Genomic DNA, 262766 nt, shown 5'->3' with positions numbered 1-262766 from the left:
AATGGCAGATTCTGGAAGAATGTGAGGAGGAATGGGATGAAACACTGGAGCAAAAGGTGCTGGATCCCCCCCCTAAAAAAAATTCAACTGGTTTTGATAGTGAGGTAGGAGTCCCTGCTTTTCTCTCCCTTCCAGTAGTGTGGTAATTTTGTCAGAGTCTGGGGATGCAGAGCAACTGCAGCCTGCGGTAGCTGAACAGAATTTGGAGGAGGTGAGCTCAGCCTTGTCTTCCAGGACAAGATGACACCTCTGAAGAAGGGATGCATTGTGCCCACCTAGATGCAGACAAGATATTCCTACAGGACTAGCAAGCAAGCATGCCTACCTCAGCCTTAAAGCTTGGCAGGTGGGCATGAAATTTATTAGAATAACTTATCAGTTCCCATCTTGAACATCTTGTCCCTGATCATGGGTTCTTCAGCCTTGGCCTTGTAGAGTCAACATGAAAAGAAAACATGCTAATGTTTGTTTATTTAATTGACATCTTTTCCTTCTTCCAAAAAGGAACCCAGGAAAAGAACCATCCTTGACAACCAAACAAACCCAAAAAGAATTCTGGTTGTTAGGTGGAATGCACGGAGCAGTGAAACAGAGAAAGCCCTTTCTTTAATGAATACATGGCCCAGAATTTGACATGTTACATGCCTACTTGTAGCCCTAGGTGCCACCTGGGTCTCCATTAACATGGATAGTTTAAACTAGAGTAACCACAAACTACAAAGTTCTTCCTTAAAGAAGACTTCAACCCCATTGAGAACAGGCCCTCCCCACTGCCCATACAAGAGAACAGCCTACCCACAAAGTCTCCTTCTCATCTGGATTCTTAACAAGATTCAATTTATTAGCTCTCATCCCATCTCATGATAGTTTACTGGTAGGGTTACCAAGTCAGAAGCATCATAAACCCTGAGATTTCAGGAGCAGGTCCTAATGATGTCATGGGGGCAGACCCTAGTGACATCATAGGGGCATACCCTAGTGACGGGCTCCACTTGAACCAGAATGGAACCAGACTGCTGGCACTTAAAATTAAAAAGGTAGCAGAGCAGCTTTTAAACTGACTGAGGGGGGAAACCCGACAGGAGCTGAGAAAGGTCCGGTTCGGAATAAACCTCCCCCCTGGGATAAAAACCAAAGAAATGATGAAATTTTAAAAGGGGTAGGCCTAGAAGTAGGCATTGTGAGAGCAGGGGCACAGGATATAAATTCAGAAGAGCAAAATTACCACAGGCCTAACCACAAGTGCCAAAGACACTTGAAGAGAGACACTGCTTACAAGTGCCTGTACGCTAATGCTAGGAGCCTCCGAACCAAGATGGGAGAACTGGAGTGCTTGGTCTTAGAGGAGAGCATTGATATAGTGAGCATAACCGAGACCTGGTGGAATGGAGAAAACCAGTGGGATACGGTTATCCCTGGATATAAACTATATCGGAAGGACAGGGAAGGACGTATTGGTGGCGGAGTCGCTCTATACGTGAAAGAAGGCATTGAATCCAGCAAGCTCGAAACCCCAAAAGAGGCAGACTCCTCCACAGAATCGTTGTGGGTGGTGATACCGTGCCCCAGGAGGGACTTAATACTGGGAACGATCTATCGTCCCCCTGATCAAAATGCTCAGGGAGACCTTGAGATGAGATATGAAATTGAGGAAGCATCCAAACTAGGAAATGTGGTAGTAATGGGTGACTTCAACTATCCGGACATAGACTGGCTGCATATGTGTTCCAGTCATGACAAAGAAGCAAAGTTTCTAGATATTCTAAATGACTATTCCCTAGATCAGTTGGTCATGGAACCGACCAGAGGGACGGCAACCCTGGACTTAATCCTCAGTGGGGACCGGGACCTGGTGCGAGATGTAAGTGTTGTTGAACCGATTGGGAGCAGTGACCACAGTGCTATTAAATTAAACATACATGTAACTGGCCAATTGCCAAGAAAATCCAACACGGTCACATTTGACTTCAAAAGAGGAAACTTCACAAAAATGAGGGGATTGGTAAAAAGAAAGCTGAAAAACAAAGTCCAGAGGGTCACATCACTCGAAAATGCTTGGAAGTTGTTTAAAAACACTATATTAGAAGCTCAACTGGAGTGCATACCGCAGATCAGAAAAGGTACCGCCAGGGCCAAGAAGATGCCAGCATGGTTAACAAGCAAAGTCAAGGAAGCTCTTAGAGGCAAAAAGTCTTCCTTCAGAAAATGGAAGTCTTGTCCAAATGAAGAAAATAAAAAAGAACACAAACTCTGGCAAAAGAAATGCAAGACAATAAGGGATGCTAAAAAAGAATTTGAGGAGCACATTGCTAAGAACATAAAAACCAACAACAAAAAATTCTATAAATACATTCAAAGCAGGTGACCATCTAGGGAGACAATTGGACCCTTGGATGATAACGGAGTCAAAGGTGTACTAAAGAACGATAAGGAGATTGCAGAGAAGCTAAATGAATTCTTTGCATCTGTCTTCACAGTGGAAGATATAGGGCAGATCCCTGAACCTGAACTAACATTTGCAGGAAGGGATTCTGAGGAACTAAGACAAATAGTGGTAACGAGAGAGGAAGTTCTAAGCTTAATGGACAATATAAAAACTGACAAATCACCGGGCCCGGATGGCATCCACCCGAGAGTTCTCAAAGAACTCAAAGGTGAAATTGCTGATCTGCTAACTAAAATATGTAACTTGTCCCTTGGGTCCTCCTCCGTGCCTGAGGACTGGAAAGTGGCAAATGTAACGCCAATCTTCAAAAAGGGATCCAGAGGGGATCCCGGAAATTACAGGCCAGTTAGCTTAACTTCTGTCCCTGGAAAACTGGTAGAAAGTATTATTAAAGCTAGATTAACTAAGCACATAGAAGAACAAGCCTTGCTGGAGCAGAGCCAGCATGGCTTCTGCAAGGGAAAGTCCTGTCTCAGTAACCTATTAGAATTCTTTGAGAGTGTCAACAAGCATGTAGATAGAGGTGATCCAGTGGACATAGTGTACTTAGACTTTCAAAAAGCGTTTGACAAGGTACCTCACCAAAGGCTTCTGAGGAAGCTTAGCAGTCATGGAATAAGAGGACAGGTCCTCTTGTGGATAAGGAATTGGTTAAGAAGCAGAAAGCAGAGAGTAGGAATAAACGGACAGTTCTCCCAATGGAGGGCTGTAGAAAGTGGAGTCCCTCAAGGATCGGTATTGGGACCTGTACTTTTCAACTTGTTCATTAATGACCTAGAATTAGGAGTGAGCAGTGAAGTGGCCAAGTTTGCTGACGACACTAAATTGTTCAGGGTTGTTAAAACAAAAAGGGATTGCGAAGAGCTCCAAAAAGATCTCTCCAAACTGAGTGAATGGGCAGAAAAATGGCAAATGCAATTCAATATAAACAAGTGTAAAATTATGCATATTGGAGCAAAAGATCTTAATTTCACATATACGCTCATGGGGTCTGAACTGGCGGTGACCGACCAGGAGAGAGACCTCGGGGTTGTGGCGGACAGCACGATGAAAATGTCGACCCAGTGTGCGGCAGCTGTGAAAAAGGCAAATTCCATGCTAGCAATAATTAGGAAAGGTATTGAAAATAAAACAGCCGATATCATAATGCCGTTGTATAAATCTATGGTGCGGCCGCATTTGGAATACTGTGTACAGTTCTGGTCGCCTCATCTCAGAAAGGATATTATAGAGTTGGAAAAGGTTCAGAAGAGGGCAACCAGAATGATCAAGGGGATGGAGCGACTCCCTTACGAGGAAAGGTTGCAGCATTTGGGGCTTTTTAGTTTAGAGAAAAGGCGGGTCAGAGGAGACATGATAGAAGTGTATAAAATGATGCATGGCATTGAGAAAGTGGATAGAGAAAAGTTCTTCTCCCTCTCTCATAATACTAGAACTCATGGACATTCAAAGAAGCTGAATGTTGGAAGATTCAGGACAGACAAAAGGAAGTACTTCTTTACTCAGCGCATAGTTAAACTATGGAATTTGCTCCCACAAGATGCAGTAATGGCCACCAGCTTGGATGGCTTTAAAAGAAGATTAGACAAATTCATGGAGGACAGGGCTATCAATGGCTACTAGCCATGATGGCTGTGCTCTGCCACCCTAGTCAGAGGCAGCATGCTTCTGAAAACCAGTTGCCGGAAGCCTCAGGAGGGGAGAGTGTTCTTGCACTCGGGTCCTGCTTGCGGGCTTCCCCCAGGCACCTGGTTGGCCACTGTGAGAACAGGATGCTGGACTAGATGGGCCACTGGCCTGATCCAGCAGGCTCTTCTTATGTTCTTATGTTCTTATGATGATACAGGGGTATGCCTTAGTGATGTTATTAAGCATGATAAATTAAGCATCAACCACAGTTGCTTGGAGCATACCACTCAAACAAAAATGTTTTTTTCTGATTGGAAATTAAGATAGAAATCCTAGCTAAATGAGGGTATTTCTAGGTCCCGCTGATGTGATGGGATCATTCCTTCTCATCTGCTTAGAGAGCTTGGGTAAGAAACATTTAATCTAACCTACTTGCTTCTGGCAGGACGGGTTTAAGTGCCCTTGGGCTAGGGCAGTCACCAGAATCCATTGTAGGAAGAAGGAAGCCTTCTTATTGTGGAGATATTAGATGGGAGCACTCAGGAGTAAAGATGGATGCCACTGAAGTTTGTAATTCTATACACACTAAGGGACTAAGCCCCATAGAACTCAACAGGACTTACTTCTGAGTAGATGTGGTTAGGATTGTGCTCTTGGTAAAGCTTGACTAGGGATCCTCTGCAACAATATCCGTATCAAAGCAGGGTTGGCAACCCTCTGCCTGGAATGCCCTGCCTGCCTTTTAACGGCTGCTCCAAACTTCTTTACAGACTTGACCCTTCACTGCAGAGACAGGTTTGAGAAATGAGTGAGAGTTAAGATGATTCTCTACTCTTTCCTGCCTACTCTGTGGGCTGCTATAAACTCACTTTGACAGACAACCCAATTCCAGTGAGTAATAACTGACAGAGAAAACAAACATGGTTTGGTCTACCTTCACAAGCCGTAGATTGGGAATAACAGCAATTGAAGCCACACTTCCCAGTATGAGAATTCTCTTTTACCACTACTGGGCAAGAAACAAACCATCATGCAAATAATAAGGAATGACAACAGAAGATTTATTTAACTTTACAGTTGACAATGAGGTCATTGAACTTGTCAAGGATTATCAATACCTCGGCACAGTCATTAACCAAAATGGAAGCAATAGTCAAGAAATCAGAAGAAGGCTAGGATTGGGTAGGGTAGCTGTGAGAGAACTAGAAAAGGTCCTCAAATGCAACGATGTATCACTGAACACCAGAGCTTGGAAAAATTACTTTTTTGAACTACAACTCCCATCAGCCCCAGCCAGCATGACCACTGGATTGGGCTGATGAGAGTTGTAGTTCAAAAAAGTAACTTTTCCAAGCTCTGCTGAACACCAAAGTCAGGATCATTCAGACCATGATATTCCCGATCTCTATGTCTGGATGTGAAAGTTGGACAGTGAAAAAGGCAGATAAGAAAAAAATCAACTCATTTGAAATGTGGTGTTGGAGGAGAGCTTTGTGCACACCATGGACTGCGAGAAAGACCAATAATTGGGTGTTAGAACAAATTAAACCAGAACTGCCACTAGAAGCTAAAATGATGAAACTGAGGTTATCATACTTTGGACACATCATGAGAAGACATGATTCACTAGAAAAGACAATAATGCTGGGAAAAACAGAAGGGAGTAGAAAAAGAGGAAGACCAAACAAGAGATGGATTGATTCCATAAAGGAAGTCACAGACCTGAATTTACAAGATCTGAACAGGGTGGTTCATGACAGATGCTCTTGGAGGTCGCTGATTCATAGGGTCGCCATAAGTCATGATCGACTTGAAGGCACATACCAACAACAACATTTGAGATGCCATTTATTATTATTATTATTATTATTATTATAGTTTATTTATACCCTGCCTTATGTCCGAAAGGCCCTGAGGGCGGCTTACAAGAAAAACACAAATGATCACATAATGATCTCACTATACAGATTAAAAAAGAGATAGTAAGAATAGTGGATGAAGGATTACTGGAAGGGTACATTGATAAGCCAATTCATTTTTTTGTTGGAATCACAGCAAAGAATACCACAATTTTACCTTCTTCCAAAAATACATAAAAAATGTTTTTCCTCTACCAGGGAAACCTATCATTTCTGGATGTGGATCCATTTTAGAACCGTTATCTACATATGTTGATTCATTTTTAAACTGTTCATGGACTCCATGGAGTCCTATATAAAGGACACTGCACAGTTTTTTAATTTATTAGATAATCTGAATGTGGTTGCAGTTGAGGGGTGAAATAAAACACAGAGATGTCAGCTTGGGTTGAACAAGGGCCACTTTATTTAAATTATGGTAAACAAAAACCCAATTTAAAGTGACCTGCAGAGGGAAACCTAGGTGCAGGAACTGTCTATAAGCAAGTAGCTTGCCACACAGCTCTCGGGCTACCAGCCCCTGCTGGGGCAAGGGCAAGCCCATCTGCTTACCCTTTACCCCGGCCACACCTTGCAGGTGAGTAGGGAGGCCTTCCCACATCATACCCACCCAGGGCCGTATAACCCCTGGATAGATGAGGATAAGTTGGCCCCAGAAGCAGCCCATATCCTGCCCTCGAGCCGTAAAGCCCTGAGAGACAGGCCTCCGGAACCGCCAATCACTCCAAAGGTGCCTAAGGGGGCCACCTAGCTGTCCTTACCTATTTCCCTTCCCGCACTTTCCCATTTTATTTTATTTATTTTTTATTTATTTATTTATTTATTTAATTTATATACCGCCCTAAGCCCAAGGGCTCTCTGGGCGGTGTACATAATAATAAAACAATCAGAGAATATATAAATACAATAATACAATGGAATCAAACAAAAATAATCAAAATAGCAGCAAAATACATCAATAAATATTAATAGTACACATTAAAATGTACTATTTAAATGTAAAATGAAGAATGAGTGGCGACTCTCACCAACCCAGCCCAGCCCTCATCACCCAGTAGTAAACCAGGTGCATGTGTGCAGGGGGTGGTGGCTCACCTTGATCTGGTACATGCTCTCTGCTTCAGCCCGGCTCTTGGCAGCAATGTCTTCATACTGTGCTTTGACCTCGGCAATGATGCCATCCAAGTCCAGGCTGCGGTTGTTATCCATGGACAAGACCACAGAAGTGTCATTGATCTGAGACTGCATTACACGCAGCTCCTCATCATACAGCTGCCTCAGGAAGTTGATCTCGTCAGTCAGGCATTCCAGACGGGACTCCAGCTCAATCTTGTTCATGTAGGCCTCATCCACATCCTTCTTCAAAAGGACAAAATCATTCTCCTTCTCAGTACGATGGTTGATTTCATCTTCATACTTAGTCTTGAATTCTTCTACAAGGCCTTGCATGTTGGCCAACTCAGCATCCAGCCTTGCTCTCTCCTGCCCCAAGCCGTCCAGCTGCCGGCGCAGGTTGTTGATGTAGGCCTCAAACATACTGTCCATGTTGCTTCGGGTGGTTTTCTGATTCTGCAGGAGACTCCATTTGGTATCCAGCATTTTATTCTGCTGCTCTAGGAAGCGAACCTTGTCAATCAAGTTGGCGAACTTGTTGTTGAGAGTCTTGATCTCCTTTTTCTTTGGTCCTCACTTGCTGGATGGTGGGGTCGATCTCCAAGTTGAGCGGCGCCAGCAGGCTCTTGTTCACACTGACGGCCGTGATACCCCCCATGCCGCCGCCGACGGAGGACCCTCGGAAGCTGCTGGCGCTGCCTCCGCCTCCAAACCTGCTGCCCCCATAGCCGGAGGAGGCGTAAGAGGTGCTGACTCGAGAGGCGGTGACGGGGCCCGCCGTATAGGAGCGGCTGCTGAAGGTGCAGACGGGGCCTGAAGAAGTGGTTCGGAAGGAGGATTTCTTCATCATGTTACTTTAGGGGGTTTTTTTCGCCCTCTCTACAGGAGACAAGGCCGGTCGGACACTGCAGAAAGTGCTAAATACATTGTCCTGTGAGGCATGACCTTTCAAATACTTCAATTAGCCAAATAAGCCAAATCTGCCTATTGAACACAACACCGCCTAACCCGATTCCCTCCCAGTCCTATAGTGCAGAGCAGGCAAAAAACCTGCTCTCCAACGAGCGTGGGCAGGATAAAAATTCCTACTTGGCCCCGAAGCAACCCCATAGGTACGCCATAAAAGAGGGAGGGTGGGGTGGGCATTGCACAGCAAAAGAGTAAGGTAGGAGGGGTGGCTGGACTTAAATAGTCCTATAGTCCTTCCCCTCACGCTGCGTGTCATGCTTACGTCACAAGCGCGCTGGGAAATACTTAAGTTTATTACGGTCATAGACCCATACAGCAAGTAGCAATAGATACTACAGTACACATTGTACATAGATAAAATATAAATGGATAAAATTGAAGGAAGCTTAGTTATAAAACGTAAAAGAATAGAGCATAAAATTAGAGAACTCTCAGTAAGGTGTCAGACTAGTTTTAAACGTTTATATTGAACAGCATAAATAAATTTGGCAACCCTCTCAGTTTGAGATCTGTTTGAACCATTCAGGAGGTGGGGTATCATGCGTTCATAAGGTAGATTAGGGTAATTTGTTACAAATGGGGTGATGTATTTAAATCGTTCCTGTTGATATATTGGGCAGTCAAAAAGGAGATGGGAGAGAGTTTCCAGTGCCCTCGTTTTGCATGGGTAGAAACGCACAAGCGCGCTGCGCGACGCTGCCCCATTAAAATATGGAGGCAGCGTCTTCACCCCCACCTGCAACCATGCCCCGCTCATCAGCTGCGCGGCGAGTGGGGCATCATATTCGGAAAACTCCTGGTTGATTACCATGGATGTGAAATCACTGTAATTAACATTCCTCAACAGGAAGCCATGGAGGTGATTGAATATACTTTGGACAACAGAGTAGGTGAAAGTGGTTCTCCAACATCCTTTCTGTGTTCTTTAACTGAGGTGGCCCTCCAGAATAATTTTTTCCAATTTCAGGAAGAATTTTTTTGGCAGACCTCAGGAACAGCAATAGGATGCAGGTTTGCCCCTGAACTTGCCAATCTGTTTATGGACAAATTGGAACAAACTCACATACTACAAGAAGACATTAGATTTAGACAACATACTATGTACAAGAGATATCTGGACAATATATTTATGGTATGGAAGGGTCCAGAGAATACCATTAAAGAGTTCCTTCTGGACATCAATACCAGACATGACACCATTAAATCTGACATAAGCTATCATAAATTTAGATTACATTTCTTGGATGCAGAGGTCAGCATGTCCAATGAGCTCCTTAATACCAATTTGTATAAAAAAAGATGTTAATTCATTTTTGAAATTTGATTGTTTTCATCCTTTACATATGAAATACAATTTATCATACTCACAAATATTGAGGTTACACAGAAATTGTAGTAACGTAATTGTAGCAAGCAGGCTGCTATACTTACATAACAGCTACATATAAGGGGATACCCCCCAAAATTGTAAAATGAACTATGTATAAGGCATTACATAGAGACAGGAAAGAACTCTTGCAATCTAAGAATTCCTCAACAAAAACAGACAGAATGGTGATTCCTTTAACGTTTGATAGTTATACGAATAAAATAAGATATGTGATCAATAAATATTGGCATCTGCTGATGGACATTCCTGAATGTTCTGTGAGCCCTTTGTAAGAATATAGGTGAGAAAAAAACCTTAGAGACATGCTGGTACACAGCACATGCAGATCTCACATTAGATAAGACCCACCCTATCAGGTAATATGATTAGAGGCAATTTTAAATGTGGACATTGTGCAGTGTGTAAACATCTTTTAGTGGGAAAGCAGTTTGTAAACCCAAGTCATAACAAACAGTATATCTGTAAATAGTTTTGCAATTGTAAATGTTGCTTTATGCCCATGCAAGAAAGAACTGTACCGGATATAAACATTAAATGCAGTGTCAGCACATGGACTTAATGAAGAGATAAACTGGACAGTGATGCAATAAATTATTCAGCAACTACATACCTGATATCTAAGAATATATTAACATGGGATGCAATATTTTTTAATAATAAATAATAAATAATAATTTAATTTTTGTGCCGCCTATCTGGCCGAAGTCACTCTAGGCGACGTACACAATTAAATTCCAGTAAAATTACAATTTAAAATACAGAGCAAATACAATACAGCATCATAAAACAGTGTATAAACAACGGGCATTCAGTAATATTGATAAAGATTAGCCCACCCCGGAGGTCCCGAAGGCCTGTTCAAAAAGCCAAGTTTTTAATGCTCAGCGAAATGCATCCAGGGAGGGGGCATGTCGAAGATCGAACGGGAGGGAGTTCCAGAGAGTGGGGGCCGCCACTGAGAATGCCCTCTCCCTAGTTCCCACCAACCTAGCTGTTTTTGTTGGTGGTACTGAGAGAAGGCCCTGCGTGGCTGATCTGGTAAGGCGGCTTAATTGGTGGTACTGGAGGTGTTCCTTCAGGTAAACTGGGCCGAGACCGTATAGGGATTTAAAGGTTAATACCAACACCTTGGCCTATGTAATGAATGAATTATGATTTACATATAAGTTATATCAGGTTGTATGTATATACATGTAGTATCTGCAGGATATAGTCCTTTAAGCATGACAGGGCAAAATTTAGTTTAACACCTGGGTTGGGCTCTATATTAAGTAAATCTTGAGCCGTACAAACTGTTTGCTGGCTGACCTGTGAGAGAATTTGGAAAAGGCCCTATAAGTAGGAGTGGTGAGTGTCCTCTGGTAAGATATTTGGAGATATCACCTCACATTAAATTTGGACAAGTTTGAACCAGCTAATACCTATTTTTCAGATTGGGCAAAATACATGTTTAATCCAGATCCATCAAACAATATAAATATATTCTCAAGAATAGATAGGTGAGTAGATAAAAACAAGTTTGAACAGATTTAAGTCCCCCCCCTCCCAGTTCTTGTGGGTTGATTGAGTTGTTTATCTTTTTCTCTCTATAGGTCATTATATTATGTCTGGTTACAACGGCAAACTCTGCATGTAGTGACAAAATTGAATTATATACTGTATGTAAACTGACTACTGAAGACGACCCATTTAGGGTAGAAACAAGTTTGATCCACTATCAAAGTATGTGTATGCTACATTTGGTTTGTCACAACACTGATGGCTGTATTAGTTAACATCATGATATACAGGCATACCCCGCTTAACATCACTTCACTTAACGTCGCCTCGCTATAACGTACATGCTCCATATGCCTGTATTTCTCTAGAAATGCAGCGCAGCAGCAGAGGCTTTAGCTTGCGGGGGTGGAAATAGATTCGCGCCACCGCAAATCAGCTGGGAGGCGTGATCACGATCAGCTGGGAGGCACGGCAGCGCAGTAGCAGAGGCTTTAGAGCGGGGTTTGAGGTTCCGCGTGAAGGAGAGGTAAAAAAAGTTTTAAAATGTAGTGCTTCACTTTAAGGATATTTTCAGTTTACATACTCGCTCTGGGCCCATCGAGTACGTTAATGTGAGGTATTACTGTATTAGTTTTTAGACATTTAGCTTTATTTGTCGGCATTTTCCCTGTATTGTTTTTATATGTTCAGTGTATACTAATTGTTTGAGATTAAAATTGGACATATTTATACATTTATTTTATTAGACTTGGTATCCATATTTTCCATATCCAGAAAGCCTAACCCAATTTGTATTACTATTCAGAATTATGAGGTTGCCAGTATTGAACTTGTATATATTGAACTACTTGCAGTTATATCTCACCTGATTAAAGATCTGATGCCACACAATTTGTTCATCATGAATGGTTAACTCTTTGCCTGCAGAAGCCCAAGGTTCCAATTTTCCAACTTTGACTCTAACCACTGAGCCATTGGGGAACATTATCCAGTTTGTAACATCAAAACCTACAACTAATTCTCCATTTTCATCAAAGTGCACAGTGTCTCCAGCACTGTTGTTAACTACGATGCTCTTTAGAAATTGATGGACCTAGATTGAAAAAGAACATGAAGAAATGGACACCTACATTCTAAAATTATTTCAATGAGCTACACACACATGAACACAATTTTAGTAGAATTGTATGATGGAAGATTGTCGTTACTTTTGTCTCTGGACCAAAAGTTAGTCTCCTTTTTAAAATGGGGGGGCTATTAGTAATTACCTGCCATGGTTGCACATCCTGAAATGCTAATCTGTCTACTTCCAATTTTCTATGTTTGGAGCTGGATTTGTATATGGCATGCAAAGCATGTGCCACAGCATAGATGGCATTGTAGACATTGTAGCTGTGGCCAGTCATGTCCATTTCAAACAGAATCCCTGGAAGGCTTTCCAGCTTCTCCTCCCCACTGCAGAGTTTCTCCTCCTTCTGTCCTTTAGACATTTTTAATGCACAGCTGAATGCCTGTTCCCAGAAGTCCTGCATAAAAACATCTGCTTTGTCCCAGGAAGGATTTAACATCTGAATGAATTTGTGGAAACCTAATGGCTGATTTGAATGAACTGTGAAGGATATAGAACCATGGAAGGCTTGTATATCCCAATTCTTCTGAATAGTCAGTGATGCAAAATCCCAGTGAGATGTAACAATCCACACTTTACCCAGAGGTGGCCATCCCATTATGGGTGCTACAAACATGATCATTCTCAAAACCTGAAAGGACGGAGGCTCTCCATAAACTAAGAATACATTGGCTTTTCTCTCAAAGACAATTGCATAACTTTCCCAGTTCTCTAAAGCCAAGCGTATCATCTCATCTAGATAATTCCATTTTGCTAGTCTTAATATGAAGTCATAACAGATACCATTCTCAGAAAGTATTGGTAACATTGTCTCTAAAAATCTGTCACCTTTGTCATCATCTACAACACAAAGTGCAATCCATATCCATCTGAAATGCTGAAGTAACCGCACAACTCCCATATGCTGTTTGGCTTCATTTGGGACCATCTGGTACAAAAATGGGAATAGCAATTTAGCACCTTGTACTGCCAAAAATGATCCATATGTGAGCTGAAATTAAATGTATAAGTATTTTTCAGATTATTTATTTATTAACAAAATTTATATACCACTTGATTGTAAAAAGACCCTGTAAGTGATTTACAGAAGGCATTAAAATTATCGATAAAACAGTTGAAAATAAGTAATTAAAACATTTTTAAACAATTAAAATAGCAACAGACTAAAAAGATTAAAACACACCAACATCTAGGTGTCTGGATATGCTTGCCTAAACAAAATATGAGAGAATGCTAAATTATAAAACTTACAGGAACTTCAGAGTTAGACCTTTCCCAAGCAATGTCTGTCTAGGATCTGTCTGAAGACCTCCAGTAATGGAGAATGCCCTAAGTAAATTGTTCCATTGCAGCTGCAGTCAGGAAATGAAGAGACATGACAAGGTGAAGTATGGGTAAAACAAGGGCCACATTTATTCAGATAAAGCCAATTAAGGGAATTATTTTGCAAAAATGATGTGTAAAATGATTGGACAAGACCCAACTCATATCCAATTGGGTGAGGACACTCTGCCGTGTGAAAAGGGGTGGTCCCAGCCCACTCCCATTCCACCAGCCCCAATTCTACAGGCTGGTTAGGGAGGTCTTCCTAATCCACCCCCTCCCAGGGCCTCACAACTGTGGGTGTTGCAAGGTAGCCCCAAAGGAGAACCTCCCCTTGCCAACAGGCCTCACCAACTCGGAAGGCAAGTCTCAAATCCAACCTTTCACCTTAACGGATGCCTAAGGGTGCTTACTCAGCCCCACTCTCAAATTCCTGCACATATCCGCACAACATGACCAATTACCCTAACTACAGTATTAAACTACTTGGCAAGGGGCAACCAAACAGCCAAATTCAAATTAACAAATTAGCTGAATTAAAAAAAGCCAAACAACTGAATTGAAAGAGCAGTACAGGGTGAGCAGAAAACCTGTCAGCAAACAAAAGCCAATGAGCTAAAAATTCCTACCCGGCTCCACATGGCAACCAGAATAACTTGTACTGCCCTGAGGAAGGAAGGATGGGTGGATGCCACACAAGGCTGGAAAGAGGTCAAGGAGGAACAAAGCAGGGCTTAAACAGCTGCATCCTGCCCTGCCCCAGCATGGCTGCATGCATGACCATGCAATAGGGGCTTTGAAGCCACGCCAGGACTTCCCTGATGCAGCTGCAAAGCCCTGCCAAAACCCTGCAGGCTTGCCAGCAAGGTGGGAATTGTTGAGCATTCCTTACCACAAAGTATCCTCTAATGTTCAATAAAAATCTAGCTCTACCTTCTGCAGCAGTAGAGACCATGTCTTTGCCCTTTTCTATGGGACAGCCATTGAGGTATTTGAAGAGTGCCATATTAATGCCATCTTGTCCCATCTCCTCTAGGCTCCTCTAGGATGTGTTTTGCATAGCCCTGGAATATTCATTCTCCTGGACATTTGGAAACCACATGTGGTTGGGCCTTGGGTGTCTCCTGGCATTCATGCTGTATGGAGGGGTGGATATTTTGTGATGTTTTTGATGACTTCTTATTCCATTGGGATGACCACTTTCAGTATTTTATGGTGGCATTATTTGATTTTTATTTTATGCATGTTATTATTTTAAATTTTGTTGGGATGTATCTGAATGTGTGAAGCAATACATAAATATCACGAATAAGGCTAAATTAATTTCCTTCTTCCTCTGAATCCATTCTAACATGACTGTACTTCCTAAAGTGTGGCACTGAAAAATGAACACAGTACTCCAGATGATGTCATAGTAGTGCAATAAACCTCCAACTATTGTTTTCTGTGACTTGAAAACTATGGTTCCATTAATGCTAGGGTTGCCATATTGCCCAGTTAGCCAGGTTTTACCCGGATTCTTTGCATGCGACCTGGCACCTGGCTAGCCCCTTAGGTGGCCCGGATTCTCAGCTTTAATTTTTTTTTAAAAAAATTAAGTTTCTAGGTGGTCTTGTTCTCAAGATATACATAAAAACGTCAGCCGTCCCCCTGACTGTTAAACCTTTCTTTAAACAGTACTGTATACTATATGTAGCTTTAACCTCGCCCGTTTAGGATTGCAGCCAATCAGTGAAGCTAGGGTTGTGTTTCAGTTTCATTGACCTGAGCCAGTGTCTAGAAAACAAAATTGTGGTTTCCCCCCATTTATCTGAAAATCTCATAAATTGGGTAAGTATATACATTTCAGTTTTTTTTCCCTCTTGTGTGCAGGAGTCAGATCCTGGGCAGTGTTTTGAAAACCTTCCCAATACTTGCTTTTGTAAAAACTATGCTAATCCCATATGCCCAGAGTAAATCCCATTGAATTCAATAGGATTTACTTTTGAGTAGACATGGTTATGAATGTGCTGAAAATCAATGGGACTTTGGAGTGAATGTAAAAAAGAATTGTGTTTGTGTTCTAACTCTTTCTGTCTCTCCTCCAGTCCTATTTTAAAGCAAGTAGGCAGGGCTTACTTAGGTATTACAGTTTTTATTCTGTAGGAAACTAATACTGATTTTTTCAAAAACTAATACTGATTTTTCTGCAATGACCAACTGGTTTGACAATAAACTATTATATGGGCTGTATGTATTTATACATCTGCAGTGTGTATGTGTGTGTGTGTGTGTGTGTGTGTGTATGGAGTGTTTCCAACAACCCTATGAGGTAGGGTTGGAAACCAAGGCAGCTCACAACAAGAAATAAAGCCATTTAAAATCCAATAACCATAAAAACAAGTATAAACAGTTGCAAAACAGCGTAAAGTGGCATGATTCGGAATTTTGGGTTGTGTGAATGAAGTTGCTTATCACTTGAGGTTGCATTTCTGTCCCTGTTTGAGTAAGCCCCACTGAATACACTGGGACTTGCTTCTGAATAGATAAACCTAACATTGCACTATAAGTATCTTTACAGTTTGTGTGAACAATAAATATATTTGATAGTCATGCTTATATAAATATTTTTCATTTATCATATTTTTGGTTTTTGGTTAGGAATCCTGACTGGTTGTGAGATGCTTAGTTTTCTGCCTTACTCATAGGAATCTTGTTGTGGTTGGTATGGTGTTGCATTTAAGAAATCATGGTACGAAATGGCCTGAATCAGTATAAGGCAGATTCCTTGGTTCCTAAAAGTGAGAAGAGACTAAAGGGCCACAGTGACTCCAACATTTATTTATGTATTTTTATTTACAACATTTATATACCGCTTTATTGTAAAAAATCTCAAAGCGGTTTACAGAAAGAATTAAAACAATAAAATTATTGGCAAAAGCGTTAAGGACAGATACTTAAAAACATTCAAAATAATAAAACCAACAATGAGTTAAAAACAGATTTAAAAACACAATAGCTTCCACATGCCTGGAGAGGCTTGCCTCAAGAAAACTGATTTTAGCAGGTGCTGAAAAGAGGCGTCTGCCTAATGTCAGTAGGCAAGGAGTTCCAAAGCGTAGGTGCTGACACTTTACAGGACTGATTTCTTACAAGAGCAGAACAAGTTCTGTACTATGTGGCACCCATAACGTGGAAAGCACAGCTTGAACTTGGCCTGGTAGCAAATCAGCAACCAATATAGATTTCAGAGCAGAGGTATTATGTGCTGATAGGATCTCACTCATGTCAGCAATTGTGCTGCAGCATTCTGCATTAACTGCAGTCCCCAGGTCAGGTTGTGCTGCATAGGGATTTCTGTGACCTTGGCTGGCTGACTGCTAGGATTTTTTAGTTTGGGTTTTTGCTTATGAATCCTGACTGGTTGTGGGATGCTGAGTTTTCTGCCTTACTCATAGGAATCTTGTTGTGGTTGGTATGGTATTACATTTAGGAAAGTATTACTGCCTTTTGTGTTGTTTTTTTCCTATTTGAATTTCACTTATCTTTAACCTCTCTCGGTTACAGCCATAGAAGCAACAGCGGCATATGCAAGGTAATTAATTCCCTTTAGTGATAAGAGCAAGAATTTATAATTATTATTTTAATTAAAACAAGAGGCTTATGAGTACTTTGAAGAGGACCAGATATTTATTTTGGGGGGGGGGAGCAGGAGAGTAGTCGATAAGACAGTCATCCTGGTATTGGTAATCTAATTAGCAAGGTATGTGTGGGGTTGTTGCACACTTCCAGGCCCAGTTTCGTTTTGAGTATGGAGGTAGAACCTGTGTAGATGTGGTTGATCAAAGGGAGAAGAAATTTTGAGTTGAGCAAAGCTCTACTTTTATAAAACCTAAGAAACATACAGATACTTTGAATGTCTGAGTGCCTGCACCAGTGGAATACTGGAGGAACTTGCTGCTACAGTATTTAGAACTGAGCATGTGGTGTGAAAGACTCCTTTTCCTAACATTTTGGCTTCTTGTTTTTCTCCACCCACCACATCTTTGAAATATATCGTATATGGTTAACCTTACTGCTGCCCTGACTTACTTTATGTTTGTTGCTCTTTTGTGTTTTTATTATGTTTTTATATTGATTGTGTATTTTTATTGTTTTTATTATATTTGTAAGCTGTGCTGAGGTCTGTTTTTAACAGCAGAAGGGCAGGATATAAATCCTCTTAATCAATCATTAAATACTCCATAGTGTTGGAAACTAGAGTCTAGGCATTTAAGGCTGAAAATGTTGCTTTTTAAAAAAAGATTTCTCACATCTTTCCCCAGTTTTTGGTGGTAATTCCTAAGCACAAAAACAAAACAACTGGACAATCCAAATATTAACATGCAAATAATTTTCATAATACGCACATAATATGCAAATGATTTGCATAATATGCAAATTAGCCTGGCCAGATTTGTGGAACTGGAATATGGCAACCCTAATTAATGCAGCCTGATATTGTTTTGCTTCTTTTCTTTCTTTCTCTCTCTTTTGTTTCAGCTGCATCACATGGCTGACTCATGTTTAGTTTTCATCAACTGTAATACTGCGATAGATCCCTTTTACATGTACTACTACCAAGTCATGTGCCTTATATACAGATGGCAAATATATGGATGGACAGTTTGGTTCTCATTTTTCCAGCCTAAGGTTCAGTTGATCACACTTCCACATCAGTCTGTGAATTTTGCAAAATGAACATTGATTTTTAAAAAACTGAATAGTCAAAAGACTGTATCATGTCCCAGTACAGAGCATTTTGGCATTCCAGTCTACACCTCATTCAACTTTAATGAGGAGCCACTGATTTCCTTGAGTACAGTTTTGTAATGAGTTGTATTGTATTTTCTTCTAACATGCTTAAAACCCATTTCCTTGGCAAAGTTTTGTTGAAATAAAGGTGGTGTGCCATCGTTTCAAAATCCCCATACCCAATGCCCAAATCTTACCTGCGGAGTTTTGTGGATTGCTGAAATGACAGCCATATTGACAGAAATTTCAGAGATGCATCCTCCAATGAGAGCTATAAGGTTACTCTTTTTGTGACACTTGAAGTTGGTGACAAATCTATGTTGTGCAGAAAGCAGGCTCAGGGTGGCCTTATAGGTCATCCTTGCAGTGTAGTAGCTATTGAGGATGTGGAAGCCCAGAGAGATGTTTGATAAGATGTTGGGATTCTCATTGATCTCTTTGACAGCAAATACTAAGGCCAGGATGTGCTGGTAGTTCTTTGGCACTGAACTGTAATATGATTTACAACTGTTTAATAAAGCAAGATCAGCAAGAATAACACATGCTATTGGTAATCACTAATCTGTAAATTTCCAAGATTGAGGTGTAGGTTAAAACTTTACAAGACAATAGACTGAGGTATAAAAAAAGAAACATCTGAAATAATTATTCCTCCCATGAACTAATAAGCTAAGTGTTCAAAATGGTTTGGTACTATTCTGCTTTGTACACTTAATGGAGTCACTCTGTGCTTAAAGAAATAGCCAGCTCATAGTAAATAGGCTCAGGCTAGCCATGGTTCCTCTAAACACACACACACACACACACACACACACACACACACACTTTTCTTAATCGTAAGGTGTTGAGCTTGTTACATCACCCCACTGAAAAGTTCATAAAACTGAAGGATGAAGTTGAAAACACAACCAGAAATAGATCGTTTACATTGTCAGAGATTCATTAATACAGTTGAAGAGCATTTCCCTTTGGTTAGGAAATTAAAGAAGATACTGCAAGTGGAAAGTACTCAGGGAATACTTTCATGTTTTCACAAACTCACCCACATTGGAAAACAATCCCCCAACTGTCATACCAGTGTGTAGCACATATTATAAATCTGTAATATTTTACATGTGCCCATTTACATTTAAAAATATGACCAAAAATAGGTCACAAGGTTTTGTTTGATAATGCATATGTAACACACATATTTCCAATATAATCAGATTTGGCTGTGGGTAATTCTCATGTTTGCTTCAAGTTACAGATATACTCTTGAATTTGTCTGTGAGTGAGGTGGAAATAAGCTGTGTGAGTTGTAGTGAAACATGGTGGTATCTCTAAAATGTAGCAACAGGAAATGAAATATTCCCAAACTTCTGTTTGAAGGGACAGAGATGGGGGTTAAAGATGAGAAGAAACAAAGTGTGGACAGGACAGAAATAGAAGTAGAGGGACAAATAAATAAGGACATAATCCATCATGAGGTTATCCTGCAGAAAACTTTTTTAAAAATGCACAGGACATTTCAGTTCAATGGGATTTGCGGAGGAAAAGTTAGTAGCAGTACTAATTATTATATTGAAATTAATATCAATCTTATATACCCACCCACCTTCAAAAAAACCCTGGGACATCACTTTCCTCACATCAAATAATAAATAAACCAGAGTTTTGCTTTATGATGTGTTCTACGGTCTGAACATATTACAGAAAAAGAGAGAGAAGAAATAATGCCTTACATAGGTTCATCAATCAATATCCGTGCAGGCTGCTCAGTGAAAGAGAGGATATTATAGAGGTATAAGACTTGAGAAACAATCTGACCGATGACAAGGTCTCCTGGCTGGTAAAATTCATGAGGAATAGGGAGGGGATCATCATATATGCTGCAGTTAATGAAAGTAGTCATGCATACAGTTTGACATAGCATTACAAACAACAAGAACAACACTAGTACGATCCTGTTGACAAAACTTCCTGTCCCAATGCAGATCCCTATGTTTCTTTCTACAGGGTTATGCATGCCCCTTATTAATATTGTTAGTGCTTCACTTGAATGATGGACAATACTGCAGCTACTCTGGTTAATAGCTTTGACTTTTGGGGAATTTATACACCAGTACCCTGGTCTTCTGTTGTTGTTTTTTATCTATCAGTGTCCCTGTCCAGCATAATTACTTTTTCTCCACACATTATCTTTTAATGTTAATTGACATTTCTGTTTGTTTTTAAAATTCTCTATGGTGAGGCATATACATTTAGGCAGTGTACATGCCTCTCTGTGTTGCATTGTAACTAGCCAATAGAGTTCATTATTTCACAGCAAGAATCTGGAAAACAGATGAACTGGCAAAGGAGAAATTATGAAGAACAGGGATATTCACAGTATGTATTTATATATTTGTTAAATATCATGACTCAGGAGAAACATATCCCAACATATGAAAGGGGAATGATCCTACAAATAAATGTCAGACTCCTGCCTATGTCAAGACAACATGAAGGTTTTATAGCTATTTTAAGCTGCTGTTTTGTTTGGTTTTTTGATTTACTAACAGGCTGTGGATGTCCATTGTGTAAGAGGATGGAAATCAGTAATTTAATAATGATAGGGATGATTCCCCAGTGTGTTGTTGGCTTTTGAAGTTGCATCATACCTGATAAACTGCTAGGAGCTTCCTATCCCCTGAGTTGTACTATTTCTTTCCTTTAGAGATAATAAGTAGGCAGTGCCATTTAATCTTCAAGGTTCAGGCTGCTTCTGTCCAAATTTAGAGTGAAATTCACCCACAGATTATTTGGTAGAATCAAAGCCTAGGTAATCTGAGATTCAGGTTTTGTTTCTTTTCATGATGATGGTTACATCTCCTCCAACAGATCACTTCCCAGTATTAGTTGCCCCTCCCATTATTGCTATAAATTTTAATTTGTTGTTATTAAAAACATTTACTTACACTGGAAAGGTTGTGACTTAAGCAGCTTACAGTCAGAATTTGACTCTGTGCATGTGTCTGGGAGCAGGGTGAGTGACAGGATTTTCTGAGGCCACTGAAAATACACATTGAGGACCTTAGTAACAGTACTGTCAATGGCAGTGGTTCTGTTAAGTTTTCAAAGTATGCCCGTTCCCAGCTTTGGGGAGATTCTGGGCCTTGGTGCACAGAGCCTCCATAAGGTGTCAGGCAACTCCTAAAAAGTTTATTTTTGTTTTCACAATATTGACAATAACAATAATGAATATAAATATCCATGGAGATATCGAATAAACATGTTTGCTTGTGGCTGAGCAGAATGTCTATTAGGAAGCAAAGTTCCTGGTGCATTGGAGAGGAAAATTACTCAGATCCATGCTGAACTTGATGCCACAATTGGCTCAGACTTGTTGGAGGTCCCTGAGCACTGTCAAATTATAGCATGTGGGATCAGTTTTGGTTGTTGCAGCCCAAGGATGTCAACAGGACACTTGCATCAGTGAGGCTAACTACATGAGTTCCAGTTTGGAAAAAGGGCAGGGTATAAATAAAGATAATAATAATAATAATAATAATAATAATAATAATAATAATAATAATAATAATAATAATAATAATAATAATAATAATAATAATACATGGCCTCTGGATCCTTGCCTATCATGACATAAAATTTAGCAGGAGGGGATTGACTGGCTGGGTCTAGGGAGTGGTCAATGCATCTTTACAGGAGGGAGCTATGCCAACCACATTAAAAGAGGGGGCAATATGGCCCCTCTTGAAGAGGTCTTCCCTAGATTCAGAAGTTTTAGAACACTACTGTCCAGCCTCCAGTATTCCCTTCCTGGGCAAAGTGACTGAGAGGATTGTGGCCAACCAGCTGTAGGTATCCCTGTCATGACACCACAGAACAGGCATGGCCAGCAAGAAAAAAGAGGAGGAGTAGGACTTTGAGAGGTAAGGAGACACCGGTGATGTGTCTTCAGGCACATAGGAGTCTGCGAACTCTCACTCTGTAGCCAGTGACAGTTCCTACCCTGTAGATCCAGTTACCAGTGAGGATGCCCATCCCAGTTAGGAAGATGTTTCTCCACCTTCCTTTCACCCCCTTCATTTGTCCACACTATGTCACGACTGCACAGTCCCTCTCCTCCTGTTGGGAAGGACCTTACTGAGGCAGTCCAGCCGCCCTCTCCCCAGACTCATAGGATGTGGTGCTGGCAATCTCAGTGGGCTCTGACAACCCCTCTGAGGAGGTGTGCTCATCTGCATGCACACTCTGCAGTGACACTCAATAGGGTGTCTACCCATCCTTACTTAAGGTCAGGGAGGAGGTGTGTCTAGTTGCTGCAACAACATCTTAGTGCTGTGTAATCATGCCTAGTTTTTCCTGTAATCTGTAAACTGATTCATGAAGTGAATCATGTGTCTAGTTGCTGCAACAACGTCTTAGTGCAGTGTAATCATGCCTAGTTTTTCCTGTAATCTGTAAGCTGATTCATGAAGTGCTCTAAACGGAAACTTTTCATTAACTCTACTAAAGAAAAACACACCTCTGCATTAGTGTCCGACTTCAGCAGGTTCGGGCAGGACTATCCCTGGAGGAAGCAGATTTTCTATATCCATTCCAGTGTGGTTTCATGCCCAGTTTTGGTACTGAAACAGTCTTGGACATCCTACTTGATTACTTTTATTCACAGAGGGACAGGAGGAATGCAACCCTATAAATGGTTCACCTTGACCTGTCAGTGGCTTTGATAACATTGACTATGGTGTTCTTCTGGAGTGAATGTAGGAGTTAGGGGTACTCTATTGCAGTGGTTCTGTTCCTACATGCAGGGTTACTACCAGAAAATATTACTAGGAGATTGTTGCTCAGCTCCACGGCGTTTATTATTTATTTATTTAAATAATGAATTAATTTCTGTCCTGCCCTTCCTTCCAGAAGGAGCCCAGGACAGCACACAAAAACACTAAAAGCACTCTAAAACATCTTAAAAATAAAAGATTTTAAAACACATTAAAACAAAACACCTTTAAAAACATATTAAAACAAAACATTTTAAAAGCATCTTTAAAAACATCTTTAAAAACATCTTAAAAAGCAATTTCATCACAGATGCAGACTGAGATAAGGTTTCTACTTAAAAGACTTGTTGAAAGAGAAAGGTCTTCAGTAGGTGCTGAAAAGATAACACAGATGGTGCCTGTCTACTATTTAACTGGAGGAAATCCCAAAGTGTCAGTGCTACAGCATGAAAGGTCCACTTCCTATGTTGTGTGGAATGGACCTCCTGATAAGATGATATCTGCAGGAGGCCCTCACCTGCAGAGCACAGTGATTGACTGGGTAGGTATGGCTTTGGGGCTGTGGGTTCCCACAAGGGTCCATTCTGTCTCCTGTGCTATTTAATGTCTACATGAAACAGTTGGGAGTTGTCATCTGATGATTTGGAGCATGGTGTTATCAGTATGCTGATGACACACAGCTCTATCTATCCATTCTATTGGAATCAGGAGAGGCTGTGAAAGTGTTGGACAGGTGTCTGAAAGCAGTGATGAACTGGATGGGGAGGCAATATACTGAGGATAGTTTCCATGTTCAGTTGTGAGGTGTTGCACTCCCTCTAAAGGAACAGGTTTCTGGTCTGGGAGTACTCCTGGATTCCATCTTGTCACTGGAGTCTCAAATAGCTTTGTTGGCTGTGAGTGCTTATGCCGAGCTGAGGCTGATTCACCAGCTATGGCCATTTCTGGACTGGGATAACCTAGCCTTATAGGTTGTCCATGCTCTGTGACTTCCCAACTGGACTATTGTAATGTGTTGTATAAGAGACTGCCCTTATCCAAAGTCCAAAGATTACAGTTTGTACAGAATGTGGCTGCTAGGTTGGTAGGTGGGACAGCCTGATGGGACCATGTGTTGTCAATCCTGAAAGCACTGCAGTGGCTGCTAGTGAGCTTGGGCCCAATTCAAGGTGTTAGTATTAGCATACAAAAACCTAAATAGCTAGGTACCCATGTACCTAAAAGACTGCCTTTTTCAGTATCAACCTTCTTGGACCCTACAATAGGCAGGTGAGGCTTTGGTGGTGGTGGTGACACTGGTGGCTGCCCAGTTGGCATTGACTTGTGACAGGGCCTTTTTCAGTGGTGATTCACCATTTGTGGTATGCCTTCCCTGGTGAGTTAAGTCTGTCTCCATCATTATTGACTTTCAGGAGGAATTTGAAAACATTCCTGCTTACCCAGCATTTGATGGCTGAAAGATCATTGGATGAAATAATTTTAACTGTTTTTCAAACTGTTTTAGCTGTGTTTAGAAGACTAATTTAAAAATGGTTTTGTTGTGGATGTGTCTGTCCTAGTGCTTGTAAAAGTAGCTGTCTCTCTGAGGTACACACAGGTGATAGACAGCTATGTTTACAAGCACTAGGACAGGCAGGACCTATTACATCAAACAGAACATCACCTGCAGGTCCTGCAATATAATTGATGTCATCGAGTGCAAAAGACCAGGATGTCATATCCAATATGTAAGTGAAACCACAACTGACCTACGCACACGCTTCAGAAACTACAAATCAGCAATTTTAACAAAAAAAGTGGAGCAACCAGTTGCAAAGCATTTTAACATTGAGGGTCACAGCCTGTTGGACTTTTCCATTACAGCGATAGAGATGCCAGCAGATCCAGCAGCATTGACCAAAAGGGAGAACATTTGGATTTACTCTCTGGACACATTGGCACCACATGGCCTGAACCTGGAGGACAGTACCACCACTACTTAGCTTCTGCAAGTGAAGCCCCTCTGAGCATTCCATCCTCAAAGCTCTATAACTGCCGCCTTAGTAACAGCATTTGTATGTTAGCAGCTGATGAAGGCAGAAGCTGAAACTTTTTGTTAATACAATAAAGACCTCTGTTTTGTTAATCACAATGACGTTCATATATATTTTTAGGTGATTAACAGAATCCTTATAGGGATCCAGAGCAAGCTTGAGTGAAGTTCTGTATACACACACTACAATTCTTCCAAGAAGCTCAAAGACACACACAGCACCTTGCAGGTTGGGCCCCATCTGAACTATACATTTAAAGCAGTATCATGCTACTTTAAATCATTGTGGCTTCCCCGAAAGAATGCTGGGAACTGTAGTTTGTTAAGGTTGCTGTGAGTTGTTATGAGACCCCAACTGCCCTCACAGAGATACAATTCACAATTCCCTGGGAAATTAAACCACTTTGAGAATTGAAGCTCTGTGAGGGTAATAGGGGTCTCCTGACAGTTCTCAGCACCCTCAACAAACTACAGTTCCCAGAATTGTTTGGGGGAAACCATAATAGTTTAAAGAGGCATGACACTGCTTTAAATGCATAGTGCAGAAGGGGCTTTGTTTAGGCTGAACAATTGTGATTGGTCTAATGTCACCCAGTTCCGCTCTCTTTTAAACTAGTTTTTTTTTAAGGTTATTTTAATCCCCTTTGTATTGTGAATTACATTCTCCAAACAATTACAATAAACATCCTACACTATAGGATTTTTTGACATAATAAATCAGCCAAGTTTTGCAAATTTCTTGATATCTCTGTGCATAAATGGCTCTTACCCAGGACCACCAACAGATGGATAACAAGACTCTGTTTCTTCCTGGTCCACAGCTTTCAGGCCTCCCCAGACTCTTAGCTTGCTTGCTTGCTTTCTCTTGGGTGCAGGAGTCAAACAAGTTTAAATTTTCCTGGGCTGTAGAAGAGGGCAGTGTTTTGAAAACCTTCCCAATATGCAGCTTTAATTGTAATGGCTTTTAGTCAAGTACAATAAAATGAAGATGATGATGATAAAGAAGTTTTAATCCTACACTCACTTTTCTGGGAGTAAAACTGCAATGCTAATCACACATACCCGGAGTAAATCCCATTGAATTCAATAGGACTTACTTTTGAGTAGACATAGTTAGGATTGTGCTGTAAATTAAAGATACTTTTGAGTGAACATAGCAAAGAATTGTGTTTGTGCTGTAAATCTTTCTCTCCCCTCCAATTCTATTTTTAAACCAATTAGGCAGGGCTTACTTAGGTATCACTGCTTATATTTTGTAGGAAACTAATACAGATTTTATTTTTTTAAGAAAATGTTCTACAATGAATGTATTTTTACATCTGCAGTGTGTGTGTATGTATGGAGTCTTTCCAATAACCCTTTGAGGTAGGGTTGCCGACTGGAAACCAGGACAGCTCACAATAAGAAACAAATCCCTTTAAAATTCAATAACCATAAAAACAAGTATAAACAGCTGCAAAACAGCTTAAAGAGGCATGATTCTGAATTTTATGTTGAGTGAATGATGTTCCTTATTTGAATCCTGTGCATGCTTCCTTATTTGTGTAAGCCCCATTGAATACATTGGGACTTGCTTCTAACATGCAGAGGATTGTACTATAAATATCTTTACAGGTTGTGTAAATGATGCATTTCTTTGACAGCCATGCTTATATAAATATTTCTTCATACTATGTCCCAATAAGCATCTGATTTCACACTAAGGTTGTACATGATTATTTCCTCTACATGTTAAGTGTGCCCTTCTTCCCTGGAACAGTCATGGTTCCCCTCTGTTGTTTTCACCCTGAGGGGCAGATAGGCTGAAAGATGGTGAGTAGCCCTTGGTCACCCAGTAAATTTTATAGCTCATTTTCATTTTAAAAAATTAATTAAAATGAGTTACATGCAGACAAAGTTTATTAAGTGCGCCTGGCACCAACACTGTTATCTTGTCGGCGCCAGGTCAAGACCTTCCTCTTCTCCCAGGCATTTTAGCATGTCTTTTATACTGTTTAAATTTTTAAATTGTGTTTTTAATTGTTTTTATAAGATCTGTTTTAAATTATATTTGTTTTAATGTTTTTAGTTACTGTAAACCGCCCAGAAAGCTTCGGCTATGGGACGGTATACAAGTATAATAAAATAAACAAATAAACAAACAAATAAATAAATACAATTAAGTAGATCCACATAATATACTGAGCTAGATGGCACCAAATGGCCTGAATCAGTATAAGGCAGATTCCTTTTTTCCTAAAAATGGAAAGGGATGCAAGGGCCACAGTGAATTTATTTATGAATTTTATTTACAACATTTGTATACCACTTTATTGCAAAAAATCTCAAAGCGGTTTACAGAGAGAATTAAAACAATAAAATTATTGGCAAAAACCGGTATTTAAAAACATTCAAAATAATAAATCCAGCAATGAGTTAAAAACAGACAACAAACACAATAGCTTCTACATGCCTGGGTAGGCTAAACAAACATGTTTTTAGCAGATGCTGAAAAGAGTACAATGAAGGTGTCTGCCTAATGTAATAGGCAGGGAGTTCCAAAGTGTAGCTACCACACCAAAGGACTGATTACTTACAAGAGCAGAACAAGTACTATGTACACCTGTAACATGAAAAGCACACCTTGAACTTGGCCTGATAGAAAATCAGCAACCACTGCATATTTCAGAGCAGAGGTATTATGTGCTGATAGGGTCTCACTCAGATTCAGCAATTGTGCCACAGCATTCTGCACTAACTGCAGCCCACAGGTCAGGTTGTGCTGCATAGGGATTTCTGTGACCTTGGCTGACTGACTGCCAGGATTTTTGTTCAGTTTTGGTATTTGGTCAAGAATCCTGACTGGTTGTGAGATACTTCATTTTCTGCCTTATAGGAAGTTTTCTGCCTTATTAAATTGGTCCGCCCCCAGAGACTAATGAATCCTGAGGGTTTTCAAAGGGCTCTGGGGGATTTTCCAGCTGATAGGACCGGCGCTCCTGTCGAGGACCTGGTTAATCTGTGGAATGCGGAGATGGCCCGGGCTGTCGACACAATCGCTCCTGCGCGCCCTCTCCTTTGCAGAGCTCATTCAGCTCCTTGGTATACTCCAGAGTTGAGGGCGATGAAGCAAGATAGGAGGCGGCTTGAGCAGAGATGGAGACGAACTCCCGATGAATGCAACTATACGCTGGTCTGTGCTTTTACCAAGCGATATGTAGGAGCGGTGAGGGCCGCGAAAAAAATATATTTTGCCGCCACTATTAAGGCATCTCTCTCCCGCCCAGCGGAGCTGTTTAGAGTTGTCCGAGGGCTACTTCATCTAGGCCCTCAGGACACTGTAGACATCTCGGTGGCCCGCTGCAATGAGTTCGCTGAGCACTTCCAGCATAAGATCTTACGCATTCGTCGGGACCTAGACTCTCATTTTATAGCAGTCAACCCTAGTGAGGTGTTTGGTGCACAGTCTTATCATGTTTTGTGGGATGAGTTTCAGTCGGTTCAGTTCGAGCATGTGGACAAGGTGCTTGGACAGGTACGTGCAACCACTTCGGTACTAGATCCTTGCCCCTCCTGGCTAATAAAAACTGGCAAGGAGGGAACAGTTGGCTGGGCCAGGGAAGTGATAAATGCTTCCTTGCGAGAGGGAGTGGTCCCTGGTTGTCTGAAGGAGGCAGCAGTGAGACCACTCCTGAAAAAGCCTTCCCTGGACCCAGAGGATTTCAGCAGCTACAGACCAGTGGCTAATGTTCCATATTTGGGCAAGATCTTGGAACGAGTGGTTGCTGACCAGCTCCAGGCACTATTGGATGAAACCGATTATCTAGATCCATTTCAATTGGGTTTCAGGCCTGGTTTCGGCACTGAGACGGCCTTGGTCACCCTGTTTGATGATCTTTGTCGAGAGAGAGACAGAGGGAGTGTAACTCTGTTGATCCTCCTTGATCTCTCAGAGGCTTTTGATACCATCGACCATGGTATCCTTCTGGAGAGGCTTGCGGAGTTGGGAGTTGGAGGCACTGCGTGGCAGTGGTTCCACTCCTTCTTGGCGGGCCGTCTCCAGAAGATAGTGCTTGGGGAACATTGCTCAACACCGTGGGTACTCCAATGTGGGGTCCCGCAGGGTTCGGTTTTGTCTCCCATGCTTTTTAACATCTATATGAAGCCGTTGGGTGCGGTCATCAGGAGTTTTGGAGTGCGTTGTCACCAGTACGCTGATGACACGCAACTCTACTTCTCCTTTTCATCTTCCTCAGGTGAGGCGGTCAATGTGCTGAACCGCTGCCTGGACGCGACAATGGACTGGATGAGAACTAACAAACTGAGACTCAATCCTGATAAGACTGAGATGCTGTTGGTGGATGGTTTTTCCAGTCAGATGGTGGATACATATCCTGTCCTGGATGGGGTTACACTCCCCCTAAAGGAACAGGTTCGTAGTTTGGGAGTCGTGTTAGACTCTTCCCTGTCACTCAAGGCTCATGTAGCCTCAGTGGCACAGAATGCGTTCTACCAACTTCGATTGGTAGCCCAGCTACGTCCCTACCTGAGTAAGGGGGATCTTACATCAGTAGTACATGCTCTGATAACCTCACATTTGGATTACTGTAATGCGCTCTACGTAGGGCTACCTCTGAAGACGGTTCGGAAGCTACAGCTGGTGCAAAATGCGGCGGCCAGACTGCTAACAAGAACGAAGCGGTCGGATCATATAACACCTGTTTTGGCCCGCTTGCACTGGCTTCCAATACGCTTCCGGGCCAAATTCAAAGTGTTGGTACTAACCTATAAAGCCTTATACGGCACGGGACCTCGATACCTGTCGGAACGCCTCTCCCGCTATGAACCGGCTCGTACACTACGGTCTGCTATGAAGGCCCTCCTCCGGATCCCGACTCATAGGGAGGCCTGGAGGGTGGTGACAAGATCAAGGGCCTTCTCAGTGGTGGCCCCCGAACTATGGAATAGTCTCCCCGAGGAGGTCCGCCTGGCACCGACACTATCATCCTTTCGGCGCCAGGTCAAAACCTTTCTCTACTCCGAGGCATTTTAATTTTTGTTAATGGACTGTAATGTTTGTTTGTAATTTTGATTTTGCATTTGCTGTTTTTAGATTGTGTAATTTGATTTTAGACTGTGTTGTTTTATGTACTATACTGTATTTTATTGTATCTATGTTCACCGCCCAGAGAGCTATTGCTAGTCAGGCGGTATATAAGTTTTAAAAATAAATAAATAAAAATACATTTTTGCTGTGGTTGGTATGGTATTGCATTAAGGAAATCATCACTGTCTTTTTATTTTTCTGTTTGCATTTCATTTACCTTTAACCTTACTCCCTTACATCCATAGAAGCAACAACAGTAGTTCCATGCGCTCCGCTCAACCCCTTTAACCCCACTGATGATGCACTTTGTTGTTTGCAAGAAACAGGTTGTTTCTTGCCCAATAGTGGTAAAAGAGAATTCACATACTGGGCAGCGTTGCTTCAATTGTTGTTCCCAAGCTACTGCCTATGAAGGTAAACCAAACTATGTTTGTTTTCTCGCTGTCAATTATTATTCATTGGAATTGGGATGACTGTCAAAGTGAGTTTATAGCAGCCCACAGGGTAGACAGAAAAGACTATAGAATCTCTTACTCATTTCTTAGACCTCTTTCTGAAATGAAGGGTTAAATCTGTAAAGAAATTTGGAGCAGTCATGTTAAAAGGTAAGGGCAGGGCATTTCAGGCAGGGGGTTGCCAACCCTACTTGGATATGGAAGTCTTTGTAGAGGATCCCTAGTCAAGCTTTACCAACAGCACAATCCAAACTATTTCTACTCAGAAGTAAGTCTTGTTGAGATCTATGGGGCTTAGTCCCTTAGTAAGTGTGTTCAGAATTGCAGCCTTCTGGAACATTCATCTTTATTCCTGAGTGTTCCCATTTAACATCTCCATAACAATAGGTTCCTTTCTTCCTGTAATGGCCTTCTGGTGACAGGTCTAGCCTGAGGGCACTTAAACCCTTTTTGCCAGAACCAGGTTGGCTAAATTAAATGTTCCCTACCCAGGATCCATCTTTTAGCTAAGATTTCTATCTTAATTTCCAATCAGAGAAATCTTTTTGTTTGAATTGTATGCGCCAAGCAACTGTGGTTGATGCTTAATGTATCATGCTTTATGACACCACTTGGGCCCTCCCCATGACATCACTCGGGCCCACCCCATGACATCATTTAGGCCTGCCCCCATGACATCACTCAGGCTCACCCTGAAATCTTGGGTTTTAGGATGGTTCTGACTTGGCAACCTTAACTGACACAACTGTTTTGCAAAGTGAACTATCTGTGATATCCCCAGACATTAGAGGCTGAAACCAGCTCAATCCAATATGGGGGACAGTGTTGATAAATTTCTAGCATAGTTCTCATACATTCTGTCTAAAGAAATAGATAGGTCCTCTGGACCAAAACACTAGCCCTATATGTTTCAATTTCCTATTTTGAAACCATAATGAGCAATTTGATTCTGCTGTGTTTCATTTGAATTATCCATAGAAAACTAGTTAGCTGTAGCTTTAAGCTTTGAATCAATTCAATACCATAAAATCTGCTCCTCCATCCAGCTTAAACATGTTTTTTTAAAAAAAACAAAAAAACATTTTTGCTGACCTTGTGGTTTTCCTCTCTCAGTTATTTCCCCTATACTTTGGGTAATGCTGTGCAGTGTAATCTCATGTGGGGTGCCTGGACCACAGTCCTTTTGCACATTTCCGTAGAAGATGGAAAAGGTTTTCTGAGTAAAGTACTGAGGAGATTCAAAGGAGAGCTATGTGGCTGTTTTATTCCAATGATTTCTTAATTGCTAATTTGTGCATTTTATCTGATTTTGCACAACATATGTGCAACATAGGAAACAGACTTTTAGTGTGGCGGCACCTACCCTATGGAACTCCCTATTCCTAAATATTAGACAGGCGCCATCTCTGTTATCTTTTTGGCACCTATTGAAGACCTTCCTTTTTCAACAAGCCTTTTAAGTTGAGGCCTATCCCAGTCTGTGTCTGGGTTGGAATTGCTTTTTAATATGTTTTAAAACCTTTTTTTAAAAAAAAACCCAATGTTTTTAACCTTTTTTTAAAGATGTCTTGAAAGCTTTAAAAAATGTTTTAAAAGATGTTTAGTTTTAATTAATTTTTAAATCTGTTTTTATGATGTTTTAAAATGTTTTTAGTGCTTTTGTTTGCTGCCCTGGACTCCTGCTGGGCGGAATGGCGGGATATAAATCAAATAATAAATAAATATCTTGGAGGTCAAAACAACGTAACCATTCTTCCTTCTCTAGTCACTTCTTGTAAAGCAGTGAAGGTACTTAAAGTAGAGTTAATTCCCTCAGAACAGTTAACATGCCAGAGATGAAAGGCTAGGACTAGGGAGTCAACTACTTTCTGACTCTGAGCCAAGATACCTCATCCAAAATTTGAGGCGTAGCTATAATGTTCCTACAGGATCAAGCATTGTTGGGAATGAATTTACTCATCTGTAGAGCCTTTAATTTAATTGAAAAAATATGTTGCTCATTTAAAACTGCAAAAATGTTATTGCATTATTTATTAAATTTATATCCTGCCCTTCCTCCCGAAGGAGTCCAGAGCAACAAACATATCAACAAAATAATTTAACAACAAAAAAAGCATTCTAAAATCAGTTTCAAACATTCTAAAACACAGTTACAGTTAAAAACATTCTTCCATCCAATGAGCTCTGGGTTGTTGGGAACAGTTCCCTTCAGCCATCAAATGCCAGGGTAAACAAGAATGTTTTCAAATCCCTTCCCAAAGTCAGTAGTGATAGAGACAGGTGCACCTTACTGGGGAAAGCATTCCACACATGGGGAACCACAACAGAAATTGCCTAGTTGAAGTGTCAACTAGGCAGCCCTCGTCACATTTCATTCTTTGTGGAGGTCAAGGGACTATTAAGGTACAGAACAAACCTAACTGAGTGTTTGGTCAATTCAGCTCACTAGTATTTAAATATATAAGAGCAAAATAAAGAGATTGACTTAGAATTTCATTTTTTCCTCCTCATTAGTTGATCCCTGTTGTTCAGGTCAGGTCTCATAACAATGTAACATTTTGGGAAAAAGATACAACCAAGTAATCCAGCAGTAGAACATAAGATGGAGAAGATCTCCACAGCCACCATGTATTTCCCTTTGGTGCTCAGGTAGGTTGGTACAAAGGACAACCAAACACTGCAAAACACCAACATGCTGAAAGTGATAAATTTGGCCTCGTTGAAACTGTCAGGCAATTTTCTGGCTAAGAAAGCTACAATGAAACTGACAATAGCCAGGGAGCCCATATAACCCAAGACACAGTAAAACATGGTAGCTGAACCCTCATTACATACCAGTATGATTTCACCATTCATCGAGTGCATATCTGTACCTGGGAATGGAGGGGACGTACTTAACCAAAGAGTACAAATTCCAGCTTGAACAAAGGAGAAGGAGAGGACAACATAATTTGCCAGTCCTTTTCCCACCCATTTCCTTAGACTGGAACCTGGTTTGGTTGCCATGAATGCCAGAACCACAGTGATGGTTTTTGCCAACACAGAGGAAAGGGCCACAGAGAAGATGATGCCAAAAGCTGTTTGCCGGAAAAGGCAGATCACCTTTCCAGGCTGCCCAATAAAAAGCAAGGCACAGAGGAAACAAAGGAGGAGGGAGATGAGAAGGATGTAGGTGAGGGTCCGGTTATTGGCTTTGACGATGGGAGTGTCCTTGTACTTCATGAAAATTCCAAGTATTAATGTTGTGAGCAATGAGAGAGAAATTGCCAAAATAGCTAAAACAATCCCTAAAGTTACTTTGTAAGAGAGGTAGCTTAGAGCCTTGGGAATGCATTGGGTTTGGTCTTTGTTAGGATACTGGTCTTCCGGACATTTGACACAGACATCCATATCTGAAAAAAAAGGAAGACCTGTTTAGATATTTATATAAACTGACTATCTGTATAAACTAGTCATTTATAACAATGAGAGTGCTTTTCATGTTCTTGGAACCAGGAGAAATTAGTCTTAAGAAATGTATCTTTTCATTTATTTATTTAAAACATTTATATACTACTTAATCATTTGCATTTCTAAGTGGTGCACATAGAAACAAGCAATACATAAAATAAACTACAATAAAATTATAATAAAACCAAGCACTATCTTAAAATGATTGCTAGAATAAGAATGTTTTAATCATGCACCTGAAGTTCAACAAGGAAAGTGTCTGTCTAAACTCAGTTGGGAGGGAGTTCCACAGGCCACTACACTGAAATCAGTTTTCTTAAGGACATAAGAAGAAGAGTCTGATGGATCAGGCCAGTGGCCCATCTAATCCAACATCCTGTCCTCATAGTGGTCAACCAGATGCCAGCCAACAGGATCTGAGAACGACAACATTCTCCCCACATGTAATGCTCAATAGCTGGTACTCAGAGGCTTTTTACCTACAACTGTGGAGGTATAACATAGCTGGCATGATTAGCAACCATTGATTGTCCATGCATTTGTATAATTTTTTTTATAGCCATCCACTTTGGTGGCCATCACTATGTTGTCTGTCTTGAATCTGCCTTGGATCAGCTTCACTGAATGTCCCAGAGATCTAGTATTATAAGAACTTTTCACTATCCAGTTTCCCCATGCCATGCATAATTTTATATGCTTCTTTCACATCACCTTACTCATATTTTTGTCAAAAATAGGGAGCCCCAAATGTTTCAGCCTTTCCTCACAGGGGAGTTGCTCTATCCAATTGACCATTTTGGCAGCCCTTTTCTGAAACTTTTCCTGTTCTACAAAATTCTTTTTCAAGGGAGACAATCAGAATGTATGTATATACCAAGTGAGGTCACACCACTGACTGGCACAATGGCACTATGATACTGGCAGTTTTATTTTCAATCCCTTTCCTAATTATTTTTCACCTTTTTTCACAGCTGCCACAAATTGGTTCATTGGCTATACACTACAACCCCAAGATTTTGTTCCTGGTCAGTCACATCACTTTAGACTCTATTAGCATATATGAGAATATATATTTTTGCCCCAACATGCATCAGTTTACATTTGTTTATACTGAATTGCATTTGCCATTTTATTGCCCATTCACCCAGTTTGAAGAGATCCTTTTGTAACCCTTCACAATCCCTTTTTGTTTTAAACACCTTGAACAATTTGGTATCATCAGCAAACTTGGCCACTTCATTCCTCACCCCTGTCTCCAGCTCATTTACAAACAGCTTAAAAAAAATAGATCCCAATACCAAATCTTGGGGGATTCTACTTTCTACATCCCTCCATTGGGAGAACTATACATTTGTTCCAAATCTCAACTTCCTGTTTCTTAACCAGTTACTGTTCTACAAGAAGACCTCTCCTTTTATTCCACTACTGCTAAACTAGGTGTTTTTTTTTTAGTGTTTTTAATGCTGTATTTTAAAATTGTTGGAACCTTCCCTGGGACCTTTGGGTGAAGGACAGGTAAACACCACCACCACCACCAACAACAACAACAACAACACCCTCTGTTTTGGGAACTGCAATCTCAAAAAAAAGAAGATAATAAATAAGCTATTTTATGGGAATTGCTTGTTATCTCTGTATGTTATCTCTCTGCTGCCTTGGGCTCCTAATGGGAGGAAGGGTGGTATATATATATAATAAGTGAATAATAAATAAATAATACATTATGCTTCTTACCTTTCTTGCCAGAGATCATCCCTTCTGGACATGAAGCACAATCATAGCAGCAAAATTTCTCTCCCTCCTTCTTTTTCCTGCTGTAGCCAGGATAGCAGTTGTCATTGCAAACAGAAAGGGGCAGAACCTACAAAGGATCTTAAAGGAGACTTAAGCAATAACAGATTAGCCCCTTTCAGTCATTCACCTTTCATGTGATTAGAACCATGTGCGAAGGAAAATAAGTGAAAATGAACAGGTTTGCCCAGATCTGTCCATCATACTCTCATACTCCCATCACTCATTCCCTGAGTGAATACAGATGGGTCCCCCCTTTGGGCATTCAACCTGCAAAACATGCCAACAATGTTCGCAACAATGGTGGTAGAGATGGCTAATTAAGGCACAATGAAGGAAGTGCAGCCATCAGGATCTTCCCACTCTCTCCACCACTCAATTCTAATTCCATAGTACATGAACAACTGAAGAGGGTTAGAATATCTGCAGAATGGCTGGTTTACAAATAGTGGGAGGTTGATATTGACTGATAACCTTAAAAAGTCCAGCTGGATTCAAAAGGGAGCTGAGCAGGGTTTGGAAGGGAACTTTGGAGGCTCATTATAAATTGTCTCAAAGAAGTGTCAAGATTTACAAACCCTGGGATTCTCTTCCGTCTAAAACTAACATGAGAGACCCAGCAAAATTGTCAGATTCCTTATTGACAAATGCTTTGCACAGACCTACGAAAGATAATTAATAGAGGAATATTTTTTCATCCAGGAATACTTCATTCATATATTGCCAAAGAATAGCAAGTGGCATTTTTGGAGAGGCAGCAGACTTTTAAAAAAAATAAAAAACCACGAATTAATGAGGTCAAAAATCTACTGTGAGCACCCACAGATTATAGAGACTATGAATAAGTAGACAGATTTGATATAATTTTTATTGCAAGTTTAAAAAGAAGGAACAGTTGTCACTTATTCTTATGCTACCTAACCTAATTCAGCACCTGAAGATCAAGCAGAATGATGAACATGCCAACATTGAACTTTTCTCTATTATACATTGATTTATTTATTTCCTACTATGTTTCACCTGGTTAAAGCTTTGGTGCCACACAATTTGGTCATGAATGGTTAACTCTTTGCCTGGAGGGGCCTGAGGTTCCAGTCTTCCAACTTTGACCCTAACCACTGAGCCATTGGGGAAAATCATCCAGTTTGTAAGATCAAAACCTGCCACTAATTCTCCATTGTCATCAAAGTGGACAGTGTCTCCAGCACTGTTGTTGAATAAGATGCTCCTTAAAATGTGATGGACCTACATTGAAAGAAACTATCAGCAAAGGGACAACAAAAACATCATATATATTTACATTGAGCAGCACAAAGGCTGCCTTACTCTATTTCCAACCCTCACTCACCCACCCACCAGTTTATGTGGAGACATCATGCTTCTCGCTGTCATTTTCCTCCAAATGGTCTATGTAGGTGGCAAACTAATGTATGAACAATTTTATTGGAATTTCATTATGTAGGTTTAGATTTTCCTTTACTTCTGGTTCAAAATCCACTCCCATTTCTTCAAAAAGTTTTGAGTTGTTATTACCTGCCATGGCTGCACTTTCTGAAAACCCAGTCTCTCTACCACGTTTCTCTGCTTGGAACTGGATTTGTATAGGGCATGCAAAGTATGTGCCACGGCATGGACAGCATTGTAGACATTGTAGCTGTGGCCAGTCATGCTCATTTCAAACAAAATTCCAGGAAGGCTCTCCAGCTTTTCCTCCCCAGTGCAGGTTTTCTTTTCCTCATCCTGCCCCTTAGACATTTTCAATGAGCAGCTGAATGCCTGTTCCCAGAAATCCTGGATAAATCCATCTCCTTTTGCCCAGGAAGGTCTGATCTTCTGAATGAATTTTTGGAATCCCAATGGCTGTTTTGAATGAACTGTGAATGATATGGAGCCATGAAAGGTCTGTATATCCCAGATCTTCTGAACAGAAAGTGATGCAAAATCCCAGTGGGAGGTAATAATCCACATTTTACCCAGAGGTGGCAATTCCAAGAAGGGTGCTAGAAACAACAGCATTCTCAAAACCTGAAAGGATGGAGGTTCTCCATAAACCAAAAATACATTGGCTTTTCTCTCAAAGACAATAGTATAACTTCCCAAGTGCTTTAAAACCAAATCTATCATTTCATCTACATAATTCCATTTTGGTATTTTTATTATGAAGTCATAACAGATACCATTCTGGGAAAGCATTGGTACAATTGTCTGTAAAAACCTTTCCCCTTTATCATCATCCACAGCCGAGAGCCCAATCCATGTCCATCTGAAATGCTGGAGTAACCGCACAATTCCTATATGCTGTTGGGCTTCATTTGGGACCATCTGGTACAAAAATGGAAATAGCATTTTCACACCTTTTAGTGGCAAAAATGATCCATAAACAAGCTGAAATTAAATATTGAAGTATGTTTCAGATGGATTATAAGACAATTTTGCAGTGGTACAGATAAATTTATATCAATAAATTTAAATAGTATAACACTGCAGAATTATGCACATAGGTGGTGGTGGTAGAATAGGGTGGGGGATGCTACCTCAACATTTAGTACAGTTACCTAATGATGCAATGAGAATGGTTCCATGGGTGAGATTCAATTGATAAAGTTTTGAAGGAAATTTCACTTCTGATACCTATTTGAACATCTCATCAAATTAAATTGCCAAATGGGTCCTATAGGCCTAACATCCAGTAGTAATCCAAAGTTAGAAGATTTAGAACATATGGCTACCCAGTCTCTGTTTGAGGACTTCCATTGAGGATATCCATGGTAATTTGTTCCACTATGAGTGACTTATCTCAAGTCTTGCAAATGTGCTCCCTCCCACTGTGTTTCACCAATATGCCATCTAGACCTTAGCTGTGCATTCAAAACAAGCCAGCTCCCACCAGGTGATGCTGCTTGAGATCCTGCTGCTGATAGCTGCCTGGATGGGCACTTCATCAGCAGCCTATTGATTAAAAAGAAAAAAAATCTGCTGCAACACAGAACACTGAAGCACTATATTTAAAACCTTCCTCAAATCTGATGAGGAGCCATTGAGTACAGTTTTTCAATATGCTGTGAATTCTCCCAATGGCATTACCCACACTTAACCCATTTGCTAACCAAACATCATGGGCAAGTTGGTCAAATATTTTCTTTAAAATTAGGATAGCGTACTACTGAATTTAAACATACCCTCCAGGGAACAGCCATATGTTCAAGGGTTAGAACATATGCCTTGTATGCAGAAGGTCCCAGGTTCAATCTCTGGCATCTCCAGGTATCTCTGGGAGAGAGACTCTTGCCTGAAACCCTGGAGAGCCACTGCTAGTTAATGTAGACAATACCGAGCTAAATGGAACAATAGTTTGACTCAATATAAGGCAGATTCCTATGCTTCTATATTCCATACCCTCTGCTTACCTGCGGAATCTTGTGGATTGCTGAAATGATGGCCATATTAGCAGAGATTTCAGAGATGCATCCGCCAATGAGAGCTATCAGATTGTTCTGTTTATGACACTTGAAGTTTGGGACAAACCTATGTTGCGTGGAAAGCAAGCTCAGGGTGGCCTTATAGGTCATCCTTGCAGTGTAGTAGCTATTAAGGATATGGAACCCCAGAGAGATATTTGATAAGATCTTAGGATTTTCATTGATCTCTTTTATAGCAAATATTAAGGACAAGATGTGTTGATAAATCTTTGGTACTGAACTGTAATAAAAATTCCAGTTATTTAATAAAACAACAGGAATAGCAGAAACAAAAATAAAATTGAATGCTTCATCATCATTCGTCGGTAAGCTTCCAGGAACGAGATGTAGCTGATTATTATACAAGATAATAAGGTGAAGTACAACAAATATGATATCTAAAATAAATATTCCCTACATGAACTGAAGATCTAAATGCTCAAAATATTTTCAGATCATTTTAGTGCTAAACTGGTACTTTCAGTTACAGGAGTAACTCCATTTGCCTATAAAAACAACCAGTACAAAGTAGATTGGCCATATGTAAGCTATTATGTGTTTCCAATCATTTAAAAAGCAAACTCAAAGAACAGACATTTAAAGTGAGTCCTTTGTCATCTCTCCACTTATTTCACTGAATACGTGTACATCACTGAGAATCCCTCAACCAACAAGTTCAAAGACATATACATTAAGATGAAGACGGTTCAAGTAACTGGTAATGGACCATTTAAATTATCTGAAGTCTAGAAGCATTAATGCAATTGGAATGCTTGTCCCAGAAGGTGATGAAATGGGAGAAGACAGTGCAAATGGAAAATACAAAGAGGAGACTTAGCCCTTGATATGTCAGACCACAGCATAGTACCTGATGGAATAGTCACAAATCACCTTTCAAAAAAAGTATACCGCATTAATATTTTACCTGTGCACTGTTAAATTTAGAAGTATGAACAGCAATGAGATACACAATTCTATTTGCAAATGAATGTATCATACATCTACTCTTAGTATAGACTCAGATTTGATTTGTGGGTCCCTCTCAAGCCAGCTTTATGTTGTACCAACAAACCCTGTGCAAAGTGAGAGAGCAACATGTGCAACTCAGATGGGGGAAAAAGAGGAAGAAAGAAACATGGTGTAATGGCTAAAAAAGATAAAGATTCAAAAGATGAGAAGACTAGAGATGTGAGGGCAGAGAAGGAGGCACAGGATAAGAGGGAACAAAGCATAGAAAGAACAGAAGGGGTGTGATAAAAACTAATCAAGGGTACTTTCCAGAAGCAAAACAGTGTTATTATTTTCTGCAAAAGCAAAATAGAAATGCCCAGGAGCCATTCATTTGTATGGGGCTTTGGCAAAAGCAACAAAACAACAACACCTTACTACCATTTTGTGTTCAACAGTATATTGTAGAAGGCAATGTGAATTTTAAGAATCCCAATGCCATTTTTCTTATTTGTTAATGCTGTTTCTCAGTAATGATGGTGTGCACATATTTTAAAAAAATGAAAGAGAAGAAGAAATGCCTTACATAGGTTCATCAATCAATATCTGTGAAGGCTGGTCTGTGAAATTGAGGTTATTATAGAGGAAGAGGACTTGAGAAACAATCTCACCGATGAGAAGGTCTCCTGGCTGGTAAAATTCATGAGGAATAGGAAGGGGGTCATCAAATATGCTGCAATTAATAGAATGTGTCTTACATACAGTATGACACAGCAGTGTAAGTATCAACACTAACACCAGCATGATGCTGTTGACAAAACCTTCCCTCCAAGCACAGATTGCTGTGTTTTCATCTACATTATATGTGGCTGCTAACAGTTTTGCTACAGTCTTCCTTGAATGATGATCCTGTTGCTACACCGATTTACAGCCTGACCTATTAGGGTGTCTGTGTGTCTAACATTTATTAATCTATCAATTGTACATCAGCTTCCCTCCTTACACTTTACTTTATCCTCTAAAAGTGAATGAGAAATACATATTTTATTTTATTTTTAAAAATCATTATATGTAACTTCAACTACAGGTATCAATAAACTTTGCCTTGGTGTGCAAAGGGGGGGGGAAGTAAATTCTTCATCATTCTTGATCAATCTGTCCAGAATTGATGCCTGGGTGTATGCAATAATTAATACCTAGGCAATGAAGTCCAGTTTTTCACACTAAGAATCTGGGAAGCAGAATATGAATTATGGAAGGAGAAAGGGTGAGGAATTCACAGTAAACTTTTGTGTGTGTTACAGATCATGCAGAATCATCTCATGGAAAGATACTGCAACATAAGAAGGTAGAATGATCCTACAGAAGAATGATAGAGCCCTGTCTACGCATAGATCCAATTCTGAAGAACATTTTTAAGATGCTGATTGTTGATCTTGCTAACAGCCTGTAGTTGTCCATTGTGTAAGAGGATGAAAGCCAGTAATTTTGACAATTGAGTTAATTATTTCCCTAGTGTGTGATTGGCCTTTGAAATTGCACCATGCACAACAAAACTGCTAGGAGTACATTTCCTGAACTTTAAAGTATTGCTTTCTTCTTTGAGAGATAATAATTAATAAGTGGCACTTAAGTCAGTAGGTCCAAGATGCCTCTGTCCAGAACGTGAGTTAAGTTCACCCACAAATCGTTCATATTTGGCACAGTGTGAACACCCTGGTTTTAATGTAGTCACACACTGGAGAATGTGATGTTTTGTTTTACTATGAAGACAAGTGCTTCTCCTTCAACAGATCACTTCCTAGCATTGATTGTCCCACCTATTGTTTTAATATCAATTTCCTATTCTTAAAAATCCTTATTCATGCAATACTACTAATCTATATGGCATAACTTATGGAAGGGGGGAAGAAGAAATGTCCTGATTGAAGTGGCTTATAGTCAAGTTTTGACTGTGTGTATGTATCTGGAAGTATACTTAAGGAAGTTTAACTGCCTTAAAAAGTAGCCATGGAGTGGACTGAAATCCCAGTACTAGGGAAATATATTCAAAACTGAAGTGATGGAATCTTTTTGGACCAAAGCTATCCTTCACTCGCTGCCCCTCAAATCTTGCTTGGTTCTGCACTTGATTATCTGGAACACAGGAGAAGGCCTTCTCAGTGGCTCTAGAACCCTTTCGCAAAGATGACCCACTCCCTTTTCATTTTGATAGCCATGTGCCCTATCAAATTATTGTTGTCTTACGACCCCTTAGTCTTTTTTTTTTTCATTTTGCTGCTTTAAGGTTTTAGATTTTTGTATGTCTGAATTTTGCTGGTTAGTTATATATTTAATATTTTTCTTGCCTTTGAATATTTCAGATGTGAACCACTTAAGCGAGTTGTAAATATAGACTCAACTATATAAATATATATACTTTGAAACTGCCATTTTAAAAAAAGGCAGTTGCTTGATACTTTTTCAGAGTCTGTACGGCAAACCACCTTCGCATGCATTCAAAGAAATAAGTAGTGAGTGTGTCATGCTATGAAGATTTTTTGATATCTCTTTACATTATATCTCCTACTCTTCTGATGAGAGATCATCCTTTCTGGACATGGAGCACAATCATAGAAGCAAAATTTCTCTCCCTCCTTCTTTTTCTTGCTGCAGCCAGATTGGAAGTAGTCATTGCATACAGAAAGGGGCAGCACCTGTACAGAAATGTAAGAGAGATTAGCAATATGAGATCAGCCCTCTTCAGTCATCGTTGTTGTTATGTGCCTTCAAGTCGATTATGACTTATGCTGACCCTATGAATCAGCAACCTCCAAGAGCATCTGTTGTAAACCACCCTGTTCAGATTTTGTAAGTTCAGGTCTGCGGCTTCCTTTATGGAATCAATCCATCTCTTGTTTGGCATTCCTCTTTTTCTACTCCCTTCTGTTTTTCCCAGCATTATTGTCTTTTCTAGTGAATCATGTCTTCTCATTATGCGTCCAAAGTATGACAACCTTAGTTTCATTATTTTAGCTTCTAGTGATAGTTCTGGTTTAATTTGTTCTAACACCCAATTATTTGCCTTTTTTTGCAGTCCATGGTGTGCACAAAGCTCTCCTCCAACACCACATTTCAAATGAGTTGATTTTTCTCTTATCCACCTTTTTCACTGTCCAACTTTCACATCCATACATAGATAATGGGAATACCATGGTCTGAATGATCCTGACTTTAGAGTTCAGTGATACATCTTTGCATCTGAGGACCTTTTCTAGTTCTCTCATAGCTGCCCTCCCCAGTCCTAGCCTTCTTCTGATTTCTTTATTGTCTGCATTTTTGTTAATGACTGTGCCGAGGTATTGATAATCCTTGACAAGTTCAATGTCCTCATTGTTAACTTTAAAGTTACATAAATCTTCTGTTGTTATCACTTTAGTCTTCTTGACGTTCAGCTGTAGTCCTGCTTTTGTGCTTTCCTCTTTAACTTGCATCAGCAAGTTTGTTTCAAATCCTTACTGGTTTCTGCTAGTAGTATGGTATCATCTGCATATCTTAAATTATTGATATTTCTCCCTCCAGTTTTCACACCTTCTTCATCTTGATTTCCACACCAGTTAGCTTTTATTTTTTTTTAAAAAAAAAGTTGTTGTGAAAATACATTAGGATTTTCGAGCTATTTTTTCCTTTTTTTTTTCAATTAATTTTTACTCAAATTTTCAAAACCAAAACAATACAAAAAGAAAAAACACAAATCAATAACTAATACAATAAAAAAGAAAAAATATATAAAAATATTGACTTCCGATTTGTCGTAGTTCAGCAATAAATCTATAATATATAACAAGCCTGTCTCTTAATAGATTATAAAATCACCTTCCTCCAGCGGTTATCTTAATTGGTTTCAAATCTCATTAACATCATATCATTTTATTCTTCCACAAAAGGTCAAAGAGAAGTTTCCAATCCTTGAGATATATGTCCATCAATTTTTTTTCTAGATAAACATGTCAATTAATCCAACTCATCAAGTCTACTAAGTCCAGTAATTTCAAATTGCTCTTCTTCCATTATCCGTATTGGTTCCATCTTCCATCTTCCATCTTTACGCACCCAATAATCTTGCTGTCATAGTCATATAATAAGAGTCTGATAGGAATTTCCTTTATCACAGATATTTTCTTGCCATCAATTCCAAACGTATCACTGAAGTATTGTTGCAAAGCCGCATCTCTGTTCCTCTTTTTTACATGATACACTAGCACATCTCTTGAAGATTTTTCCATTGACACAAAACAGGGATTAATTCTGTTAACTTTCTCCATTTCAAGTTCCATCAAATCCTTCCAGTCCAGGAATTTTTTTGAACCGATAATATCTTTATTTCCAATCTCTTCAATTCCTTCAGGGACAGCGCTGAGTTCCAAACCGTAATATTTGTCTCCAGGATCCATCACAGCCAGGAAATCCAAATCTTTTTCCATGTCCATATTTAATCCAATCTCCATAGTTTGAACCTTGTTTTTAATTTCTCTTTCATCCTTTTTTGGTTTTCCAGATCTATCTTTATTCTCCTTTCTCATAGAATCCTGAATTTCTTTCAGCTCCTGTCTCATTTCGTCAAATTCAATTCTCAACGCTTGACTATTATTTCTCAGTTCTTGTTTTATTGACTTAATCCCATTCATTATTTTCTGAAACATGTCTAAAGATAAAGCCCCTTCTTGTACATCCATGATCTTCTTAATTGTCATTCTTAAAGCCAAAGGAACAAAACTCCTTCAATTTTCAGTGTCCCAAGCAAAGAGCAGTTTATTTCTTTATCCAGTTACAAAGGAGTTAATCTTTCAAACCAACTGGCGTCACACTCTAGACAGCCCTTATTTCTTATATGCCCAGAAGTGCAAAAACAACTTTAGTTCGCAGCATCCAAATAACTAGTAGCAGAGAGAATGAGCAGATTCGTCAAAAAAAAAAATAGATCAGAAAAAATAGTGCCAGACATATATTACACAAAAGTCTTATAAATCAAAAAGATTTTTCTTTTCTCTTCCAATCAGAAACCCCTCATCCGTTGTAATCTTTATAATGCTATATTCCATGTCAGCTTTTTGCAATAAAAAAAAGATAGGCTATTTTTATTTTCTTCCCCCTTAGTTCCGTGAGTAAAAGAGAAGGAAAGTTTTGACTCACCCAGGTTTTCTTAATTGCTGATTCTTTGACAAATCTCTTTAGCTGTATAGATAAGAAAGTAATAAGCGTAGACAGGAGAATGCTTCCTGTGGCGCCCTTCCCTGGCTCTCCCTGTCAGGTTCCTACCTGCGTGTGGCTACTGCCTGTCACTAGGCACCACCAGGGACTCCACCACACACTCTTTGCCAGTCACTCTCACAAGTAATCTTGTTTTGTTATTTCTGTTTGCCACACCACTGGTAGGGATTCTCTAGTATTCGTATCTCACTGCTACAGCCAACACCTGTGACGTAGTCTCCTCTGTTACCACATGTGTTTGGGACTCTCTTTGGTTCGTATCTGGATTCTCTGTTGTTCGTATCCCACCGCTACTGCCACCACCTGTGACGCCCTTCCCTGGCTCTCCCTGTCAGGTTCCTACCTGCGCGTGGCTACTGCCTGTCACTAGGCACCACCAGGGACTCCACCAGTCCGGACTTTCCTTTTTTATTTGTTTCTCTCCCCGCTCTAGCACAGATCTCAACAGATCCCCCTGCTAGGCAACCACCAGTCAAGTCCTAATACTAGTATTCCTAGAGACTCTGAATACTGGTATTGTTATTCTCTTCACCGCTGCCACCATTTGTTACAGTTCCCCTTCAGCCTTGGTCATTACCTTACCCTCCCTTCTGGTCTGTGAAACCCCAGCCAAGGATCAGGCCTTTGGTAAACCAAATTAAGTATTTATTAAAGATAACAAAGCTAACAAGATTAACAAGATTTCTTCTTAAGGCACATAAGCATATGGTTTTACTCAATACTAATCCGAACTCAACACTCTCCTGGTAAACCACTCTCTCAAACCCACCAAACAACCCACTCTTTCTCTTCTCCCCCCAGATTCCAGTCTCACTCTTCCTTTTATACGTTCAGCCATTTTAAACACTCAGCCAATCATCTAGCATTCTACTGCCCATTCACTCCCCCTCCTCTTTCACTCCACTTACCATGTATCTTCTAAACAACCAACACTTACCATATATACATTAATATAGGAACATCACATTTCCCCCCCCTTAAACAACGGCAGAGTATTATTCCTGTTCCAGGATTTATACGTCACGTTAACAAATAAAAGTCTCTATGGGGAAAATGTCTTTCTTTGTTCCTCCGTCTGGTCACGTCACTGCAGTCCCAGCCACTTGCCTGGAAAGTCCATCGGCCAGTACATTGTCCTTGCCTTTGATGAACTGGAAGTCCACTTGATAGTCCTGTAGGGCCCAGGACCACCTCTGCAGCATCGTGTTATGGTTTTTCATAGGCTGCAACCATAACAAGGCCCGATGATCCGTAGTCACTGTGAATCTTCATCCCCACACGTATGGGCGCAACTTGTTCAGTCCCCACACGACTGCTAGGCACTCCTTCTGGACCGATGAATAGTTTTTCTCCCTCGGTGTCAGCTTGCGACTCAGATTTGCCACTGGATGTCTGGTGCCTTCTCTCTCCTGTAGCAAGACGACTCCCAGCGCCAGGTCCGACGCATCTGTAGCCACGATGAATGGTTGCTCATAGTCTGGTGCTATTAATATGGGTCCTTGACACAAGGCTTGCTTCAGCAGATCAAAAGCCTTCTGACATTCATCCGTCCATACCACACGCTCAGAACACTTCTTCTTCGTTAATTCATGCAAGGGGGTTGCTATTTCCCCAAAATTTCTCACAAACTTCCTATAAAATCCAGCCACACCTAGAAATGCCCTTACTTGTTTTTTGGTTAAGGGGATCGGCCACGCTTGTATTGCCTCCATCTTGCTCCATAAGGGGGTGATTTTCCCACTTCCCACCTTATGTCCTAAATAGATTACTTCCTTTAGTCCAAACTGGCATTTCTTAGCTTTTATTGTGAGGCCTGCTTTTCTTAAGGCCTCCAATACTGTTGTCAGGTGTTGAACATGCTCAGGCACCGACTTGCTAAAAATGGCCACATCATCGATATAGGCCACTGCAAAATCTGACATGCCGCGCAACACAGTATTGATTAGCCTCTGAAATGAACTTGGTGAGTTCCTTAGTCCCATGGGTAAGGTCACAAACTCATATAACCCATCTGGTGTACTGAAGGCAGTTTTGGCTCTGGATTGCTCGTCTAGTTCCATTTGCCAAAATCCTTTACAGAGATCTAGTGTAGAGATAATGGTTGCTGCCCCCAATAACTCTAACATTGCGTCTACCCTAGGCATAGGATATGCATCTGGGACAGTAATTTTACTGATTAGCCGATAATCAATGCAAAACCTTGTCGTTCCATCTTTTTTCAGAACCAGGACAATACTTGAGGCCCAGGGACTGATGGATTCCCTGATCACTCCTAATTCCAGCATATCTTCCACCTCCTTTTTGATCTCATTCACACGGTACGGAACAGATCTGACTGGGGCATGATCTCCAGTATCAATGGAATGTATAACTATACTGGTTCGGCCAGGTTTGTTGCTAAAGAGATTCCTATAGGTTTTCAAAACTCTCAGAATCTCTTCTTTTACTTCCTCCTTCACCTCCTCTGACCATTCCACTTGATCTACCCCTTCTTTGTCTTTGCTTTCCTGTACCAAATCTGGAAGTTCAGGCCCACTTCCCTCAGGGAATAAGGTAACTTGCAACACCTGGGCATCCCTGGTATGGTAAGGCTTCAACATATTTACATGAACCACTTTGCTTTTGTTTAATTGGTCTGTGGTGATTACATACGTCACTGTGTCAAGCCTTTCTCTGATGGTATATGGTCCTTCACAGTTAGCCTGTAATTTGTCATGTTTCCTGGGTATGAACGCCATAACCATATCTCCCACATCATACACACGTTCCCTGGCTGTTCTGTCATACCAGTAATGTTGCTTCTCCTGTGCTTGACTCAAATTCTTTTCCACCACCTCCATCATTGATGTTAATTTAATGCGGAATTCCAATACAAAATCTACTACAGATGTTTTGTACTCACCCAGGGTTCTGTATTTGCTAGGTACTATCAATTGCTTCACTGGTTCACATTCATCCTTTCTCTCAGCGGGCATCCACAGTCTATATAACATCCCATTCTCACACACAACTTGATTCCTCAGTTTGTCAGTGAAAGGAATCTGTTGGGTCAGAGCTTGTTCCTTTATCTGCTTCAAACTTATATCTTTATGCAGCTCTTCCCTGAATTGCTCTGCTTCTTTCTTATCAGAGACCACTTGATACAGTTGGTCTCCTTCAGCAGGCCTGCTAGTGGTTGCTATGGTGACCTGAGGCTGGCTAACAGATTCCACCCTGTTTGTTTCAGCCCCCCTTAATATGGCTTCTTTTTCTCTGTCAATTTGCTGTCACTACATAGATCTTTCCTTGGGCGCCCATTACATCTCTTCCCAGTATTACTGGTTCTTGTTGCTGGGCATTAATGCCTACTTTATATTGGCCCTCTCGGCCTCTCCAAGTCATTTCCACCAGGGCCACAGGCAAACTTTCTGGTTGACCCCTCACTCCTTGGATAGTCACAGTTTCCTGAGGTAATATTACCTCAGATTTTATTAAATCTGGCCTCAGTAATGTCTGAGCGGCACCAGTATCAAGCAATGCCCAATAATTTGCCCCTTGTACACTCACTTCCTCTCTCAGACTTGAATCAAGGTCTGTTACTTCTGTCCAGTTTATCTGGCAGAACTGAACCTTTTTTGCTGTTTCTAAAGCCTTGGGCTTTGTTTTGCACTGCTCTTGTCTGAGCAGGATTACTAACGGGGTTGGCAACCTCACATTGAAAACGTAGGTGCCCCGGTCTACCACATTTGTAGCATAATTTCTCCTCACTTTTAGGGTACACAGATCCACTCTGGGGTGTCCTGTGCCCTTCAGATTTTACTGGAGGACTCACTCTCTGTGGTACCACATCCCTTCTGCCAGCGTTATATGGTCTGGGTTTAAACTCTCTTGATGTTTTCCCCACCCAGCCAGTTCTGTTGGAGGTGAAGTGATCCGCCATCTCTGTGGCCTCCTGCACCGATGTAGGGGAACGGTCTTTGACCAGGAGCCTTATTTCTGGTGGTAACTGATGGTATAATTGATCCAATATCATGAGGTTTTTCACCTCCTCCACAGACTGAGCTTTTGCACTTGTCAGCCATTTCCCAAATATGTCCATCAGTTTTGCCCCCAGCTCCACGAAAGACCTCCCTGTCTGTATCTGGCAGTTTCTGAAAAGCTTTCTAAAATAATCAGCCCCCAGTCTGAATCTTTTAAACACTGCTTCTTTGAATTCAGCATAGGTGACGGGCTTGTCTGAGGGGAAATATTGGTATACCTCAGCCAATTCCCCTTTAATCAGGTTTGATAAATACTGCATGTATTTATCTTCAGGTAGCCCCCACAACTGAGCTGCTTTTTCAAAGGTGCTGAGGTAAATTTGAGGATCTTGACCAGGCTCATAGACAGCAAAGTCCTTTGGAGTAATTTTTATTTTTGCTCCATCTCTGTCCTTTCTTGTTTCATCAGAATGAAACTTCTCTCTTTCAAATTTTAACTTTTCTACTTGTAATTCGGCATCCACTGCTCGTTGCTTCTCCCTCTCCTCAAACCCCATTCTCATTCTCTCAGTTTCCATCTTCAACTTCTCAGTTTCCAACTCCCTCTGTTTATCTTTTTCCTCAGCCTCAAAGACCCGCTGCTTTTCTTTCTCCTCAGCCTCCCTCCTCAATCTCTCAGTTTCCAATTCATGCTCCCATCTTAACTTCTCTCTCAAGTACTCTATATAAGCGGGATTGGTTGAGTATCCTTCTGGGGTCTCTTCTCTGACAGGTTGTTTTTGCTGGGCAGTTGCAAATCCTATAAGTGCTACCCTCAATTCATCTACCCCTTTACCCTCGTGAGGTAAATTGAATGTTATGCACTTCTCCACCAGCTCCTCTCTTTTCATTTTTATATATTCAGCCATAGTCACTCACTCTTTGCCACACACTCTTTGCCAGTCACTCTCACAAGTAATCTTGTTTTGTTATTTCTGTTTGCCACACCACTGGTAGGGATTCTCTAGTATTCGTATCTCACTGCTACAGCCAACACCTGTGACGTAGTCTCCTCTGTTACCACATGTGTTTGGGACTCTCTTTGGTTCGTATCTGGATTCTCTGTTGTTCGTATCCCACCGCTACTGCCACCACCTGTGACGCCCTTCCCTGGCTCTCCCTGTCAGGTTCCTACCTGCGCGTGGCTACTGCCTGTCACTAGGCACCACCAGGGACTCCACCAGTCCGGACTTTCCTTTTTTATTTGTTTCTCTCCCCGCTCTAGCACAGATCTCAACAGATCCCCCTGCTAGGCAACCACCAGTCAAGTCCTAATACTAGTATTCCTAGAGACTCTGAATACTGGTATTGTTATTCTCTTCACCGCTGCCACCATTTGTTACAGTTCCCCTTCAGCCTTGGTCATTACCTTACCCTCCCTTCTGGTCTGTGAAACCCCAGCCAAGGATCAGGCCTTTGGTAAACCAAATTAAGTATTTATTAAAGATAACAAAGCTAACAAGATTAACAAGATTTCTTCTTAAGGTACATAAGCATATGGTTTTACTCAATACTAATCTGAACTCAACCCCCCTCCTTCTCCACACTCTCCTGGTAAACCACTCTCTCAAACCCACCAAACAACCCACCCTTTCTCTTCTCCCCCCAGATTCCACTCTCACTCTTCCTTTTATACGTTCAGCCATTTTAAACACTCAGCCAATCATCTAGCATTCTACTGCCCATTCACTCCCCCTCCTTTCACTCCACTTACCATGTATCTTCTAAACAACCAACACTTACCATATATACATTAATATAGGAACATCACACTTGCCTGTTAGTCCATTTTCTTTAAAGAAAAAAAAACGGGTCACTTATTCAGCTGAGCTAGCTAGAAATCCTCGCTCCGTCTGAGCTGCTGGAAGACCTTCTTTCACAGACAATTCTGATGAATTCCAGTCTCCAACAATCACAACAAAGCTGTGTGGGAAATCTCACGTTTCTTCCTTATCCGGAAGAAATTATTCCCAGTCAAAAAAGACCCTTCTGACTGGATTTAAAACTGAAAAAGTTTCATCCAAGACGGGAGCCCGTCTCAGAGGCTGCACAGGCAGAGGGATCCTCCTGGGAAGTCTCGAGCTATTTTTTCCTGATATGCACACTCCCAATGCAATTTTGCCTAATATACATAATTTTGCAAAAATATTTCCCCTAATATAATGCATTTATTGTGTTATATTCACTACTAATATATGAATTTTAATGCATACTTTATACTTGTATATACATTTTTGTACAAATTATTTGGCTGGAGAGTTGCATTGTAACATTTGGAGAAGTGCGGATTTCAAAGGATGTGTTACAGTTTGTGTATTGTTTTGGGAAGTGTGAATTGGGTAGGTCCACCTTGAAATGCAAACTGAATCTAATTTCTCCCTTATCCCTATTTAGTCCTTCACCTCCCCACATGACTAGAAGGTGATTAGAATCTTATGAAAGGAGAACAGGGATGACCCAGTTGACCCAAGCCTTCTGTTACACACACTATGCCTGTTCCTGCTACTGCATGTTGAGGGCTAAAGGTCTGCAGTGGTGAGCTTTCTGCTGTCAGCCTTATGCATGGCTTAGAACCCTGCATGAGAAGAGAAGTCTCCCTCTTGCAGCCATTCAGTTTCCAGCAAGAGCAGAATGTCATACACCTGTCTATGCTCTTTCTGTCGCACATTTCTGATCATGTGGATGCAACTAACTGAATGGCAAATAATGATGACATTGGTAGTGACAGCCTGGTTCAGAAGAAAGCTGAGCTTGGTTTAGAAGAAACAAAGCTTATTATGATGTGACTTAAAGTTAAGACAAGATTTACAAACCTGAGAATTTTCTTCCAATTCTACTCTTTTTCTTCAAACTTTACCCCGTACCCTTCAGATCCCCCTCCCCAGTTTGATCGTCCAGTTTGCTAATAAATTGCCACAGCCACAGTTTAACTTTTTAATAAAACCATCACAATCTCATCTCATCTCTTGCCAATGTCCTTCAATGACCTTTAAAAATGTGGTGTGGTTCAAATGAATAAATATATTAGTAGTGTTGCTGTCATTTCAGATTTAGGAGAAGGGGGCCAAACATATACCAAGGTTCAATAAATTCAGTGTTAAGGCTGCAATCAAATAATTTATTCGGCTGAAAGCCCCAAAGAGATTTCTGCTGAGTAGATAGGTATAAGATTGCACTGTTATATGGCTACCCTGACACAATGCTTTTTCACCCCACAGGATGTTAGAAGTGAGTATCTTTCCTTTAAGGAAAGACATGCTTGTGCAATTCTCATCTGCTTATCATTCCTTATCAAAGTACACAAGTGCTAGAGTCACAAAAAGCAAGCTAGGCATGTGGATCCATAAAGGGGAGTGGAGCTTCCAAGTCCACAGTTAGGCAATACATTGTTCTGAACAAATCAAAATGTCCCCAATGTGTCATAAACTTTTGAATTCTTCTCAACTCTTCAGAAGATAAAACAGACAAACAAAGAAAGTTCAAAAAATTAGTCTGATGTAGCTATAAGATCACTTTGTAGACTCAGTTCTAAGATGAAGATTGCTGGCCAAATATGTCCCTTCTAAGTACTGCTGTTATCAGGTTACATACATCCAGTTCTGAAATGAAGCAAAGCTTGACACTCATCTTTGAGAAATTGAAGCATGGCTTGTATCCTTAAACAAAACACAGAAGTTCCTGGGATAGGTAGGGGCAATCTTCTACCTAAAAACCTTTGAAGACACAGAATAAAATGAACAAAGGGGTCATAGAATGGGCTCTTACCTGAAAAGTGGGAGAAATAATGAAAGATGGTGATGAAAATTAAATTCAGGATGAAAGAGAAAATGAAAGGGTAGAATAGAGGAAAAGAAGAGGAAATGAAGAAGGGTAAATGGAAATGGAAAGGGGGGAGAATACCCCAAATGGTGGATCTGGGGATGCACAAGAGCTTCAGATAAATGTATGGATGTGTGAATGATGATATGATGATGATGATATTTCCAATTATAAACAGCTCACTATCTGAAAGATCTCAAAGCATACAATAGAATACACAAGGTACAATAAAAACCATATCAAATTAATTTACAGAGCAAAATACGTGAACAATATATATGTACATAAACACAATATAAAAGTCAGTCTATTATAGTGTAATATAAATAACAACCAACATAGCACAATATACCCACCATCTATTCCATGCAACCACTAGACACAAGGCTACATAAAGAATACAATGTTCAGATAACCAAGAGATTAACGTAACCATTTAGGATACTGGAAAATCTATAGCCTGATCCCATGCAGAGGCTTAAGCATGCCCAGCTCTGCATAGAATTGCCTGGAGAGTTCTCGTTTTTTGTGTGAGTCTTCTTAGGGATAATAATGTTTCATGAGGAGCTGAAGTGGATTCTTCTTTCAAAAATTATTTATTTATTTATTTATTTGTTAGATTTTTATACCGCCCCACTAGCATAGCTCTCTGGGCAGTGTACAACAAAGAATACAAATACATACAATAAAATTCCATAATATGATACAACAGAAACATATAAAAGAATAAGAAATCTAAAATCAGTTACAGCAGACTTAAAACAAATTTAAAGTTAGATTAAAATGCCATAGAAAAGAGGAAGGTTTTAACTTGGCGCCGAAAAGATAGCAATGTCGGCGCCAAGCGCACCTCATCGGGAAGACTATTCCACAGTTCGGGGGCCACCACTGAGAAGGCCCTAGTTCTTGTTACCACCCTCCGAGCCTCTCTATGAGTCGGAACTCGGAGAAGGGCCTTCGATGTAGAATGCAGTGTACAGGCAGATTCGTATCAGGAGAGGCGATCCAGCAGGTATTGTGGTCCCACGCCGTATAAGGCTTTATAGGTTAAAACCAACACTTTGACTCTGGCCCGGAAGCGTATTGGTAGCCAGTGCAAGCGAGCCAGAACAGGTGTTATGTGTTCAGACCGCTTGGTCCTCGTTATCAATCTGGCCACTGTGTTTTGCATGAGCTGTAGCTTCTGAACTGTCTTCAAAGGCAACCCTACATAGAGTGCATTGCAGTAATCCAAACGCGAGGTTACCAGAGCATGTACAACTGATGTGAGGTCCTCCCTGCTCAGATAGGGGCATAGCTGGGCTACCAACCGAAGTTGTAGAACGCATTCCGTGCCACCAAGGCTACTTGAGCCTCGAGTGACAGGGAAGGATCTAAAAAAACTCCCAGACTATGAACCCGCTCCTTTAGGGGGAGTGTAACCCCATCCAGGACAGGGTATATATCCACCGTCTGATCAGAGAAACCGCGTACCAACAGCATCTCAGTCTTGTCTGGATTGAGCCTCAGTTTGTTAGCTCTCATCCAGTCCATTATCGTGGCCAGGCAACAGTTCAGCACATTGACAGCCTCACCTGAAGAAGATGAAAAGGAGAAGTAGAGCTGTGTGTCATCAGCATACTGATGACAACGCACTCCAAAACTCCTGATGACCGCACCCAACGGCTTCATGTAGATGTTGAAAAGCATGGGGGACAGAACTGACCCCTGTGGGACTCCACATTGAAGAACCCATGGTGTTGAGCAACGTTCCCCAAGCACTACCTTCTGGAGACGACCCGCCAAGTAGGAACAGAACCACTGCCAAGCAGTACCTCCAACTCCCAACTCCACGAGCCTCTCCAGAAGGATACCATGGTCGATGGTATCAAAAGCCGCAGAGAGATCAAGGAGAATCAACAGAGTTACACTCCCTCTGTCCCTCTCCTGACACAGGTCATCATACAGGGCGACCAAGGCTGTCTCGGTGCCGAAACCGGGCCTAAAACCCAATTGAAATGGATCTAGATAATCGGTTTCATCCAATAGCACCTGGAGCTGGCCAGCAACCACTCGTTCCAAGATCTTGCCCAGGAATGGAACATTCGCTACTGATCTGTAGCTGTTGAGATTTTCTGGGTCCAGGGAAGGTTTTTTCAGAAGTGGTCTCACTGCCGCCTCTTTCAGACAGCCAGGGACCACTCCCTCCCATAAAGAGGCATTTATCACTTCCCTGGCCCAACTAGCTGTTCCATCCCTGCTAGTTTTTATTAGCCAAGAGGGGCAAGGATAGAGTACCGAAGTGGTTGCACGTACCTGTCCAAGCACCTTGTCCATGTCCTCGAGCTGAACCAGCTGAAACTCATCCAATAAAACATGACAAGACTGTGCTCCGGACACCTCAATAGGATCAACTGCTGTAAACTGGGAGTCTAAGTTTCGGCGGATGCATAAGATCTTATTCTGGAAGTGTCCAGCAAACTCATTACAGCGGGCCACTGAAGACCCTACCATGTCCTGAGGGCCAGAGTGAAGTAGCCCTCGGACAACTCTAAAAAGCTCCGCTGGGCGGGAAAGAGATGACTTAATAGTGGCAGCAAAATGTTTTTTTGCCGCCCTCACCGCTCCTAAGTACAGCTTAGTAGAAGCACTTACCAGCGCATAATTGCATCCGTCGGGAGTTCGCCTCCACCTCCGCTCAAGCCGCCTCCTATCTTGTTTCATTGCTCTCAGCTCTGGAGTATACCACGGAGCTGCATGAGCTCTACACAGGAGAGGGTGCGCAGCAGCAATCGTGTCAACAGCCCGAGTCATCTCCGCATTCCACAGTTCGACCAGGGCTTCGACAGGAGCGCCAGTCTTATCAGCCGGAAAATCCCCCAGAGCCCTTTGAAAACCTTCAGGATTCAGTAGTCTCCGGGGGCGGACCAATTTAGTAGGTCCCCCACCCTTGCAGAGGGGAAAAGCCACTGTAAGTCTAAACTTCAGCAAGCGGTGATCTGTCCATGACAAAGGGAGAGATGTAAAACTCCCCACATCCAGATCACCATCTCCATGGCCAGTAGCAAAAATAAGATCTAGAGTATGCCCCGACACATGTGTTGGGCCACTAACATATTGGAACAGCCCCATGGCTGTCATGGAAGCCATGAAGTCCTGAGCTGCCCCAGATAAAGTAGCCTCGGCATGGATGTTGACATCCCCCAGTACCAGAAGTCTGGGGGATCTCAGCAGTACCTCCGAGACCACTTCCGTCAGCTCAGTTAGGGAGGCCATTGGGCGGCAAGGTGGGCGGTACACCAACAGGATTCCCAGTCTGTCCCTCTGACCCAACACAAGGTGCAAACACTGCAGACCAGTAACTACATGGACATGGTGCTTGATGAGTGAGATGGAACTCTTATAGATCACAGCGACCCCCCCTCCCCGACCCTCGGATCTACCATGATGCTGAACCAAGTACCCCGGTGGGCAAAGCTGGGAAAGACTAATTCCTCCCTGCTCACCCACCCAGGTCTCGGTTATACATGCCAGATCGGCTGCCTCATCCACAATCAAATCATGGACAAGGGAGGTTTTATTATGTATTATTTATTTATTTAATTTAATTTATATACCACCCTAAGCCCGGAGGCTCTCTGGGCGGTGTACAAAAAGATAAAACAGCATAGTGAATAAATACAATAAATCAAGAAACAAAAACGAACAAACAATAAAGAACCAAACAACGTCAAAATACAAAATAATAGTGAGATACTGTTAAAATACACTTTAAAATGCCTGGGAGTATAAAAAGGTTTTCATCTGGCGCCGGAAAGATAGTAGCGTCAGCGCCAGGTGCACCTCGTCGGGGAGACTGTTCCACAGTTCGGGGGCCACCACTGAAAAGGCCCTATTTCTAGTCACCACCCTCCGAGCTTCTCGATGGGATGGCACTCGGAGGAGGGCCTTAGATGTTGAGCGCAGTGTACGGGTAGGTTCATATTGGGAGAGGCGTTCCACCAGGTATTGCGGTCCCATGCCGTGTAGGGCTTTATAGGTCAAAACCAGCACTTTGAATCTAGCCCGGAAACAAATAGGAAGCCAGTGCAGACGGGCCAGAACAGGTGTTATATGAGCGGACCTTTTGGTCCGCGTCAGCAGTCTGGCCGCCGCATTGTACCGATGTACCGATGTACCGATCTAGCATTTAAAAGCAGCAGCTGGAGATCCGAGAGTTGGCTGAGAGGACAACCAACAACCCTGCGGGTGTGAGAAAGACCGGAATTAGAAGCATTATGAACAGTATGTAGCATTCCTTGGCCTTTGGGGTCCTCCAGATGTTCTGGACCACAGCTCCCACCAGCCCCAGCCAGGATGGCATCAGGTTGGGGAATGCTGCACTATTATATCACCATCTGTACAAAATGTTTTCCTTGAATCGCAGGGTGACTACTTTCTTAAACAAGAATATGGGGTTCTTGTTTAAACATGGGGTGTTACTATTACAAGACTGGCAATGCTGAGGCTGGGTGGTTGGGAGCTTCACAACTGACGTTATAATGTGTGATTTCCTACCTCTAATCTGTCTGTCCTCATTCGCTTTTGTGCTGCTGCTGCTGCTGCTGCTGCAACAGCAAGAACTGGCACACCTGGATTCCCCGCAACCAGCACTGGCCCTGTTGGCAGGATCTCTGCTGGGACTAAACCAGGCGAGACAGGCACCAAGTAGGGATTAAAAGCTATTGAAGCATTGGTGGCTAAGCTTGGAGCAACTGAAAACATTGGCTTTAGTGCTTGGTATTGATAAATGGAATCAGTGTCGATGAAATATGAAGATCCCTTTCCCCCTTTTTTTGGAATGTTTGAGGCATATGGTTTGCTGGATGGAATGGGGCACCAGGCATCATGGCATTGGCTAGTTGCATCATGGCATTGGCTAGTAGTCTATCTCTTGGCCTCAGAACCTGCAGGCAATTGAATGCAAAGATTTAAGATTGGGCTTGCGGCCAAGAAAAACACTTGGACATTTTACTCAATAAAAAAGAATCTTTGGCTACGCTTCTTGAGATCCCTTCAGAAAAAAGTTATTTTTTTCCTTCGGTATGTGAGTACAATGTATGATGTTTGTTCCTATGCTATGTGATAAAAAAATGTATGTTTCAAATTAACAAGATTTTAATACTGATAACATGTTTGTATGTTTTAATCTCCAGCCCCTGTGGAAGGCCAAAATATAACGTGGCCGAAACACGTTGGGCTTGTCATTTTAATAAACTGTTTTGGAAACATTTTACAAATATCCTCTTTGGCGTCTTTGGGGTTTCTCCCCCCCTTTCCCCCCCTCTCCTGATGCATCAGATGCCATCCGCTTTCTCTGGACTTAGTCTGGGACCATCTTGCATAAAAATTGGAGCAGCATTTTCTCATCCTGTGCTGGCAAAAATGATCCATATGTTAACTGAAATAAAATGCATAGGCATTTTTCAGATGGATTACAAAACAACATTATAACAAAGAATCACAGAGCTGCAGTGTATCATGTAGGGCAGCTAATCCAATACTTTGTGTCATGCAGGAAATCAGTCCTTTGTAGATGCTCATCCATGCTTGAACCCCTGAGGTTTAAACCACCCAGAGAGCTTCGGCTATGGGGCATTATATAAATGCAATACTACTACTACTACCACTAATAATAATAATAATAATCTTCTCATTAGTGGGTCCAGTTTTATAGTGGGCTCCTCTACATTGCTCTTGTATTTGCTGTATTAAACCTCAGTTTGCCTGTATGTTATCTGGGAGCATATAGTGACAAACAGTTTAAGTGCAGCATCAAAATTAATACAAAAAATGGGCATGTTTGTATTTCAAAAATATAATAAGATGGAATAAGAATGAAAATATCTCAAGAATGGCAGTTCATGGAAGGGGTAAGAGAAGGAGGCCAAGGACAAAAGGGAACAAATTACTGAAAGACAGGAGTGGTCTGGCAAAAATTAAATATGGAAATAATCCTCCATTTGGTTAATCTGTTCAAGACTAATTGAGATGCTCAGGATCCATACATTTCAATAATACTTGTGCTGGAAAGTTTACTAGTGCTTTGTCCCCAAAGATCTAATGTAGAAAGGAAACTATATGCTAACAAGCCAAAATGATGCTGGCATGACTATTTTTCTCACCAAACATAATTATGCTTGAGAAACTATCTCACCAGTGAGAAGGTCTCCTGGCCAGTAAAATTAATGAGGAATATTGAGGGGATTATCATATATGCTGCAGTTGATTGAATGTGTCTTGCATACAGCATGACACAGCAGTACAAGTAGCAACACAATTACCAGCATGATGCTGTTGGCAGAATATCTCCTCCAAATATAAATTCCCATGTTTCCCTCTACAGCATTAGACATAGCATTTATTGGGATTACGACAATCTAGCTTGAATGCTGATGATTCTGTTGCTACACAGATTTACAATTTGTCCTTTTAGGTAACTTGAGAACCCCTGCAAGTAGTTAATAATGGCTCATTTTCCATCAGTGTCTCTGAAGAATGCATTCTCTTTTGATGCAGGCTAAATGAGTGGAACTTAGTTTCCACTTACATCAATGGGACTTCATTTATTATAAATTTCCTAAATTCACCACATACTGGATTGAATCATTTCTCTCTTCACTTTATCCTCTAATGGGGAAAAATGAAAATGTAGCAATGCCTTAATGTGCAAAGGGGGCGAGGGGTGAGGGATTGCAATGTGCAAACCAGTCGTTCCAAAATAATATAAGGTAAATTATGGAGAAGCAGTTTGAGTCTGTGTGCATCAATTAATACAGTACCGACTTCCGGGAAGGGTGACTTCGCTTGTGCCTGCTTTTGAGACGGGCTCCCACCTCAAAAGAAGCTTATTCAGATATAAATCAGTCAGAACATTTTTTTTTTGACTGATGAAATTTCTCCCGGGCAGGGAGAAACGTAGAGATCAACCTCAAAAGCCTGTTTTTGTTGGGAGGACTGGATTTCATTAATTTATGAGAAAAGTTCCAGCCAGCAATGCCGGACAGACTTCCGAACAAGCTCTATCTGATTAATGCGATACGTTTATCTTTTCTTTAAAGAGAAAACGGACTAACAGGCAAGCACCCTTCTTTCTATTATTTTTTTTAGTTGGTTTAAATTGTTGCAGCAAAAAGAGATTTGTCAAATGAATCAGCTTTAAAGAACTTCTGGGTGAGCTATAACTCTTCTCTGTTATTCACGAAATTAACAGCTTATCTCTGTTTCTATTGCAAAAAGCTGTCCTGGAAGTGCATTCTAAAGATATAAACAGAAGAGGGATTTCTATTCCGAGGAACATTATATTGTCTGGAACTATTCTCTTTTTGGTCTATTTTATTTTGACGAATCTGCTTCTTCACAACGCCACTAACTGTTTTGATGCTGGGAACTAAATTTGTTTTATATTTTTGAACATAGAGAGATAAGGCAGGCTGCTCTGTTTATACTGTGATGTCATCAAGCCTGGAATATTAACCCAATTGTTGCTGAAATAAGAAGTGGTTCTCTTTATTTTTGTTTTGTTTTGTTTTTGTGGTTTTACAAATGGCAATCAAGAAAGTGGCTGAGAATCTGGAAGTAATTATGTTTCAGAAAATAATGGATGAGATTGAGATAACGAAACAAACCCTGCGACAGGGCAGTAAGGAGCTGAAAATTGAACTGAGCAAAATGACGCAGGAGCTTAAAGAAATAGGGGATCCTGTGAGAGAGGAGAATGAGATCAGAGATGAGAAAAGAAAAAATAAAGGGAAGATACAAGCCCTGGAGATTGGAACAAATGTGGAATTGGAAAAAGATCTGGAGTTTATGGATATTAGAAATAAAATCTACTGTTTGGAATTTAACGTTATCTCTGAAGAAATTAATGAAGATATTAGAGATAAAGTTATCAATGGCTTGGATAATCTTCTGGACTGGAATGACGTGATGGAGCTTGATATAGAGAAAATATATGGAATTAACTGCAGCCATGTGACAATGGAAAAACTCTCAAGAGATGAGCCAGTGCATTTTGAAAAAAGAAGAACAGAGATATGACTTTACAACAATATTTCAGCAACTTACTCAGAATTGATGGCAAGAAAATATTTGGGATAGAGGAAATTCCCATCAGACTCTTATTATATGACTATGGCTATGACAGCAAGATTATTATGGAATACTGATAATGGAAGATTGGACACTGAAATTACTGGACTTAACAGGACTATTGAAGATGGAAGATGGAATTAATATGGATAATGGAATAATGGCTATTGAAATTATTGGACCTAACAGATTTTGATGAGATGGATTAATCGATATGTTTATTTGGACTATGGTTATGACAATAAGATTATTATTATTATTAACGAGATGGATTAATCGACATGTTTATTAGGAGAAAAATTGATAGATATATTTCTTAAAGAATTGAAACCTCTCTTTGACTTTTTGTGGAAAGAATAAAGTAATGTTTATGAGATTTGATGATTAATTAAGATAACTACTGGAGGAAAGTGATTTTATAATATAATTTAAGAGACAGGATTGTTATATATTGTAGACCTATAACTGATTTGATCTGTGACAAATGGGAAGTCAACATTTTATTTTTTTGTTTAATCATTTTTGTTTTGTTTTGTTTTTTGTCTTTGAATGTTTTATGATTTTATTTTGTATGTTTTATGAAAATTTGAATAAAATTATTGTAAAAAAATAATTAATACAGTACCAAGTCTCTGAGGTCCTACTATTAAGAGTCAGAATCTGGGAATTGAAAGATTCACTGGACAAAAAGAAAGTCTGAGGAACAGGGATAGTCATGATACATTTATTTGTTTGGGTTAAAAATCATGGCAGAATCAACTTTTGATACTATATACTTCAAGATATAAAGGGGGAATAACCATACAAAAGACTGACGGAGCCCTGTCTCAGAGCTTGGAAAAGTTACTTTTTTGAATTACAGCTCCCATCAGCCCCAGCCAGCAAGGCCACTAGATTGGGCTGATGGGAGCTGTAGTTCAAAAAATTAACTTTTCCAAGCTCTGCCCTGTCTATTCCTAGATCCGATTCTGAAGAACAGGAGGGTTTTATAGCTCTCTTTTAGAGGCTGATAGCTGGTCTTGCTAACTGGCTCTAGATGTCTATTGTGCAATAGCTTGGAAACCAGTGAAAATGATAGGGATGATTATCAAGTCCCCAGTGTGCTGTTGATATTTGAAGTTGATCATGCATGAGAAAACTGCTAGGAATTCCCCCTCTTGGAATCCCACAATTATCATTTCTCCTTTAAGGGATCATTGGGAGTATGTGGCCCTAACCGTAACCCTTAGTCAAGTAGAGCCAAGCTGTCCCTCTGAACCAGAGTTAAGCTTATCTAAACAGCACTCATATTTGGCATAAACTCACAATCATTCATTTTTGCTATAATATGAAGACCCAAAATTAAAAGTATAACAACAACCTGGAAGGATTTGAAGTCCAATTTCATCATGCCAATGGGTCCATCTCTTTCAACTGATACCTTCCAAATATTTTGCCCAATTGATTATTATTAATATATTGTGTTAACAAAGATGTTGATGTAATGCAATCAATATGCATGACATAAGGTGAATAAGAAGTCTATGGCCCAAGCAGCTTACACCTAACATTTTAATTGTATTTTATTTGTATGATCATGGGGGTTAGACACAAAGCCCCACAATTCTGGATGGAAAAGGACTCATCTGCTTGGTTTCTTACTATACATTGTCTCGAGATTCTTATGCATCATCATCATCACCATAATCTTCATGATGCTGGAAGCATCTATATTTCAATAGAGGAAAGACACATCACCCTCTCCTATTTTTGTCCTCCCATTCATGTCCCTCGAAGGAGGATTTGGGTCTCAGCTGAAGTAAGATGGGATATATGTTAGGAAACCAAAGTTAGGGCCAAATTGAAATGGGATGTTTCCAGCCAGACCCTGCTTACAGGAATTTGAGTAGGGAAATTTGTATAAGCAAGTATGATTGAATTCTTATTCTTAGTCAGATTTAGCTGAATATAAGACATATTCTTTCATAGTTTTCTGCTGATTAGTTGCTCCCTGTTGTTAACCTCAGGTCTAAGGATGAAAAAGGAAAATATGTCACTCTCAATTTTCCATTAAATTGTGCTTGTGATGAAGGGGCTCTGACAACATGGAATGGGACATATTTCATGTGGGAAAACATCATATAAATGGTTACCTGCAGGATGGAAGGGTTCATAATGCCAGCAATGTTATATACATCCACATTACCACAAGAAAGGAAGATAAGAAATTCCAGAAGTTTAAGCTGGAGGGTTATCATGGAATCATTTTTTGGGTTTCCATTATCTATATCTGGAAATGGAGGGGACATACAGTACATAACAAAATTACACAACCCAGCTTGAATAAAAAAAGCAGGAAAACAGAATTGAATATGCCAGCCTTTTCCCCACCCATCTTCATCCTGGATCGGTCACCATGAATGCCAGAACCATGGTTATGGTTTTTGCCAAATCCTGGAAAATGTCACACAGAAAACAATGTCTAAAGTCATTTGTTGGAAAAGGCATGCCACCTTGTCAGGCAGCCCAATGAAGAGGAAGGAGTAGAGGAACCAAAAAAGGAGAAAGATGAGGATATAGGTGAAGGTCTGGTTGTTGTCTTTGACTATGGGAATGTCTTTGTGCTTCATAAAAGTTCTAAGTACTAAAGTTGTGTCCAAAGAAAATGAAATAGAAACGGCATGTAATGTTCCTCCCCTGGCACCACTTGTCAGGCTCCCACCCGTGGCTCCCACCAGGGAGAAACATCATTTTTATTATTTTTTCTTTAGCTCACCCTAGCACAGATCTCACAAGATCCCACTGCTAGGCAGCACCACCAGTCACTCTCTGTAAACAATACAGCTAGAGACTTTGCCTTATTCTCCCTTCTAGCTTATTGTTACTTTGTGTCTGGGTGCACTTGCAGGCCACAACCCCCCTGTATCTTTGTGCCAATACAGCATACAGCCCTGGGTTGCCCTGGATACTTGATGATACACTCTCTCTTCACCGCTGCCACCATTTGATACTGTTTCTCCACTTTGGTAAATACCCTGCCCTCCCTTCCAGTCTGTGAATCCCCAGCCAAGGATCTGGCTTTAGGTAAACCAATAAAAGTATTTATTTGATAACACAAGGAAATAACAAGATTACTTTAGGAATGTTCAACAAGCGTATGGTACCATATAGTGTCACTCTTTATGTTTCCAGCCTTATATATTCTGTTTAAATACCAGCCATATATAATCCAATCCACAACCAACTCCAATCCACACTCCACAACCAACCGCCAACAACTCCCCCACAAAACAGAACCCTGAACCTGAACTGTCATCCTTTCATTTATACCTTCAGCCACTCAAACACTCAGCCAATCATCATACAGCATTCTCCAGCATTCCAGCTCATGTACTCCCCCCTCACTCAGTCACTTACCATATATCACTTAATAAACCCACACTTACCATATTTACAGATATTAAAATACAGGGACATCACACACACATATTTGGCATAACCTCACAATCATTCATATTTTCCATAATATGAAGACCAAAGTATAACAGTATAACAACAGTATAACAAGTGTTAAAGTATAAAAGTATAATAACAACCTGGAAGGATTTGAGGTTCACTTTCAACATGCTGATGGGTCCCTATCTTCCAACTGATACCTTTGAAATATTTTGCCCCATTTATTTGCATTAATATATTGTGTTAACAAAGGTGTTCATGCAATACAATCAATATGCTTGACATAAGGGGAAAATTTATGGCTGAAGCAGCTTACAGCTGACATTTTAATTGTATTTTAATTGTATGATCATGAGAGTTAGACAACAAACCCCACAATTCTGGATGGAAAGGACACATCTGCTCAGTTTCTTATTATACATCGTCTAGAGATGCTTATGCATAATAATAACAACAATGGCATGATGTTGTCTGAAAGAATCTCTATTTCAGTAGGGGGAAAACACATCACCCTCTCCCATTTTTGAGGGTGTTCATTCATGCTCCCCAAAGGAGGAGTTGGATCTCAACTGAAGTAAGATGGGATGTATGTTAGCAAACCAAAGGAAGGGCCAAATTGAAATGAGATGTTTACAGCTAAACCCTGCTTACAAGAATTTGAGTAGGGACATTTGCATAAGCGAGTATGATTGAATTCTTATCCTCAGTAAGGTTTGGTTGAATATAAGACTTATGTTCTTTCATTGTTTCCTGCTGATTAGTTGCTCCCTGTTGTTAAGCTCAGGCCTAAGCACAATGATGTAGCATTTAGGGAAAAAGATGCAACCCAGTAATCCAGCACTGGATGACAAAATGGCAAAGATCTCCACAGCTACCATGTATTTTCCTTTGGTGCTTAGATAGGTGGGAACAAAGGTGAACCAAACGCTACAAAACACCAACATGCTGAAAGTGATAAATCTGGCCTCATTGAAACTGTTGGGTAACTTCCTGGCAAGGAAAGCCACAATGAAACTCACAATGGCCAAAGAACCCATATAGACTAAGACAAAGTAAAACATCACAGCTGAACCCTCATTACATTCTAGTATGATTTCCCCATTCAGTGAGAACAAATCCCTGTCTGGGAATGGAGGGGATGTACTTAACCAAAGGGTACAAATGCCAGCTTGCATAAAGGAGCAGGAAAGGACAATACAATTTGCCATTCCTTTCCCCACCCATTTCCTCATCCTGGACCCTGGTTTGGTTGCCATGAATGCTAGAACCACAATGATGGTTTTTGCCAAAATGCTGGAAAGGGCCACAGAGAAAACAATGCTGAAAGCCATTTGCCGGAATAGGCAAGTCACCTTTCCAGGCTGCCCAATGAAGAGGAAGGAGCAGAGGAAGCAAAGGAGGAGGGAGATGAGGAGGATGTAGGTGAGGGTCCGGTTGTTGGCTTTGACGATGGGAGTGTCCTTGTATTTCATAAAAGTTGCAAGTACTAAAGTTGTGATGAAAGAGAATGAAATTGCCAAGACAGCTAAGAAGATCCCCAAATTTTCTTTGTAAGAGAGGTAGCTTGGAACCTTGGGAATGCATCTGGTTTGGTCTTTGTTGGGATACTGGTCTTCTGGACATTTGACACAGGCATCCATGTCTGGGGAAAAAAGCAAGAGGTGTTTAAATATTTCCAGATGTTGACCAACATCTTTTTAGAGAATCAGTTAAAGAGGCAAGTGAACATGACATTTTTTGTGTGGATTGTATTGAACCTTTCTATATTAGTGTGCTAGCTGCCTTTTTGTAAGCCAGTAAATCAGTAGGTTTTTGTGCTGTGTTGAAAAATTCTTTTGTTCTGTGTTTTAACTGCCTGCCCAGATGTCTTATCACTTTATATTTTTCTCTGCTCTTATTTGGAAAACTACTGCTTTACTCAGAAGGTAGGGCCAAGAAGCCAATTTTTAAAAAGTAACCTTTTAAACTCTTTGCACTTTGCAAGATACACACATTGAAACAAGCCAACTATATTACCTATTTCAGGAATTCTGAAAAAATATTTATGCCCAATATTGGGGCTGGCCCAAGTGTATTTAACTTAAACTGCAATCCAATACAAAGCTTCACTGGGTTCAATGGGATTTATTCCCATGTACGTGTGTATTGGATTTCAGCCTTTGTGTGGATCTAATCCAACAACAGACTTAAAGAGAAAATGAAAGACCACCACTTGCTGTCATGTACAGCTCCCAGTTAAAACCAGTGAAATGCATAATCATTGATCTAGAGGTTATAATAGACAACGAAACCTCCCTCTTACAGGCCTTGGGTGGCAGGTCTGTGCTGGCTTTCAAACAGCCCCCATCCCCACCCTAAAGCAGCTATTCGCCAACAACAACAGGCCACATAATTGACAAAACAAACACAGGGACCAAACGCTATGGGATCTCAGATGACAAGTCTGTCCCCATGTTACTCTGACAACACTAATACAGGACCTAATAATGTCATCCTCATCATCAGAGGTTCATTCACCTGTTTATCATCCAGCATGTGTGTTTTTATACACACATACACACACGCCTACGTATGCCCACAATGCCTCTCTGCCTTCCACATAGGACAAAAAGGCAAGTCTCTATGTAAAAGAATGAATGAACACAAATCTGTAATCCAAAACAATAATATTGGAAATATCAGTAAGACACTCTGCAATTGATTTTAACATGGTCATACTGAAACAGAGGAACTTCAAGGGGAGACAGTCACAGGAACTGCTGAATTACAATTCATCAGGAGATTCGATGTTATCGCTTCTGGACAAAATCAACACTAGAAGTGTCAGAGGCATCTGTTGAAAATTGACTATCAAGCATATTCCACTCAATGCCCACTGCAGCATGGACTCCTGCTGTGAAACCTATTTGTCTTAGTTATCTACAAGGAACCTTTTTTTTTAAACACAACAAACAACACATAAGAAACAAGAAAAGCCAAAAGCACCTATAAACATCAATGAATAACAGAGCTACCCCTCTGCAAATTAATTAAATTTCAAGGGAAAAAACCCGGAAAAGTAATTGATTTGTAAATGTATGTTGATGGCTGATATGTGTGCACCTTATTGTGCTTTAATGTATGCTACATTTAAAAGACATTAATAAATGTAACAGTGGACGACAAAATGGAACACAAATTTATGCAAGATAAACTAATTGCAGAGCAATGGAAAATACCAGATGAAAGTGCAAATTAATATCAGAATGGACTAAGGCATGATCATACATCCCTGAATTAAACAATTTTTAAAATAACATTACATATGTAAACTGGCTTCCCAGTACCAGCATAAGTTTTACTGAGGTTTTTTTTTTAAGGCTTGTTGTTAATAATGTAATTATTAGTGTCATTGCCTTCTGACCTCGCAATTCTTTCAGTGTCAATAAGTATTTAAATAAAGATAACTTGGTAAATGTTGTGTACTTGGAGTCTCAAAAATATTTTGATAAATCTCTCACCAGAGACTTCTGAGTAAGCCTAGCAGTAATGGGATAAGAGGAGACACCAACTTGGAATCAGTAACTGATTAATGAGCAGGCAGTAGAGAATAGGAAGAAACTGACAGTTCTCACCACGAAGGGATGTAAGAAGTGGGGCACACAAGCCATCCATCCATCCATCCATCCATTCATTTAATTTATTACTTGCTTTTCTTCACAAAAAGTGAACCCAAATTGACTTAGTGTGAGTTCATTGTTGAGACCCGTGTTTTTTTCAATTGTTCATACATTATCTCTACAAATAGTTTAGAGTAATCAATATAAGGGATTCCAGTAAGTTCCAACTGGGTGAATGGGCAATAAAATGGCAAATGTGGTTCACTATAAGCAAGTGTAAAGTGATGTACAAAAATCCTAATCAGTTATGCAATACTGGTGTCTGAACTGGTGACGACTGACACAAATAAATGTTGGGGTCATAGTGCATAGCTCAATGCAAACGTAGAGGCAACATGCAGCAGCTGTGAAAAAGTTGAATTCCATGTTAGGGATCATTAGGAACAGAGTTGAAAATAAATACTATTATCCCAATGCCATTATACAAATCTATGGTTCAGCCACACTTGGTGAGCTGTCGGGCTGTGGAAAACATACTGTAAGGCTGAGAGGGCATCACTACAGGCTTCAGTGCCCTTGAGGAACAAATTTTCCAAACTGAGTTATGTCTAGTGCTGGACATATAGAAAGTGCAAATACTTCCTGACAGCCCTTTATTATTTATTTAAATTATTTATAATCTGATCTTCATTGCTAACACAATGCCAGAGCAAAGAAACAATATTAAAATAAGGTAATATATCATTTAAATGCAACTTTAATATTAAAAACAGACAATATATTTTAAATTCCAGATGGTCCACCAGATGATCTACCCAAAGCTACCTGTGCATTGAGTTCTCATAGGGATTCCAAATTTAGAGTTTGGCAATTATAGGAAAAAGCTTCTCAGTGACTGTGAAAGCTTCCTGGTAAGGGATCCTTACATAAAACCTGCTAGGTTAGTTAGCTTGAGAAATAGTGATGGACATAAGGTTACCCAATCCCACAATCTTTGGAACTTTTTTAAAAAAAAAACTATTAGAGGTTTGATTATTTTTAAAATCTGTTTTACAGCCCAACCTCATTTCCGTTCAAGGTGACCTGCATTCTCCAAAGAAAGATGTTAAATAATGGAAATTTATTGACATCTCTGTCCATTATGCCTCTTACCTTTCTGGTTAGAGATCATCCCTTCTGGACATGGGGCACAATCATAGCAGCAAAATTTCTCTCCCTCCTTCTTTTTCCTGCTGTAGCCGGGATAGCAGTTGTCATTGCACACAGAAATGGGCAGCACCTGGAGAGTTTCATCACAGATTAGCAATAAGAGAGTAAGAGAGCATACAGATGGAAATTCAGGGGAGCACACAGAAAGCAGTAAGTCTCAGTTGCTGAGGAATTGAAAGGCTGTAAAATGGGGGAAAGGAAGAGTAACGGGGACCGGATTTTGATTTACTTGGATAAATGTCAAGGCTGAAATCTGGGGTGAAGGACCTCAGGCCCCTTAGACAACTCTTCCCAGGTCACACCCCTCAAGTGCTTTTGCCTTAATAAAATATGTCCTTGAACTGTGACAATGCCTCCTGGTTGCCTCAATAGATGATGGAGAGATGCATGTACCTGGGTGTATATAGACACCAATGAGTTTTTCATAGCTGGAATATAGCCGACTGAAGAAATTATTCCAGCCACGTTTTTCCCCTGTTCTCACCCACTATCCCCGTTTAGGATGCACACCTTAACGTGATGAGGGGGTTTGAGAGTGTTGAAGAAGCTGAGAGCAATGATGTCAGGAGTCTAGACCAAGAGGCTATACTCCTAGCAGGAGCACCCATGGCGGAATGGTCAAAGCTGAGACACCCAACTAAGATGCATCCAAACTCAGAGGAAGGCAATGGTAAATCACCTCTGAATACCTCTTACCACGAAAACCCTATGAACAGAGTATCCAAAATGCAACATGAGATAGTGCTGGAAGATGAGACCCCCAGGTCAGAAGGCACTCATCGAGCTACTGGGGAAGAACAAAGGACAAGTATGAGTAGCGGTGTGACTAATGACGCAGCTGGGTCAAAGCCGAAAGGAAGCCCAGAGGCTGATGCACACAGATGTGAAAGGAGAGTCTGTAGTTGTACGATGCACACAATAGGAACATGGAATGTGAGAAGCATGAACCAGGGAAAGTTAGAAATTGTCAAGCAAGAAATGGAGCATATCAACATGACAATACTTGGCGTGAGTGAATTGAAATGGACTGGAATGGGATATTTTCAGTTGGGCAACTATAAAATATTTTATGCAGGAAATGAGAAATTAAGAAGAAACGGGGTTGCTTTAATAGTGAGAAGTGATGTAGCAAAAGCAATTAGGAGCTACAATGCAAGGTCTAAGCAAGTGATATCAATGAGATTAAACAGGAAACCTATTAACATAACCATCATCCAAATCTACGCTCCAACGTCAAACACAGAAGAAGAAGAATTGAAGAAATTTTAAGCAGAAATAGAGGAGGAAATTGATCACACACCAAAACAGGATATGATGATAATCATTGGGGACTGGAACACAAAAGTAGGGAATAGATAAGAACTAGAAATTGTGGGAAATGGGGCTTAGGAGACAGAAATGAAGCAGGAAAAAGACTTATTGAATTCTGTGAAGCCAATGATTTGTTCCTTGCCAACACATTTTTTGAGCAACCAAAAAGACGACTGTACATGTGGACATCACCAGATGGTCAATATAGGAATCAAATTGATTATACAATTGGTAGCAGAAGGTGGAGAAGTTCCATACTTTCGGCAAAAACAAGACCAGGAGCAGACTGTGGTACAGATCATGAACTGATCATATCGAAAATCAGAGTACAGCTAAAGAAGAACAACAAAGCACTCATAATACCAAAATACAATTTAAATAACATCCCAGAAAAATATAAAGATCAAATAAGGAACAGGTTTGAGGCTTTCAACTTAGTTGACAGAGAACCAGAAGAACTATGGAGTGAAGTCAGGGACATTATCAGGGAAGAATGCAATAAGACAATACCTCTTGTTAAAAAGAGAGAAAGACCTCAATGGATGACTGAAGAAACTCTTAAAATGGTTAAAGAGAGAAGGAAAGCAAAAGCAAAAGAAGATAGAAACATGGTCAGAACCCTAAATGCAACTATACAATGAGTAGTACGTAGAGACAAAGAAAACTATTACAATAGTTATTGTCTAGAAATAGAAGAGGACAACAAAATGGGAAGAACAAGAGCCCTGTTCCAAAAGATTAGAGAAATGAAAGGGAAATTTAAACCACGAGTAGGGATGTTGAATAATCAACAGGGGAACACACTGACTGACCGAGATGAAATAAAAGGAAGATGGAAGCAATACACTGAAGAACTCTATAAAAGAGATGCAAGGATGACAGATTCATTCACGGAGGAACCATATGATGAAGAACCAGAAATTTTAGAATGTGATGTGAAAGCTGCTCTTAAAATACTTGGAAGAAACAAATCACCAGGAACCGATGGCATACCAATAGAGTTGCTACAAGCTACTGAGACTGAATCTGTCCAAATTTTGACAAAAATTTGTCAAGAAATATGGAAAACTAAATAATGGCCCACAGACTGGAAGCATTCAATATATATCCCACTTCCAAAGAAAGGGGATCCCAGGGAATGCAGTAATTATCAAACCATTGCCTTAATATCCCATGCAAGTAAAGTAATGCTCAAGATTCTACAAAGGCTCTTACCAGGTACCTATACTGTTTGACTTGATCAATCTTTTGGCCATTTATTACCCAAGAATGGATTGCAGAGCACCGAGAGAAAGCTATAATTTTTGACTTATTGAAATTGATGGTAAGGGAGTTTTTGTCACAATAAGTCATAAAAGCACGCAAGAGGCATTTTAGGCCAATCTTCAAGAAGGACATTAATACAGCATCATCTGCATAAAGCAGTAGAGGACACTTAGTATTGGCCAGTTTGGGAGGATGGAAGTTATCAGCAAGACAGTATTTACTCAGATTGTTGATAAAAAGATTGAATAGGGTAGGGGCCAGTATGCATCCCTGATATACTCCTTTTGTGGCAGAGATAGGATTTGTCAGACTACCATCCATGCCACATCGCACACGAAGTGTTGTGTGCTGATATAAATGGCTAATCAAGAACAAGAGTCTCTTATCGATCGATGTCTGAGATAATTTAGACCATAGTAATTCTCTCGGGATGGAGTCAAAGGTGGTCTTCAGATTGATAAAGGCAACATATAAACCATTACCGAAGGAGCATCTATACTTCTCTGCCAGATGGCTCAATACAACACAGTGATCAATAGTAGGTCTGCCCTTTCTAAAACCAGCCTGTTCTCGACCAAATATATCCTCCTCCTCTATCCTCCTCCTCTATCCAGGAGGTCAGTCTCACATTTAGAAGGTTAGCATAAATCTTTCCCACCACTGACAGAAGGCTAATGGGTCTATAGTTGGTCGGGTCGTCCCTATCCCCTTTTTTATATATTGGGATAACAACGGCCTCAAGCCAAGCTTGGGGAAACTTGCCTGTTAGATTAATCAAGGTGAAGAGGTTGGCCAGTATGGGGGCCCACCAGTCTATACGCGTTGTTATCAGTTCAGGAAGAATTGAATCAATCCCTGGGGACTTACCAGTTTTTAGGGACTTAATCAATGTAACTATCTCAGATTGTTCAACTGGGGGCCAAGCTGGCAACGCGCTTAAGTCTATAATAGTTGGCATACATGAAGAGTAATCTGAGGAATTTGCAAACAGAGCGGAGAAATGGTGTTCCCATATAGCAGGCGGGATGTTACATTGGGAGTTAGAAGAAGAGCCCAAGGCACCTGTAACCAAGGACCAAAAGAGCTTGGAGTTATTATTTAAAGAGGCATTTATTAGAACCTTCCATCGCTCTTGAACATCTCGTCGTTTTTTGCTAGCAATCAGTAGTTTATATTTCCTTTTAATAAGGTAATATTCCAATGGCAGTGTATTTACATTATTGTTTCTATATCTGATATACACCCTTCTCAATTGGTTCTTAGCCTCATGACAATCCTTGTCAAACCAGCTAGAAGTTTTTGTCCTGAGTGTTCGAGAAGAAGGGGGTGGTGGCCTTAAGGCCGTCTTCAGGGCCGAGGTCAGAGTAGAATAGGCATATAAGGCAGCAGAAATTTCACTAGCATCAACTAATCGGAACCTAAGATCCAAGCTCGAAGGAGAGTCTAAGAGGTTAGACACCTTCTCAGCGATTGCATCCAAGCAAAAGACTCTCTTATAGGAGGAATCAGGTTCCTGGACCTCATAATGAGGATTTATCTCTAGGTGGCCTAACTCAGGTATTCGCAGGGTAAAAGTTAAAGGTAAATGATCACTTTCAAATCTCGCACCAACTGAAAAGTTGGAGATTAAATTAAAGAGAGATTGGGAAATGAGCACATAATCCACCACACTACTTCCGTGGCTAGAGATGTAGGTGAATTCTGCAGGATTGTCAACTTTTGTATGGCCATTAAGAATCGTCAAATTTAAACGGGCCACTAAATGAGTCAGACAGGTTCCCGCATAATTCACCTTTAGATCCTTGGAAAATCTGTCAAACCTAGGAATAAAGTTGTCTGTATCTATTCCTCCCCATAGTTTTGATAAGAAAAGGGCATTGTTATTTGGGCCATTTCTGGCATTGAAATCTCGCACTACAATGGGGTATGCCCTAGGGTATAGAGCTTCTAGTTCAACTACATATTTTTCCAGATTTTCCCAAGACGCTATTATACCATGTTTGTGAGATGCGGGCAGGATATATACATTAATTACTAAAAGGGTGATAGTTCTAAACTCAATTAATCCCGCAATCACAATATTTCCGCATGGCAGAAGCTCTCTGATGTTCATATGTAGAGAAGTGGAAACCAGAATTGCTAAGCCTGCCTTGGGCCTGCCTTTCCCTTTAGGGGGCTCAGCAAATAACTCTAATACCGAAAAACCATTCAAATAGATTTTTTTACAAGACCAGGTTTCCTGTATAAATATCACATCATGGGCACCCAAATATTCCCTGAACCCAGGACAGTTTTGTTTAGACATCCACCCCGCTATATTCCAAGTCAGGAAATTAATTTGGTCTACTTGGGAACCAGTCTGGCCCCAAACCGATGATAGAGGTGCGCCATCCTCCCCTGACATAGACCTGGCTGGGGGGCCATCTCTAAGCGGGGATTGTCAAATGCACTCTGAGATCTGGTTTAGCATACCATCTCTATCCAAAAATATGGCGCCAGACCTTACCAGGGGCACACACAGAGACACCTCTGCAGTTCTTATTTCAGGGGGCCCCACCGGGACATGAGCCAGTTCCTCAGGACCAAGATATCTGGATCTATCCCAGTCCAAACTCGCCATTAATGGTTTATGCGGGGCTTTAAGGGAAGATATCTTAGGAGAAGCCTGTACCACACTATGGCTATTAGTTGGTTGGTGGTTGTGATCTCCTGAAGGGGAGCACATAAAATCCTTTGGTGGAGAGGAAATTTGAATCAAAGAGTTAATCGTGATCTGTTGGGTGGTCTTTCTCTTAAGAACAGCTCTCACTTGAGTGCATTCCTGAGGTGTGGGAGTCTTTTCAGCTTCAGGGGAGATGGCGTGGGCAAGAGTGTCTCTTAACACCGTCAGTCGGTCAATGATCTCCTTCTGAGATCTTATAGGCAGGGAGTGGAATGAGTTTATAAGTTCCTTCTCTTCCCAGGTTGGGGCAAAGATTAGAGTAGAGGGTTGTGGCTGTTGAAAATGTGGATCTAAAAACATGGAATGGACTTCAATCAGAGGCTCGTCCAAACACCAAGGAGAGTTCCTTAAATTTTCCTTTATATCTCGGCTCGAGTTTTTACTAAAAAGTTGGATGGGCTTCTGGTTTGCAAATAACCTACTTAAAGGTAGCTCTGCATGATAAAAATTGTCTTTCTCCGTATATAGCCGCATCATACTTACCTGGCTCTTACCATATATGGAGTGAGAAATGCCAGACATCCAAGCTGGATTTAGAAAGGGAAGAGGCACCAGAGATCATATCGCAAACATATGTTGGATAATGGAACGGAGCAAGGAATTTCAGAAGAAAATCACCCTGTGCTTTATAGACTACAGCAAAGCCTTTGACTGTGTAGATAATGAAAAAGTATGGAATGCTTTAAAAGAAATGGGGGTGCCACAGCATCTGATTGTCCTGATGTGCAACCTATACTCAGGACAATGGTGTTCCCGCCAAGGTGGGGGCGTGTTTTCCACCACCCCACATTGGCAGAAGGCTTGGGAACATTCTTGAAGGGTTCCAAATGGCATCATGTGGGGCCCCTGGGGCCAATCTGAGTAAGGGAGGAGGACGGCATATAAGCCAGCTCCTCCCTCAAATCTTGTCTCTCTTCTGCATTGCGGCACACCCCCTCTCCCTGGTCAGTATGGGCTTTGCTAGTCACCAGTTGGGGCTGATTAGGAATTTTTTTGGGGGGGATGCTGATTTCAGCATCCCTTTCATTTTGTCTACTCCATACTGCTGGGATTTGATTTAATTGGCTGAAAGGGGGGGATTTGGGTTGTTTCTCTTTGGTTGGCATGGAATTTGGGCAGGTGAGGAAGGTGGGGTACAAAAATAGGTGACTGAGGCATTGTATTAAAGGGCAGTCACTAGGGAACTGCCAGTCAGGCGTGGCTGGTGGGGAACTTGGGGGTGTCCTTGTGGGACCAACTTGTGCATCAGGTGAACGCCTGTATGGCGGGGCCGGGGTGCGGAGGTTGGAAACACGTGATTGACTCTACTGGCAAGGAGGGATAATTTCACTCGCATACTTTGCTAGGGAGTCATGGTTTGTAGAGACTGACATGCCCAGTGAAGTGGAGGGATAAATCCCTCTCAGCTAAGTATCCTCACCTGCCCGAAGTGGATTTAATTTGGTAATTGGCAGAAATTGGATTTAATATATAATTGCTATATTTTAAATAAATATAACATTATTCCATAACTGTGTCACGAGTCTTCTTTGGTGTGGTGGCAAGAGGCTACTGTAAGGACAGAATATGGAGAAACTGATTGGTTCTCCATCAGAAAGGGTGTGAGACAGGGGTGTATTGTATCACCCCATTTGTTTAATCTGTACACAGGACATATCATACGGAAAGCGGGATTGGACCAAGATGAAGGAGGTTTGAAAACTGAAGGGAGAAATATCAATAATTTAAGATATGCAGACGATACCATACTCTTAGCAGAAACCAGTAATGATTTGAAAAGAATGCTGATGAAAGTTAAAGAGGAAAGCACAAAAGCAGGACTACAGCTAAACGTCAAAATGACTAAAGTAATGACAACAGAAGATTTATGTAACTTTACAGTTGACAATGAAGACATTGAACTTGTCAAGGATTATCAATACCTCGGCACAGTCATTAACCAAAATGGAGACCATAGTCAAGAAATCAGAAGAAGGCTAGGACTGGGGAGGGTAGCTGTGAGAGAACTAGAAAAGGTCCTCAAATGCAAAGATGTATCACTGAACACCAAAGTCAGGATCATTCAGACCATGGTATTCTCGATCTCTATGCATGGATGTGAAAGTTGGACAGTGAAAAAGGCGGATAAGAGAAAAATCAACTCATTTGAAATGTGGTGCTGGAGGAGAGCTTTGTGCATACCATGGACTGAGAAAAAGACCAATAATCGGGTGTTAGAACAAAGTAAACCAAAACTATCACTAGAAGCTAAAATGATGAAACTGAGATTATCATGCTTTGGACAAATAATGAGAAGACATGATTCATTAGAAAGGAGAATAATACTGGGAAAATAGCAGGGAGAAGAAAAAGAGGAAGGCCAAACAAGAGATGGATTGATTCCATGAAGGAAGTCACAGACCTGAACTTACAAGATCTGAACAGGATGGTTCATGACAGATGCTCTTGGAGGTCGCTGATTCATAGGGTTGCCATAAGTTGTAATCGACTTGAAGGCACATAAAAACCCACCCACTATTGTCCTTGCCCTTACCCATCACTAGCATGCAGTGCCTAAGAAGAGCCCTGCTGGACCAGATAAATGGCCTATCTAGTCCAATGTCCTGTTCCCACAGAAGTGAAGTGAGTGCAATAGCACTCTTTGCACTTTTGATTATCAGCAACTGGTATATAATCCAACAATTATTGTGTGACCATGGAAAACGCACTGCTGCTATCATGTTCAGAATATGGAAATAGACAGCATAGGACCTAGGCCTCCCACCCATGCCAGATTTTATACGTTTTCACCAAAAGTAGAACTGGAGTACAAGTGTTCATGAAATAAAAATATGTTACAGAAATTAGACATGGACTACGGTTAGACATTTTGAATGGCTTTGGAAGTAACAAAATTTGGTCACAAAACATCAAATGGCATAAAGCTACATCTCACCTGATTAAAGCTTTGATGCCAGACAATTTGATCATCAGAAATGTTTAATTGTTTGCCTGAAGGAGCCTGAGGTTCCAGTTTTCCAACTTTGACCCTAACCACCGAGCCATTGGGGGAGATCACCCAGTTTGTGACATCAAAACCTGTAACTAATTCTCCATTATCCTCAAAGCACACTGAATCCCCAGCACTGTTGTTGAATAAAATTCTCCTTAAAAAATGATGGACCTAAATTCAAAGAAAATATGAGGAGAGGAACCACTATTTCCACAAGCTTCACAAGGCTGCTAATACTTAAATTAATGCATTTGTAACAAAAAATGAACAAAATGAAAGGAAGTGAAAACTACTGCAAACAGTGGGATTGTATCAAGTAGATAGAATTTCCTTTATTTCTGGAAGAAAAGATAGTCTGTGTGTCTTTTCTTAAGTATTCATTTGTAATTACCTGCCATGGTTGCACCTTCTGAAATGCCAGTGTCTCTCCTTCTGCCAACCTTCTGTGCTTGTAGCTGAATTTGTATATGGCATGCAAAGCATGTGCCACAGCATAGACAGCATTGTAGACATTGTAGCTGTGGCCAGTCATGCTCATTTCAAAAACACTCCCAGGAAGACTCTCCAGCTTCTCTTTCCCAGTGCAGGTGTTCTTTTCCTCATCCTGCCCCTTAGACATTTTCAATGAACAGCTGAATGCCTGTTCCCAGAAGTCCTGTACAAACCCATCTCCTTTTGCCCAGAAAGGTCTTAGCATCTGAACAAACTTTTGGAATCCTACTGGCTGATTTGAATGAACTGTGAAGGATATGGAACCATTGAAGGTCTGTAAATCCCAATTTTTTTGAATAGAGTGTGATGCAAAATCCCAATGGGATGTAACAATCCACACTTTACCAAGAGGTGGCAATTCCAAGAAGGAAAATAAAAGGAACATTACTCTCAAAACCTGAAAGGATGGAGGTTCTCCATACACAAAGAACACATTGGCTTTTCTCTCAAATATGATGATATAGCTTTCCAGGTGCTTTAAAAACCAGCCTAGCATCTCATCCAGATAATTCCATTTTGGTAATCTTACTATGAAATCATAACAGATGCCGTTCTTGGTAAGGATCGGCACCATTGTCTGTAAAAACCTGTTCCCTTTGTCATCATCCACGGCAAAGAGCCCAACCCAAGTCCATCCAAAATGATGTAGTAACCATACAACACCTTTGTGCTGTTGGGCTTCATTTGGGACCATCTGGTACAAAAATGGGAATAGCATTTTGGCACCTTGTACTGCCAAAAATGATCCATAAGTCAGCTGAAATAAAATGTATAAATATATTAGATGGATTAGAAGAGAATATTAAATAAGTATGTTTCAGTGGGTCCTGCAGGCGATATAATCCAATGGTCTGGACAATCAAAATAAGAGTGGCTGCTGCATTGTTCCATTGTTGAAGTATTTTTTCTCCTAGTGTTGAACCATAATCCAGTCTTGCCATCTGGGGCAGATGGAGAATTTGCTCTCTTCTATGTGGCAGCTGTTGAAGTATTTGAAGAGGGCCATAAGGTTTCCCTTAAAATTCTCATTGGGGGACTTAACATATCCCTTTCTTTCAACCTTTCCTTTTATGATGTGTTCGCCCTATTTGGACCATATTTGCTGTTCTCCTGCTGATTCATTTCAACATGTCTGTACCCTTCTTTAAGTGTGGCACCAGGAACTGGACACAGTAGTTCTCTTGATGTCTTACTAGTGCAAAATAAAGTAGAATTAAAAGGTCTGATAACTTGGAAAGTAGTATTATTTTAATTCAGCCTAATAGCTGTATTACAAAGGTCACACATCTTTATGTTTTGATCAACTGAAATATTGAGAACAATGTCGCATGCGCTACTGAGAATACATATAACCCGCATCCTATTGCTGTGCACTTGGGCATCATTGGTTTGCCTAAATGCAATACTTTGGATTTGTCTCTGTCAGATTTCATTTTAACCCTGTTTTCCATTATATCAGGAGCATTTTGAATTTTAGTTCTGTCTTCTGCACTGATAGTTGTGCCTCTCAGTGTTATGTCATGTACAAATATGATAAAGAGTTCATGCTCTCCTACATCGATGTCAGGGATTTTGATCCTTCAGGCTTCTATCCATCCCTTGAGGATTTCCCAAGGTTATACCCATCCTGAGGCCACAATGCTTGTGTGCAGGACATATCCTTCAGTGACCCTGCTCAAGCGACTCTGCCTGTCTGGAATGTATCCTTCAATTGTGATGATGCCTCTTGCCTGTCTATATGTAGACATATTTGTTTTGTCTCTGTGTATAAATGCATTATGTGACTGGTATGCAATGGAGCACCCAAGAGTAAGAGTCGTATCCCTTTACCCTTTGCCTCTGGCCCCACTCTTTTGCTTCTGGCCCCACTCACCACTGCCATGTGCCCCAGAAGTGTCCCCTCAAGGGAAAATGGTTCCTGACTTCCATCTTCACGTGTAATACCCAGAATTGAGGCAGTGAGTGCTGGAGCTGGGCAACTGAACTGGAAATTAAGGAGCTCAATACAGACCTTTTAACCCACTAGGATCTAGAGGAGACAGAGTGACTTGTGTCTCAGTAAAAGCTTCACCTCTTCCTAGTCATCTGCTTTTTTTTTTTTGCAGCTGGATATACTCCTTGCTCCTTGCAACACAGCCTTCCAGTACCCAAATGAGCACACCAAGAGTGGTTTTTGGCATCCCATTGAGTCCACTGCCATCCTCACTCTTGAGGTACAGGGGATGAAGGAAGAGAATCAGGGATCAAGACAGGGATTGAATTTTGTCACGAGTTATCTAGGAGGCTGTTGAGTTTTCCCTTCTGATGAGGCACTTCAGGTTGCCTTGGGGCCATTTCTGATTCCTTCACAGTTTTATTGGGATCCTCTGATAGGTCCCAAAACTCTTCTTCAGAAAAGTATCCCCAGTGTCTGTGCTAAGCTATGGGATTCTGACAGTTTCCAACCCCTGATCAAAGTCATTGTTAAGAATGTTGCATAATATTTAGACCAGGACACAGTCCTGGGCACCTCACTCCAAACCTCCCTCAGGTTTTATTAGATCTCATTGGTAGTTTACCAATGAGCTGTGAATAAACCTGATACTATTTTCATTTAGCCCACATTTAACCATTTAAGTAGTTGAAAAGTTACCATACAGAGGAGGGCCAGGATCTCTTCTTGATTGTCCCAGAGTGCAGGCCATGGGATAATGGGATCAAGTTACAGGAAACCAGATTTTGACTGAACATCAGGAAAAACTTCCTAACTGTTAGAGTGGTACAACAATGGAACAAATTACTGGAAGGGGTAGTGGGCTCTCCATTAGAGGCATTCAAGGGCAGCTGGACAGCCATCTGTTGGTTATGTTTTAAGTTGGTTTCCTGCATTGAGCAGAGTGTTGGACTTGATGGCCTTAGGCACCTTCCAAATCTACGATTCTATTATATTACAGGTGATTTTCTGAAATCATGATGGTCTTCCACAGTTGTGAAATCTCCATACCCCTCTGCACAAAGCTTACCTGAGGAGTCTTCTGGATTGTTGAAATAATGGCCACATTGGCAGAGATCTCAGAAATACATCCTCCAATGAGAGCTATGAGTTTGTTCTGATTTTGACACTTGAAGTTGGGAACAAATCTCTGTTGTGCAGAAAGCAGGCTGAGGGTGGCCTTGTAGGTCATCCTAGCAGTGTAGTAGCTATTGAGGATGTAGAACCCCAGAGAGATGTTTGATAAGATTTGAAGATTCTCATTTATCTCTTTTACAGCAAATGCCAAGGCTAGAATGTGCTGGTAGTTCTTTGGCACTGAACTGTAAGGGAAGATACAGATGTTAAACAAAACAGCAGTGACAGAAGTAATAAAAATACATTTGCACTCTTCACCATTCATCTGCATGTGTTCAAGACTAAAAGTAAAAAAAACCCAACTATCTGAACTTAAGAGCTCGATGCTTAAAATGTTTTGGAATCATGCTTGTAAATTGCTCCCTGCACTTATTAGGGTATTCCCTTTGCCAACATTCAACAATACCAACCAACAGAGCAACCCCCCGGAGGCCTGTGGGAACAAAGCTGGTGGAGGCAGAGCTGGTGGAATTGGCCGCCACATGCAGCTGCTGCTTGGAGAAGAGGATGCTGGCTGTGCCAGAAGGGTGTCGTGGAAGGAAACAGAATATCTTTCCTTCTCCACCCCTTCACTGGCTGCTGCAACAGAGGGCCACAGGAGGGACCTGAACAGGTCCTGGATATTGGGTTAGTCCTAACCTTGGCCCCTCCTCCAACACACCCCGAAACACTCCTTTTGCAGGCCTTCTGCAAGCTTCTCTTGCTGCCCTTACATCAGGCTGAGCTTCTCTGGCAGATCTCTGACTGAGTCAGGATGAGAGACTTATGCTGGCATAGATCGGTATAGCTCAGCTGAACCAGGACCCCGCTGGCTCATTCGAGGTCCACCATATCTAACTCCCCTCAGTCCGATGAAAATGCAAGTTGGATTGTGCTCCAAGTAAGCAAAACAGCAACAACTAGTCCAAATTAAATAGACCATATTTTAGATGTATTATATTTTATTTTAAATTGTTTATTATTCAACACATTCTAGCACATTTTTGTAACATACAGTATAAAAGAAGAACAGAATATAAACATATTAATAAAGACACACTAGTGAATTTAGGGACATTCCTTAGTAGGGTCGTGCACTGTATTTGTACAAATCACAAGTAAATCAAATAGGGCTAATTCCGGCCTATTTGTATCCTGTCCGAATTGGGTTGAAGTAGCTACCAATCTCTACATAGTGGATCAGCTGGTCCCAAATCAACAGATCTCTAGGTAAGAACACTCTCCAATGAACCAAACAGGCTGTCTCTGAAATGGACCAATTACAACACCATAAAAGAGACCACCATGGGGAGGGAAAAGGGAGAAAGGATAGAATGCTATCATCCCACCCAACGTTCTCCAATCACAGCTCTCGGAAGTGGTGAAGTCTCAAGATGCCAAAATCTTCTGTAAGTTCTATCTCATAAATGTTTGGTGGGAGTTGTGTGCCATTTGTTAAGTTTGTATGTGTTTTCTGTTCTTTTCAAATCAATCCCAGTCCCATACTTATTTACACTTTTTTTAAAAAAAAGTTTGTTGCCTGTGTTATTTTTTATTTGATTTGATTCTGGTTGCTAAGAATTATTATTAAACCATGTCGGCATATTTAGCCACAGCTTTCTACTGTTAGGAAATTAAATCAGAGAAAATTACAAGTGGAAAGTAGATTTGGAAGCCTTACAATATTATATATAAATAAAGGCATCATCCTCCATGAGGTTATTCTGCAAAAGCAAAATAAAAACACACAGGATCCATTTATTTCATTGGCATTTGTGAGAGAAAACATACTGATGCTTTGTGCCCAATAATATAACATAGAAGATAGAAATATGTATTAACAAGCCCAATTGTTGCTAGCATGCTGCTTTTGTCATATGAAAAATAAACACAGTATTCCTTAAAAACCTGTTCCTAATAATTATGGACTGAATATATTACAAAATGAGAGAGAAACAGATGTCTTACATAGGTTCATCAATCACAATCTGTGTAGGCTGTTCCTTGAAAGAGAGGAGATTATAGAGGAAGAAGACTTGAGAAACGATCTCACCAATGAGAAGTTCTCCTGGCTGGTAAAATTCATGAGGAATAGGAAGGGGGTCATCATGTATGCTGCAGTTAATAGAATGTGTCTTGCATACAGTATGACCCAGCAGTATTAACAGCAACACTGTCACCAGTATAATCCTGTTGATAAAACCTCCCCTCCAATCACTGATTTCCATGTTACCCTTTACAGAATTATGTACACTTTTTATCAGTGTTGCTACAGTCTCAATTGAATGGTGGATGATATTGCAGTAACACTGATTTATAACTTGGCTTGATATGTAATATGGGTGCTAATATCCTCGTCTTCTATTGAATATTGTCAATCAGTGCTTCTCAACAAAATAACCTCTTTGAGTAGGATCCAGAATAAGCTAGTTGAACATACTTTCCAATGGAATCAGTGTGGCTTTAGTGTTCCCATTTTTTCCCCAGTGGGACCCAAGTTCAACTTAAATTGTCTGTATCCAACTCTTTGTCTTCTAATAAGTTTAAATTTTGTTTTGTTTTGTTTTGAAAATCAGCTGGTGGAGGTAGGTTCTAATATATAAAGGAGAGATTATCAAACAAGAATGACAGAGCCCTACCTATACCTAGATCCAGTTCTGAAGAATAAAAGGGTTTCATGCTAATGTTTTTTCAAATGCTTATTTTTGATCTCACTAGCATGCTTTGGGTGACAATTCTGTTAACCAGTAATTTTTATGCTGATAGATATGATTATCATTTCCCCTGTGTGTTGTTGACTTTTGAAGTTGAATCATGCATGTCAAAACTATTAAAAGTTTCTTCTTCTTGTATTTATTTATTTATTTATATCTGTCCCTTCCTTCTAAAAGGAGTCCAGGTTGGCAAACAAAAACATTAAATACATTTTAAATCATCTTAAAAACAAAAGATTTTAAAATATATTAATACAAAACACAATTAAAAGAACATATTAAAACAACACCTCTAAAAATATGTTTTAAAAAGCAACTTTAAAACATCTTAAAAAGTAATTCCAGCACTGACACAGACTGAGATAAGATCTCTACTTAAGAGGCTTGTTGAAAGAGGAAGGTCTTCAATAGGCATCAAAAAGATAACAGATATGGTTCCTCTCTAATATTTAAGGGAAGGGAATTCCAAAGTGTCGGTGCCACAACGCTAAAGGCCCACTCCCTATGATGTGCAGAATGGACCTCCTGAAAAGATAATAAATATAGGAGGCCCTAACCTGCAAACCGCAATGATTAACTGGGTATATACGAGCTTTCAGGTATCCTGTTCCCAAGCTGCGTAGGGCTTTGTACACCAAAACTAGAACCTTGAACTTGGCCTGGTAGCTAATGTGCAGTCAGTGCAATTCTTTCAGCAGTGGGGTAACATTTGGTGTTACCCTACCCCAGTGAGCAGTTACACCACCACATTTTGCACCAGCTGCAGCTTCTGGACCAACTTCATGGGCAGCCCCACATAGAGTGAATTACAGTAATCCATTCTGGAAGTTACTGGTGCATGGACAACAGTGGTCAGGCTATGCTGGTCCAGAAATGGCTGCAGCTGTCTTACCAGCTGAAGCTGGTAAAAGGCACTCCTAGCCACTAAGGTCATCCAACAATGGATCCAGAAGCACCCCCAGACTATGAACCTGTTCTTTCAGAGGGAATATGACCCCATCCAAAGCAGGCCATTGACCAATTATCTGAACTCAGGAACCACCAATCTTGCTTCCTCTTCCCTCAATTGTAAATGTGTTATTTTTGTCTTTAAAGGCTAAGTGTTACATAGTTGATTGGCCCATATTTGACCAGAACTAGAATTAAGTTCAAACGCATGTCATGGACATTTGTCATAATTGGAAGACCCAAACAAGGGAATGCTCACACTTACCAAGTTGATGGATACATGGCTCCTTATAGATCACTTCCAAATATGGTTTGTCACATTTATTTTGTTATGGGCATGAGCAGAGTAACCCAACGGTCTGAGCTGTGTGTGCCAGTGTGTGTATTTACCTAAGAAGCAGGCTTTAGCCCTGCATTTAAATCACTGAGACTAAGACTTAGTAAAAATAAGAAAGCTACTTTATAGAAATGCATAGTAGATAGGAAAGATATACCTAGTTCTAACTAACTAAGTTGGAGGCACAATGCCCAGACTTTATTATTATTATTATTATTATCATCATCATCATCATCATCATCATCATGCAATCTTTTGTTCAAGGTCCTCAAGGGGGCTTAAAAAAACATGGTTCTCCACCCCCAATTTTATTCTCACAACAACCTGGTGAGTTAGGTTATGCTGAGAGACACTGACTGGCCCAAGGTCACCCAGTGAGCTTCTTGGGCAAGTGGGAATTTCAACCCTAGTCTCCCAGGTCCAAGGTCGACATTCTAACCACTATACCACACTGGCTCTCTCTTATCATCGGGGACCACAGGTTCCTTACCCCTGTCTTAGATACCACTTAAGGATTTGCTCATCTCCCTGCAGCCCTCACTGTTCCTTCTCAGGCATCATGCACCAAACCTAGACGTGCCTCAAGGTTAAAGGCAAGAAAATGTCCCCCCTCTACAGTCTGTTCTCCATTCCATATCCATCATATGGCTTTGGATGTATATGATGACCTGGAAAGGTGAGGGCAGCAGTAACATGAACACATTCATAAATGGTATCTTAAAATTTGAGCGTACAGTAGACATATGACATTGCTCCTATGAGTATGCTGGTTTTGGATTTTTTTAAAAAAGGGTTCACCAGGGCAGTTATTTCATTGTAACCACTCCTTCAAACTACACTACAATAAATCTGTAAGGTAGGGCACAGTGTCCATACAAATGGCTTACAGACATCCTATAGAATTCAATGGGGCTTACACCCAGGAAAGAGGGGTTAGAACTGCAGACTTAGTGATTTTTTAGGAATGCACATTAAAAGCACCAGTAACCCCTGTTCAGCTTGGGACCAGCCACAAAATCCTATGATAAATGCCCAGTCCTGTGCATATTTACTTAGAAGTAAGCCACACTGTGTTCAGATGTAACTGCTAGGTAAGTAAGTACAAGATGGTTAGGTACATTTCAAAACTGGTACACACTTAAAAAAGGAATAAATGTCATTGTTATCTGTGGGATTACAATCTAAGTTTAATGAAGGCCTGGTGTGGATGTGGCCAGTGACAGCTTTGGTTTAAATTTGGGTGGGAGGCTACATGTGCTGCTGTAGAATAAAAAGGTGGAGAAATCACTGGAAAGCAATGATACTGTTCGCAATGTTTTCCTTTTAGAAAGGAAAGAGGCTTCCCTTCTGCCCAGTGCCCACCCACCCAATCTCCTCCCTTCCCCCTCCCCCTACTCTAACTGCCCCTCCCCCAGGTCAGTGTTGGACTACGATCTGGAGATCAGGGTTCGAATCCCCACACAGCCATGAAGCTCACTGGGTGACTTTTGGCCAGTCACTGCCTCTCAGCCTCAGTGGAAGACAATGGAAAAACCACCTCTGAATACCGTTTACCATGAAAACCCTATTCATAGGGTCACCATAAGTCGGGATCGACTTGAGGGCAGTCCATTTCCATTTCCAAACATGATTGCACAGAAATAAATCCCATTGAACTCAAAAAGTATGCAAATGATAAAACCCACTCTTCCTTCTCCTCCCTCCTATCCCCTCCCTCTTGACCCTTACTCCCCCTTCCTTTGCCACACCCTCCCCATCCCCTTCCAATCCCCTCCTTCCACTTCCCCTTCCCTTCCTCCTCTTCATGGTCAGTTTTACTTATCCTAGCCATGATTGCACAGGAGTAAATGCCATTGAACTCAATAAGCATGCAAATGATCATACCTGCCTTTCCCCTCCTTCCCCTCTTGTCTCCCTTCCTCCTCCCCTCCCCTCTTCCTTATTCCTTCTTCCTTCTCCCCTGCCTACTCCAGCCCTCTCTCCCCCCAGTCAGTTTTACCAAGCATGATTGCACGGGAGTAAATCACACTGAACTCAATAAGTATGCAAATGATCAATCCATTCTCAGCAAGTTTACACAGGATCCCATTACTTACCTCCCAGATTAAAAAGCAGAGAAATTCACTAATAGGCAAAAACCCTGTGGTTTAAGAACGTACATATAGCCCACAGATATTTCTATCAATCTTTAAAAAGCAGGTAAATTGGGCAGCTATAGTGAATGCACCAGGGGAGCAGAAGACCCGACCTCCTCTCTGAGATATTGTATTGCCCTACATATTTGTCAAAATGCAAACACAACTTGGGTTGGTCTTTCACAGTTCAATCCACTTCCTGTGTAGCTTGGAAGAATTTGGTAACATGCCTCTAAGCATATGGTGAGTGGTGGCAACACCTGCAACCAACCTAAATAATAGAAACAAGACATGTGATGTGCTGATCTTGTTTTAGCAGGGAGGAAGCAACAATAGTAAAACAGTTGATATAGTTCAGATGGTCACTTTAAATATGTCTGATTTACTTTGCAATTTGCATACAGCACGACATAACAGTACAAGTAGCAACATAATTACCAGCATGATGCTGTTGGCAGAATATCTCCTCCAAATATAAATTCCCATGTTTCCCTCTACAGCATTAGACATAGCATTTATTGAGATTACGACCATTTCGCTTGAATGCTGATGATTCTGTTGCTACACAGATTTACAACTTGTCCTTTTAGGTGACTTGAGAACCACTACAGGTAGTTAATAATGGCTCATTTTCCATCAGTGTCTCTGAACTATGTATTCTCGTTTGATGCAGGCTAAATGAGTGGAACTTAGCTCCCACTGACATCAGTGGGGCTTGATTTCTTATAAATTGCCTGTTGGATTTAAAAAGACCTCAATTCAACACATACTGGATTGAATCATTTCTCTCTTCACTTTATCCTCTAATGGGGAAAAATGAAAATGTAGCAATGCCTTAATGTGCAAAGGGGAAGAGGGGTGAGGGATTACAACTTGTAAATCAGTTGTTCCAAAAGAATATAAGGTAAATTATGGAGAAGCAGTTTGAGTATGTGTGTGTCAATTAATACCAAGGGCTTATCCAAACGGAGTGGGATAATCCACAGTTTCCATATTTGGTTTGTCATCTGATAGTCTTCACTTTGCATTTTAGTTCGCTCTTTCCCAATTAAAAAAAATGCTTTTTTGCACCAGCACACGCAGCAGTAAGACCGCTACATTCTTTTCACTTTTTCCAAGCTCCGCCACTAAAACCTCCCCCTATCAACCAATTGGTTAGCAAAAAAATGATGTATGCTCCTCTCCCCCTTTGCAATGAAGCACAATATGGCTGTAAAGGAGGTTTCGCTGCGAAAGGAAAGGGAGAAGGAGGGGGGTGGTCGGTTTCAGCCTGCCTCCAGAAAGCTTTGTCAATTTCATTCTACTGGCTGGGGTTTTGCTTCAAATCATTTCGCTGAGGGAAGGAAAGGGAGAAGGAGGGGGGTTGACACATTTCTTGCTTTTTTGGAGAAATAAGTGCAATTGCCAGCGTGTGTATCTCCTTAAATATCCATAAAGGCAGAAAAGCATACATTCGTTTAAGTGTAATATCGCAAATACAAACAAGAAAGGGTCTGCTGGTCGGTTTCACGCCTGCCTCGGGAAAGCTTTGTCAGTTTCATTCTCTATGGTTCTCCAGTCTCTAAGGAGATACACACTCTGGCAATTGCACTTATTTCTCCAAAAAAGCAAGACACGTGTCACACACCCCTCCTTCTCCCTTTCCTTCCTGCACTGAAATGATTTGAAACAAAAAACCCAGCCAGTAGAATGAAATTGACAAAGCTTTCCGGAGGCAGGCGTGAAACCGACCAGCCCTGCCGACCAGCAGACCCTTTCTCGCTTGCTGTGCATTGCAGATCTCACCCAGAGCGGCTGCCCAGTTTGCAGGTTGGCAAAAAATAAAATGCATCTGCGCAGTAGCTGCAGACACCCCCCCAACACCCCACCATTGCGATGATTGGTTCAATTTTCCCGGGCTTATTCTTGCACATGCACAAAAGTGCAGATATGTGATTGGCTGGAATGAGAAGGGGCAAGGGGAAATGCCCAAGAACCACCCATCAGCTGTAAAGTCCGAGGTATTCCATCCTACCTCCTGAAGGCACAGCGGATGATTCCCGATTTTAAACAGCAAATCACATTTTTGCTGGTATTGCAAGGAGCGGATTTAACCCACAACAATGCGTAACAACACGAGACATCATTTGGACAACCAAAAAATAATGAACACACATAGCAGGCGTGTCACACATTTTGCAGTTGTCTGGATGAGCCCCAAGTCTCTGAGGTCCTACTATTCAGAGTCAGAATCTGGGAATGGAAAGATTCAATGAACAAAAAGAAAGTCTGAGGAACATGGATAGTCATGGTGCATTTATTTGTTTTGGTTAAAAACCATGGCAAAATCAACTTTTGATACTATATATCTCAAGATATAAAGGGAGAATAACCATACAAGATACTGACGAAGCCCTGTCTATCCCTAGATTCAGTTCTGAAAAACAGGAGGATTTTATAGCTCTTTTTAAAATGTTGATTGTTGATCTTGCTAATGGGTTCTGGATGTCTATGAGCAATAGCTTGGGAATCAGTGACAATGATAGGGATGATTATCATGTCCCCAGTATGCTGTTGATGTGTGAAGTTGAATCGTGCACAAGAAAACTGCTAGGAATTCCCCTCGTGGAATCCTACAATTATTATTTTCTTCTTTGAGGGACAATTGGGAGTATGTGGCACTTAGACAAGTAGAGCCAAGTTGTTCCTCTCCAGAACCAGAGTTAAGGTCATCTAAACAGCACTCATATTTGGCATAACCTCAAAACCATTCATTTTTGCCATAATGTGAAGGCCCAAAATTAAAAGTATAACACCAACCTGGAAGGATTTGAGATCCGGTTTTCATCATGCTGATGGGTCCATCTCCTTCAACTGATATCTTCCAAATATTTTCCCTCATTTATTTGTATTAATATATTGTGTTAACAAAGGTGTTCATGCAATACGATCAATATGCATAGCAGAAGGGGGAAAAGAAGTCTGTGGCCCAAGCAGCTTATAACCAACATTTTAATTGTATTTTATTTGTGTGATCATGGGAGTTAGACACCAAACCCCACAATTCTGGATGTAAAAGGACACATCTGCTTGGTTTCTTATTATACATTGCCTTGAGATTCTTATATATTATCATCATCATGTTATGATGCTGGAAGCATCTATATTTCAATAGAGGAAAGACACATCACCCTCTCCCATTTTTGTCCCCTCCATTCATGCCCCCCAAAGGAGGAGTTGGGTCTCAGTTCAAGTAAGATGGGATGTATGTTAGCAAACCAAAGTTAGGGCTAAATTGAAATGGGATGTTTCCAGCCAAACCCTGCTTACAGAAATTTGAGTAGGGATATTTGCATAAGCAAGTATGATTGAATTCTTATTCTTAGTCAGATTTAGCTGAATATAAGACATATTCTTTCATACTTTTCTGCTGATTAGTTGCTCCCTGTTGTTAAGCTCAGGCCTAAGCACAATGATGTAGCATTTAGGGAAAAAGATGCAACCCAGTAATCCAGCACTGGATGACAAAATGGCAAAGATCTCCACAGCTACCATGTATTTTCCTTTGGTGCTTAGATAGGTGGGAACAAAGGTGAACCAAACGCTACAAAACACCAACATGCTGAAAGTGATAAATCTGGCCTCATTGAAACTGTTGGGTAACTTCCTGGCAAGAAAAGCCACAATGAAACTCACAATGGCCAAAGAACCCATATAGACTAAGACAAAGTAAAACATCACAGCTGAACCCTCATTACATTCTAGTATGATTTCCCCATTCAGTGAGAACAAATCCCTATCTGGGAATGGAGGGGATGTACTTATCCAAAGGGTACAAATGCCAGCTTGCATAAAGGAGCAGGAAAGGACAATACAATTTGCCATTCCTTTCCCCACCCATTTCCTCATCCTGGACCCTGGTTTGGTTGCCATGAATGCTAGAACCACAATGATGGTTTTTGCCAAAATGCTGGAAAGGGCCACAGAGAAAACAATGCTGAAAGCCATTTGCCGGAATAGGCAAGTCACCTTTCCAGGCTGCCCAATGAAGAGGAAGGAGCAGAGGAAGCAAAAGAGGAGGGAGATGAGGAGGATGTAGGTGAGGGTCCGGTTGTTGGCTTTGACGATGGGAGTGTCCTTGTATTTCATAAAAGTTGCAAGTACTAAAGTTGTGATGAAAGAGAATGAAGTTGCCAAGACAGCTAAGATGATCCCTAAATTTTCTTTGTAAGAGAGGTAGCTTGGAACCTTGGGAATGCATCTGGTTTGGTCTGTGTTGGGATACTGGTCTTCTGGACATTTGACACAGGCATCCATGTCTGGAAGAAACAAACAAAGGAAGAGCTTTTTAAATATTTCCAGATGTTGACCAACATCTTTTAAGGGAATCAGATAAAGAAACATGTGAATGTGACATTTTGTGTGTGGATTGTATTGAACTTTTCTTTATTAATGTGCTAGCTGCCTTTATGTGAGCCAGTAACTCGGTAGGCTTTCGTGCTATGCTGAAAATTTCTTCTGTTCTTTGTTCTAACTATTATTCATAAAAAGAAACTGTATTTCAAATGGTAATATTATATACAGGGGTTTTGTTGACCGTGTTTCACTTTCCTGGTTGTCCCTGCTTTTATTCAGCAAATAATCAGAGAGAAGTTAAAGTTACAGAGAAATTAAAGAGAGCAGTTGGAGTTGGTGATAGTTGGAGTGAGGAGCTGGTTGGTGAGAATAGCTAAGGGAAGAACTGAGGTCTAAATATTAATACCCAGTGTCATTAATAGTTGCCATCTGGTGAAGATGAGAAGAGAGTTGGTGACTGAGGGCTCATCCAAACTGACCTTGATAATCCATGTTTTCCATATGCACTTTGTCATCTGACAGTCCCCACTAGCCTGTTTGTTTACTCTTTGCCAATATAAAAGCAATGCTTTTTTTTGCGCCCGCACACGCAGCGGGGAGGACCCATGCTTCTTCTCCCTTTTTTCCAGCTCCGCTCCTGATTGGTTCACTTTTCCCGGGCTTCTTCCCAAGGACATTCACGCACATGCGCAAAAGTGATTGGACGGGAATGATGGAAGGGGTATGGGGAAATGGACAAGGACCGCCCATGAACCGCCTACATCGCTAAAGTCCGGGGTATTGCATCCTAGCACTATGTTGAAGCATGTGATTCCTGGTTTTAAAAAAAGAAATTGTATTTTTTGTGATACTGCAGATGTGGATGTAAACACTATAACATCCGTGAAAACGGGTGACGTCGTATGGACCATGGAAAATTAATGAAGACACAAAGCGATCATATCGCTGATTAAACAGTCATTTGGACGAGCCCTGAGATGGTCTGTGAGGCTGCCCTTAAGAAAGGTCTTGCCAGAAGGAAGTGACACAAGTGGGGGTGTAACATTGTCCATACTGTCCAAGCAGCTGGAAGCACAACCAGAGGAGTTTTGGGCTATAAGCCATGCTATATAAAGAGCTCCCCTGTTGATACATACATTGGCTGCCTTCCCAGACGTTTTATCACTTTGTATTTTCCTCTGCTCTTGTTGGAAAATTACTGCTTACTCACAAGGGAGGGCCAAATAGCCATTTTCAAATAAAGGAACCGTTTTACTCTTTGCAACTTTGCAAGATACATACATTGAAACAGGCAGACTATATAGCTATTTCAGTAATTCTTAAACATATTTATGCCCAATATTGAGGCTGACTAACTAACTTAAGCTATAATCCAATATATGTCTACTCAGAAATAAGCTCCACTGGGTTCAATGGGACATATTCTCAGGTAAGTGGGTATTGGATTACAGCCTTTGTATGGAACAGTCACATTGTTACAATTGCTTGGCTAACCCCATTTTGGTTCAAGGGGAACCCAGGAGGTGCAAGGCCAGGAACTATACTCCCACCCCCACTCTCACACACCCCCACCTAATGGTATGGCTGGTGATGCGTTCCAGAGGTTTTGTGCGCAGGGTAACAAGGACAGCTGTTGAGACACAAAAAGTAACTAACTGCATAAATGTTCTGCATAAATGTTATCTTGTTCTTTAGCAAATTTCCCTCACCCACAGTGAATCCCATTGTTTGTTCGGAGCCTTAGCTTTCAGGGTCAGTTAGAGATACACACACACATACACAACATCACCAGACTTTCATACCCTCCTTGGCAGGAGGGGGAGAGAGGAAAAAGTCTTTTAAAAACCGAGGCTTGAAGGTAGAAAAAAAGAAGAGAGAGGGAAAAAAGAGGAAAGGGGGCTGAGGAACATCAGAGCTCCCACACACGTGTACGACGCTCTCAAGGAACGCATCAAGGACTGCAGGGACAGAACCGGGGAGACTCGGGTCTCGGTGCAAAACCTTGAGACCAAGAGATTCCTTCCTGGTTTTTGATCAGAGCTCTTCCACATAGCTTCAGCTGTATTCAACCGCCCACTCCGGGCATAGGATAGGTAAGCTCTCCTACCTTTCACCACTTATAGTAATAGGGTCTTTTGATTTCTTTAGTTTAAAGTTATGAATGGGTTAGGATATTAATGCTGACACGCACCCAAGTAATTCTGTAATGCTTTTGTACTCTTTCTCTCAATAAAAGAAAGCTTTGCTTTATTTTGGTTTGGACCTGCATTTCTTAGGTTAAATAGATACACCATTTAGGCACATTTCAGGGCAAAGCGCTTGTTTTATCCCTAGCAAAAGATCCCCTCCTCTCAAGGAGGTGTGTTTCATGGGACATGAGGGTGGCAAATTCACACACTCAGGTTCCCAAGAGCACATGTCGTAACAACATGCAGCAGTTAAAACCAGTCAAATGCATAATCATTGATCTAGAGGCGATCATGAACAATGTAATCTTCCTCTTACAGGCCTTGGGAGGCCCTGTGCTGACTTCCAAGCAGCCCCCACCTTAAGGCAGCTACTTACCAGCAACAGCAGGCCACATAATTGACAAAATAAACACAGGGACCAAACTCTATGGGATCTCAGATGACAAGTCTGTCCCCATGTTACTCTGGCAACACTAATACAGGACGTAATAGTGTCATCATCATCAGAGGTTCATTCACCTCTTTATCGTCCAGCATGCGTGGGTTTTGTGTGTGTGTATACACATAGACACACCTACCTATGGCCAAAATGCCCTTCTGCATTCTACAAAGGACAAACAAGCAAGTCACTATGTAAAAGAATGAATGAACACAAATCTGCTATCCAAAATGATAATATTGGAAAAAACAATGGGATTCTCTGTAACTGATTTTAACATGGCCATACTGAAATAGAGGAACTTCAAGGAGAGATAACTACAGGAACAGCTGAATTACAATTCATCAGGACATTCAATACTATCACTTCTGGACTGCATCAGCACTAGGAACGTCAGAGGCATCTACTGAAAATTGAATATCCAGAACATTTATTTCAATATATCCATTCAACTCCCACTGTGGCATGGACTCTTGCTCTAAAAACTTATGTGCCTTAGTTATCTGCAAGGACCTTTTTTTTTTACATACTCAAATTATGTGTAAATAAATGTATCAGTTGGTTTGCAATATATGTTATTTACATATTCATTGATGTATATAGGTGTCTTTCTGCTTTTCTTGTCTCTGATGTTATTTGTTCTTGCAAAAGACTAACAGGGCTGCTCCTGCAGAAATTAATTAATTTTGAAGTAACACACACACGAAAGGTATTTGATTTGTAAATATCTGTTGATAGCTGATATATGTGTGCCTTTGTCTTAATGTGTGCTACTTTTAAAAGACCTTAAAATATGTATATTTCTGCATCAGTAGACGACGAAATGGGACACACAGTTATGTAAGATGCAGAGCAATGGAAAATGCCAGATGAAAATGCAAATGAATATCAGAATGGACCGAGGCATGTTCATACATCCCTAAACAACACAATGGTGTTTTTTAATACTACCTGTACTAATTGGCTTCCATTACTTATTCTTATTGAGTTTTTTTATGCCTGCTGTCAATAATAACAACAATCTTTATTGCTTAGTCAACCGACCATTGCAAAACATTGACATTAAAACAACCAACAAAATACAATGCGTTTAAAACGTAAAACGTATACGTAAAATAAACTGTACAGGGAGGCAGTTTCAAACGGTACGAAAGTTTAAGAACAATCCTCGCTTCGGCAGCACATATACTAAAATTGGAACGATACAGAGAAGATTAGCATGGCCTGCTGTTAATAATATAATTATTGCTGTCATTGCCTTTTGACCTCATGATTCTTTCAGAGTGTGAACTGGTGATAGCTGACATAAATAGATGTTGGGGTCATAGTGCATAGCTCAATGCAAATGTTGAGGCAACATGCAGCAGCTGTGAAAAAGTTGAATTCCATGTTAGGGATGATTAGGAACAGGGTTGAAAATAAATACTATTATCACAATGTCATTATACAAATCTATGGTGCAGCCACACTTGGTGAGCTGTTGGGCTGTGGAAAACACACTGTAAGGCTGGGACTGCATCACTACAGGCTTCAGTGCCCTTGAGGAACAAATTTTCCAGACCAAGTTCTCATGTCTGGTGCTGGACAAACAGAAAGTGCAAATATTTCCTGACAGCCCTTTATCATTTATTTAAATTATTTATAATCTTATCTTGATTGCTAACACAATTCCAGAGCAGAGAGACAGTATTGAAATAAGACAGCATTTCATTTAAATGCAGCTTTAATATTAAAAAAGACAATATACTTTAAATTCCAGATGGTCCACTAGGAAAAGGATCTTCAGCCTACCCGAGACTACCTGTGCATTGAGGTCTCATTGGGATTCCAAATTTAGAGTTTGGCAAAGATGTAGGAAAATGCTTCTCAATGACTGTGAATGTTTCCTGGCAAGGGACCCTTACATCAACCCTACTAGCTTGGTTAGATTAAGAACATAAGAACATAAGAACATAAGAAGAGCCTGCTGGATCAGGCCAGTGGCCCATCTAGTCCAGCATCCTGTTCTCACAGTGGCCAACCAGGTGCCTGGGGGAAGCCCGCAAGCAGGACCCGAGTGCAAGAACACTCTCCCCTCCTGAGGCTTCCGGCAACTGGTTTTCAGAAGCATGCTGCCTCTGACTAGGGTGGCACAGCACAGCCATCATGGCTAGTAGCCATTGATAGCCCTGTCCTCCATGAATTTGTCTAATCTTCTTTTAAAGCCGTCCAAGCTGGTGGCCATTCCTGCATCTTGTGGGAGCAAATTCCATAGTTTAACTATGCGCTGAGTAAAGAAGTACTTCCTTTTGTCTGTCCTGAATCTTCCAACATTCAGCTTCTTTGAATGCCCACGAGTTCTAGTATTATGAGAGAGGGAGAAGAACTTTTCTCTATCCACTTTCTCAATGCCATGCATAATTTTATACACTTCTATCATGTCTCCTCTGACCCGCCTTTTCTCTAAACTAAAAAGCCCCCAATGCTGCAACCTTTCCTCGTAAGGGAGTCGCTCCATCCCCTTGATCATTCTGGTTGCCCTCTTCTGAACCTTTTCCAACTCTATAATATCGTTTTTGAGATGAGGCGACCAGAACTGTACACAGTATTCCAAATGCGGCCGCACCATAGATTTATACAATGGCATTATGATATCGGCTGTTTTATTTTCAATACCTTTCCTAATTATCGCTAGCATGGAATTTGCCTTTTTCACAGCTGCCGCACACTGGGTCGACATTTTCATCGTGCTGTCCACTACAACCCCGAGGTCTCTCTCCTGGTCGGTCACCGCCAGTTCAGACCCCATGAGCGTATATGTGAAATTCAGATTTTTTGCTCCAATATGCATAATTTTACACTTGTTTATATTGAATTGCATTTGCCATTTTTCTGCCCATTCACTCAGTTTGGAGAGGTCTTTTTGGAGCTCTTCGCAATCCCTTTTTGTTTTAACAACCCTGAATAATTTAGTGTCATCAGCAAACTTGGCCACTTCACTGCTCACTCCTAATTCTAGGTCATTAATGAACAAGTTGAAAAGTACAGGTCCCAATACCGATTCTTGAGGGACTCCACTTTCTACAGCCCTCCATTGGGAGAACTGTCCGTTTATTCCTACTCTCTGCTTTCTGCTTCTTAACCAATTCCTTATCCACAAGAGGACCTCTCCTCTTATTCCATGACTCCTAAGCTTCCTCAGAAGCCTTTGGTGAGGTACCTTGTCAAATGCTTTTTGAAAGTCTAAGTACACTATGTCCACTGGATCACCTCTATCTATATGCTTGTTGACACTCTCAAAGAATTCTAATAGGTTACTGAGACAGGACTTTCCCTTGCAGAAGCCATGCTGGCTCTGCTTCAGCAAGGCTTGTTCTTCTATGTGCTTAGTTAATCTAGCTTTAATAATACTTTCTACCAGTTTTCCAGGGACAGAAGTTAAGCTAACTGGCCTGTAATTTCTGGGATCCCCTCTGGATCCCTTTTTGAAGATTGGCGTTACATTTGCCACTTTCCAGTCCTCAGGCACGGAGGAGGACCCAAGGGACAAGTTACATATTTTAGTTAGCAGATCAGCAATTTCACCTTTGAGTTCTTTGAGAACTCTCGGGTGGATGCCATCCGGGCCCGGTGATTTGTCAGTTTTTATATTGTCCATTAAGCTTAGAACTTCCTCTCTCGTTACCACTATTTGTCTCAGTTCCTCAGAATCCCTTCCTGCAAATGTTAGTTCAGGTTCAGGGATCTGCCCTATATCTTCCACTGTGAAGACAGATGCAAAGAATTCATTTAGCTTCTCTGCAATCTCCTTATCGTTCTTTAGTACACCTTTGACTCCCTTATCATCCAAGGGTCCAATTGTCTCCCTAGATGGTCTCCTGCTTTGAATGTATTTATAGAATTTTTTGTTGTTGGTTTTTATGTTCTTAGCAATGTGCTCCTCAAATTCTTTTTTAGCATCCCTTATTGTCTTCTTGCATTTCTTTTGCCAGAGTTTGTGTTCTTTTTTATTTTCTTCATTTGGACAAGACATAAGGTCACCCAGTCCCACAATTTTTGGAACTCTTAAAAAAACCTGTTAGTGGTCTGATTCTGTTTAAAATATGTATTACAGCTCACCTTGATTTCCATTCAAGGTGACCCACATTTGCCAAAGAAAGATGTTAAATTATTAAATTTATTGACATCTCTACATTATGCCTCATACCTTTCCAATTAGAGATCATCCCTTCTGGACATGGAGCACAATCATAGCAGCAAAATTTCTCTCCCTCTTTCTTTTTCCTGCTGTAGCCGGGATAGCAGTTGTCATTACACACAGAAATGGGCAGCACCTGGACAGTTTCATCAGAGATTAGCAATAAGAGAGTATGAGAATGTGTAGATGGAAATTCAGGGAGCACATAAAAAGCAGGGAGACTCACTTGCTGAGGGCCTGAAAGGCTGCAAAGTGAGGCAAAAGAAGAGTAACCAGAGACCAGATTTTGATTTAATACAATATATGGCAAACGTGAAATCTGGGGTGAAGAACCTCAGGCCCCTTAGGCAACACTGCCCAGGTCACACCCCTCAAGTGCTTTTGCCTTACTAAAATATGTCCTTGAACTGTGCTATGAGTTTTTCATAGCTTGAATACTGCCCACTGTAGAAATTATTCCAGCCATTTTTTTCCCCCTGGTCCCACCCAGGATTGGGCCTGCCATGATCCACCACTAGCATGCAGTGCTTGCCTATAAGGGAATATTCACTTGCATTTTAGGAATGTAACTATAGCCAACAGATATTTCTATCAAAATTTAAAAAGCAGGGAAATTGGGCAGCTATAGTGAATGCACCAGGGGAAGAGGAGACCTGATCTCCTCTGTGAGATATTGTACTGCCCTACAGATTTGTCAGAATGCAAACACAATTTGGATTGGTCTTTCACAGTCCAAGCCACTTCCCACGTAGCTCGGAGGAATTTGGTAACATGAACCTCTAAGCATATGTTGAGTGGTGGCAACACCTGCCATCTCCAAAGATGGAGAATTACATTTTTGTATGTTTGTTGCTCTTCTCCTTACTTTGTTTCTTTTCTGTGTTACTAATGTTTCTACAGAGAATCTAATATATTCTTTCTCTCATTATTCATCCTAGAAATCTGTGTCTAATTTATTTTTCTTAATTTCAAAGCCTTTTTATTGGTCGATGTCATATGATGGTGAAGATAGCCTTTTTTCTTTCAAACTGGAGGTTATGTTCTATTCCTATTTTGGGTGCATACACAGTTGAATCTGAAACTACAGTTTGATATAAAATCAGACAGATTACAATATGTTCCTAATTAAGCAATGACTCTAGCTGTTGTAAAAAACAAACTTGGCCTGCCCAAGATCCATGTTTTCAGCCTGCTATGCTTTAACTACTCCACGTAAGGAAGGTGGGCATGGTCAATTAAAGACATAGAGCACACCTAGTATTTTCCTAGACTATATTTCACCTCCCACTGTTTTATCTTGTGCAAACTGAGACACTCCTCATGTCCATTGGAAACTATTCTGCAGAACAGTCAGTGTCATTATTCCATAATTGTTTTTGGAGCTTTTGTTTAGTGTTGCAGAGTGTTGCTGTACTTCACACATTCACAGAAAAAGAAGCAAAAGAGAATGACTTACTATAGGAAACTTCACTAAGATTGCAAAGTAATCAAACATGTTTAAAGTGACTATCTGAACTATATCAACTGTTGTAATATTGTTGCTTCCTCCCTGCTAAAACAAGATCAGCACAGCACATGTCTTGTTTCTATTATTTGGGCTGACTGAAGGTGTTGCCACCACTCCCCATATGCTCAGAGGCACATGTTGCCAAATTCTTCCAAGCTACACAGCAAATGGATTGGACTGTGAAAGACCAACCCAAATTGTCTTTGCATTTTTACAGATTTGTAGAGCAGGGCAATATCTTAGAGAGGAGGTCAGGTCTCCTGCTCCCCTGGTGCATTCACTATAGCTGCTCAATTTTCCTGCTCTTTAAAGTTTGATAGAAATATCTTTTGGCTATAGGTACATTCTTAAGCAGCAAGGTTTTTTGCCTATTAGTGAATTTCTCTGCTTTTTTAATCTGGGAGGTAAGAAATGGGATCCTGTGCAAGTTTGCTGAGAATGGATTGATCATTTGCATGCTTATTGAATTCAGTGGTATTTATTCCTGTGCAATCATGTTTAGGATAGGTAAAATAAACCATGGGGAGGAAAGTCTGGAGTGGGCAGGAAGGAGGAAGGAGGAAGAGGGGAGGAGAGGAAAAAGGGAGGAGGAAGGTAGAAGAGAGGGGAAGGAGGGAAAAGGCAGGTCTGATCATTTGCATGCTTATTGAGTTCAATGGGATTTACTCCTGTGCAATCATGGCTAGGACAGGTAAAACTGACCATGGGGGAGGAGGTGGGGGAGAGGCGAGTAGAGGAAAAGAAGGGAGAGAGGGGAGCAGGAGGAGTGGGAGTGGAAAGGAGGGGATTAGAAGGGGAGGTGTGAGGTGTGAAGGAATGGTTAGGGAAGGGACAAAAGGGAGGTGATGGGAGGGAAGAGGAGGGGAAGGCAGGTTTGATCATTTGCATACTTATTGAGTTCAATGGGATTTACTCCTGTGCAATCATGCTTGAAAATGAAATGGACTGCTCTCAGGTTGATTCTGACTTATGACAACCCTATGGATAGGGTTTTCATGGTAAGCGGTATTCAGAAGTGGTTTCCCATTGCCTTCCTCTGAGGCTGAGAGGCAGTGATGGGCTCAAGGTCACCCAATGAGCTTCATGGCTATGTGGGGACTTGATCCCAGGTCTCCCAGGTTGTAGTCCTAGGATAGGTAAAACTGACCATGGGGGAGGACAGGAGGGGAACGAGAAGGGGGAAGGAGGCGATTGGAAGGGATGGGGGAGGGGGAAGGAAGGGAGAGGGAAGGGGCAACAGGTAGGGGATAGGATGGAGGGGGAGGGAGAGCAGGTTTGATCATTTGCATGTTTTTTTACTTCAGTGGGATTTACTCCTGTGCAATCATGTTTAGGATAGGTGAAACTGACCTGGGGGAGGGGCAGGGGAGGAGAAAAGCAGGAAGGGGAGGGGGAGATGATTGGATGGGTAGGCACTGGACAGAGGGGAAGTCCCTTTCCTTTCCAAAAGGAAAACATTGTGAACAGTATCATTCTTTTTCAGGGTTTCTCCCATCTTTTTATTCTACAGCAGGCACATGTAGCCTCCAACCCAAATTTAAACCAAAGCTGTCCCTGGCAACATCCAAACCAGACTGTTATTTCACTTTAGGCTTCATGGCTTCTCCCAAAGAATCCTGGGAAGTGTAGTTAGTGAAGGGTGCTGAGAGTTGCTAGGGCATGCCCTGTTCCACTCACAGAGCTGCAATCAGAGAAGCTGACTGTTAAACCACTCTGGCCACTGGAGCTCTGTCAGGGAAATGGAGTCTCCTCTCAGCACCTTTCACAAACTACAAGAGAAAGCTAAATGAAGTATTGTGTTTGGCCTGTATGCCATCTAATCTGAAATCTTGTGGAAAGTCAGAACAGTTTTTACAACAGGCAGCTGTTCTGTTCCATTTTTGAAGTATGTTTACCTTCAATGTTGGATCATAATCCAGTTCTACCCTCTGGGGTAGTAGATAAGGAGTCTTTGATCTTTTCTATGTGGCCAGGGGAATAGGAGTATCCTCTCAGCACCCTTCACAAACTACACTTCCCAAGATTCTCTGGGGGAAGCCAGGACTGTCTCATGTGAAATCAAAGTCTGGTGTGGGTGTGGTCCCCTGATTAGGCAAGCCCAGCATCTGTGAGTCTGGCTTTTAGAACACTGACAGTTAGTTCTTACTGAGCATGCCCGACATCATCATTGAGTTCAATGCAAAATTTCTTTAATTAATTAAAAATCAGCCAGACATATTTTATTATTATTTAAACTGCAGAAGATGAATGTCGGTGTATGGGGCAAGGTCAGTAAAAGGATTATGGTTACTCTGTGAACATGGCTGATTTTCAATTAATTTCAACAGATTATGAGAACCCTTGACAGAAGAAAGTCCCAAAGAGTTCTGTTTTTTCTTTCTCTCTTTTTACAATTTGAACTCTCTATTCTCTCTGATTGTTTTGTGTATCGTCATGAAAATTTAGAAGGTTGTTAAGCAAGCGTTTCAGAGTTCAGGACTATAAGTTTTGTTTTATAATAATAATAATAATAATAATAATAATAATAATAATAATAATTTAATTTATGTGTCGCCTATCTGGCCAATGGCCACTCTAGGCGACGTACATCTCAGTTACAATAAAATACATCATAATAATACAATACAAGTGATAAAAACTATAAAACAATGGCAGTTCAGAGTAATAGGCAATTAGTCATAGAGATTAACCCTCCCCGGAAGTCCCGGAGGCCTGTCTGAAAAGCCAGGTCTTCAAGGCCTGGCGGAATACATTCAGGGAAGGGGCATGCCGAAGATCATACGGGAGGGAGTTCCAGAGAGTGGGGGCCGTCACTGAGAATGCCCTCTCTCTAGTCCCCACCAACCTAGCTGTTTTAGTTGGCGGGACTGAGAGAAGGCCCTGTGTGGCTGATCTTGTCTTGAAATGAACTTATGGGAAGCATCAGAATGGCATGGGGTATTTTCAATTTAACATTGCGGAATGCAAAAAACCGATGCTGACTATAGTATACAGCCACTCCTGTGGCTGTATAATAAAACCAGAGCTAAAACTTGTTCCCCACAGCTGGCTTAATTGAACATAAGCCCGGCTAGACCAGATGAAAGGCCTATCGAGTTCAATGTCCTGTTCTCACAGAAGTGAAATAGATGCCTATGAGAAGCCTGCAAGCAGGGCCTGGTTTCAATAGTATGCTATGCACTTTTGATTATCAGCAACTGGTACATATTCCAAAAATTATTGTGTGACCATGGACAATGCACTGCTGCTATTATGTTCAGAATATGGAAATAGACAGCATAGGACCCAGCCCTCCCACCCCCGATGCCAGATTTTATAGGATTTCACCAAAAGTAGAACTGGAGTACAGTACGTATTTTTAAGAAACAAAGTTCATGAAATAAAAATAAAAGATCTATTACAAAAATTAAAGATGGAATACAGTTAGACACCTTCAATGGCTTTGGAATTAACAAAATTTGGTCACAAAACATCAGATGACATAAAGCTACATCTCACCTGATTAAAGCTTTTATGCCACACAATTTGATCATCAGAAATGATTAATTGTTTGCCTGAAAGAGCCTGAGGTTCCAGTTTTCCAACTTTGACCCTAACCACCGAGCCATTCGGGGAGATCACCCAGTTTGTAACATCAAAACTTGTAACTAATTCTCCATTATCATCAAAGCACACTGAATCCCCAGCACTGTTGTTGAATAAAATTCTCCTTAAAAAATGATGGACCTAAATTCAAAGAAAATATGAGGAGAGGAACCACTATTTCCACAAGCTTCACAAGGCTGCTAATACTTAAATTAATGATTTTGTAACAAAAAAAATGAACAAAATGAAAGGAAGTGAAAATTTATTTATTTATTTAATTTTTATACCTCCCCACTAGCATAGCTCTCTGGGCAGTGTACAACAAATATAATGAATACAATAAAATCACATGGAAGAATACAAAAAATATAAATACAAATCCATAATCTAAAACCAGTTAAAACATATTTACGAAAAGCTAAAATGCCTGATAAAATCGGAAGGTTTTAACTTGGCGCCGAAAAGATAGCAATGTCGGCGCCAAGCGCACCTCTTCGGGAAGACTATTCCACAGTTCGGGGGCCACCACTGAGAAGGCCCTAGTTCTTGTTACCATCCTCCGAGCTTCTCTATGAGTCAGAACTCGGAGGAGGACCTTCGATGTTGAGCGTAGTGTATGAGCAGGTTCATATCGGGAGAGGCGTTCCAAAAGGTATTGGAACTACTGCAAACAGTGGAATTGTATCAAGCAGATAGAGTTTCCTTTATTTCTGGAAGAAAAGATAGTCTGTGTGTCTTTTTTAAAAAGTATTCATTTGTAATTACCTGCCATGGTTGCACCTTCTGAAATGCCAGTGTCTCTCCTTCTGCCAACCTTCTGTGCTTGTAGCTGAATTTGTATATGGCATGCAAAGCATGTGCCACAGCATAGACAGCATTGTAGACATTGTAGCTGTGGCCAGTCATGCTCATTTCAAACACACTCCCAGGAAGACTCTCCAGCTTCTCTTTCCCAGTGCAGGTTTTCTTTTCCTCATCCTGCCCCTTAGACATTTTCAAGGAACAGCTGAATGCCTGCTCCCAGAAGTCCTCTATAAAACCATCTCCTTTTGCCCAGAAAGGTCTTAGCATCTGAACAAACTTTTGGAATCCCAAAGGCTGGTCTGAATGAGCTGTGAAGGATATGGAACCATGGAAGGTCTGTAAATCCCAATTTTTTTGAATAGAGTGTGATGCAAAATCCCAGTGGGATGTAACAATCCACACTTTACCAAGAGGTGGCAATTCCACGAAGGATGCTAGAAAGAACATCATTCTCAAAACTTGAAAGGATGGAGGTTCTCCATATACAAAAAACACATTGGCTTTTCTCTCAAATATGATGATATAGCTTTCCAGGTGCTTGAAAAACCGGTCTACCATCTTATCCAGATAATTCCATTTTGGTATTCTTACTATGAAGTCATAACAGATGCCATTCTGGGTAAGCATTGGCACCATTGTCTGTAAAAACATGTTCCCTTTGTCATCATCCACGGCAAAGAGCCCAACCCAAGTCCATCCAAAATGATGTAGTAAGCACACAACACCTTTGTGCTGTTGGGCTTCATTTGGGACCATCTGGTACAAAAATGGGAATAGCATTTTAGCACCTTGTACTGCCAAAAATGATCCATAAGTCAGCTGAAATAAAATGTATAAATATATTAGATGGATTAGAACAGAACATTGAATAAATATGTTTCAATGGGTCCTCCAGGCCATATAGTCCAATGCTCTGTGGAAAATCAAAATAAGAGTGGCTGCTGCATTGTTCCATTGTTGAAGTATTTTTACTCCTAGTGTTGAACCATAATCTAGCCCTGCCATCTGGGGCAGCAGGGAAGGAGAATTTGCTCTCTTCTATGTGGCAGCTGTTGAAGTATTTGAAGAGGGCTATAAGGTCTTCCCTTAAAATTCTCACTGGAGGACTAAACATATCCCTTTCTTTCAACCTTTCCTTTTATGATCTGTTCTCCCTACTCGGACTGTATTTGCTGTCCTCCTGCTGACTCATTTCAATATGTCTGTACCCTTCTTTAAGTGTGACACCAGGAACTGGACATAGTAGTTCTCTTGATGTCTTACTAGTGAAAAATTAAGTAGAATTAAAAGGTCTGATAACTTGGAAAGTAGGGTTGTTTTAATTCAGCCTAAAATTGGTATTTACCTTTATATAGCCATATCACAAAGCTCACACATCATTATGTTTTGATCAACTGAAATATTGAGAACAATGTCGCATGCACTACTGCCAATACATATAACCCACATCCTATTGCTATGCACTTGGGCATCATTGTTTTGCCTAACTGCAATACGTTGGATTTGGCTCTGTCAGATTTCATTTTAACAGTTTTCCATTGCATGAGGGGCATTTTGAATTTTATTTCTCTCTTCTGCACTGATAGTTGTGCCTCTCAGTGTTATGACATCAACAAATATGATAAAGAGTTCATGCTCTCCTACATCAGTGTCAGGGTCTTCAGGGTCTCTGTCCATCCCTTGAGGATCTCCCAAGATTATATCCATCCCCAGGCCACAATGCCTTTGTGCAGGCCGTATCCTTTAATGACCCTGCTCAAGCAATTGTGTCTGTCTGGAATGTGTCCTTCAACTGTGATGATACCTCTGGTCGGCATAGATGTAGACATATTTGTTTTGTCTCTGTGTGTAAATTTATTATGCGGCTGGAATGCAATGGAGTGCCCAAGAGTAAGAGTCACAACCCTTTATCTTTCCTCTTTTGCCTCTGCCCCACTCACCACTGGCATGTGCCCCCAGAAATGTCCCTGTGAGGCGTCCTTCCCTGGCTCTCCCTGTCAGGTTCCTACCTGCTCGTGGTTACTGCCTGTCTCTAGGCACCACCAGGGACTCCACCAGTCCGGACTGCACTCTCTTATGGTTTACCTATCCGCTCTAGCACAGATCTCAACAGATCCCCCTGCTAGGCAACCACCAGTAACGTCCCAATACTAGTATTCCCAGAGACTCTGAATACTGGTATTGTTATTCTCTTCACCGCTGCCACCATTTGTTACAGTTCCCCTTCAGCCTTGGTCATTACCTTACCCTCCCTTCTGGTCTGTGAAACCCCAGCCAAGGATCAGGCCTTTGGTAAACCAAATTAAGTATTTATTACAGATAACAAAGCTAACAAGATTAACAAGATTTCTTCTTAAGGCACATAAGCATATGGTTTTACTCAATACTAATCCGAACTCCACCTCCCTCCTTCTCCACTCTCTCCTGGCAAACAACTCTCTAAACCCCACCAAGCAACCCACTCAGTTCTCTTCTCCCCCCTGATTCCACTCTCACTCTTCCTTTTATACATTCAGCCATTTTAAACACTCAGCCAATCATCTAGCATTCTACTGCCCATTCACTCCCCCTCCTCTTTCACTCCACTTACCATGTATCTTCTAAACAACCAACACTTACCATATATACATTAATATAGGAACATCACATTTCCCCCCCCTTAAAACAACGGCAGAGTATTATTCCTGTTCCAGGATTTATACGTCGCGTTAACAAATAAAAGTCTCTATGGGGAAAATGTCTTTCTTTGTTCCTCCATCTGGTCACGTCACTGCAGTCCCAGCCACTTGCCTGGAAAGTCCATCGGCGAGTACATTGTCCTTGCCTTTGATGAACTGGAAGTCCACTTGATAGTCCTGTAGGGCCCAGGACCACCTCTGCAGCATAGTGTTATGGTTTTTCATAGTCTGCAACCATAACAAGGCCCGATGATCCATAGTCACTGTGAATCTTCGTCCCCACACGTATGGGCGCGACTTGTTCAGTCCCCACACGACCGCTAGGCACTCCTTCTGGACCGACAAATAGTTTTTCTCCCTTGGCGTCACCTTGTGACTCAGGTACGCCACTGGATGTCTGGTGCCTTTTCTCTCCTGCAGCAAGACGACTCCCAGCGCGAGGTCCAACGCATCTGTAGCCATGATGAATGGTTTCTCATAGTCTGGTGCTATTAATATGGGTCCTTGGCACAAGGCTTGCTTCAGTAGATCAAAAGCCTTGTGACATTCATCCGTCCATACCACACGCTCAGAACACTTCTTCTTTGTTAATTCATGCAAGGGGGTTGCTATTTCCCCAAAATTTCTCACAAACTTCCTATAAAATCCAGCCACACCCAGAAATGCCCTTACTTGTTTTTTGGTTAAGAGGATCAGCCATGCTTGTATTGCCTCCACCTTGCTCCATAAGGGGGTGATTTTCCCACTTCCCACCTTATGTCCTAAATAGATTACTTGCTTTAATCCAAACTGGCAATTCTTAGCTTTTATTGTGAGGCCTGCTTTTCTTAAGGCCTCCAATACTGTTGTCAGGTGTTGGACATGCTCAGGCACCGACTTGCTAAAAATGGCCACGTCATCGATATAGGCCACTGCAAAATCTGACATGCCGCGCAACACAGTATTGATTAGCCTCTGAAATGAACTTGGTGAGTTCCTTAGTCCCATGGGTAAGGTCACAAACTCATATAACCCATCTGGTGTACTGAAGGCAGTTTTGGCTCTGGATTGCTCGTCTAGTTCCATTTGCCAAAATCCTTTACAGAGATCTAGTGTAGAGATAATGGTTGTTGCCCCCAATAACTCTAACATTGCGTCTACCCTAGGCATAGGATACGCATCTGGGACAGTAATTTTATTGATTAGCCGATAATCAATGCAAAACCTTGTCGTTCCATCTTTTTTTGGAACCAGGACAATACTTGAGGCCCAGGGACTGATGGATTCCCTGATCACTCCTAATTCCAGCATATCTTCCACCTCCTTTTTGATCGCATTCAAAACTTTCCCATTCACACGGTACGGAACAGATCTGATTGGGGCATGATCTCCAGTATCAATGGAATGTATAACTATACTGGTTCGGCCAGGTTTGTTGCTAAAGAGATTCCTATAGGTTTTCAAAACTCTCAGGATCTCTTCTTTTACTTCCTCCTTCACCTCCTCTGACCATTCCACTTGATCTACCCCTCCTTTGTCTTTGCTTTCCTGTACCAAATCTGGAAGTTCAGGCCCACTTCCCTCAGGGAATAAGGTAACTTGCAACACCTGTGCATCCCTGGTATGGTAAGGCTTCAACATATTTACATGAACCACTTTGCTTTTGTTTAATTGGTCTGTGGTGATTACATACGTCACTGTGTCAAGCCTTTCTCTGATGGTATATGGTCCTTCCCAGTTAGCCTGTAATTTGTCATGTTTCCTGGGTATGAATGCCATAACCATATCTCCCACATTATACACACGTTCCCTGGCTGTTCTGTCATACCAGTAACGTTGCTTCTGCTGAGCTTGACTCAAATTCTCTTTCACCATTTCCATCATTTGTTTCACTTGTTCGCATTCACCCTTTCTCTCAGCAGGCATCCACAGTCTATATAAAATCCCATTCTCACACACAACTTGATTCCTCAGTTTGTCAGTGAAAGGAATCTGTTGGGTCAGAGCTTGTTCCTTTATCTGCTTCAAACTTATATCTTTTTGCAGCTCTTCCCTGAATTGATCTGCCTCATCATTATCAGAGACCACTTGATACAGTTGGTCTCCTTCAGCAGGCCTGCTAGTGGTTGCTATGGTGACCTGAGGCTGGTTAACAGATTCCACCCTGTTTGTTTCAGCCCCCCTTAATATGGCTTCTTTTTCTCTGCCAAGTTGCTGTCTGGTCACTACATAGATCTTTCCTTGGGCGCCCATTACATCTCTTCCCAGTATTACTGGTTCTTGTTGCTGGGCATTAATGCCTACTTTATATTGGCCCTCTCGGCCTCTCCAAGTCATTTCCACCAGGGCCACAGGCAAACTTTCTGGTTGACCCCTCACTCCTTGGATAGTCACAGTTTCCTGAGGTAATATTACCTCAGATTTTATTAAATCTGGCCTCAGTAATGTCTGAGCGGCACCAGTATCAAGCAATGCCCAATAATTTGCCCCTTGTACACTCACTTCCTCTCTCAGACTTGAATCAAGGTCTGTTACTTCTGTCCAGTTTATCCGGCAGAACTGAACCTTTTTTGCTGTTTCCAAAGCCTTGGGCTCTGTTTTCACTGCCCTTGTCTGAGCAGGATTACTAATGGGGTTGGCAACCTCACATTGAAAACGTAGGTGCCCCGGTCTACCACATTTGTAGCATAATTTCTCCTCACTTTTAGGGTACACAGATCCACTCTGGGGTGTCCTGTGCCCTTCAGATTTTACTGGAGGACTCACTCTCTGTGGTACCACATCCCTTCTGCCAGCGTTATATGGTCTGGGTTTAAAATCTCTTGATGTTTTCCCCACCCAGCCAGTTCTGTTGGAGGCGAAGTGATCCGCCATCTCTGCGGCCTCCTGCACCGATGTAGGGGAACGGTCTTTGACCAGGAGCCTTATTTCTGGTGGTAACTGATGGTATAATTGATCCAATATCATGAGGTTTTTCACCTCCTCCACAGACTGAGCTTTTGCACTTGTCAGCCATTTCCCAAAGATATCCATCAGTTTTGCCCCCAGCTCCACAAAAGACCTCCCTGTCTGTATCTGGCAATTTCTGAAAAGCTTTCTAAAATAATCAGGCCCCAGTCTGAATCTTTTAAACACTGCTTCTTTGAATTCAGCATAGGTGACGGGCCTGTCTGAGGGGAAATATTGGTATACCTCAGCCAATTCCCCTTTAATCAGGTTTGATAAATACTGCATGTATTTATCTTCAGGTAGCCCCCACAACTGAGCTGCTTTTTCAAAGGTGCTGAGGTAAATTTGAGGATCTTGACCAGGCTCATAGACAGCAAAGTCCTTTGGAGTAATTTTTATTTTTGCTCCATCTCTGTCCTTTCTTGTTTCATCAGAATGAAACTTCTCTCTTTCAAATTTTAACTTTTCTACTTGTAATTCGGCATCCACTGCTCGTTGCTTCTCCCTCTCCTCAAACCCCATTCTCAACTTCTCAGTTTCCAACTCCCTCTGTTTATCTTTTTCCTCAGCCTCAAAGACCCGCTGTTTGTCTTTTTCCTCAGACTCCATCCTCATTCTCTCAGTTTCCATCCTCAACTTCTCTCTCAAGTACTCTATATAAGCGGGATTGCTTAAATATCCTTCTGGGGTCTCTTCTCTGACAGGTTGTTTTTGCTGGGCAGTTGCAAATCCTATAAGTGCTACCCTGAATTCATCTACCCCTTTACCCTCGTGAGGTAAATTGAATGTTACGCACTTCTCCACCAGCTCCTCTCTTTTCATTTTTATATATTCAGCCATGGTGTTTGAGTTCACTCGCTCTTTGCCACACACTCTTTGCCAGTCACTCTCACAAGTAATCTTGTTTTGTTATTTCTGTTTGCCACACCACTGGTAGGGATTCTCTAGTATTCGTATCTCACTGCTACAGCCAACACCTGTGACGTAGTCTCCTTTGTTCGGATCTGGATTCTCTGTTGTTCGTATCCCACCGCTACTGCCACCAAGTGTGGTGTGTCCTTCCCTGGCTCTCCCTGTCAGTTTCCTACCTGCTCGTGGTTACTGCCTGTCTCTAGGCACCACCAGGGACTCCACCAGTCCGGACCGCACTCTCTTATGGTTTACATATCTGCTCTAGCACAGATCTCAACAGATCCCCCTGCTAGGCAACCACCAGTAACGTCCTAATACTAGTATTCCCAGAGACTCTGAATACTGGTATTGTTATTCTCTTCACCGCTGCCACCATTTGTTACAGTTCCCCTTCAGCCTTGGTCATTACCTTACCCTCCCTTCTGGTCTGTGAAACCCCAGCCAAGGATCAGGCCTTTGGTAAACCAAATTAAGTATTTATTACAGATAACAAAGCTAACAAGATTAACAAGATTTCTTCTTAAGGCACATAAGCATATGGTTTTACTCAATACTAATCCGAACTCCACCTCCCTCCTTCTCCACTCTCTCCTGGCAAACAACTCTCTAAACCCCACCAAGCAACCCACTCAGTTCTCTTCTCCCCCCTGATTCCACTCTCACTCTTCCTTTTATACATTCAGCCATTTTAAACACTCAGCCAATCATCTAGCATTCTACTGCCCATTCACTCCCCCTCCTCTTTCACTCCACTTACCATGTATTTTCTAAACAACCAACACTTACCATATATACATTAATATAGGAACATCACAGTCCCCTCAAGGGAAAACGGTTCCTGACTTCCATCTCCCTGTGTAATAGCCAGAATTGAGCCAATGAGTGCTGTAGCTGGGCAACTGAACTGGAAATTAAGGAGCTCAGTACAGACCTGTTAAGCCACTAGGATCTAGAGGAGACAGAGTGACTTGAGTCTCTATAAAGCTTCACCTCTTCTGAGTTACCTGCTTTATTTTTTTATTTTTATTTTTTGCAGCCGGATATACTCCTTGCTCCCAAGTAGAACTTTCCTCCATAGGAGACCATTTGCAACAGAGCCTTCCAGCAGCCAAATGAGCACACCAGGAGTGGTTTATGGCAGCCCATTGAGTCATCCACTGCCACCCTCACTCTTGATGTACAGGGAATGAAGGAAGAGAATCAGGGATCAAGACAGGGCTTGGATTTTGTCAGATGGATTATGTAGTTAACTGCTGAGTTATCCCGTCTGATGTGGCACATCAGGTTGCCCTGAGGTTATTTCAGATTTTTGCAGATTTGCATAGGCATCCTCTGATAGGTCCCAGAGCTTTTTCTTCAGAAACTTACCCCCAGTGTCTGTGCCAAGCTGTGGGATTCTGACAGTTTCTAACCCCTGATCAAAGTCATTGTTAACAATGTTGCATAATACCTAGACCAGGACACAACCTTTGGACACCTCACTCCAAATCTCCCTCAGGTTTTATTAGATCTCATTGAACAGAAATATTTTAGTACTTTATCAATGAGCTGTGAATACACCTGATTGTATTTTAATTTAGCCCACATTTAACTACTTGACTATTCAAAAGGTTGCCACACAGAGGAGGGCCAGGATCTCTTCTCAATTGTCCCAGAGTGCTGGACATGGGATAATGGGCTCAAGTTACAGGAAGCCAGATTTCAACTGAACATCAGGAGAAACTTCCTAACTGTTAGAGCGGTATGACAATGGAATCAATTACCTATGGAGGTGATGGGTTCTCCAATACTGGAGGCATTGAAGAGGCAACTGGACAGCTACCTGGATTCCTGCATCGAGCAAGGGGTTGGACTTGATTGCCTTATAGGCCCATTCTATAATTCTAATCAGTTTATCACCTAAAATATTACAGGCAACTTTTCTGAAATCATGATGGTATTCCACATTTGTGAAATCTCCATATCCCTCTGCACACAGCTTACCTGAGGAGTTTTCTGGATTGATGAAATAATGGCCACATTGGCAGAGATCTCAGAAATACACCCTCCAATGACAGCTATGAGTTTGTTCTGATTTTGACACTTGAAGTTGGGAACAAATCTCTGTTGTGCAGAAAGCAGGCTGAGGGTGGCCTTGTAGGTCATCCTAGCAGTGTAGTAGCTATTGAGGATGTAGAACCCCAGAGAGATGTTTGATAAGATTTGAGGATTCTCATTTATCTCTTTTACAGCAAATGCTAAGGCTAGAATGTGCTGGTAGTTCTTTGGCACTGAACTGTAAGGGAATATACAGATGTTAAACAAAACAGCAGTGACAGAAGTAATAAAAATACATTTGCACTCTTCACCATTCATCTGCATGTGTTCAAGATTCAGATGAAACTATTAACCGTAGAAGAAAACAGACTAAAAGCAAAAAATAAAAATAAAAAATGAACTATCTGAACTTAAGAGCTCGATGCTTGAAATGTTTTGGAATCATGCTTGTAAACTGTTCCCTGCATTTATTAGGCTCATTCCCTTTGTCAGTATTCAACAATACCAACCAACAGAGCAATCTGACTTGCCAGAGGCCTGTGGGAACAAAGCTGGTGGAGGCAGAGCTGGTGGAATTGGCCGCCACATGCAGCTGCTGCTTGGAGAAGAGGATGCTGGCTGTGCCAGAAGGGTGTCGCGGAAGGAAACAGAATATCTTTCCTTCTCCACCCCTTCACTGGCTGCTGCAACAGAGGGCCACAGGAGGGACCTGAACAGGTCCTGGATATTGAGTTAGTCCTAACCTCAGCCCCTCCTCCAACACACCCCGAAACACTCCTTTTGCAGGCCTTCTGCAAGCTTCTCTTGCTGCCCTTACATCAGGCTGAGCTTCTCTGGCAGATCTCTGGCTGAGTCACAATGAGAGACTTATGCTGGCATAGATCGGTATAGCTCAGCTGAACCAGGACCCCGCTGGCTCATTCGAGGTCCACCGTATCCAACTCCCCGCAGCCTGATGGGAATTATTATTATTATTTGATTTATATCCCGCCCTTCTTCCCAGCAGGAGCAAACAAAAGCGCTAAAAACATTAAAACATCATAAAAACAACTTTAAAAAACATTAAAAGGAAACATCTTCAAAAATGTTACTTAAAAAAACAACTATGGAAAAAGCTATGGAATGCAAGTTGGATTGTGCTCCAGGTAAGCAAAGCTGCAACAACTAGACCATTTTTTAAAAAAAGATTTCTTGAAATATTTTTAAAAATATATTTTTAAAAATGTTTTGTTTTAATGTATTTTATGATGTTTTAAAGTGTTTTTAGTGCTTTTGTTTGCCACCCAGGCTTCTGCTCAGAGGAAGGGTGGGATATAAATCATATGATAAGTGAATAAAATAATAAATAATAACTAAATTAAATAGACCATATTTAAGGAATCTGTGCGTTTTTTATTTTAAATTGTTTATTTTTCAACACATTCTAGCACATTCTGTAACATATAGTATAAAAGAAGAACAGAACACAAACATATTATTAAAGATCCACTAGTAAATTTAGGGACACTCCTTCTTGGTTTGTGCACTGTCTGTGTACAAATCACAAGCAAACCAAATAGGGCTAATTCAAGCCTATTTGTATCCTATCCAAATCGAGTTGAAGCAGCTAAAGATCTCTATAGAGTGGGTCAGCTGATCTCAAACCAACAGATCTGTATGTCAGAAGAGTCTCCAATGAACCAAATAGGGTGTCTCTGAATGGAGCAACACCATAAGGGAGAACACCACGGTGAGGAAAAAGGGAGAGAGGATAGAATGCTGTCACCCCACCCAGCACTCTCCAATCACAGTGCTTGGAAGAGTTGAAGTCTTAAGATGCAGAAATATTCTCTAAGTTCTATCTCTTAGAAATGTTTGATGGGGGTTGTGTGGCATTTGTTCAGCTTGTATGTTTTCTGTTCTTTTCAAATCAATCCCAGTCACATCCTTATTTATACTTTTTTTTAAAAAAAGTTTGTTGCCTGTGTTATTTTTTATTTGAGTTGATTCTGGTTGCTAAGAATTATTATTAAACCATGTCGGCATATTTAGCCACAGCTTTCTGCTATTAAGAAATAAAATCAGAGAAAACTGAAAGTGGAAAGTACAATTGGAAGTCTTACAATACTATATATAAATAAAGGCATCATCCTCCGTGAGGTTATTCTGCAGAAGCAAAATAGAAACACAGAGGATCCACTTATTTCATTGGTATTTGTGAGGGAAAATGTACTGATGCTTTGTGCCCAATAATATAATGTAGAAGACAGAAGTATGTATTAACAAGCCCAATTGTTGCTAGCATGCTGCTTTTGTCACATGAAAAATAAACACAGTACTCCTTAAAAACCTGTTCCTAATAATTATGGACTGAATATATTACAAAATGAGAGAGAAACAGATGTCTTACATAGGTTCATCAATCACAATCTGTGTAGGCTGTTCCTTGAAAGAGAGGAGATTATAGAGGAAGAAGACTTGAGAAACGATCTCACCAATGAGAAGTTCTCCTGGCTGGTAAAATTCATGAGGAATAGGAAGGGGGTCATCATGTATGCTGCAGTTAATAGAATGTGTCTTGCATACAGTATGACCCAGCAGTATTAACAGCAACACTGTCACCAGCATAATCCTGTTGATAAAACCTCCCCTCCAATCACTGATTTCCATATTACCGTTTATAGAATTACATGCAGTTTTTATCAGTGTTGCTACAGTCCCAATTGAATGGTGGATGATATTGCAGTAATGATGATCTACAACTTGGCTTGATATGTAATATGGGTGCTAATACCCTTGTCTTCTATTAAATATTGTCAATCAGTGCTTCTCAACAAAATAACCTCTTTGAGTAGGATCCAGAATAAGTTAGTTGAACATACTTTCCAATGGAATCAGTGTGGCTTTAGTGTTCCCATTTTTCCCCAGTGCGACCCAAGTTCAACTTATATTGGCTGTATCCAACTCTTTGTCTTCTAATGAGTTTAAAATTTGTTTTGTTTTGTTTTGAAAATCAGCTGGTGGAGGTAGGTTCTAATATATAAAGGAGAGATTATGAAACAAGAATGACAGAGCCCTACCTATACCTAGATCCAGTTCTGAAGAATAAAAGGGTTTCATGCTAATGTTTTTTTCAAATGCTTATTTCTGATCTCACTAGCATGCTTTGGGTGACAATTCTGTTAACCAGTAATTTTTATGCTGATAGATATGATTATCATTTCCCCTGTGTGTTGTTGACTTTTGAAGTTGAATCATGCATGTCAAAACTATTAAAAGTTTCTTCTTCTTGTATTTATTTATTTATTTATATCTGTCCCTTCCTTCAAAAAGGAGTCCAGGTTGGCAAACAAAAACATTAAATACATTTTAAATCATCTTAAAAACAAAAGATTTTAAAATATATTAATACAAAACACAATTAAAAGAACATATTAAAACAACACCTCTAAAAATATGTTTTAAAAAGCAACTTTAAAACATCTTAAAAAGTAATTCCAGCACTGACACAGACTGAGATAAGATTTCTACTTAAAAGGCTTGTTGAAAGAGGAAGGTTTTCAATAGGCATCAAAAAGATAACAGATATGGTTCCTCTCTAATATTTAAGGGAAGGGAATTCCAAAGTGTCGGTGCCACAACACTAAAGGCCCACTCCCTATGATGTGCAGAATGGACCTCCTGAAAAGATGGTAAATATAGGAGGCCCTAACCTGCAAACCGCAATGATTAACTGGGTATATACGAGGTAAGAAGAGCTTTCAGGTATCCTGTTCCCAAGCTGCGTAGGGCTTTGTACACCAAAACTAGAACCTTGAACTTGGCCCGGTAGCTAATGGGCAGTCAGTGCAATTTTTTCAGCAGTGGGGTAACATTTGGTGATACCCTACCCCAGTGAGCAGTTACACCACCACATTTTGCACCAGCTGCAGCTTCTGGACCAACTTCATGGGCAGCCCCACATAGAGTGAATTACAGTAATCCATTCTGGAAGTTACTGGTGCATGGACAACAGTGGTCAGGCTATGCTGGTCCAGAAATGGCTGCAGCTGTCTTACCAGCTGAAGCTGGTAAAAGGCACTCCTAGCCACTAAGGTCATCCAACAATGGATCCAGAAGCACCCCCAGACTATGAACCTGTTCTTTCAGAGGGAATATGATCCCATCCAAAGCAGGCCATTGACCAATTATCTGAACTCAGAAACCACCAATCTTGCTTCCTCTTCCCTCAATTGTAAATGTGTTATTTTTGTCTTTAAAGGCTAAGTGTTACATAGTTGATTGGCCCATATTTGACCAGAACTAGAATTAAGTTCAACCGCATGTCATGGACATTTGTCATAATTGGAAGACCCAAACAAGGGAATGCTCACACTTACCAAGTTGATGGATACATGGCTCTTTATAGATCACTTCCAAATACGGTTTGTCACATTAATTTTGTTATAGGCATGAGCAAAGTAACCCAACGGTCTGAGCTGTGTGTGCCAGTGTGTGTATTTACCTAAGAAGCAGGCTTTAGCCCTGCATTTAAATCACTGAGACTAAGACTTAGTAAAAATAAGAAAGCTACTTTATAGAAATGCATAGTAGATAGGAAAGATATACCTAGTTCTAACTAACTAAGTTGGAGGCACAATGCCCAGACTTTATTATTATTATTATCATTATTATCATTATCATTAATAATAATAATAATAATAATAATAATCCAATTTTTTGTTCAAGGTCCTCAAGGGGGCTTAAAAACATGGTTCTCTCCCCCCCATTTATTCTCACAACAACCTGGTGAGTTAGGTTATGCTGAGAGACACTGACTGGCCCAAGGTCACCCAGTGAGCTTCTTGGGCAAGTGGGAATTTCAACCCTAGTCTCCCAGGTCCAAGATCGACATTCTAACCACTATACCACACTGGCTCTCTCTTATCATCGGGGACCACAGGTTCCTTACCCCTGTCTTAGATACCACTTAAGGATTTGCTCATCTCCCTGCACCCCTCACTGTTCCTGCTCAGGCATCATGCACCAAACCTAGACGTGCCTCAAGGTTACAGGCAAGAAAATGTCCCCCCTCTACAGTCTGTTCTCCATTTCATAGCCATCATATGGCTTTATGATGACCTGGAAAGGTGAGGGCAGCAGTAAGATGAACACATTCATAAATGGTATCTTAAAATTTGAGAGTACAGTAGACATATGACATTGCTCCTATGAGTATGCTGGTTTTGGATTTTTTTAAAAAGGGTTCACCAGGGCAGTTATTTCATTGTAACCACTCCTTCAAACTACACTACAATAAATCTGTAAGGTAGGGCACAGAGTCCATACAAATGGCTTACAGACGTCCTATAGAATTCAATGGGGCTTACACCCAGGAAAGAGGGGTTAGAACTGCAGACTTAGTGATTTTTTAGGAATGCACATTAAAAGCACCAGTAACCCCTGTTCAGCTTGGGACCAGCCACAAAATCCTATGATAAATGCCCAGTCCTGTGCATATTTACTTAGAAGTAAGCCACACTGTGTTCAGATGTAACTGCTAGGTAAGTAAGTACAAGATGGTTAGGTACATTTCAAAACTGGTACACACTTAAAAAAGGAATAAATGTCATTGTCATCTGTGGGATTACAATCTAAGTGAAATGAAGGCCTGGTGTGGATGTGGCCAGTGACAGCTTTGGTTTAAATTTGGGTGGGAGGCTACATGTACTGCTGTAGAATAAAAAGGTGGGGAAATCACTGGAAAGCAATGATACTGTTCGCAATGTTTTCCTTTTAGAAAGGAAAGGGGCTTCCCTTCTGCCCAGTGCCCACCCACCCAATCTCCTTCCCTCCCCCTACTCTAACTACTCCTCCCCCAGGTCAGTGTTGGACTACGACCTGGGAGATCAGGGTTCGAATCCCCACACAGCCATGAAGCTCACTGGGTGACTTTCGGCCAGTCACTGCCTCTCAGCCTCAGAGGAAGGCAATGGTAAAACCACCTCTGAATACCGTTTACCATGAAAACCCTATTCATAGGGTCACCATAAGTCGGGATCGACTTGAGGGCAGTCCATTTCCGTTTTCAAACATGATTGCACAGTAATAAATCCCATTGAACTCAAAAAGTATGCAAATGATAGAACCCACTCTTCCTTCTCCTCCCTCCTATCCCCTCCCTCCCCCATCCTTTGCCACTCCCTCCCCATCCCCTTCCAATCTCCTCCTTCCACTTCCCCCTTCCCTTCCTCCTCTTCGTGGTCAGTTTTACTTATCCTAGCCATGATTGCACAGGAGTAAATGCCATTTAACTCAATAAGCATGCAAATGATCGTACCTGCCTTTCCCCTCCTTCCCCTCTCGTCTCCCTTCCTTCTCCCCTTCCCTCTTCCTTCTTCCTTCTCCCTTGCCCACTCTAGCCCTCCCTGCCCCCAGTCAGTTTTACCAAGCATGATTGCATGGGAGTAAATCCCACTGAACTCAATAAGTATGCAAATGATCAATCCATTCTCAGCAAGTTTACACAGGATCCCATTTCTTACCTCCCAGATTAAAAAGCAGAGAAATTCACTAATAGACAAAAACCCTGTGGTTTAAGAATGTACCTATAGCCCACAGATATTTCTATCAATCTTTAAAAAGCAGGTAAATTGGGCAGCTATAGTGAATGCACCAGGGGAGCAGAAGACCTGACCTCCTCTCTGAGATATTGTATTGCCCTACATATTTGTCAAAATGCAAACACAATTTGGGTTGGTCTTTCACAATTCAATCCAATTCCTGTGTAGCTTGGAAGAATTTGGTAACATGCCTCTGAGCATATGGTGAGTGGTGGTAACACCTGCAACCAACCTAAATAATAGAATCAAGACATGTGCTGTGCTGATCTTGTTTTAGCAGGGAGGAAGCAACAATATTAAAACAGTTGATATAGTTCAGATGGTCACTTTAAATATGTCTGATTTACTGTGCAATTTTTGTGAAGTTTCCTGTAGGAAATTATTTCTTTTGTTCCTATTTCTGTGAATATGTGAAGTACAGCAACACTTTGCAAAATTTACATCATTATATTATAGCAAAATTCTAGGTGTGCTTTATGTTTTTAATTGACCGTGCCCGCCTTGCCTTAAATGAAGTGGTTTAAACATAGCAGGCTGAAAACACGCATCCTCTTTTTTCCAACAGCTAGAGTCATTGCTGAAGTAGCAACATATTGTAATCAGTCTGATTTTACATCAAACTGCAGTTTCAGATTCAACTGTTAGTGCACACAAAATAGAAATAGAGCATAACCTCCATTTTGAAACACAAAAGGCTGTCTTCACCATCATATGACATTGACCAATTTTTTGCCTATTAGTGAATTTATCTCTTTTATAGTGAATGCTAAGGCCAGGATACGCTGGCAGTTCTTTGGTACTGAACTGTAAAGAATGTTAGCCATTGTTAAATAAACAGAAATAATAAAAACATGTTTGTACTCTTCATAACCATTTGCATGATTTCAGGATCGAGGTATAGTTTAAAACCTTAAAAGATAATAAAATTAATACACATATAAAATATCTGAATTGAAGAGTGTAAATGCTCAAAATGTTTTGGGTGCATTCTACTAGTTAGTAAACTTCTCCATGCAGTTATTAGACTTTCTCTCTTCGCCTAAAAACAACAACAAACAGCAAGTACATGATATGTTGTGCTTTCTAAGGAAATGCTAAGGAGAGGTGTAGAATACATTTTTTTCATGTCTCCAGTGACAATCTTGTTACTTCACTCAATACATCCTTATCACTGAGTTTCTCTACCAACAGCTAAAATCAGACAATAAATATATAATAAAATGAAGACAGGGAAGCAACCAATCATTAATCATTTATATAATCTGCAGTCTGAGATACATTAATGTAATAAAAGGGCATCAAGGATATGGTGACGAAATGAAACAAATGAAAGTTCAAAGTACAAAGTACAGGCTTATAACCTTCTATGCTCTTATATACATTGAAAAGTAATATCTGATGTATGCCTGATCTTCGCATTGTACCTGAGGGCCAATTCAAAAATTACATATTTGAAAACATATACCCATGTAATGCATTATTTATTTATTTCATTTATGAATCACTTCCTATGAAGCATGTCAAAGCAATCTCACAATATATAAAAAACTTATATAAAGCAAGTGCATATATAAAAACAAATTAAAAACAATTACATATTGTTTTGAATATTGAATTTTAAACTGTTGTAATCCACCCTGGAATCTGCTGCTGAAGAGGTGGTAGTAGTAGTAGTAGAACAATTTGCATAAATGTTTTGTACCTGTGCACCTTCAAAAAAAGGTTTTAAGAACAGGAGGTGACAAGATTGTATTTTGAAAATGCACATATAACCATACTCTCATTAGCGGGTCCAATTTTATAGTGGGCTCTTGTATTTGCTGTATTAAACCTCAGTTTGCCTGTATGTAATCTGGGAGCGTATAGTGGCAAACAGTTTAAGTGCAGCATCAAAATTAATACAAAAAATGGGCATGTTTGTATTTCTAAGATATAATAAGATGGAATAAGATTTAAAAGATCTGAAGAATGGCAGTTAATGGAAGGGGAAGAGAAGGCCAAGGACAAAAGGTAACAAATTGATGAGGGGAAAAGGAATGGTCTGGCAAAAATTAAATATGGGAATAATCCTCCATTTGGTTAATATGTACAAGCCTAATTGAGATGCTCAGGATCCATATATTTCAATGATACTTGTGCTGGAAAGTTTACTAGTGCTTTGTCCCCAAAAATCTAATGTAGAAGGGAAACTATATGCTAAGAAGCCAAAATGATGCTGGCATGACTATTTTTTCTCACCAAAAATAGTTATGCTTGAGTAACGATCTCACCAGTGAGAAGGTCTCCTGGCCAATAAATTCATAAGGAATAGGGAAGAGATCATCATATATGCTGCAGTTGATTGAATGTGTCTTGCATACAGCACGACACAGCAGTACAAGTAGCAACACAATTACCAGCATGATGATGTTGGCAGAATATCTCCTCCAAATATAAATTCCCATGTTTCCCTCTACAGCATTAGACATAGCATTTATTGGGATTATGACAATTTCACTTGAATGCTGATGATTCTGTTGCTACACAGATTTACAACTTGTCCTTTTAGGTAACTTGAGAACCACTACAGGTAGTTAATAATGGCTCATTTTCCATCAGTGTCTCTGAACTATGTATTCTCTTTTGATGCAGGCTAAATGAGTGGAACTTAGCTCCCACTGACATCAGTGGGGCTTGATTTCTTATAAATTGCCTGTTGGATTTAAAAAGACCTAAATTCAACACATACTGGATTGAATCATTTCTCTCTTCACTTTATCCTCTAATGGGGAAAAATGAAAATGTAGCAACGCCTTAATGTGCAAAGGGGGCGAGGGGTGAGGGATTACAATGTGCAAACCAGTCATTCCAAAAGAATATAAGGTAAATTATGGAGAAGCAGTTTGAGTCTGTGTGTGTCAATTAATACCAAGTCTCTGAGGTCCTACTATTCAGAGTCAGAATCTGGGAATGGAAAGATTCACTGGACAAAAAGAAAGTCTGAGGAGCAGGGATAGTCATGATGCATTTATTTGTTTTGGTTAAAAACCATGGCAGAATCAACTTTTGATACTATATACCTCAAGATATAAAGGGGGAATAATCATACAAGAGACTGACGAAGCCCTGTCTATCCCTAGATCCAGTTCTGAAAAACAGGAGGGTTTTATAGCTCTTTTTAAAATGTTGATTGTTGATCTTGCTAATGGGTTCTAGATATCTATGTGCAATAGCTTGGAAATCAGTAACAATGATAGGGATGATTACATGTCCCCAGTATGCTGTTGATGTTTGAAGTTGGATCGTGCATGAGAAAACTGCTAGGAATTCCCCTCGTGGAATCCTACAATTATTATTTTCTTCTTTGGGGGATAATTGGGAGTATGTGGCACTTAGACAAGTAGAGCCAAGTTGTTCCTCTCCAGAACCAGAGTTAAGCTCATCTAAACAGCACTCATATTTGGCATAACCTCAAAACCATTCATTTTTGCCATAATATGAAGGCCCAAAATTAAAGTATAACACCAACCTGGAAGGATTTGAGATCCGGTTTTCATCATGCTGATGGGTCCATCTCCTTCAACTGATATCTTCCAAATATTTTCCTCCATTTATTTGCATTAATATATTGTGTTAACAAAGGTGTTTATGCAATACAATCAATATGCATAACAGAAGGGGAAAAAGAAGTCTGTGGCCCAAGCAGCTTATAACCAACATTTTAATTGTATTTTATTTGTGTGATCATGGGAGTTAGACACCAAACCCCACAATTCTGGATGTAAAAGGACACATCTGCTTGGTTTCTTATTATACATTGCCTTGAGATTCTTATATATTATCATCATCATGTTATGATGCTGGAAGCATCTTAATTTCAGTAAGGGAAAGACACATCACCCTCTCCCATTTTTGTCCCCTCCATTCATGCCCCCCAAAGGAGGAGTTGGGTCTCAGTTCAAGTAAGATGGGAAGTATGTTAGCAAACCAAAGTTAGGGCTAAATTGAAATGGGATGTTTCCAGCCAAACCCTGCTTACAGAAATTTGAGTAGGGATATTTGCATAAGCAAGTATGATTGAATTCTTATTCTTAGTCAGATTTAGCTGAATATAAGACATATTCTTTCATACTTTTCTGCTGATTAGTTGCTCCCTGTTGTTAAGCTCAGGCCTAAGCACTATGATGTAGCATTTAGGGAAAAAGATGCAACCCAGTAATCCAGCACTGGATGACAAAATGGCAAAGATCTCCACAGCTACCATGTATTTTCCTTTGGTGCTTAGATAGGTGGGAACAAAGGTGAACCAAACGCTACAAAACACCAACATGCTGAAAGTGATAAATCTGGCCTCATTGAAACTGTTGGGTAACTTCCTGGCAAGGAAAGCCACAATGAAACTCGCAATGGCCAAAGAACCCATATAGACTAAGACAAAGTAAAACATCACAGCTGAACCCTCATTACATTCTAGTATGATTTCCCCATTCAGTGAGAACATATCCCTATCTGGGAATGGAGGGGAAGTACTTAACCAAAGGGTACAAATGCCAGCTTGCATAAAGGAGCAGGAAAGGACAATACAATTTGCCAGTCCTTTCCCCGTCCATTTCCTCATCCTGGACCCTGGTTTGGTCGCCATGAATGCTAGAACCACAATGATGGTTTTTGCCAAAATGCTGGAAAGGGCCACAGAAAAAACAATGCTGAAAGCCATTTGCCGGAATAGGCAAGTCACCTTTCCAGGCTGCCCAATGAAGAGGAAGGAGCAGAGGAAGCAAAGGAGGAGGGAGATGAGGAGGATGTAGGTGAGGGTCATGTTGTTGGCTTTGACGATGGGAGTGTCCTTGTATTTCATAAAAGTTGCAAGTACTAAAGTTGTGATGAAAGAGAATGAAATTGCCAAGACAGCTAAGATGATCCCTAGATTTTCATTGTAGGAGAGGTAGCTTGGAACCTTGCGAATGCATTCGATTTGGTCTTTGTTGGGATGCTGGTCTTCTGGACATTTGACACAGGCATCCATGTCTGGAAAAAACAAACAAAGGAAGAGCTGTTTAAATATTTCCAGATGTTGACCAACAACTTTTAAAGGAATCAGATAAAGAAACATGTGAATGTGACATTTTGTGTGTGGACTGTATTGAACTTTTCTATATTAGTGTGCTAGCTGCCTTTATGTGAGCCAATAATAGGGTTGCCAGGTCGGAGCCATCCAAAAACCTGAGAAAATAGGGGCGGGCCCTAGTGACATCACGGGGTGGGCCCTAATGATGTCACGGGGTGGGCCCTAGTGATGTCACAGGGGCAGGCCCTAGTGATGTCATGGGGCAGGCCCTAGTGATGTCATTAAACATGATACATTGTATCAACCGCAGTTGCTTGGAGCATACCATTCAAAAAAAAATTCTCTGTAGATTAAAATAGAAATCTTACCTAAAATAGGGTGTTCCTAGGTCCATCTGAAGTGACAAGGTCATTCTTTCTCACAAGCTTAGGGTGATGCAAAATGGAAATGGACTGCCTTCAAGTTGATCCCAGATAGGGTCTTCATGGTAAGCAGTATTCAGAGAGAGGTGGTTTATTATTGCCTTCCTCTAAGTCTGAGAGGCAGTGACTGGCCCAAGGTCACCCAGTGAGCTTCATGGCTGTGTGGGGATTCGAACCCTGGTCTCCCAGGTCACAGTTCAACACCTTTAGGGAACATTTAATCTATCTTACTTGCTTCTGGCATGAAGGGTTTACGTGCCCTCAGGCCAGGCCGTTACTGGAAGAAAGGAGCTTAGTGTTGCAGAGATGTTAGATGGGAGCACAGATGGATGCCCCTGAAGGCAGCAATTATAAACATGCTTATTAAGGAACTAAGTCCCATAAAACTCAACAGGACTGACTTCTGAGTAGATATAGTTTGGATTGTGCTGTTAGTAAAGCTTGACTAGGGATCCTCTGCAAAGACATCCATATCCATGCAGAGTTGGCAACCCCTTGCATGGAATGCCCTGCCCTTATCTTTTAACATGGCTGCTCCAAACTTCTGTACAGATTTGACCCTTCACTTCAGAAAGAGGTCTGAGAAATGAGTAAGAGAAAGAAGATTCTCTACCCTTTCTGTCTACCCTGTGGGGTGCTATAAACTCACTTTGACAGCCAATCCAATTCCAGTGAGTAATAATTGACAGAGAGAAAACACATATGGTTTGGTCTACCTTCACAGGCAGCAGCTTGGGAACAGCAACTGCAGCCACACTTTCAAATATGTGAATTCTCTTTTACCATTAGTGGGCAAAAAACAAACCATCATGCAACCAACAAGGCACAGATGGATGCCCCTGAAGGCAGCAACTATAAGCATGCTTATTAAGGAACTAAGCCCCATAGAACTCAATAGGACTTCCTTCTGAGTAGATACGGTTGCAGCCATGTTAAGGACAAGGGAGGGCATTCTAGGCAAAACAGACCAATAATTGGGTGTCAGAACAAATTAAACCAGAACTGTCACTAGAAGCTAAAATGATGAAACTGAGGTTATCATACTTTGGACACATAATGAGAAGACATGATTCATTAGAAAAGATAATAATGCTTGGAAAAGCAGAAGGAAGTAGAAAAAGAGGAAGGCCAAACAAGAGATGGATTGATTCCATAAAGGAAGCCACAGACCTGAACTTACAAGAACTGAACAGTGTGGTTCATGACAGATGCTTTTGGAAGTCACTGATTCATAGTGTCGCCATAAGTCATAATCGACTTGAAGGCACATAACAACAAAAACCCATTTTGATGTTTTTCAATAACATAGAGCTATACAAACATTTATAAATAAAATATAAATATAGGTCTATTCTGTTATGCCTCATTCATCCATGCAAGCCCTCACTAGATCTTGCAGTCAACATACAACAAGCAGACAAATCTGAATTAGCCCTATTGTGAATCAGAGCCCCCAGATCAGCAGTAAGAATATCTCTAAAGGTCCAAGTAATGCATTTTAAAAATCTTACTGTATACCAAAGTTTTTTTGTATAACAGAGATTATGGCATATTAAGCTGTAATCAATCCACATCATTAAGTGATCTTGAAGATGCAACCCCACCACCAGAAATACCCCAGTGTGCACAGAGAGTAATTACAAAATAACAGTCCTTACATATTGTTTGGACAAGATTTTCAAAAAGTGGGGCTAGGGTGATAAATAACGCACACAAAGCCACTCACATAACACTTTAGCATTTTGGACAAAACATAATCAATTTTTCATTCTGCTCCATAATGCAGTAGGGAAATTTAATTCTGACCCCTCCCTTCTAGTGTCCAAAGCACTAAGTATATTGCAATTACAGTGCAAAACAAAACATATAGGGGGGGAGATAAGAATTAAAAATGTCAGTAGCAACTCCAAAAATCACATTTCCATAATGCATGCATCTTTATAGTGTGTACAGTCCTAAGCACACTTACGAGGGAGTAAGCCCAACGGGTGAGACCTCTGAGAATTGCACTGTTAAGCCTGCAAATCCAGCTCGCCCCTGACAAACTTCATCAGGCCAGGAATATTCATTCTTCTCCCTCCCTCCGCACAAAGAGCCAGTGAGCGGCCGCGATTGTTAGCTTTTAAACCGAAGCAGAAGAGGTTAAATTTCCATAAGTGAGCTACAAGGACAAGAAGCGAAAGTTGGAGGTGTTCGTGCCAAACCCAAGGACATGTTGCTAAGCAACCAAGGCTCAGGCAGCTGTCTTATCAGTATATAGTGGGAAAGCAAACACCAGTCAAGTGTGGGGAAAATAGTTTGTTAGCAGAGAGAGCTTGAAATCTTGTTCTGAAACTTTTCTTGTCAGTAAAGTGACTCTTAAAACCTAGTGCTTGTCTGGCTGATTGCTTTCAACGGAATCTAGCCTGTCACTATTCTATCCTGCTTCCTGGGTCATCCACTGTGCACGATCTACACATCCAACAAGTGGTAGCAGAGGATGGTTTACGTTTACATCAATGGTTACTGATACGGATGTCCAGAGAAAAGCTAGCATAGGAGCAAAGAGGACAGGCGTGCGAAGAGCAATAGACGGCTAAACTGAAAGCTGAGCTGAAAGCTGTGAGAGAGCCGTGGGAAAAACTGACTGGAGGACAAAGGTGAGAAGCTCTGATTTCAAAGGCGGAAAGGCGTGAAAGTGAAAGTATGTCTGTGTCGTTATCGGCTGGGATTCCTCTTGAAAGGCTGACACAGAAAAACTATGCGAATTGGAAACAGAGAATGCAGGCATTTCTAGTGAAAGAAGACGTTTGGCATGTTGTCGTGGAAGACCCACCCGCCGTGGTGCCGGTTCCAGCTGATTGGAAAAGGCTGGATGAAAAGGCAAAGGCGTTAATAATTCTTGCAATAGATGATTCTCAATTACTGCACGTGCGTGATGCAGCAACAGCTAAGTTAACTTGGGAAACTTTGAGAAATATTCATGTGAAAAAGACTGCTAGTAGTAAAATATATCTAGCGAGAAGATTGTATCAGATGTGCTTATCTGAGAACAGTACTATGACAGAGCATTTATTAGAAATGAATAGACTATTTGCTGAACTAGAAGAACGTGAAGTGGAACATTCTCAAATGCAGAAAGTATACATAGTGTTGTCATCTCTGGATTCAAGTTGGGATGCAATGGTGAGTTCGATGGAAGTGATGCAAGATGCAAACCTGAATATGGATTATATCGAGGGCAAGCTTTTGCAGGAATATCAAAGAAGGCAGGAAATGGCAAAGCAAGAAAAGACTGAGTCTAAACACTTGGGAAAGCTGAACAACAGAGAAACAGAGGAAAGACTGTATGGACAAAAGCATGTTATTTTTGTGGTTCCAGACAACATCTACAGAGGGACTGTGAAGCAAGAAGAAAAGAAAGAGGAAGAAAACCATTTGTACAGGTGATCTGTGCTAGCCAAAACAAGCAAAGTATAAATAATGAGCAGGGAAATAAATGTAATGATCTATGGGCTTTAGATAGTGGTTCTACACATAGTATAATCAAAGATAAATCATTGTTTCATACATTTTGTGATGTAGAAGACCAGGTGATATTAGCTGACGGTACTAAGAAAAATATAAAGGGTAAAGGGACAGTGAAACTGGCGGTTTTTAATACTATTATGACAGATGTGCTGTTTGTTCCAGACATTGAGAGTAACATAATGTCAGTGAAGAAACTCTGTGAAATGGGGTTTAATGTATTGTTCAAAAGAGGCTCATGTGATGTCATGAAGGGAGACAAAGTAATCATGAAAGGGCTGATAAGTAATTCTTTGTACTACTTACACTTGAAACAAACAAATCATGTGCTCATGTGTGCCAATGAGAAACCCCATAATAATTGTGTACATTTATGGCACAGGAAATTGGGGCATATAGGATATGAAAATGTGGTGAAAGCAACTGAGAACAGTAATGATGTTACATTAAGAAGTTGTATAAATATGTAGACTGCAATATATGTCAGCAAACTAAAGCAGTTGTAGCAGCGAAGAACACTGAACCTATGCCTAGTACGAATGCACCTTATCAGTTGATACATGTGGATTTAGTAGGGCCATTACAACCCACACAGGGCAGTGCAAAATATTTTTTGACTATAGTGGATGATTTTTCGAGGTACTGCACTGTTTATTTACTGAAAGCTAAAAGCGAAGCTGCAGAGAAACTGAAACGGTTTATAACAAAGATTGAAGTGCAGCATGGGATTACTATACAACGAATGAGATCAGATCAAGGGGGAGAATTTACTGGACACTCATTAACTGAATAAGATAAAAAGGGGATTAAACAAGAGTTAACAGCCCCATTTACTCCGTATCAGAATGGGGTAGCCGAACATTGGAATCGATTGCTTCAGGACTCGATGAGAGTAATGCTGTGTGATTCATTTTTGCAAAATGGTTTTTGGGGAGAGTGTGTTCTTTATGCTGCATACATTCAGAACAGATTATTCCATAAGGCTATCGGAATGTCTCCTTACGAGAAATTATATGAAAGAAAACCCAGGTTACAACATTTAATTCAGTTTGGTGCAAAATGCTGGGTACACGTTCCTAATAGTAAAAGGCCAGGGAAGCTGCAAAAGAGAGCAGACAAAGGGTTCATGCTGGGATTTGAAAACACATATTACAGGGTCTGGATGCCAAAACAAAGGTCTGTAGTATTAAGCAGAAGTGTGCAAGTAATAGAGCAGGATTGGGAAGAGAAAACATACGTGGATTTGGGGCACACTGAGGTTAATAATGCACAAGAACAGGCTGACACAATACCAATAAAACAAGAAGAAAAAGACAGCAGTAGTGAAACTGACTCCACAAGTTATAGCTCTGGTAAAGAAACAGAGGAAACACAAGAAACAGAGGAAACAAAGGAAAAAGTAAAAGTACGTAGGTCAGAGAGAACTACCAAAGGAATACCACCAGAAAGATTTTGTATAAACACCATAAAAGGTCTAGACATTAGTGAATGGAAAAGATGGGATGATGGGTTACATGAAGACTAATAAATGTAACTGTAAATACAAAAGGATGAAAAGGAAGTGAATAAAAGTGAGGCTGAAATAAATAAAATATAACTGATGTTGATGTACACATGAAAAGAAATATGTATTACGTTGAGCAAATGGTATAAGTGAATGCAATGTTAACTGTTAAATGAAAATGTAAATGAAATGAAAAGAAATGAAAATGTGGAAAATGTAACATGCAGTATATGGAAATTTAGGTGGGGGCTTGTTAGCTTTTAAACTGAAGCAGAAGAGGTTAAATTTCCATAAGTGAGCTACAAGGACAAGAAGCAAAAGTTGGATGTGTTCGTGCCAAACCCAAGGACATGTTGCTAAGCAACCAAGGCTCAGGCAGCTGTCTTATCAGTATATAGTGGGCAAGCAGACACCAGTCAAGTGTGGGGGAAATAGTTTGTTAGCAGAGAGAGCTTGAAATCTTGTTCTGAAACTTTTCTTGTCAGTAAAGTGACTCTTAAAACCTAGTGCTTGTCTGGCTGATTGCTTTCAACGGAATCTAGCCTGTCACTATTCTATCCTGCTTCCTGGGTCATCCACTGTGCACGATCTACACATCCAACAGCGATGGGGCTCAGCAGTCTCTGGCATTACAGCTGGGGCCAATGAGGAGGCTGCTGAGGTGCGGGGAGAAAAAAGCCGCCCCAGCTGACTTGTAGCGGCAAGAGGCGAGAAGAAAGCTGATGCGTGTGCAGCCAGAGCCTAAATCAAGGCAGCCTCACCTTGAACAGTTTCCTGTGCATTTGGGCTCCGCTAGCCAAAGCAATTGGGGTCTCTGAATCCAGGCGCGAGTCGCTGCCTTCTCTCCACCGGGCGAGCCAGCTCTGCAGGGCTGCCAAGTTTGAGCTGCCACCAGAGTTATTTTCCTTTCCGGAGCAGGGGAACTGGCTCCGGGCCTAAGGAGGAGCCAGCCCAGCCTGGCCTCCATAGCCACCCCCTCTTCACGCATGCGTGGCTGAGGGGGCCGCTACAAAGCCGGAGATCCACCAGTTTGACTGACGTATGGCCGGAGGCCGGAGATGGCCCCATTTTCTCTGAGACTCCGGCAGAAAACCGGAGACCTGGCAACCCTAGCCAGTAACTCAGTAGGCTTTTGTGCTATGCTGAAAATTTATTCTGTTCTTTGTTTTAACTATTATCCATAAATTAATGCCAAAGAAAAAGACACCCCGCTCGCTGCGCAGCTGATGAGCAGGACATGGTTGCAGATGGGGGCGAAGCTGCCACCTCCATCTTAGTATGGGGCAAAGTCACGCGTCGTGCCTTATTACGCATGCATGATGTGCAGCATGGAGGGGTGGGGCTTCTGTGACTATTTAAGTCCAGCCGCCCCTCCTACCTTCCTCTTTGCAGTGCGATGCCCACCCTGCCCTCCCTATTTTATGGTGTGCCTAGGGGTCGCTTCGGGGCCAAGTAGGAATTTTTATCCTACCCACCCTCGTTGGCGGGCAGGATTTTTGCCTGCTCCACACTATGGAAGTGGGAGGGGATCAGGTTTGGGGGCGTTGTGATCAATAGGTCATTTTGGCTATTCGGCTAATTGACATATTTAAAGGTTACTGCCCTACTGGGCAGCTCACTGTAACACTGGTGCGGGAAGGTGCAGGAGGAGAAATAGGTAAGGACAGCTAGGTGGCCCCCTTAGGCACCTTTGGAGGTGATTGGCGTTTTTGGAGGCCTGTCTGTCAGGGCTTTTCCGGCTCAAGGACAGGATATGGGCTGCCTCTGGGGCCAACTTATCTCATCTACCCAAGGGTTATCCGGCCCCGGGTGGGGATGATGTAGGAAGGCCCCCCTACTCACCTACAAGGTGTGGCCGGGGTAAGGGGTAAGCACATGGGCTTGCCCTTGCCCCAGCAGGGGCTGGTCACCCGAGAGCTGTATGGCAAGCTACTTGCTTAAAGTCAGTTCCCGCACCTAGGTTTCCCCCTGCAGGTCACTTTAAATTGGGTTTTCTGTTTGCTGTAATTTAATAAAGTGGCCCTTGTTCAACCCAACCTGATGTCTCTGTGTTTTATTTCGCCCCTCGACTGCAACTGTATTTCAAAATGGTAATATTATGGGGGGGAAACAGGGGTTTTGTTGACCTTGTTTCACTTTCCTGGTTCTCTCTGCTTTTATTCAGCAAATAATCAGAGAGACATTAAAGTTACAGAAAAATTAAAGAGAGCAGTTGGAGTTGGTGATAGTTGGAATGAGGAGCTGGTTGGTGAGAATAGCTAAGGGAAGAACTGAGGCCTAAATATTAATACCCAGAGTGTCATTAATAGTTGCCGTCTGGTGAAGATGAGAAGAGAGTTGGTGACTGAGATGGTCTGTGAGGCTGCCCTTAAGAAAGGTCTTGCCAGAAGGAAGTGATGCAAGTGGGGGAGTAACATTGTCCAAACTGTCCAAGCAGCTGGAAGAACACCAGAGGAGTTTTGGGCTATAAGCCATGCCATATAAAGAGCTCCCTTGTTGATATATACGTTGGCTGCCTTCCCAGACGTTTTATCACTTTGTATCTTCCTCTGCTCTTGTTGGAGCAGCCCTCACCCTAAGGCAGCTACTCACCAGCAACAGCAGGCCACATAATTGACAAAATAAACACAGGGACCAAACTCTATGGGATCTCAGATGACAAGTCTGTCCCCATGTTACTCTGGCAACACTAATACAGGACGTAATAGTGTCATCATCATCAGAGGTTCATTCACCTCTTTATCGTCCAGCATGCGTGAGTTTTGTGTGTGTGTATACACATAGACACACCTACCTATGGCCAAAATGCCCTTCTGCATTCTACAAACAAGCAAGTCACTATGTAAAAGAATGAATGAACACAAATCTGCTATCCAAAATGATAATATTGGAAAAAACAATGGGATTCTCTGTAACTGATTTTAACATGGCCATACTGAAATAGAGGAACTTCAAGGAGAGATAACTACAGGAACAGCTGAATTACAATTCATCAGGACATTCAATACTATCACTTCTGGACTGCATCAGCACTAGGAACGTCAGTGGCATCTACTGAAAATTGAATATCCAGAACACTTATTTCAATACATCCATTCAACTCCCACTGTGGCATGGACTCTTGCTCTGAAAACTTATGTGCCTTAGTTATCTGCAAGGACCTTTTTTTACATACTCAAATTATGTGTAAATAAAGGTATCCGTTGGTTTTCAATATATGTTATTTACATATCCATTGATGTATATAGGTGTCTTTCCGCTTTTCTTGTCTCTGATGTTATTTGTTCTTGCAAAAGACTAACAGGGCTACTCCTGCAGAAATTAATTAATTTTGAAGTAACACACACACGAAAGGTATTTGATTTGTAAATATCTGTTGATAGCTGATATATGTGTGCCTTTGTCTTAATGTGTGCTACTTTTAAAAGACCTTAAAATATGTATATTTCTGCATCAGTAGACGACGAAATGGGACACACAGTTATGTAAGATGCAGAGCAATGGAAAATGCCAGATGAAAATGCAAATGAATATCAGAATGGACCGAGGCATGTTCATACATCCCTAAACAACACAATGGTGTTTTTTAATACTACCTGTACTAATTGGCTTCCATTACTTATTCTTATTTTTTTATGCCTGCTGTCAATAATAACAACAATCTTTATTGCTTAGTCAACCGACCATTGCAAAACATTGACATTAAAACAACCAACAAAATACAATGCGTTTAAAACGTAAAACGTATACGTAAAATAAACTGTAAAGGGAGGCAGTTTCAAACGGTACGAAAGTTTAAGAACAATCCTCGCTTCGGCAGCACATATACTAAAATTGGAACGATACAGAGAAGATTAGCATGGCCTGCTGTTAATAATATAATTATTGCTGTCATTGCCTTTTGACCTCATGATTCTTTCAGAGTGTGAACTGGTGATAGCTGACATAAATAGATGTTGGGGTCATAGTGCATAGCTCAATGCAAATGTTGAGGCAACATGCAGCAGCTGTGAAAAAGTTGAATTCCATGTTAGGGATGATTAGGAACAGGGTTGAAAATAAATACTATTATCACAATGTCATTATACAAATCTATGGTGCAGCCACACTTGGTGAGCTGTTGGGCTGTGGAAAACACACTGTAAGGCTGGGACTGCATCACTACAGGCTTCAGTGCCCTTGAGGAACAAATTTTCCAGACCAAGTTCTCATGTCTGGTGCTGGACAAACAGAAAGTGCAAATATTTCCTGACAGCCCTTTATCATTTATTTAAATTATTTATAATCTTATCTTGATTGCTAACACAATTCCAGAGCAGAGAGACAGTATTGAAATAAGACAGCATTTCATTTAAATGCAGCTTTAATATTAAAAAAGACAATATACTTTAAATTCCAGATGGTCCACTAGGAAAAGGATCTTCAGCCTACCCGAGACTACCTGTGCATTGAGGTCTCATTGGGATTCCAAATTTAGAGTTTGGCAAAGATGTAGGAAAATGCTTCTCAATGACTGTGAATGTTTCCTGGCAAGGGACCCTTACATCAACCCTACTAGCTTGGTTAGATTGAGAGATAGTGATGGACATAAGGTCACCCAGTCCCACAATTTTTGGAACTCTTAAAAAAAACCTGTTAGTGGACTGATTCTGTTTAAAATATGTATTACAGCTCACCTTGATTTCCATTCAAGGTGATCCAAATTCGCCAAAGAAAGATGTTAAATTATTAAATTTATTGACATCTCTACATTATGCCTCATACCTTTCCAATTAGAGATCATCCCTTCTGGACATGGAGCACAATCATAGCAGCAAAATTTCAATCCCTCTTTCTTTTTCCTGCTGTAGCCGGGATAGCAGTTGTCATTACACACAGAAATGGGCAGCACCTGGACAGTTTCATCAGAGATTAGCAATAAGAGAGTATGAGAATGTGTAGATGGAAATTCAGGGAGCACACAAAAAGCAGGGAGACTCACTTGCTGAGGGCCTGAAAGGCTGCAAAGTGAGGCAAAGGAAGAGTAACCAGAGACCAGATTTTGATTTACTACAATATATGGCAAGCCTGAAATCTGGGGTGAAGAATCTCAGGCCCCTTAGGCAACTCTTCCCAGGTCACACCCCTCAAGTGCTTTGCCTTACTAAAATATGTCCTTGAACTGTGCTATGAGTTTTTCATCTCCTCTCTGAGATATTGTACTGTCCTACAAATTTGTCAGAATGCAAACACAATTTGGATTGGTCTTTCACAGTCCAATCCACTTCCCGCATAGCTCGGAGAGGGAAAGGAGGGAAAAGGCAAGTCTGATCATTTGCATGCTTATTGAGTTCAATGGGATTTACTCCTGTGCAATCATGGCTAGGATAGGTAAAACTGACCATGGAGGAGGAGGTGGGGGAGAGGAGAGTAGAGGAAAAGAAGGGAGAGAGGGGAGCAGGAGGAGTGGGAGGGGAAAGTTCATGAAATAAAAATAAAAGATCTGTTACAAAAATTAGAGATGGAATACTGTTAGACACCTTCTATGGCTTTGGAATTAACAAAATTTGGTCACAAAACATCAAATGACTTATAGCTACATCTCACCTGATTAAAGCTTTTATGCCACACAATTTGATCATCAGAAATGATTAATTGTTTGCCTGAAAGAGCCTGAGGTTCCAGTTTTCCAACTTTGACCCTAACCACCGAGCCATTGGGGGAGATCACCCAGTTTGTAACATCAAAACCTGTAACTAATTCTCCATTATCATCAAAGCACACTGAATCCCCAGCACTGTTGTTGAATAAAATTCTCCTTAAAAAATGATGGACCTAAATTCAAAGAAAATATGAGGAGAGAAACCACTATTTCCACAAGCTTCACAAGGCTGCTAATACTTAAATTAATGATTTTGTAACAAAAAATGAACAAAATGAAAGGAAGTGAAAACTACTGCAAACAGTGGGATTGTATCAAGTAGATAGAATTTCCTTTATTTCTGGAAGAAAAGATAGTCTGTGTGTCTTTTCTTAAGTATTCATTTGTAATTACCTGCCATGGTTGCACCTTCTGAAATGCCAGTGTCTCTCCTTCTGCCAACCTTCTGTGCTTGTAGCTGAATTTGTATATGGCATGCAAAGCATGTGCCACAGCATAGACAGCATTGTAGACATTGTAGCTGTGGCCAGTCATGCTCATTTCAAAAACACTCCCAGGAAGACTCTCCAGCTTCTCTTTCCCAGTGCAGGTGTTCTTTTCCTCATCCTGCCCCTTAGACATTTTCAATGAACAGCTGAATGCCTGTTCCCAGAAGTCCTGTACAAACCCATCTCCTTTTGCCCAGAAAGGTCTTAGCATCTGAACAAACTTTTGGAATCCTACTGGCTGATTTGAATGAACTGTGAAGGATATGGAACCATTGAAGGTCTGTAAATCCCAATTTTTTTGAATAGAGTGTGATGCAAAATCCCAATGGGATGTAACAATCCACACTTTACCAAGAGGTGGCAATTCCAAGAAGGGAAATGAAAAGAACATCATTCTCAAAACTTGAAAGGATGGAGGTTCTCCATATACAAAAAACACATTGGCTTTTCTCTCAAATATGATGATATAGCTTTCCAGGTGCTTTAAAAACCAGTCTACCATCTCATCCACATAATTCCATTTTGGTATTCTTACTATGAAGTCATAACAGATGCCATTCTGGGTAAGCATTGGCACCATTGTCTGTAAGAACATGTTCCCTTTGTCATCATCCACGGCAAAGAGCCCAACCCAAGTCCACCCAAAATGCTGAAGTAACCACACAACACCTTTGTGCTGTTGGGCTTCATTTGGGACCATCTGGTACAAACATGGGAATAGCATTTTGGCACCTTGTACTGTTAAAAATGATCCATAAGTCAGCTGAAATAAAATGTATAAATATATTAGATGGATTATTAAACAGAACAGAACATTAAATCAGTATGTTTCAACGGGTCCTGCAGGCCATATGGTCCAATGCTCTGTGGAAAATCAAAATAAGAGTGGCTGCTGCATTGTTCCATTGTTGAAGTATTTTTACTCCTAGTGTTGAACCATAATCTAGCCCTGCCATCTGGGGCAGCAGGGAAGGAGAATTTGCTCTCTTCTATGTGGCAGCTGTTGAAGTATTTGAAGAGGGCCATAAAGTTTTCCCTTAAAATTCTCATTGGAGGACTAAACATATCCCTTTCTTTCAACCTTTCCTTTTATGATCTGTTCTCCCTACTCGGACTGTATTTGCTGTCCTCCTGCTGACTCATTTCAATATGTCTGTACCCTTCTTTAAGTGTGACACCAGGAACTGGACATAGTAGTTCTCTTGATGTCTTACTAGTGAAAAATTAAGTAGAATTAAAAGGTCTGATAACTTGGAAAGTAGGGTTGTTTTAATTCAGCCTAAAATTGGTATTTACCTTTATATAGCCATATCACAAAGCTCACACATCATTATGTTTTGATCAACTGAAATATTGAGAACAATGTCACATGCACTACTGCCAATACATATAACCCACATCCTATTGCTGTGCACTTGGGCATCATTGTTTTGCCTAACTGCAATACGTTGGATTTGGCTCTGTCAGATTTCATTTTAACAGTTTTCCATTGCATGAGGGGCATTTTGAATTTTATTTCTCTCTTCTGCACTGATAGTTGTGCCTCTCAGTGTTATGACATCTACAAATATGATAAAGAGTTCATGCTCTCCTACATCAGTGTCAGGGTCTTCAGGGTCTCTGTCCATCCCTTGAGGATCTCCCAAGATTATATCCATCCCCAGGCCACAATGCCTTTGTGCAAGCCGTATCCTTTAATGACCCTGCTCAAGCAATTGTATCTGTCTGGAATGTGTCCTTCAACTGTGATGATACCTCTGGTCTGCATAGATGTAGACATATTTGTTTTGTCTCTGTGTGTAAATTTATTATGCGGCTGGAATGCAATGGAGTGCCCAAGAGTAAGAGTCACAACCCTTTATCTTTCCTCTTTTGCCTCTGGCCCCATTCACCACTGGCATGTGCCCCCAGAAATGTCCCCTCAAGGGAAAACGGTTCCTGACTTCCATCTCCCTGTGTAATAGCCAGAATTGAGCCAATGAGTGCTGGAGCTGGGCAACTGAACTGGAAATTAAGGAGCTTAGTACAGACCTTTTAAGCCACTAGGATCTAGAGGAGATAGAGTGACTTGAGTCTCTATAAAGCTTCACCTCTTCTGAGGTACCTGCTTTATTTTTATTTATTTATTTATTTTGCAGCCGGATATACTCCTTGCTCCCAAGTAGAACTTTCCTCCATAGGAGACCATTTGCAACAGAGCCTTCCTGCAGCCAAATGAGCACACCAAGAGTGGTTTATGGCAGCCCATTGAGTCATCCACTGCCACCCTCACTCTTGATGTACAGGGAATGAAGGAAGAGAATCAGGGATCAAGACAGGGCTTGGATTTTGTCAGATGGGTTATGTAGTTAACTGCTGAGTTATCCCGTCTGATGTGGCACATCAGGTTGCCCTGAGATTATTTCAGATTTTTGCAGATTTGCATAGGCATCCTCTGATAGGTCCCAGAGCTTTTTCTTCAGAAACTTACCCCCAGTGTCTGTGCCAAGCTGTGGGATTCTGACAGTTTCTAACCCCTGATCAAAGTCATTGTTAACAATGTTGCATAATACCTAGACCAGGACACAACCTTTGGACACCTCACTCCAAATCTCCCTCAGGTTTTATTAGATCTCATTGAACAGAAATATTTTAGTACTTTATCAATGAGCTGTGAATACACCTGATTGTATTTTAATTTAGCCCACATTTAACTACTTGACTATTCAAAAGGTTGCCACACAGAGGAGGGCCAGGATCTCTTCTCAATTGTCCCAGAATGCTGGACATGGGATAATGGGCTCAAGTTACAGGAAGCCAGATTTCAACTGAACATCAGGAGAAACTTCTTAACTGTTAGAGCGGTATGACAATGGAATCAATTACCTATGGAGGTGATGGGTTCTCCAATACTGGAGGCATTGAAGAGGCAACTGGACAGCTACATGGATTCCTGCATGGAGCAGGTCGTTGGACTTGATTGCCTTATAGGCCCATTCTATAATTCTAATCAGTTTATCACCTAAAATATTACAGGCAACTTTTCTGAAATCATGATGGTATTCCACATTTGTGAAATCTCCATATCCCTCTGCACCCAGCTTACCTGGGGAGTTTTCTGGATTGATGAAATAATGGCCACATTGGCAGAGATCTCAGAAATACACCCTCCAATGAGAGCTATGAGTTTGTTCTGATTTTGACACTTGAAGTTGGGAACAAATCTCTGTTGTGCAGAAAGCAGGCTGAGGGTGGCCTTGTAGGTCATCCTAGCAGTGTAGTAGCTATTGAGGATGTAGAACCCCAGAGAGATGTTTGATAAGATTTGAGGATTCTCATTTATCTCTTTTACAGCAAATGCTAAGGCTAGAATGTGCTGGTAGTTCTTTGGCACTGAACTGTAAGGGAATATACAGATGTTAAACAAAACAGCAGTGACAGAAGTAACAAAAATGCATTTGCACTCTTCACCATTCATCTGCATGTGTTCAAGATTCAGATGAAACTATTAACCGTAGAAGAAAACAGACTAAAAGCAAAAAATAAAAATAAAAAATGAACTATCTGAACTTAAGAGCTCAGTGCTTGAAATGTTTTGGAATCAGGCTTGTAAATTGTTCCCTGCATTTATTAGGCTCATTCCCTTTGTCAGTATTCAACAATACCAACCAACAAAGCAATCTGACTTGCCGGAGGCCTGTGGGAACAAAGCTGGTGGAGGCAGAGCTGGTGGAATTGGCCGCCACATGCAGCTGCTGCTTGGAGAAGAGGATGCTGGCTGTGCCAGAAGGGTGTCGCGGAAGGAAACAGAATATCTTTCCTTCTCCACCCCTTCACTGGCTGCTGCAACAGAGGGCCACAGGAGGGACCTGAACAGGTCCTGGATATTGAGTTAGTCCTAACCTCAGCCCCTCCTCCAACACACCCTGAAACACTCCTTTTGCAGGCCTTCTGCAAGCTTCTCTTGCTGCCCTTACATCAGGCTGAGCTTCTCTGGCAGATCTCTGGCTGAGTCACAATGAGAGACTTATGCTGGCATAGCTCGGTATAGCTCAGCTGAACCAGGACCCCGCTGGCTCATTCGAGGTCCATCGTATCCAACTACCCGCAGCCTGATGGGAATTATTATTATTATTTGATTTATATCCCGCCCTTCCTCCCAGCAGGAGCAAACAAAAGCGCTAAAAACATTAAAACATCATAAAAACAACTTTAAAAAACATTAAAAGGAAACATCTTCAAAAATGTTACTTAAAAAAACAACTATGGAAAAAGCTATGGAATGCAAGTTGGATTGTGCTCCAGGTAAGCAAAGCTGCAACAACTAGACCATTTTTTAAAAAAAGATTTCTTGAAATATTTTTAAAAATATATTTTTAAAAATGTTTTGTTTTAATGTATTTTATGATGTTTTAAAGTGTTTTTAGTGCTTTTGTTTGCCACCCAGGCTTCTGCTCAGAGGAAGGGTGGGATTTAAATCATATGATAAGTGAATAAAATAATAAATAATAACTAAATTAAATAGACCATATTTAAGGAATCTGTGCGTTTTTTATTTTTAATTGTTTATTTTTCAACACATTCTAGCACATTCTGTAACATATAGTATAAAAGAAGAACAGAACACAAACATATTATTAAAGATCCACTAGTAAATTTAGGGACACTCCTTCTTGGTTTGTGCACTGTCTGTGTACAAATCACAAGCAAACCAAATAGGGCTAATTCAAGCCTATTTGTATCCTATCCAAATCGAGTTGAAGCAGCTAAAGATCTCTATAGAGTGGGTCAGCTGATCTCAAACCAACAGATCTGTATGTCAGAAGAGTCTCCAATGAACCAAATAGGGTGTCTCTGAATGGAGCAACACCATAAGGGAGAACACCACAGTGAGGAAAAAGGGAGAGAGGATAGAATGCTATCACCCCACCCAGCACTCTCCAATCACAGTGCTTGGAAGAGTTGAAGTCTTAAGATGCAGAAATGTTCTCTAAGTTCTATCTCTTAGAAATGTTTGATGGGAGTTGTGTGGCATTTGTTCAGCTTGTATGTTTTCTGTTCTTTTCAAATCAATCCCAGTCACATCCTTATTTATACTTTTTTTAAAAAAAAGTTTGTTGCCTGTGTTATTTTTTATTTGAGTTGATTCTGGTTGCTAAGAATTATTATTAAACCATGTCGGCATATTTAGCCACAGCTTTCTGCTATTAAGAAATAAAATCAGAGAAAACTGAAAGTGGAAAGTACAATTGGAAGCCTTACAATATTATATATAAATAAAGGCATCATCCTCCGTGAGGTTATTCTGCAGAAGCAAAATAGAAACACAGAGGATCCACTTATTTCATTGGTATTTGTGAGGGAAAATGTACTGATGCTTTGTGCCCAATAATATAATGTAGAAGACAGAAGTATGTATTAACGAGCCCAATTGTTGCTAGCATGCTGCTTTTGTCACATGAAAAATAAACACAGTATTCCTTAATACTTAAAACCTGTTCCTAATAATTATGGACTGAATATATTACAAAATGAGAGAGAAACAGATGTCTTACATAGGTTCATCAATCACAATCTGTGCAGGCTGTTCCTTGAAAGAGAGGAGATTATAGAGGAAGAAGACTTGAGAAACGATCTCACCAATGAGAAGTTCTCCTGGCTGGTAAAATTCATGAGGAATAGGAAGGGGGTCATCATGTATGCTGCAGTTAATAGAATGTGTCTTGCATACAGTATGGCCCAGCAGTATTAACAGCAACACTGTCACCAGCATAATCCTGTTGATAAATCTTCCCCTCCAATCACTGATTTCCATATTACCGTTTATAGAATTACATGCAGTTTTTATCAGTGTTGCTACAGTCCCAATTGAATGGTGGATGATATTGCAGTAATGATGATCTACAACTTGGCTTGATATGTAATATGGGTGCTAATACCCTTGTCTTCTATTGAATATTGTCAAACGGTGCCCCTCAACATAATAATCACTTTGAGTAGGATGCAGAATAAGTTAGCTGAACATACCTTCCACTGGAATCAGTGTGGCTTTAGTTTTCCCATTTTTTCCCCCAGTGGGACCCAAATTCAAGTTAATAAATTATCTGTATCCAACTCTTTATCTTCTGAGTAAGTTTAAGTTTTGTTTTGTTTTAAAGATCAACTGGTGGAGGTAGGTTCTAATATATAAAGGAGAGATTATGAAACAAGAATGACAGAGCCCTACCTATACCTAGATCCAGTTCTGAAGAATAAAAGAGTTTTATACTGTTTTTTCCAGATGCTTATTTTTGAACTTACTTTGGGTGACAATTCTGTAAACCAGTAATTTGATGCTGATAGATATGATTATCATTTCCCCTGTGTGTTGTTGACTTTTGAAGTTGCATCATGCAAGTCAAATATATTAAAAGTTTCTATCCATCTATCCCTCTATTGTCTATCCCTCTATCCATCATCTATCAATCTACATCCCTCCCCCACTACCAGAAGAAGCCCAGGGTGGCAAACAAAAACAGTAAAAACATTTTAAAACATCTTAAAAACAAAATATTTTATAATATATAAAACCAAAACACATTAAAAACATATTAAAACAAAATATCTTAAAAACATCTTTAAAAACAACTTTAAAACATCTTAAAAAGCCAACACCGGCACAGACTGGGATAAAGTCTCAACTTAAAAGGCTTGTTGAAAGGTCTTCAAGAGGTACCAGAAAGATAACAGAGATGGTGCCTGTCCAATATTTAAGGGAAGGGAATTCCAAAGTGTGAGTGCCACAACCTTAAAGGTCCACTTCCTATGTTGTGTGGAATGGCAGGATATAAATCAAATAAATAAATAAATAAGATAAAAAAGATGGTAAACGTAGGAGGCCCTAACCTGCAAAGAACAATGATCAACTGGATACATAAGAGGTAAGACAATCTTTCAGGTATCCTGGTCCCAAGCTGTATAAGGCTTTGTACACCAAAACTAGGACCCTGAACTTGGCCTGGTAGCTAATAGGCAGCCAGTGCAATTCTTTCAGTAGCAGGGTAACATGTTGGCAATACCCTGCCACAGTGAGCAGTCGTGGCACTACATTTTCCACCAGCTGCAGCTTGGACCAATTTTAAGGACAGCCCCACATAGAGTGCATTATAGTAATACAACCTGAAGGTTACCAGTGAATAGACAGCAATGGGCAAGCTATCCTGGGCCAGAAATGGCCACAGCTGTCTTACCAGCTGAAGCTGGTAAAAGGCACTCTTAGCCATTAAGGTCATCCAACAATGGATGCAGAATCATCCCCAGACTATGAACCTACTGTTTGAGAGAGGGTATGACCTCATCCAAAGCAGGTAATTGACCAATTATGCAAACTTGGGAACAACCAACCCACAGCACCTCTGTCTTGGTTCCTCTTCCCTGAATCACAGATATATTATTTTCTTCTTTAAGGATAATAAGTGTTGGAAATTTGAAATTTGAAAATTGAAAATGCCTTCAAGTTGATCCCGACTTATGGCGACCCTATGAATAGGGATTTCATGGTAAGTGGTATTCAGAGGGGGTTTACCATTGGCTCCCTCTGAGGCTAGTCCTTCCCAGCTGGCTAGGGCCTGCTCAGCTTGCCATAGCTGCAAAAGCCAGCCCCTTCCTTGTCCACAGCTGCCAGCTGGGGGCCAGCTAGTCTTTTTGGGACTATGCAGCTTGCCCACGGCTGCACAGGTGGCAGGGCACATAACCCCTGAGCCACTCACTGTGGGGGTGATCTTTAGCTGGCCCTTGACACCCAGGAGACACAAGTGGGAATTTGAACTCACAGACTATGGACTCCCAGCCAGGCTGTCCTCCCTACTGTGCTATACCAGCTGCTTACATAGGCTCATATTTGATTACAATTAGAATTAAGTTCACTCATGTCATTCACATTTGTCATAATTGGGAAACCCAAGCAGGGGAATGCTTTATATAGGTTTCACACTTGTCATGTTGATGGATTCATATCTCTTTACAGATCACTTCCAAATATAGTCCCATTTATTTTTGATATTGTTTTTAATTAGTAATATTCTTTATCGTTGCAGCACTTACATTGTGCTTGATGTGACAAGAAAAAAGAGAGGATGTTATTGTCTAAATTTTGACAGGATGTCTCTGTGAGTAAGCAAATTGAGTAACAGGAAGGCCTTTCTAATTCAGTCCACTGACTGGCAGTGGTTCTACTAGATTTTCAAGCAATGTCTTTCCCCAGCTTTGTAACCTAAGATCCTTTGACTGGAGCTTGGTGAGTAACAGGCGGTCCACATAAAGCATTTTACTTTAATCTTTAGGTTCCTAAAGTTTCACAGTAGCTAGGCTAATCCTTTTATGGAATTGTCATAGCTGGCTTACCAATTCAAGAACATAAAAAGAGATCCTTGCTGCTGATGTCACTTAGACCTTCAATGACAGAGATGGATACAAGAACACCCACAGACTATTACCTATACCTTCAGAGGAAGTGCAACCCCATCCAGAGGAGGTAAATCCCCCAGTTCCTGAACTTGGAAACTGTCCTCAGATAGGTGCTGGTCTAGACAGGTGCTGGTTTTGACCTACAAAGCCCTATACGGCTCAGGTCCAGGCTATTTGACAGATCGTATCTCCCTACTTGAACCTGTCCAGGATTTGAGATCTTCATGTGAGGCCCTTCTTGTGTTCCCAACACCTTCGCAAGGACATATGACGCGGACATGAGATAGGGCCTTTTCGGTGGCTGCCCCTAGGCTGTGGAACTCCCTTCCGAGTGAGGTGCGATCAGCTCCCTCCTTGCTGTCTTTCCGGCGACAAGTAAAGACTGCTTTATTTCAACGGGCATTTGGGATAGAGAATGACCAGGATTAAGTGTCATACGTTTGGTGATTACATTATATGATTTTATTATTTTAAATTGTCTGCTGTTTTTAACGTATATTTTATGGTTTTAATTTTTCTCATATTTAATTCTTTTTTTAATAGTATACTTCTGTATGTTATAATTGGTGTTGTTTTTAGTTGTAAGCCGCTTTGAGTCCTATTGGAAAAAGGGCGGGGTAGAAATAAAGTTTATTATTATTATTATTATTATAGATTGTGCATGACTACTCCTGACTCAGATGTAACAGAGGAACAAAGCTGAGTTTCAACAGCATATTGACGACCAACATACCTAAGATAGCTTCTTATAGATGTTAAATAGCATTGTGGTCAAAATAGTGCCCTCACCACAAATGCCAGAGCTGAAGACACAATCATCCAATACTACTCTCTAGAACCAGCTCAGCAGGTAGGAGTGGAACCACAGTAATGAATTGCCTCCAACTCCCACCTCCTTGGGCCAGACCAGGAGGACACTATGGCCAGTAGAGAGATTGAACAAAATAAACAGGATCACACTTCCCCTATTCCTTGCCTAATAAAGGTTATCCAATAGGGTAACCACAACCAATTTCCTTCCATAGAAGTAAGAATCATTATCATAGTTTAAGGACACATTCAGCCTGGCAATATGAGTGGAGGTGTAGCTTGGGGGGGGGTGTCCAAGGGCCAAATATAGGCACCTAGAGGACTGCATTTGTTCCTAGGGCATGAGGCTCCCCACCAAGAGCACCTATAGCTGAATGGCCACCAACCTCTCAAACAATCTGAGGTGGTGTTTGTGACCAGGCAGTAGTTACCATACACCTCTAGTCCAGGAAGGGCAACTTCTGGAGTGATTACACAACCAGCTCTTTAAAGGTGGCTGGTACCATCCTCTCATGTAGAGATAAATTCACCACCCTCCAGACCCATTCAGTCAATCTCCCCCACCTGGCTAGCGAGAATAAGTCATAAAGAGCAAGGCTCAAAATGACACATATACTGAATTTCTGCAAGTGCCTTGCTGAAATCTCCAGGCCTCATCAATGAAACAGATCCCACAAAATTAGACAAGCTTCCAACCATTTGCAGCTCTCTTACCTGTGTGCCTATAATTTTTTTTTAAAAAAAATCTTGACTAATTATTTGCTTTTAAAATGGAATGGCCTCACAAGCTCTGGTTTCACAGTACTTGCTTCAAACAACCCATTCTGCAGCAGCGCAAAGCTAAGAGAAAAGAGTTCCTGATCAGTTGTGGGAAGAGAAGCATTTGCTGTGGGCAATGAGTAAGTGATTGTTTCTGATAATAAATAAGCATGTTCTCAGTCATCTTAAATGTTTTAAAATCTCACATGCACTCTTAGTAATCTGTTGCTTCACATAAATACCTAATTAAAACTCATGTCCATCAAGTTTATCCAGACTCTGGAGAGAAGAAGAGACTGAGTTATTAATTATATACCACTTTGTATTGTATACATCGCAGGGCAGCTTACTTTATCATTCATATAGATCAGCCATCTCTCTATCTTGTGGTGACAAAACCTCCCTTGGGGATTGAAATATGTTCGGTCTCTAGTATAAATCCATTCATCATTTGTCACATCAGTTAGATGTTTAGATGTCATTAAAGATAACTGAGATTGCATTTAAGAAATTTTATTTATATATTGTATGTCCATACTTCTTGTTGGATTAAAATTGCATTTTAATCTTGTACACATTTTAGCAGCACTTAATATACATTATTGCTCTTACCCCATTCAGTGTATAACTTGGGAGGTTGAGATCTGCATATCCTTTTTTTTGTGTCTAGGGAATTTAAATACCTAATTCGCTAATAAACAAAAAACCTTGGGGTTTAGGAATGTACCCATAGCCAAGAGATAGTTCTATCAAACTTTAAAAAGCAGGGCAATTGGGCAGCTATAGTGAATGCACCAGAGGAGCAGGAGATCTGACATCCTCTCAGAGATATTGGACTGCCCTACACATTTATCAAAATGCAAACATAATTTGGTTGGTCTTTCACAGCCCAATCTACTTCTTGTGTAGCTTGGAATAATTTGGTAATGTACCTCTGACCATATGGTGACCACAGGGGATGGGGAGGGAAGAAGGCGGAGGAGGGAGGGGAGGAAGGGCAGAGAGCAGGAGGGGGATGGGAGCAGGCAGGAGAGGGAGGAGAGGAGAAGGACAGGTATGATCATTTTCATGTTTATTGAGTTCAGGGGAATTTACTCCCGTGCAATCATGCTTAGGATAGGTAAAAGTAACCTTGGGGAAGGAAGCCTGGAGTGGGGAGGAGGAAGAAGGGAGGAGGAAAGGAGAGGAGCGGAGAAGGAGGGGAAAGGCAGGTCTGATTATTTGCATGCTTACTGAGTTCCATGGGATTTACTCCTGTGTAATCTTGGCTATGATAGGAAAAAATGACCATGGGGGAGGAGGAGTGGGAGGGGAGAGTAGAGTAAAGGGAAAGAAGAAGGGGGAGAGGGAGCAGAAGGAATGGGAGGGGGAAGAAATGGATTGGAAGGGGAGGGGTAAAGCAAGGGGGAGAGGAGGGGCAAAAAGGAGGTGATGGGAGGTAGGAGGAGGGGAAGGCAGGTTTGATCATTTGCATACTTATTGAGTTTAGTGGAATTTACTCCCATGCAATCATGCTTGAAAATGGAATGGACTGCCTTCAAGTCGATTCCGACTCATGACGACTCTATGAATAGCATTTTCATGGTAAATGGTGTTCAGAGGTGGTTTACCATTGTCTTCCTCTGAGGCTGAGAGGCAGTGACTGCCCCAACATCACCCAGTGAGCTTCATGGTTGTGTGGGGATTTGAACCCAGGTCTCCCAGGTCGTAGTCCTAGGATAGGTAAAACTGGCCATTGGGGGGAGGAGGGGGGATGTGGGGGGAGGAGATTGGAAGGGGAGGGGGAGGGAAAGGAAGGGGTGAAGGAAGGGAGAGGGAATGGAGAGGGAAGGGTCAAGGGGAAGGGGATAGGAGGGGGAGGAGGAGAGGACAGGTTTGATCATTTGCATGATTTTTGAGTTCAGTAGGATTTACTCCTGTACAATGAGGCTTAGGATAGGTGAAACTGACCTGAGGGAGGGGCAGGGAGGAGAGGAGGAGGGAAGGAAGAGGAAGGGGAGGAGATTGGGTGAGTGGACACAGGGCAAAGGGGAAGCCCCTTTCCTTTCCAGGGTTTCCTCCACCTTTTTATTCTACGGCAGGCACATGTAGCCTCCCACCCAAATCTAAATCAAAGCTGTCACTGGCCACATCCACACCAGACTGTTATTTCACTTTAGGCAGTCATGGCTTCTCCCAAAGAATCCTGGGAAGTGTAGTTAATGAAGGGTGCTGAGAGTTGCTAGGAGACGTCCTGTTCCCCTCACAGACCTTCAATCAGAGAAGCTGACTGTTAAACCACTCTGGACACTGGAGCTCTGTCAGGGGAACAGGAGTCTCCTCTCAGCACCCTTCACAAACTACAAGAGAATGCTAAATGGAAGTATTGTGTTTGGCCTGTATGCCATCCTATCTGAAACCTTGTGGAAAGTCAGAACAGTTTCTACAACAGGCAGCTGTTGTTCTGTTCCATTTTTGAAGTACTTTTACCTTCAGTGTTGGATCATAATCCAGTTCTGTCCTCTGGGGCAGTAGATAAGGAGTCTTTGATATCTTTTATGTGGCAGCCATTAAAGTATTTGAATACTGTTATAATGTTCATCCAAAAAATCCTCATCACATACACTTTCTTTTAACCTTTCCTTATATGGTGTGTATTCTATGCCCCTGGCCATATTATTATCCATATTGGACCCATTCCAATATGTCTGCATCCTTCTTTAAGTGTGGCACCAGAAGTGGACTCAGTGTTCCACATCTGCATTCCTTTTCCTTTCTTCAGTACAGGTGTTGAACAGGGGTGCACTTTTTGAACTTGGCACATCACTGTCTGATGGGGCATGATCCTTTAGGGCTGGCTGCAGTTATTTAGCCTGCAGGGGGATGTATGCAGAGGTAGATTGTTTAAGTAGGTGCTGTCCCCTCCCCTTTTACTTCTGTTGGGTTCTGGGCAGCTGAATAATTGATTGACTTTGTTGTGGCTCGCCATGGATGGCACTGGACTTGTTAGTGTCATCTCCTTAGAATCATGGTGGGCTGATTCTGCCATTTGCATTGGAGCGACAATTGGCTTTATGCAGCTTGATTCACTGGGGATCATGTGATCCCAGTTAGAAGGCAGTTTTTAAATAGGCTATGGCCTTGTGATGGTTCATTTTGGCAAAGTAGGGAGGGTTCTCCTCCTGTTAGCTTCTGGGATGTCTGGAATGCTTCTCCTTCGCGTTTTTTAATTATTACTTTTTGCTTTTGGTGGGGTATTTTGGTCATTCTCATATGGGTTTCTTGGTGGTGGGCTGTTTGGTTCCCCTGACCCTTTTCCTTGTAATTTAGTGGTTGGTTGTCTCAAGTTTTCTTTATTAGGGTCTATTTATAATTTTTAGTCATTACTGGTTTGAGAGGGTATTTTTCCCATTCCACACTGTTTTCCTTAAATATACAAATAATATTAATCATTATATAAAATAGTAATAAAATAAAGGAATGAAAAATATATAAAATGTTTTATATTATTATCAGTTTTAATGGATATTGCTTGTTTTTATATTGTAAGTATTGTACCCCAATTAGAGATTTTTAAAATAATGATATAAATGCTTTTAAATAAGAACAACAACAATATGTTATATTTCTATTGTTTCTTCACTCTCCCTTCCCAGGGGCTAACAACAGGGTAAGACTTTTAATTTTTCCTTGGTTAGTGTTGTGACATGGGTTGTACATCTGCTTTGCATGTTGTAGGCCTTTGGTAAAGTGTATGATTTTGGTTTAGGTGGTGAGTGAGCCCTGTTTTCTACTAATCCTGCATCCTATCACTGTGCATTTGGATGTTTTTTGTCTGGCCTAAATGCAACAGTTTGGATTTGTCTTTGTTGCATTTTATTTTTTAACTCAATTTTTCACTGCATCAAAAGCATTGCACTGCATCCAAAGCAACAAAGGGACATGTTAACAAATTCTTCCAAGTTACACAGGAAGTGGATTGGACTGTGAAAGACCAACCCAAATTGTGTTTGCATTTTTACAAATTTGTAGGGCAGTAGAATATCTCAGAGAGGAGGTCAGGTCTCCTGCTCCCCTGGTTCATTCACTATAGCTGTCCAATTACCCTGCTTTTTAAAGTTTGATAGAAATATCTGTTAGCTATAGGTACATTCTTAAGTAACAAGGCTTTTTGCCTGTTAGTGAATATATTAAATTTGCCAAAAGGATAAGGGCCCTTTATAGCAGAATCCTCTTAGTCAAATGGTTTAAGATTTGATATGAAAGGGTTTGGACTTGGCAAAACAGTGTGTTTCCACTGGCTGATGCTACATTTGGTACTAGATCAGGAGGATGGATAAACACTATTCCCATTTCCTCATATGAAGAGGGCATCATGTCATTACTAGAGAATACAGTTGTATTTCTGACTCTACTCCTTCCCTTGAGCATATTACTGGCCACATCTCCAGATTTTTGTTTGTTTGTTTATTACATTTATATCCTGCCCTTCCTCTCAGAAGGAGCCCATGTTCATGCATTTAGTGCAGTACAGAAGCCTCGGTGTGGACAACCCCTGCATGAGCAGCTGCTACACAGAGATTTATTCAATACAGAGGACCATACTAAAGCACGGACATCTTGAGAGGGAGCCAGCAGCTTATCTGATGCTGTGGTCAATACAAAGAGTGGGACCCTGCTCCTCAGTAATCATGTGATGCTCCTTCAAATGGAGCATGTGTGAAGGGATCTATGGACAAGCTACTTTGTATATTGATATATGCAATGTGGTCATATAGAAATGAATAGAAAACTGCTATATATTTTCTTGGAATGTGTGTCTGCTGTTTGTTTCTTGGGAAAAAAGTATTTAGTTAGTTTATTTAATGTCCTTTTTATATAGAATTCCAGGCTCTGACTTTGTATCTAATCCTAGGGTATTCCTCTTATGTACAAATCTATTTGTGAACTTTGGCTAAACTTAAAAATAGTCTTGTTAATATTCATCTGTGGAGAGGGAGCCTGGACCTCTGAGGGTATGTAGCATTTAATTTTCAAAGATTGTAGGTAGCTGTTTTGTTGTGTGGCATGGCCAAGTTCAACAACACACTTGGGAATTGATTATCTCTTCTGACATTCTCAAAAATACTGGTTTCCTTCTTCCTAACAATGGATTGCTTTATGCACAACTAGCAAGGTCAACAATACATTCAACTGCACAGTGCTATAAAACTCCACATGCTGTTCAGAACTGGATCTAGACATAGGCAAGACTCTGCCATTCATTTGAATTGTCGTTTTCATTTATATCATAGGGTATCTTTCCATCAGCTAGTTGCTCTATAATTATTAACAAACAAAACTATACTGTAATTCCTTTCTCCTTGCATAGTGAATCTTCCAGTTTCCAGTTTGTTTCCTTTTTTACATTTTTCTCCCTCTTTCTTTGTGCACACCCAAGCAAAGTTGTTTAAATGTGTACTCAAGAAGCTATCCATTAGGATATTTGTTTATTTTAAAGTGAAGCTTGGACTGCAACCTTATATATTTCTACTCAGAAGTAAGTCCCATTAAGTGCAGTGGGGCTTACTTCCACGTAAATGTGTATAGGATTGCAGCCTTCGACTTCTTATTCATCCTAAGACGAGAATCAGAAAAACTAGACAGGATATGCTGTTTGAGGATTCTAATGGAGAATAGGTAATCTAAGGAGCCACTATTAACAGCAGGGCAGGGACTATGATGTAGAGGCATTCTTATTCCCCAATCTGTCAATCAGTGAGGCAGCCCAATAATCTCCCATTCAAGGAAGGTTGTAATTGATGTTAGTTCAGAAAATGCTGTAGTTGGAGGCATGGGAATCACTGTTAGAAGAGGGAATTTTCCCAACAGGCTTGTGCTTGTGGCACTATTGATGCTTCTACTACTATGCCGTACCGTCTGCAAGACACATTCTATTAATTGCAGCATATATGATGATCCCCTCCCTATTCCTCATGAATTTTATCAGCCAGGGGAGCTTAAGGTTGGTGGGATTGTCTCTCAGGTCTTCTTCCTGCATGATGCTCCATCCTTCATTGAAGCACCAACACAGATGTTAATCAATGAACCAGGGTAAGGGATGGTTTCTTTCTAACATTTATCAAGGTTTCAATAACGAATTCTTCAGTGGCACAATGCTTATTAGCAATTAATTTACTTTTCAGCATTTGAAAAGTAGCATTCTAGATGACATGAGGCTCTTCCAGTGATTTTATTTGCACAGCCGTGTACATGATACGATTTCTTCCAGAAGCCTTGTTAAAGTTAGTGCAACCTGTGCACATCTATGGGGCTTCCACATAACAAACATGTAGTTTGTTGTTGCCACATTTTTCCTGTTTTCTTTAGCAGTCCATTATCTCCCACATATGCTTTCATCTTTTCTTTGCAAAGTAGGAAGCTGCCTTGTATTGTGTCAGATTATTGGTTGATCTAGTTCAGTGTTGTCTACACTGACGGGCAGCGACTCTCCAGGGTTTCAGGCAGGAGTCTCTCCTAGCCCTACCGTGAGATGCTGGAGATTGAACTTGGGACCTTCTGCATGCAAAACAGATGCTCTACCACTAAGCTACATCCCTTCCCCATTACATTGGGATAGCTTTGTGTTTAACACTAAAAACACATTCGATAGCAGGGATGGGGGAGATTTGATTCACTCCACATTTAAAACTGAATTTGTTAAATCCGAATTTTCCAAAACAATTTAAAAACTGAAACCCATCCATCCTTTGAAATTGGTACTTATTCAGATGTTGTGATGCAGTTTTCCAATCAAACAATATTTACAAAAATGCATATATTAGAGCAACTGTGCATGAAAATGTACATATAGTATATGGTATGCAAGTTATCATATCCTCCAGATGACCTGTTTATTTAGCATCAATCCTGATTTCCTTGCACCAAGTTTACACATTTGATTATATCTGGTCTTTATTGAGCAATTGTTCTGATTTATTTACAGGGTGCTTACATGACTATCAGGAGCGTGAGAGAAATGATTAAGTTTGCTTTTAAAGTTGTCTGAGTTGTGTTTTAATGTTTCACATACTGGATTCAAATTGTCCTCATTCCCATGCTGAAGCAAGCTGTTACTATAATAAATATTGTTTCTCTCCTTGAATGTATTTTCCAGTTCATGAGAACAATAGTCAATAACACTGTACTAAAGCCTTCTGAACTGTAGTTCATTTTCACTCCTTCCTCCAAAATTAACACCATTACTATCAACAATACTGTCAGAAAGCTTTTGCAGAAGTTTATGAAGATGTTTTGATGGTGCTTCATCGTCAGCAGATTCACATGCTTTCTTGACTGGTTCAAAAGTGTTGTTGAAAACAGTATCAATTTGCATTTCCTGCAACTGCCTGCCGTCAGAGTCAATCAGTTTCAATGCTGCCTCGATATCCAGATTCTTCTGCTGCAGCAGTGATGTTACAAGTTTAAGATAGCCCAGTACTTTTAGCATAAATTCAGTAAGAAATGAAAAAGACCACTGATCTGAATGAGCAATCCAATAGCTTTAGTTTTTAGACCATTTTTTTTTTTACAAGGGGAAGATGTCCTGTTTAATTTGAGAGTGGAAACAATGAATTCTTTATCTGAATGTATAACTGACTGAATCCAAGCGTCCTATCTCTGAACCAACAGGTTTTGTTCAAGTTCTTTTGAGATCAAAGTTTGGAGACAACCAGATCTATCTTTCATGACAGATGTAGTATCATATTATTGACAAAATTTCAGATGTTATACTTTGAGCATTTTGTGAACAAAGCTCTATAACAGCTACACATCTTTCTGTTGGCTTCATGTTTACAAGATATTGGAGAGCAATTGATACATCTTCAATGCCTTGTTTGTCCTTAGTCTCATTGGCCAACAACACAACACACATAGTTTGATCCATAATAAGTTCTACAACTGTTTTAACCATGACATATATTATTTCATTCTGGATTTCAGGACTAGCGTATTCAGCATTTGCAGGAATCATTTTCATGACTTATTTTTAAAAAATATTTTCTCATAAAAAACACAAATTATTGTAAAGAGAGTCCACTTGCATCCACTCTTAATTGTTCACACCCTGAATCACCTCTGAAAGACAATTGACTGACAACTAAAATTTGAATTAATTCATCAATACATTTCATAGAGTATCTGTTATTTTCTATTACTTGAATACACTTTTTTTCCCTGAGTGGTTTCTCCTGTTAATTCTCACTTTTGTTGGTTGAATTGGTCCAGAAAACCATCCATTGTATTTTTTTATGGGCTACTGACTTTGCATGTTTGGAAAATCCTTTCCCTGCTTCTGCTGCATGCTTCCAGTCAGTGCATCTTGTATTTACAAATGCCGAGCTGGAGTTTCCAACAGGAAATTATATACAAACAAAACAAAATGCAGCATCTCTACTTACTGAGTACTTCAGCCACTCCCATGTATGTATGTCCAGATATTGTGGACCCTATGATGAAATATGAGGCTGTGTAGGTTTAGAATCACCTAAGTCTGTTGGTATGGTTACAGGTAAGTTAGCTGAATTTCTTGTCAAATATTTCAGTGGTACATTTTCTTTTTGGAGCAGGAGTGGGCCTACTGATAGTAGATAAAGTTTTAGATTGAGCTTTTTTTTTTCTTCTGGTAAAGGTGCCACTACATTGCCTCTGACAGAAGTTTCTGTTCCAGATGTATCTCCAGCAAAAGAAACTTATGATGAATGTTTGGTTTGAAGTCATGATGATAATAATGGTAATGGTTAACTGGGGATCAGTGTTTCCCCCAGCCAGGGAAAAAGTATAGCTCATCTCCCCACCCACTAGCCAAGAGTTAAAATATATTTCCTAGCCAAAATGTGTTTTTTTAATAATACCAGGAGCACTATTTGCATAACAGGCAACACTTTTGCTGCTGCTACATGTAATCAGCTCCTTCCTTGGCCTAGCAAACATAGACTCCTGAATCTCACCTCCCTGCTGCAGCAATTGCTTCTTTGATAGACATCATATCATTAAAATGAGTTCTTGTTTGGTATCTCATTGGCAGGTATGAAAAATGTGCCTACCTCCTCAGTCCCTGATTTGTGAATTTTGATACATAAGAACAAATTGTCCAGGATTGTAAATCTTCCTTCCTTCCATTTTAATCTCTGCCTCCTTATAACATGATTTTTCATGGTAGGCAAAATTCCATCACAGCACCAACCAAAAATAATAGCATCTGTAGCTTTAAGAAGAAAAACAAAGGCTTTCCTCTTGGTTTTCTATAATTTCTGAAATATTTTTAATTTGTAAAAAAAAAAGGCAGAAAAAGCAGGGGGGAGGACCCCTAACCCCCCCCCCAGCTATGAGCCTGGATATTCATTGTGTACTTTGCTTCACCACAACATTTTCTGCAAAACAATCCTGAATGTTGCCAAGTGAATTTGAAGCTACTCCTCCATCTTCTGTATGTGAAGAATGAAGTTGGAATGCAGTGGCAGCCATAACATTTTGACTTGGTAGGGATGCAAATTTTAATCTTGCCGTTTTCATCACAACAGGACTTGTACAACACTTATTTAGCAAAGTATGTCATTACCATGTGCAGAGTGCTACTGTTTCTTCACTAAAAATATATCCATTGTCTCCACATCTATAAGTCAAAGAACTTCCATATAAGGAGGCCAAGTACGATTATCAGACAGGGTTGACTCCATCACTCTTAATCAGAAACTAAGCCTTACCACATGACATGAGTATTTTAATTCATGTATTTATTATACCTACACATCCATTGCCAAAAACCTAAATGTAACCCACAAATATCCCCACATTAAATAGGAGAAGTGGGCAGGTTCAGTCTCTTCTGACAGTGCGATTCCCATCCATAGTTGCAGTAAAAAAACATACAAGGATCAAAATTAAATATATATTGAAGAAAAATAGTTCTCATATTATCACAACAGATAATAATACTCTTAGTACTATTAACAATCTGGCTGCTATTCCTTCATAGCAGTAAAGAAATTACAATTCTTTTTTTTTAACAGCTAATAAGATGCAAAGTAGAGGGAAAAAACCCAATCAAGCAAGTTCACAGTCCTTTAGATTTGCTGTTGTTTTCTTGTGCAGGTGGCAAAATCTTCTTTTGTAGCTGCTTGGCTCCTAAAAACAATCAAAGCAGTCCCGTGAATAACACTGAGTTTGCTGGCCTTTCCATCCCTTCTGGAGCAGCTTCCTCTTGAGTTGGTCTGGTCTGCTGGAATCTTCGCAGAGAAGCCAGACCACCCTGAAAGTTACTTACTGAGCATGCTTCAATAGCTGGTTCTAGAAGAAGAGGGGAACGGTAATAGCCACACCCAATGCCAGCAAACACAGGCATGCTGTATTTATCATTCTTTTTAACAATGCTGGTAACAACTGACGCATGGGTTACGAAAACACACACAAAACTTAAAATGCTCCCCACTGCACTTTTCCTCCCTGCAAAAATAATTTTAACTCTTCATTATCCCAAACACTTCCCCCTCTAAATGAAAAGAACAAAGTATTCCAACCAACAGACTTTTTATTATTATTATTATTTGAGCCAGGGCATAGCAGAACGTATTTGCAATGTATAGCCCAGTCCTGAAAATGTGAAGTAATAAGCTCTGCAGAGTACATCTCAGCAGACTAATCATAATTAGCTTCTGTAATGTCAGAATCTTGGGGGAATATTTCCCAGGATTGGGGAAAGATGTGGAGTCATATCCAGACAGTCATAGAGCCCAAACTTCTCATTTTAGAAATCACTGACAACACACACACACACGCAAGAAATAATAGCATAAACATTTCCCTCTATTTCTCCGTATTGAACATATTCTGAATTTAAGCTGGGGGAGGCAGTCATTGGAAGCAGATTGACCTAGAAATGTGAAGGCCTTGAAAAAATGGGGAAAAGGTGTTTTTTCTCCCCCTTCCCAAATTTTTATCTATTTTTCTGACCTTTCACATCTCTAGATCCGCACACCTTTTCTGGAAATATTCTGGAAAATACTCTGGAATTGCAAGTGGCTCAGATCAACTTCCCCTCCTCCACTCAGGTTATAATAAGTGAATGCAGGGAAATGGTTAATATAGTTTGTTGCAAGTATCTGGCCTTTAGGGAAACAGCTCTGACCATGCTCAGAATCCACACATGATTTGATACAGGCTAAGGCTACCACACAGGGCTATTTTTGAAGCAGTCCTGACTCCTCCCTACTATCTCTGAATCCTCTCTAATTTGTCATGCTGGCTGTTCTGGATAACATAATGATAGATGGAGTGGGAGCCTGCCCAGGAGGGTTTACAAACAGGCAGGCCTGGGAGGGACCACTCTTCCATAGCTATACTTCTGGATTAGGATTGGCTGATTGGTGCATAGCGCTGATTGGCTAGAACACATAAGACAGAGAGAAATACCTTCACTAGCCTCTGCAATTATTGGCAGGGCTGTGGCCCAGTAGTTCTAGTGGGCCCACCTCTACTATTGAAGGGTCCAAATGCATTACTTGGTGGTTAAACAACTTGCAACTCTCATTTCAGTTCAGTGCCTAAGAACTACCAGCACATCCTGGCCTTGGCATTTGCTGTAAGAGAGATAAATCAAAATCCCAGCATCTTACCAAACATGTCTTTGGGGTTTCACATCCTCAACAGCTACTTCACTGCAAAGATGACCTGTAAGGCCACCCTCAGCCTGCTTTCCACACAACATAGGTTTGTCCCAAACTTCAAGTGTGACAACCAGAACAATCTGATGGCTCTCATTGGAGGACTGATGTCTAAAACCTCTGTCAATATTGGCACTTTCTATGCCAACTACAAGATTCCACAGGTCAGACATATGTATTAAGGTAGAAAGTGTTACAACTGTGGTCTCTTCCAATCCATCTGACAAACAACTATGCATTTCCTTTCAGCTCACATATGGATCATTTTCTCCAGTGCAGGATGACAAAACTCTATTTTCATCTTTGTACCAGATGGTCCCAGGTCAAACCCATCAGTATATGGGAGCTATCAGATTACTTCACCACTTCAGATGGACATGGATTGGGCTCTTTGCTGTGGATGATGACAATGGGGACAAGTTTTTGCAGACCATGGTGCCCATGCTTTCTGAAAATGGCATCTGTTATGCCTTCATAGTGAGAACACCAAAACAGGCTTATGTGGATAAGTTGATAGATGTGCTCTTGGGACAAATGGAGAAATATGCAGTTCTTATGGACAAAAAAGCCAATGTATTTTTTGTACATGCAGAGCCTCCAACCTTCCAGGGTTTGAGATTGTTTCTGTTTATGGCACCCTTCTTTTCATTGCCACCTCTGGGTAAAGTGTGGATTGTTACATCCCACTGGGATTTTGCATCACTGTCTGTTCAAAAGAATTGGGATATACAGATGTTCCATGGTTCCATATCCTTCACGGTTCACTCAAAGCAGCCCTTAGGATTCCAAAAGTTCCTTCAGATGATCAGACCTTCCTGGGACAAAGGAGATGGCTTTATCCAAAACTTCTGGGAACAAGCATTCAACTGTCCATTAAAAATGTCTAATATGATTGAAGTGAGTCAAAAGGCCTGCACAGGGAATGAAAAGATGGAGACTCTTCCTGGAATTTTGTTTGAAATGAACATGACTGGCCACAGCTACAATGTCTACAATGCTGTCTATGCTGTGGCACATGCTTTGCAAGCCATTTATGAACCAATCTTCAAACACAGAAACTTGGGCAAAGGACAGAGACAGATTTTTTGTAATATTCGTTCGTGGCAAGTAATTATACCTTAATACATTTTTTTAAAAAAAACAAAAAACCATGGCTACCATGTGATTAATAGGTAGAGGAAATTCTGTCCTCTGAATTGGTAGGAGAAAATAAAACCCTGAAAAACTATGGTTTCAAACATTATTTGAGCAAATGTTTCTAGTCAGTGTATAATGTATAATAGCCAGCTTTGTTTCTTGCAATACATTTGGAGTTAGAGGGAAGAAAATGTCAGCTATAAAAATAAAATCACCACTCATGGCTAAACATATAAAAATGCATATTAGCTTATAGCGAAACTTAGTGAAGCTCATTGGAAGCAGCACTCTGTTTTCTTTCTCCCTTCTCTTTTTCTTAGCTGCATCAGTTTTTAAAGAGCATATTCTTCAACAATACTCTTGGAGACACTATTGCTTTTAATGAAAACGGAGAATTAGTTGCTGGCTTTGACATTACAAACTGGTCAGTCTTTGCAAATGGCTCTGTTCTTAGAGTAAACATTGGAAGACTGGATCCTCAGGCTCCACCAGGCCAAAAATTAAGCATCCATGATGACCGAATCGTATGGCACAGAAGCTTCAATGAGGTGAAACCTAACTTCCTGCCAATGCTGGATTTTTTTAAAAAAGACAAAATTTCCATTCTGGACAAAGTATTGCTTATCCTTGAAGTTCTGTACTGGACTAAAAGTTTTGTCTTTTGTTAAACCACAGCTTTCCCTTTGATTTTAAAGAAAAATAATGATCCAAGTCTCCTCTCCTCTGCACCTTTGTGATATAGATAAATACATTATATCATTTTCACTGTCAGCTTCTATGGTCTCTGCATTAGACATTCTTTATCCAATAAACTCTTGGGGAGGAACAATAACCCAGACATCATTGAATTTATTTTGAATTCTGAAGTGACATTATTTCACCTTACCAGCAATACTGTACTCCAGAGATTTTCTAGACATATTTTATTGATGGTAATAAACCTTAATGATTCTGTACAGGTGCTGCCTCTTTCTGTGTGCAACGACAACTGCCATCCTGGCTACAGCAGGAAAAAGAAGGAAGGAGAGAAATTTTGCTGCTATGACTGTGCTTTGTGTCCGGAAGGGATGATCTCGGACAAGAAGGGTAGGAGGCGTAATGTACAGAGACATCAGACATAATCTATAGCAGAGTATATAGAGTAAGACTGATATGATGATGGATCTTGCAGTCTAGAGGAGCAACAGCTTCTTGGGTCTCCTTGGTTACTGAAAGTATTTATTAATTTATTTCAGAATTTATATACTACATGTTTATTAAAAATGGAATTCAGTGTGGGGGACATTTTAAGAAATCCACAATGCTAAAAACATGTCTTTAAACATAAATGCAACAAAATTGAAAGCAATAAATCTAATCCGCTTGAGGGAAAAAAAGCAGTTTAAAATGCTTAGGGAAATAAAAAGTTTTAATCTGGTGCCAAAAAGAATAAAGGGTTGGCACAGGCTTGTCTCCCACAGAAAGTATTCCTAGTGACTGCATGTCAACACAGAAAAAACCCTCTCTTTATTGTTTCTTTTCTTTCAAAAGATCTGTTTTTAAAAGGAGACTCAAGGTGGTTTATAGACTAATACCAGCAGAATAAAACAATTCTAACCCACCCCAAATACACATTAGGAGCTGCACCTCTGCTCACTCCACTCACTAAACCCTACCTGTCATGGCATTGGTAACCCCCTAGAGCAGCCTTTCCTAACCTTTGGGTCCCTAGATGTTGCTGGAGTACTGCTCCCATAATTCCTGACCATTGGCCATGTGGGCTGGGGCTGATGGGAGTGGTAGTCCAACAACATCTGGGGACCCAAAGGGTGGGAGAGGCTGCCCTAGAGTTTCCCCTCTTACCCCATGCAACTACTCAATTCTCTTTCCAACTTCCCTACCCCATTTCTGAAGCCTCTTTCTATTCTGTAGCCCAACTTTGCACCCCTGTTTACATTCATACCCATACCATGCCTCCTCCTCCCCCTCCTTTTCTGCAACTCCCCCCATGCATACAATCCACTCACATGGTAACCTCCTGCACCTTTGTCCTCCCACACATTGCAACCACTAAGCACCTTTTTCACCTTCTGCCCAAGTATGAAGCCACCATTACCCTTCAGCCCCTTTCACACCTGTTTTCATGTTGACCCTCATTCCCATGCCTCCTACTCCCTCCTTTTTTGCAAAATCCCTTGGCCTCCCTCATTTTCACTTTCACCCCTTTTTCTTTCCTCCTTCTCCCTCAACTCTCCCTTGCGCACAGACCACCCACATCTCTATGACTTTTTCTCCCTTCTATTCTGCTGCCCATTTCTGCATGACATATACAGTTTTCATCTTAATCCCTTTTCGTTCCTCCTTTGCTCAATTCCCCCCTACACAGAGACCACCTCATTTCCATACTTCCCTTCTGTTCTGTAGCGCCCTTTACATGCACGCGTACCTAGGTACCAAGCCAGTAAGCGGTTCTGCAGTGTAGGTCAGTATTATTATTAACATATTACAGAATTCAAAGCAGGCATGGACTGAGTCATCCAACAGGTATCTTTTCCATTTGAGATCTGTAGCAGGCTCAGAACAAAGACATATTTATTTATTATAATCCACACTTCCAAAAGAATATATTAAGGCAGAATGAAACATATGAAAAAATCAGTAAATAAACCCCATAAAAGCATCATTAAAAACATCAACAATAAATACAGAGTGGTTAAAAACAAACAATTCAAATTGCAAAAGCCTGTCCAAACAATATAGTTTTCAAAAGACATCTAAAAGGAGAGATACTCCCTGCTGAAACTCTATTGGTAGGGATTTCCACAGGGCAGAATATGCCACCCTAAAGGCTCTGTCCCTGGTGAAGGCAAACTGAATCTCAAGGATGTGAGGTGACTTTTGTGACCAGGAGTGCTTTTTCCTAGCTCTGGCTGGTATGCCAACTGCCACCACTGCTGTCACGTTCAAGGAATGGTAGCAGGTGGCAAACGGGCCAGAGCTGGTAAAAAGCACTCCTGGTCACAAAAGTCACTTCGGTCACAAAAGTCACTTGGGTCTCTAGTGACAGAGATGGATGAAGGAGTACCCCCCTAGTGAATTTGGTCCATCAGAGGAGGTGCAACCCCATCCAGAACAGTCAGTTTACCTCTCAGACACGGGAAACACCCACCAACAAGGCCTCTGTCTTTCCAGTATTCAAGCTCATGACACATTGATTCAGTGCAGTGGGAAAACTGACTTGGAATCATGAGACCGCACACACAAAAGGCATTTTCAATATCTGTTTCAAATTCTGCAGCTTATTATGCATAAATGTGCATCAAAGTCTTGAAATACTTAAATAGCTCTCCTTGTTTACAGATGTAGATGCCTGTGTGAAATGTCCAGAAGATCAGTATCCCAACAAGGTCCAAAATCAATGCATTCCCAGGGTAATAAGCTACCTCTCATATGAAGAACCTTTAGGGATCACTTTAGCTTTGCTTGCAGTTGCTTTTGCTATGATAACAGCTCTGGTACTTGGAATCTTTTTGAAGTACCGGGACACTCCCATCGTCAAAGCCAACAATCAGACTCTCACCTACATCCTCCTTGTCTCCCTCCTTCTTTGCTTCCTCTGCTCTTTGCTGTTCATTGGAGAGCCAAAAGAGATGACCTGCCTTCTCCAGCACATGGCTTTTACCATCATCTTCTCAGTGGCCCTTTCCAGTATTTTAGCAAAGACCATCACTGTGGTTCTGGCTTTCATGGCAACCAAACCAGGATCCAAGATGAGGAAATGGGTGGGGAAAAGCTTAGCAAATTCAATTGTCTTTTCTGGCTCTTTTATTCAAGCAGGACTTTGCATGGTTTGGCTAGGTACTGCTCCTCCATTCCCAGATATGGACATGCACTCACTAAATGGGATAATAATAGTAGAATGTAATGAGGGCTCATCTACCTTGTTTTACTGTAATTTGGGCTACATGGGTTTCCTGGCCATTGTAAGCTTTACTGTGGCTTTCCTAGCTAGGACATTGCCAGATACTTTCAATGAAGCCAAGTTCATCACTTTCAGCATGTTGGTGTTTTGCAGCGTTTGGGTGTCCTTTGTTCCTTCTTACCTGAGCACCAAGGGGAAATACATGGTGGCTGTGGAGGTTTTCTCTATCTTATCCTCCAGTGTGGGTGTACTGGGCTGCATCTTTTCTCCTAAATGCTATATCATTGTGCTGAGGCCCAAACTGAATACCAGGGAACAGCTAATTGGGAGAAGAACAGTATAAATGCATAGAGTTATATTAAATGGTGTTTTACACTAGCATAGGTACTGCTGAATGTGCAAGTGCGGCATCCCCTTTTTTGTCAGTCTCCAGTAACAATTGCAGGCCTCAGTGTCATATTCCATACCTCCCCCAACCCCAAGGAAGAGCATTTGTGAGAACAGGTGCTGCCTTGCATAAGAAGGATCAGCAAAAACAGTGTATCCCGTCTTCAATAAGCAAAAGTGCTCTGTTACTGTTAAGAAACCACTAGATACATACAATCCATATAAATCAGAATCTCTTTTTAAATTTTTTAAATATTTTCTTACAAGAAAATAAAGTGTATGGTTGAATATTGTCATGAAATGTATCGTCATGTAGCAGTCATGGAATGAGAGGAGAGGTCCTCTTCTGGATAAGGAATTGGTTAAGAAGCAGAAAGCAGAAAGTAATAAATGGACAGTTCTCCCAATGGAGGGCTGTAGAAAGTGGAGTCCCTCAAGGATCGGTATTGGGACCTGTACAGCTAATTGGGAGAAGAACAGTATAAATGCATAGAGTTATATTAAATGGTGTTTTACACTAGCATAGGTACTGCTGAACGTGCAAGTGCAGCATCCCCGTTTTTTGTCAGTCTCCAGTAACAACTGCAGGCCTCAGTGTCATATTCCATACCTCCCCCAATCCCCAGGAAGAGCATTTGTGAGAACAGGTGCTAAAAACAGTGTATCCCATGTTCAACAAGCAAAAGTGCTCTGTTACTGTTAAGAAACCACTAGATACATACAATCCATATAAATCAGAATCTCTTTTTTAAAATTTCTTACAAGAAAATAATGTGTACGGTTGAATATTGTCATGAAATGTATCGTTCCTTAGGATAATAAATGTAATCTATTTCTCAACAAATTTATGTGTTGATTTTTCTTTTTTGTTTCTTGGGTCATTTGTAATTAATAAGTGTTGATTCCTGTCCTCTCTATATTTCTTGGGAGTAAGTCCCACTAATTTTGTGTACTCTGATGTTGTGTGTATAGCTTTGCAACCTCATTGAGATTGGAATCATATGAGGACTTATCGGGGAGTAAGAACTCAGTGGATCTTACTTATGGGTTGCCATACACAGCAATGTACCATCAATGACTTACTGTCCAAATCATTTTTCTGAATCCTCCAAGGTTCCTCAGTGATTATTTCCTGAAAATTCAGAAAACTCTTTTGATTTGAGACCTTGAAGATCTATAATCATCATCATCATCATTGCTTGATACCCAAAGGTCCTCAAGTGACTAACACAATTTTAAAACTAAAACAATTAAAACACACTATAAAAACAGTAATAAACAATAGAATATAACACACACACAGGCATAGTCACAGGAAAAGTTTGGCAGCATATTAAAACAAAACATCATATCAATCTAGGAAATGCATGGGAGAAAAGATACATCTTTACCTGGTGCTGAAAAGGTGGGGAACCACAACTGAAAAGGCCCTCTCCCTTGTCACCACTCTCTGAGCCTCTCTCAGCAGTGGGACCTGGAGAAGGGTCTCGGAGGAAGATCTAAGGGTAGGTTCATATCAGGAGAGGTGTTCCAGAAAATATTCTTCTTATACAGTCAAGGGGATACACATTTTCAGTAAATGAATGAATGAGTAATAAACATGTTATGTTATATAATGGGATTGTTTTGATATATTTGTACAATGGGCCTCTGACCTTTCAGGTTAGAGATCATCCCGTCTGGACAGGGAGTACAATCATAGCAGCAAACTTTCTGTCCCTCCTTTTTCCTGATGTGGCCAGGACACCAGTTGTCATTGTACACTGATATGGGCAACACCCATCTGTCATGAAATCTTGCCTCCAAGAGCCACGATTTCATCCTTCAGACCCAATACCCCCCCCTTAGGGCAATTGATTTGGAATCCAATCACCAAATTCCCCTTGCCAAGGCTGTGCAAACCAACACCAATCCTGCAAGGTAGAAGATAGGCTGCCACCACCCCTTCACTGGTTCAACTCAGAGCTAGGGGAACTCAGAGCCCAGAAATAGGTAAACCAAGGTTCAATAAGACAAGAGCCAAACTTACACTCCTTGTCCAGAAACCTCTGGTAAAACCAAAATATACTTCTGCTTAACTCCTTGGTAGTTTTGTGGTCAAATGGTCAAGGTGCTGGATTCAGAACCACCTTCCCCCTCAATGAACACACCAGGTTAATAAGAAGTAGCTTTATTAAAAATATAAGTGCACATTAATATATAGCAGCAAAAGAATTCCTCAAAACCACACACCCAACCAGGGGTCCAGGTATAACATAAATGAGTTCACACACACAACAGAAAATAATAAACTATCTAGCCTCATCTACTTACTTAGAGGTAGTTGTTGGTAGGTCTCATCTCTCCACAGAGAGAAGAGTATCAGGATAACAAGAAGCAGTGGAACCCCACATAGGTAACCACCCGTCAAGATGGAAACCCAGGGGAACAAAGGCTATGGTCTTAGACCCTATACTTAAGGAAAAAGAAACCTAATGGTCCAGGATGAATTAACCAATCGGGGCTTTGTGATGTAATCCTCTTCCCAAAGCTTCTTCACTTTTTCACACCTTGCAGGCCCCCTTCCCATCTCTGATCTCAACCTTCTGAAGGCTGCATGGCCTTGAGTACCCGGCTCCTACTGATTAGCAGAGATAAACAGGTGTTTCTGTTCAGGCCTCCCCAACTGCTTGCAGCTGGAAACAAAACTCAAAATTTTCCTCTCACAGAGGCCTGTCTCCTTCCAAGATGTAACTCCCATAGTTCCTTGTAACTGAACTATGATATAAAATCCAGGTTAACAAATTCACAGAAATTTACAATTTCATGACACCATCCATAAACATTAAAAAGAGTTTAACAATAAGATACTGGTCTTCTTCACACATTCACCTCCCACATGATTAGCATTATATGAAGAGAAGCATGAGGAGGAAACTCTGGATGAGCCAGTTAGCCTTGGGTTATCTGTCACAGTCTAGTCATCCATTCTCACTGCCCTCCATGTGCTGTGAGCTGAATGTGTGAAGTGGAGAGCCTTCTGTTCTCCCATCAGCTTTCCACAGTGTTTTGAATCCTACATGTAGGTCTCAAAATATGGTCGGTGGCAGGGATGACTAGGCATAATTGGGAATAGCAATGGAGCTTTGTCCATTACCTCCACATCAGATGATTCCAGTGATGTGGGGTATGTACACCTGACAAGGGCTAGCATGTTTTAAGAATGGCAAATTGTGGGATGCTGACTTTTAATGATAGCATTGGGTTCAGTTTGGTTCAGAAGGGAGCTGGGCTTGGTTTGGAGGAAAACCTTTGAAAAGTTTACTTAAGCTAATACTTTTCTGAAGTCTTCTAATCAGCTGCTTTGTCTTCCTAATGTTGCAACATAGCTGCTACTTCTGTAATGAAGGGATGGAGGAATAAGGAAGGAAGGTGACATCCTATCTCACTCTCGGGGTTAGACGCGGGAGACTGTTATGTTCTCTCCATCTCTTTTTTAGAAGCATATAATAGTAGAATTGGAAGAGGCCTATAAGGCAATCAAGTCCAATCCCCTGATCAGTGCAATAATCCAGGTTAAAGCATACCCGCCAGATAGCTGTCCAGCTGCCTCTTAAATGTCTCCAGTGTTGTAGACACCACCATAGGTAAGTGGTTCCATCGTTCAGCCAAAATCTGGCTTCCTGTAACTTGAGCTTATTATTCTGTGCCCTGCACTCTGGGATGATTGAAGAGATCCTGGCCCTCCTCTATGTGGCAACCTTTCAAGTACTTGAAGAGTGTTATCATATCTTCTCTCAGCCTTCTCAAGGCTAAACACACCCAGTTCTTTCAGTCTCTCTTGATAGGGTTTTGTTTCCCATTTCCTGATCATCCTTTTTGCCCTCCCCTGAACTTGTTCCAGTTTGTCTGCATCCTTCTTAACGTGCAGTGTCCAGAACTGGATGCAGTACTCAAGATGAGGCCTGGCCTATGTCAAATAGAGGGGAACTAGTACTTCATGTGGTTTAGAAACTATATTTCTATTAATGCAGCCTAAAATAGCATTTGACCTTTTTTGCAGCCACATTGCACTGTTGGCTGATATTCAGCTTGTCATCAACAGAAATTCCAAGATCTTTCTCTCATGTAGTATTGCTGAGCCAAGCATCCCCCAGCTTAGAACTATGCATTCCTAGGTGTAGAACATTGCAGTTATCCCAATTATATTTCATTTCAGCCTGATGATCTAGCCTATCAAGGTCACTTTGAATTTTGTTTCTGTTTTCCAAGGTATTAACTATCCTTCCCAATATTATGTCATCTGCAAATCTGATAAGCATTCCCTGCACCTCCTCATCCAAGAAGAGCTCTCCCCATCCAAGACAGCCAGTGTGGTATAGTGGTTAGAATGTTGGACAAGGACCTGGGAGAGCAAGGTCGAATTCCCACTCAGCCCTGAAGCTCACTGGATGACCTTGGGCCAGTTACTCCCTCTCAGCCTAATCTACCTCACTGGGTTGTTATGAGGTTTAACTGAGGAGGGGGAGAACCATGTACACCACCTTGAGCTTCTTGAAGAAAAGGTGGGATATAAATGCTATAAATAATAACATAATAATAGTTATTAATAAAAATGTTAAAGAGTACTGGGCCCAGGACCTGTGGTACCCTGCTTGTTACCTCCCCACAGTTTGTGAAAGAACCATTGATAAACACTTTGAGTAGATTCTGTAGCCAACTGTGGATCCACGTGATAGTTGTTCCATCCAGCTCACATTTAGCTAGCTTGCTAATCAGAATATGATTGGGCACTTTGTCAAAAGCTTTGCTGCAGTCAAGATATATTATTTCCACAGCATTCCCACAGTCTACCGGAAGCAATGCGGCATTTATTTATTGCATTTATATACCCTCCATAGCCAAAGCTCTCTGGGTCGTTTACAACCATTAAAAACACTAAAAACAAATATACAGATTTAAAAACACATTTTAAAAAGCAATTTAAAAATGGAAATGTATGGCATCCCATGCTGTGGGGGGATATCAAGAAGTGCATAACAACAACAACAACAACAACAGTAAATTGAGGGGCAGCTTTGTTTTTTATAATATTTAAAGCATAATTAGAGGATGGGGAGTTCCATGTAAACACATAGAAGAGTTCCCTTTCCCCTTCCTCTCTGATTCATTTTCAAACGGCAGCCAGACTGCTAATCTTACTCAGTTTGTTCCATGAAGCAGAAGCACAGCTTTTTAAAAGGGCAATGAAACAGGCTGGACAATGGCTAGAGCGCAAGTGGTGAAAGATGTGCTGTGAGGCTGATCGGGGATGAGTAAAACATCATAATTGTGCCTACTGTGTGGCGGTGAGGGCAGCAAAGAAGGCCCACTTCTCTGCCTCCATCACATCCTCAAGTAGCCATCCAGTGGGGCTTTTTCATATTTGCAGGAGTCTGTTGACATCAACCGCAGGAAATGGAGTTTTAGACTCTTCGGAGGCCCACTGTGAATTGTTTGCAAGGCACTTTGAGGGTAATGTTGCTCACCTCCGTAGCAGTCTTGATGCCCCCTCTACATCTACTGTAGTCCCCAATGAGGTGTCCAGTGCAATGTCTGCTGCAACTTCTTGGGAATGGTTTCAGTTGATGCGGCCTGATGAAATAGACAAGGTGCTTGCGATGATGCGGCCAGCAAAGTGTCCTCTTGACCCTTGCCTATCTTGGCTTATTAAAGCTTGCCGAGGGGGTTTGACCAAGTGGATCTAGAGTGTGGTCAATGCATCATTGCAGGAGGGAGTGGTTCCAGCCACCTTGGAAGAGGTCGTGATCTGATCATTCCTGAAAAAGCCCACCCTGGACCCATTGGTTTGTGATAACTACCGACCGGTTGAAAATACCCCCTTTTTAGGGAAGGTGATTGAGAGGGTTGTGGCACAGCAATTGCAAGTTCTCTTGGATGAAACAGATTATCTTGACCCATCCCAGTCTGGGTTCAAGCCTGGTCATGGGACTGAATCAACCTTATTTGCCCTGATGGATGACTTTTATCGGGAGAAGGACAGGGGGAGTGTGACCCTGTTATTCTTACTTGATCTCTCAGCAGCTTTTGATACCGTTGACCATGGTATCCTTCTGGGCTGACTTGGTGAGATGGGTATTGGAGGAACTGTTTTACAGTGGTTCCAATCCTATCTCCAAGGTTGCTCTCAGAATAGCATTGGGTGACTGTCTTTCGGACCCTGGCAGCTGTGCTGTGGGGTGCCTCAGGATACTATCTTGTCCCCCATGCTGTTTAACATCTATATGAAGTCCTTGGGAGCAGTCATCAGGAGATTTGGGGTGAGGTGTCAGCAGTATTTATTTATTTATTTATTTATTCATTGCACTTGTATACCGCCCCATAGCCGAAGCTCTCTGGGTGGTTTACAGCAATCAAAAACATTAAAACAAATACACAATTTAAAACAAATCTTTTAAAAACAATTTAAAACACAATTTTAAAATTCAAAACAATATAAAAACAAATTTAAAAACACATGCTAAAATGCCTGGGAGAAGAGGAAAGTCTTGACCTGGCACCGAAAAGATAACAGTGTTGGCACCAGGTGCACCTCATCAACTAGATCATTCCATAATTTGGCGGCCACCACTGAGAAGGCCCTCTCCCTTGTTGCCCCCCTCCGAGCTTCCCTTGGAGGAGGCACCCGGAGGAGGGCCTTTGATTTTGAACATAGTGTACAGGTGGGTTCGTATCGGGAGAGGCGTTCCATCAGGTATTGTGGTCCCAAGCCATGTAAGGCTTTATAGGTCAAAACCAGCACCTTGAATCGAGCTCGGAAACATACAGTATGCTGCTGATACCCAGCTCTATTTCTCCATAACATCCGAATCTGGAGAGGCTGTGCAAGCCCTTCCTCTCTGATCCATTTGGGGAATAAGGTCATTTGAAGAATGTGGTGGGGATGGGTGTGTGGGTGAAGAGAGTATTTGCACTGCCCTAGTTTTAGAGGATATCTTCAAAGTGCTAGGGATGGTGGAGAACATCTGCTAAATTGGACTTAGTACTGGATTCCGACTGAAATTGGGGTCTGCTATGTTTCAGACGGGCACTGATGTCTTGTGCTGGGCCATGGCTGTAATTGGCATGGATTTTGCAGCTGTGGCTTCAATGGCATGGATTTTAAAAAAAACATTTTCCTCCTATTTTGCATAATTATCTTCATAATTTCCTCAAAGTCGCTACATACATAACAGTGTAGGTGTGATAATGATTACCATTTGTCCATTATATATTATGAAAAAATGTGTTATTATTGCCATATATTGCAAAAGATATTGTCTGACTGCCCTGCCCTATATATGTCATTAGGGTTGCAGTACACCTGCCAGTACCGATCCTGTCACATTCCATCAAACTGCAATTTAGTTTCATCCCATCTTTGTTTATTTTTGCTAACTTGTGCTTTTCCCCGGTTCAGTTAAAGAGCACTGAAGGGGTTACCATAACAAATTAACAGAGAAGCCTAGATGAACCCACATGAAGGAAGGGCGGGGGGAAGGAAGGGGAAATAAAAAAGTGAGAGGCTGAGTTTACTTTGCTGACTTGAAACTGTCCAGTTGCAAGGTTGTTTTAAAATTTTACCAATTGGATAGCATTGTTTGGAATAAAAACAAATCTGGCTGTGATCTTTGGCTAAATTTAACAATAGTCTTGTTAATATTCTTCTGGGGAGAGAGAGCCTGGACTGCTGAGGGTATGTAGCATTTAATTTTCAAAGAAGAAAGTTATAATTGTAGGTAGCTGTCTTGTTGTGTGGCATTGTCAAGTTCAACAACACACTTGGGAATTGATTATCTCTTCTGACATTGTCAAAAATACTAGTTTCCTTCTTCCTAACAATGGATTGCCTAAGGCCACAAATAGCAAGGTCAACAATACAATTATCTGCACAATGCTATAAAACTTGTTAATATTCATCTGTGGAGAGGGAGCCTGGACCTCTGAGGGTATGTAGCATTTAATTTTCAAAGATTGTAGGTAGCTGTTTTGTTGTGTGGCATGGCCAAGTTCAACAACACACTTGGGAATTGATTATCTCTTCTGACATGCTCAAAAATACTGGTTTCCTTCTTCCTAACAATGGATTGCTTTATGCACAACTAGCAAGGTCAACAATACATTCAACTGCACAGTGCTATAAAACTCCACATGCTGTTCAGAACTGGATCTAGACATAGGCAAGGCTCTGCCATTCAACTGAATTGACATTTTCATTGATATCATAGGGTATCTTTCCATCAGCTCGTTGCTCTATAATTATTAACAAACAAAACTATACTGTAATTCCTTTCTCCTTGCATAGTTAATCTTCCAGTTTCCACATTGTTTTCTTTTTTTACATTTTTCTCCCTTTTTTGTGCACACACAAGTAAAGTTTTACAAATATGTACTCAAGAAGCTATCTGTTAGGATATTTATTGATTTATCTTAAAGTGAAGTTTAGACTGCAGCCCTATATAATTTCTACTCAGAAGTAAGTCCCATTAAGTGCAGTGGGGCTTACTTCCACATAAATGTGTGTATAGGATTGCAGCCTTTGACTTTTTATTCATCCTAAAATGAGAACCAGAAGAACTAGACAGGATATGCTGTTTGAGGATTCTGATGGAGAATAGGTAATTTAAGGAGTCATTATTAACTGCAGGGCAGGGACTATGATGTAGAGGCATTCTTATTGCCCAATCTGTCAATCAGTGAGCCAGCCCAATAATCTCCCATTCAAGGAAGGTTGTAAGTGATGCTAGTTCAGAAAATGCTGTAGTTGGAGGCATGGGAATCACTGTTAGGAGAGTGAATTTTCCCAACAGTCTTGTGCTGGTGGCACTGTTGATGCTCCTACTGCTATGCCGTACTGTCTGCAAGACACATTCTATTAATTGCAGCATATATGATGATCCCCTCCCTATTCCTCATGAATTTCACCAGACAGGTGAGCTTATGGTTGGTGGGATTGTCTCTCAGGTCTTCTTTGTTCATGATGCTCCATCCTTCATCGAAGCTCCAACACAGATGTTAATCAATGAACCAAGGTAAGGGATGGTTTCACTTGTCAATGTTTCAATAACAAATTCACAGTGGCACAATGCTTATGGACAATTAATTTACTTTTCAGAATTTGAAAAGTAGGATTCTAGAAGGCATGAGGCTCTCCCAGTGATTTTCTTTGCACGGCCTTGTATACAATATGATTTCTTCCAAAAGCCCCATTAAAATGAGTGCAACCTGTGCACATCTATGGGGCTTCCACATAACAAACATGTAGTTTGTTGTTGCCACATTGTTCCTGTTTTCTTCAGCAGTCTATTATCTCTCAAATATGCTCTCATCTTTTCAAAGAAACATAGGAAGCTTCCTTGTGCTTGTCAGGCCATTGGTTGATCTAGCTCAGTGTTGTCTACACTGACTGGCAGTGACTTTCCAGGGTTTCAGGGAGGAGTTTTTCCCAGTCCTACCTTGAGATGCTGGGGATTGAATTTGGAACATTCTGCATGCAAAACAGATGTTCTTCTACTAAGCTACACCCCTTCCCCATTACATTGGGATAGCTTTGTGTTTAGATAGTAGGGATGGGGGGAGATTTGATTCAGTTCACATTTAAAACTGAATGTCTTAAATTTGAATTTTCCGAAACAATTTAAGAACTGAAACACATTCATCCTTCAAAAATTGGCACTGATCCTCATGTTGTGATGCAGTTTTCCAATGAAACAATGTTTACAAGAATGCATACATTAGGGAAAGTGTGCATGAACTTGAATATATCAGTGAAATTAACCTACAAAATGCATTATATCAGGAGAAATTGCTCACAAAAAGTTGTTCATTAGTCAAACCTGCATACAACAATGTGTTTATTAGTAGTAATTCACACTAAAATGCTGAAGAATTTTCTTTTTTAAAAAAATCCACAAATTGCTACAGAAATATGGAGAATTGAATTTGAAATTGGAATCATGAGCAATTCAGACAATTGAAACTGATAGATTCTTCCATCCATTTTAAACAGCAATGAATACTAACTCCTGCCACTTCAACACCTTAATGACTGCATGTATATGGTACGCAGGTTATCAGATCCTCCAGGTGACCTGTTTATTCAGCACCAATTCTGATTTCCATGTGCAAAGTTTATACATTAGATTATATTCAGTCTTTATTGAGCATTTGTTCTGATTATGGTTATATGACAATAAAGAATGAAAGAAAAATTTGATTAAGTTTGCATTTAAAGTGATCTGAACTGTGATTTAATATTTCACATAGTGGATTCAAACTATCCTCATTCCCATGCTGAAGCAAGCTGTTATTCTAACAACCCCGCTCCGCACTTGGGACTTACTGGGTTGCGGGGTGGAATCCTGAGCCTCCATGTTGGAAGAGGGCAAGCGCGCTGGACTGGCATGATGTCGTCACGGCACGCTGCCGGGGTGGGTGGGGCAACCGAGCTTATTTAGGCTCGCGCCGGCCACCCCCTCTCCCTCTTCAAATCTTGCGGCACCCACCCTACCCTCCCTCTGCTGCAGTGTGATTCATTTGGTCACCTTTGGGGCCGACCAGGAATTTTTGGCCTGCCTGCGTTTTAGCCGGCAGGTTCCTTTTGCCTACTCCATACTGTGGTTAATACGGAGGGCATTCAGGGTTAGCACGGGTGTTCTTGCGGTTATTAGGTTGATTTGGTTGTTTGAATTTAATATTTTAATTAAGGTCGCCTTATTGAAGAAGTGCGGGAAAGGTTAAAGGTGAACGGCAGCTAGGTGACACCTTTAGGCACCTTTGGAGGTGATAGGCGGTTCCAGAGGCCTGCAGCTCAGGGTTATACGGCCCGAGGGCAGGATACGGGTCGCCTTTGGGGCCAACAGGTCTCATCCACTCGGAGTTTCAGGGCACCAGGGGGCGGTGATGCAGGTTGGCCTCCCTACGCACAATAGGAGTGTGGTCGGGGCAAGGGGTTGACAGATTGGTACCCCCTTGCCCAGCAGGGGTTTGGGTCACCCCAATAGCTGCAAGCAGGCTTTGCCTGACTCATCAGGAGAATCCTACACTTATGTTCCCCTCTGCAGGTTCATTATCATAATATGAATTTGGTTTAATAAAGTGGCCCGTTATATAACCCTCATATTGTGTCTGTGTCTTATTTCACCCCTGGGTCGCAATATTGTCTCTCTCCTTGAATCTGTTTTCCAGTTCATGAGAACAGCAGTCAATAACGCTGTAATAAAGCCTTCTGAAATCTAGTTCATTTTCATTCATTCCTTCAAAATCAACACAATTGCTATCAACAATACTGTCAGAAAGCTTTTGTAGGAGTTTATGGAGATGTTTTGATGGTGCAATAGCAACACACGTTTCTGTTGGCTTCATGTTTCCAAGATATTGGAGAGCAACTGCTACATCTTCAATGCCTTGTTTGTCCATAGTTTGAACAGCCAACAACACAAAACATAAGACAGAGAGAAATACCTTCAACAGCCTCTGCAATTATTGGCAGGGCTGTGGCCCAGTAGTTTTAGTGGGCCCACCTCTACTATTGAAGGGTCCAAATGCATTACTTGGTGGTTAAACAACTTGCAACTCTCATTTCAGTTCAGTGCCTAAGAACTACCAGCACATCCTGGCCTTGGCATTTGCTGTAAGAGAGATAAATCAAAATCCCAGCATCTTACCAAACATGTCTTTGGGGTTTCACATCCTCAACAGCTACTTCACTGCAAAGATGACCTGTAAGGCCACCCTCAGCCTGCTTTCCACACAGCATAGGTTTGTCCCAAACTTCAAGTGTGACAACCAGAACAAACTGATGGCTCTCATTGGAGGACTGATGTCTAAAACCTCTGTCAATATTGGCACCTTCTATGCCAACTACAAGATTCCACAGGTCAGACATATGTATTAAGATAGAAAATGTTACAACTGTGGTCTCTTCCGATCCATCTGACAAACAGCTATGCATTTCCTTTCAGCTCACATATGGATCATTTTCTCCAGTGCAGGACGACAAAACTCTATTTTCATCTTTGTACCAGATGGTCCCAAGTGAAACCCATCAGTATATGGGGGCTATCAGATTATTTCACCACTTTAGATGGACATGGATTGGGCTCTTTGCTGTGGATGATGATAATGGGGACAGGTTTTTGCAGACCATGGTGCCCATGCTTTCTGAAAATGGCATCTGTTATGCCTTCATAGTGAGAACACCAAAACAGGCTTATGTGGATGAGTTGATAGATGTGCTCTTGGGACAAATGAAGAAATATGCAGTTCTTATGGACAAAAAAGCCAATGTATTCTTTGTACATGCAGAACCTCCATCATTCCAGGTTTTAAGATTGTTTCTGTTTATGGCACCCTTCTTTTCATTGCCACCTCTGGGTAAAGTGTGGATTGTTACATCCCACTGGGATTTTGCATCACTGTCTGTTCAAAAGAATTGGGATATACAGATGTTCCATGGTTCCATATCCTTCACGGTTCACTCAAAGCAGCCCTTAGGATTCCAAAAGTTCCTTCAGATGATCAGACCTTCCTGGGACAAAGGAGATGGCTTTATCCAAAACTTCTGGGAACAAGCATTCAACTGTCCATTAAAAATGTCTAATATGATTGAAGTGAGTCAAAAGGCCTGCACAGGGAATGAAAAGATGGAGACTCTTCCTGGAATTTTGTTTGAAATGAACATGACTGGCCACAGCTACAATGTCTACAATGCTGTCTATGCTGTGGCACATGCTTTGCAAGCCATTTATGAACCAATCTTCAAACACAGAAACTTGGGCAAAGGACAGAGACAGATTTTTTGTAATATTCGTTCGTGGCAAGTAATTATACCTTAATACATTTTTTTAAAAAAAACAAAAAACCATGGCTACCATGTGATTAATAGGTAGAGGAAATTCTGTCCTCTGAATTGGTAGGAGAAAATAAAACCCTGAAAAACTATGGTTTCAAACATTATTTGAGCAAATGTTTCTAGTCAGTGTATAATGTATAATGGCCAGCTTTGTTTCTTGCAATACATTTGGAGTTAGAGGGAAGAAAATGTCAGCTATAAAAATAAAATCACCACTCATGGCTAAACATATAAAAATGCATATTAGCTTATAGCGAAACTTAGTGAAGCTCATTGGAAGCAGCACTCTGTTTTCTTTCTCTCTTCTCTTTTTCCTTAGCTGCATCAGTTTTTAAAGAGCATATTCTTCAACAATACTCTTGGAGACACTATTGCTTTTAATGAAAACGGAGAATTAGTTGCTGGCTTTGACATTACAAACTGGTCAGTCTTTGCAAATGGCTCTGTTCTTAGAGTAAACATTGGAAGACTGGATCCTCAGGCTCCACCAGGCCAAAAATTAAGCATCCATGATGACCGAATTGTATGGCACAGAAGCTTTAATGAGGTGAAACCTAACTTCCTGCCAATGCTGGATTTTTTTAAAAAAGACAAAATTTCCATTCTGGACAAAGTATTGCTTATCCTTGAAGTTCTGTACTGGACTAAAAGTTTTGTCTTTTGTTAAACCACAGCTTTCCCTTTGATTTTAAAGAAAAATAATGATCCAAGTCTCCTCTCCTCTGCACCTTTGTGATATAGATAAATACATTATATCATTTTCACTGTCAGCTTCTATGGTCTCTGCATTAGACATTCTTTATCCAATAAACTCTTGGGGAGGAACAATAACCCAGACATTATTGAATTTATTTTGAATTCTGAAGTGACATTATTTCACCTTACCAGCAATACTGTACTCCAGAGATTTTCTAGACATATTTTATTGATGGTAATAAACCTTAATGATTCTGTACAGGTGCTGCCTCTTTCTGTGTGCAACGACAACTGCCATCCTGGCTACAGCAGGAAAAAGAAGGAAGGAGAGAAATTTTGCTGCTATGACTGTGCTTTGTGTCCGGAAGGGATGATCTCGGACAAGAAGGGTAGGAGGCGTAATGTACAGAGACATCAGACATAATCTATAGCAGAGTATATAGAGTAAGACTGATATGATGATGGATCTTGCAGTCTAGAGGAGCAACAGCTTCATTGGGTCTCCTTGGTTACTGAAAGTATTTATTAATTTATTTCAGAATTTATATACTACATGTTTATTAAAAATGGAATTCAGTGTGGGGGACATTTTAAGAAATCCACAATGCTAAAAACATGTCTTTAAACATAAATGCAACAAAATTGAAAGCAATAAATCTAATCCGCTTGAGGGAAAAAAAGCAGTTTAAAATGCTTAGGGAAATAAAAAGTTTTAATCTGGTGCCAAAAAGAATAAAGGGTTGGCACAGGCTTGTCTCCCACAGAAAGTATTCCTAGTGACTGCATGTCAACACAGAAAAAACCCTCTCTTTATTGTTTCTTTTCTTTCAAAAGATCTGTTTTTAAAAGGAGACTCAAGGTGGTTTATAGACTAATACCAGCAGAATAAAACAATTCTAACCCACCCCAAATACACATTAGGAGCTGCACCTCTGCTCACTCCACTCACTAAACCCTACCTGTCATGGCATTGGTAACCCCCTAGAGCAGCCTTTCCTAACCTTTGGGTCCCTAGATGTTGCTGGAGTACTGCTCCCATAATTCCTGACCATTGGCCATGCGGGCTGGGGCTGATGGGAGTGGTAGTCCAACAACATCTGGGGACCCAAAGGGTGGGAGAGGCTGCCCTAGAGTTTCCCCTCTTACCCCATGCAACTACTCAATTCTCTTTCCAACTTCCCTACCCCATTTCTGAAGCCTCTTTCTATTCTGTAGCCCAACTTTGCACCCCTGTTTACATTCATACCCATACCATGCCTCCTCCTCCCCCTCCTTTTCTGCAACTCCCCCCATGCATACAATCCACTCACATGGTAACCTCCTGCACCTTTGTCCTCCCACACATTGCAACCACTAAGCACCTTTTTCACCTTCTGCCCAAGTATGAAGCCACCATTACCCTTCAGCCCCTTTCACACCTGTTTTCATGTTGACCCTCATTCCCATGCCTCCTACTCCCTCCTTTTTTGCAAAATCCCTTGGCCTCCCTCATTTTCACTTTCACCCCTTTTTCTTTCCTCCTTCTCCCTCAACTCTCCCTTGCGCACAGACCACCCACATCTCTATGACTTTTTCTCCCTTCTATCCTGCTGCCCATTTCTGCATGACATACACAGTTTTCATCTTAATCCCTTTTCGTTCCTCCTTTGCTCAATTCCCCCCTACACAGAGACCACCTCATTTCCATACTTCCCTTCTGTTCTGTAGCGCCCTTTACATGCACGCGTACCTAGGTACCAAGCCAGTAAGCGGTTCTGCAGTGTAGGTCAGTATTATTATTAACATATTACAGAATTCAAAGCAGGCATGGACTGAGTCATCCAACAGGTATCTTTTCCATTTGAGATCTGTAGCAGGCTCAGAACAAAGACATATTTATTTATTATAATCCACACTTCCAAAAGAATATATTAAGGCAGAATGAAACATATGAAAAAATCAGTAAATAAACCCCATAAAAGCATCATTAAAAACATCAACAATAAATACAGAGTGGTTAAAAACAAACAATTCAAATTGCAAAAGCCTGTCCAAACAATATAGTTTTCAAAAGACATCTAAAAGGAGAGATACTCCCTGCTGAAACTCTATTGGTAGGGATTTCCACAGGGCAGAATATGCCACCCTAAAGGCTCTGTCCCTGGTGAAGGCAAACTGAATCTCAAGGATGTGAGGTGACTTTTGTGACCAGGAGTGCTTTTTCCTAGCTCTGGCTGGTATGCCAACTGCCACCACTGCTGTCACGTTCAAGGAATGGTAGCAGGTGGCAAACGGGCCAGAGCTGGTAAAAAGCACTCCTGGTCACAAAAGTCACTTCGGTCACAAAAGTCACTTGGGTCTCTAGTGACAGAGATGGATGAAGGAGTACCCCCCTAGTGAATTTGGTCCATCAGAGGAGGTGCAACCCCATCCAGAACAGTCAGTTTACCTCTCAGACACGGGAAACACCCACCAACAAGGCCTCTGTCTTTCCAGTATTCAAGCTCATGACACATTGATTCAGTGCAGTGGGAAAACTGACTTGGAATCATGAGACTGCACACACAAAAGGCATTTTCAATATCTGTTTCAAATTCTGCAGCTTATTATGCATAAATGTGCATCAAAGTCTTGAAATACTTAAATAGCTCTCCTTGTTTACAGATGTAGATGCCTGTGTGAAATGTCCAGAAGATCAGTATCCCAACAAGGTCCAAAATCAATGCATTCCCAGGGTAATAAGCTACCTCTCATATGAAGAACCTTTAGGGATCACTTTAGCTTTGCTTGCAGTTGCTTTTGCTATGATAACAGCTCTGGTACTTGGAATCTTTTTGAAGTACCGGGACACTCCCATCGTCAAAGCCAACAATCAGACTCTCACCTACATCCTCCTTGTCTCCCTCCTTCTTTGCTTCCTCTGCTCTTTGCTGTTCATTGGAGAGCCAAAAGAGATGACCTGCCTTCTCCAGCACATGGCTTTTACCATCATCTTCTCAGTGGCCCTTTCCAGTATTTTAGCAAAGACCATCACTGTGGTTCTGGCTTTCATGGCAACCAAACCAGGATCCAAGATGAGGAAATGGGTGGGGAAAAGCTTAGCAAATTCAATTGTCTTTTCTGGCTCTTTTATTCAAGCAGGACTTTGCATGGTTTGGCTAGGTACTGCTCCTCCATTCCCAGATATGGACATGCACTCACTAAATGGGATAATAATAGTAGAATGTAATGAGGGCTCATCTACCTTGTTTTACTGTAATTTGGGCTACATGGGTTTCCTGGCCATTGTAAGCTTTACTGTGGCTTTCCTAGCTAGGACATTGCCAGATACTTTCAATGAAGCCAAGTTCATCGCTTTCAGCATGTTGGTGTTTTGCAGCGTTTGGGTGTCCTTTGTTCCTTCTTACCTGAGCACCAAGGGGAAATACATGGTGGCTGTGGAGGTTTTCTCTATCTTATCCTCCAGTGTGGGTGTACTGGGCTGCATCTTTTCTCCTAAATGCTATATCATTGTGCTGAGGCCCAAACTGAATACCAGGGAACAGCTAATTGGGAGAAGAACAGTATAAATGCATAGAGTTATATTAAATGGTGTTTTACACTAGCATAGGTACTGCTGAATGTGCAAGTGCGGCATCCCCTTTTTTGTCAGTCTCCAGTAACAATTGCAGGCCTCAGTGTCATATTCCATACCTCCCCCAACCCCAAGGAAGACCATTTGTGAGAACAGGTGCTAAAAACAGTGTATCCCGTCTTCAACAAGCAAAAGTGCTCTGTTACTGTTAAGAAACCACTAGATACATACAATCCATATAAATCAGAATCTCTTTTTTAATTTTTTTAATATTTTCTTACAAGAAAATAAAGTGTACGGTTGAATATTGTCATGAAATGTATCATCATGTAGCAGTCATGGAATAAGAGGAGAGGTCCTCTTGTGGATAAGGAATTGGTTAAAAAGTGGAAAGCAGAGAGTAGGAATAAATGGACAGTTTTCCCAATAGAGGGCTATAGAAAGTGGAGTCCCTCAAGGATCGGTATTGGGACCTGTACTTTTCAACTTGTTCATTAATGACCTAGAATTAGGAGTCGAGCCGGGCTGAAGCTGGAGATGGGCTGGGGCTGGGGCCTTTCGGCAGACCTGGTGCCGCGGCCTGTCCCTGGGAGACGCCGCACTGTTGCGATGATTTTTCAGTGACTGCTGGGGGTGGGGGAATGCTCCTGCAGCCGCCGCTATTTTACCATCCGACCTCTCTCTGCTTCACCTTGATATCGGCCATGCTTACCTTTGTGCCTTTGTTTTTGGCTTCTCTGAAGAAAACCTCCCTGTTAATCGCGACTTCAAGGGGTCTGTTTGCCACGCCCCACTCTCCACTGAAAGTACTGGATGCTGGATGCTGAGGGTTGTTAAAACAAAAAGGGATTGCAAAGAGCTCCAAAAAGACCTCTCCAAACTGAGTGAATGGGTGGAAAAATGGCAAATGTAATTCAATATAAACAAGTGTAAAATTATGCGTATTGGAGCAAAAAATCTTAATTTCACATATAAGCTCATGGGGTCTGAACTGGTGGTGACTGACCAGGAGAGAGACTTCGGGGTTGTGGTGGACAGCATGATGAAAATGTCGACCCAGTGTGCGGCAGCTGTGAAAAAGGCAAATTCCATGCTAGCAATAATTAGGAAAGGTATTGAAAATAAAACAGCCGATATCATAATGCCATTGTATAAATCTATGGTGCGGCCGCATTTGGAATACTGTGTACAGTTCTGGTCGCCTCATCTCAAAAAGGATGTTATAGAGTTGGAAAAGGTTCAGAAGAGGGCAATCAGAATGATCAAGGGGATGGAGCGACTCCCTTACGAGGAAAGGGTGCAGCATTTGGGGCTTTTTAGTTTAGAGAAAAGGCGGCTCAGAGGAGACATGATAGAAGTGTATAAAATTATGCATGACATTGAGAAAGTGGATAGAGAAAAGTTCTTCTCCCTCTTTCAAAATACTAGAACTTGTGGACATTCAAAGAAGCTGAATGTTGGAAGATTCAGGACAGACAAAAGGAAGTACTTCTTTACTCAGTGCATAGTTAGACTATGGAATTTGCTCCCACAAGATGCAGTAATGGCCACCAGCTTGGATGGCTTTAAAAGAAGATTAGACAAATTCATGGAGGACAGGGCTATCAATGGCTACTAGCCATGATGGCTGTGCTCTGCCACCCTAGTCAGAGGCAGCATGCTTCTGAAAACCAGTTGCTGGAAGCCTCAGGAGGGGAGAGTGTTCTTGCACTCGGGTCCTGCTTGCGGGCTTCCCCCAGGCACCTGGTTGGCCACTGTGAGAACAGGATGCTGGACTAGATGGGCCACTGGCCTGATCCAGCAGGCTCTTCTTATGTTCTTATGTTCCTTAGGATAATAAATGTAATTTATTTCGCAACATATTTATGTGTTGATTTTTCTTGTTTTGTTGTTGTTTCTTGGGTCATTTGTAATTAATAAATGTTGGTTCCTGTCCTCTATGTTTCTTGGGAGTAAGTCCCACTAATTTTGTGTACTCTGATGTTGTATGCATAACTTTGCAACCTCACTGAGGTTAGAATCATATGAGGACTTATCAGGGAGTAAGAACTCCGTGGATCTTACTTATGGGTTGCCATACACAGCATTGTACTGTAAATGAGTTACTGTCCAAATCATTTCTCTCAATCCTCCAAGATTCCTCAATGATCATTTCCTGAACATTCAGAAAACTCTTATGGCGTGATTTGAGGGCTGGGAGATCAATAATAATACTACTAATACCAATACTACTACTCATTCATTCATTGGCAATCTCTCATGGCCGAGTAAGATTGTCTTCCAGGGTAAGGTCTTTAACAGTGGGTCCGTAAGTGACTGTGGAGGCCAATTCTGGATCCACACAGCCTCCCACAGTGGGGACATAGGTTTCCAGATGGAAGATGGTCATGATGAGGATTTGCTTGATGTGCCTTCTGCTTAGCTCGTTTGTCCCTTTCGCCCTGTACTCGTGCTTCTTCAAAGTCCATAGCACCTTTGATAATGGCCGACCTCCAATTGGGACGCTCATGGGCCAAGGCTTCCCAGTTCTCGATGCTTATGTTTCATTTGTTTAGATTAGCTTTGAGAACATCTTTAAACCTCTTTTGCTGTCCACTGATATTCCGTTTTCCATCCTTAAGTTGGTAGTAAAGTAGCTGCTTTGGAAGATGGTGATGAGGCATTCGAACAACATGGCCAGTCCAGCAAAGTTGGTTTGGTTCCAGGAATTTTGCTGGAGGCTTACAACCACACTCTGATTTAGCTGCTTATTTTTCCTGTGACATCCAGTTATCCACTGGGGATTGGCTGGCAAGAATATTATCCAAAGAGTTGTTAATTACAGTGCAGTGTCATTGCTGTGGCAACAGACACAGCAAAACACCTGGAAAAACATATAAAACATCAAGAACATCAAAAACTCAGCAATAAAACTAAGCAATAACAGAGAAACAACTCAGTTACAATAAGGCTTCTCATCTGTATAGTCCAAAAAGTGTGCCTTCAGATGGAAACTCCTGATGTAAGTCTTCCCACCCCAGCACAAGACCAGTGTGGGTGATAGTCCATTTGCAAGACCGAAAAATGACACCCCCTCTTGATCTCAGCATCCAGCATCCAGTACTTTCAGTGGAGAGTGGGCGCGGCAAACAGACCCCTTGAAGTCATGACTAACAGGGAGGTTTTCTTCAGAGAAGCCAAAAATGAAGGCACTAGGATGTAAGCACGGCCAATATCAAGGCAAAGCAGAGAGAGGTCGGATGGTAAAATAGCAGCGGCTGCAGGGGCACTCCCCCCCCTCAGCAGTCACTGAAAAATCATTGCAACAGCGCGGCGTCTCCCAGGGACCTGGCCACCAAAAGGCCCCAGCCCAGCTCCAGCTCCAGCCCGGCTCAACACCCCCATTCGCGAAGGTAGCAGCGGCGGCCTGGCAGAGATGTAAGCACCAAGCCACCTCCCGGGCCATACCAACAGCTGGTGTCCTGGTCAGGTACAAGGGAGACAGCATAAAGAGCGGGGAGGCTGCCCCATATTTCCAATATGTTGTAGCCTCCGGCAAGGGGGAACATGTAGAAACTTACCCCATAAAAGTCATCAGTGGTAGAGCTCCCTTGTCTGTTGTTGTTGCACCTCCACCATTTTTCTGACTGCTGAGATCAGTCTAATGACCCATCTAGTTCTGTATCCTGTTGAAATATGTTTCTGCCTTCCACATTCTGTCTTGATTTTGTTGCTTACCCACTAAAATAATTGACCCCCTTTTAACACCAGAAACACCAAATTGGCTCAGGCTCAAATTGTTTCAGCTCACCAGTAATCTCAATACTGCAATCAGGTTTGAGGTCAGGGAAAGAAGTGGCATAGGTCAAGGGTGGGGAAAGCTTTTCAGTCCAAGAACTGCATTCTCTTCTGGGCAACCTTCTGGGGACCATATGCCAGTTGTGGACAGGCAAGTGGCAAAAGTGGGCACAGCTTCAAGTATAAATGTTACATTTATACTGTAGGCTAGTTTCTACACATATTCTCATACACCTCTCTGTCCTCCATTCAGGAAAGGAAAGGGCACTATCAGAGTTCAAGGACACATTCCAGGTGGCCAAAAAAACAATCAAGCAGGGTGCAAAGCAGAGCCAGGGGGTGTGTATCCAAGGGAGATGGGGTGTGGCTGGAAAAATGATATGGTGTAAAGAGTCCTGATGTAAGAACATAAGAACATAAGAAGAGCCTGCTGGATCAGGCCAGTGGCCCATCTAGCCCAGCATCCTGTTCTCACAGTGGCCAACCAGGTGCCTGGGGGAAGCCCGCATGCAGGACCCGAGTGCAAGAACACTCTATAGATGTCAACTATAGAGGCTTGGATGACCACATTTGTGCCCCCCCCGCTTGAGGTTCTCTACCCATGCCATAGGGGAAGCAAGAAAAGGGGAAAACCAGAGGGCTAAAAAAAATATGCAATAGGGTGTTTACAGCCATCAGTAGAGTCCTTAACCTGCTCAGATTTGCAAGCAAACTTGATTTACAATCATATGTAGGTGATTAGGAGTGTCATATAATGTACTCTAGCCTTTTGTCCTTAAGACAATTCTTTCCTAGTCTGGCTCATCTCTTAGCTGTTGCTCCCTTCAGCCAGAACAGTGTGGTGGCTGATTCCATTTTGACAGTCCAATATATGTTGTAAGTTTGAGGCCACCACCCCTCAAACATACACACACAAAAAAAGAAATTTCAGCAATGAAACTCAAATAGTAAATATGTGCAGTGTGTCATGAGCCCCGTGGAATGGGTGTTAAGCGATGAGGATGAGGATGAGGAGCCAGACTTGGACTTGGGGGAAGGCACTAGTGATGTGCCTCCAGACGTGGTTGAGCTTGAAGGCTTCCACACTGATGTCAGTGACAGCTCTGCCCCTGTAGACCCAGTTACCACTGAGGAGGCACTGCACTGTTGTCTCTCCACCTTCCATCGCCTTCTTCACTCACCCTGTCATCACCACCACATAGCCACCCTTCTGAGGAAGAGGACCTTTCTGGGGTGGTCCAACCACCCTCACCTCAGACTTATAGGCTGTGGCACCAGCAGGCCCAGAGTTCCCACTGTCCCTTTGAGGAGGTGTGCTCGCATGCGTGCATGTTCCCAACAGTGACACTTTCCTCAAGCAAATAGGGAGCCCACCCATCCTTACAGTTGGTAAGGAGGCATGTCTGATTTCTGCAACATTGTCTTAGTACAGTGTAGTCATGCCTAGCTATTCATAGAAATGATGCTGAATCCTGTGTAATCTGTAAGCTGATTCATGAAGTGCTCTGAACTGAAGTGCTCTGAAACTTTATATTAAATCTATTAAAGAAAATCACACCCACGTGTCTGTGCCTATCTTAGACTGGTTCAGTCAGAACACAGTGATTGAAAGCTTTGAAAGTAATTGTTATATATTGTTGTATGAATATTTCAAGACTGTCTGGTGAGAGGACTTTAGGGTCTGACTGATATAAGCATTTGCGGGGTTGTTTTTTAAAAGACACCTTCAGTCCCACTGATACAGAAAAAGAAAAGTCATCAGATATAAGAACATAAGAACATAAGAACATAAGAAGAGCCTGCTGGATCAGGCCAGTGGCCCATCTAGTCCAGCATCCTGTTCTCACAGTGGCCAACCAGGTGCCAGGTGCCAGGTGCCAGGTGCCAGATATGGTTCTCACTGGAATGCTGCAATACATTATGCAGTTGTATTATGCAGACTAGGGTGCTAGCCTACTCCTTCCAATCTCCTTATCATAGTGCACCCTATTTGTTTACTTTGGATACTCCATCAATAGACACATGACACATCCATAGAGATATGTTGCTACATGTTCACTGAATATCCCACCCCTTTTTTGACCTGTACCATTACAAGGAAACATGTATGTAAAGATTAATCAACCATAAATTTATTATTTTCTTTACTAGGAATTTCAGACCTTTTAGATGTGTTTTGCTGGCAACCCTGAAAATAATAAATATGCCAGTGGACATTTACTTGGGAGTAAATCCCTGAGAACTAATGCCACTTGTAGGTAAGAGAGCATTACCCTGCACTCACTGGCAGAAAGCCTTATTGAACTAAGTATGAGTCCCTTGGTATACTCTCAGTTCAGTTGTATGGTATATCTACTATGTCCCTTTCATGCACAACTCAGGATAATTATAAAATCAGTTAAAAAGCCATTTCTTTAATTATTTAATTCTTCGATTCCTTAGTCTCCTCATTAGATGTTCCTTGTTGTTCAGCTCAGGCCTGAACACAATGATGTGGCATTTAGGGAAAATATCCAAGCCAGCACTGGAGGTTAAGATAGAGAAAATCTCTACAGCCACCATGTATTTCCCTCTAGTGCTCAGGTAGGTTGGAATAAATGATAACCAAACACTGCAAAACACCAACATGCTGAAAGTTATATGTTTGGTTTCATTGAAACTGTCAGGTAACTTCCTGGCTAGGAAAGCCACAGTGAAGCTGACAATAGCCAGGAAGCCCATATAGGCCAAGACACAATAAAACATTGTGGGTAAACCCTCATTACATTCCAGTATGATTTCCCCATTCAAAGAGTGCATGTCCCTATCTGGGAATGGAGGGGAAGTAAATAGCCAAATGGAGCAAATACTTGTCTGAATAAGGGAACAAGAAAGGACAATTGCATTTGCCAGTCCTTTCCCCACCCATTTCCTCATCCTGGATCCAGGCTTGGTTGCCATGAATGCCAGAACCACAGTGATGGTTTTTGCCAAAACACAAGAAAGGGCCACAGAGAAGACGATGCCAAAAGCTATTTGTCGGAGAAGGCAGGTCAACACATTTGGCTTTCCAATGAAGAGGAAGGAACAGAGGAAACAAAGAAGGAGAGAGATGAGGAGGATATAGGTGAGACTCTGGTTGTTGGCTTTGACTATGGGAGTGTTCTGGTGCTTTATAAATGTCCCTAAAACCAAAGCTGTAATCAGAACAAAAGCAATAGTCATAGACACTAAAGAATAATCCGCTTCATCCAAGTGCGTCTGTAGTTGTTTAGCCACCACTCGCTCTATCACCTTGCCTAAGAATGGTAAATTGGAAACTGGGCGAAAGTTCTTCAACTCTTGGGGATCCAAGGAGGGCTTTTTCAAGATGGGCCTTATCACATATAAGTCTTTAGGACAATCTGATACTCACATAATGGCTTATAAGATTATAAAACCAGCAAATCGCTTTCTGTACTGTGTCAAAGTGGGTTAAATGAAGATTTTGAGCTTCTCCCCCTACTGTAAATTTTGAAAATTTCCCTTAGTCCCACATTTGTTTCTTGCATCCAGGTGTTAGCTGTTCCTCATGCTACAGGGAACATTATTGCATTCACCTGTACTTCGCTTTGGACTGCTTGTGTATATATACAGACAATCCAACTGCATTACTCATTGAGACATTTGACTTTGACACAGTACAGAAAGCGATTTGCTGGTCTTATAATCTTATAAACCATTATGTGAGTATCAGATTATCCTAAAGACTTATATGTACTATGTATGTGTGTATGTGTGTGGATGCTAGCCACCCCCTGCTTTTTTTCTTTTACAATAACTAAAAACATTAAAAACAAATATAGAAATTTAAAAACACATATTTTAAAAACAATTTAAAACACAATTTAAAACACATGCTAAAATGTCTGGGAGAAGAGGGAAGTACCAGTTCTATAGTAGGAGCCATGCATATAATTCAGATGAAACCTGAATCTAAATCTGAAGTGGGGAAATTCCAAAGGTTTTATGGAAAAAATGGCACTAAAAAATCCATCTTAATTATCTGGAACAGATCCCACTGAATCCATTAGGATTTCTTTCCATTTCAAGAGGTATACCTTTAGATTGCATGTTTCCCAACAGAATAACCCTGGTGTAGGAGGAATATGGTATTTTTCTACATAGACAATTCAGACTAAATAGCTAAAAGGTGGGGGGAATGGTTTTCAGCTGTTTTCAGTTCTTATGTTATTTAGTCTTTTCTTGATTTTAGTTGTGCCCTTTTGTTCAATGCAGGCCTGAAGACAATGATGTAGCATTTAGGGAAGAATATGCAAATCAGTAAGCCAGCACTAGAGGTTAAGATAGAAAAAATCTCCACAGCCACCGTGTATTTTCCTTTGGTGCTCAGGTAGGTTGGAATAAATGATAACCAAACACTGCAAAACACCAACATGCTGAAAGTTATATGTTTGGCTTCATTGAAACTGTCAGGTAACTTCCTGGCTAGGAAAGCCACAGTGAAGCTGACAATAGCCAGGAAGCCCATATAGGCCAAGACACAATAAAACATTGTGGGTAAACCCTCATTACATTCCAGTATGATTTCCCCATTCAAAGAGTGCATGTCCCTATCTGGGAATGGAGGGGAAGTAAATAGCCAAATGGAGCAAATACTTGTCTGAATAAGGGAACAAGAAAGGACAATTGCATTTGCCAGTCCTTTCCCCACCCATTTCCTCATCCTGGATCCAGGCTTGGTTGCCATGAATGCCAGAACCACAGTGATGGTTTTTGCCAAAACACAAGAAAGGGCCACAGAGAAGACGATGCCAAAAGCTATTTGTCGGAGAAGGCAGGTCAACACATTTGGCTTTCCAATGAAGAGGAAGGAACAGAGGAAACAAAGAAGGAGAGAGATGAGGAGGATATAGGTGAGACTCTGGTTGTTGGCTTTGACTATGGGAGTGTTCTGGTGCTTTATAAATATCCCTAAAACCAAAGCTGTAATCAGAACAAAAGCAATAGTCATAGACACTAAAGAAATCCCCAAAGGTTCTTCAGATGAGAGGTAGCTTATCATTTTAGGAATGCATTGATTCTGATCTATGTTTGAGTAGCTGTTTTCTGAACATTCAGTGCAGGAATCAGCATCTAAAATGAAAAGGAAGACAGGCTTTTTATATGAATGGGAGTTAATACAATCTGGGAAGTTGGTGAAGGCCATGTAGAATCAGTATATTATTGTTCTAATATCTTATCCTTATAATATAGCATTGCCACCTACAGCTTCCTTCACATTTATTATTTAGTTAACATATTTATATATCGTGCTTTCCCTCTAATGAAACCAAGGTGAAATACTTGGTTCTTCCCACCATTTTATCCTCACTATAACTATATGCCACAAATCAGGCTAAGAAAGATCATGTCTGAGTGGGAATTAATTCTGGGTCTCCCCAGTCCTAGTACAACTCTCTAATCACTAAACCACACTGGCTTCCCAGGAGCACTCTAGTTGCAAATGTGTATGTCTTCATGTGTTCAGGAATACTGAACTGTGGGCCAGAATGCAGAGCACACAGTGTTGTCAGTCGAGCTGGCAGGAAAGGCCCCATTCTGTCTCCCTGTACATTTAGGCAAGGCTGGCTCAAAAAGGTGGCCAGGTGGGGCCCTGGCCAAGGGCACCTGGGGCTACAGGAGCTCATGAGGGGCCCCTCCACTCCCCTTCTGCAATTCATGGCAGGATCGCCATGAACCAAGATGGCGGCAGAGGCTTCAGCTCCTTACAGAAACCTCGGTCACCATCTTGCTAAAGGGCAGCGCTGCACGTGCAACTGCACAACACAGCTGACAAAGGTAAGCTGAGCAAGGGAATGGCGGGGGCTCCAAAGCTCTCGCAGTGTGATATGCGGCAGGGCCCGGGGCAGGCTTGTACCCAAGGGCCCCAGCATGTCTGGGGCCAGCCATGCATTTAGCCTACATGTGGTGACTTACTTATGAAGAGGGCTCATTTTCCCTACCTTTCTGAGTAGAAATCTTCCCTTCTGGACATAGAATACAAGCATAACAGCAAAATGGCTCTCCCTCCTTCTTTTTCCTGTTTTGGCCAGGGTAGCAGTGGTCATTACACACAGAAATGGGTAGCACCTATTCAAAATATCAATAGTGAAGCTTTAGGACTAAGAAATTTTATTTTATAGTTGTGATTTTATGTATTGATATATAATAAAGAAGAGTGTGAGTGTAACTTCTGACTTGGGACCTCTTCCAGCTCATCCCTTTCATAGGGATTTGGGAGAATGTCCAGGATTGAGAAATCTGGTAAAGAGATAATTTCAATCTTTAGGTTTGATTATTGGAATTACTGGAATCTTCAGAGTGAATCCCCACCTTTTTTTCTTATGCAGCCTAAAAGTTAATGGAAACTCTAGAAGTCTTTTGATGTTCCAGGGACTCTGTGAACCTAAAGAGATCCTTGAAATGCTTCCTTTAGATATTACTTTTTTTTTCTTTTTGAGGTGCAATAGAATAGAGGAGTTAAATGAGAAATATATCCTACAAATGCTGGACACAGATTGGTAGCTGGAACTAGTAGAACATAATTTATACCCATGAATACGCTGATGACATAGTGCTCTACTTCTCCTTTTCATCTTCTTCAGGTGAGGCTGTCAATGTGCTGAACCAGTGCCTGGCTACGACAATGGACTGGATGAGGGTTAATAAACTGAGGCTCAATCCAGATAAGACTGAGATGCTGCTAGTGGGTGGTTCTTCTGACCAGATGATGGGTGTCCAACCTGTCCTGAATGGGGTTGCACTCCCCCTGAAGGAGCAGGTTCGTAGCTTGGGGGTTCTCCTAGAATCATCTCTGTCAATTGAGGCTCAGGTAGCCTCGGTGGCACACAGTGCCTTCTACCAACTTCAGTTGGTGACCCAGCTGCACCCCTATCTGGACAGGGATAACCTCGCTTCAGTTGTCCATGCTCTGGTAACCTCCAAGTTAGGTTACTGCAATGCACTCTATGTGGCGCTGCCTTTGAAGACAGTTCAGAAACTGCAGCTTGTGCAAAATGCAGTGGCCAGATTGGTAACAGGGACCAGGTGGTCTGAACATATAAAACCGATTCTGGCCTGCTTGCATTGGCTGCCTGTATGTTTCTGAGCATGATTCAAGGTGCTGGTTTTAACCTATAAAGCCTTACATGCCTTGGGACCACAATACCTGATGGACTGCCTCTCCCGATACGAAACCACCCATACACTATGCTCAACATCTAAGGCCCTCCTCCGGGTGCCTACTCCGTGCGAAGCTCGTAGGATGGCAACAAGGGAAAGGACCTTCTCAGTGGTGGCCGTCAAATTATGGAATGATCTCCCTGACGAGGTGTGCCTGGCGCCAACACTGTTATCTTTTCGGTGCCACGTCAAGACTTTCCTCTTCTCCCAGGCATTTTAGCATGTGATTTTAAATTGTTTAAATTTTTAAATTGTGTTTTAAATTGTTTTTAAAAGATGTGTTTTAAATTTGTATATTTGTTTTTATTGTTTTTAGTTACTGTAAACCGCCCAGAGAGCTTCGGCTATGGAGTGGTATATAAATACAATAAATAAATAAAATAAATAAATGAAGAAGGTAAAAGTAAAGATGTTGATTCTAGCACTTCCTGAGAAAGTAGACAGTAGTTATTAATTTATCTTGATTTTACAGTGCTTGGTGAAAGCTGCGTGAGAAGAGGGACCATCAGCAGCAGAAGGCAAAAAAAAGTGTATCTGTCTGTGCATGCATGGTTGTCTGTAGAAATAGCTAGAGTAAATTGGAATGCTGCGTGTGAGAGCTAGAGAGTGGCAATTGACATGATTTATTTCTTTAGAATATTCATATCCTGCTCTTCTTTAAAATATGTTATAGGGTGGATCACAACAATATAAATACATCCTCAATAAATTCAGTACACTTCAGTACATTAAATACATATGTATCCTCAATAAACCATAATTACTGCAAGCTTGGTATCAATTACCAGCAAATGCTTGGGTGGAAGGATGGACATTTAGCAGGTGCCAAAGACATATCAAAGTTGGTGCTTGTCATATTTCACAGGGAAGATGATTTCATAGGCTAAATACCACAACAGAAAAGGCCCTCTCCACCAGTTACCACAAGGTGAATTTCAGCAGGCTATGAAACAACCAAGATAACCTCATTCAAATATCTCAGTCAATGGTCAGGTCCATACAGGAGAAGATGTTCCCTCAAATAACAACATGTTGTTGAAGACTTTGTAGAATAATAATGAAAGCTTTGACTTAACCCAGTAGCAGATTGGCAGCCAGTGCTCGTGATAGATAGCTCCACTCAGTAATCTATTTGCTGCATTCTGCAGAAGCTGTAGTTTCCAGACCAAACTTAATAGCAACCCCACATACAGCGCATTACAAAAACCTACTCTGGAGGTCGTATATTCATGGGTTACTGTGGCCAGGCTCTGCTTATCCATGAACAGCCATAGCCAGTGCACCAGTTGAAGTTGGTGAAAGGTGCTCCTAGTCACTATGGCCATTGGGCCTAAAGTGACAATGACGAATGAAGGAGGTTCCCAGACTATGCACCTGTTACTTCAGGAGGAATGCAACACCATCCAAACTAGGCAATGCTTCCAATTCCTGAACCTGGGAACAACCCACCCACAAGGTCTCCACTTTATCATCTTCAGCTATTTGGCTGGACCCTCCCACACCACACCCAGGCATTGATCCAGGATTTGTATTGCTACATGTGATGCAGATGCAACAGAAAAATAGAGCTGGGTGTCATCTGTATACAAAAAACACCATACTCCAAGTTGCCCAATGATGCATCTACATCTTCATGTAGATGTTAAACAGCATTGGGAAATGTGATGGTACCCTGTGGCATCCCACATCATAACTGCCAGGGGGGCGAGATACAGACACCCAGTGTCACTCTCTGAAAACAATTCCTGCAGGTAGAAGCAGAACCACTGCAGCACAATGCCTCCTGAGATAGTTCAGTAAGATACCAGAGTCAATCAGGTTAAAAGCTGCTGAAAGATTGAGGAGAATCAACAGGGCGACATTCCTTCTGTCTGTAAGCTGATAAAGAACATTCTTCAGGGTGACTCATTCCCATTCAGTCTTAAAATGAGGCCTGAAACAAAAGTCCCGCTCCACCTGCCTGAGTGAAGCCTGGATGGGCAATGCTCATTTACGGCCTGGGGTTGAAGCCCCAGTCGCCATTAGAGGAGTGGGCAGCGGTTGTGCATTGCACTGCTGGCACATTGCGCGCTGTGCTGCTTGACAGGGCAGGGTGGCATTAAAACAGGAATGCGTCCAGATAATCAGTTTTCACCAAGATTTTCCTGATGATGATGATGTGAAGTGAACAGGAAATACCCCGTGTTTTCTGCCTCTGCAGTGCTATGACTCACTAATATTATAATAATGGTATGTTTGCTGACTATTTTAATGCTTGAGCTTGTAATTTTAATTTACACTTAAAACTTATTACAACATCAAGGCAAAAATAAGAGAAAGCATGCTAAATGGCCAGATTCATGAGAGTCTCCCGTTTTTCAGTTATCCTGTAGAGGCCAGAATACGGGTTCTTTCTCACCTGGTTAAATCTTCTATGCCATACAATCCTTTCATCCTGAATTGTTAATTCTTTGCCTGGAACAGCCTGAGGATCCAATCTTCCAATTTTGACTCTAAGAAAAGATTGATTTGGGAAAGTTACCCAGTTTGTAACATCAAATCCTGTTATTAATTCTCCTTTTTCATCAAAATGCACTGTTTCTCCAGCACTGTTGTTGAACAAGATACGTCTTAGAAAGGGATGAATCTGCATTCAGACAGAAAAAGATAGTCATAAACAACAACCGATTGGGATCGCCCCAGTGAAACTGATAAGCATCTCTCCTAGAGTGATTTATATTGTTTTAATTCTGGTGTGAAGCAGTTACCTTTAGGCTGGGGTAGGGAACCCATGGCTCACACAGACTCCTCATTCACACTGCCAGCTCCACCCCGTTTGAAGGATGGTTCCTTCTGCTGTTCAACTGTCTGTCAACAATCAGCTAAGCAGCATTGAGGACATGGCAGGGGGATTTCACAGGGGAGGGGAGGCTTCCACCAACCCTTCCTGTGATCACACCCAGATCATTTTGGTGGGGGGAAGCTGAGGACCAAGAAATACAGCACATGGGTGCTGAACAAACTGCTGTCAAGCTCCCCTTGGAGAAAAATATTGCTTTCTTCCTCCATGGGCAGCTCATTGTTTTGCCATGCTGCACACTGAGAAAGGGGCTCCCTTTACTCAGAGTGCAGCGTATAAATGAGCAAGGCATCCTTGGAGAAAAAGATTGGCAGTGGAATGCTTGGCACCCAATCCTCCGTCACTCTCTCAAGACAGAAAGTTAGTCCTGCAGTTGAATGTTACTATTCTGATTAATTTGGTGTTCTCTGCTACAAATGCCTTGAATAAATATAAGTGGTACAATACAGGCATCTCAGGAATCTTCTTGTTGCTTCTGTCTGTTGTGAGAATTGTCCCTTTCTTTCCATGTTCTGTTTCCTGTTCTTTAATCAATTCCCAATCCTCATATAGGCTCATCCTCATTTCCCACACTTGCTAAGTTAACTCATGAGTCTTAGAGCGGGGGAGGGATAGAGTGTTATAATATTTTCGGAAGTCTAAATAGGCCTGCATGCCTGTTGACACAAAGGGTGGGGAATATTTTCCAGGTGCAGGGAAGCATTTCCCTGTTGGAAAGTGCTGGGTTTTTTTGGGGGGGGGAGGACGGATTCCTGTAGTTGGTGTGGCCAGATTTGAACACAATCACAACACAGAGAGCAATCCCCCATGGACACTGAGGCATATATTAGTAACTCCACACAAGTTTCAATTTATTTTATCTATTATTTTATAAAGGTGGGGGGAACCCTCAATATCCATGATCTATCCTGACTTTACAAAAGGCAAAAAGTACTCAGTAACACCAGCAGAAGAATGCAAATGACATCAATGAATTGCTAAATTGCGGACTCTGCCTTATAGATATTCAAAGCCTCACATTTGTTGCAACCTGAAAATTGCTATTGCAATCTGAAGATTGTGTGGATGCAACTGCAAATTGCACGAACACTTTTCAAGGAATACCTCTCTGCTGAGACATTTCTCCCTCTGTTTAAATCTTCTTGCATCAGATCTTTCTGCAAAGGAAGGAGCTGTAATTGTATACTTTGCACACCATCATAGCTCTTTCCCCTTTCTGCTAAGTAGCTGATGGATGGAGAGGACCAAGAGAGCCAGATGAAATTAGGCTGTGGGCTGTATCCAGTTCAAAGGCTTGTTGTTGTTATGTGCCTTCAAGTCAATTACGATTTATGGCGACCCTATGAATCAGTGACCTCCAATAGCATCTGTCATGAACCACCCTGTTCAGATCTTGTAAGTTCAGGTCTGTAGCTTCCTTTATGGAATCAATCCATCTCTTTCTTGGTCTTCCTATTTTTCTGTTCCCTTCTGTTTTCCCCAGCATTATTGTCTTTTCTAGTGAATCATGTTTTCTCATTATGTGTCCAAAGTATGATAACCTCAGTTTCTCAGGCTTGAAGCGGGGCATTAAAAATTGGAAAGCTTTATTGTTCTTATCTGTTAATGAAAACTGAGATGTGACTTCTGAGTGAAAATACCTGCCATGGCTGCAGACTCCAAAGCTCCAGCATTCCCCTTGTCAGCTTTGTTCTATATTTGGCTCTGGATTCAAACATAGTATGTAGAGCACGGGCAACAGCATGGGCAGCATTGTAGACATTGTAGCTGTAGCCTGTCAGGCTCATTTCAAATAAAGTTCCTGAAAGGCTCTCCAACTTCTCCTCCCCAGTGCAGCCTTCCACAGGCTCCTCATCTTCACTTCTACTGGAATTTTTCAATGAACAACTGAAAGCCTTCTCCCAGAAGTCCTGGATAAAACCATCTTCTCTTTCCCAGAAAGGATTTACACTCTGAAGAAATTTCTTAAATCCAGGTGGTTCATTTGAATGAACTGTGAAAGATATAGCACCATGGAAGGGCTGTATATCCCACTCCTTTTGATAGGCACTTAATCTGAAATCCCATTGTTCTGTTACAATCCACACCTTACCTAGACCTGAATCCAGGACAGCCATATGAAGATACCAGCTCAAATTTAGCATAGATGGAGGTGCACCGTGGACAATAAATACATTAGCTTTGCTTTCCATGAGAGCTGGAAATTTGTCCAGATCATTTAAAAACAAGTCTAACATTCCTGCAACATAAGTCCATTTGGGTGTTCTTTCTATAAAGGCAAAACAGATGCGATTTATAGAAAGCATTGGTACCAATTCTTGAAAAAAACGTTCTCCATTGTCATCATCCAGAGCAAAGAGCCCAACCCATGTCCACCTGAAATGCAGAAGTAACTGGACAATCCCAGTGTACTGATAGATTTCATCTGGAACCATCCTGTACAAGGAAGAGAGTAGTGATTTGTCACTCAGCCCCGAGACGAGGGATCCATAGGTGATCTAAAATAACATATCAACATGCTTTTTGAATGGAGTATTTTGTGTATGATATGTGTGTGTACATTAAATAACTTTCTAACATGCAATGGTTTTCACCAGATACTTCTGAGCTAATTGACATTTTCACCATGCATCTTTAGAAAGGCATTGATTCCATGTAAGCTACACCTAGAAAGATGTTTCAGTTCAGACCCCAGGTGAGGGGATTCACATGGTGGTATTCTCTCATAATCACAATAAGAAAAAAGATTCATAGAAATAAACAACGATTATATGAGGCAGAAGGATAAGCAAGGGTAAGCAAGAAAAAAAACTAATCAATGCCTTAAAAGTAGATACATGATGACTGAGTAATCAGAATAGATCACACATAAATGTGTAAATGTTTATAAAATATTATTATATGTTTCCCAAGAGTCAAACAATAAAGATATTAAGGATTTTTAGATAGTGTAGAAGTATCTCATTTAAGTTCTGGGGACAAAAGAGTACAACAAAGATGAAAAATCCAAACACCAGAAGTAGAACAGACAATTAGGAAGGAAGGAAGGAAGGAAGGAAGGAAGGAAGGAAGGAGGGAAGGAAGGAAGGAAGGAAGGAAGGGAGGAAGGGAGGAAGGAAGCAAACAAGCTTATTACTGAGATTAATTTATTTATTTTAAATAATAATACAGGTCCTAACAAATCCACAATGACACTGAGATGCCAAAACAAAACAAAAAACCCTGGTTAACAGGAAAAAGAATGTTCAAAGAAAGGTAAAAATAGGAAGAATATGATATACTACCTTCCAATTCCTCTATTAGATGTGGATTATAAAACATTAACCACAATTCTCATGACTTGGATAAACACGTTCATTTTTACATATATACATAAAATCTGTCTGGCTTTATAAGAAATTGCTTAACTAAATATGTCAATATGTAGAACACTGAACATATCTGACTGTTCTAGAAAGATAAAACCACAGCAATATGCTTTTAAAAAGATGCTAAACAGCTTACATGAAAAAAAGACATTTAAAAAGCTATCTGAAGAAGTTTGAATTTTGCAAGGAATTGATTGAATTGAATTGATTTGATTAAAGTTATTTATTCCAACTGAATTGCATCACTATTAATAAACAAAGAAGAATCAGAAACTTTTAATCAAGGCAGACAAACAAGACAGAGATGTCCAACGTCCGCCCTCTTTGTCCTCTCAGAACTCCTGGTTTTGGCAGGGGAAAAAAAGAATTTAAATACAACACATGAACATGAGACAGGAATGCATACAGTTGATGTAGAAACATCAGCAAAAGAACTGGATGTTAATTCAAATTTCAGTAAAGTAACAGGATATAAGATCAATAATAGTAAAACAGAAATACAATTTATTATAAGAAAGATTTAAATTAAGAAAGAACTATTTATGGCATTTTACCAGGGCTCTCCAATCCCATTGGTTTGGGGAAGGAATGTTGAAGTAATTATCACCTTTAATAATAAAAATGCTTTCTTGATTTAAATACCTCCTCCCTTCACCCCATCCTGGAGTTTTCTTTTCATTGCAACCTTGAGGAAAAATGTTTAGATTGTTGCAAAGACACTCTGTACAGTTTCAAAACAAACACCTTACTCATCCCAAAGAACATAGGAGGTCCCCACTTCATTTCAGTGCAGTTTGGAGAGATCTCTCGTCAGTTCAATAAACTCCCAAATCTATCCAGAGTGACTCATTTTGCTTCAGGATTTGTCAAATTGAATTCACACCCATATTAGATATCTGGCTAAGAAATTAAACTTCAGAAAGGCTGGAACTGAGTTTATGACATTATGAAATATGCTTTAAGTTGAGAGACACATTTCTTTTTTTAAGTGAGCAGAAGTATATGTATTTTTTCTGTGTATAATGTTAATGGTAGTTTTGCTAATTGTAAAAAACTTTTTGAGATGGGAAAGAAAGCATAAGACTATCATGTACAATTTTAATAAGCAATGACAATAACAAAAGCTACCATTCCATTACATGGAGAGAGGGGGAAAAGGAATGCTAGTGTTTAACTATTAACAATTAGGGCACAATCCTATGATGGTGGCATGGTATCCACCCACAGAGATCTGCCTTCTGTTGTTTCTGAGAATTAGGTTTGTTGTTTCTCAGACCTGTTGCTTCTCAAACCTAGGACTGAGATATGTTTATTGATTACTCCCTTGTTATAATTTTTGGACTGTAGTTTTAGTTTCAGCCTTGGTTTATTTCAATATGGTTTTTAATGCTACTTTTTCCTCAGTACTAAAATAACATTTTTAAAATCCATAGATGTCATAGACTCCTTAAATATGTGCTGTGGTTGTGCCACATAGTCCCTTCCTTAAAACCTACCTGTGGAACTTTGTAAGTGTTTAAAACTGTGGCCATGTAACGGGACGTCTCAGAATCAAGTCCCCCAACAACAGCTATCATATGGTTCTGGATGTCACACTTGTAGTTGGGGACAAACATCTTCTGTGTGGAAAGCAGGTGCAGGGTTGCCTCATACGTCATCTGTGTGCTGTAATAGTTGTCATAGATGTGCAAACCCAAGGTGAGATTAGGTAAAATCATGGGATTTTTATTTATTTCCTCTATGGCAAAAACAAGAGCCAGGACGTGCTGGTAGTTCTTTGGCATCACTCTGTAAAGAAAGTTACATACAGTGTAGAAAAGTGAGAAAAAATTGTTAAGAACATCAGAAGATCCCTGGTGGATGAGGTCAAAGCCCCATTTAGTCCATCATTCTGTTCTCACAGTGGCTAGCCAAATACCTATGGAAAGCCAACAAACAAGACTTCAGTACAACACCATTCTCCCCACTTTTGACTCCTACCAACTGGAATTCAGAGACATACTGCTTCTGACACTGGAATTAGTAGATAGTCATAATGACTAGTAGCCATTGATAGTCTTATCCTCCAAGGATTTGTCTAGTCTTCTTTTAAAGCCATCCAAGTTGGTGACTGTCACTGCCTCTTGTGGAAGTTGAATTCCATAGTTTTACTATGTGCTGTGTGAAGTAATACTTCCTTTTGTACTTTTGCTGGAGATGCACACCTTAAATATAAATTTATGCCACCATGAGTTTTGTGGAATAGAGTCCATGTCATCAGATCGATGCAGAAAAAAGTAAGAGAAGTAAGGTTCTTGAGAACTAGTTTGTAATTTGTTTTGCCTTTTTTTTGCCAACAATTGTCTTTTTCTTGTCTTAACATTCGACAGGTTCTGAAATCTGTGTAACAGCTATATTCCACATGTTTATGAAAGCATACAGATCCTCCGTGACACAGAGTGGTAAGTGGTGGTAATGCAGCCGAAGCTCTGCTCACGGCCGGAGTTCGATTCCAATGGAAGGAGGAAGTCGAATCTCTGGTAAAAGGGGTCGAGGTCCACTCAGCCTTCCATCCATCCATGGTTGGTAAAATTAGTACCCGGCACATGCTGGGGGGTAAAGAAAGGCCGGGGAAGGAACTGGCAATCCCACCCCATATATACGGTCTGCCTAGTATACGTCGCAAGAAGTCACCCTAAGAGTCGGAAATGACTCGCACTATAAGTGCGGGGACACCTTTACCTTTACCTTATGAAAGCATAGCATTCTGCTTGTCCTGAAAATGCACCTGCAATAAACAGGGTCAAACCATTTTGCATGCCTTTAAGATTGGAAAACCAAGAGTTTTGAAACCATAAGAGAATAATACACGTGAAATCATGCACAGGGAGATTCACACAAGTCCTATGCAAATTATATTTAGCATTTATATATTTCAGAGCCCCTCGTGTATCAAAGAAAGTGTTACAACAGGTTTGTAAGGGAGACTGGTATCCTTATCTCCCTGGTGCAGATTGACATTGAGAATGGGAAAACAGGTCCTTGCCCATAAACACTGCTGGGGTGAGAACTGGAAAGCTTACTTACATCAGATTAGGCCATTGGTCAATCTAGGTTAGCATTCACTGGGTCTCCAAGACTTCAGACAGAAGTCTCTCCCAGTTCTACCTGGTAAAGCCAGGGAATGAATCTGAGATGTTCTGAATTCAAACAATATGCTTTACCACTTAAACAAGGGATTCACAGATCACACTCAGGTTAGTCTCTAACTGAATCAAATCAAGCAAATGTGAACAGTTCATTTCCAGAAACTGAAATCAGGAATACACAAAAGTAATAGGGAAGCTGCCATAAGGACAATGATTCAGAGAAAGTATCACCAAATGATAAGTATCACAAATAAAAAGACGGAACATGTTGAGCTGAAAAACTCACAAATAACACAAAATGATTAAACAAAGATTAAATAAAATATTAAATAAAACTAAACTGAAGGGCTCAGGTTCATAAGAGGAGAGAGGGAGAGATGACAAAGTTGACAGCCAAGGAGGTAGTGAATGAAAAAGGTGTACTGACTAGTAGACATGAGGAAACTACCAACCATACATTGACTATCTAATGTTAGAGTGAAATGTTGAAAATAAAACTGATGTGATTCCTCAGCAATTAACAAGTATCTCATTCAGAAGGCAAAATAAAATGAGTAAAGCTGCAATACCAATTACCTGGGAATATGGCCCATTCAAATGGAGAAGGGGAAGAAAGAGAGACATACTTACATGGCTTCTTTGATGCTAATCTGAGAGGGCTGTTCAATGAAATTAGTAGAGAGGTGAAGGAAAAAGACTTGAGAAGCAATCTCTCCAATGGCAAAGTCCCCCCGCTGATACAATTCATGTGAAATAAGGGCAGGGTTACTTACACTGCAGATGATGGAACAATATTCATTGTTCTGCATGGAATGTGTCTTACACAAGATATGCAGCAACACCACTTTGAAAATAAAAGCAGCTTTCCAGGCACACATTCTGGTGTTTTCTTCAATAGTATTTAAAAAATTCTTATTATCATAATTATGTTATTGACCTAATTTAAATGTCAGTTTATGCTAATGGTATGCTGATTCCTGCTTGACATTTAAAAGGATGCCTACACCAATGCCTGTGTTTTACATTTGCAATCCTCTACTTGCTGTTTGGAACTTCGCTGTACCTACTCACTGAATAAGTTTGCTTGCTTTATTTTCAAAGAATAACTCTTCTTAGAAATAGATGCCAGGAGGTACGATTGCTTAAGTTACCCACAATGTGTTCTGCCTCATACAACTCACAAGACAATAAACCAACTGATGCAGACATACACTCCATCGAAGTGACAGATCCTATTTTCTTCCATTCTCTTGATCCAATTTCAAGCACTAAAGACGACTTTTATTACCGTTTTCTGATTTGGTTACATGTTTTTCTTATGATCAAATGTCTCTTGGGATCTGACTAGTGGGATCGAGGGACAACTCAGGCATGCTGATAATTACAGAGGAGAACAGCTCTCCAGTGAATGGAGACTGTTATGCTGTGCTATCAAACACAGCAGAAGACCAGGTGGAAGGGTTTTTTTCCCTCTAGAGAGCTTACCAGGACACTTATTATTATTTTAATCTTAGAATAAGAAGCATCAGCTGGTGAATTATGTTGTACACCCAAGCTTTCTTTGTCTACCCTAGAGCCAAAGAAAACCAGCATGTTGTAATTAACATGACACAAATTGCATGGGCAAAATTGGTGATATAGTGGAGGAAAGGGGAAGATACTGTCCTCTCTTTGGAAGTATTGCAGTATGCATTTCTTCCAATGAATACACTTGTATATGCAATTTTGCCTTATATACATTTTTTGCAAGCAATTTTACCAGTACAATTCATTTTTATGCTATTTTCACCAATATACAGTATGATCAGAAACAGACAAACAGTCATAAAAAGTTTTATTTTTTATTGATTGATTGACAGGAATGTTACCCATCAACTGTATTTGACTTGCTAATTGAAGAGAATAAATATGTATCTTAACCTTATGGATCTTTAATTCCCCTGAAATCAATTAATAATCCCATTGAGCTAATTAGGACCTCTTGTCATTTCAAGACACATACCTTGAGACTGAATGTTTCTCAATAGAATAAATCACATTCAGTTATGAAGCGGAATTAGTGTATAACATTTCTTCATAGACAATTCAAGAAAAGTATTTAAACAGGACAAACTGGTGCTCAGCTATTAAATCCTTATAAAAATAATGTTTTTATTTTATTTATTGATATACTTTTTTGTCATCAATTGTTTAATTAATATGGAGAGAACATGTATGCAGCTTCACCTTATAGATCTTCACTTCAGTCATACCATGTGTGTTTAAAAATGGAAATGGACTGCCTTCAAGTCAATCCCAACTTATGGTAACCCTATGAATAGGGTTTTCATGGTAAGTGGTATTCAGAGGGTGTTTACCATTGGCTCCCTCTGAGGCTGAGAGGCAGTGACTGGCCCAAGGTCACCCAGTGAGCTTCATGGCTGTTGGGGATTTGAACCCTGGCCTCCCAGGTTGTAGTCCACCACCTTAACCACTATACCACACATTTAAAACACATGTCTTCCCCAAAGACTGCTGGGGATTGTAGTTTGTTAAGGGTGCTGGGAACTGTAGATCTGTGAGATGTAAATGACAGTTCCTAGGCTTCTTTGGAAGAAGCCATGCAATTTAAATGTGCTCCTAAATGTGCTTTAATGTGTGGAAAGAATGCTACTGAAATCCATCTTAGTTTTCTAGGACAAGCTCCAATTCATCTCATTAAGACTAATTTCTGTGTCAAGAGGCACACAACTAGATTTCACATTATTCAGTAGTATAATGTTTTCTGTTTTTTGTTTTGTAACAGTAATCGCCAGTACAGAGTATTGGCACCTGTCCTTTTTTGCTGCCTATGACAACCATTTTGTTCTCGCACTCACTGCACTTTTATCAAGGTATGCATATTAGCACCTCCTATTTTACAAACAAAAACACTGGACTATGATATGTATTTTCTACAAAGTTAATTCAGGCTAAATATTCTTGATTTAAAAAATTGTGCTCAACTGTGCTCAGCTCATAAATCTTTTCTTGATTTTAGGTGCTCCCTGTTGTTCAACTCAGGCCTGAACAAAATGATATAACATTTAGGAGAAAAAATGCAAATGAGTAACCCAGCACTGGAGGTTATGATGGAGAAGATCTCCACAGCTACCATATATTTTCCTTTGGTGCTTATGTAAGCTGGAACAAAGGGCAGCCAAACACTGCAAAACACCAACATGCTGAAAGTGATATGTTTAGCTTCATTGAAACTATTTGGAAGCTAGGAAAGCCACAGTGAAGCTGACAATGGCCAGGAAGCCCATATAGCCCAAGACACAGTAAAACATGGATGCTGAGCCCTCATTACACTCTACTATGATTTCCCCATTTAGTGAGTGCATATCTGAATCAGGGTATGGTGCAGAAATACTCAACCAAAGAGTACAAATTCCTACTTGAATAAAGGAGCAGGAAAGCACAATGAAGTTTGCCAGCTTTTTCCCCATCCATTTTCTCATTCTGTATCCTGGTCTGGTAGCCATAAATGCCAGAACCACAGTGATGGTTTTTGCCAACAAACTGGAAAGTGCAAGAGAGAAGATGACACCAAATGCTGTTTGCTGAAGAATGCAGATTACCTGTCCAGGGTGTCCAATAAAAAGCAAGGAGCAGAGGAAACAAAGGAAGAGGGAGAGGAGGAGAATGTAGGTGAGAGTTTGGTTGTTGGCTTTGACTATGGGAGTGTTCTGGTATTTAATAAATGTTGTTATCACCAAACTTGTGATCAGAGCAAAAACAATAGCAGACAACGCTAAAGTGGTTCCCAAAGGTTCTTCATATGTGAGGTAGCTTATGACTTTGGGAATGCATTGATCTCGGTGTAAGTTTGGATATTGATCTCCTGGACATTCAGTGCAGCCATCCATGTCTAAAAATAGAAAAAAAGTATTTATATAGGAAATGTGTGAGCTGCTTTAAATCTCTCCTCAGTCTCAAGTTCAATAGACAAAGGGTTTTTACTCATTTGCAGCCTCTACCTTCACCTCTTCTACAGCAACACCTGGTCACATGTGAAGTTTATCTACCTCTGCATTTCACCAATTGCCAGTTCTTTGATAGATGAGGAAGGAAGAAGGAAGTTTTCCTGTTTGGATAGACATTGCTGGGGTCTAGATATGTAAAAAAATATATTTTTACCATCACCAATTCAGCAGCTAGAGAGAAGTGGTGTATATTGTCTCATCAGCTATAGTTTGAACTTATCAACCTCTGCCATTAAACAAATACCAGCTTCATCAGAGGTGAGACATCAGCTAGGAAGGGGTTGGGGTTGGGGGTGATCTATTCCACAGATCCAGGTGAAGAGCAGAGGAAAACGTATGCCAATCTTGGAGAAGCCAGCAAGAGGAATAATAATATTAACAATAATAATAACAGGTAAAAAGCCACAGCCACATTCCACCCTGACCAACATGGCTTCATAGTGGCAGTTCCTGTACTATACGCTCTCATCTTTCAACCTCCTATTCAAACAATGTCATACAAATGCTAAGTATGATTATTTTAATTCGTAAAGCCAAAGTCACATCAGACTTGCTGGATAATGGCGTTATTCAATATTTACTTGCCCCAATGGCAACCATGTCTCCTACCTGTCTGGTTAGAAATCTTCCCTTCTGGACAAAGAACACAATCATAACAGCAAAAAGGCTCCCCTTCTTTTTCCTGCTGTAACCGGGATGACACTTGTCATTACACACAGAAATGGGAAGAACCTATATAGAAACGTCAGAAATGTGTATGGGTGTGTATGAATTTTACATGGTCTTGGTTTCAGTTGGTGGCAGAGTGAAGAATAGTGCTCTAAATGGAGTGGATGTGTTTAGGTTTGGTTTTCTGTTGAAGTTTCTGTTGGTTTGTTTTTGTTTTTTAATGCCTGCTCTTAACAACCTATTCTACAGCTAGGTTCTCCCAGATAGAACTTGTGGGAAAGGGGAGTTCTAAACATTTTCCCACCATAACTGTATTAGGTAACAAACTCCTGTCTTACATCAATGTATCTTTGTGTCTCTCTGCAAGTGAATATCTATGAAACAATTTAGCTTGGCTGGCTGGCACTGTGCTCAAAATGGAGTAAGTAGGATATATAGGTGCTTATGCTTTTGACAGCTTTGGATGAAAAAAAAACATTTCTTGTTGATCTGTTCTTACCATTAGTCATAAAAAATATTTATTTTATTTATTTCCAGGAATTTGAGACATATTAAATGTATGAGGTTGACAAATACAAATGTAATAACTATGCAGATTCATCTTTTCAACCTTTACTAGAAAGGAAGTCCTACTGAATTCAATGGCATGTGTTTGGTGAAAAACAGATTTATGCAGAGGACTTACAGGGTATGATTAATACATTGTGGCTGCAATTCTCTTGGAGAAAGCAGTACCATCAGCCCACATAAAACCACTTCCTAAGGTGTGTACACATGCATGTGTGCTCATTTGCATGTAGTTGTTTTTTGACAATCTGAAGAGACAGAATTCAATGCATTAGTGAGGGAAGAGAAGATTGGCTTTGGGTATTGTGAAGAGGTAAAAGAAACAGAAAGTAATTTATGGGTCTAGAACCTGCACAGTTCTAGGTAATATATGATACAACCCAATTCTTCCTCCAATATTTCAACCAAAACATTGAGGATATATGCCACGTTAATTTTCTTTGCCTTGGAAATACAACAAAATGAATTTGAAATAAAGTACTAATGTCCTCATATACTGTATTTAATTGGCTAAACATAATCTCTCTCTGCACTTGATTTTAGCCAAAAGACTGAGAGGTTGTCTCTGTTGTGACTAATTGTTGAAAAAATAATGATTAACTTACTGATTCTCGCTGCACGGCAGAAGTACATGTCAGCATCATCTAACTATTTTGATTAACCAAAATACAACTCTGAAGTATGGTAGAGTTGACATTTAAGTGTTGGGGACGAAAACATTTAAAAGCAATATATGTCAGTAATGTTCTTGCCTTGTGATCTGAACAAATATGGAAGAGTTCAATAGTGCATGTTGATGATTTCATAATAAGACCCTGATATGCCAATAACAAATTTGTAATTGTTCCTATTAAAGGAATGTCATTAGAAAATCAAGGCTAAAGTAAAATGTTTTATCAACTGACTTAAACAAAAGGAAAGCATTTTTGTAGCTTTGGGAGATTATTCAGAATGATTATTCGATAATAACAACCTACCAAAGCCTATAACTCCGGATGCAAAAAGAGACTGTGAAAAAAGTCAAACCATTGGACAAGCTCAGCTGGGCAGATTCTCTTTGTTTGGGAAGATGGGCCTTTGTATAACTAAAGAGATGGTTAAATACAGGTGATTTGCTGGCATTGAAGGTAATGACTGAATATTCATATGGTAGGATGAGGTGAACACCACCACCCCCATAATTGGAAGATATTCCTCATTGAAGGAACTGGCTGAAGAACTCTTGGAACCACTGTTTATTATCTTTACAAAATCATGAAAGATTGATGAACTGGTAGATGACTGGATGAGGATAATATTGACCCTATCGACAAAAAGAACCTGGGAACTACAGACCAGTAAGCCTCACATTAATCCTTGGGAAAATTCTGGAGCAGATTATAAAGTGATCAGTCTGTAAACACCTTGAAAACAATGCAGTGATTACTAGAAGCCAACATGGATTTTTCAAGAACAAATCTTGCCAGATTAATCTTAACTCAGTTTTTGATCAAGTAACCTGATAGACTATGGGAATGCTGTGGGCATAATATATCTTGACTTCAGCAAAGCTTTTGACAAAGTGCTCCATTGTATTCTGAATAGTAAGCTAAATAAAGGTAAGATTGTGGAATTTTTGTTGATCTCCCCTATACCAAATACCATAGCAAGAACCTCCTGGTAGTTCTTTGACACCACAATGCAAAAAAAAAATCTGTATAATAACAATAAGCACAAAAGAAAAACTACAGAAAAAAATGCTTCTCATACTTGTGGTTATCTCCAAGAAAGAAAACTTTCTGCTAGCTAGTAAACTAGCTAAATGTGGGCTGGATGGAACAACTATCAGGTGGATCCACAGTTAGCTACAGAATCATACTCAACAAAGAGTACTTAGCAATGGTTTCTTCTCAAACTGAGGGGAGGGAACGAGTGGAGTACCACAGGGCTCAGTCCTGGGCCCAGTGCTCTTCAACATTTTTATTAATGACTTGGATGAGGAGGTGTAGGGAATGCTTATCAAATTTGCAGATGTTACAACATTTGAAGGGAAAGCTAATACCCTGGAATCCAGAAACAAAATTCAAAGTGATCTTGATAGGCTGGAGCACTGGGCTGAAAACAACAAAATGGAATTTAATAGGGATAAGTGCAAAGTCCTATAAAGAAACCAAATGCACAGTTATAAGATGGGGAATACTTGGCTGAGCAATACTATATGTGAGAAGGATCTTGGAATTGTTATTGATCACAAGCTGAATATGAACCGATAGTGTGATGTGGCCACAAAAAAGGCAAATGCTATTTTAGGCTGAATTAACAGAAGTACAGTTTCCAGATCACATGAAGAACTAGTTCCCCTCTATTCAGCACTGATTAGACCACATCTTGAGTGCTGTGTCCAGTTCTGGACACCACATTTTAACTGGAACAGGTTCAGAGGAGGGCAACAGAGATGATCAGGAGACTGGAAACAAAGCCCTGTGAGGAGAGACTGAAAGAACTGGGCATGTTTAGCCTTGAGAAGAGAAGACTGAGGGGAGATATAACACTATTCAAGTACTTGAAAGGTTGTCACACAGAGAAGGGCCAGGATCTCTTCTCAATCATCTTGGTGTGTAGAACACAGAATAATGGGCTCAAGTTACAGGAAGCCAGATTTTGGATGAACACCAGAAAAAACTTCCTAACTGTTAGAGCAGTACAACAATGGAACCAACTACCTATGGAGGCAGTGGCCTCTCCAACACTGGAGGCATTCAAGAGAGCTGGACAGCCACTTGTTGAGTATGCTTTAAGTTAGATTCCTGCATTGAGTCGGGGGTTGCACTCAATGGCCTTATAGGCCCCTTCGAACTCTACTATTCCATGATTCTATGAGATGTCATCAAAGTTGTTGTAAACCGCTCAGAGAGCTTCGGCTATGAGGCGGTATATAAATGCAATAAATGAATAAAGTGTTGCTGTGAGAAAGAGAATAGTTGATTGGCAGTCCTGAAGTTGATTTTGAAACAGACACAGAGGTTTGAATTGCTCTTTATGAAAAAACAATGCTATATGCTATTAGTTGTTCTAGTCACATGGGGACTGGGGAAACTTAAAAAGGACACCCTGGACCCAGAAGTGTTAAACAACTATGGCCCATTTTGCAAATATCCCTTCTTGGGCAAGGTGCTCATGAATGTGGTAGAAGTCTAGCTTCAAGGATGCTTGGAGGAAACTGATTACTTGTATCCATTCCAGTGTGGGTTCGGGCCCGGCCATGGCACTGAAACTGCCCTGGTTGCCCTGTTTGATGACATCTGTTGAGAGAGATGGGGGGTGCAACCCTGCTCATTTTCCTTGATCCTTTTAATACTATTGACCATGGTATCCTTCTGGAGTGTTTCAGAGCTGTGGGGGTTGGGGGTATTGTGTTTCAGTACCCCCACTCCAGGACCACTTCAAAATAGCAGTTATTGGAGGTTACTGTTCGGCACCATGGGAACTGTTCTGTGGTGTCCCACAGGGTTCCATCATGTCCCCCATACTATTTAACATCTATGTGAAGCCACTGGGAGCTGTCATCAGATTTGGAGTGAGGTGTCATCAATATCTCTCTTTCCATCTGAATCACAAGAGGCAGTTGAGGTGCTGGACAGGTGCTTGGAGACAGTAATGGGCTAGATGTGGGGCAATAAATTGAGGGTGAATCCTGAAAAGATAGATGTGTTATGTGTCCAGAATTCTCTTGTCAAGGAGATGGGGAGACAGTCTGTTCTGTATGGGGTTGCACTTCCCTGAAAGGGGCAGGCTCACAGCTTGGGGGCACTTCTGGATCCAACATTGTCAGTGGAGGCTCAGGTAGCCTCAGTAGCTAGGAGTGTCTTCTTCCAGTTCTGGCTGGTTTTCCAGCTTTGGCCACTTTTGGACAGAGATAATTTGGCTACAGTACTCCTTGCTCTGGTAACGCAGGGCTGTCCTTGAAGACCACTCAGAAACTTCAATGGGTCCAAAATGTAGCAGCCAGATTACTGGATGGGGTTCCCTTTAGATCTCATATAACCCCTGTTTTAAAACAGCAGCATTGGTTGCAGTACATTTCCAGCCCAATTCATGGTGCTCATACTAGTGTTTAAAGCTATAAACAACTTAGGTCCCAAATATCTGAAAGACCGCCTCCTTCCCTACAGACCCTCTTGGATGTTGAGAAAAGCAGAGGGGGCCCTTTTGGCAATTCTGCCACCCTCAAAATCTTGGGAAGGTGGCCCAGGAGAGGGCATTCTCTGTGGTGGCCCCTAAATTGTGGAACTCTCCCCCCACTGAGGTGTGTCTGGCAACTTCACTGTACAGTTTTAAGCAAATGCTGAAGATGCATCATTTTACCCTGGCCATTGACACCTGAGTCATGTATTTTTGGGACCTACCCTACTTGGGGATTTTAGGTTGTTTCTAAATTGTTCTTAATGTCAGATTTTAAAATTGTAAACCGCCCTGCGACCTTTGGGTGAAGGATGAAATTACCACCACCACCACCACCATCATCATCATCTTCTGATGGAGAGCAATATCCCTATAAATTAACCAGCTCATATTTTAAGAACAGCAGGGGAGGGAAGTCCTTACTGTGAACCCATCACTAGGGGCCAAATGTGGCACAGTGGCACTGAATAGGACCTTCTCAGTGGGGATGGCTCATTTTTTGAATGTCCCCTTCTGAGGTGCATCTGCTGCCAATATTTTCATGGCTGCCCAGGCCTTAAATAGGGGTTGAGGTACTACATCAATATTTCAGCTGTAATTGATTTGTTCTTTTTTGTTCTGTTACATTATTAGCTGCTGTTTTATTTCTGTATTCTATTTTTTGATGAATTTATTGTTGTTTTATCCGTAACCAGTCATGGAATTTCTTTATCATCTCATGCAATTAGTGGTGTGAACCTCCATCTTATCCTGTATGTGTGCAAATTAACCTTATATTACCAAAAAAATTGTAAGTCTCCAGTGATTCAGATTTGAGTCAGATGTACCAATGGTACATGCTGGAAACCTTGGAACCATTCACTGTTTGGAGATTGGGGTGGCCTTACAACTGAATGGAGTGCACATAACACTATTCAAAAAAAAAATTCAGGCACGTGAAAAATCAATTTGCATGTTTTTTTTTAAATGCATTTCTTCCTATCTCACCTGGTTAAAGGTCCTGTGCCACACAATGCTTTCATCTTGTATGGTTAACTTTTTACATGGAGGAGCTTGAAGATCCAGGCTTCCGATTTTGACTCGAGCAAAAGATTGATTTGGGAAAGTTACCCAATTGGTAACATCAAATCCAGCATTTAAGTCTCCATTTTCATTAAACTGTATCGTCTCTCCAGCACTGTTGTTGAATGAGATGCTCCTTAGAAAAGGATGGAGCTGCATTGAAAAAGAAAAATATAGAAAGGATAAAAGCAAGATGTTAGAATTTTCAGACTGACAATTACAAGCATCAAATTCAGAAAGCATCTTCTGCTTTTAAATAAACATATCCAAAGCAGCCCAATTTAGTAGGACAGAGGTGAAGATGCTGCCATATACTTTCCCACCAAAGATCAGGAGCCAGGGGTAGAGTAAAAGCAGGATGAGAAAAGGGGAATGATTTTCAGGTATGGGAAAAAAAACACAATTAATTTTTGAGGGGGGCTATCCAATATACACAGAAACAGCAGTGACTTCCTACCCCTTTTCTTTCTTAAAAAAACTTGATATTTTTCCTAGGAGTGGAATTGTGATCAGTAACCCTGAAAACCACAGAATTTCAGACTGAGCTTCTGCTTTTGAGATGTCAACGGAAGGCACCAGGCCAAAATCTGTTCCCTTAGAAGGCATGGCCTACAATGTATCAGTTATAGAAGTGGGAATATCAACACATATTAGACTGCAGAAGTTGATGACAGGTCAGTTTGATAAGAGAACATGCAAATCCTGGCCTGTGACCTGTATTACCTTGACATAAATAGTTGTTTTCTACAGTTCCGCATAAAACAATAGGGGAAATAAGATGGAGGAATGGAGCAACACCTTCAGCAACTGATTCAACAAATGTCCAATACTTGAGAATTTTTTTAAAAATATGGAAGGCTCTGTTATGCTGCACTACCTAAGAACAGAAGGCTGCACTTTGGGTCAAATTACCTCCCATGGCTGTAGATTCTGCAGATTTTCTCCAGCCACCCATGACCTGTATTTGAATATGGATTGATGCATGGCATGTAGGGCATGTGCCACAGCGTGAGGAGCATTGTACACAGCGTAGCTGCTGCCAGTCATGCTCAATTCAAAGATAGATAATGGAAGACTCTCCAATTTCTCCTCCCCAGTACAGCCCTTCTTAGACTCATCACCCACACTGTTATTTTCAAATGAACAGTTGAAGGTCTTCTCCCAGAAATCCTGAAACAAATTGTGTGCTTTTGCCTCTGAAGGATTTGCACTTTGGAGATATGTCCTGAATCCCATTGGTTCATTTGAGTGAAGAGATAAGGATAAAGCACCTTGGAAAGGTTGCATATCCCACTGCCTTTGGTTGGTAGTTTTGAAATCCCAGTGTGCTGTCATAAGCCATACTTTACCTATAGGAGGTTGTGCCATATGGAGATACAACATCAAAATATCAATTACTACAGAATTACCATAGACAATAAATACATTAGCATTGCTTCCCATGGCACTGAAATTTTGTCAAATTCAGAATACAACAATTCTGACATTCCATCTGCATTAGCCCATAGTCGTATCCTTTTTATAAAAGCAATACAGACATTATTCAGAGAAAGCTTTGGCACTATTGCTTCCAAAAATATTTCTCCAATAATGCATTCCATAGTAAAGAGCCCAACCCATGTCCACTTGAAATGCAGAAGTAGTTTGACTATCCCAGTGTATTCATGGATGTCATTTGGGACCATCCCGTACAAGGAATGGAATAGTGTTCTGTCAGTCATCTTTGAGTCAAGGCAGTCATAGGTGAACTAAAAGAAAACATAGGTATATAATATGAATGGCACAGAAAATGTGTGTATTAAGTGTGCACATTAAACCACTTGCTAGTATGCAATACATTTGTCTGCAGACACTTGTGTCTTGTAAACGAATGCTTCATTTACAAAAGAAAATGATCTCATGGAAGAGATGAATGCAGGATATATTTTGATGACTCTTTTTCTGGAAGGATGAATGGTTTAGATTCAGGCTTAAGCTAGTTTCATTTAGTTCCTGTTTAATCAATGGGTAATTTAAGTCTTTACTAACTTGACCCATTTATTGGAAATAGATCAAAATGCAAGTAACCAGCAGTGCAACCAAAACCCAAGATCTGTTGGGATGAGCGAGTTTGGAATAGGTAGGTCTTTTGCTGTCCCAGCTGAGTTGGAAATCAGCCAGGGCTATGCCAGCATAACTTCCCCATTACTGCTGAGCCGAAGATGTACTGGTGTAAGTCCCCCATCTTGGCTCAGCCAGGGCTGAGCTGGCACAGTTGGCAGAACTGAAACCAGTTCCCCAAAAGGTGCATTCCAGCGTTGCAGTGATGGTGTCTTGGGGGTGGGATGGGGCAGGGGTAGGCTTACCTCCATTCCAAACTCACTTCAGTTTGGTCTTATCACCAAGAAACCTGGTGGAATGTATACTGCCAAAATGGGGAGTGGGAAGTCCAAAATCACAACAGAAGTTAATAGAGAATTCCCATTCCTCAGAAATCTGGTCCAAGCCCACCTGGTGGCCTTTCCCACAGGTGCACTCTGGAATAAAATAACTCCCAACCATTCAAAGGATAGCACTATCATGATATAAACTGGACATGCTTCAGCTTCAGGGCACTTGGTGGGAACACACATCACAAACACTGGGAACTCTGAGTGCTTTTCAAACAAATCTGCTCCTCAGAATTGGGGAACAAACAATGCCTTTTTGCTAAAACTTCTCCTTCCAAACTTCTCTGTACAACAGGATTTCAGCAGCAGCTTCTGGACTCTGAAAAACTGGCAGCAGCAACAACCATGCACAAGGAGAAGCAATCAAGGAACATAAATACTAGCCTTCATTGTCATTCCTCTGTCAGGTTGCCTTCCAGAAACACAAATATGGAGGAGGAGGCATCACCAATAGCAACATCACCCACGGGAGTGATTAAGAAGGGAGACAAATCACCACCACCACAACCCCTGTGTGTTTTGTTTCGGAGGAGCCTCACCTCTGTCTACAGCAGAAGGAGTCACAATCAGTCTCCAGGCTCTGTAGCATGGGGTGCAGATGGTAAGTTTCCCTGCATATGCTGTCCTAAATCCTCATGAAGTAAATGCTGTATTCTCAATGCTACGTTGGGGTGCAGTTGCTTTCATGCAGACAGAGGACAAGGAAGCAATGCACACTCTGCACAAACAGTAATCTGCAAACTGGGGGTCTTTACAGATCCAGGCAGCACTGGTGAGTTAGAATCCCACCACAGCAAACAGCAAGACCTGATGGAAGAGGGGCAGACACACAGGAAAGGGAAACAGCCCTGCCTGCAGCTGCAAGCATGGTAACTGAAATTTGTGGGGATGACTGAGGGAAGGAGGAGGGTTGAGGAAATTGTGCAGAGGGGAAAACAAGAGATTGAGGTGCCATCCTAGCTGGAGGCTGTGCATGTGAGGCAGGTGGGGCCACAGGAGGATTGCCAGGGGGCATCCACATACTTGTTGGATTAGTCAGGGAGGGCCATGCCATGGCTCAAAGATCTCCCTGGCCACATGGTTGAGTGTAGTCATCTCATATGGGTCCTGCCCATATTGTGAAGTCACCTCCTCATCTCCCATTCCACCCCCTCTTCTCTGACAGCAGGGGCTCCTGCTCACTTAGTTCCACATCCATGGGAAGCCACTGTGCCAGTCCCTGAACCTGGCAAACTCTTCCTCAGTGTCTGGGAAGTGGACAAACTCCTGAATGTGGTACACAATGGCATCCAGGAAGTAAGAGAGGAACCTGCAACAAGAAGACTGGGAGACAGTGATCCCCTGTGGCCAGGTAGCTCAAGACCAGAAGCACCTTCAGGAGTATAATGATATTCCACCAGGCACAGAGGATGCCTTCCAGGTGGGATGCCAGCAGTAGGCAGAGTGCCTTGATGGCCCCCTGCCTAGTCAAAAGTACTGGCAACCGTCTAGGTTGGTCATGGCAAGGACGTCCTTATGCTGCTGCTCCTGTCTGTCAAGCAGGTCATTCTGGTGAGGATGCAGTAGTACCAAGTACAGACATGGAGGAACTCACAGCCCCCTGCCATATGGTGCTGTGGAAGGAGGAGTGGTACCATGAGCTCTGGATGCATGCTTCTTGTCCCCCCATGTCTATCCCTCTGTCACTGCCAGCTGAAGTATGGTTCAGGCTTTATCACACAGGACAGCTCCCTGCCTTGGCATGTTGCCCAGGGAGGTGTTCACAATCTGGGCACCAGCATGCATGGTGATAATGACATCCTCGGGGGTCTCCCTTGCTCCCCCCATGCCTCTCAACCTAGCTTCCCTGCCCAGACATATCATAAGGGAGAAATAGTCCCCTCACCCACTGCAGAAAGGACCATTGATTGTCTACCATCTTGGATCAAATAGTGGAGAGCTAAAGGGAACATTCTGTGGGTGTGTTGGGGACAGATAAGAGATCTGGGCTGTCCTTAGGAGTGGGTGAGCTGGATGGTTGCCCGGGACACCAAGCTGAGATCAGGGGCTGTATTTATTTAATGTACTGTATGCATTGAGCCAGGGTGGCAAATGAAGTGTCTGTAACCTTTTTCGCCCCAAAGTTTTACTGGTTGTTTGTGTTCTAACTACAAAAAATTATCTTCCTTTAATTAGCTTTAAAATGTGTTTCTTTTCTCAATTTCCACTTTGATGTCATTTGCACTAGGTAAAAATCAGTGGAGGAGTTAGTGACCACCACCTGAGATTTCCAGGCAAGGTTCCACTGGAGAGTAATTTTTCCGTGGCAGTTACCACAGGGAAAGGCATAGGAACGGTGTGAGGCCAGGCCTTGGGGGAGGAATCCTACCTAAGTGAGGTGAAGAAGGCCAGCAGAAGACCACAGTCAAAATACCTGTGAGACAGCCCCAGGAAGCAGAAACAAGGGGTTTGGAATTTGGAAGATGTACTTAGGAGAAGCACAACCTGATCCCTATCCCGTTATTCCCATGTAAGAAAAAATGGAACACATCTATCATTCTGCTTGATCCCAGGGCAAGGAGGAGCTGCCAGTGAGAATTCTCACATGTAGCCTATGCAAGCAATAATTCTTGCATGAGGCCCCCTGCTTTGTATACATATGCATGGCTTCTTGTAGGGGCAGCAGCAGGTCCCCCAACCTCACACCTGCACCAGGTCCCATAAATCCTCTAGGCAGCCCTGCAAAGATGACCACAGGAGTGGGGGCAACCAAAGGCACTACTTGCCCACAGCACTATTCTAGGGTTGGCCCTGAGGAGGGTTAGGATTTTCTGGATCCAAATGACTCCTATTCTATGACACACCAGGAGTTTCTGTTCCTCTGTGTTCCCCTCACATAAAGTTAAACACACAACATCCCCCTACACTTCATTTTCATTTCTGAGAAACAAAACCAAGCTGATTGGAGATCTGTTTGAAATTTGGCAGGCTCAGTCCACTCTGGAGTGACTATTTTGTCTGCAAAACTCATCCACTTTTATGAATGGGGTGGGGATTCTAGCCATTTTTATATTTTGCATTATACAGAGAATTAAACAGATCAAACAGATCAGATTCAGATATGACTAACAAACCAAATTAAGATGATGAAACTCGATCTGTAACAGTTTGAGCTGCTTCCAAATGCTACATATTCAAAGCAAACCTTGCGCTCATTCTTTACTCCTGTAATGATCCTATTTTTAAAAAAAGTAAAAAGTATTCAGATGAACCTATTGCATATATCCTTTCTATTACATATTTTCCTAAAGATGTTGTCATTGTATAGTTCACAGCACCATCCACCAACAGATAGCACTGTGAATTACAGTGCGGCTACATTCTTATGAATGCTGCTGGGCCATTGCAGCAGCACTGGAGGTCAGCAGAGGAGGGAGATGGCAGCAGACAGCCCAGGCAATCTCAGGAACAGTCACAACAGGCCAGTGCAGCTCCTCACAACCATCCTGCTCTGCTGCCATCATCACTGACCACCTCACCAACAAAATGTCAGAGGGCGAGGAGGAGGGATGCAGCGAGAGAGCAGGACAGCTACTGCAGAGCTGCCCCTGCCTTTCCTTAATGCCCCTCTGCTTCTGGACTGCCCACCCACATCTTTCTTCCTCCTCTGCTTCCCTGTTCCTCATGTGAGAAGATCTAAAATAATCCCTTCTCCTGCTTAACAGGATATTTTTCTGACTGTTTTAGCAGTAGATTCCATGCAAGCCAGAATGGAATTATACATGTATTTTAAAACAACAACAACACAAGTTTGAAGTCAAAATAATTATGTTGAATGCCAAAGAAACAAAAGACAGACACACTCTCCTTATGTGAGTGTTTATATTGCTTGGTCAATATGATTAGTATAGTGTTATCTAATAACCAGGGGAAAGAACATTTCTTCTAATGAGCTACAACATGACACCCATGCATGTCCATCTTTGTTTCCCTCTTGGTATATTAGCAGGGGTGTATATCAGCCATAAAATTCAATTTGTATTTGTAGATTTGTGAAGCACCTCAATCTGCTTCAGAGATACTGTTTTCCAATTTAACTCATTTTCCCAGAATGCATTAAATTGGTTAAGAACACTATTAAAATACAGCCCCCCCCCCTAGATTATAATCTGGAATTAAAAACAGCTATCATGTTTTTCACTTTTCAGAGAACTAGATGACATCTGGAGGCAAAGCAATCCCTACAGAGTGAATTCTGCCTTTCAAATGGTAGACAGATACATCCAGAGATGCAGAGCCAGAAGGAGGCTCAGTCTCTTGGCTTTCATTTTTTTAAATCAGACATCTGTCAACAAAATTAGAAAGCAAAACATGGAGCAAAGGTTCTAAGGCTTATTAGGGAGATACCCAGAAACTACTGTTTGTTTGCTTGCTTACAGTACTTGCAAAGCCATCCTGAGTCATGGAAGCGAGCATAATTTATACCAGCTTATACTTTGTAAAGCAGACAAGATCCAAACTCCATTCAAGGGAAAGGTTACTGACCCAAATCTGGCAGAGGGAAAACAGGCCTGTAAAATAGACTTTGACTTACACCACTCTTTCTCCCCATGTAAGGTCAGCTGAACCAACATGAATTGGGTTAGGATCCAGTGTAAGTCACCCCCTCTTCCATTTTTCAGGGCTTGTGACAGCATAAGTTACTGAGGTCTTGGATCAGTAGGCTGAGCCAGGATGAGCAAGTTAAGCCGGTGTATCTCCTGCTGAGCTGGGATAAATGCATTACACTGCCATACCTGGTTGAGCTGGGGAGGAGTCATCTGAGCTGGAAATCCACCACATCCTAACTTGCTCATCCTGCCTGATCTTGGGTTGGGTTGCACAAATATTAAACATCTCAACTTCTGTCACATTCACTCTGAACCACAAATCAGTCCATGAATGGGAACTGAACTTTTCAGTAGCACATGCTGCAAAATCTTAGTACTATCCTCCAAGATACCTACCTGAGGAATCTTGTACATGTTTATAATGGTGGCCAAGTTGAAGGAGAATTCAGAATACTTAGTCCCAATAATGGCTATCAAATTGTAATGGATATCACACTTGTAGTTGGGAACCAAACTATGCTGTGTAGAAAGCAGATCCAATGAGGCCTTATAAATCATCTGAATCCTGTGCAAGCTGTCGTAGATGCGGAACCCCAAAGTGACATTAGGTAGCACTGTGGGATTTCTGTTTATTTCCTCTATGGCAAATACCATGGCAAGAACTTCCTGGTAGTTCTTTGGCACCACACTGCAATTAAAAGATCAATTCTCTATATTAAACAACAAAAAGTACTGAAGAACCAAAGAGAAAGCCATTTCTCATATTTTTGGTTATCTCCAAGAAAGAAAATTCTTTGCCTTCTTAACTCTATGTAGCAGCAATATTCTGCATTCAAGAAAAAAATTCCAACTCTCTGCTATTCCTGGAATACTTCCCACACTGCACATTGTAGGATAAGGAGTACATAGCTGTATATCTATCCATATATGGTTGTGGCAAGGAATTTTGGAGATATATTGAATGTTTCCTAAAAAGCATATTGTTTCATGCTCATCAGATTCCAGAGTTGTGAGATGTACCAAGAGTGGGGCTATCCCTGTGTGGTTGAGAATGGATTAGAGAGCACTGGAAAGTTGTGCAGTTTTCTTCTATTTGCAATATTTACCCATACAGAAGAAAAACGAGCAAGCATACATTATACAACACTAGATCTATACAATTACTAGGGTGCAAAAAAAGGTTCTAATTTATGCTAGAATGAAATAATGACAAATCTACACCAAGTATGGATTCCAAAGGCACAGCTAATAAAATGTTATGAGCACCTACATGAAGCCTACATGTCACTTTTTATTTTATGAACAAGATAAATTCCTCCTGTTGTTTTATTATCTGTTCCCAGTTTCTAACAGCTAAACAGATGAATTCTAAAGGGGAGAAAAAGATAATGACTTACATGGCATCCTGGCTCAAAAGTGGAGAGGGCCGTTGATAGAAAATATTGTAGAAGCGCAGCATATAGAACCGAGATGCAATATACATCTCCTGGCTGAGAAAACTCCTGTGAAATGAAGAAGGTATCACTTACTCTGCATTTAGCAGAATGGGGCTTGTTCACAATATGAGGAAGAGAACCAAGCAGCAATATCAATAACATCACCATTTTGAGGACAAAACTTCCCTTCCAGACACACATGCCACTGTCTTCAACAGCAATTTACTTCTTCAGATCAGCCTAGTTATAATGTGTTTTCAATGGGAGAGGACACAATTGCTACACTGATCAGTTGGCATAGGTGGATATCTCAGTTGGTCTTGGCTCCCCCTATTTTAAGATTCTTAGTCATATTTATATAATTTATTTTTTGTCATAATCACTCCTAATCTGTTTCCTCCATAGTTGTTTACTTTTCTCAAGCCTCAGGCATATATCCATTGGGGCTTGTCGTGCAGGACAATTATATGCCAATACTTATACATCTGCAGACACTGTTGTGGCACCAAGTACAAAGAAGTAAAACTGGAGAAGCAGCAGGTGACTAGTCTGGGAAACTCATTTGTTTTTGTTTTTTTGTCGAGAGTCACAGTACGGTCACCCTGCTGTAATTAAGTCAATATAGCTTCCAATCTCTTGTGCACAGAGAGACTTCCATATATACAGCTCTATACACACATACTAACGGTTGTGCATAAGCTGGGAAAAAAAACTTTGTCATGTGATTATCCTCTCCCTACACACATCCATTTCATTCTCAAATAGTATGTGATAATGGCTTGTATGCTGAGCAGGGTTTAGTCCTGTATTGCCCCAGTTTGGCTCTTATGGAAGCAGGTTATGAGTTGTGCAGCTTTTTAGCTTAGTGCCATATAAACAGATGCAGCAGAGTCATCTTCATCTGAGGGGAGGTAAAGTCACACTGAGACAAGGCAAGGCTAGAACCCTGCGTGGAGCACTAGATGAGATTGCCCCCTAAATAGTATCACTTGTCCAGCAGAGACAGAAAAAGAGAATAGTTACAGAAAGCCTGCACCTAAGGATAGCATGTGAATGCTGCAATATGTGCAGCAGAAGAATTATACAGATGGGTGAATACCACAGCATTCGTATGTCTGTGGTGCCCTGTCATATTTCTTCACACTAGATCCTCTGAACATGTTCCATAGGAATAAAACCTTATATAGCATCACTGAGACTTTGGCCCCTTGAATAGCACAGATCACTTAAAGAAGCAGATCACTGAAGAGCAATTACCCATAAACATCATATTGTTTATTTATTTACTCACAAGAATCACAGCCATGAACTATACTTGACTGACTAAGGCCACATCCACATCATACACTGGAACATGATACTTGTTAACAGAGGCCTGACCAGCCTCAACTTGGAGTCAGGGATTTAGTGTCACCTGTCACATGTGATGGAATGCACAAGTCAGTAAGCTTTCTCAGTTTTCATTTTCAGGCATCTCTTGAAAATCTTTCTATGCTGGCAGGCCTGTGCAGCTGTTTGATAAGTCAGTTGCTTTAATTATTATTTGTGTCATTTTGAATGGTATTGTGTGCTTTACTGTTGTACACTGCTCTGATACTTTATGATATTCATAACTCTAAACTAAAGAGCTGAAAGGTCTCTACTGCTATAGGAAATAGGTAGCAGATATTACCTATCCTAGGCCCATGTGGACAGTGGAATATAGCTGCAGTGATGTGAAGGAGCTCTGACCAAAACCAAGAAGGGATTTATTTGCCTTATGGTTTGCACTGACACACAGGCTCCCTTCCAGACTTGTGTCCTGATGTGCTGCACTGTGTTCCTGAGAATGAAGGTACATTGGAGCTCAGATCACCATCTTATGTCTCAAACCCTGCTCTCACACTTTTTCTCTTACAAATCAGTGTGAGAACGAGGGGTCTGCACATGAGGTGACTGAATGTATTTCTTCCTGACACTGAGACACTTTCTTTTTCTTTTTCTTCTTCTTTCTAATGCCATTCCTTAAACATGAGATTGTTCTGCTAGATGAAAGGGAAATCTTTCAAGAAACAAGATAGCATTGAATTCAGTGTCTGCATGTTCCTCTGAAATTGCCAAAAGTTGTCCTTGCTGCCTATCCACATCTCACAGTATTCAGGAAGGCACAAATCAGAATACAGGGGTAGGGGGTGGGAAATGTAATCCAGAATACTCCACAGCTTTGCTACCCCTTTGACTCATAATGAACAAAAGTGGGGGTCAGCCAGAGCACTCCTGACGATGCTCAGGACTCTCTAATAAATATGTCACTGCAATGTAGTGAGACCACTCCTGAAGAGACCCTCCCTGGACCCAGAAATGTTCCATTCCTGGGCAAGGTCCTGGAACGAGTGGTTTCAGGCAATCTCCAGACATTCTAGGATAAGACCAATTATCTGTATCCATTTCAGTTGGGTTTCAGGCCTGGTTTTGGCATGGAAACAGCCTTGGTCGCCGTGTATGATGACCTCTGCTGGGAGAGAGACAGGGGGAGTGTGACTCTGTTGATTATACTTGATCTCTCAGTGGCTTTCGATACCATCAACCATGGTATCCTTTTGGGATGATTGTCTGAGTTGGGAGTGGGAGGGACTGCATGGCGGTGGTTCTGCTCCTACTTGGTGGGTTGGCTCCAGAAGGTGGTGCTTGGGGAACATTGGTTGCCCCATGGATTCTCCAGTATGGGGTTCCACAGGGGTCAGTTCTGTCCCCCATGCTGTCCAATATCTACATGAAATTGTTGGGTGCAGTCATCCAGAGTTTTGGAGTGTGTTGCCATCAGTACACTGATGACACATAACTTTATTTCTCTTTCTCATCTTCAGGTGAGGCTGTCAATGCGCTGAACCAGTGCCTGGCTGTGACTATGGACTGGATGAGGGCTAATAAACTGAGGCTCAATCCAGACAAGACTGAGATGCTGTTAGTGGGTGGTTCATCTAACTGGATGGTGGATGTCCAACCTGTCCTGGATGGGGGTTGCAAAATCAGGTTGGTAGGTCAAGGGTTCTCCTAGAACCATCTCTGTCACTTGAGGCTCAGGCCTGAACTTCAATAAGGAGGATGCCTGACTAATCTCAAATGGGAGGGAGTGCCATAGGCTTGGGCCAACTATGCAGAATGCATGGTTTCTAGGAATTGTGAACTGTACATCTGAGTCTTGGAGGACCAGGAACACAGACTCCCCCAAAGATCTCAGTGATCTGGCTGGGATATAGGGATCAGGCAGTCCTTAAGGTATGTTGGGCCCAAGTTTTTTAGGATCTTGTAAATTAATCCAAGAACCTTGAACATGGTCTGGTAACAAGCTTCTAAACATGAGAACTATGTGCTGGTGGTAGTCTGTCCCTATCAATGGTCTAGCCACAGCATTTAGTTGTAGTGCCACCTCTTATGGTTCAGATTCCATTTGAGTTTCACTGCTGTTCAATTCCTGGCAATTGTTTGAATTGGTCATTGTGAAAAGGAAATTACAGTTTCTGTTAGAGCAGACATAGAAGTTCTGCTAGCAAACTGCTGCCAAGTTTTGTCCTTTTGTGTGTGTATTATTTTAAGCTAAACCAAGTTAGTCGGAATGTGTTGGTGACACAGTGGCAGAAAGCAAAGTGTTTGTCAGCGATTCCGTCTCTGGGGAAGTAATGTTGTTTTCATTGGAACAGAGATAGGAGCAGGGTGAGGTGGTCATGAGGTCAAGTGATGCCACCACCTACCTGGAGCTTTCTCAGCCTTGTTATTGCCATTATTTTTTCTTTTTTGGGTAAATTCAGCACTGCTGCTGTTGGGAGAATGCCAGCTGACATTGTGGTGCTCAACTGTTAAAATGCTAAAGAACATAAGAACATAAGAAGAGCCTGCTGGATCAGGCCAGTGGCCCATCTAGTCCAGCATCCTGTTCTCACAGTGGCCAACCAGGTGCCTGGGGGAAGCCCGCAAGCAGGACCCGAGTTCAAGAACACTCTCCCCTCCTGAGGCTTCCGGCAACTGGTTTTCAGAAGCATGCTGCCTCTGACTAGGGTGGCAGAGCACAGCCATCATGGCTAGTAGCCATTGATAGCCCTGTCCTCCATGAATTTGTCTAATCTTCTTTTAAAGCCATCCAAGCTGGTGGCCATTACTGCATCTTGTGGGAGCAAATTCCATAGTTTAACTATGCGCTGAGTAAAGAAGTACTTCCTTTTGTCTGTCCTGAATCTTCCAACATTCAGCTTCTTTGAATGTCCACGAGTTCTAGCATTATGAGAGAGGGAGAAGAACTTTGCAAAATGCATGGTTTCTAGGAATTGTGAACTGTACATCTGAGTCTTGGAGGACCAGGAACACCAGACTCCCCCAAAGATCTCAGTGATCTGGCTGGGATATAGGGATCAGGCAGTCCTTAAGATATCTTGGGCCCAAGTTTTTAAAGATCTTGTAAATTAATGCAAGAACCTTGAACATGGTCTGGTAACATATAGGGAGTCCGTGCAAGCTTCTAAACATGAGACCTATGTGCTGGTGGTAGTCTGTCAATGGTCTAGCCACAGCATTTAGTTGTAGTGCCACCTCTTATGGTTCAGATTCCATTTGAGTTTCACTGCTGTTCCATTCCTGGCAATTGTTTGAATTGGTCATTGTGAAAAGGAAATTACAGTTTCTGTTAGAGCAGACATAGAAGTTCTGCTCTAACTGCTGCCAAGTTTTGTCCTTTTGTGTGTGTATTATTTTAAGCTAAACCAAGTTAGTCGGAATGTGTTGGTGACACAGTGGCAGAAAGCAAAGTGTTTGTCAGCAATTCCATCTCTGGGGAAGTAATGTTGTTTTCACTGGAACAAAGATAGGAGCATGGTGAGGTGGCCATGAGGTCTGCTGGCTTCTCCTGAGTTGGATTGCTCTGCCCATCTTAGGATATCATTTATCTCCAAATCTTAAAACAATACTACTAGCTAGAATAAGTAGAATTAGTTTACCTACAACAAGGGAAGGAAAGATCTCTCAGTTTTGGTTCTTTCAGTTTCTCATTGTTCCAACTTTAAATTTAGTTCTCCACATTTCTGCAGCAGTTCAGTTAAAAAAAAAAATCCTCATGAGAATTCTCCAGCATTTCAGTGCAAATTTATCCTAGTACACATATTTTGTAGGCAGTTTTGACTGATGTACACATTTCTGCAAGCAATTTCTCATCATATAATACATTTTTGTATCTTATTTTCAGTCATATATTAGTTTTATGCACATTTTCCACTAACACGTAATTTTTGTAAACATTGGTTGGGAAACTGCATTGGAAAATTTGAATGAATGTGAATTTTGAAGGATGACTGTGTTTTGGTTCTCATATTGTTTTGGAAAGTATGAAATTGATAGATTTGGCTTGAAGTGCAAACTAAATCAAATTTCTTGCCCATCCCTACCAGGAACTACAATCCAGTTTGTTGCAGGTGGGGCTGTGAAAGTGTTTCAGACAAATCCCAAATTCGAAACCAAATTGGGCTGTTTCAGACTGATTCTGACCTGGCCTGAAGCAGGGTTATGCAACTGAAATGTAATGCAAATGTACTGCCTTCAAGTCGATTCCAACTTATGGCGACCCTAGGAATAGGGTTTTCATGAGGCTGAGAGGCAGTGACTGGCCCAAGGTCACCCAGTGAGCTTCATGGCTATGTGGGGATTTGAACCCTGGTCTCCCAGGTCATAGTCCAACCCTGGTCTCCCAGGTCATAGTCCAACACTGGTTCTCTTGGCAACTGAAAAGTGGTGTTAAATATATCAAATCAATTTGTTCTGATCCTGAGCTCAAACCTCTCTGTACGAAAGCCAGACAGTAATGCAAAACAACCCTAAACATACATAGGATTACTGTACACTTGTTGCAAGTCTTAATATCTGTGCAAGAGTATTCTTTTCTTTGCCTTTGTAACTTTATCTGTCCTCATTATTTATATTGATGTTATATATTTGTACTTTAAACAAAAGGAAACGACATGATCTGAGAAGCAGCCACAATTTATTTATTTATTTATTGTATTTATATACTGCCTCATAGCCGAAGCTCTCTGGGTGCTTTACAATAACTAAAAAGAAACCAAAAAAGGGGTCAAAGACCAAGATGCTGGAAAATAGGAACTTTTATTATAGATAAAACCCAATGCATTTCAGCCTATTATCTGCAGGCTTTCATCAGGGGCTATGGTAAATCAAACAAACGGGACAAGTTAACTCTACACACATGTAAAATTATACACACATACATATGATAAATAAATAATAATAAAATTTAATTTGTTAGTCGCCTATCTGTCCAATTTTTGGACACTCTAGGCGACTTACAGCAGCAACAAAGTACAATATACAATACAATAAATACACTACACAATACAATAATACAACCATATTCATCAATTAAAACTAACATCAAAACATCAGTTAAAACATTACAAACTAATCTAGCTCGAAGTTCCTGTAGGCCTGCCTGAAGAACCAGGTCTTTAACGCTCGTCAAAAACTCATCACGGAGGAGGCATGTCGAAGATCGTAGGGGAGGGAATTCCAGAGGGTGGGAGCCACTACTGAGAACGCCCTCTCTCTGGTCCGCACCAGCCGAGCTGTTTTGGCCGGTGGGACCGAGAGGAGATCCTGCGTGGCTGATCTTGTAAGGCGGCTCAATTGGTGATACTGGAGGCGGTCCTTTAGATAAACCGGGCCGAAACCGTATAGGGTTTTAAAGGTCAATACCAACACCTTGAATTGGGCCCGGTAAACCACTGGTAGCCAGTGAAGATCTATCAGCACCGGGGTGATGTGTTCCCGGTGACGGCTATGCGTAATCAAGCATGCCGCCGCATTCTGCACCAGCTGAAGTTTCCGGACCGTCTTCAAGGGTAACCCCACATAGAGCGCATTACAATAGTCTAAGTGAGAGGAGACCAGGGCATGTATCACTCGTGGGAGAAGCTGTACAGGAAGGTAGGGTCGCAGCCTCTGTATCAGATGTAATTGATACCAAGCTGCCCGGCTCACTGCCAAAACTTGAGCTTCCATGGACAGCTGGGAGTGAAGAATGACCCCAAGGCTGTGGACCTGATCCTTCAGGGGTAATCTCACCCCGTTAAGCACCAAGTCGATGTCTCCCAACCTTCTCTTATCACCCACGAGTAACACCTCGGTCTTATCAGGATTTAGCTTCAGCCTATTCTCGCCCATCCATCCACTAACGGACTCCAGGCACTTGGACATGGTCTCCACAGCCACCTCTGGTGAGGACTTAAATGAGAGATAGAGCTGAGTGTCATCCGCATATTGGTGACACTGCAGCCCAAAACTCCTAATGATGGCTCCCAGCGGCTTCACATAGATGTTAAATAGCATGGGGGAGAGGATAGAACCCTGTGGCACTCCACAAGTGAGAGGCCAAGGGTCTGAAACCTCATCCCCCAATGCTACCCATTGGTACTTGCCTGAGAGATAGGAATGGAACCACCGTAGAACAGTGCCCCCCATCCCTAATCCCTCTAGGCGGCTTAACAAGATACCGTGGTCGACGGTATCAAAAGCCGCTGAGAGATCCAGGAGGACGAGGAAGGTGTATTCTCCCCTATCCAACGCCCTCCTCATATCATCTACCAGGGCAACCAAGGCTGTTTCAGTTCCATGTCCAGTCCTGAAGCCCGATTGGAATGGATCTAAATAATCCGCTTCATCCAAGTGCGTCTGTAGTTGTTTAGCCACCACTCGCTCTATCACCTTGCCTAAGAATGGTAAATTGGAAACTGGGCGAAAGTTCTTCAACTCTTGGGGATCCAAGGAGGGCTTTTTCAAGATGGGCCTTATCACATATAAGTCTTTAGGATAATCTGATACTCACATAATGGCTTATAAGATTATAAAACCAGCAAATCGCTTTCTGTACTGTGTCAAAGTGGGTTAAATGAAGATTTTGAGCTTCTCCCCCTACTGTAAATTTTGAAAATTTCCCTTAGTCCCTCATTTGTTTCTTGCATCCAGGTGTTAGCTGTTCCTCATGCTACAGGGAACATTATTGCATTCACCTGTACTTCGCTTTGGACTGCTTGTGTATATATACAGACAATCCAACTGCATTACTCATTGAGACATTTGACTTTGACACAGTACAGAAAGCGATTTGCTGGTCTTATAATCTTATAAACCATTATGTGAGTATCAGATTATCCTAAAGACTTATATGTACTATGTATGTGTGTATGTGTGTGGATGCTAGCCAACCCCTGCTTTTTTTCTTTTACAGTAACTAAAAACATTAAAAACAAATATAGAAATTTAAAAACACATATTTTAAAAACAATTTAAAACACAATTTAAAACACATGCTAAAATATCTGGGAGAAGAGGGAAGTACCAGTTCTATAGTAGGAGCCATGCATATAATTCAGATGAAACCTGAATCTAAATCTGAAGTGGGGAAATTCCAAAGGTTTTATGGAAAAAATGGCACTAAAAAATCCATCTTAATTAACTGGAACAGATCCCACTGAATCCATTAGGATTTCTTTCCATTTCAAGAGGTATACCTTTAGATTGCATGTTTCCCAACAGAATAACCCTGGTGTAGGAGGAATATGGTATTTTTCTACATAGACAATTCAGACTAAATAGCTAAAAGGTGGGGGGAATGGTTTTCAGCTGTTTTCAGTTCTTATGTTATTTAGTCTTTTCTTGATTTTAGTTGTGCCCTTTTGTTCAATGCAGGCCTGAAGACAATGATGTAGCATTTAGGGAAGAATATGCAAATCAGTAAGCCAGCACTAGAGGTTAAGATAGAAAAAATCTCCACAGCCACCGTGTATTTTCCTTTGGTGCTCAGGTAGGCTGGAACAAAGCAGAGCCAAACACTGCAGAAGACCAACATGCTGAAAGTGATATGTTTGGCTTCATTGAAACTGTCTGGTAGCTTCCTGGCAAGAAATGCCACAGTGAAGCTGACAATGGCCAAGAAGCCCATATAGCCCAAGACACAATAAAACATGGAAGTGGATCCCTCTTTACATTCCACTATGATTTTCCCAATCAGTGTGTGCATGTCCATAGCTGGATATGGTGGAGAGGTATTCAACCAAAGAGTACAAATTCCTACTTGAATACAGGAACAGGAAAGCACAATAGAATTAGCTAGTTTTTTCCCCATCCATTTTCTCATCCCGGATCCTGGTTTGGCAGCCATAAATGCCAGAACCACAGTGATGGTTTTTGCCAACATGCTGGAAAGGGCCAGAGAGAAGATGATGCCAAAAGAAGTTTGCCGAAGTAAGCAGATTATCCATTGAGGTTGTCCAACAAAAAGCAAGGAACAAAGGAAGCAAAGGAGGAGGGAGATGAGGAGCATGTAGGTGAGGCTTCGGTTGTTGGCCTTGACTATGGGAGTGTTCTGGTGCTTCATAAATGTTATTATCACCAACATCGTGATCAGAGCAAAAGCAATAGCAGACAAAGCTAAAGTGATTCCCAAAGGTTCTTGATATGCAAGGTAGCTTATAACTTTAGGAATACATTGATCCCTGTACAAGTTTGGATATTGATCTTCTGGACATTCAGTGCAGGCATCCATATCTAAATAAATAAATAAATAAATAAATCTTTTTGTTATTGTATGATCAGTCATAGCTTTGCCTCAGAGAATTGTGTGAAATGTAAGATATATGTACTGATTACAATCTCTACCACCCTTAAAGTACATTGTCTAAGTTTTTTTGGGGGGGGGGGAATCGTGAGTGTTAGTGGTATAGGTGGATTTCAATATATGGTGTGAATGTGACTTCTGACTCTGTCCCTTAAGGTGGTAGTAGTTGGTCAGTTGCCCTGTGGCCTACTACTGGCCAGTCTCCTTGCAATTGGGATTAAAAATGACTGACCAGAAGGTGGTTTACAGAGCAATCCAACACAGAGGAAGCTGGTGGAAGAGCTGCCAGTGGAGGAGGAGCTGGCAGCAAGCTCCACAGCATCAATTTGGGAGCCACTGGGCAGGTGGAACGTTGGCTCAACCAGGAGCTGTGTGTATGAACGGGGGGGGGGGGAAAGCCAGCTCTCACAAATACCCCAACTGGCAAGTAAGCACTCCCAATTGACTTTCATTACAATTATTTTCTTAGACTGACTTTTTTCAGGGAGTAACTTTGGCCTGGATTTGGACCTGCAGGAATACTCCACCTTGGCTCCTCCTCCAACATGCCCTTGGAATGAACTTTTTTCAGGCCTTACGTTGGCTTCAGGCTGCACCCCTTCCACTGGGATGTGCTTCCCAGGTGGACCCCTGGCTGAGCCCAGTGAAGTTGGGACTCTGCCAGCTCAGCCGAGGGTCTGCCACATCGAACTTCCCTCAGCCCGGCATAAATATAAGATGGACTGCACATTTATATGTGTATTTGATTGTTTGGCAAGATGTCTAGAGAATAAAAAATATATTCTTCTGCTGCTGCATATATATTTCATAGCACTTCACTATCTTTGATTATGGCCATTGCATTTATCACTTATACAACTCTAAAAATTGATACTGATGTTTAAGCTTAAATATCATAGTGGTTTGGAGAAATACATTTAAAAGTGTTCACATTACATTCTGTGTTTTTGTGGCTTAATATTTTCTTAGTCTTCTTAAATAACTCTTATACTTTACCGGAACAGCATACTGTATTATACAGCCACAAGAGTGGCTGTATACTATAGCCAGTGTGGATGTTTTGCATTCCACTATGTTAAATTGAAAATACCCACATGCCATTCTGATCCTTCCCATAACTTCATTTCAAAACAAAATCTTACAAAACTTATAGTCCTGAACTCAGAAACGCTTGGTTAACAATCCTCTAAATTTTCATGGTGATACACAAAACAGTCAGAGAGAACTGAGAGTTCAAATCTAAAAAGAGAGAAAAAACCCAGACCCCTTCTGGATTTTTTCTGTCACAGTTCTCATAATTTGTTGAAATTAATTAAAAATCAGCCGTGCTCACTGAGTACATGTAATCCTGTTACTGACCTTGCCCCATACTCTGACCTTCATCTTCTGCAGTTTAAAAGTTAAAAAAAATGCCTGGCTGATTTTTCATTAACTCAAGAAATTTTTGCATTTAACTCAATGATAATGTCAGGCATGCTCAGTAAGAACCAACTGTCAGTGTTATAAAAGCCAGACTCACAGCTGCTGGGCTTGCCTAAACAGGGCACCACATCCACACCACAACACACAATCATTTCAGTTTAGGCAGTTATGGCTTCCCCCAGAGAATCCTGGGAAGTGTAGTTTGTGAAGGATGCTGAGAGGAGACTCCTATTCCCCTAACAGAGCTCCAGTGGCCAGAGTAGTTTAACTGTCAGCTGCTCTGATTGAAGTTCTGTGAGGGGAATAGGACTTTTCCTAGCACCTCTCAGCATCTTTCATTAACTACACTTCCCAGGATTCTTTGCAGGAAGCCATGACTATCTAAAGTGAAATAAAGGTCTGGTGTGGTTGTGGCCAGGGACAGCTTTGGTTTAAATCTGGGTGAGAGACTACATGTGCCTGCTGTCGAATACAAAGATAGGGAAAATGCTGAAAAGCAAAGATACTGTTCACCATGTTTTGCTTTTAGAAAGGAAAGGGGTGTTGACCCTTAGGCAATACTACCTCTGGTTGTTTTTCATCAAGTCTGAAAGCCTGGAGCAAGGAAGAGTTTTTTGTTATGTCTTTGTAGGAACTTGCAGGCTGTCAAGGTCAACTGGTTCCTAGGCAACGGGAGATAAGGGCTGGAGCCAGAGCAGCCAGCTTCTCTGTGTTTTTTGTGGGGGTTTTGTTCTTGAAGAAGCAGCAGCTTTTCTGTGTGTTCTCTTAATGTCCAGAGTAAAAGGACTCTTAATACTATGTCGTGTACTTGGATTTCTTGACCAACTTATACTCTAATGGAACTGCGCTTACAATGCAAACACCGCACACATCAACAAGGGGCTCCCCCTCTGCCCAGTGCCCCCCAATCTCCTCCCCTCCCCCTCTCTCTGCCCCTCCCCCAATTCAGTTTCACCTATCCTAAATATGATTGCACAGTAATAAATCTAATTGAACTCAAAAAGTATGCAAATGATCAAACTCACCCTCCCTTCTCCCTCCTAACCTCTCCATCTTGCCCCTTCCCTCTCCCTTCCTTCAGTCCTCCCTACCTCTCCCTATCCCCTTCCAATCTCCTCCTTCTCCCTCCCCCTCCTCCTCCCCATGGTCAGTTTTACCTATCTTAAGCATGATTGAATGGGAGAAAATACAATTGAACACGATAAACATGCAAATGATCAAACCTGCCCTTCCTTTGCCCATCCCCCTCCATTCTCCTCCTTCCCCCACCCCCTCCTTCCACTCCCCTCTCCCATCCTTTTCTCCTTCCCTCTCCTCTCCTTTCCCCCCTCCTCCCCCTGGCCAGTTTTACCTATCCTAACCATGATTGCATTGGAGTAAATCCCATTGAACTCAATAAGCATGCAAATGAACAAATCTGCCTTTCCCCTTCTTCCCCCCTCCTTTCCCTTTCTTGCTTCCCTTGGCCTGCCCAAGATGCATGTTTTCTGACTGCTATGTTTAAACCACTTCATTTAAGGAAAGGTGAGCATGGTCAATTAAAAACACACCTAGAATTTTGCTAGAATATATTTCACCTTCCACTGTTTTATCTTGTGCAAACTGAGACACTCCTGATGTCCACTGGAAACTATTCTGCAGAATAGTCAGTGCCATTATTCCGCAATTATTTTTGGAGTTTTTTTAGTCTAAATTTTGCAAAGTGTTGCTGTACTTCATATATTCACAGAAACAGAAACAAAAGAAAATGATTTCCTATAGGGAACTTCACTAAAATTGCAAAGTACATCAGACACATTTAAAGTGACCATCTGAACGATATCAACTGTCTTAATAATGTTGCTTCCACCCTGCTCAAACAAGATCAGCACATCACATGTCTTGTTTCTATTATTTGGGCTGATTGCAGGTGTTGCCACCACTCACCATATGCTCAGAGGCACATGTTACCAATTTCTTCCAACTTACACAGGAAGTGGATTTGATTGTGAAAGACCAACCCACATTGTATTTGCATTTTGACAAATTTGTAGGCCAGTCCAATATCTCAGAAACAAGGTCAGGTTTCCCGTTCGCCTGGTGCATTCACTATAACTACCCAATTCCCCTGCTTTTTAAAGTTTGATAGAAATATCTGTGGGCTATAGGGACATTTTTAAACTGCAGTCAGTGAATATACAATTCTGAAGGCTGGAAGAAAATGCTGAGGACCATGTGCATGAACAGTGAATTGAACAGGAATGGAACACGTTCCTTTTTGGCGGGAGTGAACTTGAACTGGAAATAATGTCTTTTTGAATGGGATGAAACAGAACTTGAACTAGAACAAATTTCATTGTGCACTTTCTAGATAATGGTATGATATATTATGTATGACAACCATGTTCCCTACCTGTCTGGTTAGAAAACTTCCATTCTGGACATGGAATACAATCATAACAGCAAAAGGGCTTCCCTTCCTTCTTTTTTCTGCTGTAACCAGGATGGCAGTTGTCATTGCACACAGAAATGGGAACAGCCTATGTAGAAACATCAGGGATAAGGGAAGATATATATTTCATTTATTTTTCTGTTAAGGTTTCTTTGTTAAGGCCTGTTCCTAATGAAGCCCTGATCTATCTAGGACCTATCTAGGTCCTTTGGGATAGAACATGTGGGGAGGGGAAGTTCTCAATATTTTACACCATACATCCTGCATTAGGTAACAAACATCTCTGTTGTGCCAGTGCATGTGAATTTCCCATAAGCAATTTAGTATGGCTAACTGGTGCTATTTTCATTGTGGTAGGAAGGTACCAATATGTTTGATAGCTTTCTTTGGATAGTATTTCTTCTTTATCTTAATCCTATCTTTACCTACGGAAAGTTGTACCATATGAAAATATTGAATCAAAATATCCATTGCAATTGGTCCATACACAAGAAACACATTGGCTTTGCTTGCCATGGCAGCTGAAATATTATCAAATTTAGTCTTCAAGTATTTTGATATTCCAACAGCATAAGCCCATGATTGCATATTTACTATAAAAGCAATTCAGATGCCATTCAGGGAAAGCAGCATCACAAATCCTTGCAAAAACATCTTTCTCCACTGAAGCGATCTACAGTTAAGAGCCCAACCCATGTCCATTTGAAATGGTGAAGTAAGTGGACCATCGAAGTGTAATATTTATCATATAATATATTATTTCTTCCTAGGAATTTTAGTATCTTAAGTATTTGTGGTTGACTAATGGAAAGATAATAATGATGCAGACTAATCCTTTGGACATTTACTTGAAAGGAGGTCCCACTGAATGTAATGGGAACAAATTGCATTAATCTACCTTCTTTGTAATTTTTCTCCTTGCAGAACGTTTGGCTGAATCTTAAATTAACAAACAGGACTCTGGAATCAGAAGAGAAATGTCAGACTGAAACACTGAATTCTGAATTGACCTCAATATACCTTAAAACCTCTATGCCTGGACTCTATGCAAGGATTTGGAAGAATGTGTATAACTTCATCAGGAAGGCTTTAAAATTAATCCTAAGGGGGAAGGAGACGTAAACTTGGAGGTAATGTTTGAAGAAGGCTTATGCACAGTAATAAGAACTGAGAAAACAACTTTACTGGAGTCTAGTAATAGCCTTCATGAAAATGTAAGAAAGAAGCCAAACATAAATGGCATGGTCTTCGATGTTTATATACTAATGTCTAGAGTATGGGAAACAAACAAGATGAATTTGATCTCTTAATACCGGAGGGTAAATATGACTTGATAAGTGTAACTGAAACTTGGTGTGATGACTCCCATGACTGGACAACAGTAATTGAATAATATAACTTGTTCATAAAGAACATAAGAAATAGAAAGGGAGGAGTCACACACTATATATCTATCTATATCTATATCTATCTATCTATCATCTATCTATCATCTATCTTCTATCATCTATCTTCTATCATCTATCTTCTATCATCTATCTTCTATCATCTATCATCTATCTTCTATCTATCTATCATCTATCTTCTATCTTCTATCTTCTATCATCTATCATCTATCTTCTATCTTCTATCTTCTATCATCTATCATCTATCATCTATCTATCTATCTATCTATCTATCTATCTATCTATCTATCTATCTATCTATCTATCTATCTATCTATCTATCTATCTATCTATCTATCTATCTATCTATCTATCTATCTATCTATCTATCTATCTATCTATCTATCTATCTATATTATCTATCTATCTATCTATCTATCTATCTATCTATCTATATATGCCTGCACAGAAATACAGGAGGATGAGCCTACACAGATATACAGGAGGATGAGCCTGGTAGCACCATTGAAATGATCTATATTGAAATAAATGGAGCAAGGAATAAAAGGAACATGGTGGCTGGAGTCTACTACCAGCCACCCAATCAAGGAGGTGAGGAAATTTCGAAAAGCAAATTGCTAATGTTTTAGGGAGGCATGTAATAGTAATAGTAATGGGGGACTTCAATTAACCCGATATCTGTTGGGAGAAAATTCTACTAAACATAGCCCCGCCAAGAAATGTGTGTTGCTCATAACTTTCTCCTACAGAAAGTGGAGGAAGAAACTAGAGGATCCTCTATCTTTGACTTGATTCTAATCAATCGAGATGACTGAGTGGATAAAGTAGCAGTTACAGAAACTCTGGAGAAAGTGAACATGTTATACTTGAGTTCTTCCTTTTAAAGAAAGAAAACACTGAGTGTAGCTATATTCATACCCTTTATTTCAGGAAAGGCAATATTAATAAACTCAGAACAATAACAAAGGTCCCATGGTAAGCGACCCTAATGAGAAAAGGAGCCCAACATGGGTGGAAGTTTCTAAAAAAAAGGAAATTCTAAAGGCACAATTGCAAACAATTCCAATGAGGAAAAAAGGTTGAAGACCAATGTGGCTTCACAAACACTTTAGAAGTGACCTTAAAATAAAAAGGACACATATAGGAAGTGGAAGGAAGGCCAGGCCACAAAGGGAGAGTACAGACAGGTAGCAAAGAATTGCAGGGATGCCATCAGGAAGGCTAAAATTGAGAATGAGCTGAGGTTAGGGAGGGATGCTAAAAGCAGCAAAAAAGCTTCTTGAAGTACATGCATAGTGAAAGATGGTGGTTCAGCTACTCAGTGAGGATGGCAAAGTGATCACAGATGACAAAGAAAAGGAATAAGTGCTCAATTCCTACTTTGGCTCAATCTTCTCCCAAAAGAGGGCCTATGACCCTACTGGCAAATGTGAAGTACACATTGAAGGGGCAGGATTGCAGCTTGAGATTGATAGACAAATGGCCAAGGAATATCCAATTACTTTGAACAAGTTCAAATATCCAGGGGCTGATGAACTGCATCCTAGAGTAATGAAGAAACTGACTGAAGAACTCCCAGAACCACTGTGAATTGTCTTTTTGAAATCATGGAGGATGGATGAAGTGCAAAATGATTGAAGGAGGGCTAATGTTGTCCCTGAGCCAGTGTGGTGTAGTGGTTAAGGTGTTGGACTATGACCTGGGAGACCAGGGGTCAAATCCCCACATAGCCATGAAGCTCACTGGGTGACCTTGGGCCAGTCGCTGCCTCTCAGCCTCATGAAAACCCTATTCATAGGGTGGCCATAAGTCGGAATCGACTTGAAGGCAGTACATTTACATTTTTAATGTTGTCCCCAACTTTAAAAAGGGCAAAAAGGAGGAACCTGGGAACTACAGACCAGTCAGTCTGACATCAATCTCTGGGAAAATTCTGGAGTAGATTTTAAAGCAGTCAGTCTGTAAGTATCTTGAAAACAATTCAGTAATTGCTAGACGCCAACATGGATTTCTCAAGAACAAATCCTTCCAGACTAATCTCTCTCTCTCTCCCCTCAGATAACTTCTCTAGTAAATTGTGGGAATGCTCTGGACATAATATATCTCAACTTCAGAAAACTTTTGAAAGAGTGCCCATGATATTATGATTAGCAGGCTAACTAAATGTGGGATGGATGGAACAACTATCAGGTGGATCCATAGCTGGCTACAGAATAGTACTCAGATAGTTCTTATTAATGATTCCTTCTCAAAGGGCAGGAGGTAATGAGCAGGGTACTGCAGGACTTGGTCCTGGGCCCAGTGCTCTTCAAAGTTTTTATTAATAATAAACAAATAAAATGTGTAAATAAACTATAATGTAGTCCCATTAGGACAAGGATTTCTGGTTGCATAGTAGAATCTCCTCTCCTTCTTTCCTCCCCATATGACCCCTGCACCCCCCCTCCCCAAGTCTGCTCTGGAGTATTGGGGGGGGAATCCAAAACAGAATTGGGTGGCATACAGCATGCATATGGGGAGAGAAAATGGAAATAAATTTATGTCACACAGCCAGCAGTCCTTACACTAACATAATTTCTTCATTGGATGCCGCTCCATATGTCTTCAGTGATTTTTTTCAAATAAAAATAATCCAGTGTATGTACTGGAAGCCTTGAAACCTTCCACTGCTTCAGGATCAGGGTACACATGGCAATATGCTAAACAGAACTCAGGCACATGTGAATAATAAAGTTTCACTTATGTGAACTAAGGAAGGGCAGTTCTTTGTCTCTTACCTGGTTAAACTGTCTATGCCACAGAATGCTTTCATCCTGGATGGTTAACTCTTTTCCTGGAGGAGCCCAAAGATTCAGCCTTCCAACTTTGACTCTAAGAAAAGATTGATTTGGGAAAGTTGCCCAATTGGTAACATCAAATCCTACAATTAACTCTCCATTTTTGTCAAACTGTATTGTCTCTCCAGCACTATTGTTGAATGAAGTGCTCCTCAGAAAGGGATGGAGCTACAAAGACAAAAATATAGAAAAGGAAAATTTACAAAATGTTTGAAATCATCGGAGTGGGAGTTACAACCATCAATTGCAGAGAGGTTTATAATGATTTTTGTGTTTGTTTTTATAGATGCAACATTTGATTCAACTTTAGAAGGCTCTGCTATTCTAGGCTACCCAGGAGTAGAAACATGTGCTTTCAATTACCTTCCATGGTTGCAGATTTTGCAGATTCCCTCTAGCCACCCATGATCTGTGTTTCGATCCGGATGCATGCATGGCATGCAGAGCATGTGCCACAGTGTGAGCAGCATTGTACACACTGTAGCTGCTGCCAGTCATGCTCATTTCAAATATATGTATTGGAAGACTCTCCAGTTTCTCCTCCCCAGTGCAGCCATTTTTAGTCTCATCACCCACATTGCTAATTTTCAATGAGCAATTGAAAGTCGTCTCCCAGAAATCCTGGATGAAACAGTTTTCTTTTGTCTCTGAAGGATTTACACTTTGGAGAAATGTCCTGAATCCCAGTGGTTCATTTGTGTGAACAGATAAGGATATGGCACCCTGAAAGGGTTGCATATCACAGAGCTTTTCACTGGTGCTTTTGAAATCCCAATGTGATGTCACAAGCCATACTTTACCGACAGAAAGTTGTACCGTATTAAAATAATGGATCAAAATATCCATTACAACAGGTCCATACACAAGAAATACATTGGCTTTGCTTGCCATAGCAGCTGAAATTTTATCAAATTCATTCTTCAAGTATTTTGATATTCCATCAGGATAAGCCCATGGTCGAATTTTTGCTATAAAAGCAACGCAGATGCCATTCAGGGAAAGCAGTGGCAAAAATCCTTGCAAAAATCTTTCTCCACTGAAGCGATCTACAGTTAAAAGCCCGATCCATGTCCATTTGAAATGGCGAAGTAAGTGGATCATCCCAGTGTACTCATGAACATCGTTTGGGACCATCTGGTACAAGGATGGGAATAGTTTTCTTTCTATAAATCTTGAGTCAAGGGAGCCAAAAGTGAGCTAAAAGAAAAGGTAAGAGTTATGTTATGAATGGCACAAAAATTCTGAATTAAGTGTCTGTATTTAAAAACTTCCCAGTATAGTATGTAGTACTTTTTTTCCACAGCCACCAGTATGATTTAAATCAATGTTTATTTACAAGGGGACAAATGATTTCATGGAAGAGATGCATAGCATATATTTAGATGAATCTTTCTCAATAAGGAGCAATGGTTTTGAATCAGAGAAATAAAATTTGCCATCCTTGAGCCCCCTGGCAAGCTCACTAAATCAAACCCACTGGGTTCTCGAACTGGCTGTGTGCTGAATGGAACCCAGCTATGGGCAGCCTGAGGCACGTCTATCCATCCTGATGCCTGCCCATAAAAACAAAGTTAGAGTGAGAGACTAGGATGATGTCAGCTGTTTCCAGGAACTATCTTTGGTGTGAAAATTTGGAGATGAACTGTGAGTTTGTTTGGCTCCTGAGTGAGGACCAGGGTGGATGCTTGGAGTTCTGGGTGAAAGCCATGAGGCTGGGGGGAAGGGGAGGAGAAGGAAATGATAACTGTTTGTATTTATTAACAGTTTAAATTAATGTAACATTTGCATATGTAATAAATGTGTGCTTTTGTAACATTAGAGAGCCAGTGTGGTGTAGTGGTTAAAGTGTTGGACTGTTCAAATCCCCACATAGCCATGAAGCTCACTGGGTGACCTTGAGCCAGTCACTGCCTCTCAGCCTCAGAGGAAGGCAATGGTAAACCGCCTCTGAATGCCGCTTACCATGAAAACCCTATTCGTAGGGTTGCCATAAGTTGGGATCAACTTGAAGGCAGTCCATTTTGTAACATTTGTTGTTGTTTAAGCTGTCTATTGTTATTGATTTGTTTTCTATATGTCACTTAGAGAATTTTTATATATTAAGTAGTAGAGGTGGATCTGTCAATTTCAGTTCTCTCAGTTTCTCATTTTTCCAATCTTAAATTTGATTTTCCCCATTTCTGCAACAATTAGCATTTTAAAAAAAACCCTCACAAAATTTCCTCATTATTTTGGTATGAATGTCTTGTAATAAAGCGTTTTTTCCATGCAGGTTTGATAAAAGTACACATTCTTGCATGCAATTTACCCTAAGATAATGCATTTTGGTATGTTAATTTCACTAGTATATTCATGTTTACAGACATTTCTCCTTAATATAAGCACCTTTGTAACCATTGGTAGTTTGGAGAACTACGCTGCAAAATTTGCAATGGATAAGTGTGAATTTCGTAGGATGGCTGTATTTTAGTTCTCATATGCAAATTTTAGAGATTAGCTTTAAATGTGAACTGAAGCAAATGTCTCTACCATCTTATTAAGCAATATATAAATGGTGGTAACTGATGATCTCACAGAGTAACTAAGAAGTCAAAGTACTCCTTTTCTGTCTAGAAACACCTTTTACATGTCATGATCCTGCTTAGAAATACGAACCACCTCATAATTTGGGTAGCAAACTGGGAAGATGCACACCTCTATTACATATACACAGATATGGTGTGGTGGGGGAGAGAAAAATATTTTTAAAACATCAAGCAGCAGTTCAGACATTTTTGTTGTGGATCCCTTTTAATTATTCATTAATAGCATATCTTTGTTACAGTGACTAATATAAGAACTAAAATATTAAAATTAAACATTCCAGCTTCTGCAACTTTTCACCCTAAACCACAAACCAATCCATGAACAAGAATTGAATTCTGAGTCACACATGTTGCAACATCTCAGTACTACCCTCCAAAAAATGTACCTGTGGAATCTTGTATGCATTTATGATTGTGGCCACATTGAAGGAGAGCCCAGAGTAAATTGTCCCAAGAACAGCGATCAAATTATTCTGGACATCACATTTGTTGTTGGGTAAAAAACTATGTTTTGTAGAAAGCAGATCCAGTGAAGCCTGGTAAGTTGTCTGAGTGCTGTGAAAGCTGTCATAGACGTGGAACCCCAAAGTGACATTAGATAAGATTGTAGGGTTTTTGTTGATCTCCTCTATAGCAAATACCAAGGCCAAAATATCTTGGTAATTCTTTGGCACCACACTACAATAAAATATATATATTCTGTGTAGTAGAACAGCAACAAGCAGAGGCACAGTGAAAAGAGTTCCTCATAAATAAAATTTTCTACTCTTCTTAATTCTGTTTAGCAGCAATATTTTACATGTTATGAAATAATTCTAACTCCCTGATGCTCCTGGAATTTCCCCTGCAATGTGTGTTGTACACTAAGGAGTACATAGCTGCAAACCCATTTGGAAATGGTTGCTGTAAGGATTTTTGATATACAAAATCCTTTGAACATTTCAGAAAAAGGACACTTATAGCTGGGGCAAAAGAAGAGAGGCAAGTTTCAGGCATGGTCATGCCTTCTGAGGGGAGAAAGCCTGCCAAATTTCAGAATTATAGCTGGAATTGTTCTCCTGCAAGGTGTATGTACAACAGAAATCAAAGGGGGCAGGAAGTAGAAAAAAGAGAATGGATCTTCATGAAAAACTGGGGAGGTTGAAAAGTAACACACAGACACACCCAGCTAGGGGCCTGTTATCCCAATGACCATTGGTGCAGGGTAAGGTTTTTCCATTCAATCAGATCTTAAGGAATGCAGCCTCTTCTACCTGGTAAGTTTACTGGCAAAGGGGAAGTGGTGGTAGTGGAAGCAACCCAATGTAAATACACATGAAACACACACGTACACATTTTCAACATGCAATGCAACATTTGGAGGGGCACCTGAGTCCACAGAGTCGCTTGAGAATTTATTGAGCTCCTGATACACCCCAAGATATTTGGGTAACAGCCTAATTTACTCAGGCATGTGAAAATCACATTCAAATTATCCCTTTTCAACTAGTAATTTGGGAAGTACACAGAGCCATAGCACAACCCTAACATATGGAGTTTCTAAATATTTCAAAAAAGGTATATTGTTATGTGTTCCTTACTTTGCAGAGTTGTGAAAACTTCTTTGGATAATGCTACTCATATCTGGCTGTATAGAGATCAGAGAATATCACCCCCCCCTTGAAATGACAGCACATTTGCCTTCATCCCTCCCTTCACAATGAAGACTCGGGAGGTGGTATCCCAATGGAAGGGAGACAGGGAGAGGGAGACATGATGGCCCATTGGCTAATTGGAAGAAAGTTAAATCAGGGTTATAAGCCAGCTCCTCCCCAAAGACTTCCTCCTTTGTTTTTCTGCTGCACCCTTCCACCTTCTCTCCCTATATGTAACGTGGGCATTGCTGGTTGCCTATCGATGGAGCTGAATAGGAATGGAAGGGGAAGCATTCCTTAACTGGATCCTTCCATTTTCTCCTACTTCACACTGTTGGGATGAATTCTATTAGCTTTCTGGGAGTGGCATGGTTGGTTTGCCTTCCGGGCATCGAGTCTGGGCAGGTGAGGAAGCTGGGGAGTAAATCTTTAGGTATACTGAGGCATTATTGGGTTAAAGGTACCTTTTAGGGATCCACCAGTCCGCTATGCCTTGGATGGTACCCTTTCACCTGATGTGCACATTTTGGGTAAAGCAGAGACTGGGTGCGCATGTTGGCTTCATGTTTAAGGCTCATCTAAGGACAGAATAATTTCCCCATATTCTGGGGAGCCACAGCTAGTGGCTGTAGCACATGCCCAAGGGTTTGGAGGGATATGCCCATACTTTCTGAATTTGGGAAACTGGTTATGTTTTCCTGCAGTTCCTCCAAGTTGTTATATTTTAATAAATATAACCTTTATTGCTATGTTGTGCCTCATTAGTCTTCTTTGTGGATGGGTTATATTTGCTATATTTTTTGCACACATACAGCTGGAGCAAAAGTAGAACCAAAGAGGTACTCTTAGAAGGCAGCATATCTGCTATCCTATTTCAAGCATACAGAGAGAAACTGAATCCTGGTGCTTCTGCTAGCTTTCAGCCAGCTCCCAACTTTCTATCTTCTAAACTGTGCAACTGCTATTTCTACACACAGGCACATATTTACCAGTCTCCCCAACTGGATGGAACCCCAACTTTGCTCATGCTTGGAAACTTATCACAGTAAAAAGTACCGAGAAATTCCTGATCCTTTGTAGGATAGCATGATTATTTCATATAGATAGCAATGGGAGAGGGAAGGGTGGAAAAAAGCAATAGCTTGCCCAAGGACAGATGGTGCATTCACATCCGAGGCAAGAAGCCCACAGCTCATAATTTTTAAACACATGTGAAATCAAATATAGCCAATTATTTCCTGTAATTAAAACTAGAACTGTATGAAGGTGCTGACAGAGAAAAGAAGGTGGATTCATATAACACATGGGAAATACTGAGCATATGCAAAAATGTTAAGATATGAAATAGCATTCAAGGTTGATAACAAGAACCCGTGAGAATTATCAGACATATTAGACAGTAACCTGACACAGAGATGCATGCTTTAGGGGATGGAACACCACAATATAGTATTTGGGAAATATTTTTTTAAAAAATTAAAGAAACAATATTTTGTGTGAAAAAAAAGCAAGCCTTTGTGTTCATGAAAGAAAGAAGAGGTGGAGAGAAAATAGGGAAGGCAATGAAATGTTGACTATGATGTCCTGTTGTAGCAGACACAAGGACATGAGAGCAAGAATATCATACAGAACACACAATCTATCCAGTTATAGGGCTGCAAAAAAAGTTACATCTAAATGATTTTAGAATGAAATGTTCAAAATCTGGAATAACTCCTCATCTACTTAAAATACATTATTCAGAAGACATATAAAATGCAAGAAGCAGCTACATGTGGCTATTTCATACTTTCAAAAGGTAAAGAACTCCTTTTGCTTCATTATTTGTTCCAAGATCTAATCATCTAAAGAAATGAAAGTTGTAGTGAAGAGAGAGAGAACACTTTACATGACTTTCTGGATCAACAGTGGAGAGGGTCGTTCATTGAAAAGATTACCGAAGAGCAGCAATTTGAACTGAGAAGCAATCTCTCCGATGACAAGATCTCCTGGATGAGAAAACTCACATGAGGGGTGGAGGGAGTTATTTATTCTGCATTTAGTAGAATGGGTCCAGGAAGGAATGGAATGGGACTTGTTCACACTATGAGCGAGAAGACCAAGCAGCAACACTAATAACATCATCATTTTGCAGATGAACTGTCCCTTCCAGACACACATGCTGATGTTTTATTTCAATGGAACTTCAATTCTTCAGATCAGTCTGGTTACAACCTACTTTAAATGAGATATTATCCCTTTGACTGCTTGGTATAAGAAAATGCCTCCATCACTCTTCCTTTGCATTATTTAACAATTCTTATACTTCTCAGTGTCCCTATGCATGTTTTTGTATATTCCCTGTACCTATGAATGAAGGTTGTATTGTTTTCTTTATATCCAGGAGAGGAGCACTCCATGGAGAAATACATGGGTGAGGTGCAGATTGTTTAAGTTACAATGCATTTCATCAGGTAGAAAACACAAAACATCCCACTAGGGCAGTTTTATCCCCAAACTATCAAAGCTTAGAAGGACATAGTACTTCCTGCCCCTGGACCCTTGGATCAGCTCTGAGGTTCTTACACTCACTTTTAGACTCCTTAGAGGTTTGTGTTTTTTTTTTTGCATGGCTTTCAAATATCCCATGTGGCTAGAGAGCAGGATAATTATGTTCTGGTAATTATAGGAAAGAATTAGTTCCCCAACTGCCAAACACAGGGAAAAAACAACCCTGAAAAAGAAGCAGGTGGTGAATGATTTGGTAAACTCATCCATCCTTTGTCCAGAGTCACAGTATGATCATCCTGCTCCAGTTAAGTTCAATGTGGTTTCTGATCTTTTGTACAGAGAAACCTACATCCTTACAGCTCTATACACATATACCAATCAATGTGTCTAAGTTGGAAAAATGACACTGCCACTATGATTCTCCACCCCGGTATGCATATGTATTTCATCCTAAAATAATGTGCAGTAATGACTACTCTGTTATATTAACACATATATCAGTCGAGCAGGTATTATTCCTGTCCTGCCCAGTTGGGCTATTTTTAACCTGGGATTTAGGCTGTCCTGCCTCTTAGGTAGGGATGTAGGGTAATTTTGACAAAAATGGAAAGTGAAGCAAATGTTCTTCTGTGATGTGGAAATCAGTCAAGCAAATGGGACATGCTCATATTGGGAAATGCTCACATTGTTATGGTTGATGTTTTAAGTTTGCAAATGACATGTAATTAATGGTGTGGGTGGTTTTTTTACATTGTTTTGATGTTCCCTTTACATTGAAATGGTTGTAAGTTATATAAATGATTACATGTTACATATTTTTATAGTAAATAGCTGACAGTAACACAATAACATAGTGTTTGGCTGAAACTGTAAAGCAATGCAATGGAAACAGAAATTATTTTGATGAATAGGCATCAGAATGGAAATTTCTGCCTTCTTACATCCCTAATCTTCAGTATTTGCCTTATAAACAAATGAAAGGCATCACATTCAGGTGAGACGAGGCAGAGTCACATTAAGGAAAGGCAGGGCTAGACCCCTGGGCAGAGCACTCGTTCAAGAGGAGCACCATCTAAAGTTGCAGGAAACTTCTGAAACTTTAAGAAGGCAAGCTAGACTATTCCTACTGTTGGCATCACCGACTGAGGAGCTGTCTGCATCCTTAAAGTATCCTTGCCTTGTACTGAAGCTATTGGCTCTTTAGTCATGGGGATGATAGGAGTGCCTTAAGAACTGGTCTTCTGAAATGGAAGATTCCAACAAAGCCATGTCTTCTGGTAGGGGAAGTAACTGGTAGGGGAAATGCAGATTCCTTTATCCAGTTCCTCTTCCAAGCTTAAGAGGGAGGTGGACGTGACAGTATTATGATGTGAAGCAGGGCCGGTGCCAGGCACGATGGAGCCCAGCACATGCAGGAATGCACACTCCACCTACCTCCCTTTTCCTTGGTGAATGCTGCCTGCGCTGTGTGCACATGCCTGCCATCAACCAAGACAGAGGTCAAGGCTTCCATAAGGGGGCTGATACCTCTGCTGCCATCTTAGTTGATGACACACAAGCATGCTATGCGCACACAGGCTTGCACCCACAGCTCAACCATTATTTATTTCAAGGGAGAAGTGGGTGGGGCATGCAGGCGGGTGTTGTGGTCCTGCGCAGCAGTAGGGGGGGAACCTGGGAGATCCCTCCCATGATCCGTGGCAGGGCCAGGAGGTGACGCTGCCGCAGATTGTGGAAGGGAGAACTACCCACCTATCCTAAGGAGGGGTCCTTCAGGGGCCACTTGGGTCCCAGAGACCCTGTGCCAGGGCCCAACCTGGCTGCCCTCTGGCACCGGCCCTGATGTGAAGAAGGAACCACATAAATATACAAAATCAATGACCAATAAATATCTGAGACCTCAGTAACAGGGTTGTCTTCAAAAAAACAAAAAATGATGAAAAATTATAATCTACTGTTAGATGGTGGACACATTCCAATTTTGTTTAAAAATATTAGGGGCACATATTTAAATACTGGGATGATGTTGGCTGCTTAATGCTAAAAGAGGCTTCTAAGTGGCTTACAAGATATATAAAACAATTACACAAAAGGGACCATATCCTTATATAAAGAGACATTATCAACCCCATGAAACCACATGGGTTCTGCCCCAAAACCATGATGAGTCACTTCTCACAATATATATTCAATTGAAAACAAATATATTCAGTACCGATCCAATATAGACACCAACTGGGATTTTTTTAAAAACCCCACTTAGATTGCTTGTTATAGAGGAACGTATTTAAGAGGTGCCAAAAGGACATGTTAAGGACAATAAAGAAGCCACCTGTCTGATATATGATGGGAAGGAGTTCAAAAGAGTGTGTGCCATGAAACTAAAGGCCCAATTCTGGCATCATGTGAAACAGACCTTCTATGATGGTATCTGCAGTATGTACTCTTCTGCAGAACACAGTGATCAATACAGTATATAAGGGGAGAGATGATGTTTTAAGATATCCTGGTCCCAAGCTGTATAGGAAGTTCAGGGGTTTAGCCCTGCCTTGCCTTAATGTGACTCTGTGTCACCTCACCTGAATCAGTACACCTTGAACTTAGCCCAGTAGTTAACTGGCAGCCAGTGCAATTATTTTAGCAGCAGTGCAGTGTGAGGGCAATATTCTGCCCCAATAAGCAATTGAGCCACTACAGTTTGGACTACTTGCAGCTTCTGAGTCAGCTTCATGGTCAGCCTCAAATAGAGTACATTGCAGTAATTATGTCTAGAGGTTACCAGCACATGTGCAACAGCATCAGGCTATTCTGGTCCAGAAATGGTTAGAGCTGAAGTAAGAAGCTCAAAACTCTTATTTATTTATTTATTTATTTATTTATTTATTTATTTATTTATTTATTTATTTATTTATTTAATTTGTATACGACCCCATAGCTGAAGCTCTCTGGGCAGGTTATATAAACAAATATACAAATTTAAAACACATTTTTAAAAAACAATTTAAAAACACATGCTAAAATGCCTGGGAGAAGAGGAAAGTCTTAACCTGGTGCTGAAAAGATAACAGTGTTGGTGCCAGGTGCACCTTGTCAACAAGATCATTCCATAATTTGGAGGACACCACTGGGAAGGTCCTCTCCCTTGTTGCTGTCCTCCAAGCTTCCCTTGAGTAGGCACCCGGAGGAGAGCCTTTGATGTTGAGCATAATGCAGGGGCATCACAAGGGGGGTGCGGCAGGTGTGGGCCGCACCAGGTGACACCACCAGATGGGGGTGACACCCAGACCCGCCCCCCTGAACCGCCTAGGCACCGACGAGAGCCTTTGCGTGGCGCGCCGGCTGCCTTCCTGAAGTTCCTGTTAGGACATGGAAGTGGCTGCAGACAACAAGGCGATGGCGTGCTCCCGGGCCCTGCTGTGCAGCCGTGCGCTAGCTCAGAGTCAGAAAGAAGGCGCTGAAGGCCACACCAGGTGACACCAGCCCTAGTGACGCCACTGGCGTAATGTACGGGTGGGTTCATGTGGGGAGAGGTGTTCCATCCGGTTTTGTGGTCCCAAGACATGTAAGGCTTTATAAGTTAAAACCAACAGTCTAGGAGATCTCAACAGTACACCCGAGACCACCTCCGTCAGCTCAGCTAGGGAGTCTGTTCGGCAGCAGGGTGGGCGGTACACCAACAGAATCCTCAGTCTGTCCCGCTGACCCAACACAAGGTGCAAACACTCTGCTTCAGAGGAAGAAGATGGCCCTAATATTAGTAGTATTTTGGCAAGGTTGGAGGCTACGGAGAGGGCAGTGGGCAAAAAGCCTGCAAAGCTGAGGAAAATCTCTGCTAAACAAATGTTGTTGGATGTCGCAGCATGCCTGGATGTGCTAGAAGCCTCAACGAGCAAAAATACCCCTCCAGCGGAAGGGCCAGTTGAGGAAGACCAACAGTAGGCAGAGAGGAGACCTCAGCAACTGCATGTGGAGGGGAGACCTCAGGAGCCCCAGCCACCTGGAAACCCCATTGCAGGTGAGGCCAATGAACCTACACAACCATGGGGATGGCTACCTTTGGGCCAGCCTCCCGCATGGGATTGGCCGTATTGTGGGGCTACAGGGCCATCCTCATGTACAGTTGTGGGAAATGTGCCAGGGGAAGGTCAGAGGCCATCAGGGGGGCATACAACAACAGAACAGCAGCTAATTACACCTACATCAGTTAGTGCTGGTACACAGACAGGTGGAGAGGATGAGCAACGGGAGAAGGCAGGCGTTGAAGTTAAGGATGCATATGCAGAGGTCAGAGATACAGACATCCCATATGGCAGGGCCTCTAGTCATCTAGGGTATCATCTTCCAGCCACAAAGGAGAAGATATAGAAGGGAGAGTTTGTTGATGTTTTCTCGCTCCTTTTTCAAGAACCGGAGCACGTGGATAAAAACACAGGGGAACAAAGGGGGAAAGAAAGGTATAAAAAGAAGAAAGTTGGTCTAATTGGTTGGCAGGATTCCTGACTTACGCTGGGGTGGTATTAGAAAAAACATCCCAATAGAGGGGCGGTGCTCATGATATATATAAGTATTTAGAGCATATAATGAATTCATGGGTGGAGCCTGGTTGGCTTATGATGAGGCCTTTAGGATGCAGGTAGCTTTTGAGTCAAGTTTGAGATGGGACAGATGAGCCAGAATTATGGCTGCAATTCATGTCCAGAGCAAAGGCTGTATCTGAGGATAGGTCAGACAGTGGTTATCTGGTATCTAAGTTACAGGCTACCAGCACAGCCTGTGGAAGCATGGGACAGGTGGTTCAGCCCTGCTTATTCTGTTGGGAGTACAGCTCCTGTGGACACTGTGCTAGGAACCCATGCCACTTCAGGCATGAATGCTCCATTTGTGTGTGTCCCAGGGGCAGGAATTTCAGGCCCACAAGGGAAAGCCAAGGGAGGAAAGCAGGGGCAGCTGGCCCTGCTCAAAGATAAGGGCCCCAGTCCCATGAAGTTATTTGTTTTGAATAGATTGTTAAAGGAATATCCCAGGCTAGGGGATAGGCGTTTTCTGTGTGAAGGGTTTAAGGAAGGGTTTAGGATACCCTATCAGGGGCCAAGGGTTTTTAGTTTTAATAAGAATTTGAAATCAGTTGAAGGAATGCAATGGGTTATTAGAGATAAGAAAAATAAGGAAGTGCAAGCAGGTAGAGTTCTGGGTCCATTCTCTTCCTCACCTTTGCCAAATCCAAAAGGCAATCCAATGAATGACTACATTCCGGAAGAGTTGTGTTCAGTTTGCTACAAGTCTTTTGACAGTGCAGTGAATGTGGTGCGCAAGTGTGCACATGGGGAACAGATGGGGAAGTGTGATATCAAGTCAGCATTCCACCTCCTTCCAGTTCATCCAAAGGACTTTAATTTATTAGGTTTTTATTATGAAGGGCAGTATTATGTGCATAGGGACCTTCCTATGGGTTGCTCTATATCTTGTGCCACATTTGAGTGTTTTAGTTCATTCTTGGAGTGGGCGGTGAGGAGGCGGACTGGATCTGATGAGATAGTACACTATTTGGATGATTTTGTTTGCTGGGCATAAGGGGTCGGGTGGCATATGAGTGTTGGATGAAGGAATTTAGTGAGATGGCGAAGATGTTGGGGGTGCCTTTGGCTCCAGAGAAGATGGAGGGGCCTAGTTCCCTTCTGACCTTTTTAGGGATTGAATTAGATACAGTTATGCAGTATTCCCGGTTGGCAGAGGATAAGTTGTCATCGGAGGAATAAGATTCAACAGGTACAGTCGGCTAAAAAAGTTACTTTGAGGGAATTACAGGAATTAGTCAGATCACTTAACTTTGCATGTCGTGTAATGGCACCAGGTAGAGCGTTTATCAGATGCCTTTGTGATGCCATGAGGGGTTTGAGGGCACCACGTCATTGATGGAGGGTGACAGCTGAGATTCGTTTGGATCTTGCTGTGTGGCAGGAATTATTGGATCACTTCAATGGGATTTCGTTTTGGAGAGATGAGCTGTTAGAAGCTGAGTTACAAGTGTCATCAGATGCAGTAGGGGCATGTGGTTTTGGAGTCATTTTAAGGGACAGGTGGTGTACTTCACAGTGGCCTCTACTCTGGCACCAGGAAGGGATGACTCAGGATTTAACTTTCCTAGAGTTCTTTCCCATTGTAGTGGCTGTATACATGTGGCCAAAGGTCCTAGCAAATAAAGTGGTACACTTCTGGTGTGACAATCAGGCCCCAGTCCAAGTAATCAATACACTAACATCCTGGAATTCCAGGGTTATGGCATTGGTTAGGGCTTTCACCCTGCAGTGCGTGCGGTTCAATATTCTTTTCAGGGCACAACATGTGCCGGATTTGGAGAATGGCATAGCCGAAGCCTTGTCACGTGGTCAAATGGACAGGTTTTGAATGTTAGCTTTCTGGGCTCAGGAGCACCCAGACCCAATGCCAGCGGAGCTGTGGGAGATTGAAGGAGTAAAGCTGAGAGAGCCATGAGGTTAGCCAGTACTCGAGCAGCATATGACAGGGCAAGTAAGAAATTTGCAGAATTTAGAGCAGGTAAGGGGTGGCCGCAGGCATGGCCCATTGAAGTGGACCAGTTGATGGAGTACAGTGTATGCTTATGGGCACGAGCATTATCTGTAGGCACAATAAGAGGCAAGTTGCCAGGTTTAGCTTTTATAGCTAAGATGAAAGGGGTACAAGATACTTCAGGAGATTTCCGCATTAAGAAAATGATGGAGGGGTGGTTGAGGGAACGCTCCAGGACACAGGATCAGAGGGCGCTCATCTCACCAAGTTTACTTAGGGGATGAGGCAACAGTGGAACAAATTATGCACTACTCCATATGAGGCTGCGTTATTCCATGCAGCTGCATTGATGGCATTTTTTGGAGTAGTTTGAATAGGAGCAATGGTAGCAGGTTTGAGAGCTGACCTGTCAGATCGGGAGCTGCAGTTCAAGGATATTTTGTTCATAAGCCAGGGGATGCAGCTTCAAGTTCAATGATCCAAGACAGATCAGAAAAGGAGGGGATCTGTGGTGGTTTTGGGGCCATCCACAGAAGGGGACATATGCTCAATAAGAGCACTGGAGTAATATGGGGCATACAGGGGAGATGCCCCAGGATATCTTTTTCATCAAGAGGATGGCCGGCCACTGACCAAGTATCAATTTTGGGCCATGATTAAGAGGGCCCTGGTGGGCCTGGGCATGAGTCCCACTGATTTCGGTACCCACTCATTTCAAACTGGGGCAGCTTCAACAGCTGCACAGGCTGGTATGCCAGTGCGTGTCATTCAGAGCATCAGTAGATGGAAGTCAGCAGCCTATAAGGCTTATGTGCAGCCCATGAAGGGCAGGAAAGTACAGAAGTAATAGACCCAACATTGACAATTTTGTTCCTTCTCTTGCATAGGGAATTGAAACATGTGCAGGAAATCCATTAATCCCTGTCAGGCTCCTAAGCCTGTCATGCCTAGGTGAGCCTACCCCAGAGAGTGGGCTGGGATGGAGGTGAACACCTTTGGGTTCTCATTGCCGGCCACAGTATGATATTCTGGGCCAGTCGTAGGGCACGGTGCTCTAGGCTGGGGACCCAGCTGGGATGCAGCCTGATGGCAGAGGTCCAGTGGCTGGGCTGGAGAGGATTAATTTGGGATAGGCTTTTGCCTCTTCTTTCACCAGGGTGAGGTCAGACTAACACCACAAATACTAATAATACACGCTGATGGCAATGACCTCGGTCTGTTGAAAGGAAAGGCCCTCACTCTGCAGGCTTTGAGGGATCTGGAATTGATAAGGCAAAGATGGCCTGGAGTGGTTATTTTATGGTCACATATTTTGCCTCAGAGAGTTTGGAGGGGTGATGGGAATCCTAGGGCATTAGATAAAGCGGGCAGGAAAGTTAACAGAGAGCTCAGGTTAGCATTGCTGAAAGTGGGTGATGGAACAATTCCTCATCCAGAGATCAAGCATTACAGGGAAGATCTCTATAGAGATGATGGGGTTCACCTTTCTGACTTAGGGAACAACATTTTCTTAGAAGACCTGCATAGGGGATTGAAAGAGGCCATTTGGGCCAGATGATGGTATCATGGTCTTGCACCCCTACAGGCATGGAGACCAAGCTTCAGACCCAATTCCCACCCTGAGGGCAATTGACCTGGAACCCAATCACCAAACTCCCCTTGCCAAGGCTGTGCAAATCAACACCAACCCTGCAAGGTAGAAGATAGGCTGCCACCACCCCTTCAGTGGTTCAACTCAGAGCTAGGGGAACTCAGAGCCCAGAAAATAGGTAAACCAAGGTTCAATAAGACAAGAGCCAAACTTACACTCCTTGTCAAGAAACCTCTGGTAAAACCTCAAAATAGATTTAGGCGTAGCTTCCTTATCCTTGGTAGTTTCGTAGTGGAATGGTCAAGGTGCTGGATTCAGAACCACCCTTACCCTCAATGAACACACCAGGTGAAATAGAAGTAGCTTTATTGAAAATATAAGTGCACATCAAAATACAGCAGCAAAACAATTCCTCAAAACCACACACCCAATCAGGGGTTTAGGTATACATAAGAGAATTCACACACACAACAAGAAAATAACAACCTAGCTAACCTGTCTACTTACTCAGGAGGTAGTTGGTTGTAATCTCATCTCTCCTCAGAGAGAATAGCATCAGGTATGAAACAATGGAACCCCACTTAGGCGACCATCAGCAAGATGGACACCTAGGAACAGTCCAGCGAGAACAACCCAGGGGAACCTCTCAAGGGGAACCAAGGCTATGGGTCTCAAGGCCTATACTTAAGGAAACAGAAACCTAACGGTCCAGAATTAATTAACCTATCAGGGGCTTTCTGATGTAATCCCTTCTTGAAGCTTCTTCACTTTTTCATGCCTTTCATGAACTGTGTTCTTAACCTTCACAGGCCTGCATGGCCTTGAGTACCAGGTTCTCACTGATTAGCACAGATTACCAGGTGTTTCTATTCAGGCCTCCCTAACTGCTTTCAGCTGGAAACAAAACTTAACATTTTTGCCTTTCCAGAGGCCTGTGTTCTCACAAGATGTAACTCCCAGAGTTCTTTGTACTGAGACATGATATTAGAATTTAGGTTTAGCAATTCATAGAAATATACAAGTTCATGACAGATGGAAGAAGGACTAAGTTGAGACTTGTCCTCCTCCTGTGGCAGGTGTGTGCGGGAAAGGGAAGTGGGGAGTATGAGTACCCTGAGGCACTTTTCAGGTGAACAGTTATCCCAGAGATTTATGCACAGGGCTGTGGGACCTTGTGGAGCAGGGTATGGACACTGTTGAGGTTAACCTGTGTCACTCACCGGGAGTTATGGGGCTTGCAATGGTACTGAGATAATGTTTGAATAAACATATGGACCCATGCTTATTTAATGAAGAATTACATGGTAAATAAAAGATGTAAATGCTACCAATGCCAGATATCACTCTTTCCATATCAGTTGGGTTTGTTTATGGTGGCGGATTCTATGGAACAGGGTGAGGGAAAGCAAAATGGGGAGAGATATCTCAACATGACTTCACCTACTAGGCAGAAAAGGGCAGGGAACGTTATGATATATCCTTCTGTATATAAGGTATATAGAATATAGAAGTAGAATCTATGCACCTTGTCCAAGAGTTTCTGCAAAAAAATAATTAATTCACATTCTTTAAGTCAATGTAAACTTGACTAGGTAAGCTTGGCTCAGCAAAATGGATTTGAACATGAGTTTACAAACCACCACAACCCCAAAAATGCAATTTGGGATTACTGTTTCATATTCATGTTACAAAGGGGATGGGGGCAAAGAATTGTGTTATCTTATGTTATGATTTTATCATTTTCTATGTGTCTTATTGTTGAGAATATTTGACTAGTGGCAACCTGTCTGTCTTTGGCTGGTTATGTTCTCCTTTCATCAGGAGGATAATAATTACCACACAATTTCATAAAAGAAAATAATTCTCCAGGTTATTTTCTCATGAGTGATGCCATCTCAAAAGATAGGGCACTTAGGAGGTGATTATCTCCCACACTTTTGTCAAAATAATGTATTTTCCTCCAGTTGCTCAGGGGATATCCAGACACAGTTTGCAAGATCAACAAATGTTTCATTGTGTTAAAAACTGCCATCAGTTACAGAGGGAGAAGGCAGGGAATCTGCCTTATGGTAAAATCTGCTGGTGTTCTTCTGGGTAAAGGTTTTAAAGCACTTTTCCTCTTGTCAATGCTTCTGTCTCCTTTGGTATTATAGGACCTTTTCTTTTTTTTACTGTATGTGATATTATTCCTAATTTTCATTTATTTTCACACTCAAGCAAGATTAATGAGCAGTTGTGCAGCTGCCTTCAAGAGTTTTTAAAGAAAATTGCATTAGGTCCAACTTCTTCCCATTCATCTTGGAAAGAGAAAATGAGAGTTCCGGCACAATACAACCATTTAAAGATGTAGAGGTAAGAAAAAGGAAGCATTTCTTTGAAATGGACACTGGCATGGAAAGACGTCTATAGGCCAAGCTTTAAAGCTATATGTAACATCAGACTCATCTGTCATTCATGAAAGACTGAAACAAAACTGCTGCTAGCCAGATAACACTTGAAATAGAAACATGGTCACCTGTATTTTGAAGGGAACTTTCATCAGGTTCATCAGGATCACTGTAGCAGTTTACTTCCTTCTTATACAGTATGCAAGACACATTCTATGAATTGCAGAATATACGATGACCCTCTTCCTATACCTCACCAATTTTATCAGCCAGGTGACCTTGTCATAGGAGAGATTGTTTCTCAGGTGTTTGTCGTTCACAACAGCCTCTCTTTCATGCAAAAGCCCACACAGATGTTGATTGGAGAACCTGTGTAAGGAACCCATTTCTTCTTCTTCTGGTTATATGATCAAAGTATGACAAGATCATTAAGCAAATGGTTTTTTAGCAATAGCATATACTTTTCAGTGTGAGAAGGGGGAACTGAAGATGGCGGCCGTGACTTTAGTGCTTCAAAGTCAGCTCCTGTAAGAAAACTATTTTTATTGTTCTTCCTGCCAATTATTTCCCCTATGAATGGTTTTATTTTAAGGCAATTGTCTATCCTCATGACCGCTACATTTTATGGCACCATTATTTAAACAGGGTGGCTGGACAAGCCTGATTTATTACCCCCTTTACCGTCTCTGAGGTCGGGCATTTAGTTTGCAAGGTTTCTCTTTGCAATCCTGTTTGCTGCGTCTTTGTTTTTTTTTTACTTTGAGGTTTGATGCGAAGACTGGTTTTACTTCGTTAGATTGGGGAACATCCATCTGACTTTCCTATCGTATACTTCTTAATTACAAGTTAATTTAGTTGTACCTACTGGAAAGGCTGGTTTAGTAAAATGGTCCTGACAAGGCAAAGATGCAAGGAGATGGTGGAGACTAATCAGTCACACTCCCCACCTTTATCTCAACGGGGCTCTCAAACAAAAAACACTTCATTTTTTTTGCATGAGCCTGTTTCTGTCTCTCATGATTTACCAAGCTCTCAAATTGCTCTCCCTACTGTGACGACACCTCCTATTATGGATTGGACTTTAAACCATATCAACAAACCTTTGCCTCGAAGAAACGACACCTATTCTACTCCTCTTAGTGTGGAGCTGGCAGCTGCTGATACGTCATTTAGAGGGATTTCAACTCGTTGCCCACAATCCTCGCAGCCTCTACAAACCTGCCTTCATACTGGTCCGTCCTCTCCATCTTTTCTTTCTACTCCAACTGTACCAACTTTAATCTCTTGTTGCAATAAGTGCACAACTACTGAGGATCTTACAACATCTTCTCCGTCTGTCTCTACTATTGGCCCATTATTAATGGTCCTCGAGGAACTTAATCTTATGAAGACTTTTTTCGCGGAATGTAATGCTCTCTTAAAAACACTAACACTTGCTGCAAACAATTTAATGACAAACATTTCCCATTTGTTTTCCGATGATACAACTAAATTAAATAAGGAGGCTCGTGTAAAAGGCGCCGACCCGACTATTTTTTCATCTTACTCTAATAAATCTAAGAAGCGTGAGAAATTACAGGTGAAACTTAAGATGCCCAAGAAGACCAAGAACATGAAGAATGTAAAGTTCTCTTCTTACAAAAAAATTAAATTTTAAGCCACTATTTGAACTTAAAAAATTTTTAGCTTCTACATCCCTGCAGTCAACCACCAAGCCTTCTGGTTTGGACCCTTGTTCAACTGCTGTTAATGATTGTCCCTATTGTTTGGAAAAATGTTCTTCCTCTATCTCTCTTCAAAATTTTCAACAACATCCTCTGGGAGTAACCGCTGAGGCCGAACGGCCTGTAAGAATTAACTCTTTACCTCGGTCTTCCCAGATTCCCACATCTAAACAGGAGTTGGAATCTGATTTGTCAAAGTCTCATATGAACCTAATCATCGAACAGAACAAAGTGGTTCTCCTCAATTTTCCAAACTTTTTGAGGAAAAGTGGTTACTATCCGAATAAATTCCAATTTTGCAATTATCTAACCTCCCATGCTCCGTTACAAATAGTTCCTGCTGATATATGTAGAATTTTGTTTCTTTATAGTAATCAATGTATGACCAAAGTAATAATAACTTTTATAAGTAATGAGATTTCTAAAAAAAATTATTCCCTAAAATCCCACCTAGCAGATTATGGTTTATATATTACTCATTGTTTTAAGAATGTAGCTCCTCCCCTCTCATTGGGGATTAGACCTCGTTATTTAAGTAACCCCCTGTGCAATCCTATCAACTCCCTTTATTCTCCAGTAGTCTCTGCGCAACTGTCCGATAAGGACCAACACAGCCCTTTAAAAGATATACATAATGAATCAAGGGAGTCGGAGGAACTTCAACTTATTGAAGTTTTTTCTGATCTCCCCATAGTAGAACAAACAAAAATAATTAGAAGACTTGATCGCTTGAAGGCAGATTTGGTCGAGCAACAAAAGCTCTTCCCCTCTGACTCTTCCCGTTGTAACGAGAACCCTGGCGTGGTCTCTCCTTGTTTGCACCAAGGAGCACTAATTCCTTCTCCTCCCACTTGGACTGAAAGGCGTTATTTGGCCCCATGTGAGATTGGACCAATCTCCCAACTATCTCTTTCTCCCCAGAAATTTCCCTGGGGACGTAAATTTCCCACAACAAATGTCAGCGTGGTAAGACCTGATTTGGATCAAATTCTATGTTTAGATGAACCAGATAATTGAAAATCACCGTCACAATTGGAAGGCACTGTGGCTCATATAAATTTATCTAATCCTTCGTCTCCTCCCCTTTTTGCAGAGTCCAATTTTTTGTTTTGGAATATAGCTGGTTGGTCCAATAAAGCCTCTGACCCTGAGCTTCTAGCCTTTTTCCAACATTATGACATCCTAGGTCTACAAGAGACTTGGTTAACTGAAGATCACCATTTATATACAGATGGATTTAAAAGCTGGACTAAGCCAGCTAAACGCTTGGCTCAGAAAGGCCATGCCAGCGGTGGACTAGCGCTATTAATTTCTACTGAACTTAATGTCTTAGTATCTGAGGTATCATGTATGACCCCCGATAATTGTCAAGCTTTAATTATTTCTACTAAAAATTCCCCTCTTCATACACGCCAACCAATTTATTCATTTATATGTATAAATGTTTATTTTCCCCCATATGATCAGAAGCGATGCTCTTTAATCTGGCAAGAGTTCCTTGAATTCATTGAACAAATTCAACAAAATTATCCCACGCATAATCTAATTATTGGTGGTGATTTTAATGCCAGGATAGGTTCTAGTCACCAGATTTCATTTGACCTCCCACCCTTATGTTTGGGTGATTTGTCATTACTCCCTCATACATCGTATGATAAGGTGCTAAATACAAATGGGCATGCTTTATTAAGATGGTTGTTGAGTGCACATCTTATTTGTTTAAATGGTTCTAAATTCGATTTATCAAAGGGTTTTTTTACCTTTATAACGAAAAGAGGTGCCAGTGTGGTCGACTACATTTTAGTCTCTTCCCATTTGCTTGAATATGTAAAAGGGTTTGCTATCGAAGACAGATCTGACAGCGACCACCACCCCCTTGCATTGAAACTAGCCTTCTTAGTTGGTCACCTGACCCCTGCCCAGCCTGTCTCGGATTTTGAAGACCTTCGGGGCCTAAGACGCCATCGATGGTCTCCTATTTTATTTGATGAGCTTAATAATCTATTAAAGTCCCCTATGTTGATGGATCTCCGCCTTAAAGCATCAACTCCATCAAATGAAATCACTGAGATATTTGAACGGATATTAAATCACCTTTACTCATCTGTCACTTCATCCATTGTCCACCCGGTAAATGTAAGTCTTGGTGGCAAGCCATGGTTTGACAAGTTCTGCCTGGCCAAAAAGAAACAAATTGGTTACCAAACTTGTTTCATCAGACACCATTTTTCGGAAACCGCCTTAGCCAAACTTTTACAATTAAAAAAAGAATATAATAATCTAATAAAAATAAAAAATTAATTTATACCACTCAACTTTGGCAACGTCTAGACATGGCAGCTCACCAGGGTAACCAGGGGAATTTCTGGAGATTGATTCATGGCACCTTATTTGATAAACCACTCATAACAATTCCTCCAATTCTACCAGAAACATGGATCCTACATTTCCAAACAGCTTTTGGTGACTTATCCCCACTAGATCAGGATCCCCCTTCTGTACCAATAAACTGCCCATTATGGCCCCCGGTATCGGGAGCAGAGATTGATTCTTTAATCTCTGCTCTACAATCAGGGAAAGCCCCTGGCCAAGACATGATTCCTCCAGATTTATATCAAGCTTTCTCTAACTGGTGGCGCCCTATCTTGGCGGCTTTATTCACAAAGATCAATGAATCAGGCCGTATCCCCATTAGTTGGGAAACGAGTGTAGTCCTCCTTATATTCAAAAAAGGGGATCCCGCATGTCCTTCCAACTACAGACCCATTAGTCTTTTGAACGTAGCGGCTAAGCTATATGGGCGATATCTTTTAATGAAACTTCTTGACTGGGATAGGAAACACTCTGTCATATCGGACGCTCAGGCAGGATTTAGGGGTGGAGCTTCCACACTCAATCAATTGTTTATTCTACATCACTTCATTACGAAAGTTAAAAAGAAATCTTTATCATCTCTATACCTAGCGTTTATCAATTTTGCAGCCGCTTTCGATTCAATAGATCGGTCCCTCCTGTGGAGGAAATTGGATAAGGCTGGAATTGATAAAAGATTGCTTTGGCTTCTCCAAATTTTACACCATGACACAGTTATAAGAATTCGTTTAGGTTTCAATGGGGTTTTATCTCGAAAAATCCCTATGAGGAAAGGTGTCAAACAGGGTTGTATTTTGGCTCCCTTTCTGTTTAATTTTTTTATTAATGATATTGTTTTGACAATGGCTTCACCCACTTTCTTCCCACCTTCGATCAAAGATAGGAAGATTCCGGTTTTATTATACGCGGATGATTTGCTTTTGCTTTCACAAAATAGGATTGGTCTTAAAAGAATGCTTTTACATCTCCAAGAATATTGTGAATTGCAATTTCTCCAAATCAATTATACAAAATCCAAAATAATGATATGTGGAAAGTACAGTAAAGCCAAATCCCTGTGGCTTCTGAATGGCCACCCAATTGAACAGGTCCATACTTTTAAATACCTTGGACTATATATTAATAATAAACTGTCCTGGTCTCACCATCTTGCTTACATTAAATTACAAGCATCCAGAACTTTGGGCCTATTGAAGAAATTTTTCTTCTCTAAGGGGGCCCAGCTATTGAGACCCATGCTTAAACTTTACATATCAAAAATACTCCCGTCATTTATGTACGGATGTGAGATTTGGGGTCCCTCTTTGCATTCAGTACTTGAGCCAATCCAAAATTCTTTTTTTAAGCAAATCTTGGGTTTAGCTAAAGGTACTCTGGCTGCTTTTTTGAGATCAGAACTCAATTCTCCCCCTTTAATGGCCAGGATTGACCTAGCATTTCTACGCTTCTGGAAAAAACTTTCAGTAGCTGATCCTCCCTCTTTGTCTAAACTATGCTGGGCGAATCGGATGGAAAATGGAGGCTGGGCGCAAAATTTTTTTGCCCTGGGTCTCCAATACTTCCTAACCCCTACCCTGATAGTGAATCATTCCCAGAAGTCATTGCAAAATCAGATCTGCGAGCATGAGGTAAAACAAGATAATCTAAGGATTACTAATTCCCGCTTTTCTCACTGTTTCTCCCATATTAAATCAAATAATGCTTGCCCCATCTATTTAGATATTCTGACTAAGGCTTCCCTTCGAAGAGCCTATACAGAACTACATTTTCAAGTGATGCCTACAGCCCTCTTACAAGGCAGATATCTGGGAATTCCATATGCTGAAAGACTTTGCATAGCAGGGTGCATGGTACCAGATGATTTGCCACACTATATGCTAGATTGTCAAATGTTTTCTTGCCCAAGAGCAAAATACCTTGTCCCTTTATTTTGGGCAAAAAATGCATTAAACAGGTCTCAGAAAGTGGTTTTTTTATTATCAGCTGCAGAACCCAATGTAATAATTTCTACTGCAAACTTTGCCCTTGCCGCGAAGAAGCTTCGAGTCAGTTATACTAAGAATAACCACTGTAAATAAATCTTTTATCTTTGAATTATTTTCATCTATTATTTTATCTTGTACTATGCATATATGGTTGTTTTTCTTCTGTAACAGCCTTTGGCTACATGCAGTAAATAAATAAATGGAAATACAGTGTGACAAAAGTGATATTCAAACCGACGCTGAATATCCAGTAGAAGAAGCTTTCTAAAATGCACAGAGAGCATTCAAAGGTTCCCCATTGCACAAGGTCACCGTCCTGGAGTTAGAGGGCAATCAAAACTATGATGAGGGAAGTAGAGCTATCACATCTGTCCCTACTAGTGCCTTCATGTATTTGCTGAATACTAAAGAGTAATGTCTGAATAGGGCTAGTTAGCGTGTTTCCCCCTTCTTTATGTTGTTGCCTGTTTGACAGAATCCACGGAGAAGTTCCATTGCACAAAATCAATTTTAATGAATTGGAATTATGGGCTTTCTACAGAAACACCTCATGATGGATTATGCCAGTAGTGAGTTTTTGAAGCACCATTCCTGGGGAACAAATTTCCCTCACTTTTTCCTTCATCTCTCTCTTCCATTGAAAATTGTTCCTACATTTAAAAAGCATTTTTCATTTATTATATTTGTCAATATTACCATGTATTCTTGTTGCTTGCATTTTCACTCCATTAATTGTCCATGATTGATTGAGGGTGTTATCATACATTACATATATACACACTGTGGTTTGGTCTGCAAACCACACTCTACAGGGAGCCAAATATATAGAGACAGATTTCAAAACACAAGCTTGCCCTGACATCTTACTCATATTTCTGGTGGTAAGCCAACAACGACAATATCTTACTGGTACAACTTCAGAACTTGATGTATGAATCAGTTTTCAAATGTAGGTGAATTCAGTAATTCTTTAAAAGTATCCTGACTGTGTTTACTCTCCATTTACAAATGTCTCCCCAAATTCAACTGTTTACAGCAAAAGTATTTCCACCACCTTCATTCATTTCTTATGATAGCTGTAATAGTTTGTTCTTATTTGAAGTACTTTCATTTGATTGTCTGTTCCTTGTTATTTCAACCTACTGCTGCAGACAATAAGTATCTCATTGACAAGTATACATTGATATATATGAATAGTGTATTATCATTGATAAGCATATTTATTTATTTAATAAAATGTATAAACTGCTTGAATGTAAAAACCTCTAAGTGGTTTACAAAACATTTGTAAACATATGTACAAAACATATGTTGGGTTGAATAATAGGTATAGTAAAGTAATGACATTTTCTGTCTGTGTACACTTTAATTTTTAAAAGGCTAAGAACTGCAACTTATGCCCACATTGAGAAGAGGGAGACAAGATACAGGTGACTAGATAAAATTAGAGCCACAACTTTATTTAACTCTAGTAAAAGAGATCTACAGCAAGCCAAATGTGCAAAAGTGACAGTGAAGTGGGAGCTGGCAGTCGATCTCTCCTCTTATAACATCCAAATGGCCAAGACAACACTCCCTAGGTTGCATACAGTTCTATCTGCAAGCTTCCCACAGACCACATTTTTAATTATGGAGTCCCACTGATTCACTATCCCTCTGCCAAGACTCACAAACGTAGGTGTGCAAGTTAGTTAAGCATCACAGAGATCTCTTCCTCACCCTCTGGCCACATAATGAGCCAATCTGTCACCATAAACATTTCTCAGGGGGCTGCCAAATGAATCTGATCTCACTTTTTTTCCTGCACTGTCCTTGCCAAAGTGTTACCAAACTATTTAAACAGCACCAGCCAAACCAATTTTCATGACTAACTCTCTCAGATGAA

The 262766-nt window shown here is 41.1% G+C and overlaps 7 protein-coding genes and 5 pseudogenes across 7 annotated transcripts; 4 read left to right on the top strand and 8 right to left on the bottom strand.

Annotated features, from left to right (window-relative positions):
- Positions 1 to 7041: 7041 nt before the first annotated feature.
- Positions 7042 to 7954, bottom strand: LOC133367632 (keratin, type II cytoskeletal 8-like; annotated as a pseudogene).
- A 25069-nt stretch (positions 7955 to 33023) lies between these two features.
- On the bottom strand, positions 33024 to 39214 carry LOC133367631 (vomeronasal type-2 receptor 26-like). Its single transcript, XM_061591727.1, has 5 exons — positions 39179 to 39214; positions 37305 to 38156; positions 36792 to 37016; positions 35715 to 35841; positions 33024 to 33922 (listed from the first exon to the last, which is right to left on the bottom strand). Exons 1-5 carry the CDS (start codon positions 39212 to 39214, stop codon positions 33024 to 33026), a joined length of 2139 nt encoding a protein of 712 aa, XP_061447711.1.
- Positions 39215 to 65528: 26314 nt separating this feature from the next.
- Positions 65529 to 83695, bottom strand: LOC133367630 (vomeronasal type-2 receptor 26-like). Its single transcript, XM_061591726.1, has 5 exons — positions 83436 to 83695; positions 81382 to 81673; positions 77831 to 78058; positions 69540 to 69666; positions 65529 to 66430 (listed from the first exon to the last, which is right to left on the bottom strand). Exons 1-5 carry the CDS (start codon positions 83693 to 83695, stop codon positions 65529 to 65531), a joined length of 1809 nt encoding a protein of 602 aa, XP_061447710.1.
- Positions 83696 to 83966: 271 nt separating this feature from the next.
- On the bottom strand, positions 83967 to 115841 carry LOC133367629 (vomeronasal type-2 receptor 26-like; annotated as a pseudogene).
- Positions 95733 to 95827, top strand: LOC133368126 (U6 spliceosomal RNA; annotated as a pseudogene).
- An 8037-nt stretch (positions 115842 to 123878) lies between the features above and the next one.
- On the bottom strand, positions 123879 to 142176 carry LOC133367628 (vomeronasal type-2 receptor 26-like). Its single transcript, XM_061591723.1, has 5 exons — positions 141917 to 142176; positions 139468 to 139759; positions 135840 to 136067; positions 135018 to 135144; positions 123879 to 124780 (listed from the first exon to the last, which is right to left on the bottom strand). Exons 1-5 carry the CDS (start codon positions 142174 to 142176, stop codon positions 123879 to 123881), a joined length of 1809 nt encoding a protein of 602 aa, XP_061447707.1.
- Positions 134062 to 134156, top strand: LOC133368125 (U6 spliceosomal RNA; annotated as a pseudogene).
- Positions 142177 to 154895: 12719 nt separating the features above from the next.
- On the top strand, positions 154896 to 163437 carry LOC133367627 (vomeronasal type-2 receptor 116-like). The gene is made up of 8 exons (XM_061591722.1): positions 154896 to 154905; positions 155026 to 155102; positions 156489 to 156544; positions 157929 to 158220; positions 158306 to 158953; positions 159514 to 159717; positions 160153 to 160279; positions 162533 to 163437. Exons 1-8 carry the CDS (start codon positions 154896 to 154898, stop codon positions 163435 to 163437), a joined length of 2319 nt encoding a protein of 772 aa, XP_061447706.1.
- Positions 163438 to 175170: 11733 nt separating this feature from the next.
- LOC133367626 (vomeronasal type-2 receptor 116-like) lies at positions 175171 to 186045 on the top strand. The gene is made up of 6 exons (XM_061591721.1): positions 175171 to 175377; positions 175526 to 176110; positions 176672 to 176899; positions 177311 to 177437; positions 179692 to 180561; positions 185909 to 186045. The coding sequence occupies exons 1-6, from the start codon at positions 175171 to 175173 to the stop codon at positions 186043 to 186045; spliced, it is 2154 nt and encodes a 717-aa protein (XP_061447705.1).
- Positions 186046 to 186796: 751 nt separating this feature from the next.
- Positions 186797 to 200586, bottom strand: LOC133367625 (vomeronasal type-2 receptor 26-like). The gene is made up of 7 exons (XM_061591720.1): positions 200516 to 200586; positions 199285 to 199576; positions 196061 to 196918; positions 193980 to 194207; positions 190363 to 190489; positions 188638 to 189493; positions 186797 to 186857 (listed from the first exon to the last, which is right to left on the bottom strand). The coding sequence occupies exons 1-7, from the start codon at positions 200584 to 200586 to the stop codon at positions 186797 to 186799; spliced, it is 2493 nt and encodes an 830-aa protein (XP_061447704.1).
- Positions 200587 to 203911: 3325 nt separating this feature from the next.
- On the bottom strand, positions 203912 to 219883 carry LOC133367624 (vomeronasal type-2 receptor 26-like; annotated as a pseudogene).
- Positions 219884 to 228516: 8633 nt separating this feature from the next.
- On the bottom strand, positions 228517 to 245501 carry LOC133367623 (vomeronasal type-2 receptor 26-like). The gene is made up of 5 exons (XM_061591719.1): positions 245421 to 245501; positions 237948 to 238781; positions 237525 to 237752; positions 233303 to 233429; positions 228517 to 229418 (listed from the first exon to the last, which is right to left on the bottom strand). Exons 1-5 carry the CDS (start codon positions 245499 to 245501, stop codon positions 228517 to 228519), a joined length of 2172 nt encoding a protein of 723 aa, XP_061447703.1.
- Between the last annotated feature and the right edge of the window lie 17265 nt (positions 245502 to 262766).

The sequence above is a fragment of the Rhineura floridana genome, chromosome 11 (genome assembly GCF_030035675.1).
Source record: "Rhineura floridana isolate rRhiFlo1 chromosome 11, rRhiFlo1.hap2, whole genome shotgun sequence".
Lineage (NCBI taxonomy): Eukaryota > Metazoa > Chordata > Lepidosauria > Squamata > Rhineuridae > Rhineura > Rhineura floridana.
The sequence above is the reverse complement of the archived record's forward strand: the minus strand, read 5'-3'. Positions and strand labels throughout refer to the sequence as shown.

Bases quoted from the DNA above. Each gene is read 5' to 3' on its own strand.
- LOC133367631 (XM_061591727.1), bottom strand. From the start codon at position 39,214: ATGGCCATCATTTCAGCAATCCACAAGATTCCGCAG. The intron at 38,157-39,178 runs GTAAGCAGAGGG...ATTTAATTTCAG, and splicing joins CAATCCACAAGATTCCGCAG to CTTGTTTATGGATCATTTTT. The intron at 35,842-36,791 runs GTGAAACATAGT...GATCCTTTGTAG, and splicing joins GGCACCAAAGCTTTAACCAG to GTTCTGCCCCTTTCTGTTTG.
- LOC133367630 (XM_061591726.1), bottom strand. From the start codon at position 83,695: ATGGAAATCAGTGATTGGAGGGGAGGTTTTATCAACAGGATTATACTG. The intron at 69,667-77,830 runs GTGAGATGTAGC...GAAACTCTCCAG, and splicing joins GGCATCAAAGCTTTAATCAG to GTGCTGCCCATTTCTGTGTG. The intron at 66,431-69,539 runs GTAAGAGGCATA...TTTTTTCCCCAG, and splicing joins GATGATCTCTAACCAGAAAG to ACATGGATGCCTGTGTCAAA.
- LOC133367628 (XM_061591723.1), bottom strand. From the start codon at position 142,176: ATGGAAATCAGTGATTGGAGGGGAAGATTTATCAACAGGATTATGCTG. The intron at 136,068-139,467 runs GTAAGCTGGGTG...CTTTGAATTTAG, and splicing joins CAATCCAGAAAACTCCCCAG to GTCCATCATTTTTTAAGGAG. The intron at 124,781-135,017 runs GTATGAGGCATA...TGTTTTTTCCAG, and splicing joins GATGATCTCTAATTGGAAAG to ACATGGATGCCTGTGTCAAA.
- LOC133367627 (XM_061591722.1), top strand. The intron at 159,718-160,152 runs GTATGGCACAGA...GATTCTGTACAG, and splicing joins GCATCCATGATGACCGAATC to GTGCTGCCTCTTTCTGTGTG. The intron at 160,280-162,532 runs GTAGGAGGCGTA...CCTTGTTTACAG, and splicing joins GATGATCTCGGACAAGAAGG to ATGTAGATGCCTGTGTGAAA.
- LOC133367626 (XM_061591721.1), top strand. From the start codon at position 175,171: ATGTCTTTGGGGTTTCACATCCTCAACAGCTACTTCACTGCAAAGATG. The intron at 175,378-175,525 runs GTCAGACATATG...TCTTTGTACCAG, and splicing joins CCAACTACAAGATTCCACAG to ATGGTCCCAAGTGAAACCCA. The intron at 176,900-177,310 runs GTGAAACCTAAC...GATTCTGTACAG, and splicing joins GGCACAGAAGCTTTAATGAG to GTGCTGCCTCTTTCTGTGTG.
- LOC133367625 (XM_061591720.1), bottom strand. From the start codon at position 200,586: ATGCAAAATGGTTTGACCCTGTTTATTGCAGGTGCATTTTCAGGACAA. The intron at 194,208-196,060 runs GTATTTTCACTC...GTCTGAATGCAG, and splicing joins GGAGTCTGCAGCCATGGCAG to ATTCATCCCTTTCTAAGACG. The intron at 186,858-188,637 runs GCCTGCATTGAA...CATTGTGTTCAG, and splicing joins TGCTACATCATTGTCTTCAG to GCCTGAGCTGAACAACAAGG.
- LOC133367623 (XM_061591719.1), bottom strand. From the start codon at position 245,501: ATGACTAAAGAGCCAATAGCTTCAGTACAAGGCAAGGATACTTTAAGG. The intron at 237,753-237,947 runs GTAATTGAAAGC...TTGTCTTTGTAG, and splicing joins AAAATCTGCAACCATGGAAG to CTCCATCCCTTTCTGAGGAG. The intron at 233,430-237,524 runs GTAAGAGACAAA...GTTTCTACATAG, and splicing joins GGCATAGACAGTTTAACCAG to GCTGTTCCCATTTCTGTGTG.